Below are 251,339 nucleotides of genomic sequence, written 5' to 3'. Positions count from 1 at the left end.
GGAGTGTCCAGTTTCTCCTTTCCTGTGAATTGCACATCGTTTATACAAGTAAAGTGCAGATCAACAGCAATCCAGATGACAAAAGAATGTCTGTGGCACATTTTGAATTCAGCCTGAACAATCCCCAGCTACACCCAGCAGATGAATAAAAGCCTCAATCTTTAAACAGTTCTCACCTGAAACTTGTGTCAGAGAGAACAAATCCATTGTGGCCCAAATCACAGCAAATCACATGATTTTAACAATTAACTTTGGTGCCTTCTTAGGTTAGAAAAAAAAGGAAAAAAGCATTTTTTAAAATTATGCAGTGAAGAAAGAGTCCAAGATCAAGTTCCAAATCCAGGGGAACATTTCTTGTTCAGAGCCTCTGAGAATGGGGAGGTAGAAGGAGGTATCAGCCTCCATGAAATAGTGTTGAGGTGCAGCAGCTCTGCTATTCAAGATTAGCACTGCTATTACAGGGTTTCCTGAGGGCCCTGAAGTGAATGGTAGTGCATTTCTGAGGGTTGAGAGGTGGAAGGCAAAATTTCTGCTCTCACTGAAACCAGCAGAAGTTTTGCTAATTACTTTGGATGCCTCTGTAAGTTACTGAAGATACACCTGAGATCTCAGGTGCTTCTCTGTAGGGAGATACAGTGTGGGTAAATGAAGGTGGTACAGAATGTAATCTTATCCCCCAAAGAGTTGCAGCTGAACCAATTACTAAAGATCAGGAGCAGGCCTGATGTTAACAGGCCACACCTGCAGCCAATAAGAGCAGTGTTATAAAAGAGTGGATTGGTGGCATCTGCAGTCCGATGGCTGCTGCAAGGACCAGGAACAGTCAGTGCTTAGAGGAGATGCCTATGAGAAACATTGAGGAGGTACCAAACTCTGGAGTTATGGAAGCTGTGCATAGAACTCTTGATAAGACAACACTTCTCCAGGTCTTCCTTCTGGAGCTATGTTCTTTCACTGTGATTTATGCTTCTTAGAACTGTCTTCTTCTGTTGTTTTCAGTGTGAGGAATAGGATGTTAAGGAGTTGAAGTGTGCATGAAGAAGCAAGAGAAGGAAAGGAGGGTTTGGGACCTTCTTCCGTTTCCTCCTCTGCAAACTTCCTGGTGGACAAGCAACTGTCAGCAGTTCTTCCAGGGAGCTGGGGAGGATAATGCAAGAACTCAGCCTGAAGCTTTCTCTCTGTCTCCTACACTTTCAGTTCTATAAAAAGGAAAGGAAGAGCCTCAGAAGCTTTCAGAGTTCACTTAACCCCCTCCTGGAGTTCCTGGGAGTGCTTGGCTTCCCAAGGGCTTTTTCATGAGCATTAAGAGGTCTGATGTTCCCATTTGGATGGGAGAGTTCAAGCCTCTCAGCATGTGAATGATTGTCTGTGCCTATACAGTAAAACTTCAGAGATGTTTTTCTCCTTAAACAGAGGCTTAGTTATCCAGCATTATCTCCCATGCTGTGCTAGGATCATCAGAGCTGACTTGAACTGATTTCCTTCCATGTTCTCAACTAAAAAGTTAATGTATTTTTGAATGGAACCTTACTCAAAAAAGTGTTGGGTTTGAGCTATGGGTTTTAGATAGAAGAGACTAAAAAAATTCTGTCTTCTTTAGCTTCTCACACTGTGCTCACCACCTTGGGATGTTCATCTCCTCCTGTATGGCATAAGTGACACAATGACCTTTTGTCACATGTGTGTCTCTCCTACTTTCTGTCCAGTTAAAATATAGTGTGACAGATCATGTCAGGTTTGTGCTTTCTATTAAGCAAAGGCTTGAGGCCCCACCTGATTCCTTTTTGCACCACTTGGCTAGATTTTTTTCTGAAATATGCTGGAGCTGGACCAAAGCCTTTTGTGCTTAGACTCTATAGAATATTCCCATCAACATTCTATATTTTTTGCTTGTGGGGTAGCAATTCCAGATGATATTTCCATGTAAACTTCCCCACATCCAGTTTGATGAAACTGATTCAATACTTCAGGTTGAAAACTCTGGTATCAAGAAGTGGTCATGTTAAACTGACCTGCTGGTGCAAAACAGCTGCAAATTAGTTCCCAGCTCTCTAGAAATGCTTCTGATGCAGACTTGGGGATATGAAGTCAGCATGAATCAGATTTGTAGTGTGGTAATAATATATACCTTATCCTGAATTTCAGTGATAAAGGAAGGTTAAAGTGTGTTCAGCCACATTAAGCATGTAGAATAATGGGGATTATGTTACCATCACCATTTACTAACAGGAGAGCTTGATTTCTTTAGAAATAAAATGCAATTTAATGTCAATATTTGGCCATTCCTAGAGCATTTGTGGGCTGGTATTTTCTAATAGACCCAAATTTCTGGCTGTTGACTAAAAAGTCATTATTTTGTGAAGGGAACAAAGGAGAATGCAATTATTTTGTAATATAACAACAAAAATGGGTCAAATCAAAAGGGAAGGCTAGAAGGTTGTATCTATATGAAATAAACTGTTTTGCTAGCCATAGAACAATAGCATAAAGTTCTCTATTAAGTCAAAAGTTTGTTTTTTCATAGAATACATTTTAAAACTCTCTTGTCTTTTTAACTCTAATATAAATTCAATGGACACACTAGTGAAAATAAAGATTCTATCTATAAATAGAGATCTGTCAATCTGGTGTGACTGCCTGTGACCCAGTCCCTGGGGCCTGCAGTTTCTGAGGTAGTGTAACCTCAAACACACTGTTCAGATCTGATTCCCTGGTGTTCACACATGCCAAAAAACATTCCTCTATACTTTAGTCTTGTCTGCTTTTACAAGAAAAAATATATTCCTGTAAAAATTACATAAAACAATATTGAAGGTTAGGTACTAACTCTTGCAGATCTGCAATAACAGGTTGGGAGGAATGCTATCTTCTAGGAGAGGGGAATGATGCAGGGCAACTGACTCACTGCTCCACAGTCTGGTTCACACCTTTCAGGCAAAACTGCCATCTGTGCCACCAGTGTAGCTCCACCACTCCCAGGAATTGCAGGAGCTTTAGGGCAAAAAACAACACCCATCTTTTCTCACTCACCTGATCTTACCTGGAAAATTGAGAGGGCAGTAGCATAAAGTGCCTGTAGCCATCTAGACCACCTGGCATTAGAAATCTCACTCTTGCTGCTGCTGCTGGACCTGCCTGGATGTTGGAAACGGTGGAGAATGCTACGAAAGCTCTCAGCATAGGCAGGGTTTGTGACAGTGGAACGGCAAAGGTTCGCAAGCCCCTTGTGAGCAGCAGACAGATGATACAGAAGCCTGATCAGTCCTTGCAGGCTTTGTGGCCAGGAAGGTGTTGGCAACATTGCTGTAAAATGGGTTATAAATCCTTATGGCTTGGATCGTTAAAGAACTACAGCTCTCATTACTCTCTCTGCCCTGCTCCATGGCAGAGGATTTCATGCTGCAAAGAGGAAGGAAATCCTCTCTGCTTCCAGGAGAAAGTGAAAGGTGAAGAAGCACACTGCATTCACATGCTTTTCTTTGATTCTTGTTTCATTTTGCTTCCACCTCCACCGAGTGACATGTTCTTGGTTTCCTCCATGACTAGTGCAGTCCTCATCAGACTATGTCCCAACTGTGCCACCTCCTCAGCTACTACATTTTTCCTACTCATTCCCATTCCTCATCCAAATGGTTTCCTCTTTTTTTTCCCTTTTCTTTTTTTATATATGTATTTTATTATGTAATTATATATGTGTTTTTGTATTTATCTGGTGGTTGTTTTCCCCCATGGCTTTCACCTGCTTCTCTACTTAGGGCTGCCATTACCAATTGATTTCACATAATGCACACAGGACTGCCTAAATATATATTCCTGTCTCTGGATGTAGGGTTTGGATGTTAAAATCAATGCCTGGGAGGTGAAAGGCTTCATCACCCATAAATAACTCTTAAACTGCTCATTTTGGTTCCTCAGAGTATCAACAATGGAGGATATAATTTGGAAGATGAAATGTGAAAATACACGTGCTGTGCTCACATGCTGAAGTTTCATCAGCTGGAGGGATTTCGGGTGGAAATGGGGAATAACAATGAATTAGTGGTTTTGTGGATAAGGAGAGTTTTATTTTTTTTTTTTTAATAATAAAGAAATATCTGTGATAATTTATCCCTTTCTTGAACAATGAATAACAAATGAATAATCGTATGCTGTGTAAACACCTCAGGGTTACACCAACAAACACTGCAAGTTACCAGTTTGAAATTTGGAAATGAGCAAGTCAAGTGTGGGACAAGTTAGTCCAGAGAGGGAGACTCTGTTCTCACTTCTGCTGCTGAGCTACTCTCAAATGTTGAGGCAGCTCATCTCACCTCTCTGTGTCTCACCTTCTCCTCTGTAAAACAGCAAGAATGATATACCTAAAGTGCTTTCAGATCAATGGATGAAAACTTTATGTAGTAGGAAGGTATTATTAAGATCCTAAGGATGCCATGGGAGAAAATGATCAATAATTATTTATATTTTCCTTTGCCGTTTAGGAGGTATTTTTCTACTGACAGTATTTTCTACAGTCAAGAGCACAAGAGTTGAGTGTTGTCACTGTCTTGCAGAACATATGAGTCTTTTTGTATCTATATTATATAAAGATGGAAAACAGGTTAAATTCTAGTATGTCATTTCTCTCAAGGCTGGAGGGCCAAAGTCAAAGGAAAATCTACTGATTTACTGCATGAACAAGTGCTGTGCATTATCTATGCATTAATAAATTCTACAGGACTGTATGTGCATGCTTTACTCATACTATATTTTAAGCTTGAATTTTTTTAGGAATTCAGATAAAAAAGATTGCTTTCAAAAATTGCCCCACATCAAGTAATCTCTGTTTAAGGAATTGTGCATTTATTTTTAAAGTAACCTCATTACAACCACACTTCTTCCTTTTGACGGTAAAGCAGAGTGCTTATCTTCCATATTTTCATAATGAAAGCTCCCAAGCACAGGATCCCGTGGCAGATTTACAGCCTGTGAGCAGCAGAACTGACAGGCATTTTAATATGAAAGGAGATATGATGTCTTTAATGTACAGTGATGTCACTTCTAACAAGGTAGAAGCGTGCTTTTTGCACTGCAATCACCATAAGAAGTGAAACCTGTCTGCTTCAGGAGTCACCTTTTAACCCAGGAAAAGGTCACAAATAACAGAATAAAGACAGGACTCTGCTTACTCAGGTGGAAGGGCACTCTGACGTTGGAGGAGCAAGGCTATTGTGGATGTGCATTATCTCCAGGAAGCTGAAGCTACAAATAGTCTAGCTCGAGCTAACCTTGAGAACAGAAAAGGAAAGGATAATGAAAATCCTCAAGGGAGTGTTAAACTGAAAGCCAGATTGCCTGTTGACCACCCTTTTTCCTTTTATCCAGCATTGATTGGACCTAATAACTTGAAAGTGATATTGACAGCAATATAGTCCACCATTACCTGGACACATGATTATTTCATTGAGAGAAAGGACAGGAACCCAGTACCAAAAACCTATTTCATTCTACATTAGACCAGAGAATTTACTACTTTGTCTAGGAAATATTTGCCAATGATTTTAAGGGCTGATTTAAAATGTGCATTTCTTAAATGTGCTCCCAGCTCCTGACTGAAAGCTTTTATCATGTCATTCTGGAGATGCACCATTCTTAAACATCATATACCAGAGCATAAGATTAAAAGGCCATAAAGTGGCAAGAAATCTCAAGGTCCAATAAGTACATTGCGTTAGCATTGGGCTGGTGACTTTGATTAAAGACAGGAAATTAAAATACGTTGTCATATATATAGATACAGTATCTCCTCAAGACAATTGCTTCCTCCAAACTAAAATTTCAGAAAATCAACTTTGGATATTATGTCCTTTGGTATTTTGGCAGTTTGATCTTGAAGGGATTGCAATAAGGAAGAAAAGAACAGCATAAGAAGTAATTATGTTGTTTTCTATTATCTTTGCAGAAATCCCGATTTTAAATGAAAATGGTTTTCAGGGGCCTCTGAACCATCATGTTCTCCTAACCAGGGTGCTGGGGCACAGAAACAGTGACAGTCAGGTAAGGTAAAACAAGGAGGAAATCACAGCATTGAACAATTAGTACAGTGTTATCCCCAGCATGATGCACTCATGTCAATACAGCTGCTTGTATCTGTGTCCTGCAGAATCAGAAATGATGATTGACCTCATGAGGATGCTTGTAATATCCCACTGCTAGTCCTGTGTTCTTTGGAATTTAATTTTTATAGATTAGTATATTCTGAGGGGTGATGTGATTGGTTTTCATTTACTTTGAAACAGCAGACTCCCTTCCTCCTTCTTCAAAATGGAGGGAAGAGAAACTGCGAATTCAGGTTTACATTTAGAAACAATCAAGTCACATTTCAGTAGAAAATGTCAGAAATACTGTCAGTATCAGTGAATTCTTCACCCCATTTTAAGCCTGTTATTCCAACAGCAGAGGTACCTTTTGAAGACAAGCCCTGTGTATGCTTAGAGTTATGATAATACTTTAATTATATTTTCCAAAAAGTAAAAATATTGGGAAATTAGATACAATGTGATATGCTGTAGATCCATAGATCCCTATAAAAATAAATCTGATGTCATTAATGTAAGGTAATGGTTTGAAAGGCCCTGTAATAACTTTTAAAGGTCCTGTGTCTGGAGAGGAAAGCAGCTTGACAGACACAAGCCACGAACTGCTTCGCTTTCCACGCTGCCTTCTATCTGTCAATATATTGGTTATGGAGCTGTGCCGAGGCCAGTCTCCAAAGGCAGACTGTCACATTTCTCAAAAGATAAAACATCCCTAAGGGTACAAAGAATTCAGGGACACAAGCTGATAGACAGGAGCAGCACTGCCACTCTAACATTTTATGGCTGAGTTCAACGAGTGAGCCCTTTACTGGATAATTGAATTGATGAAAGGCTTACAGTTGCCCCGATTAAGCGTCTTCCTTCTCCATATGTAAGACTCAGGGTAGTTTAAGCAGAAATTGAAGAAGAAATTCAGGAGAGAGACATTCATAAGCTCTTTGAGAACTGGTCTCTCATGAAAAGCTTGGCATTTGTTATGTTACATGTGCTGTTAGTCCATACAAAGAATCCTGTTGTCCAAGAAATGCTATTTGCAGCAGCCCTTTTTTTTCCTTCCCTCTAACTAAGGGTTTGTAAATATTTTTAGAACATGTCTTGCTGCTTCATGACTCATTCCCCTTATGATCTTTGGTATTTTTCCCATTTGTGATCATGCAGGATCCCTGTGGCATATGGTCACCTGGGAAAGTATTATTAAGGAAGAAATTAAGGGATTTTATCTATTTTTAACATTTCTTGGAAGACTGAAATGTGGAAGAAGAGCCACATCAAAGCAACATTTTTCAATCTTCTGTTTTACATTAACCAGTCTCATTTGTTTGTGCTTTCCATGATGTATCCCTGTATTGTATCTTTATTCATAACTGACTTGAAAATTATTTGGGCAATTTTCTTTGCCTCTGCAATGTGCTTGTCCAGTGCCAAGTGCAAGGGACCATTAGGTGCTATGATAATACAATTTTTAAATAATTGTGTATTGTACCAGGAGCTCATAATTTCCTGCTGATGAAAGAGAACAGCCAGGAGATATTTAACCAAGTACTCAGGTAATGAGGACACACCTTCTAGTGTGATGAAAGGGAAAAGGAAGTATGATCTAATTCTTTAAGCCTAAACTTAGATTTAGCACTGTCAGTGTTAGCAGCGGGATGCCATGGCAGTGTGAGGGTACAGTCAGAAGCAGGACTTATTTTTTACAGTCCAGCAGTAGATCATGTCCTATGTGAAGCTATGACAGTTATCGTGAAATCTCTTAAATAATCTTAATAGAAATTAAATTCTACAAACACAACTTCTTATTGATGAACATTAGCCATGGTGGGCTGCTACAGATGTACTAATGTGGAAATATCAGATTTGTGACAGGACCTCCAGATCCTGTCTTTTTACTCTGTCAGGTTTAAGGGCAATGACTGTAAATAAGCAAGTTCCAATTGCTTTTTTCACTGTATTCTTGTTGGCCTTCTGAAGGCATTAAGGGAAAGGGGACTCAATTTATACCTGAGCCTATAATTAATCCATAGGATCAACAGGCTGGCAGCCACTTATTTTCAACAGAAACTCCATGGTTTGCCTGTACCAAAGCTTCAATTCTTTTAACATTTTATTTCCGAGTTTCACCTCTAGAGACAGCAAGCTACCAAGAGAATCCAGTGCTGGCATCTTGTCTTGGCAGTGTCTGTGGTTTCATTTGCTCTTGGCCTGGGCAGTCAGACAACATCCTTGCTAGACCAGGACAGTCAGATGTACCTAGATAAGCTGCACTAATCAGTGTGAGTCTCATATAAGTAACTTAATATGGCTTACAAGTTACAACACTTGGCTAGGGTGCTTACACTTTATCCCTAAATATATATATGTATATGCTAAGTATTCTGATAAATTTTTTAGGGAAAAATTATTTCATTCCCAGTTTATTTTTATTTATAATGTTTAGTGCAATATTTATATATGTTTAGTGCAATTATATATTCACACTATTCTCACAGGTTCATGAAATGTTATACCATATGCTTAAATATTTATTTTTTTCATTAAATTAAAGACTGGGTTAGAACTACAATTTTTTTTTTCTACCCAAAATAGTTTTGGATTCCTTCCCCACATGTGGTAACATTTGCCATTCTGTTTAATTAACCAGATTGGTGAGAATGTTTGATTTTTTTAAAGATCCTTCTCTTTATGGAGAACTAAAGGTCATAGCTGGAAAACTGGCCAGCCGAGCTCAGTCATTTCTAAGTATTTTGTTAATTTTTCCTGGTTAATGATCCTTTCAAAGTCAGAGTGTGCAGTTTCTTTAGACTTGCATCAAACACTCCTCAGAACTAGCAGCTCACAGTGGGAAAAGATAACCTATTTCCTTCAAGCACTGCAGTTCTATCTGTGAACTATTGGCATCACATGAAGATTGATTAAAGTTCTGCCGACACCTAATGCACACAAGAAAAAAAAAATAAAAACTGCCCTCTTTGCCTACCAAAGGATAGCCATCTCAAATTGTAGCTGCTTGTCTCTGAGGTGTGAAACAGACTGATTCTGTTTATCAATTAGGGTGCCCATGTTTAGAGCAGCAGTGTGATGGTAATGAGGGCCCACAGTGCTGGCTCCAGGGGAATACTTCAGCATTAACCTCAGTGCTGGGTCAAGCACTGTCCCCTTTAATGAGGGATGTTAGGCCTTCCCAGGCAGCTGCATCTTGAGCTGAAATGTGACATAACCTCTTCTACCTTATCATGTCAGGTGACAAATTTAAACCACAGTGGGCTGAAAAAGGCTTGCTCAGCACTACAGATAATTTAATTCCTCAGTCATCTTTCCTCTTTATCTGCTATTGACATGCTCCAGGATAGAAAACAATGATAGAAACCATGTTCAGATAAACATAAACCTTATGAAGGTGTCCAGTGGGCTTTGTGCCCTTCCCTTGTTCACCTCTGTGAATGGCAGATTGGGGTGCTGCTGGTGAAGAGGGAAGGGATGAAGCTGGAGTGATCTGTGCTTTGGGATCCACCTGTCTGTGTGACAGACTTCCTTCCAAACCTCAGCAGCCTTGCCCTGCCCCATGTGCATGGGGCTTTGTGGGGGGCTCTTGCTTGTGCATGGGGATGTATGAGTTTAACCTAGCCCTTTTCTGCATGGTGTGATTCTGCCAGTCTGTTTCCTTGGAGTTTCTATTTTTAATATCATATGTGTGTCTCCAGAAAATTGCCTGGTTAGGCTTATAATGAAAAGTTTCCTGGGAACCACCACCTTTTTTTCTGTTCCACAATGGGCTCAGTCCTAAAATAGGCTTGAAATATACCACATTTCTCTTTGGGTTTTGGAGGATAAAAGCAGTTTATTTCATTAGTCATCAGTCAGAGACCAAACAGCTCAAAAATTGAAAGTGCTGAATCCAGGTATAGTAATTTATGGTTGGGAGGCATCATCATTCAGTCAGATATGCTCCTTTCCCCAAGAGTTACATAAGAATTACCACTTTGATGTTGCTTTGTATCCTGGATAAGCCACCTAAACATTTTGTGACTCCCCTTTTATAGAAAGTGCATAATGGGACATATATTGTCATTGTAAGGGCTTGGAGGCAGTGCCAGGGCCTCTTTGCTGCACTAACAATAGCAGTGATCTTTAAGGCAGTACAGCAGTGAGATACAGAAATTGCCAGCAGTGCTTGCTGTTGTGTAACCCCAGCCAGAAACTCAGCCCCACTCCCTGGTGTGATGGGGGAGAGAATTGGAAGGATAAGAGTGAGAAAATTCATGGGTTGAGATAAAAGCAGTTTAATAGGTAAAGCAAAAGCCAGAGGTGCAAGCAAAGCCCAATATGGAATTTATTGACCACTTCCCAAGGACAGGCAGGTGTTTGGCCATGCCCAGGAAATCCAGGCTCCATCACATGTAACTGAGACTTGGGAAGACAAACTCCATCATTCTGACCATCCTCTGGTTCTTTTCTTCCTAATTTTAAATGCTGAGCATGGCTCCATATGTTATGGGCTATCTCTTGGGTCAGTTGGAATCACCTGTCCTGGCTGTGTCCCCTCCCAGCTCCTTGTGCATCCCAACCCCTTTATGCTGGGGTGAGAGGCAGAAAAGGCCTTGGCTCAGTCAGTAATAACAAAAACATCCCTGTGTTGTCAGCATTGTTTCCAGCACAAACCAAAATCATGGACCATATTAGCTAACTTTGGAAACAACTGAGCTCCCCAAGCCAACACCAGCACACCTGCTCTGCCAGGAGCATGGGGAGAAGCGAGTCTGTTGAACAGCTTCCAAGGCTGCAGTGGCTTGGGGATGCCAGAGAGTACCTGTAGCCACTTGGCCACCCAGAATCTGTCTTCTGCTGCCTCTGGAAGGCCAACCAGCTGTAGTGACATAACACTCAGGAACGGAAAGCAAAGCTCTCTCCTAAGAGCTAAGATCATTAGTGGGTGTCTAAAGGGGAATACTTGTTGTGACATTGATTTATGCAGTCTTTTAATTGCATTAAAATAGGTGTAGCCAGTTTGATGTTTGCACTAGAGTAGGTTTTTATGAGGCCAGACTAATGAATGAGCCCCTCTGCACCCTCTGAAATCATTGGAGTCCCTCCCTTGTGTATGGATTGAAATTACAGCAGCAGCCACAGCACAAGTGTGGCAGTGCCTGGAGAGCAGGCCAGTGCAGACCCATCAGTCAATGTCCTATTGATACACTAGCAGAAATGGACTAGTACTGCGTCAGTGTTAAATGTTGCCCTGGTTTCATATGTGTACATTTTTCTAGAGTTTCAATTATATCCTCTATAATTTAAGTATCATTAATAACCATGTGTTATATTGAATTAGAAATGTCTGGGAAGTGTCAGTCATCTTTTTGCATATAGTACAATGGAGAGGGCTGCAGTAGATTCATATGGAGCCCAAAAGCTAGCTGAGAAAACTGGAAAGAAGTTTCAGTTAGTGGAGGGAGGTTCACAGCAAGAAAAAGATGCTGATGCTGTAAACTCCTTCATTCTGACCCTCCCATTCCACTTAGGCATGTTAGAGACAGACCTCCAGTGAAGTCACTACTGAAACTGAGGAGGATAAGCAATAGGTTTTCAGACATGATCTATTCCTGGTGGCTGATGATTGATTTTAGACATTTAAATAAATGCACCTACCTTTTTTTCTAGTGATAGAATTGTTTCTGGTGCATAAACATGTTGCATCACATGGCCACATTTCGAGAGTGCAGCAGCAGCAATAGCTGTATTTCAGGTGCCTTTCCTAATCATTCAGACCCAAGGAAAGAGCATGCCTTTGAGCTGCCTGAGGGACAGCATGACTGGCCCCAAGGATGAGCACACCTCCTGTCCAGGCTGTGGGCCCGACGTCAGTGAGGAGCTGGTGCTGATCTGTGGCCACCTGGACACAGCTGCTAATAATGAAGGCAGCCCATGAATGGCAGGAGAGGGCTGTGCCTCACACCACAAAGTGCCACTGGTTAGCAGCAATGCTGTGCCCTGAGTGCACAAGGCAGGGGCTGAGGAAAAAGATGGCTTCCCTTTCTAGGATGATAGAATGCAATTGTTTGTCAAAACTGGTGGGCTGTGCATTCAGTTATTTTACAGCAGCAGTGTCAAGTGTTCTGGATGTTATGATTATGTTGTATAATGCTAGAAAAAGTACAGAGCTGGCAGTTAAATTTATTTTGCTAACTGTAACCTTTACTGTGATCCAAGAAGTGTTTGTCTTGCCCCATATCAGTACTTCATTCACCATAAAACTACTCCTTTGCTATGCAGAATTACACATAAGCACTTTTTCTTGCTCCTGCATCTATACGATACTTTGTGCATAGCAGTGTCAGCAGTGCTGAAGGAAGAGGATTCAGGAATGACAGATACCTCCTCTTACCTCTGCTGCTGTAATTCTGACAGGCCTGATCCAAATCCACTGGAAGCTTTTGCAAAAGGCTTCCATTTGTTTCACTGATCTTTGCAACAAATCCCAAGAGTCATTTGTCAGCCTTTTAGAGAAGAATTTTCAAATAATGGGAGTCTCACTTTGTTCAGTCAGGGGCTAATCCTTAAATGCTGGTTTCCAAATATTTTGGATCATATACACCTATCAGCAAAAAAATACACCCTCACTCTATGTACAATCAATTATTTATTTATGAGTTATATACATGTGCTACTGTACTTATATATATTATAAAACATGCACAAAATAGAAATTTTTTTTAAAGGATGAGTTGAAACTTAAATAGATTAAATTATTTTTTAAATTATTTATCAATGAAGCACACATAAAGTCTTCCTTCATCCCAATGGTCTGTCATGTGTGTGCCCCGCTTTGGAGTCCATCATCTTAAAAAGTCCATTCATTGGCAGTGGTAACTTTACATCATCTACCACCCAGAAGTTATCTATATACAGCTTCTTTTATGTCCACCTCTGTTTGGAAACCACTTATTTGTGTCACTCACAAGTTTGAACACTTCATAATATTATCTATGGCAAAACCCTTCTCAGGCTCTCCATTTGTAAAATGGAAAAAGCCCCAGGGAATTTAGGAAGGTTACATACACTGCAGGGTTTTTTTGAGAAGGACTACCACTACTATAAGTCTTACAGACTTCTAAACTCTGTAGCATTTGGGTTTCCTGGACAAAAAATATGCTTGGCAAACTATGGACATTAGTAAATGAGCCTGATATTACCCTTTTGCATCATAAGGGTGATCTCATTGTTATCGTAATTTAAGTTATGATGCCAGAACCACGCTTCTTCCACAAACTAAATGATTCAGCAGAGAATTGTAATAAAAAGAGGCTGTCTGTCAGATTATGGTTTAACTAGAGTTGAGCCACATTTTGGGTTCAGCCATTAAAGCAGCTGTAATCAGCCCTGGTTTAAATTCAGCTTTGTCTAAAAATCTGCTATTGTTTTGCTTTTTTTTTTTTTCCCTAATGACCATTCATTATGGATGTGAACTTTCCTTCTCTGTCTGAATATCTGTAAATATTTTGAAGCTTCTGTTTGCTGACTCCCATTATGTTTGAACTCTGCTTACTGGGGCCAAGTTCCATCAGGTTGTCTCTCCTGTGCTCCTGACTCTTGAGCTGGTTCCACTAGAATGCTGTTGTCACAAAGAATTTTCATGCTGCTTGACCCTATTTGCACATACTCTTGCCTCCTAATTTTCCTCTCCAGAGCATATTATTAATTATATCAGAACCAGATATGCTAATTCTTCAATAAGAAAACTCCAAATAAAATTAATTCACACCATTATTAAGATATCTGAAAAAAAAATCACAATTATTTTATGAAGGGCACAATTTCCAGAGGTACAAAAATATTCAACATGCACAAAAGCTGCTCACCTTAATGTCACTCTGAAATTTTGGAATCTTTTTCATAGTTATCTTTCCCTTCTCTGTTTTATGACCTTAGGACAGAGAACATGTCTATTTAATGTCTACATTAAAATGTAGCATGTCTGCGTTGAAATATTCAGTTGTTATTGGCCAATGTAAAATCAAATGATCACTAACTTCCTCAGATCTTGCCATTTTATTAAAATCATTAGCATCCCCTCTTTTTTCGAAGGAAACATTGTTTGAGGTGAACATCCTAAGGCAATATTTAAAATTGAATTTCTTCCTTATTTTTAATATATATACCATTTATTGCATGAAAATTAAGTAATGTGGGGAAAAGAGGGGCAGCTCTGGGGTGTCATCACCTCGTTAATATTGCCATAACCAGCTTGGTCAAAAGGGAAAAAAAGTTAAGATAGTGTAGGACACCACAGGATATAGAGTCCCAACACCACACAAGAAGTCACTGAGTTAACATGAAAGATTTCAGAATGAAACCTTGGTGTAAGAAGCCCCTTGCAATAAAGGGTTGGAACCATTGTCTCTTGCCATACTGGAGAAGAGCTGGAGTCTGTCCCACCATCAGCCCAAACAGGAGTTCACCACTCCCTAGAGGGGAGTGCAGTAGAAATTAACTCAGTGATGCCTTGTCTTCTGCTGTCATAGGAGCTCTGTCACCATGCTGGACTTCATGTACCAAATCCATGTGGTGAACAATCCATACCACAGCAGCTCATGGAAAGGGTGCCATTTAACAGTTACTGGTTTATTCATGGCTGGAACAGAGCTTACCCAGAAGCTCAGTTCAAAAATCATCCCAGCAGAAGTGGGGAAAAAAACTTTACTTGGGTAAAATTAATGAAACCAATTGACTCAGAGCTATGCATTTTGGAAGAAGGCAAGGAGAGGTTTTTGCAAGTTCTGGAAGGCCAAGGAATCCTCATTTAGAATATTTTTTTTTCATGTAAGCGTGTGTGTGTGTATTTTATATGTGACATATATATTGGTATAGATGTGTATGTGTTTATAATAAAAGCAGGGCATTTCCACACTAGGCAGTAACACCAGTTAGTGCTGACTTACAGGTAACAAGAGGAAAGTGAGCAGGTGACTTGCTCCTAGCAATGTCATATTTGTCCCTTTGTCAGCCTGGGCTATTTCAGCAGCAGTTTACTGCCACTGCCATCAGGGTCAGCAGATCTCAGATCTCATGGGCTACCTACCATTGCACACATAGTTAGAACCATTACCATGCAATATTAATTCTGATTTTAAAAGCATCCTATAACTTTAGTAATACATGTAATATTTACACATAAATAACCTTTGCATCTGAATCTAGGTCAGCTCATTGTCTCTGTCAGGGAAATAATCCCTAATACCTGTTTATGTCAGATTGAGGAAACTGATTTTAGCCACCTTGAACGGTTGCCTTTGAAGGCACAGGTTGTCAAGTCTCCCCGACTGCAACAATCTGACACAAAGGAAGTACCTCTGGCAAGCTGATTGTATTTATCATTTTGCAAGCAGTTGCCCAGCCTGTGGAATTCATCTCTTCCCCTGCAGGAGCATTTTGCAGCCAATAGATACCTGCAGGATGCACAGGCACAGAACTGTAGGAGACTCACCAGGTTCCTGAGCCTGAAACCACACATATTAAAGTATGGCAGAGAACTTACTGAAGTAATTGTGGCTATTTGCATAACTTAAGGCAAGTGTTGCAGATTTGGGACTGTACTGGCTAACATCAAATTTAATACTACAGAAGCAATAGATTAATTGATTCCATGTCTTTTAAATGTTCAGTTGTGTAGTGTGAAATGGTTTGGACAAAAATACTTGAATTGACTTGCAATAATGCATGGAAGGGTTCCTGCAACATCAGTCAGAATCAGGAAAAATAAACCACATTGACAATTTTTTTAGTAAAGAGAAAAATAAGCATGCAAATAGGAGTTTATTCCAGTTCCTCATAACCAGATGCGATCTATAGTGTACCATACTTTCCATTATTAAAAAAAATAAAATTATGGGCTAGATAAAATTCTATTACTGTACTTGTTTTCAGTACCAAAAATATGTCCTTGATTAGATAGCTTCAATCACAAACAGTAACATATATTTTCCTGCCACCTGCAAATACAAACAGTGCTGTGTTAGGATGGAAGTGGAGCAGGAATTAATATATTTTTACAGACAAATGCAAATACATTGTGAAATAATAGATTTTTGAATTATTATTTTCTAATTCTTTTTTTTACCAAATAATCACAGCATTAAGAACATATAAAAATTCTTCATTAATTTAAATTTAATACTTTTCCCTAATTTTTTTTGCAGTGGTTTAGTTTATTTATTCTTAGTCAAACTGGTTTGAAGTGATCCTGGCTCCCCCAGAAGCCTTCACAAACCCTGTTAAACAGGACACATATCTCTGTTGTTTAAAACTCATCTAGGAGGGGGACCTCATTTCCAGCTGTGCAGTTTGAATTTGTGTCATCTACATTTCTGCTCATGCCACAACAGAAGGGGGAAAAAAATTCCCAGATTTCTGACATTTTACAGGGAAATTCAAAACTCCATTGCTATTTAGAGGACATTTGGATTAAGACAAGAATTTTTCATCCTGGACTTTCAGAAGCATGTGGAGTGTACCCTGAAGTATGAAGTATATGATGGGAATACTTTCATAAGGAATTACTGCTTCTGAAATGAGAAAGCTTTGTGTAAGTTTGTTGACATTTGGTAGATTATTTCTGTGTCTGTCTGAGGTTATCTGCACTTCAGAATTTTCCACTACTGCTAGTCTGCATGTGGCTCTAGCAGAGCCTCAGCTGTAGACAAGTCCTTACCCACAGATAACAACTTTTTCAGAGCAGCTTTAGATGCCCCAGCAACATGAATGGCAGCATCTGCTGTACATGAGAAGCTTGAGCGAAGCAGGCAGGCAAACTCTGAGTACCTCCCCTCAGGCACTGCTTTCCTTTGTGACAGTAGCCACTGGGAGAAGCCTTGTCACAGGGGAACACAGGGTTAGTGTGCTCTGAAACTGTACATGAGCTTCATGTGAGTAGAAATACTTGTACAGAATTTAAGAATTTAAGGATTCCTGACCAGCTGGCTAAGGGAGAGTGGGAGAGTCAGTGGGGTGTGGCCAGGGCTGTTGCTGTCCATGCTGCCCACCTGCTGCCTTCTGTGCTCTCCTGCCCTACCTCTCTGGTGGAGCAGAGCTCACACCACCACAGCAATGCTGGGGACAGCAAAAGCTTGTGGGGTGGATGTTCATGGCTATCTGGGTTTCCTCTCTGGTTGTAAAGGACATACTTTGTGTTTGTATATCTGACCGTGCAGGGTGTTTGCCACACCACTGAGTTACATGGCAGTAGAATGACATATATGGGACAACAGAGAATCCACCCAGGCTTCCCATGCAAAGAGCTGATCTAAGCAGCCTGTTGTCACTTAGGAGCAGGATTTCACCTGTAGATCTGTCTGGTGTTCTCATGTGCCTACTGTTTGTCCCCAAGGTGCAGCTCCTTCTGGAAAGGAGCTTTGCAGATGTACAGACCCCTTAAACCTGCTCTTCCTACCTGGGTGAGTAGCAGCTTTGGCCATTGATACTTGAAGATACAGCTGAAGAAGTATTCAGCAGTATTTCTGGATAACACCTTCAGCATGTCTTATGGTATTGGATGTTTCCACAGTCTCCAGTTCTTGGAGCTACAGGAGAATGTACAAATATCCATTTCCTTGCAGAGGTTCAGGTTACACAAGCTCTTGGGTTTGTAAGCTGTCTGAGAGGTCAAATCCAGTCAAATGCTTGTGTGGCTTATCTTGTATTAAATATTGCAGTAGTCATCTTATCTATCTGAGAAAGGTGAAAGGTTCAGTGACCCCAAGACTTGAATCTATGGTGCCAGGGAGTCAGGGAATGTTTCAAACTTGCTGTATTATGCTTATCCTCTTACAGTCTGACTTTTTTTAAAGGTGGTGTTACAGACAGCAATACAGTTAAAAAGGTACAGTTAAAAAAACCTCAACAATCTCTGATTGCATTCATTTGTAAGCCTTGCTTATGCTCTGATCCTACAAAGCACTGGTAACACCTCAGGTAAAAGGGATTTTAACTTCTGTGGGATTCGGTGGGAATTCTTGTACTGTATGCTCAGAAATTGGAAGAGGGGGATCTTAAACAGAGTTCAGAAATGTCTTTGGAGCTCGTTCATGACAACACTCACAACCTTATCCACAAGGTCATTATTTTTAAGGGCTTCTACAGCTCTCAGCTCCCATAGCTGTGGTAACATGAGAATATTTGCTATCATTATACAGATAAACAAATGTCTAATCTTTGTGGCTGCAAAAAATGTAAAAACATTGAATCCATTTATCTCAACACCAGCACACCAGACAGATGACTGAAATATCACAGAGTTCTGAAGTACAGTAATTCTTAAAACAAGCTCATGGTATTTTTTTATGTGTTGGAGTTATCAGTCCTGGCATTTCCAGGCTTATTTCCTGCTACCCCATTGTGTTTCTTATTTTCAGTGTTGAACAACAAAATTCTTACATCTCTTTGCACATGGGAACAAGCTAATCCTCTAAAAAATTCTGAGACCAGGATTGCTTGTGTTGGTTTTTAGTGGGTGGCTTGATGGGCCATTACTGGCCCTCCTAAAGATTATTCTAATGCTGTGGTGAAAGGGCTTTCATTGACTGAAGAAACCCTGCTATGTGCTACAATATTTTGATGTTTTCTCTACGTCTTCTGATACATCCAAAGTAATTTCACAAGTTGTTCCCACAAAGAGTGGGATCAGCTTAACATAAGAAGCAGCACCTTCCCTGTGAGCCCTGAGCTACTGTCTCATCCAGGCTCTTAATATGCTTAAATGAGGAGCAGTATTTTTGTCCAAAGCTCTTGGCTGTTCTTTCTGGACAGAAACACTCTAATTCCTTAAAACTTTTCAGTGCAGCTCTTCTAAATAACACTGATAGGCACAAAAACCCTGCTTTTCTGTTTGCCTGGCTGGAGTGTGTAATCTCATATCTGAAGTATGTAATTTATTATCAATATCTGAAGTGGTTTCCTACAGCTTCCCCCATATATTAATAGCTGTAGCTTTTATTTTCTCAAGAAGGATCTCCTGGGCCCTTCTTGTGGTATAAGCATTGCTGCTAACCGGGTAGCTGGCTGGAAAGGATGATAGTGTCCCCTGCTATTATAAATCTAGTGAGCTCACCTTTAAATGTGTCTCTATTCTCCCCTTTGGGCATTGTTCCAGTCACTTTTTGGCCTTTTTATTTTAGGGAAAAATCCTGTCCATATGGTCAAAGGAGGAAGTATACTTGCCCTCAGATTCACTTAATGTGTGCTTGTTCTGTATATTTTGGAACTGGACTGCCATTGTGCAGGAGAGGAAAAAATAGCCATTTTCAATGAAAATCTAAATTAGTAGCCTGCATACATCAAACAAGAATAAAAGCCCATGCTGGAGGATACAGTAGATCTAAATATGCATGGCCTGATTCACGTAGACGGCCAAACTCTTTCAAACAGAAACATGGTTTGACCTATGAAGTAATTAATGCCATGATTATGGGGAGGGAAGACACCACAGTTCAGGCTGCAGCCCGGCTGCTTTCCATTAATAGCAAGCTCTATTATTCCCTCCCCCCACACTCGTACTTATCTCAGTTTTAAAAATTCTGTTGGCTGCAAAATTCCTGTCTGTGCTGAAGGCATAGCAGAATGTTTCGGCAAAGTTTCAAAAAAGTTGGTGTTTGAGTTTCCCAACTTATCTGATTGTCATTTTGTTCCTCTATTATCTGAAAAGAGTAGCTCACTTCTTTTTCAGTCTTGCCATCTAAATCCCTTCTACCAGATTTTGGAGGAAGACTAATTGGCTTAATTTAAACATATTTCTTTGTTTTATTCTATGTCATTCTGAGACCAGTCTCCCACGCACCAATATCAATGGGGCTTTTCCTGCTGCATTAAGCAGAAAGAGGAATACCAGCTGAAATCTAGAAAGACCATGAAAGGAGGGGTTTTTTCACACAACTTGTAATTAATTGTGGCACTCATTGCTACAGGATTTTAGGAATCTCACTTTTTTGTATATATTGAAAATGTAATCAGACAACTTAATGAGAGTAAAACCTATCAGGGACTTTCAAATATGCAGATAGTAACTCTTAAAAAATACTTATGAAAACTATCCCTAAATCTTAGATCACTAGAAACTATGGGACTGTACTGAGGATGTGTCACTGCATGTTTGCCACTTCTTATTCACTTCCTTAGGCATTTGCTGTTGGCTTCTGCTGGAGGAATGGTACCTGGTGGCCTGGATCTTTGATTTGATCACTCTGGTCTGCCTGAGGTATGTGAACAAAAAATTGACTTTGACTCAAAGGCTATATTCCATGATCACTTTTGATAATTATAAGCACAAGGAACATGGTCATGTTTTCAAATTCTGGGGTAAAATATATGGACACCTAGAATGTGATCTGAGACTTCTACATTATTTGAGGGAACACTTTGTCAGAATAAGAGCCTGAAGTGCCAGGAGCGGAGAAGAAGGTTGGTTAGGCCAACAACCTGCATGGAAGCTCATTTGTAAATGGTCCCTCTCTCTCCACTTAGGCAGCTATAAAATCAAGCTAATAATGTTTATACTTAGTTTTGGAAGGAGCTTTGAGAGCTAGAAATAAATGCTTACTCTGCAAATGCAAAGATTTATTTTTTTACCCAGAGTGATTGCAACTGAGTAAAAATGGGAAGAGGATCAAAAACATTTGGAAGACTCAACATCACAAATGACTGTCAGTGACACTAATTTTCCTAATGTTTTAGGTGCTTTTTTATGTCCTCTAGGGAGGCTAAGATGCATCCAAGAAAAAGCTCTGGCATTGTGTGCCCTAACTTTTTGACGCCTGGCGCCTGACGTGCAGTTCCAAACCTTACGTTAGACACAGCATTTCTGGCTGTGTGAATGTTGAACACATAGGAGAGCAATGGAGTTGCCTCAGAACACTGAGCTTGAAGGCAAGAACCCTTGTCTAGGTGGAAATTAATTTTTCAGAGGAGCAAAGACCTTGCTGTTAAGCAGATTTTGCTGGCGTTTAAAAATACATCTCATTGTAGGCAGCCACTTCTTCATTTTGGGGAGATTTATCCCCAAAACCTCAGATATGAAAGAGTTGAGATCTTTGCAAAACCCCATTTTATAATAAACCCTGTGTAATAAATACTGACTCTGGCCTTAAATTAAAATGGAATTATTTATTGCTAGATTTGACTGTTCCCCTTGAAGATGTCCAAAGTATAAACTGGGCATCTTCAAGGCCTGTTAGGACAAAGATGGATGAGGAGAAGGCTGGCTGTGAGCCAGCAAAGCTGACCACAGCAAGGGAGAAGTGTGAGGATTAAACCTGAGCCAGCCCCTGCTGCCCTGACTCCAAGCTGTTCTGTGGAAAGATGTTTAAGGACAGGGTGAGGATTTTGCAGAAGATGAGACACTGAAACTCAGCAGCCTGGGACCACCCCTATGGCAGCATCTGGGAGCCAGCAAGCTCATCTAGACACAAAATCAATCTTTAGTTAAAATCCGTGATCTTTCCACAGCTTTTTAAGGCCAGTACAGTAAGAGGGTCCAAGAACTGGCTCTGAGGGTGCAGTGCTTTAATACAGAGGTCCAGTTAAAGTACCCTGGAAGACTGGCACTGCCTCATGGAATGGTTAATCCATCTTCCCTCTCTGCCTCTGCTGTTCCTGCACATTTGAACTGTCATATCCTTTCTCCATTATGTAATAGCCTAGAGGTCACACATGTTCCTCTGCTTTGAATAATACATCTCTATGAAGCCTCAGTATCTCTGTTTGAAAATTTATTTCTTTCATTTTAATATTTTATCAATTTTGTCCTAAATGGATGACCTTAACTGGTTGCAGTTCATTTCATTTCTTCTCTGCTTAAATATTTTAAAGGTTCCAAAGTACAAACATCATTCATGCGGTGTGTAACAAAAATGCTCAGCTTGAGCTTTGGATTATTTAATTGTAATTGTCAAGCTATTATTAAAATTGATTTTTTTTTCTTCTTTTCAATTTCTTCCCCCCTCTCCTTCTCCCATTTCTAACGTCGTTTGTAACATCCTTTATGTTGATATTTAACTATAGTTCAGTGCTTATCGAAGAGCTATGCAATGCATTAGGACCATTATTTGTGGACAACACACAGGCAAGAGTCAAAATCACCCTGCAATGGGGACAGACACTGCATTCAGAAAATATCTCAGTAGCATAATGGATCCAGTACCAGATACAGTATTTGGTGTTAGGTACAAGTTCAGCTTTTTGCTCTCTGTTTGAAGAAAAAAGTACCAGAGTTATAATTTACAAGCTGGCCATCTTGATGCTGCAACCAATCTGGATTTCATTAAGCTGGAAAGAGGTTTTATTTGAATGGTATATTATCAGAACACACACAAATGCACCAGGAAATAAAAGAAGTTAACAAATACCTGGCAGTCCTAGCTCTGAAATGAGTTGTGCTGTTAGAGAGATGTCATTTTGGGCACATAAGGTTCTTTGTAGGAGTAGCAGTCCTAGCCTTTCTCAAACCTTTTTAGGTAATTAAATTCAATCTTCATAAATTTCAGTTTTGCTTGGCTTCCTGTCCTGAGCAGGTTGATGTCACTACAGGCAGCTTCACACTGACAGTTGCTGAGTGCCTGGTCTCACTGACCCTTCTGATGTGTAAAATGTTTTGGGTTATTTAGATGTGAAAGGCTGTAAAAGCTAGTAAGCGCAAATTGATTTAATGATTGTTATTCTGCACTTACACTATAAGAAAGCAAAACTAAGATTTCTGCACTTCACACTGTGGCATTTTGATTAAAAATAGGAATAACAACACTGAAGGAATCTGACTCATGTTCTTGAATGATTTCAAAATAACTGTAGCTGTTCTGAGTTTCCAAAATACAAAAATCAGTATACAATCCATTTTTTATATTTAAAACATTTGATTATGTGGAACAGGTCTATATTTATGCTGAGTATTACCTTTCTCATTTTCTTCTCTCCTGCTTTTGTTCAGTACTAGTCTTGCCCAGCTGTAGCTGTTGGTAAGATATGGATTCATGTTTCATTTCTGACATCTCTGTGTCACATTACAGTGACAGCACCTGTCTGCTGGTTTGGCTATGCAGTACTCCACCAGGAAGACACATTAAATCCTTTGCCTTCCCATTAAGTCCCTAACTGCCACGCTGAGCACAGTGTGAAAGAGTTGGCACCACCTCTCTGGCACTGGCTGTCGGGTTTTGGTGTACCTGGAGTCGTGTCACCAACATAGATCCCACTCAGGTCACTGAAAGCAGGAGGCTCTGTGCCTCCCTGTGAGCAAATGGGGACATCTTGTTTCCAAGTGTCATTCCTGGGCTGTGCACAGAGGTGGAAACAAGTGGAAATGAGTGAATGTATGTAGAGGGATAGAACATAAGTAAATAAAAGTAGTATAAAATGTAATCTTACCCCCTAAAGAGTTGCAGCTGAGCCAATTGCTAGAGATGAGGAGCAGGAGTGATGTTAACAGGCTGCAGCTGTAGCCAACAAGAACAGTGTTATAAAAGAGTGGATTGGTTGGCTGAGGGGAGCTGGAGTCAGTTAGTCACTGTGAGGATAAGGAAGAGTCAGTGCCTGGAGGAGCTGCCTACAAGAACCATCAAGGAGGTACAAAACTCTGGCAATATGGAACCCTTGCAATATAATGGACAACAAATGTATAAGCAGGTTGCCTCTTTTTTTTCCCTGGGATGGAGATCTGGATCCTTGGGCATAAGCCAAAAAGTCTTATGAGGTGTTTCTGTGGTAATCCTGTTTTCCTCCAAACAATAGAGTAGATGAGCTATAACCAGAGCAAATGCTTTGAATAGTTATTTAAAGAACACTTGAAACATTTCTTGCATATTTTTTCTGCCCTTACAAATAGCTCACCTGGTTTCTGAGGAAGCTCCTGAAGGTAACCAGCATTGCTTCTCTAACTACAGGAGTTTCCAAGTTCAGGTGGTGGGGCAGGTGAAGTTATCTTGCCTCAGCAGGGAGTGTGTTAGTATAATCCTTCAGAAAGTTTTTGCAAACACATCCTTCTCATCCCTAATTATATAATTAAAAAGTATAAGCACTGAAAATCCTTCTAAATACATATTTAAATCCTGAAGGATCTCCTTAGAGTGGAGTATTACATGAGATAGAGAGCTTAGCAACGAGTTGTTCTAAGACCTGATACATTACAACAATTATGGACATGTTCCCTTTATTAACTCAATATCAGTAATTGTGCTGTGAGCAGTGCACCTCATACTTAAATTTAAGCAGCTTTAATGTACTTGTAAACTGTATTTCTGTATAAGTCAGACAAAACATGAGGGAAAGGAGGAATGAGGTGTACAAGGAGAAGACCAGGAACTGAGGCACAGAGACAAAAGATACAGAGACAGTTCAGTCTCACTTCAGTATCTGCTGTTCAGTAGTAGCCAGGCACATATTCCCAAAATACCTTAAGGAAACCATGGCATGTCTCCAGAAGCAGATTTCCCTGGGAAACCTGTCACTCTGGCCAAAGTGAGCACACACTGCTGCTCCTTACCTCAACAGGGTAAACATCCTCATGAATAGCAGTATTTTTGTGTGACTACAGCTGCTCTTTTAACTCTCTGCATAAAGAGCTGCATTTGGGGAGCTAAAGGTTATGAATTCAAATCCCAGTTTGCGCTCCCAGATGCGTGTGTACATTTGGAGCAATGCTGGCTGTGTGGATGTGTACAGCCACGGATCATTGCAGCAGCACAAGTCAATTAGCCTTGCTGACACTCCAGTGTCCTGTGAAATCATTTTGTGGATCCTTCAGGGGGTGTTGTCAGAAGGATGGTGCTGAGAGCTACAGGACACAAGGGGCAAGGCCAGCAAAATAACCACCTTTGGCGCAGGTTTCCAAACTCCTCTGTGTTTACAGACACCTGGACCTTTCTGCATTTCCTGGGTCTCTCTTGGGAAATACAAAGGATCACAATTAACCTTTCCTTATTACCAAGCACGGGAAGCAATAGGGGAGCCCCTCAAGTGACACATCTCGTTTGAGCATTCCACTGGTGTCTGCAGTCATGGACGTGTTGTGGAGAGCTGAGCCTGCTAATTGCAATGTATTTACAGGCCCCATTTTTATTTTAAAGGCAATAGTACACAGTAGTCTTCATTTGACCTGCAATATAGGAGTCAGGCTGGAATGAGATAAATCTCCAGTCATTCTTCAGTACTTCCATTTCTCTGGAGGCTACTCTGTGAAATAACAAAAGGTGGAAAATGGTGACTTTATATTAGCAACTAAACATTTTAGGGTGTTTGGTTTGATTTTTTTGTTGATGTTTTTTCTTTTACATTTTTCTATTTTCATCACCCCAAGAACTCTAATGAATCTCTCTTAAAAAATGCTGGAATTGCATAACTTTATTTTTTTTTCCCTAGGTTTAAATTAAAGAGACCTCCTGTCAGGTTTTTGGGGTTTTTTGGGTATGTTTTGTTTTGTGGGGTTTTTTGTTGTTGTTGTTTTGGTTTTTTGGGTTTTTGGTTTGGTTTGGTTTTGGGGTTTTTGTTTGTTTTTGTTTGGGGTTGTTGTTTTGGTTTGGTTTTTATTTTCCTTGCCTCTTTTGGAAGAGAAAAGGTGTACATGATGAACACCTTTTATTTTCTTTTTAATATGGTTTGAAATTCTTAAAAAATAACAGGTTATTAATGTCTGGCTTTACATTGTAATACATTGCATACATTGTAATTTCCTTTCCTTCTCAATGTCTTTCACTGAGGACTCAATCTATGACATTGCACTTTGTTAGGAGCTAAAATTAATGTAGAAATTAAGTGTTAGACATGTGGGAGACCTAATGGGAGACAACAACAGCTGAAAGTAAAATTAGAAGAAAATAAAATCCTTGATGGAGAGAGCTAAAGATATAATAATTTTGTTACTATTACACACATCTTGGAAAAAATTGAGAAAAAATATATGGTAGGATAAAATTAAATGAAAATAAACACTAAACCATACCACATTCCAACCATGAATTGAAAACAAGACATTGTCCTTAAAAACTTAATATTGTACAAGTTTTGATAATAAATTATATGCAGAGACAACCAAGGTAATTTTTTTTTCTATTTGACAGTCCCATGCAAACCTCATTTGCAAGGATGTGCTCAGCTGTGGGGCCCAGATTTGAAAATTACCCCAGTATGTTGGGAAGAGTTTAGTTGACAGCAACAAAAATTCCAAAAAGTTGAAAAATTGGTCCTTTTAAGAGAGACTGAAAAATTTTGTCATGGTTCAGCTAGAAAAAGCAAAGCTGAAATGACACATGGTAATTTTAAAGATAACTAAAAAAGTATGTTGTAAAGAAAAGAGGGCTCAGACTGGCCAATGAAAAAGAAAAGGACAGTCCAAACTGTAGACTGAAATGTAGCTGGCTCCATCTGAGGGTTGTGCCAGGGAAAACCAAGTGGAATGCTGGATGCTGGGGTGAGGGTTTCAGGTGGCAGTCACCTTCTGTCTTTTCAACTCCAGCAAGGAGGGCACCAGGAGTTCAGCCTGGGGGCAGGAGGAGATGAGCACTCCTGCCATGGAATTTTTGTGCTGGTACCCCAAAGCTGTCCCTAGCCAGCAAAATCTAATTCCCTTGTTTTCCTTCTTATAAATCCATGGGAGAGCAAGGCAGTTTTCAGCAGACCTGGTAGGTACAGCTTGACTCTGGCCCCACTTTATTTCTGCAGGAGAGGTTGTCAGGGACTGCAGAAATGGCTGTCCTTGTATGGTTGAGCTGAGATTTGGAATGTCTCTAGGAAGAAGAATTTAGACATAATGAAATCAACTGTGTTCCTTGCAGAAGAATGAAAGCAACCTACCAGGAATCCTGAGTCTCAGTATTGATTCTGTTCTTATATTTGCAGTGCTTTGAAGCTGCTATGGTCTGTTGGTTCATTAAGTTACATTTACAAGTTCTCCCTAAACACTGGCTTTTACATAGTCTGCATTTTAACACTCTTTAAGTGCATATTGATATGTTCTGTCCTCTGTACAAACCACAGTCAAAGAAATCCCTTTTCTGCAATGGCTAATGAGGTACCAGCGTGGTAAAACAAACAGAAGGAGGAATTACACAATGTCAGGAAGCTCAACCAAAGAAATGTCACCTTCAGAAAAGCAGCAATGAGAAATGACCTTTCACTTTATTACAGTCTGCCAAATTTGGTTGGGTTTAGACAAGAACCTACAATTACTGAATATTTAAAAGTGCACATTCTTACTCACAGGGATGTCAAATAGAGTTGGGGGGACTTGTGTCACAGAAGTACCTATGATGAAAGATGGGTTTGACACACTGACAAGTACCATGACTGAGATTACAGTTGAATTATGCAATTAGGCTTTATTAGCTATACATATTATTAAGGACTTTTCATAACAGGGGAAAGGATGTCAGGTCCTGGTGATTGTACTGACCTCTTATGCCACTGGGAAAGATGCAGAAAGGCTTTCAAAAGAGCAATATAGTCCCTATTTAATCTTTAAATAAGAAAGAAAGGTCAAGGAGCCATTGCTGCTACTTTATTTCTCTCAAGTCTTCACCAAGGAGACATCCCATTTTAATGTGCATTGCCTTAGATTTATACATATTAGTAAAATATGCATCACATTACATACTTTTGAATGCACTGAATTTATAGCAGAACTTACAAAGTCTAGTATGTGCATGTGTATGAATCCTCAAAATTATGTAACTAACCTCTGAAGGTTTCTCACTTTAATTCATTTCTGACACAAAAATTAAAAGAAAAAAGAAAACTCTAACAGATTATTTAACATCTCTGTAAAAACGTCATATCCACACAGATACTCACTTACCATGCCAAAGAAAGAGAAAAAAAATAGTGGCAATTTGTGTTCATCATGTAGTTTAATTTTAAAATTATATTACTAATTAAATATAAGTAAATGAAGGTGACAACCAACTCAAGATAGGTATGGAAAAAAGCCCCAAACAAAATTGCGAGCACCAGTGTAATTGCAGGGACTTCTTGAAGTCCACTGGTGATGCTCCTATGAATTAGGAAGCCTAATTGTTCCTTGAATTTTGACTTCCTTTCCAAACTGGGAATGAGACTTCCAGAGCAGGTGCAGCCCAGTTCTTCCAACGGCAGATGCCCAACAAGAGCAGTTCCTCCCCAGCTGCCTGGCCTGGCTCCTTTCAGTGGGTACAGCAGGACAATCTCCCATCTCCTCCACACAGAGCTGTATGGACAGCATGTTCCATCAGGGAGTGGAGTGCAGCCTTCAGGACTGGGAAGTGCCAGTGTCAGTGCTGCAGCACACCTTACCTCAGTCCTTGGAGGATATCTGCCTTATGATAATCTTCCATTATGTGATTGTTGGCTTTTGCAGTGGCATGCAGCACTTTGTCTTCTGGGCCTCCTTTCAGAGTCTGCCCCTGTGACTTCACTCATGTTGCAAAATAGGCATATTTCTCCCAATCCATTCCCCATCTTTCTTGGGATGCAGTTTTTGCTTTGTGTTTTGACTAGATGGATTTCTCTCCTCTGCTGCATGGATCCCTACAAGTCACTGATTCATCCAGGACTCTTTTTCACTCCTGGTGTCCAGCAAGCTGAAAGTGACCATTGTAAAGAAAGTCTTCTTGAGCTGCCAGAGGTGTTGGGGCTGTCCTGTGGTCATGTACTCCACAGTATTAGCTGTCCAGTCCTAGGTTAGAATTTTCTGAGGTTTTAGGTGTTTCAGTTCTTACAGTTTTCCCTTGAAAATAATGGAAAACAAGAAATCTCAAAGAAACCTAAAAGCTGTTAGAAGTTGTTTTAGAAGCATAGGTAAAAATTGTGCCACAGTTCAAAGAGAAAACTGTGCAGTCCAAAAATCTCCTTCATGACTGAATGTGAAATCCATCAGAATCCATGCAATCCATCAGAAAAAAAGAGAAAGCTTTTAAGAAATGGAAATATGGAAATTTTGCTCAAATGAGAGCAGGAAAACCCATAAAAATGGCAGGCCATTTTCAAATGAGAAATTAAGAAAGCTAAAAAGAATGTGAAAAGAGCCTTGCAAAGAATGCTGTAGCTGAGAGTAGAGAAATTTGTAAATATACCAGAAGCAGGAAGCCAGATGAGGATTAGTGGAACCACACTATGACCAAGGTATAGAAAGGGCTGCAGCAAATGAAGAAACTTCAGTGTGAGCCCTTTCATTTGTTTATTACAGCAGAAACTGTCTCATTCCCAATTCTGATGCAAACTGTGTAGCAGGCAAGTCAGAAAAATAGATCAATTTGAAGTAAATCCATGGGATGTGTTTATCCAAATAAACAAGTCAGAGAATAAACAAGTCAGAGGTCAGTAAGTCATCATGATGAGACAACATCCACTCAACAGTCCTGGAGGAACACAGATATGAGATTCCTGAACTCCTGGCCATGATGTGGAACCCAGAAATAAAGAGCCACTGTATTGGAGGGTGGGTGTACAGCCATCTGCAGAATTGCCAACTTCCATCCACCAAAAGCCTCTGAATGGATCCCAAGGCTACAGACAGGTCAACCTTAGCCTCATTCCAAGTATAATGGTGAAATACCATCTCTAGTAGTGGTAATAATAGTGATAATAAATAACATCAGTGAGCATGTGGATAAATTTGACTTGTTGAGAAGGGATCAGGTTGGCATCTGTAAGGGGAAATACAGCTCCACTAAGCTGAAGTTCTTTGGTGGTGACAAAGTAAGAATATGGACAGAGAGGACTGATTGGACATAATTTATTTGGGTTTTCAAAATGCCTTTGCCAAGGTTCCAAAGAATAGAATAGAATAGAATAGAATAGAATAGAATAGAATAGAATAGGAACCTACATCATCTAAGTCCAGCTGTCTAAGGTTATTCCAGACAGTAAAGTTAGACTTGAAGAAAAGTCCTTGTATGGACTGAAAACTGGGCAAAGGTAAGAGTAGGGATTAATGGGTGTTTTTCAGAATGGGAAATTATTGGCAGTAAGATCCCCCAGGAATTGGTCCTGGGACGAATTTCATTCAGTATTTAATCAAAGAGTTAGAGATGAGAATGAACAGTGGAATTTTTGGGTTTGAAGGCGATATTAATGGATTTTGCATCACCAGCTTTAGTGTAGATAGGTGTGATCTTATGAAAAATAATCTAATCACTACCTACATGATGTAGAACTCAGAGCAGAGGAGCTGAACTCTTGAATTCAGGAAGAGATCTTGGAGAGATTGCTCTCTGTTCTCTGAAATTACAAGCCCATGGCAGCAAAGAAAACCTCAAAACCCCAACCCAAACAAAAAACAAACACAAGGAAAGTACTGAGCACAAATGACAGGTGACATTCTGTCACCATACAAAGCTGTGGTACACCCTCTATTCAGTGCTGTCTGTTCTGTTTTCCACCTCCCAAGAAGGAGGCAGTAAAAGCAAAGGAGATACAGAGAGGGCCAGTCAAAAAGCTTGCGAGGATGTAGCAGCAGCCTTGTGAGGAGGGAAGAAAGCTGATATTCTTCATTTTGGGGAGAAGGATGAGGGAAAATGTGATGAAGATTTACAAACTCACAGATGTAATTGATTAGCTAGATTTTCCTAGTGTCAGAATTCTGAGAAAGGAATTAGACAACTTCATGGATGTGCATAAAGGGATGCTGGCATGATTATGCAGGAATATAACCTCTAAAACCTCTGCAGCAACAGTGGATACTGGAGCAGTAGAAGAGGAATACATTGCCAATTGTTGCCAAAGTCACACATCCTCCTGAAACTACTTTACTTTTTGTTATTATGCCTCTGGCTTCTCTATGATGGGCCAGGCATTAGTCACCACCACCACCATCCCACCCCCCCTGACTTCCCAGGGAGAAAGATCCAAGTTCAAAAAGAAAAGAGGAAAATCCCTACTGTTTGAGGTGCAATAACAGCTCCAAGTGTGATATCTTAAATAAAGGGGGAAGGGTTATGAGGGTCAGAATATAAATAATATATAGATAGAGAGGTGGAGGGAAACACAGGGAAAAAAAAGTGCCCAGGTGTACCTATTACTCCCTATGGACCTCCAGGGATGGAAAAATGAAAAGAGTTGCCAGAACACCCCCTCCTCCCCATTTTTTCCCTGCTGTCAGAGACAAAATACCAGACTGAATGGATCCATTGGTCTTACCCCAGAGAATGTTTCTTATGTTTGAATGGTCTTTTATTGGAGGCAGTCTTGGCCATCCTGGAATTCATGGAAAGAATTGTGACAGGTTGTACAGAGACTTACTGCATAATTTGTTTCTCTGTTTAAAAAAAAATGTAAGGTATGGTCTCAGTTACCAACTGAAATAGAAAACTATAGGGTATTGGATAGAAGGCAAGTAGGACACAGAAGAAACTGCTAAGGGAGATATTTAGGATGGATATAAGATGTAAAACTGTATCGCACATAAATCAGTGGGTTTTAATCCTTTTTGATTTCCAGTGTAGGTGTGTGGCAAATTTAACCTACTTAGAATAAATTTGCTTCTTTGAATTTCCCTTTGCATTCCCCTTAGTTCTCTCTGAGTTTTGCAGGCTACAGGTTGATAACTATTGTAGAAAATACCCCATTTTGGAAATGAACTATTTCTAGATGGCTTCTGCAAAGTGACAGCACATCTGCATGGACACTGACCAGATTATAATACCAATGGTCACCCTGTAGGAACATTTCTTTTGTAGAGCTGAGTAGTTGTGCAATGCATAGCTGACTTTGGGGCTTAGGATTTTTGGCAGATGCTCATCTGTTTAGAAAAGCAAAGAGAAGGCTCCAAACCTTACATATCATCTCCCTCCGTAGTGCATCTGTTCAACTCAGACTTGCAAGGCACTGGGTTTCATAATTTGTGAAAGTGGGTGACAAACCCAAACAAAAAATACGAAATAATGACTCCATCTATTTTCCTGTGTGTGATACCATTCAAATTGTGAAACAGATCTTCAGCTACAATAAATCAATATAAGTCCTCTAGGACAATTTCATTTACAGTGAGTGAGAATTTGGTGCTGTACTTTGTATGTGAGAAAAAAATGCACTTGAAAAAAAGAAATTAAAGGAAAAAACAATCCTGTATCTTTTGCTATTCAACAATTATGCAAATATGTTTTAATAGAATAATAGAAGACTGCTGGAGAGCATTTGGTAAAGAGAGGAATTAGATAATAATTGGCCTGTAAAACTAAATTATATAAAGACATGCCACACATTAATTATTTTACATCACCCACTTTCCCCAGACTGGAGCACATAGGTCTGACTGTGAAGGTACTAACAGAGTCCCAACAGTCCTATTAAGAGACAAAGAAAGAGAGATCTGGTTAGGCTGTTTTTTCATGTTAATACCACTGTCTTAAGGCTTTATAATTTTGAAAATAAAACCCTCTAAGTGAAACAACACCACGCTGCTAGAATAAAGATTTCCAAAGCTTCACAGTCCTGATTCCCATCTGCTTCATCCCCTCTGTGGTCGTTTTGGCCTGCAAAACTTTATTATATTAATCTGGTAGATTGTTATCCCTTCTTTGTATAAATATTAGTTTATGATGAGAGAAGATGGTAAAAGGGGGTCCAGGAGGCCTATTTGTTTCTATTGTACATTGGAAAGTGTGTGTGTGTGCCTGTAACTTTTGAATACTGAAATGGACATTGTAAACTGGGGGAGGGAGAAGAATTCTGCCTTGTTTTCTTCTGTCCTCGCCACTCCAATTCTTCTCTGAGCTCTTCTGTTTACTTTCTTTCCATGGCTTTTATTTTTATTCTCTGTTCTTATTCTTCTCTCCCTATTTCTTTCTACATAGCCATTCTGCTCTTACCACTTAATACTGCAGTTGTTCAGAGTTATTTTGAAATTTGACAATATACTCAGTCTTACATCTCAGTTTCATTTAGAGCCTGAGTGTGATCACCACTGAACCTGAACACTCCCTTACCCTACAAAGACTGAGGAATACAGCCCTACTCTGCATGACCAAAGGTATTGTAATATGGACCTTTGTGTTTAAGCATTTATTTTAATTTTTTTTTCATATGAATTCATCATTTGAATTGTAGTTTGTGTGAGAAATTTTATGGGCTGAAAATGGATAGAGCACAAAGGATGACTGCTTTTAGAGGACTGATTGTTGACAGCCCTCACCTCTGTTTCATACATCAGCACACACCTTTTGTAATTAAATAGATGAGATTCCTTTGAAGCATATCCCTGAACTGGTAAGTGAGATAACCTGGTACTTCTAGAATCCAGAGTGGTGGGAAGGCTTGAGGCAGGCTGGGACAGAGCTGGCCAGTCTGTGCCTCAGGCTGCATGTGGCTCTCTAAGTATTTAAATACAAGCCCTGTGCTGGCTGGCAGGGGGGCTGGGGATAATCCCTGCCCCCAGAAGCAGTGACTCAGCAAGAGCTTCCAAGGCCAATTTTAGGGATTTCCTCGGCCTCTGCCTGTTTACCTAGCAGAGCCCCATTCCTCAGGCAAAATCTGCAAGGCCAGTTCATCACCAGCTGTCCTGAACCATTCCCACATCCTCATTGCTGCAGAACAGGATAGATGTCTTGAGGCTTTTAACACAGGGAGGATTCTGATGAGGTGTTTGGAGAGCTGAGGAGATCATACATTATGGGAAAAGACTGTGAAATAGTCTGATAGGTTATGTTTTTAAATTACATCTTTTCCTCATCCACAGTAAATTTTTTCCAAGCCATATGATCCTCAAATTACCAATACAAATGGGAATACAATTAATAGCAGCGCCATATCTTTATAGGGAGCATCACATTTTTTTGTGCCAGGAAGGCATGCCTTTTATTCTATTAAACTGAGCAAAAGTCTTCTCCTGGGCCTCATCTCCTCTGCATGGTGCCATCCTTTCAGGAATACATCATCATCAGAGTGCTTTGTCCCAGTGATGTATTACACTAATACATCTGTTGCTTTAATGATATATTAGTGTAATACCTTATCTGAGTGATGCATACCAATGATCTATTGCTCAAAAGGTGGTGCCATTCAGGAATGAAAGAATTCATGAACACAGTCAGTGTAATTATACAGATAAAGCTGACATGGATTACACTGGAAGCTGCTTCCATGGAACCAAGAGCACCAGTGCTATGCCAGCCTGTGTGGTGCCATTTCCTAGTGCCTTTCCACTGGATTTGTAATGCTGAGGTTGTTACATCTCTTTTAAACCTTTTAAACATACTAAGAGCAACTACCATTAACCTTGGGTCACAGTGAAGCAGAATGTATCCAGTTACATTATTTTTACTGTATGGTAGTACAGTACTTACTTACCCGTAACCACATGAAACCAAGTAACATTAACCTCCAAATAGCCTGAAGAACACACCATATCTCATTATAATAATCTGGGCTTCATCCTTTGCCTGACTTTAATTATTGTCCATTCTCAAATATTTTCGATTACATGACAGTTGAACTACTTCAGCCTGCCATTAACTGTAGGCCTCTTTAATCTCAACCTTCATTTTCTTTACCATTTCATTTATTTTCATTACTTTAGCCACTGAAAAACAGGTGAAGTCAGACTCAATTACATTGTTTTATGTAGTATCTTAATTAAACATTTCAAAGCATCATCCAGAGATTGTGGCAAAAAAACCCCAACAAGTTCTATTTTCTATTTTTTAAACATTTACTGTAAAGAAGAGGAGAAAACCGTGAGCCAATAATATAAAAAACCCTCAAAACTCAGATCTTTTTTGCCTCTGCCTTAACTCACTCACTAATTGGGTCCAAGCTTCCTCACTAATTGGGTTTCCAAAGAGAAAGACAATCAGAACCACATTTTGCTTGTGGTAATTTAACTGAGGTATAAAGAATTGATTAGCTTATTTACATTTCCTCTAAACGTGCTTTACACCAAGGTGTGAAGAATGTTGCAGAGGAGAAAGTAAAGGTTCCAACTTGTTTCAGTTATCAGAGCAGGGAAAGGTGTGTAGGTAACTTGAGAATTTTTTGCCAAATAGTCCAGCACAAAACAATCAGTAACACAAATGAGGGAGAAAAGGACAAGCCAAATATTTATAGAATGTAAATACTGGGATTTTTCTTTCCTCCTCACTTTCTCTTCTGTTATCTTCAGCTTCACTTCTATTGACAAGAATCATTTTAATTTGCAGGGAGGGTTGCTAAAGCAACTTTCAGGAATGTATTTAATCCTGAATTCACAGGAGCCATAATGGGGATGCAGGGGGATGGATGCAAGACATCCTTCCTGTTCCATTCCTAATCCTCCAAGGTCACTCAGCTGACGTGTGACCTTGCAGTTCAGAAACGGCTGACCCAGATCTTTCTCCTGCCCCATGGGAGGATGATACAATCTAGGAGCTGATGGGTGGGGCTGTGCTACCTGATCTCTGCCAGAGGTGGAGGCAGCCTGCTGGGATGGCAGTGCAGAAGTAAGGCTGCAGTGAAGTTCCTTCAACAGGAATCTGTGATAGATTTATCCAGATCAGAAAACCTGCAAGTTGCTCACTTGTGTCTTGGCAGGGTGGAGAGGGAAAGGCGTCCTCTTTATCTGGCCTGAGAAACCATAAACCCCAGTAGGACTGACCCCCAGGACCAGGCTATTCAATATTTTACCTGAAAGTATAAATGCTCAAGTCACTGTAGGAGGATATCTGAAAACTTCCCTGCACTTCTCAGAGGAAACTAGTTGCTTCAATGAGTCTTTAGTAGGATTTATCAAAAAAAAAAAAGTATATTTTACAAATGAAAATTTGTAGTTCCTGCAGTGCTGGATCGTGGTGAGCCTAAGTGTGCTTTTTGTGGCAATCTGATCTGTGACAAAAGCCTTCCAGAGGGTGATTAGCAAACACAGTAGCAGCTAATTCTGATAAACTGCGGGTGAGCAAATCGACCTTTGTGTAACTTGCCTTGTGTGCTGAGCATTGGAAGGGGCAGGTTTGGGATGGAGAGAGAGAGACTTAGCAGGTGGGCTTCTGACACTGTTGCTCTGCCCCTGTACATCCTAAATGAGCTTCTGTGATACCATACACATTAACAGCTCGTGGCAGGTCATATTCTCAGGGTCAAAAACAGTCAGTAAGGTAGGGGGTGTGTGAGTCTTTTCTTAAGAGATGGGCATCTGCATGGAGAAGGAGAATAGAGTGAAATGCTAAACAGTGTACAACAGCCTAGGGGACTGCAGGCAAAGTGTGTGGTCTCAGCCAGCATGGCCCTAATGGCCATTCAGCCATAGGCAGCCCTTGTTTTCTGCTTTGGAGGAGCAGTTTGTAGGGTCTTTTGGAACCTATCTGAATGGTGACTCCAAGTTTTTGTTTTCCTGAGTTAATTTTAGCAGCATCTGTTTTCCAGTCTTGTTCAATGTGTGCTACACAAATGCTTTTGCTAGTGTGGTGCAGAAAAGGAGGAATGATGGACAAAGTGGGTGGCAATTGCTTAGATTTGCCTCTCTCTGTACTGCCACTGAATGTCAAACCACACCATGTTACTGGGCTGTGTCAGATTATGTGTGGACACAGCGTTCCTGTTAGTTAATACCATCCATTTTAGCCAAATGGCATTCCTTTTAGTTTAATAAATAATAATTGATTTTTAAAAGTTGGACTTTGCCCTTAAACTAGGTTTAGGAACCTACAAATTTGTTGTTTTGAGCTGAACCAGTCTTTCAGTTCCCTCTGCAGTCCATGGAGACAGCAAGGCTTCCCCAGAGAAATTCATCCTAACTTCCATAGGATGGGGAACAATTGCTTAACTCTCTTTTTTGACAGCAGGTAACCTAGAAATCTAGGTTAAAATAAATTACTCTCTCTCTCTCTATCTTCCTGGAGATCAGCAGAATTTGCATTAGTTGTCTATGGCTTAAAACTCCCCAAGCCTGGTACCTTCCACCAATTTCAAAGAGTTTTGGAACAAAACCTGACACTGCTGCATGTCTGAAACTCTGTCAACAGCAAAGTGGCTCAATTAAGTGGAATTGGTTTGGGAGGGGAGAATTGTGAAGTGGCACTCAAGCTCTGGCAGGTTACCTGTGTTTCTCTGGCACAGTCCTCACCAGAAGCTCAGTGTATCACCCTAAGTTTTATGTTCTTAAGGCAGGAAAAAACCCCAGTCTTAAAACAACAAGATTTCAAATCTGAAGTGGAAAGTGGTAATGCAGAATGTGAAAGCAAGAGAGCAGGAGGAAGAGGGTGGTGCCAGGGCATCAGAAATGGGCCAGCAGCCATTTCATCTGGATCAGGAGCAATTCAGCTTGCCTGGCAGTGTCTTGACACCTGGACTGCAAAACACAGTGGCTAAGGTAAAGGTATATGATTAATTCTGCTGACTTCGTTATGGGAAAATTGATTTCTGGCAAAGGGGAGGAAAGAGCAGTTGGGGGCAGTAAAGTGGCTCAAACCTTGGAACAATTTTTATGCTTTTATACATGAGAGCTGGAATCATCAGCCTCTATGAGCAAGACTCTAACTATGAGCAGATCAGTGAGAACTTTGTCATTGATTGAATTGGGACCAGGATTTCACTAACTCATGGCTAATTGGTAATCACAGTAAATAATTACTAATTATGGCAAACGTGCAACAGTTGTGCTGCTGCCTGGAGCTGAACTGTTTACTTCAGGGTTGGGGGTTTTTAGTGTTTCAGCATGGGAAGTAGGGCTCATAAATCCCTGTGTTACTCACAAAACGTAGGATTTGGCTGGTGAAAATGGATTCATGGAAGGATCATTCAAGTCAATGAAAGGTGAGGTCTTTCCTCTTCAGGCTCTCAGACACTGCTTGCTGACCTAAGCGTACTACATAAAATATTTGTAGGTGTGTACTCAGTATGGCAGAAAAAGCTGATTAAAAAAAGAACATGTAGTAAAAAAGGATTTTTCTGGAAAATGCTGGCATCATGTCAGTGGTAAATACAAGCATTCTCATCTCATATTGATGTGATAGCCACTTCTGTTTATAGATACTTCTTGAGGAGATTCAGTGTTTCAGAATAGATCTCTTCTGTCTCCAGTCTAGCTGATTTTTAGAGAGCTGTGATAGTGAAAGAGGTATGAGCCTAGAAAACAGGCTGACAGAACTGGCTTTATAGGACTGTTGAAAAGAAACTCAAATTTTAAATTTATGCCTATTAAGAAGTCTGAGAAAAAGCTGGTTTTCATTTGAAAAAAAAAAAACCTGTAGAACAGAAAGGTACTTGGTAGGATTTCAACATCAGGGTTTGATCCTCAGTTTTTCCCAGCACCCAGTACTGAAGGGGGACTGGGAGAGGGAGGAATAAAAAAATAAAACCAGTTGGGGTGTTCCACCAAAGGGAGGTAAAAACAATCCTTTGATCAGCTGCACCTGCAATTCTGGAAATCAGCAGCCTGGCTGCCACCTGAGTCTGTGTTGAAATGAATCCTGGCTTCCCTCAGAAGCAAACTCTTATGCATGGTGAGGCAGAGAGTCTGGTGACCAGGAGAACTTCCCTGAATGTGGATACAGACTAAAACAGACTGCCAGGAAGGTAGCTGAAGGCTAACAGCAAAATTTGATTATTTTGGCTCCTTAACACTTGTGCTATACCTTTACAGCCTGTTTCCTTCAAACACCCAGGAAGGGTTGTTACTGTTTCTCTTCCACACAAATAAACTGGGCTGTTGAGTGTGGTGATGGGGAAGATGCCTCAAGCTTCTGCTTACCTAAACTGTGTTCAGGGGTTAGTGTTCAACAGGACTTGAAAAAAAAAAAAAAAGAAAAAAACCCACAAAACTCAAAGCTACCCAACCTCCTTCCCCAGCCTAAACTTTACCTACATCTATGACTGCAATTAAGGGTAAAAACCTCAGCTGCAGTTTAGCTCTGGAAGCACTTGCACTTAACTTACATTGTTAAAAGTTCTCTGAATTCCACCTGTGACTGAACCACATAGCACACAGTTTGACCAGTGAATGTTTCTGCTCCTTTCTTCCAGATCAAAGGAGCAGAGGAGAAGGGAAGAAGCTAAAAGAGAGGTTGATGACACACAGAACTTCACACTGCAGACCACTGCTGTCTGGTGAGCCCCAGGATACAGGTAAGCTAAGCCAAATTTCTTTCTTGAAGGAAAATGTGCAGGTATTGCCTGATATTTGGCTATGTCAGAGGGGGGAAAATTGTTGAGGAAAATGCATAAACAACTAGTAAAAGTAATATCCCTTTTCTGCTAGCCCTAGGCAGCTTCTCAGTGAGTGATTGGGTCACAGATCCACAGATATGGTTCTGAGGCACCTGCAGACATAAGCAATGTGGGGGCCTCAGTAGCCTAACACAATTCTGGATTCTGCCCTAAAGGTGAGACTAAAAAAGATCCATTTTTAAACCAATTTATTCTGTATTTGTGCCTTGTGTGATGCTTTCTGTCACATCCAAATGTGACTGCATCAGCAATGCTACTGCTATGACCAACTTAAAATCAAATTAAAAAGGAGAAAGTGCAGACCTGAGGTCAGTGGTAAAAGTACCAATTTTCTAGGTGCTCAGTATATGGCCATCAAAATCATAAAAGTGGTAGAACTAAAACAGGTGAGTAGTAACAATTGAAAACACAGCTTCTAAATACAGAATGAATTGGCAGAGTGACTCCTTTATTTCCAGTCTATGTTCTCCAATTCAGAACTTTGAAAACTCTCTGGTTTAGGGTTGTACAGACTATCACAGGCTATTGAGTTACAGTGGCATAATGAGGTAGCTAACTGTGTGTTTTTCTCCTCTCTGGCACATTTGAAGTGAAAGAAAAGTATTTTAGTCTAACACATTGTATTTGCCATTACAACAGTTGAAGAGGGTGTGCAAGAGCAGTTAGGGAAGCTCAGCCACAATTAAGCCACAATTGCATACCATGTGGGGTCATCTTTATCCTGATTTTTATGTCCAACTCTTTCTCTGACACCGCTATGGAATGTGTGCATTTTTGCAGCAGTTGTTCTCTGTGCTTTCCTGGTGGGGAGGAACATTCACAAATACTTTGTGAAGAAGGTCTGGGATAGAAGTTGCACTATCAGAAAACTTGTTTTGGCAGTTTGAATGGTTAACAGCACCAGCATTTACACATTTGACTGGTTTGAGATTAATAGGTTAAATTCGTAAGTCCTCCAGAGTCTCATTCACATCTTCTGCATTAATAGCAGGCAGTTCCACAGCTAAAGCCCCAGGAAAATTGCCCAAGTGAAAGCCACTGCTCAAGTAGCAGATCTTGTGGGATATTGAACTGGGGAAGCTTCTGAAGTGGGGAGGTGTCAAGGGGCAGACAGCAGCTTTGGCTTACCAATGATCTAGCAGAGAATGTGGAGAGACTTTAGAAGTGCAGGTGGATGTGCTGTTCCACTGTGTAATTTTCTTTAAAACATTGCTGTACACGTTGTAGTTTTAATTAAGCAAAAGGGAAAAGTTGGCTGCTAAACATAATATCTTTGGGCCAATGCTCAAGCTCAAATTGAGCCATGCAAATACAAAGCCAACCAACTTGGTTAGTTCTGAAGTGGCATTGATGAAATCTTCTGGCTTGTTGGTTTTTTTGTGTTTTTCCCCCAACTAATTCTCTTGTTAGTTTACTCAAAAGCTGGCATTACTATGCGGTAACTGAAGGCCTGCCTGAAATTCTGCTTTAATCATCTAACTTTTAGTGATTTGGCATATTTAACTTTGAGGAGCAGAGACAGTAATGCCACAGACCGCTGTGCATGTTTCCAGGGGACTTGGCAGGTTTGGGGGCAGTTTTTTTATGGTACTTCTAAACACAAAGGAAACAAAGCATTTCCTTTGAGCTGAGGGGGGTTCCATCCAAATCATGCTAGGAGCCACGGTGTGGCTCCATCCAAATCATGCTAGGAGCCACGGTGTGGCTCCATCCAAATCATGCTAGGAGCCACGGTGTGGCTCCATCCAAATCATGCTAGGAGCCACGGTGTGGCTCCATCCAAAGCATGCTAGGAGCCACGGTGTGGCTCCATCCAAAGCATGCTAGGAGCCACGGTGTGGCTCCATCCAAAGCATGCTAGGAGCCACGGTGTGGCTCCATCCAAAGCATGCTAGGAGCCACGGTGTGGCTCCATCCAAAGCATGCTAGGAGCCACGGTGTGGCTCCATCCAAAGCATGCTGAGAGCCAGGGTGTGCTTCCATCCAAAGCATGCTGAGAGCCATGTAAGCCTGTAAGAATCGGCAATTAGGACAGAAGCAAGGAAAGCTTCAGTTAGAACCGGAATCATCTCAGTAGGCTCCAATATGGCAACAGAGCGGGGCAAACATATCCTTAGAATCGCTGCATGATGTGTGTGGCAGCGAGGTGGTCTCGGCCCCTTCCTCCATCCCCGTCCCGATGCAGAGGGGCCCGGTGCCCGCCCCGGGCAGCTCGTAGGGCCGGGCCGGGGATGCGCTCCAGGAGCCGCTGGAGCGAGGGACGGGCACCTGCCTGCTCTGCACGGCAAAGCTGGGAGCTCCTCCCAAACCTCGGGAAAAGGATCTGCGGAGCCGGGGGAGCGCCTTGGGAGAGCGGCACTGCTCTGGGTGCCCCGTCTCCTTCTGCTCAGGCTCATCACAGAGGTCTTAGCAGGCCACCGTGTCTTGGCCCGATGGAATGGCAAGCATGTCCTTGCTTAGGGAGATGCAAAAGTCTCTTAATTTGTGCAGGATTTTTTATTCCTGCACCCATAAATAAGTCACTTTTATCTTCAGTATTGTTAACCCTGTCTCTAGGAAACAAGTACTGGCCTGTAACCTAACCTTTCTGCCCAGGTGACTTTGCCATCCTCTGTGTATTGGCACAGGCTTTTTGCCTCAGCAGACTTTCTCCCTTTTGGGAACAGGATTTTGGGTAGAGGTCCTGTCTTAAACTGCTGGGGACCAAGGCCTGAAAAATTGCCTGACTTTGAGCTGTGAGCCGTGAAAGAAGTACCTTCCTTCCAAGTGCCTGCTGGCATTGGTGCCTCAGCCTGGAGTCTGCGCAGGTGCAGTCCCTTAATACAGACTTCTGAAGACTCTAGAAGTTTCATTAATTTTTTTTTTCTTTCCTAATGCTATGGCAAAATCATGTATTACTACTTTGTCTCTGAGAAGGCTCTACATTAAAAATCCGAGGCTTGCTTGTACAGGGAGCAGTTACAAAGAATATGACACTCAGCAGTATGGGAAGCCTTGCTGGAGACAGTGTCACCGAGGTAATAAAGAGGCTTTAACAGGGCCTGGAGAGGAGCAATTTGCCAGAGAAGGTCAGTTTGGAAAGAACAGTCAACCTGTTTTGAAAGAGACTGGTCAGAAAAATCTTCATACTGCAGGAAGTTGCTGAAGGCATGGCAACTTGAAGGTGGGAAAGATTTTGGTAAGGATGATTGAATTTTAGTAACAAGTTAAGCTAGAAGCTTTGAATTAGATAATATGGTCAATCAGGGGAAGAATATAAAGCTTAGATATTCAGGTAGGTTAGAAGAATATTCTTGGGTGGGATGAAAGGGATGGATGTACCTCAGTTGTAAAGATAAAACAGAAGAATCAGGGAGATATAAAGAACTGCATGAGGCAACAGTTCAGAGCTAACTTGGGGAAGAGAGAGGGACCCTAAACTTAAAATGTGTATAAATTAGATATTATCTCTCATTGCATGATGGTGTGACAATTTCAGCCAGCTAAAACATTTGAACTGTCAAGCTGGAAGTCTTCAGACTTTCCTTAAAACCTAAAATATCTTCATCTTTTTTAGCTTCATTTAGTGGGGCTTGGGTGATGTTTTAGTTTTGTGGGGGTTTTTTTGTTTCCTATTTTGGAACCTGGAGTATCTAGCTCCCAGTAACTTGTTGGACTTAATTACTTTATGCTAACTCAGAGGCACTGAGTGCATACAAAGCAGGGCCTTTGGTAAAAGCCCATGTGTTGTGAAGGTCTCCAACAATGTCAGCAATGAAGAATGACAGTCTTCACATTTTTATACTCTCCAATGAAGAGTGTTATGAGTTCTCAACATTTTTAATAACTTGGTGAAGGGCTATGGAAGAGAGAGAAGTAGGTGTGGTGTCAGACTTGACCCAGCTTCCTTGATTAGCATACCCAGCTGGACAGCAGAAGTAATTATGTCTGACATGGTACCACAGCTGTGGGGACTGGAGGCTGGTATGAATCATAGAAGCCTGACAAACCCTGAATAGGAGAGTTTCTCTACTCCACTGTGCAGACTTTTTCTTTTTTTTACACTAGAAGTCCAGAAGGATGTTCCACACTGTTTCTTCCTAATCTTGGCTCTATGGTGGTATCCTCTCCAATGCTGTTTTCTCTTGGAAAGCTGCTCTTGAGTATCTTCTTGGCCCACTTCCCAATTGCTTTGCAACTCAGATGATTTTAAGGCCCCTGATTTTACTTTTTTCCCCATGTAAATAAAAGCACCACAGTGTCTTCCTTCTGAGTTGAAATGATACAATTCCTGTAGGGTTCATAAGGCAACAAAAATGTTTTGTTTCTGATTGACACTGTTCTTGGCACACTAGGGGAGAGGCCACCTAACTTAATGGTTATTGAGATCAAGAAGGCTTACTCATGTTCTTATAGCTGCCATTCAATATATTAGAATGAATAAAACCTCCAAACTTCAATAAGGATTTGCAAGAAAACCCAACAATAACATCTTGAATCTTACACAAGTCTATGGCCTTGCTGGATCTCTTCTCTAAAAGTCACCTCGATTTTTCCCTTTTATCCTCTATTTGATGACCTTTGGAAGACTAAGTGGGAGATCCACACCCTCTCTGGCTAGGTAGGGAATACTTCAGGCTCCAACCTGCTTCCAATGATTCTGGCTCATGCAAAATCCTCCATGTAGGAAATATGGAAAAAGTATTCCTCCCTTTAAGAACACTTTGTCTTCTTTCTTCCTCTCTTTCTTCTTTTATACAAAAAATGTGGAATATTTTTTTCAGGAGGGGGACGTGTACAAAGAGAGAGACTAGAACGTATTTGAGTGAATCTGTCTATTCTTCCATTTTCAGACCCTCAATTCTTCATTCACACAGCTGCTTTTTGAGGAAGGAAGCACTCAAAGGGGCAACCCCCTGCCCCACAACTCCTTCAATTGTTTGTTGCTGGAGTTGGGGGAAAAGAAGTGCGTGAGAGCGTGTTCCCTGGGACCGCGACTCCATCTGCAGGCAGGAGCACGCCACTCTCTACCCAGAGCCACCACGACCTCCGTGCAGCATCGAGCCCCTTAGGTCTTGGGTGACACTGCTGAAATCCCCCGGCGATTCTCAGTGCACAGCAGTGTCTCTGTCCCTCCCAAAACCTAAATGAGAACAAGAGTAATAAGAAGTCAAATTATATGGGTACCTCATGAATTTTACTTCTGTGACCTGGGCACCTTTAGTGCAAGCAGCCAAGGTATATGAGGAAATTTGTGTGCTTTCTCCTTTCCCCTTTGTGAAAGGAGAAAATAGCACTAAGGAAGTATGGCTGCAGGTTAGTGAGAAAAGCAATTAAATCCTGTGGCCACAGCATCTACATGTCAGGGATGTGTTGATGATAATGGTTTGCTGGCAACAGCAGCCTTAAAATTCTTTATCTAGCTTTGTTGGTGAACTACCACAGGCAGAAGAGCATGTCCCCAGCTGAAAGGTGGAGGTAATGATGCTTTGCAAATGTCTAAGAAAAAAGGCAGCCAACTTCCAGTGCTTGCATTTTAGAAGGATTAAAAATACAGTCAGCCTTCTACCTGCTCTGCAGTTTCAAGTTCATTTAGTTTGTATAATCACGATACTGAGGGAAGAAGAGTGAGGAAGTAAAACACCAACCATGAGTTTGGAATGATTAATTAATGTTTTCTATTAAGTAGCTCACAAAGCAGTAGCAATTCTAAGAATATGTATTTGGACATTAAAGAGTTGTGAATGTCATAAGGGTATTTTTGGTGAAGAGTCCTAGCAGCTAATAAAGCCTGGTGGAATATTTGTGTTTGGTAAACTACTCCCATAAAACCAGACGTGAATAGTATGTTTAGGAAACAGTCAATGCTTATATTACAACACTTTCACTTAGATTGGGAGAGTCCTTTTGAGATCATCTAGTCCAGCCTCAGTGCTCAAACAGGTAAGCTAAGTTGTTCAGGCAACCTCCCTGGTCAACCTGTGCCACTGTTTGACTCTCCTAATGGTAAAAAAAAAAAAGAAAAAAAATTGTGTTCTTGTGTTCAGATGGTACACACTAGTATTGTGTTGTTTGGTTTGGTTTTGGGATGTTGCTCTGGTTTTGGTTGGTCTTTCTCCATGTTGTGCCCCTTACCTTTTTTCCATCCATGGACACTGCTGAGAAGTGTCTGACTTCCTCAAGCTCCTTCCCACCCATAAGGCATTTGTACAGATGGATGAGGTGCCTCTGAGCCTTCCCTTCTCCAGGCCAGACAGCGTCTGTTTTTCAGCCTCTCCTCATGCAGTGTGTGTTCCAGTCCCTTAACCATCTTTGTGGCCTTGTCCTGGACTCTCTCCAGTAAGTCCAGATCATTCTTGCGCCAGGAAGCCCTGCATGAGATGCAGCATTCCAGAGGCAGCCTCACCAGCCCTGAGCATAGATTCAGGATCACTTCCCTTCACCTGCTGACAGCTGTCTTCCTCCTGGTGGCCTTCTTGGCTACAAGGGTGTATTTTTGGCTTGTGGTTGCCTTCTTGTTACCAGGATCCCAAGGTCCTTCTTGGAAAAGCTGCTTTCCAGCTGGTAGATGCCTAGGATATGCTGGTGCCCAGGACTGTTCCTTGTTACTTTGCATTTCCCCTTTTGAACTTCAGGACATTTCTCTGCCCACTTCTGTTGAGGCAGTGCTTCTGAAAGGTGACACAACCATCTGGTGTTATCAGCCACTCATTCCAATTTTAAATCATTTGCAAACTTGTTGAGGATGCAATCCTCAGCTTTTTTGGTATGGAAATGAAAGCTGGTTCTCTCCAGGTATTACTACTATCTCCTTTTTTCCTACTCATGAAGTTTAGTGCTTCTCTATGGGGTTTTTCACTATTATTAGTCTATTTCTTTTGGACAAATAATTTGCATCTTACTGTAAACTAAAGACTTGAAAGAGGATGAGTGGCCTTAGACCTGCTGAAAATTAGGGACTAGAAACAGTATTTCCATTAGTGTTAGCAGGGGTTGAGGAAGCCAGTCTGTATTTCTAGTATCTCAAAAGACAAATAACCTTTTCCTGTGTGTTGTACAGCCTGATGGGGAAGTGCCAGTGCAAGGAGAGATTTCCTCCAGGCTGCATGCCTTCATGCTCAGCAGGCTGACTTGCAGCCCAAACGCTTCTGCCTGCCAGTAGGTGATGGCTGATCACTGAGAACATGAAGCATGGTGAAGCATAGCTGAATTCCCTGTGAATTCATCACACCAGGCAGAGGAACTCTGCTAGAAGCTTGATCTTTGCATGGTCCTTCCCTCCCTTATCCCAGTGGGTTTCTTTCCCTTGGGAACATAAAGTCTCAGCACTACTGTATTTTATTGTCTCCCAAGTGCCCTTCTATCTCACCCTTCTTTAGGTATTCCAAAGAGAGCATGGCTGGCATCAGTGCCACAGCCATGCCCCTCTGTGTCTGCCTTCCTGCCCCTGTGTCAGAGGGGATGTGAATGCACAGTCCTGGATGGCAGCTGAGCTCCTTGGGGCCTTGTCAGCTCTCATGGTCCAGCGCAGTCTCACCGTTACTCTGGTGTTTTAACAATAGAAAACTAGCTAGTTAATTGAGAAACCAGGATTGATTTCCCTGAGGAATTTGCCACCTTGCTGGTGCAGCAGAGGCTCTGCCTTTCAACGTAAATGTAACAAGGTGTTTAAAAACTTGGACACACTTCCATTTAGCAAACAGCTGTGCCTTAAAGTGCTGCTGCCTTGCTACTTAACAAAGCTGCAAGACTTCTCACTGAAGCAGACAGGAGGATAAATGCATTCTGTTTGGCCAGTTTGGGGGGTGTTTTTTCCAGGAGGAGGTAATGCCTTAAACCATGCTAGTGTTTGCTAATAAGGCTGTGCCTAAATCTTCAGTTAACCAGTGACTAGCAAAATATTAAGCAGAAGCAAAATGAGAGAGGGAGTTCTCTGGGTCTTACTCTGATTTACCTTAGACAATTCTTAGGATGGGATAAAGTTATTGATTTCAATGCACTTAAATGTAGAATATAAAATTATGCTAAAAGATCAAGATTGCAGCAGATAATTATCTTTTTTTATTTCCACATTTGTAACTGCAGTAGCCCTGAGATAAGTGTTCCAGTCCTCAGTTGACTAAACAAATTCTTTTCATCAGTTCAGAAATTGCTTAGTATTTCATGTTGTAAAATATTAATTTATTTTTTCTATATTTAATCTGTACTGGGTAAGAGGTTGCTCACTCAGACTTGGGGGAGAAATTCTGCTTTTCAAGTATCTGCAGGCCTAACTCCAGTAGTCCTAGGGTCAGGTGAGTGGTTGGTATGGGGTTTTTTGTTTTTTGCAAAATAGGCTTACAGTAAAGGGATGTGAAGGGGTGATATATAATATATATAATTATATGGAATAGGATGATATTATACATAAGTTATGGAATTATGAAATTGGAAAGCCAACTGCAGTTATGGTAAAATAAGAATAATGAAACTCTTTGGTAATGCTGAAGGAGCATCCTATAGTATTTAAGTAGCAACAAAATTATGTGGACACTTATATGTGATTCTTCTTCAGACCCATAGACAATGTATTTCTCGCCTGTGAAATCTAGAATTTTATGTCAGCATGGGTTTAAAGCCATCAGCCTTATAGTGTTGATTTTTTTAAAATTGAAATTAGAAGCTATATCATCTTTCCTAGGTAGTGTGCTATTCTAACAGCTGAAAACTATGAACACCATGGTTTTTCTGAAGAAGTATTAATGTGTTAAATTTGCAGCTCAACTAGAAGCATCTTGTGCTAAAGTTTGTTATAAAGTGATGATGGCTAGTTAGTTTGCCAGGATTCACACAAGATTCTGAGAAAGCTGGTTGTGTTTTAGCAAAGAGGCACAGGTCATATTGCACTCTTCCTCCTTGATGCCTCTCCATTTGGAGACTTTGAGACTAGTGGAGTTCTCTAGTGGAATTCTTGGTCTTCAAGAACATTTGTGATTCAATATACCCTCTGCAAGAGTTCTTGCCTAGAAGTGGCTGTGGGCCTTTCATTTTAAGAAAGAAGAGGTTAAAAACTTTGTGGAAGGAGAATTTGGTAATTTTTAAAAAAGCTGAAGCCTGTGTGTCATTTAGGATCTGCTGATTATGTGAGTGCATCTCCCACTTGGTAATTGTTTGTTATCTGTCCTAGGATGACACTCATCAGACAGCAATGGCTTCTGATCATTGCTCATTGGCCTTTGTGGGGTTGGTTGGTGGCCTTGCCTGTCACTAACTTGTCATTTTTAATTATTCTTACAAACCTGTTACTTAATGTTATTTATTTACAGAGCAATTGCAAGCATGGATGATGGTATCCATGAGCTGTTGTCCTATGGGCTTGTTCAGCCCTTTTGTTTGCCTTTCAAGTGCTTAAGAGCAAAGAGAAGTTTGTAATCAAATGGTGTTTGAAGGACTGATTTGTAGTTACTGCTGAGCAAGGAAATATTGGCATATATTAAAGCCAGAGGAGTTTATGCTGTTAAGGGCAATGGCCAACACATGTGAGAGAGATGGTAATTTCAATTAAAACTAGTGGGCCTTGTTGTACATGTTGAAGATACAGAGGCTGTAGAAGGTATTTGCCTATGCTCAACAGAAAATTAATCCAAAGATAGGAGTAACTTTAAAAAGAGCCTGAATAACTCTCCGCTGCATGCTCAGGGACACAGAACTGACCTGGCCTTACTTTTGGTAGGTGATACTTAAAGCAGAGGTGGCCATAGTTTGGTTTGAGAGGGCCCAGAAACTGGTTATAATGGTCTCATTTTTCCCCTCAGTGCACTTCTTTTAAAAAATCTGACCCTGGGAGCAGAATTCTTTAAAGTCTCAAAAAACAAAACGAGGATGCCCGCTAATTTTTAAGTTTCTGTTTAGCAATATTTTCAAGGATTTGGTATGTTGCATAAAGACAGTTTGGATGCTAGATATGCTGCAAAGGTTTTAGGAATGTTACATCATTTATTACTGTTTGAAACTTTATTTACTCAATTTATTTCATTTTTCTCTTGTGTAAGTGAAGAAAATATTTACTTTGTTTGAAAGTGGTTTCTGGAGCTGAACTTAATTCATATGTGTAACTAGGTTTGGTGTTTGGAAGGTGCCATACAATCATTACTTATTAATAGCAGGACCTGCAGAAGCAATGCATTATTTATATTATGTTATCTGTGGAAGACTTGCAACTATTTTCTTGTGTTTGGACTAAAAATGTTCAAAAGTGTGGTCAGCTGACTTAATTTTTTCTTTTTGTGCTATACCACCAAACACATTATTGGGGATTATTTTTAAAGTGGCATTTTGTCCTTAGTCACCTTCCTTAAATCAATGTGTAAAATAGTGGGAAGTGATGTGCCTATGGTTCCAGTGGGAAGGCTGGATACTATCTGTTGACCAGGACAAGACCTGGAGTAATGCACTTAGCCAGGATAGAGTTGAAAAACCAAGTTGTTCCCTGAATGAGTATTTCCAGGTGTGGGGCTAGAAACTCTTCAAAGCTAGAGTATATAAAGTTTCTCCCTGATAATTCATTCAAGCATTGGGATTTCTTCCACTGCAGAACACTCTTAAGGCTTGGCCCACTAAACTCCTAGGAAAACTGTTAGGATGTCTATGGAAGCCAAGGTCACCCTCAGAGAGATTTAATGCTGCTCTGCTGTGTGCCAGTCCCCACGGCCCCTTCAGAGAGCTCTGTTCCCGTGGTGCCTTTTTGCTGCAGCCACCTCAACTCCCCTAAAGGGGGTTTCAAATGATGGAGGGGAAAAAAACCCACACGGCACATTGTAAATTAATGCTGACAATGTCAACATTAATTTATGCCAGAAAGGCATGAGGAATAGAGGGTGGAAGGAGTGGTAGTGAAGAACACAGTATTTCCTGTGTCCTGTTCTCCTGGAGCACCTGGGGAAGGGCTGCCCCAGCTGTGGTGGATCACAGCAGCACAGAGGCAGCACTCTCTCCCTCTCTGAAATGGCCACTTTGTGGCCTCCTGCACTGACAGGATCGCTGCTCACAAAGCTGGCTTAGTTCAGCACAGTTGCCATTAGAATGGATTGAAAAAATAAGTAAGGAGGTCTGGCATTGTAAGTCCTGCAGTGGAGAAAGTTCTGGTGCTAGTCCCAGGCATGTCAAAATTGAGGTTTGTGAGCAACAGTGAAAATGCCTTGATATTTTCGGTTGTCACTACTAACACAGTGGAAATCACCAAAACCAGTATAAACTGGAGAACTGAGGGAAAAGACAGGACCTAAATCTTCTGAGGGAATTCTGTCTATGGTACTCTTGGTCATGAGTAAGTGTAAGGCAGCTGTTTGGACTCGTCTCTACCCCCAAAATCTCCAGTACTGACAGTTACACACTTTGGTTTTACTTCTGGATTAAAAATAAATTAATCTCTCCATGAAAATGGAGTATTTTAGCTGTGTTGTGAAATGATAAACCACCTGAAGCCAGGAGGAATTTGTTTTGTTTCAGTAGATGTGTACCCTGTACATGTGGTTTTGAAACTCAGAATTGCACAGGCATGGTAGTGAACCTGAGATTGTCACATGTGTGATCTTTTAAAGACTATTTAGATTTCTTTTTCCTTCTGAAAGGCTCAGTGTGGCTGTAAAATGAGTATAAGATTATGTGAAACCATTCTAAATTGAGGTGATTAAGAGTTTAAATTTATTGTTTAAAAATATTTAGGTTGCATATTTGGTGTTTTGTGTTTTCCTAGGCAGCTGTTTATTTTTAAGAAATTGAAGTTAGGAAGAAAAATAGTATGATAAAATGATGAGTCAGGTTGTCAAAAGCCAAAAAATTCTAACAGGTATACATGCTAGAATAATGCGTATTTTTATTTTTGCAACATCTGACTCACAATCTTGATTATGTATTCTGCTAAGTTCAAAGTTTTCTTATACAAAGAGAGAGCTGTATGAAACAACTATGCTTCAAATAATTTTACTTCAATTGTTGTAACAGGTTTTGGAGTTTAAATCATTAACAACCTCTGTGTGAACTTTTATCCAAATGACTGCAAGTCACAAAGAGAGCACTTCTCTTTCACGGAGTACCTTTTGTGCTTTAGTGAGACCCAATCCCTCTTCTATTTTTTTTCTCCACCTTCATGTCTGTCTTTGAAGAAAGATGTGTGATTTGTGAAGTAATGAGAGTATGTATCAGTTAATGAAAGCTGCTATCCTGGCTTCATAATGCACACTGGAATTGCTTCAGGATCAAGCTTCATATACCTGCATTACAGCAGGAAAAAAAAAAAGTAAATTTCAGAAGTCCAGATTGCTGTGTGCACTGTAGACGTATCATGTAGCAGTTAAATCAACCATTAGGGGTGACCTAATCTTGATTTCCTCCCCCCTCCACACACACACAAACACACACACACACACACACACACACACACACACACACACACACTCTCTCTCTCTCTCTCAAGGAGTTGTGATTTTCATGCTGCTTGTATTCTTTCCACTTTTTAAAACCTGCACTAGAAGTTATTAGGATACCAACCTGGCCACCTTTCTTTCTGGCTTATTTTGGGTGCTTGTTTTGGCCTGGAGGGAGTTGTGTATAAAGCAGCCTCTCCCTCCCGCACCGAAGTTCGGCTGCATAAACCCCTTCGGCCCCTGTGCTTTGTGAAGGGATAGCTGAGCCCATCCAAAAAATTCTATGGGGTTAGCTGTGCACCGCCACAATTTTACTTTCCTAACACAGGAAGACAAAACGCCGTAATTTAAAAAAAAAAAAAAAAAAAAAAAAAAGATTGATGCTATTATTTTCCTTCTTACCACAAACAAGGGGATTACAGTGTGAATGGTCAAGACCCACAAATTCACACACGCACCTTTTTTTTTAATTTTAATTTTTTTTAATTTTTTTTTTTTTTTTTAAAGAGCGGATTGGCAGCGGGTGCAGGACCGGGGCAGCGCATCCTCCGCCGCCGCGCAGCGCCGCGCCCGGAGCCCGCGGGGAGCGGGGGCACCGTCCCCTGTGCTCCAGCGGGGCGCGCGTGTGTCTGTGCGTGTGTCCGTGCGTGTGCCCGCCCGCCGGGGCTGTGCGGGGGTGTGTGCGGTGTCCCTGCCCGCCCGCGGGCGCGCCGGGAGCGCCGCCGCCGCCGCTGCCCTTTGATCCCGGCGTTAGTGTTAGTTAGGGGCCGGCAGGAGCGCGGGGCGCAGCCCTCGGCACCGCCGCGCCAGCCCTCGCCCCGGCACGGCGCCCGGCGCCCGCCCGCCCGCCGGGAACACATCCCCGGCCGCTGAGGGATACTGCGACCGGGGACAAGCCAGGTGCACGACCGGGTTGCGGGGGGGTGGGGGGGTGGGGGGTGGGGGGGAGAGGAAAAGAAAGAGAGAGGGGGAGACGGAGCCCTTTGCGGTGGCTCCGAGAAAACCGGCTTCAAGCCCCCTTTCCCCCGGCGAAGAGGGAAAACCCGCCCCGGTTAGCGGCTCCCCCGGGGGCCCCGGCTTTGTGCCTGTCCGTGCCCCCCCTCCCGGTCTTATTTGATCTCCCGTTAAACCAAGGAGGAGAATGTGAAAAAAGGGGGAAAATGCCCAGGAGGAAGCAGGAGCAGCCCAAGCGCCTCTCTTCACGTAAGTGCCCCCTCTTTTTGCCATTTTCTCCTTCCTCCTCTCCCCGTCTCCTTCCCCTCTGCAGCCGCCTCCGTCGTTTCGTGCATTAGTTTAGGGTTACAGAGGTGAAACTGACAAAGACACAGCCTGGGTTATTCCTCTTTTAGGTCTGAGCTAAGGCAGCCATGTTGGTGATGAACAGCCTTGTGCCCTTTTAATTTTTCCTCTCTCTCCTTTCCCCCCTTCTTTCTTCGCGTCTCTCGCCCTTTCCTCCCTCTCCCTCCCCTCGCCCGTGATTGTGCATTTGTGCTGGGGGGGGGGGGTGGAGGGGGGGGCGGTGTGGGTTTCTCTTTGGGGCCGAAGGGAGGGGGGTCTGTTTTATTGGGGTGGGGAGGGGGGCTAAGCACGGGAGGGGAGGGCGGCGAGAGGGGAAGCGGCTGCTGGCGTCTTGTGCGGAACCAGCCGAGAGGTCTGTCCCCGGCTAAAGGTTGCGGAGGGGCTGGGCGGCCCGGGAGCGGGGGGTAGGCGGGCAGCGGCAGCCGAGGGGGTCGGCGGGGCACCCCACACCGACCCCGGGGCCACCCCGGAGGGGGCCGCGGCCGCCGCCGGCGGCGTGGGAGGGGGCGGCGGGGAGGCAGACCGTGGCAGGCGAGGTCCCTGCAGAGCAGGGAGAGGAGGCGGCGGCGGGCTCCGGGCTCCTCCTGGCCGCAGTGAAATGAAGGGTCAGGCGAGCCAGGCGAGACTCAGGCTTCGGCGGCTCTGCCCCAGACGAGAGCAGCAGAGCACAGGGCTAAAGTGCATCCGATCCTCCGCCCGCGGGCACCCACTGCGCTCGCACACACACACGCACACACGCATCCACACACACATCCCCTGACACGGCTCACCCTGCCCTGCTCCCGATCGCTCCCTCCCCCCTCCCTGCCTGTTTCTCCCCTCTTTGCAAAACAGTTAACTTTTCTCCCGCTCCCTCTCTCCCCCTCTCCTTGTATTCAGCGCTCGGCAGCTATTGAGAGGGAGGCGGAGAGGAGGGGAAGGGACCTAAAAATACCCTGCCCCTGCATGGCCCCAGGGCTGCTTTAAGGAGAGCGTGGGGTGGATGGAGGGGTCATTTGTCTGTCCCCGACACATCTGCTCGGAGCGTGCCTGCAGCCCCTCCGCGCCGAGCTCGGGGCAGGGCGAGAGCTGAGCCGCCGGTGCCGGAGCCGGGCTCGGTCACCGGGAGTTCACCGGGGCGGCTCCTGCCCCTGCCCGCGGGGCGCCGCTGCGGGCGGAGCGCGGCCCGGTCCCCGCTCCGCTCTGCGGGCACAGGGGCTGGGGCAGCGCTCCCCGCGCTCTTCCCGCACCGGCATATGGGCCAGGATGGGAGATGGGGGCGCGGGGGGCGGTAGCCTGGGGGCGAGGGGGAAGCGCTCGCAGCCCCCAAAGATTTGTCTCCCCTTTTCCCTTCCTGCCGCCTCGAGGCAAGGGCATGAGTTGTGGTGGGCTTTGCTTCGGGGGGGTTGATGTTTGAGGTTGGTTTTGGGGGTTTCCTCTCCACTTCTCCCTTCCTCTTGCCGTTTGCCCCCGCACAGCCCTTTGGGGTCCGCTCGCCGGAGGAGCTGAGCCAGCAGCCGCGGTTCCTCCCGCAGAGCGTGGCCGGGCTCGGCTCGGCTCGGCCGGGCTCGGCTCGGCTCGTGGGGAGCGGCGGGAGAGCAGCGCCCGCCTCTGCAGCGCCCCGGCCCCGGCGCGGCGGGCAGGGGCCAAGCCCGGGCGCTCCGGGGCGTTCCGGGGGGCGGCAGCGGCGGGCCCGGCTCGGCAGGAGCCCCGCGGGGCTCCCGGGGCGGGCGGAGGCGGCGGGGCCGCGCCGGGCTGGCGGCTGACCTTGCCCTCGCCCCCGCCCCGGCGCTGCCCTCCGCCCGCCCCTGGGGCTGACATCAAACCTGGGCTCCATCTTAGCTCGGCCGGGCGCTGCCGAGCGCGGCGGCGGGGGCTCGGCTCGGCTCAGCTCCGCCGGGCCCGGCCCTGCGCTGCCCCCGCCTCCGGGTTGCGGCTGAGGCCGCCCGCGGCCCCGACCTCCTGACCGCCGCGCAGGGGGAAGTCACGGCTTTTTCTGGGCCGAGGAACAATTGCCTTCATTGTGCACATAGACTTCGGCGTGTGTTATTATTTTGATTTTTTTTTTTAATACTCGGCCTAATTTGTACTTCTTTCGGATTATTTTTGTAGTTCAGTTCATCGGAGGAGGGATTCTTTTTCCCTGGTGTGTGAAAGGCGCACCCACCTTCATCCCACACGAATGCTACCTTTCAGTGTATTTATTTATTTTAATTTCTTTTGCAACTAGATTGCCCTGGATCAAGAGCTATTATCTGACAATAGTAATAATACTTTGGTTAACTCAGAGTAATAGTGTTTTAGATTAGGAAAATACCTTGGAATTCAGTGTGCAGATGGTGTAAATAGTGATTTGGTTTGGATGGGTTTTTTTGTTTTATTTTTTTGTTGTCTTTTGGGGATTTTTTTAAGCAACACGTTGCTTTAATGGGTACTCAATGTAAAATACGTTTTTATTCTCTAATTCTCGCTGGTTTCAGCAATACATTTGTTAGCGGAAAACAGGGTGTATTTCATGTTGAAGTATCAATGGTGGCAGAAGAATATTAAGTGCCCCGTGCCATCCCAGAAGGAGCTGTCAGCTGCTGTGCTCGACCTTGGCTCTGCCCCACTGCGGGCACCGTGCTGTGTGGTTCACTCCCCAAGTCATGGTACAGGTTGCTGCTGGTGCATGAACGCTCTCCGGGACACCTAAGTGATGTAGCGTCTTACCAAACCTCCCTGGGATATTTCGGCTTCTGTTGCGAGTGTTTGTGAATAAATAGTCACATGTCGATACACAGAATGATTTGTGAATGTTACAGTGTAACGGAGCAAATGTAACTTAGCTTGGCAAGTCCTTGCTGGCTCTGGTGCAGCTTGGGTAGCAAGCCCTGTTCTCAGGATCTCTAGGCCTTCATTAATCCCTCATGCACTGTTACGTACCCTGCAGAGCCCCTGAGGATTGCTGTCACTGCTGGCTGGCACCCTGATTTTATACTTCTGCCCACTGACTCCACTGGACAGCCCTCGCCTACATCTGCAGGTAGTTTCACTTGAGGAGACTGCCCTGCCAAAAAACATGTGATGGTGAAGAAGTGCTCTGTACAAGGCTTTGCTGGAGATGTACCAGGCTGCTGCAAGAGTTTAATTCAGTTCCAAGGGAGCTGCTAGATACTGACATCTCAGTGTTTGAGGGAAGAGAGGGGTTGATATTATTAGATACAATAATAATGTGTTTGGGTGGCATCTGCTTAAAATGGCAGAGTTAAGGTTGAGCTTTCAGTCACTGGAGTTGTTTGCAACATAATTTAGTTTGGAAGGGTCCTTTGGAGGTTGTCTGGCCTAGCCCCCTGCTCAAAGCAGGATGAACCTCAGGGTTCAGTCAGATGGATGGGCCATGTGAGGCTCCAGCATTTACATGTATTGTAAAGTGGAGTTTTTGTGTCCAAAGAAGTCAAGTTTGGGGAACTGTTTAGCCACAGATGCCAGCAGAATGTCTTCAATCACACTCTATGAAACACAAAAGAAAGTGCATCCTTTTTAATTTAAGATACAAATGAATGAGGAAAGGATTTTAGGTGTTCCTTGACAGACAATGGCTTGCTCATACCCAAACAAAATACTGCAGCTGTCTGGACTTGATTTACAATGGCAGAATTAAGTCTATAACTTAAATTTTTTGCCCAGTACATGTGTGTCTTATGATTACATTTGGATGTGGCTACCTTGGCAAGTCAATTCACTTCCACTGGAATGTTTTAAGGAATTTTGCTCATTTCTGTGTGTTTGTGCATTAGGAGTTTTTTTCCCTTTCAGCTACTTAAGCAGTTAGATATTTGTTTCTCACTTACTCAGCATAAGAATCTTTAAAAAAATATATATATAAATACAACCCTGTCTTTCTTCTCCTTGTTGCCTCGCTTCCCATTCTACCTCAGGCTGTTGTTTTCTTTACGAGGATTCCTGAAAGTCTCTGAACTGCTCATGTGACTCAGAAGAGCTCAGCCTGAAAAGTAAAAGTTTTGGGAAGTCTTCAGGCACTCGAGTAAATGTTTAAGATCCAGAGCACTATGTTGCCTTAAGTGCAGCAATCGATACTCCTTGGGGTTGGTTCTGTCTCGGAGGCTTGTCAGCAGTGCAATTTGCGAATGAATGCCACAGTTCCATTTATTCAAAGCTTGCATTTATTACAGTCTCAGGCAGAATTAAATGCTACATTGAGAAGTTTGAACTGCTGCTAGTTTCTGAGGAATGTTTTCAATGCAGGACAAACTGCAGTGGCAGTTTCTTCTGGAGTTGTTTTGTTAAAGGAGGAGATGCAGGATTGATACAGTATTAGTTTCCATAGCAAAAGTTGGATATCTGACTATGAGGAGGTGTAACTCTTTTTCCTTTCATGGTCAGGTACAGTGTTGGATGTTCCAGATACTGTGCTGAAGTGTTCAGCTGTTTCTATACAGTAAAAAACACTTGAACTCTGTGAAACTTTTTATTGCATTGTGTCTTTATTGCTTGATTATATCGTCACAGGAAAAAAGGTGCTGTCAAACAAGTAAATTAACAGTGATTTAGAGCTTCTTTCATTTTTTATTTCTGCAGCTCACTTCATCTGATACTTTCTGATAGCAAGAGAGGATGCATTGGATGGGTTTTTCAAAAGACTTCCCAATGTCAGGAGTGCTTTTGCTGTTATTTGGTATTTAAGAGTTGCCTCCAAGACAAAACACTTTTGCCAGGAGCAGCAGTCCTTCTCTTTCAGATGAATTTTTTACTTTACTAGCACACATGGCATGTCTAAGTGGAACCTTTTATTTATTCTTCTAACATGTTTTATTTATTCTTCTAACATGCTTACTATTTTTGACCTCTTACCACTGCAGGGATCTTGATATGGCATATAGTTCACAAGAGAATCCACATAGGGAAAATTATTATTCTTGATGAGGTTAATAATTTCAATGCTCTCATTATGGTTGTCCTGGTGGTGCTGTAATGCACCTCTCAAATAAACATCAGCCTTTTGGTGGATTGAGTAACAACCCCATTACTCCATCTGAAAACACTTCTCTCATTTTGTCCATCTTGTGCTAATGAAGTCCTCACAGATTTTTCAAAAATACCTTCTCCCTTTATGGGGACCCTTTCTGACATGTAAAGTCTGTCTCTTTAAATTTGTATGCTGATTTGTTTGTTTGTTTGTTTCTTACATGAACTAAGTCACTTTTACAAGATCATTCAGTGATAAATATCTAAAGCACATCAATGGTAGTCTATGTCTTAGTGTTGTCTGAGGGTACAAAATATGGATAAATCACTCTGGAGCATAGATTGGGCTACCAAAGAGTCAGTGTTGTGCTCATTAAGTTAATTAAGTCTTTAGGATCTTATGAGTGAGATTTTAGAGGGGGTAGGGGTGCCAAAGATTTAGAACAAAACCACAAACCTTAGAGTTGGCCAAACAGCAAACCAGGAGGGAGAGCGGTGGAATGGGAAACGTAAGAGCATGCGGACAGAAAGCATTTTTACTTTTAAAATGGATGAAGAATGAGTATGACTTAATCTTTCTAGCAGAGTGATTGTTGTCTTTCTCATATGTAAGAAGGCAGGAGTAGGAGGAATTAAGTTTAGAAAAAAAAAAAAAAGAAGGAAGAAGAGGAGCCAGGAGGAGCTGGCTGTTCAAAGTGAAGTATTAGTAATTTCCTATAATTTAATCAGACCAGATCCCAGAGCAAGATAATGAGAGCATGACCTACAAAAGAGGACTTTTTGGAAGTTAAAAGGGTTTCTAACATGAAGCTTCACAAGGCATGTGATTTGTCATGAAGCACTGTATAGAGGACTTTTTTTCCCTTTCACATTGCAAAGAAATCATAATATAGACAAGAGTTCGGATGGTTAAGGAGAGCTGATATGTCTTCTGTCCAGAATCCTTTTACTATTACAGCTTTTCGAGCATGACTCTGGAGTTCAAGAGTGTATCTCCTAAATAACAATTTGGGTTTTTTCCCTAGTTTTTTGTTGCCTGGTTTGCTATTCATGGTACATGATTTGTATCATTTGGGTTTACGCATACAAATCCCTCCAGGATGTTTGGAGGCTAAAGTACCAACCATATGCCTTTCAAAAACAATAATAATATACAAAATACCTGGACTGCAAAGTAGCCAGCAGTATGTAATAGAATCCAGTTTTCATGGGGATGGATGGGGTTTTCTTCCTCTCTCTTTTTGCCCCCCAAAGTAAAACTTTTTTTTTGTTCTACCTTAAATGTTTTCCCTGAACAATACATGTGATGTATTGATATGGGCATGAAAAATAATAAATTATTTATATTGGGGTAAAGGAAAAAACCCCAAACCTTCAAAAAGGTGGATGATACACCTTTCTCCAGGGATTTTCCTTTTTAAATGTAGTTGAATGAAAAACCTCAGACCCATACTTCATTTGAGGGGGTACATGCTCTAGGGTACAGACAGCATCAATGCTGCACTTATACATTGCATTGTGGCTACTTCAGTAAAGGATTCAGCAACTTGTGCCCAAAAGCTCACTTTAAAGCTTGTCTTTCAGGTTTTCTTTTTTGCAGACTTAGTCACCTTTATGGTACTGTTATGCTCCCAAAGACAGTTTCTCTTTTCCTTGCTTGGTATCCTTCTTGGTCTAGACATCAAATATTTTGAACGTCCAGTTTGAATGTCCTGTCTAAACCTGACAGCTTAGGAGTTAGCTCTATTCCTTGAAATTTCTTCTGCCTTTCAAGGGATTTCTTTGTTTGGGGCATAATTATACTGAGTATTGGAGTTCTAAGTTAAGCCTAACACTAAGATAAGGCTGTTCCATTTTGCAGGTTAAGAATTCACACAGAGTCTGAGTTAGGGTAATTTGGAACAACACAAAAGTCATGTTTGGGGTTTTCTTCTGAGAAACATTTAGTGAAGAGAGAAGAACTGGGCTGCATAAACAGTCCTTTTCCTCATTCTTTTCAGTATTTAGACAACAGGATTGGGAGCAGAGGGGAAAGAGTGACTAGTGCTGATAGCACAGCAGATCAGGAGAGGGAAGGTTGCATGCGAGACTGATGATTTAGTTGCTTAGAATTTGTTTAGAATAAATCCCATTAAAAATTAAAGGGTTACCAAGTGGTAGCAGTCTTTTAATGAGTGGTATAATCAGCAGTTTCAGTAAATGAAATTAGGTTCCAAACATCTGCAGGTTTTTTTCTTTTATTTGGGGTGCTCTCACTAGGGTAGAAATAACGTTTTTGAAGCAACGCAAAGCTGAGTTAGTGTCCTTATCTCTTTGAATTCTGCATGGCCCTACTCTAAGAGCTCCCTTCCTCAAGAAGGGTTTGTAGCTCTGCTGGCCCTCATCTGGGGTTTGCAGCTTGGATGTGGTTTTCCTCTCTTGCAGGGCTTTCTATGCAGGTGCAAATAATTCTTTCCAGCATGGTCTCAAGTTTTATCTGAAAGTTTCTGAAAGGGAAAAGATTTGGCACAAACTTACTTTAAAGTTACAACTTCTCATTTTGGACATGTCTTGAATCTTGGTGCTTGTTACATTGTGTATCAGGGCAAGTAACTTTTAGAAATACGCATTAAAAGAGCTGCTGGTTTTACTAAGTGTGTTTTTAGCTTAATGAACGATCTCCATGTGTGACTTCAATGAACACAAATTCTTTGCAAGCTTCTAGACTTCACTTTGATTTGTGTAGTAGGACAAATAATTACTCATCTCAAAAATTAAAATACGAACAGATCTTCCTCAACTAGATGATCATTATCTGGAGTGCAAAGTAAGGAACAGAGAGGGTGGCAGACAAGTGTATTTAGACAGCAGCTGGTGGTGTAGCTGTGCTTGTGTGCTTTCTTGAAGCACAGCCAGAGTCTCTCCCTTTACAAACCTCTGTGCCAAATCTAGACCTGGCAACTAATGACTGAGGACCCATTTCTTTATGTGTTTGGAGCAGAACTTCCTCCTACCTACCTCTCTGTTTCTGGCACTTTGAGCGGATGAGGAGCCCTTCTCAGGCACCAGAGTAAGCATAACAGCCTAGAGCTGCTCCAATTTCTGCTGCCCCCAGGCTCTCACCCTGCTCCTCTTTCTGGAAAGGAAAGGCTGACATAATCCTTTTGTCAATTCCGCATTGCCAAAGGGAGTTCTTTGCACAGTGAATAACTCTGAAGGGAGCTCTTCTGCCCACCTTGAGGTACTTGAACATTGCCCATAAGACCTAAATATGCTTCATCATAATTGTTTATATTGTCTTCCTGCACAGTGCTGTGCCACACTGAGATAACAAAGCAAGTTCTAAATAAGCTGCCTTGTGTACAGGAGGCTGTTATCACAGCAGTGTGCCCAGGTTAATTCAGCTCTACTACTTATGGGTATATTCCAGTTGGCTCAGATATCACCACATAGCACTGTTATTTTGTATGGACACACACTCAAAAGAATCAAAGTTGTTGTCTTTGAAGGCTTTTACTGGCCTTCATAAAAGTTCTTGGTAAAGCCCACAGAGTTCTCAGCCAAGAAATGCACTTTGGAAAAGTAAAATCAAATTCCACTACCACTGTCACACATGTTTGTTTGTTCAGCAGAAAAAGCTGGGAATGGAAGAGACATGAACATGAAACTTCCTCTTCACTTCTACTATTCCCCTTTATTGAAATTTTAGGTGGATTTTTAGACAGAATGTCAAAACACGTTGCTGTCGTTTCTGCTGTGCCTGTGCCCTAAGTAGCCATAGTAGTAGTTTCTTGTCCTGGGAGCTTGGCACAGAGTCCTAACTTTCTTTAAAATAAGGTAAGGTTTGAGGAATGTCCACTTCTAATTGAGTGCTGGCACATTGATTATGTGACTTCTGAGTTAAGGTTGAAGGCTGAGGTGTAGTGCATGTGTCTGGGAGTGGGCAGTGCCTGTTCCACATGATCTGCTGCTGCTGTGTGCTCTCCTACCACTTTGAGTAGCTTCCTAATCCTCTCCTATTTGCCTTTGCTTGTTAACCCCAAGCAATCCTCCTGGGGACGGAGAAAGCAGCTGTGTTTGGTAGCAAACACAGCACCACAAAACACTTCTTGAAACTTCTCTTAGGTACCTTACCATAATGTCATCCTTGTGGGAGGAATTAGAAACTCAGGGAATATAATTTGCCATGTTTTAATCTGACTTTGGGAAAGAGAAAAAGATGAAATTATAGGCAACTAGATTCTTGTGACAGGCACAGGAGGGAATCATTTCAGTGTTTGAAATCTAAACTTTTTGTTTCTGAACCAGTTGGAAGGTTAATGAGAACACAACACCTTGGGTGAGTAATGGGGCAGAGTAAAATGGTAAATGAGGAGCCCATCATTTACCAGAAATTGAGCAGGAGAAGTTGCTCATAGCAAAAATGAACAGAAACTAGTTAAAACAAAAAGGGATTTTTGTTAAAGCAGGTGCTGTGATGGTTGTCACCTGCTGTGGTTGAATATTGCCATCCACACAGTTTGTGAGCTCCTCCCTTTGCTTTGTGACCCCTTGATAGGGGTTGTGAGCACAGTAGGGATAATTACAGGCACTGTAGCACCTTGATCTGAGGCTCCCCATGCTCTGCTTATTGCCACCTGCATATTAAGATGACAGGGATTTCTAGTTGGCTTTGTTGTTTCTTTTACTTTGTTGATCCCTGGAACATCTTTAATAAATGTGTTCTAAAGCAACAATTTCATGTATTTTAAAAGTCCTTTCCAAGAGTCAATATTTTGAGTGCTTAATGTGGCTTTTTCTCTTTCTGCATGTTAGTAAAAGGGAAAGAAAGTTCATAGTGTTTGTTGTTGCTATCTTTCTGACTTCCGTAAATAGAATAATTTAAGATGACTTCAGTGAATTCCCTTAACATTATTTTTTAAATTGTACTAAATGCCTATTATCGGGAATGGGCCATCTTTGCAGCCTTCTTCTGATCTCCCTTGTAGTGCTAGGGTGATGCAAATGCTATGGAAGTTGTATTGGTCCCCCAGATGGGAATTCTTATTGCATGGGGATGTTTCTAGGAGAGGAATAATCCTATTATTTCATACATCTTCATATCACTGCAGCTTGGAATAGGCTGTGCATCAGAGATGGGAAGGGTTAGAGATGAAACCACAGCTGGAATGCATTCTGATCTACTTACTGCTTGTTAAGAGCCATTTCCAGCTGCTGCTGCTAAGCTGATCTGCAGGCTGAGGCTGGGTTAGAAACCACAAGGGACAATCTGAGCTCCTGCTGCGTTCCTCCTTTGCCACATACCCACGTCTGTCACAGGAGAGAACCTGGAAATCAGGCAGAAGTGTTGGCATTATTGAATGTGTGGTGGTAACTGTTCTTCTGAATTTAGTGGAATGAGCTGCTTTTGCCAGGATGCCACAGGGATTGCTGGGAAATTGAGATGTCTTATTCATGCTCAGAGAAGGAAATTATGAGCTAGCCAAAAAAGTCAAGTAGGCATAGTCAGGATGTACAACAGCATATCATCTTATCACGATAGGCAAACACAACCAGTTCTTTGACAGTTTTTCAAACTCCAGTATGTCCTTTCTGTGAAGAGCAGCCAGCCAGACACCTGCAGCAATAGAGAGACAGATAGAGAGAGTGTGTTCTTCTGCCTTCCCCAGAAGCTACTTGGGTTAACCTTGTGCCTGGGAGATTAAAACCACCCTTCACAAGCAAGATTTTTTTCTCTTGCTATTTTTCTAGTGATGTAAGCTATAACTGTGCTCCTTAAACAGCTTTGGGTCCAGGAATTCTAGATTGCAATGACAGACCTGTTGGGGTATGTGATCATTGTGGGGATGTTTGGAGGCTCAGCAGGATAGTATGCAGACATCAGATCTCTCTTTCTGAGTGCTTGTTTGGTTAGGTTGGTTTTTTTTTTTTTTAACTTGTGGCTCAACAGGAAGTTTTCTTTAGAGAATCTTCACACCTATGGGCAGAGCTTCACACATGGCTTTTTTCAGCTTTAATCCTTGTATAGCAATAGTGCACTGATGAGATCTATCTATCTTCTTTTTCTCTTTCTTCAAAAACACTTGTGGTGTAATCACTGTTTTTATTGCTGATAATTCTTCTCTTTTTCACCCTTTGCCAGTCAGTATTTATGATAAGCTTTCTATGCCATCTGAAGAAGATTGGTCAGGAAAAGGTAGGAAAGTAGAGGAAGAAATAGCCATTTTTCATTTTGGCAATAGCAGTACTTTATCAGTGTCACACCCTGGGTGCTATTGGTGGTTTCAGAAGTTAATAGAAAGAGAAGTTATTTGGAACAGGTTCAAGAGAAGATACAACATGCCTTTAAGCATTGGAGAGGAGAAGTAAAGGTTGCCATTTGTATCATCCCTGACATTTTTGGCCTGCCTTAGGAAATTAGAGACAGTAGTTGTGGAGAAGGCAGATCAGAAGTACCATGTTCTTCTGTAGGGCTTCTGATTGCTCTTTCAGACAAATGTCTCCTGAATTTCTATTTTCTGTGGTAGCTGTAAGACTTCAGAAAGTGCTCTCACCTTGTGCATGAGAGAAAAGGAAATTCTGTTTCCTCCACCTTTGTTGGTTGTGTACAGTGCATAGGAGTACAAGCCAGGGAGTTAACCTGCTAACCTGCTGTCCTAGGCACATCTGACCAAACAAAAAATTAATTTCAGCCTAAATGACAGCCTGTTTTCTAGTTAGGTCCTGTAGGAAAGATACACTTAGTAGTTTCTTGGGCAAGGTGAGCTAGGCCATTGAGGTTCTGCATCTATAGAGTAGTAGTCCCTCAGAGGATCACAGGTCAGCGGGGAAAAAGTTGGAAAACATTCTTCTTTAAATGACTAGATGTGTTCTGGATGCTGCTGTGTGTTTTGCATCTCTGCTGAAAACTTCTAACAGAGCTTTCCTCGAGTGTCAGAGCTGTGCTACGCTTACATCAGTCTGTCCCTGTACAAACCCTGGTCACAGTTTGTCACCTCTCAATTTCCAAACTTGACTTTGCCTCTGAAGAGATACAGGAAACCAGTTCTATTGCACAGTCCATTGTGTTTAATAACTTCTGTGTGTAGAGGAAGAAGGATGATACATTTAATCTTTCTTTTGGTTTCAGCATCTGTGCATTAGCTACTTTCTGTTCTCCTGTTCTGGGAATCTCTTGCTATTTCCAATGAGAGAGGAGATATGGAAAGGGACATTTTACCTGAGATCATGTGCATCTACCTTGCCATAAGTTTAACATTCCATTTTTAGCCCAAATTAGCTCACTGGCAAGGACCATGGCCTGTAGATTTTCAACACTCTTCTGCCACCTGGGAGAATCGGACTGTTCTTGAGATTCCCACCAGGGGCACTGAAGCAGCTCTGCCTTGAAGAGGAAATCAATAATTGCAGTGTTTCAGTAGTGTTTGTTTGTCTTTACCTTCCTCTGCACGTTCAAGATTTCTCCCTATTTTATAGACATGAGGGGAGTGCATGGCCTGGGGAGGAAGGTGATTTAAACCTCATAGGAGGAGATGAGGGGTTGGGAACCTCCTGCCCTGTGTTTGTGCTCAGCCAGGCAAGAAGTGGTGATGGAGAAACAGCAGCTGCTCGTGCTGTGGTGTTCAGGTGTGCTGAGGCAGCTCTGAGGGTCCTACACAGAGCCAGAGTTAATGTGGAACCAGCAGCCTCAAATAATGACAGCAAGGGAGCTTCATTTTCTGGAGCTATCGCTTTGGTATTTAGAAACCTTTTTTAAGCAAGCCTGTTGTAATCTTGTTTATAGTAATTAAGGATTTGCTAGTAATTTAAATAGTTGGTTTTGGCAACGTGTGGGTCATCTTCTTATAGGTATTGCTAATGTCAGGTTGAAAACATTTACACAGGAATAAAAGCCAAGGAAGCAGGTAATTGACTGATTTATCAACCTTAGCAGACAATTTTTTCTGATACATGGTGGTGGCTATGGTAAATTTACTCTGGATTGCTTAAGGGCACGATCCTATATGGTGTGTACAACACATGAGGGCAACTCCTTGGAATGAATGGGTGAAGGAGCAGGTAATCAGCCAGCCTGGTTTTGGTGCCTCAATTAGCCTTTTGGTCAATGGCTTGTCTCCTAGGAAAGTTGGGAATTGCTATGCACAGCTCAGAACATGGGTGATTTACAGGTTTTTTTTGTGCAGATTTTAGATCAATTTTAGTCTTTCAGGTAACTTGAGAACTTTTTTAAACTTATGGCCATTCCCAGGCCATGATGGTAAGTTGCAGTTGTGATCAGGGAATTATTTATTTTCATTGCAAATTGTCTTTACGCAACAAAGTGATATGTTTGAACACTTTTTTGACTTCTTTTGCCAGCTGCATTGATGCTTGCAACTTCTCCTCTTCTTCCTTTCCACCTGTAAGGGTGACAAAAATCATGTTGCTGTGGTGACCCTGTCAGTTTTAGATGACAGGCCACACTAAAATGGGTCACAGCTATTGATGGTTAATCTACAGTGCAATAATCTGTAGCACAAATGGATCACTTTGTTCTTGGCTGCTGGAAATTGCGAGGAATATTTGAGAATTCCCATGCCTCCTCTTTTTACTGTTGGGGTTGTGAGTGCTGAAGTTTGCAGTGCATTTGAGGCAATGAAGATGCATTTTGTCACAGTAAAGGGTTGAGACAGCTGTCACTGCACCCAGGTCTGGGGAGGTGGCAGGTCAGGGGCAGGCCTTAATGAAGATGAATTGTTGGCTGATGAGTAAGAGCACTCAGTAAGAGCAGGCAGTTTACAGATGTAGCTCAAGAGCAGAGAACACAGGTATGCAAAATATAGCAGACCACCAATTTTATTTGTTACCAGGTTAAATGAAGATTAGAAAGCAAAGTTTTCCTGTGTTTTTTGGGGAGGTTTGGTTTTGTTTTGTTTTTTGGCACCTAAAGGGTACAAAATGTGACCTAAGAAACTGTAGAATTCATAATTACTTCAGTTTTGGTATGGAGGCTCCTGTGACCCAGGGCTGAACTACCAGAAAGCACGTAGCCATTTGGAAATGAGTAACTGAGCCTTTGCTTTGCAGCTAGACTATGTTTAAGATAAGGTAGTTTTGTGTTTCTGCTTAGAATTTCCTAATAGAGACACCAGTTCTGTGTTTCACAAGCAACTTCTTAAAGAAGGTTTCATTAATGACCTGCCAAAGGATATAAAATCTTATTCATGGAGTTAGATGCTATTGAAGAATGGCTTTAAAATATTATGGATTACTATACTGAATATTTGGCATTCATGTGATTCTCCCACAATAATTTGACCCAGAGTGGAAACTAAAATTCCTCCTTTAGGGACTTTTCTGGTTGTAGCCAGCTTTTGCAAATTGTTTGCTAGAATTTTTTGAGGTTTCATTTTCATAGAAGGCCCATGTTATGAAATTTTGGAATATTTCTCCTCCTTTGTGAGGTAGGCTGACATGACAGGTCTTGTCTCTGTATGCTAAAGATAAGAGAAGTCTTGAGAATAATCTTTAGCTCTTCTTATTTTGGAGGTGCCAGCATCCCTATTATCATATGGTAGTTGATATTTTCTCACTGCAGCAGCCTATTGAGTTAGACATCTTTCTAGAGCAAAACAAATGAGCAATCAAAGTAAATTTTGGCAAACTAGAAACCATTTTTAAGGAGTTTTAAAGCTTCTTTATAACTAACAAAAGATAGAATTTTTAATTGCTGTGCTGAACTTTATGTGTAGGTGGCAAGTGCTCACTGATGTCAAGGATACACTGCATTCCAGGTGCAGGAATCTCTCTGATAGACTTGCACATGAACCATTTGTACCACCACAGATGGTGGTGGTTCTGCTTCCCATTTCCAGCAGGGCTGTGGGAATAACAGTGGAACTCCTGTTCATACAGTTTTTCCTCTACTTTATAATAATATATCAGAGTCAAAAACTGATATCATAGCTGGTTTTAAAAGACACAGGGAAGCCTTAAATTCCTGATAAGGAACTTTAATCTGGCTCAGAAGTTGCTGCCTAAAAATTTTTTGGTTTTATAGAAATGGTTTATCATCTTCTCTGTTTACATCAGGAAGAAGAGGTGTATTCCTTTGATATGTTAATGTACCAACTCCAGGTTTTAGGCTGGCCATATTGCTGTAGTGTCTAAGTCAGTCTCATCAGTATCTTGTACTCTATGAAATGTGTGCCCAGCCTCAACTACAGATTATTATAGGATGCTTGTAAGGGCCTGTGGAAGAAACTTCCAGTAAGTGTGACTGTGGTATTTTGCTCAGCCTCCATAAAACTGTTGCAAGCACATTGGTAACATAAAATAGGTTTTGCAAGGAACATGATTTTCTATTGTTTTACTGACACTTCATGTGTTTTATGAACCTGTCTTGGGGCTACTAGGCAGCCTTTGCAGCATAAGCTGACCTCAGAAATATTTGTTTCTTCTGAAAACCTCCATCATAAAAACCAACTGTCTTTGTATACCTTCTCTCCAGTTATTCTGTGTGTTGATCACAGAACCACAGAATGGGTCAGGTTGGAGGGGACCATGTTAGGTCATCTGTTCCAACCTCCCTGCCCAAGCAGGGTCATCCCAGAGCACATGGCACTGGATTGTGTTCAGATGGTTCTAGAATATCTCCAGCAGGGGAGACTCCACAGCCTCTCTGGGCAATCTGTTCCTCTGTGTGGTCACTGCACAGTACAGAAGTTCTTCCTCATATTCAGGTGGAACTTCCTGGGCATCAGTTTCTGCTGTTGCCTCTTGTCCTATTGCCCAGCACCACTGATCAGAGTCTGGTCCATCCTCTTGACCCCCACCTCCTTTGGATACTTTTATACACTGATGGTCCCTTCTCAGTTGTCTCTACTCAAGGCTGAATGGGCCCAAGTTTCTAAGCCAGTTCCTGTAAGAAGGATGCTCCAGTCCCTTAAATGTCTTTGTAGCTGAGCCAGAGCCCCACATCTGTCTTGTGCTGAGGAGCCCAGAACTGGGCACAGCCTTCCAGATTTGCCTCACTAGGGCTGAGCAGAGAAATCAGGATCACTCCCCTGGTGATCAAGCTGGGCCAAGTCAGCTGATGGCAGCTTTTTCTGCAGGCTGTTCTTTAGTGGCACACCTCTTGAGAGATGATCTTCAGAAACATTCCCCTCTTCTACGGCTGTGTGTATTTTGTTCTGTTTCACATGCACACCTCAAGTTCTTCAGTTCACTGGGCCTGAAATACTGGCAAAATCCAGCTAGAATCAACTAATTCTAAATTATAGTAAGCAAATATCATACATCTATACATGTATATGCATTATTATACATGTGTACTATTTATATGTAAGGTTATTATTGATTACTTTATAAGACATACTGCTCTGCCCTCCTACTTTCATGGTTGCTGATTACTGTGCCTGACTGTTAAGATATTATTTCTGGGTCTTTAGAACTCCTCTTCTCTCAGAAAGATGCTGCCTACCAGGTTTAGAGAAGAGGGTTTTTTAATTAGGATCAGGGTGTATGGGGGCCAAGCCAGCTACAGATGTGGCAGATTAGGCTTCTGGAGAAGGGTACATGATACTGACTGCTGTGGCCACCCTGACTGCGCAGGCCAGCTCTTCCCTGAGAGGTGTGGGGTGTTGTGGAGGTTTGGGATGAGACAGAGAATCCTCAGGTGGTTTTTCACGGACAGGTTATGATGTACTTTGTACCCCACAAGACTAGAGGAGATAGGTGCCTCAGATTGTTGATTCTGCCTGTTTTCTCATTCCTGTCTCCTTTGCATCAATTTTTTTGTTGATTTCTTGACAGAATGAGTGGGTTTCTGCCAAACTGGTGAGTTGAAATTGGCTCATGAAGCAGTCAAAGAACAGAGCAAGTCTAAGGGAGGACACAGGATCACCACTTCTGTTGGCCTTGAGCTTTTATCACCTCACTGCACTGTAAGGTGATGCCTGTTTCTTTGTGGCTTTAAATATCTGTGTCCCAGTGGAAGTGACCCTCCTCACACACTAATCCCACAGCTACTCACTATAACCTCCTGCCTAGAGCAGGAGAATAGCTGATCTTTCTTGGAGGGAAGATGTCAAACATCCATCATTCTAGGAGTTCTCTTTTGAACTTGCTTTTGGGGGAGATCAGACTTGTCTTTGTAAGGTCCTGTCTTGTGGTCTGTCAACCATCCCATAGAACCTTCAACAAGTAGTGACAGCTCTTCTCAGGAGAAGATCCATGTGTTTCTGTCCCTTCCCTAGCTAGCTAGTAAAAGATGGATCTTTTTGGCAGTTGGTGAAACACACTTGGCACAGTTATTCTGGGGCTTGTGGCTGAAAATAGAAGGCTGCTGCCTCTGTTTCCCATCTACCACAATTTCTCTCTCCTCTGAGGGACGGGAAATAGAGGCAGTTTTATGTTGTCTATGACAAGTTTTTTCAGTAATTTGTCCTGATACCCTTTTTCCTTGGGAGAGTCCATCACACCTGGATTCTGTCTTTGAGAGGAAACTGAGATATTGTACATGTATTTTGGTAATCTATGTCTGTCTAGCAGTTTGCAAACTTGAATGTGCCCAATATTACAATATTTGGACACATTCAGTTGTTTGTGTGTACAGGCAAAGCATCTTGAAGAGTTCTAGTTACTGCAAAATAACTAACATTCTCTAATCTTTTTTGGCTCTGAGTCCTTTTTCAGAAAAGCGGTACTAGAGAAATTGTTAGGTGAATATTCTGGGGTTTCCTTGTATGTTGATTTTTTCAAAGTCACTTTAAGTTAGGGATAAAAGTGGGGAATGTATGCCCTGTCTTTAAAAGCTGTGCCTTCCTTTTCCCCTTTCCTCCTTCCCTCCAGTTAGGAAAATCATTATCTTGGAAGATGTGGAGATGAAATAGAGAGTCCTACCTAGGGCTTCTTTCCCTGTCTAATTGTGTGAGTATTTTCACATAACCTAAACACAGGGGAGAAGGACAGAACAGAAGAGCTGTGACTTTTTGGCAGATCCTTCTTGCAGCTGTGCTGCTCTCTTTAGGTCAGCTTGCAGTAGAGAAATTTGGTTCAAGCACCGGCAACACTACTAAACCATTTTGTGAGGAGGTCAAGAGTTGAATAATCATCCCGTTGATAAGGAGAGAGCCAGAAATTCCATTCAAAGAGGATGGTGGCTTCCTGTGCTGCTTACCTATTATAGGCCACAGAAATAATGAAGGGAAAATGGGGGACCAAGGCCGCTCCAGCACATGACTATTGATGCAACTGTGACTTTTCAGTCTTATTTGCTGCTGTAGATATATTAAAAGGAGTTAAGGCAGGCCTTTGTGGTTTTATTAAAATCATGATTTTCTAGCAGGCATCCCTATGGGAAAATCAACATAGCTGGTGCTCTGGACATACAACCTCATCAGATGTGGCTGTAAATGCTTTTTAGAGGTAGAAACTGTGAGGTGTGCCCCACTTCTTGGAGGTAGTTTTACAGCACACACATCTGCATGGTTTGGTGAGTGTGGGAACCCTTAAAAGTTGTTCAGCCCAAAGATATTCACCCTTTTTTTTTAAATTTACATTCACCCTTTTTTTTAAAATTTAATTTGAAATGCTTCAAAATCAGCCTTAATGCCAAAAGGGTATTTTGTAGGCAGGCAGCTAGACTGAGCAATTTATATAGGATACCACAGAATAGACTTTCCAGATATGACTGTATGACTGTCATTTTTAGGTCTGTGCCTTGTGATTTCTGTAGTACCTGACGGTGAAATAAGCAAGGGCTTATGTGAAGCTGACACTCAGAGAAAATGTGAATTAGAAAGTGATGTGATATTAGCAAGTGGTCTCTTGCAATTATTCTTTCTCCTTGCTAAAGTGATGCACCTACACAGTTTACCGAGTTCACCTAAAGGTATCCATTGTATTTGGTCTTTAGCTCCTTCAGTCTTTTCTCCTCCATATTATCTGTCTGCAGAGGTAAGATGGGGACAAGGGGAGCCTGTACTCATCTTGAATTAACAGCCACCATGTGATGGGCAAACATGTCTTGTTTGAATATGATGGTGATGACAAGCCATGATGGAACCTGGGTTACAGCAGGAAAGGGTATCCTGAACTGGACTGCCAGGACAGCAAATTCTGCCCTGTGGCCTGATTCCCTAATCCTCATTTAAGGGTTCTAAGAAACCAGTCAGTGAAGGACTAGAACAAAAGAACCCACCCTGGAGGCTGGATATGAGCATTCCAGTTCACTGCCTTGTCCATGACTGGTTAAATCCTTACAGTTATCCTTGCCTTCTTAGTTGTCAGCTGTTTCTTCTCTTCACTCATTCCACTTTTCTTGCTGTCACTGGTAAAAGTCACCCAAGGCTAAATCCTAGCTTGCTCAGGTATTGTCTCTGCCTTATTTTTGATGCATCTGCCTATTTACTTGGCCTTAAACTGATTGCTCAACCGAGCCAGTCAGTGTTACCGCAGCACTCCTCTTGGATGGCTTCCTGCTTCATTTAAGTTTAATGTGTTCTTTTAAATTCTTTAGGTGTCTTTGCAGAGCTCCTCAGTTCCCTGGTGTAAAGCTATCACTTAATCCCAGCTCTTTCAGTAGGCCTTGGTACAGGGTTCGGTGTAAAATTATCTGAAGGATGGTTTATGGTAGGTGCTAGAGATGAAAGGATAGAGTTGTTGGGGCAGCAAATTAGGAAGATGATCTGGGTGTCAAATGGACAACAAATGTAATTGTAACTTTATTAGATTGATGCAAACTTGAATGATCATATCTGAAATCCTTGTGCAAATCAGGGTAATTGATACCAAGATAATAAAGGTGAGGTTTGGCTCTCCTATATCTTTAAATCTTGATTCTGTAGGTTCCCAGTTTTTCCTTGAAATGTAAGAGCTGAAAAAAGGGCAATTTTGATTAATTTATCTCATGAGCAATTTTCCTGTATGCATTTATTTGAAATTATTTTACTTCCACCTACTTTTGCATTTGCTTTAATTTTCGTTCTGTAATCCCATCATTACAATTTCCGTATGTTTCCTATCACTGCAGCATATGGATTTCTATATTGAAGTTCTGTAATTTACTCATTTCAGTGAATGAATAAAGTAGAATTTTGTCCTGCTTAGCATGAAAAGTCATTCTCTGGGGTGAGTTCCTTAGCTGTAGCCTCTTCTCAGATAATTTCTAGTGTTCTAGTGGCGTTCTTCCCATCAAGTTTTCGCTGCCCATGTCTGTTGCTCAGTAACACAACTTTGAGACTCTTCCCTTTCCTGGAGATCCAACTCACTACATTGATATTTCTCCCCTCCAAGTCCTACAAAGCAAAGCTGTGGATCATCTCACACTTGCCACTTTCTGGAATGGCATGTGTACATTGCAGTGGGTAGAGTTGAAGTTTCCAGCATTTGAGCTGAGTGACTCAGCGTATAAATCAACAAACATGTTTGTCTTTTTCAGTTTTCAGATATAAGTAGTTTGAGCAAGTTAATATTTACATTTCTATTGGTACCAGGGTCAGATTCTAATCAGCACTCTAAATAAAAGGGCAGATGGTCACAAAGTGAAATAACACACTTTGGGATCAATAAGATTTGTCTGTCAAACTGATCTCTTGAAGAGGAAAATGAACTTCTCTGTATTTGAAAGCAAGCAGATGAGTTGGCGAGCGAGGGAAACTGGCACTTCTTCAAACAGTGCTTTCTGCACACATTTGTGGCTTTGCCAGAGATGGATACATGGGCTACAGCAGTGGCAGCAGTCACCCAGCAGTACTTTGGTGCCTTTTGTCATTGCTGACAAGAGTGGAAAATATTTTTTTGAGGCTCCTGGGTGGTGTGCAATGTGATAGTCCTGAAACATGCAGGCTGTCTGTAATTCCCAACTGGCCTCTGCCAGTGGCAAAGGGTTTGGGAAGCGGTTTCAGAATTGCTCTGGAAATCAGGAAGAAGCAGTAATGACAGGTCTTGACTCTTGAATCATGATGAGAACAGCTCCATAACTGTGTTGTGAGAGAAAGGAAAAACATGTCATGCAGATTTCTGCCACAGATGTGAAATGCAGCTGAAATTTCTTGACAGACATGTGGAGGTTGGGTCCTGCTTCAGACAAACCTGATCTGGGTGACCCATGAACCCCTTGGATTCTGAGGGAAGCTTTTACATAATTTGAAATCATAAAGAAGTCGTTGGGTTGATTTCTCCTGGAGTGCTCAAGCTTGTTCAAACTCACAGGCTCACAAGTTAATGTGAATTAAAATTCTGCCCTGAAGGCCTTGAAAGGCAACTTTGCTCAGCAATGAAATTGCCAGGCTTCACTGTTCTGCTCCTAAACCAATTCACTGGTGTTTAAAAAGAGGCTTGACTGAGCTCATGATAAGACACTGATGCTGGCTTTTTCAGCATTAACCTTACAGTCCTCAAATACAGTGGGCTTGATGCTGCAGCAACTGGGAATTACTGAGAAGAGGAAAATTAGAACAGTGTCAGCAGTTAGAGGTCTGATTTCTGGCTACAGAAAGAAACTGAACTGGTGGAAAAAAAAGTATCCTGCTGGCTTTTGGGATAGTGAGACTGGAGGGAAAATTTGCCCTTTATTATAGAAACGGCATGGAGCTTTGAGAGGCCTTGAGTGGTCACAGGTAGATTAGCAACAGGAGAGGGAGCTCTCAGTGTGTTACCTAAAGAGGAGGGAAATCCTGAGCTTGGGAGCAAGCCTTTAAATGAAGAATGCTGCTCTCCTGCTGCTCCCTGTCAATAACATGGTGGTGGCTGCCCTTTTGTGTAGGCAAGACCAATGGGGAATGTGCATGTCTGGAAAAAGAAAGAAGTTGAGGAACACAGTAAGGAACAGAGAAGTTTGGGGGGTTAGTAAGCTGTAGATTTCCCTAAAAGAAAAGTCCACTTCTTCTTAGATCCATTTACACTTAAATATGCCTCAGACTGTAATGTTTGAGTGGCTTTCTGGATGAAGGGAAATGCAATTCTCCCTTGATATGAATGGATGGGAAGTACAGAGCCAGAGAGAGTGGGGTTTGCAGGGATGAGAGAGATTGTTTCACCAGACAGATGAGCGTAGGGAGCAGGCTAGCTCTGGCTGCAGAGCTGTGTAGTGGGGTGAGCTCCAGGCTGTGTCCCAGAGGATGTGCCCTGCACTTGGTGAGTGAGTTCAGACAAAGCGCCAGTGAGATGCTTTTTTGGCTTCCAAACTTGTTTGCATCTGCGATGAGTGAATGGATCTCTCATGTGAGTGCACCCAGCTGTACAGACATGCTCAAGTTACTTTTTTAATGTTCATGGGGTGAAGAGGGAATACATTCAGTTCTCCTTTAACCTACATAAGTGCTGGTTCAACTGATTAGCATCTCTCTCCTTTATTTGAATGTGCATGGTACTTGGCCTTTATGCACATGTTATTGCTGAGCCTGTGTTGTTAACTTTGTCAATAGCAAAATAATTCTAGCTAAGAGCTAGGATATTTGTTTGGCTTTTGCTTGTTTTGAAAAGGGAATATGCTAACCCTCTTCTGCTTGAATTACAAACCTAAGGTAACTGAGTTTATTGCCAACTTCTAAAATATTGGTGACTTTTTTCCACAGGGTTTTGAATAAAAGAAACTTTTTGTGAGAGACTGTGCCTCATATTCTATATAACATAAAAAACTCTGAAGACTTTGCTTTCAGAGTGTGCATTTGTATCTCTATACTCATGATACATTTGTCTGAGGCTTTCCTCCTTAAATTCTTTGGATCAAAGCAACAATAGAAATCTAAATTTTATTCATTAACTTCTCTCCAAGTTTTGTAATTTGCTGGAATTAAATTTGGAATCTGGGAATAATACATGATCATAGACACAATGCACATGATGCAGGCTTATTTCCAGGATGTCAGTGGAGGGTTATATTAAATACTTTTGTCTTGCTGTAGTGTGATTACAAAGATGCTTGTGCAGCTTGGGACATTGTGTTTAAAAGCAAGAAATGTGAGATGTATCTGGCAAGAGAAGATAATATGAATTTATTTCTAGCATTGCTGCTGTTCTTTACTGTGTTCTGATTGGGCAGGAAGATCTGCCAAAAAAAAAAGTGTCTTGGTCACATCTGCATGACTTTGAATACCTGTCAGGAGGAGGAGCAATCCAGGGTCACAGTACTTTAAACACTGCCAGATCTCAGGAGAGACTCAGGTGTTTTGCAGTTACCAGAAAGGAGAAAATGTAACTTAACTGCAGTGGAACCAAGACTTTTCCTTTTTTTTCTTTTCAGCTAAACTAAGTTCAGTTTAGAATGATCTTTAGAACTTTATTAAACAGTGACAAATGAATAAGAGCGATTAGAGTCTGTATGTGACAACACTATGTGTATGATGCTCCTTTCCCAAGTAGTTGGAGAGATGGGAGCTTTAGTCTGCATTCATGTATTAGTCATTGCAGCTAATCAGGAATGAATTGTGAATTATTAGTACAAATTTATTTTATTTTATTTTAGATAGGGGTCACTGCAGGATTGGTCTGAGATTTGAGTAGCTGCACACCTGATCTGCCTTTAAAGGCACACCTGTGCTGGCTGTACAAACACCGAAATATCCAGTAATTTCTGATCTGTTGAATCCCTGCCTTATACCAGTGAGTTCATCATATTTGGCAGGATGTACAGACTATGCCAATAAAGAATTGTTTGCAATATATGGATATATATGATGTTTATATGTCTTGTTGCAGTTTTAGCCACTTTAGTTGTGCAGACTGAAAGATGACAGGTTTGTCATCATTAAGTCTTCTAAGAAAGATTTATTCATTTTGAAAAGGTTTTTTTTCTGGTCACTGAATCCAGGCTGATTCCAAGCCTGTGCATTTTAGGGGGGTGTGTTAGGGGACTGTTTAGGAGGGTCATGCAGAGGTCAGGCATGCTTCATGCTAAGAAGCTGCTTCACACAGATTTGGGAATAATGCTGTTGTTCATGGTTCCACACAGATGGTACCAGACAGGAAGAAGTGGAAGGTGAGCTCAGTGAGGAAGAACGCTGGTTTGGGAATTCTTCAGAAACTCCTTCGGAAGCATCATATGGAGAAGTCCAGGAGAACTTTAAGTTGTCTCTTGAGGACAGGATTCAAGAGCAGTCCACCTCCCCCGACACCTCTTTGGGAAGCGCAACGCCGAGCAGCAACGCAGCGGAGCTGGGGTCCATTGAAAATGAGGCGCTGAGAGACACGCTGCAGAGCAAGGAGCACCTTTCTCCAGATGTGTCCTCTCTGGGTGAGGAGGAACCTCCTGGTCCAAACAAGCCACTGAGCAGTAACCTGAGGCGGCTCCTGGAGGCTGGCTCCCTCAAGCTGGATGCTGCTGTTACAGTCAATGGCAGAGTTGAGTCCCCTGCCAATCTTGGCTCAAACATCTCCTTCTCTCCACCTGCCCACCATGCCCAGCAGCTGAGTGTGCTTGCCAGAAAGCTTGCTGAGAAACAGGAACAAAGTGACCAATACAATGCAGGCAGTCACTTTATATGGAATCAAGGTAAGTGGTTGCCAAACTCGAGCACCACCTGTGGTTTGTCCCCTGATTCAGCTATCCTGAAGCTGAAAGCCGCAGCCAATGCCGTTCTGCAGGACAAATCTTTTTCCAGGACTGAGGACACGATACGATTCGAGTCCTTTTCCTCACCCTTTAGCTCTCAGTCAGCCAGCTCCACGTTAGCAGCTTTATCTAAGAAAGTGAGCGAGAGAAGCATGACTCCTGGGCAGGAGCACCCGCCTCCAGCCAGCTCTTTCCTTTCCCTGGCTTCCATGACCTCTTCAGCTGCCCTTCTCAAGGAGGTTGCTGCAAGGGCTGCAGGCACCCTCTTGGCTGAGAAGAAGAAATCACTGGTTCCTGAGGATCCTCTGCAGCTTTCAGAGATGAAACAAGAGAAAGCAACTCCACCGCAGTCTTTGGAATTACTGTTACTACCAGTCCCGAAGGGAAGAGCATCCAAACCCAGCAGTACAGGTATGGATACAATTTGAACCACTAAATAGAATGTATTTGTTTTGCTATAGGCTTATATAACATCTCTTCGGTGGGTCTGGATTTGGTTTGATTCCATGTCTTATGAAAATAAGAAATAGATACTTTAGGTGAACAATAGAAAAGCTTTTTGAAGTACCGCTTTGAGACCAAGCTGTCACAAATGTTTCCCTATTTTAAAGGTGTGAGTGTACAGTTAGGTACATTTTCTTTCCCCTTTTATTCCATACAATAGTATTTTGCTCTCTTACCAAGTTTAGAATGTGTCCACAAAAATATTTAATGGAGAAGATCAAAGAATCCCTGTGAGGGAGCTCACAGTATCAGTGAGCATGTACAAAACTAGTGCTTTTGAAATATTGGACAAGGGAGAATTCTCCCTCCTGCTGTCTTTGTCACAAATGGACTTTTGTGTAATCGCTTACTATTCTGCCCTAATTTACCAGAGTATATTATTGTGTTGCCACTTTTCATTAAATTTTCTTTACAATCCTTTGTTGTTAACAAAAAAAAAAAAAAAAATCCAACTAAACTGCATTTCTCTAATTTGCTCAACAAGAAGCATTTTACACGTCTCACTTTCCTCCATCAGTTCCAGCTGTTGACAGTCAAGGAACCAGGGTTATAGGGAAGAAGAAGAAACTGTCTGGGTAACAAAAGCTTTAAAGAGCTGGCAAGCCATGCTGGGGAATTTAAATGATCCATCTTCAAAATAAGGAAAAATAATTTCTTTCATCTCTTTCTATAAAAAGTTCACATCACAGATTCAAATTTCTGGTGGAATATATGGCTTCAGGTGTCGTCAGTGTTCTGCTGCAGAGGAAAAGGAAGCATGCAGGTATCTTCATGAGATGCACAAAGGGGTTTAGCATATTCCAGCTTTATCAGGCTGAGTTTTATCAGGGATACTAGCCTGGCTGCACAGGTGTAGCAAGCCAGCGTACAGACATGAAGCCTGACATGCATGCTGTGTAATTGCCCTGCTGGTTTTCTGCCCTAACCTCTTTGTTTAGGGGTATCCTGAGGCCCAGTCTGTCCCGTGCAGCTCTTGGTCAACACTCCTAGCTTAGAAGCTATTGGATGGACAGCAATGCTCATCCCTCCCTTGGAGGAGGAGGAAGAGGGATGCAATGAGTAACAGCCAGTACCAGTTTTTGCTCTGTGTTATACATGTGTTCTATAAATGCTTAACTGCTGTGTTTTGCCAAGGTAATTAAAGTGGCAAACTATTCTTGGCATGGGCCTGGCCTAAGGTTTTCATTCATTTAGATTAAGCCTTCTTGTAGTAATGTAAGCTAACAGCTGAATGTGTACATTTGCCATGAAAATAAATGTTACATATTCCTGATTCCTTTTGCTCAGAAAACCTTATGGCACTAAATTTTTTTTTTTAAAGGTATATAATTATATAACACTTTATCTTGTCGTGTCTGTCTGGTTGTTCCTTGAGACTTTTTTTGTCTTGTTCCCAGACAGAAGTATCTTTTCCCAGTAGGTATAGCTTGAGAGGTCTTTTCCCCCACACTCACACATTGAACTTTTACACTGATGAGTTTGCTTTGCTGTTACAAATCTGATTCACTTCCCCACCAGCAACGTGTAGCTTTGGTTATGAGATCAATACTCAGTGAGATTAATTAGATGTAAGTAAGGAGCAGCAAGGATGGAGGCTATTTAAAGAGGAGTAAGTTAATAACAAGAGCATGCCTGCTGCTCTTTTGTCCACCACGTTGAGCTATTTGCTCAGAATTATTTCAGGCAAGAAGCTAAAGCCTTGGCTTATCAGAGTGTGGTTGCCTCTGAAATGGCACATCAGGTTTGGTCAACCTAATCATGACCTGCATGTTTATTACAGTAAATTGGTACAGAGGAGATGAACTTTTCTATCAATCTGTTACTATTGCCAGTTTTATAAACTGCTTACACATTTGGGATGAAGTTGAAAAGGAAGCCTGAAATATCTGTTAAGTTCTGATTGTTTTGAAAGAGTGTGGGTGACAGACCTTTCTTTTACTGACTGAATACTTATTTGGTGTAACTTAATGCCTGTGATGCTTGGAATTTGGTTCCCAAAACTTCTTTGGGAAGCATTGGCTGATTCTCTCCTCACTGGAGTATTATTGTGATGTAAGATAGACATCAATATAAATGAAGGAAAGCTGAAACCCCTGATTTTCTTTTTAGTCTGAGCTTCATACAGTATAGGGCTAACATGGTTCAGCTCTGGAGCACACTGGCACAATTCCTGAGTAACACTAATTGTCTCTGTTATTGGTGAGGTCACATGCATTCATCCCACTTGTTTGCATATTTTTTAATGTGCTAGATCACCCTTGATTCATCTTGATTGCTGATTTATTTTTGAGGGAGTCAAAACCAGGTAATATCTTGTTACACTTTTCTCTTCTGGGTGGTAACCAGGGGCTGAAGAAAAGATGTGATAGAAGGAAAAGACATCATAGGTAAAAAAGCCACCCATGTATTTTTTTTTTTCTGTGGTTTGTCTCTCTCCTGCCTGTTGTCAAGAAAAAAGTAAAAATATTTTAAAACAAACATAAGCAGTTATGACATTGGTTTTGGCCTACTCTTTAGAGAGGCAGAGAAGGAAACAATTTGATATTTTAAGTGTGATAGAATATTTTACAAGGAGAATTTCTGAACTTGCAATAGTACATGCTTTGACATTGTGTCCCTTTCTGTACTTACATAATGATTGCCTAATCAGTTGAATTATAGTGGGTTTGTTTCCTACTTAATTGCAAGAATTGTACTTTGGGATGAGACAGATCTTTCTGGAGGTTTTTATCACTTAGTTCCTCATCAAGGGAATTTGATGTTTGCTAGATTCTTATCAGTGATAGTAATGAGATTAAATAGTCTGAGAGAATATTTGAATAGCAAGATGCACATTGCTGAGCTCTGGATATTTGAAAACAGTTTTGTCTTTTACAGTAAGGAAAAGGACATCCAGTTCCACTGTAATAGTAGGCCTTCCTTTATAATAATGAGAGGAAATTGTTGTGAGAGGATGGATGGAGGATTAGTTGTGCAAGGTCAGCAGCAAGGAATTTCTCTCTCCTTCAACCTTGTGATGGTTCTGCACTTGGAAGTCTAACCATATTTTCTTGATCAAAGCCACCAAATCCTTTTTTTAGGTGAATTGGGCAGTAAAGCAAAGTGCAGACATTTAGGAAGGCAGTAGATTTAAAGCCCTGGCAATTAGAGGAGCAGAAGGAAACCTATGACCTGAAGACCTTTGATGGCTGGTGCTGCAGCAGTATCTGCTTGAGCCATAACTAAACAATTTCAGCAGCAGGACTTCCAAAGTCTTTCAGTTCTGGTGTTAAATATATCAGCCATGCAATACCAGCATGCTTTTCAGTTAAATTGTGGGTTCTTCCATGCTTTATATCCTGCTTTCCTGCTGGCTAACCATCACATGTGGAAATGGATCATTTTTTTAACAGTTATGCATATTTCCCATACTCTGCTACAACCAGCCTTTGATAGGAAATGAAGCTGAAAAGTGATGATTATGAGAGGCATTCATCTTGGTGCAGTTCAATTATAAGGAACATTAGGACCCAGGTGAGAGAGAGGAGCATCCTCTACTGATTAGTGAAAGGAAGTTTGGAGCATTAACCTTTATAAATTATGGTGACCTTTCTCAGAGGGATAATAACTAGAACCAGGGGAAGTGGTATATGCAGGGGGAAATGGAAACTTCTGGTACCTGCTGTTGTTTAACCAATGTCTCTTTACAGATGAAACTTGAGAAATCATTGAGAAATGATATCTTGAGTATGTTTACAAGGGGAAAGTATTTGGCAAGTGGCTGTAAAGGATCCTCTCTTTTTCTTCCTGCTAAGCCTCAGAAGAAGAAGGGGGAAAACCTTTCCAGTGTCCCATCTGTGGTTTGGTTATCAAGAGGAAGAGTTACTGGAAACGGCACATGGTGATTCACACAGGTTTGAAGAGCCACCAGTGCCCTCTCTGTCCTTTCCGCTGTGCACGCAAGGACAATCTCAAATCACACATGAAGGTAAGGGAAACCTTTACTGACAATCAAAATACCCAAATCATCAGTCAAAAACTGAGAGTATAACAAAGCTATTTCATTTGCATTTGCAAGAACAAAATTTCCCTTGTTGTGCTACAAACGATGCCTGTACTTAACTAAAGAGGCCGTAAAAAGAAAGAAATAACTTTCATTCCATTGCTTGCCTTTCCATTTTATGCAGTGTGGAAACTGCCTTGGGTTATGTCAGTTGGGTACAGCACAAGCTGTGTGTGGCTGATTCAGTTCCAGAGCTGGAAGCACCAGGAGCAGGGATGCTGGTTGGGATGTGACACCACACAATCCTATCAGTGCTACTCCCAGGATGCCAGTGCATGATAATAACCCTGCATGCCAGTGGCTCGCTGTAAGTGGGCAAACCAACTTGGCCAGCTCTAGCAGGGATCTCTCCATCACTTTCTACAGGCAGGCCTGCAGTTTTAACTTTTTTCTTGCTGTAGCTTTTAACTGTGGGCATTTCAGAAGTGAATCATCCAAGCCAAATGAATGACAGATCACACTGTAATATTTTGTTTTCAAGTTTAAAATGTGTTTTTAACTCAGCCTGAGTTTTGGGCTTAAGCTGAAAATGACCTTCTAAAGGAAGCAACATCTGTGTTGATACAGAAAAATATGAAAAAAAGAAGAAACTGATTGTCTGCTTAGCTGAAGTACTACATGGGTGCAACACAAAGTGCTGAGTGTTGCAAGCTGTAGAATATTCTTGAGGAAGTTGAAATGGAACCTGTCCTCTTAGCCCTTTGATTGATAAGCTGAAGTGAAAACATTTCCCTTGTTAATGCAGTTGAGTTTTATAATAATAGTGAAATGTTTTATTATAGTTACCATTTTGTCTGTTTTAGATGAATGTGTGTAACAGGGGATCAGACTGGTGTGAGGGGGGACAGAAATGCCTGTTCAGGTTTCAAATATGCTATTGCAGAATCTGAGCTTACTGGACAAGTGTATGGCCTTGCTTACACTCAAGAAGCTGTTCCCTTCTGTGTAAATTATTCTGATTCCTCTTGTCACAACATTAGATCTTCCTATGGTTTAAGTTGTTGCTAGGTCTTAAATCATCCCCCTATAGTCTGAAGGCTCATTCCTTAACATTTCTACTGTAGATCAGTGCAGTATTCCCCTTGCATCCTCAGTGTATCATGCTAATCCTTATCAAGTCAGCTCAGTGCTTATGGCTCTCTCTTTTAGGACTTGCTGTTCCATGTTGACTAGAGGGCACAGATGGCCAACCTAAGCAGAGGATGAATAGATAGGATGGGAACACAGCATGGAAAGAAAGTGTGGGGGTTTTTGTTTGTTTGTTGACAGCCTGCACAGAAGTGTGCATCACCTGGAAGCTCACTACTCCCTGGCAAGGACCTGTTGTTGTCCCCTGCTTTGTAAAGGACATCCCTATTGTTCCCTGCAGAAATAATTGTTCTCTGCATTTTTCTGCCTTACTGGCACAAAATGTTGTTTAAAGGTTGAGGCTCTATCCCTTCCTTTTTGGCATGGTGATTTCTGCAGGAGGTCACAGGTAGGATGTTGGACAAAATCAGGGACTTTTTCACTGCCTCTGTCTGTTCTCAAAGTGATGCCTTCCTGAGGCCCTTGTGCCTGTTTCTGCTCCCCTCCTAGCATTAATGCTTTCAGTAACTGAGCCTGCATCTGCTTAAAACAGACTTCATTGTACAATCATGTAGCATGTAGTGTTAATTATTTGGTGATATTGTGACTATGACTGGATAATGCTCAGTCAGAAACCCCTGAGGTCAGAGTCAGGCCTGTTTGACTCAATGCAAGAGGTTACAGCCACCTTCAGCCTCACTGTGGAGGCCTGATCTGAAGTCTCCTCCATCACTGCAGTCCACTCATAAATGCCATGATGGACTTGGGCATCTTTGCTGGCAGAGCTGTCCTTATTTGAGGTGAAAGCAATTGTCTTATAAAACCAGGTTTTTGCATTTGTTTTTTGGTCTTCAGACAGATGCAAAGAATCACAACAATCTGAGAGATAATATTTTACCTTAGTTTCAAACAGTTTCATACACTTTTCTTAACTGACTAAGCCATTAAAACTAATTTCTATCACATCAAAACTGAAGCAGGTGAATGAGGAGGGGGCATGTTAGTCTTGTGCTCAAAAGTGTCAGGCATAACTTATATTCCTTTTGGTGGAAGTATAAATTGATAACAAGATTAAAAGTTTTAAAAAATGAGATTTCTTTTCTCATTATAAACAGTGCTGCCTTTAAATCTATATGTACATGATATTATAAAAACTGCAACATATATAAGCCAGCAGCATTCAAAATGGACTGGAGACACACCAGAAATGGTACAGTACAGCTGGGAGCTACTTAGGATGCAGTGTTCTGGTTATGCCAGCTGGATGTGTTGGTTTTCTCATTGCCTTAGTATCCTTTGGGAGCTACCTGGCTTCATCTCCTTTTTGGCAGGCAGCCCATGAAGGTAGAGCTGCTTCTGCTTCTCCACCCATTTCTCCCCATGTGTCAGCTGTGCCTACAGGTGAAGGCAGATTTTTCAAAACCAAAAAGGCCACTCAGAACAAAGGTACTGGGCTGGTGTTTGTCGTTCATTACAAGGCAACTTTTATTCCAGGATGCTGTAACAAACCAAGCTTTTTTCCAGGGGCAGGTACATCACCTTAAAATCTTTGTTTATGCTGTTCTTTGGTTTTCATAGGTTTTTTCTCTATTGATAAGGATAAGAGGCAAAATGTGTTTTGTTCAGCTGCAGTCCTCAAAATCTGATTATTTTGCTTTTGTGTCCTCCTAGGCAACATAGCCATGAGCTTGAACCACCTTTTTTTTTTTCTAGGTTCTTGTAGGCATTCTCCACTGAAACTGGTTATTTGGAGATTTCATTTCCATGAGTGGTCTGTGTGTATCCATATGGGCCTTCCTTACTGTGTCTTTAGGCTAATGACTCACAACTATTATATATATATATACACATATATATTTTACATATGTATATTACATATATATATATATTTATATTTATATGTAATTTTATTATGATAATTGTAACATGTCTAAGTGACTGACCCAGAACTCAACATTGCCAACATTTTTGGTGTCCTGCCCCCTGCTATGGAGGAAATCTTAATAGAGAGCTGGAATGGTTGCAGCCCTGACCCATATTCAGATCTGCATGTGCTACCCACCACGTGGATGAAGCTTTCTCCCACTAAGGGCACTTTGCCAGGGCCATCTCACAACTGGAGGCGAGGAAGTGAAAGGAGCAAGAAGGGAAACAGAAGGAAAGTTTCCACACAGACACACAACAAACAAGGGGGGCTGAGTAGCCTGCCTTTTAAGGCACAGAGTGTTAACTATAATTGGTATATTGTGTTTAGACTCCACAGTGACAGGCACCTTATAAAAATCCAAAAATAGATGCAGTGCAGAATTTTATTAGGTTTTTTTTGGAGGCAAATTGTAGTGCATGCATAGCCACAAGTTTGGACTCTTGTTCCCAGTAAGCTGGGAGCTGATTCTGGTATCACAGCATGGTTTCCAGGGATGCTGAGAGCACTGAACTGAAGATTAAGCTGGACAAAATGAATGGGTAACTGAGAGAGGTGTCTTGTCCAAGCAGGCAGCAAATATTATTCTTGAGTCCTTCTCTCTGTTTTTCAAAATATATGTTCATTTGGAATATGTTTTCTTCTTGAGACAGTATCCTATGTACTTCTGCAGAAAGCAATGGAAAGTTGTGGTGCAATTCAGCAAGATGTAGTCAGGCTTTTCTGCTTTTCCTGGTGGGAATTACATTTTCCTCGGAGCAATACCATAAGCATCAGTCAGACTTTGGCCAATTGGTGCCTTTGGATCATGCACATATCTTCCTCAGCAATTGGTGGACAGATAGGCTGTGAGATCATGCAGATATGTTCCAAGAAAGCAACAGGATATTAGCTGAGCACTTGGAAGGGGAGTGAGGAAGAGGAGCATATGGCCAAAAACAATATCTAGAAATGTTCCTTGTGCTGCTATATAGGCATAAGGCAGGAATGGGTGAGCTATCTGTTGTAGCAGTGGAAAAGAAGTTTGGCATTGTGAACATGTGGTGAAACATGAGGGTTTGATAGAAAATGAGGGAAGGGAAGGTGAGGCTTAGCAGGAAGGTTCAGTGCAGTGGTAGGCAGGTCATGTGATGCTCAACCACAGGATTTTCCTGCTTGTGAAGAGCAACCATCCCAGTGAGATCCAGATTGATGTTCTTGTCTGATACAAAGAGGGTTATAGTCAGCCTTGCAGTTAGGGAGCCTATTTATGATATCACAGCAGGAATCAGGAAAGGTCCTGAGGAATGGGGCCAGGTGTTCAGGTCCCCTTGCTGATTTGCTTTTTCTTCTTTCTTCCTCAGCTAGTGCCAGATAACTGTAAAAGCTTTCCTGATCCATTTTGGTGAAGTATAGGACTGGTTCTTTTCAAAGCATCTTCACCTCTTGGGAGAGGGAGGTTGAATGTGCCTTATGGGAGAGGGTTTTGTTTATTTTTAAGTTAAACTTGAAGAGCCATGGGAGGCACCTGTGATTCCGTGACCTCCCCAGCAGCTGAGTGGAGCTAATGCAAACTTGCACAACTTTTCAACACACAAAATCTGTGCCCAGAGTCTCAGACAGGCACCACAAATGACTTCAAGTATCTCCCTTTTAATCTCTCTTTTCGCATATGAAACAAGGATAAGACAGGACCTTAAATCTTTTCAAAAATATTTTTTTTAATACCTAATCCAGTCCAGCACTGCAGAGAGGCCTTCCCCCCACCCCCCCTTGTTTTCAAGCAAAGCAAGGGAAATACTTTAAAAAAGAAAATACTATATAAATAACATATGTCTTGAGGGGAAGGATCAGATCAAAACTAGCAACACAGCACTAAACTTTTGAAAATGCAATATTTTTAAAATGAGGGAATTGTTGGAAAAGAGCATGAAATGAAAATGCAGAGGGCACATGCTAGATGTTAAAATGGAAAGTGCGCTTAATTTTAAAAATAATCCCACAGAAGAAACGTGAAATGCCTGTGTCTCATAACCAGAAAGTGGAGTCTGTGCAAAGCATTACCTGGCTTTAGGGAAGGGGAAGGGAAAAGATCAACCTCAGCAGTACCACAAAATTGCAGGATGTGCCTGTGTCACCCTTTTCCTCACCCCTACTCCTGTTTTACGCTGTTGGGAGGGATCAGATGTATTGGTAACTGTGGTACATCTGTATGGCTGGTAAATCAGCAGGGATATTGCTTGTAAGTATGAAAAGATGACTTAAGAAGTGGCTTATGATACCAGGAAAGTCACAATGTCCACAAAAAAAAACCAAAACAAAACAAGAAAAGTAACAAAAAAAGCAACACATTGATACAAATTATGTGATACGATGGGGACGTGGTTTCTGTAAAAGAAAATAATGTGTTCCTCTTCTAAGATGGTTTGAGCATGTCAGGAAAATCATGGACTTTAAAATCAGTTGAAATTTATTTGGTCTATAAAAAAGCCTTTGGCAAAGCTTCTCACAGAGAAGCTGCCAAATAAATTAAGCAATGTGATGTACTATGGCAAATTAGAAATTCACCAAGAGACAGTAAAACAAAGGGTAGGAAGGAATTAGCAATTTTAAGCATGACAAAAGGCTAACAGAGGGGTGTTCCATTACTAAAAGTGAAATTGTGCATATTTTAGCAAATATGATCTACACAGAGTGATGACTGTCGGTAAGAGAATTATAGATGGTGCAACCTTATGTGCATGAATTGAGATTAAAAAAGGCAAAGCTTGAAAGGGAACAAAAGGAGGCTGGCTGCCTGATAAACAAGGGGGCAAGTGAAGTTATTGTTGACAAATAGAAGGTACTGTACCTTGGAAACCAGAGTCTAATAATGCACCTGCCTGTTGGATATAATGAACTGTAACTGCTCAGGAAAAATATCTGGATATTGTTATAGACAGTTCAGTGAAAACCTTTTCTTGGCATGCACAGCAGTGGTTAAAAAGCACATTAGATATTTGAGTGTCTGGAGAATAAAACAGAAATAACACTGAAAATGTAGCAATGTTACTATTAGCATATGGTATGCTGCCACTTCTGGTCGCTGCATTAGAAAAGACATGAGAAATATAAGGGATTTTAAAAGCTGGTAGTGAAAATTATTAGTGGGATGGCAAGAAAGGACTGCCTTTGAAGAAAGGAGCTGAAAAGAATGGGACTGCCAGGAGGGTGAGAGAGGTGTGATCAGAACAATGCTTGATGGAGAAGATGAACTGAATGGCCTCTTTTTTTCTTTCTTGTAATCTGAGAATGAGGAGGCAGCAAAAGAAACGGAGAGAAACGAAAATTTAAAATTTTGACCAAGAGATAACTTGTGCCCAAGTCCTCAAACAAAGCCTAAAGTTTGTAAGGACACTGTAATTCTGTTGAAAATCACTGCGTCATAGCAAGCACACACTGAAAAACTGCAGAATCACAAAATATCATTTGAGACTGGGCAGGCTGCACGGTCAGAATCAAGAGGATACAAGTCCTTTGCCCAGTCAAGGAGAACATCCCTGGTTAAAGGAAATAAAATCTGAAGCCAGAAGCCCTTAAGTGGTTCTGGCATAAGTCAAACAGCAGTTTTATGGGATTTTGAAAGAAGCATTGTGTATGAGCAGGTTGTGCGCTGTGGTTTGTTGCAGTGTAATTCAGAGAGATCCAAATCTGGCAGCAGCTGGGCTCAGGCTGGCACTTTGGGGAAAACCTGCCAGCTGCACTCTTGTCTCCTCCTGCCTGTGGTTCTTGCAGGGAGAGCCTGTTGGAGTCTAAAGAAGACATCTGATGGTTTGGGTAGCATTAGCACAGTGTAAGAGCCATTCTCTGCCTCATGGAGGGAGCAGGCAGCTTTTTGGACTCTAATATTGCATGGCCTGAATCTCCCCTGTGGCTTTCTGTGTAGCTCTACAGGGTTTCTTGTTTTTCTTTCTGCAGCAAGTAGTTGCTGCCTTGACTCTTTCCCCCAAATGGCAAAGAATGGCAATTCTTGGCTCTTTTAGCTGCTGCTGAATGAGAAAATAAGGGATAGATTTTCCTTTAGTGGGATTTTACCTTAGCTTTAGTGTTCAAAATTTTAAATTAATTTTATTTAATTTTGAAAATAAAAGTTAAAATCTTCTGGTGGGAATGGACTCTGGATATTGGGAGGCTATATCTTTGGCTTATTTTTTTTCTTGGTCTAAAATTTTTCCTTTCAATACTCAAAATACTTGGGTTTGAACTCTGTCATTCCTTGGCTGTGAGTTAGAAATGCTCTTTATTTTATGAGAAATCCATTGGTGATGAAGTCACTGTTTTCGAGCAGGAGAAAAAAAAATTCAAATGAATCAATGGCTCTTATTTTCATCCGTTCTCAAAAGATATTGCAGAGGTGGCATGCCCTAGTCCTGGGGAGAGGAGGTGGGCTCCCACCCAGGCTCTGTCACCTGCCTGCTGCAGGGACAGCCTTCTGAAGGCATGGGATCGATGCTTGTGATAAGGAACTCTGGAAGATGTGGTTAAACACACAGGCAGGGAAATGCTGATTGAAGGGGACCCTGGAGAGAAGCCCTGGCACACAGAATCTGTGGGTGTAAGAGATAAAGTTGCCATGGTGAGGGTGCTTACTGCCCTGAGCACATCTCGGTGTTCTCTGTGGAGAGTGCTCACACACTGCTGTGCTCACAGACCATCCTGCTTCCACCAGTGTACACAGGCAATCTGGCTGGCATTTTCATTGTAACCTGCTAATATTTAGCATTTATTGTGCTGCTATTCTTCTGCAAGGTTGCTTTAAATATGTGTTAGGTTAGAACCAGCTTCTTTCTTTTTTCTTTTCTTCTTGTCTTTATCAGGTGCAATTATAGGATTGCAGAATTGCTTTGTCTGTAAATGTCATGCTTAGTGCTGAGAATGTCATTCTGGCCAAGAGAAATTCTCTCTTGCTATCTGTCTAGGACCTCCAGAGCCACCAAAGAACCACTGAATGAAAAGTTATGCAGCACTGGTGAAATGTGTCTTCACTGAATGCAAAAAGTACTTGTTTTTTAAAAAAAAAGAGATACATTCCCCAGCTTCACATTTCAGCAGACCTGAGTTGAGGGCTTGTGTAGAACTGGAAATCCTGAATCTGAGCTTGTGACTGAGTTCCTCTTACAATATTGGAAATTAATCAGGCCAAGTCTAGCACTATGTGCAGCTCCAGCCTGAATTCTGACAGAGCCTTGTTTGGGAAATGCTGCTGTTACCCTGGAGCACCAGGTGTCTGCACCAGGACCCTCAGGATCTGGATCTCAGCTCTGCAGGAGACTGGAAAGTGATGAAAGCCTTAGCTAAAGCTAGGTTTTCCAAGCTCCCTTGTGTAGATCTGCAGCCCTCAGGGCTTTTGGACTCCCAGACTGTAGCAGCAAACCTTAGATCCCTGGCACAGCTGGTCTCCTCTGAGCCAAGCCCAGGGAGCAGGGAAAGGAAGAGTGCCTACTCAGTAGAAAGGGAATCACACCTTGTTTGCCAAGAGTTCATCAAACCTCTCCATGTTTCAGGTGAAATATTTTGCATTCAACAAATTGCCATTTTCCAACAAAAATCTGTCTCACTGAAATGTTTCCAACCAACTTGAGTCACAAGTGAAAGCGAATGTGTGGAGCTCAGCTGGTGCCAGTGTGTCCTGATCACATGTTCATCCATTAGTAAGGAACAAATATATGTATTTGCCAGCCTTTTTGCAGGGAATAGCCTGCAGGAGTGCTGCTGTCAGGATTTAAAATTTATTTGTGAAGCCATAGCAAAAAGATTTTTCAACAGCCTTGCTGCTGTTATGCTGGGCTCAGTTGCTCCTTCTGTTTAATGAGTACTGTATGAAGCAAGAAATTGTATAATTATATGTCTGTAGCTTATATAGTTTAATGAGTGTATCTGTTCCTATAATATGTGAGCCATTGTGCATGGATGGATGGAGTTCTCTCTAAAGGTAATCGGGATGGAGCCTGGGGATGGCAGGCATTGCACACACACTGGAGCATGCAGGCTCCATGACAAAGAGCCTGCAGTCCAAATATGAGGCCAGTAAGATTAACTGTGATCCTTAATTGACTGATAAACTACAATAAATGGCAGACACCATCTCTTATGTTTCTATTGTATCATAAAAGAGCTGTTTATTTTCTGGTAGAATTAATTTGCAGCAAACTGTTTCAATAGCTCCTTGGTATTGCCAGGTGCTGTGTTTTTACTCTAATGGTACATAAATCAATGATGGACATTGCTGTGTTGGTTGGGTTTTTTTTTAGCTGAGTTGTTCTGAACAATTTTTATTAGTTAGGTTGCACAGAGTGATGTTTGTTTTTTAATCAAGAAAGCTATTAGTTATAGCTTGGAAGTCTTTATGCACTGACAGGTCATCAGGATCTGATTGTAAGGACTGTTTGATCCAAAGCAGACATCATCATTTCCAAGCTACAGAAACAGATGTTCCTGATTTTTTTTTGTTGTCTTCACTTGAGTCGGATGCTTAAGTTCTTTGACTTGTGTGAAAGAATCCTACTGTTCTTGGGGTCTGACCACTTTCCCAGTGCTCAGAATGAAGAGTTCACTCATTAGTTAATATTTTCTCCTTTTTTTTTTTCAAACAGTGTGAGAAACAGAATCGAGATTTCTGCAATTCTATTAATCTGCCTGGCTTAATACAAGCTGTTGTCTTTCCCCCCTTGACCCAGGTTCATCAGCACCAAGACAGGGGTGAGACCTTCCAATGCCAGCTGTGCCCTTTTACCTCCTCCCGCCACTTCAGCCTGAAGCTCCACATGCGCTGCCACCAGCATTTCCTCAGGACAGAGTCTAAAGTGAAGGAGGAAATGCCAGACACTGAGGTGAAGGGGTCCCCACAGCTGAACAGTGACTCCTGCCCGGCAGCACAGAGGGAAGGAGCAGGGCCTGAGCTCCCCGGATCAGCATCTGTGTCCAAAACCCCCGATGTGGCTGGGCAGCCTGCTGGGGGCGTTCCACCTTTGCTGGTGAAAGAAGAGCCCAAGGATGACACTGGCACCCCAGCTGCACCTTTTGCTCTTAGCACTGTTGACAGAGCCCCAAACAACACAAAGCTGAAAGACTCCTCTGACTTCGTGGCCAATACAGCATCAGCACTATTCAGCCAAGACATCTCTGTCAAGATGGCATCAGATTTTCTAATGAAGCTGTCAGGTAATTGAGCAGCAGCACTGGCTGCTCTTTCATGGGCTAGGAGACACTTTGTCTTGGTTTTATTAAGTCAAGGAATTGCTAGGAGCAAAACATTGTAGCTTCTTGACTTAAAATTTCTTGTTTCTTTTGGTAGCAGAGGTGTATGGTGAAGGGCAGAGGGGAAACAGTGAGAAGAGAGAGGAGTTTTGCTGTTTAATTGCTGGGATTAGGAGTGAGAACTGTTTAGCCAGGCTTTCATGTTCATTAGCATTTACCTTGGCAAATCTCTTGTGATGCATTTTCCAGGCATGCTGACATTCCAGTTTGAAATCACTGAGGGTTACCCAAGTGCCCAGCATGTTCAAAATTTCAGTTTTTAAGTTTTCTGCCTTTACCCTCCTGTTAAAAAGGACCAGTAAAGTATTGGTCACCTTCCTTTCCAAGTTGTATTTGAGGCCTATGTAGTAAATGTATGGGCAGTGTGAATGTTACTGCTTTTGTGTTTTGTTGCTAACACTTTTAAAAGAACAGTAGTCCTAGAGATTAATTTAAAAATTATTATTATTGTTGTTTTATACATGTGTTTCATGCTTTTTCACTGTCAGAATATTGCTGTAAGAATGATATTCATGTGTTAGACTAAAGTGTAGGATGTGTTTAGGGTGGATCTGTTATATTTCATGTGCTCTTTTATTGATTTGACTGAATAATTCAGAACAGTTGATATGCTGGGGAGGTGTTCTAAGCCAAATGTTTTTGAAATTGGCCTTGAATTTTTTGAAGAGAAAGAAGTCAGGAAAAATGTCAGTCAAGGAACTTCTGTTTCACAAGGAGGTCTTGGTCCCCGTGGGACATTTTAGGCTTTGGAGAGAGAAGAAAACCTTTACAACAGAAAATAATTAGTCAACTTTCTCCTTCAAATGGAAAGTAAGTTGTATTTGAGTAAATTTTATTGTCAGATAAACGAAGGAATTAGTTCTGTCTTAGTTTCACCAGTCTTGGTGAAACTACAGCCATTTGTTAGGAAAATCTTTCTTTCCTCATCTTCCCAAATCTTTATACTTCTGGGATCACAGTTCTGTGAGGAATAGAGTAGAATGGGTTCATACAAGATATCAAGACTGAGGCTTCATGGAGCCAGCCAGGAAAGGAGAAAACAGCTGAGGGCAAGCAGGAGGTGAATTGGGGTGGCACAAATGACTTGCTGTGTTGGTTGGAAGAAGACACAGGACCTCCCTCTGAAAAAAATATTAAATAATCTGTTGATATAAATGATTGTTCTGACTAACAAAGAGTGGGCAGGGTGAGTCTGTTTGGATTTTCTTGTACATTTCTTGAGTTGAGTTTCAGATTTGGGCTTGATATGCAATCCATCTGACACTGTCCAACAGCTGTCCCACACATGTTGTTGTGCCGATGTGGATCCTGAATCCGGGTTGCTGTGCACGAAGAGGGGGATGTGAGGGGAGGGTGCTGCTCCTGATGGCTGCATGGAGCAGGAATGAGAGCAGAGTGCAGGAGAGTGGGGGAAAGCCTGAAAGCTGAGAGAACATGCAACAATTTAGTGTGTGGCTTTTCATGTAGCAGTTGATGGGAAGCTGCTCACAGTCTGGCAGACGGTCATGTTTTCAGTGTCTGCTCTATTGGCATCAGAGAAAGGATACAAATGTACATTATTCATGCAAAAGGCCTATGCAGTTATTTTATGGTGACTTACTAAAGGTCTTGAAACCTGACTTGTATGCACTGTTACCTAGCAACATGTTATAAAGTCGCTGGGGGAACAAGATGTATCTGTAATTTTGTATGTGTGCATATTTGAATTAAAATGTACTGCCAGTCACCAAGTTTGCTACGCAGGAAGAGCAGTGTCAGAAGGAAGGGAATTTCTTTTCTTCTGAGATTTATGTTGTGTTACATACATTTGGTTCATGCTTTCCTCTATACAGAGTGCATAAATTTAGAGTAGAAGTAATTCTCTTTTAGCAAGTTGGCTGAGTATTAGTTGCAGTTCTGATGGTTCAGCTCTGCTGAATGAAGTTCCTTTGAGTGATTTCTTTATTACAACAGTCTTGTTAGGCCCATCAGAGCTTCAATTATTTGCCCTACCTTTCCAATGATCTAAATCTTTTGACATCTCAAATTGTATATGCCAATTTTAACAGCCAACACAGATTTTTCGAGACCAAATTATGTCAAAACAATCTAATTTTCTTCTCTGACAGGCCTTGTGGCTAGGAAAGAAGCAGTAGATAGATATATAGACTTTTAGAATTTGGCATTTATTCTTATTGAATATTGATCTTCTAAATGAACATTAATTTTTGCTTGCCAATGTTTATTGTTCCTCTTCTTGCTTGGTGTCAATCTGCATACCTCCAGTTTCATGGGAAACCTGCTGAAGTCCATCCATCATATCCACATCCCTCCAGTCTCGGGACAAGGGTGTCGCATGTGACAGTGTCAAATGCTTGGCACAAGTCTGCTTGCCCCTGTGCTTTACTTCCATCATGAAAAGCCACCAAATTTGTCAGGCAAGACTTGCCCCTGGTGAAGCCACATTGGCTGTCACCAACCACTTCTTTGTTTCCCATGTGCCTTAGCACAGTTTCCTGGAGAATGGAGATTAGAGTAAATAATCATAAACTCATTGTCATTAGGACAAAAAGCAAAAAGATTGTAAGGTTTATCACTGTAAGGTTTAAGTTAGTATTAGGAAAATCTTTCCCCAGCTGAGGTGTTTATACCTCTAGGATAGGTTGGCTGGAGAGATTGTGGCATCTCTGCCACTGGGGAAATGTACAAACAGCTGCCTGTCAGGTATGGCTGGTCTCATATGAAGCAGTAAGATGGACTAAATTTGTGTATCTCTATCAGTGGACCATAGGATGTCATAAGCAGTGGCAAGAAATGTAATCTGAATAAAAACAAGCAGCAAGATGCAAACTGGGGGCAAATTTACAGATGTTTGAAGTTTAGACCTGGTTTGGAGTGGGCCAGAGATGAATTATGGTGACACTGCCCAAAACAGCCATTCAGGTTTTTTTTTTTAGAAAGGCTCAGGGGAGCTTTAGATTTAAAGAGATTGAGAAATACTGGTGTGGGTGACCTTTTCAAGACCACTTCATGCCCAATTCTGTGCCATTGCTTGCCAGAAAGATCTTTTGTTATGTATTTTATGAAATAAAGCATAACACAAATCTCCAAATGTAAATCTAAAACTTAGAACAAATCTTGATTTTTTTTTCCTAGATTCAATTCTCTAAGTCCTAGTTTAAGGTGGGAGAGGATTTTAAATTGACAAGAAATTTGAAAGGGTTCTCTGAAACTTTATTCAGAGTTTTTTATAAAGATGATTAGCAGATACTCAACACATAAAAAGAAGAATATTTAAGCATGGGCATGTTTTTACCTTCAAATCTTGCCCCTCTGACTTCAGCAGGTCTGCTTGTACACTTTAAAGTTTTCCAGTATTTTGCTGTAGCAGTGCTTTGTCAGAATGCTTTCCTCCCCCAGTCCATTAAATTCCATGTTGAAACTTTATAACAGCATTCATATCTTAATTTAAAGAGTATTTGATTTTCCTGTTTCAAAGGTTTCAGTGGCAGACATTATACAACACATCTCTTTAAATACTGGTGTCCTTCCACCCACTTTTCAGGCTTTAGCTTTTTTTTTTTCCCAATAAAAAATTCTTTCACAATGATCCAAACTACAATGGCCAGTGTACCCTAGTGATGTTATTACTGTGCCTACGTTATGTGCTGCAGTAACTTTTAACATTTGGAAATAAATGAATCCCAACAAAATGAATGGGATCCTTGCACTATTGCTCTCCATGGGGTTCTGTGTGGAAGCAGTAATTGGTACACATCCTTCATTGCTGGCCTCTCTCCCCACCTCCCTGGGTTTAAACAAGTGCACTGCTCCAGCAGCAGATCTCTTCATCTTCTGGAGTGGTATCAAGTATGCCCTGCCTCTGCTGTTCTTTTTATGTTCCCCAAGTTACTTGCATGGAAAACCTTAAAAGCAGACAGGAGGAAGGAGCTAAAATGCTGAGGGTTTGGGGCTGGCCACATTAAACCAATTAGAAACTGCTTTCTCTCAGTTTGTCGTGTCTGCTGTCACTGTCATGCGAGGAGTCAAGTCTTTATTTTGGGAAATAAAGCCACCGTGGGACTTTGGTGACTGTCCAAAATATTTGGGCTTTTCATTTGTGTTTTATTAGCTGATTCCATTAATGGCATAATGAGAGAGCAAATCATCAGACAGCTACATACTGCATATTAGTAGAAAAGCTAACTAATCATTTGTTCTGTTTGGCTCTTGAAAATTACTGTGTTCCTTAAAGGTAATACAAGTAATTTGAAATGTTTTATCATTTGCCATTGACTGTGCTGAACTGGCTGGCTTGAACTCTTCAAACAGTTATTTTTAATAAAATAAAATCATATCAAATTTAATTGCCATAATTTATGTATTTGAGTAGCAAGTTCCAAAGAAAAGACCAGGCTGTCTATATTTGGGATTCATAGTTTATGTCAGAATGTAAAATTTAAATTAGAATATGTAAGCTCACAGGACTGGCAATTAGTGAGCCATGTCCTTAATTTAAAAATACTGTGAATTCCATAATGCTGCTGTCAGTGTAAATACCCCTGATGTCATCAAGTTCTCTCTTTGAAGTCTCTCCAGATTCACATTTTCCTAGTTTCCATACAGACCTTTAGTTTGAAGTAAAATTCTGATATGCAATAGCACATCTACTTAACACTTGGGCAAATAAAATCTTGTTGTAATCTTTGCTACTGATATATCATCACCCTTATAATCTCTTTTCAGCAAGTTCTAGTCTTGCATCCACGATTTCCCAACATCCTTAAAATCACACCATTGTGTTTTACATCTTGAAGGAACATGTAGAATTTAGCAAGATAAAGCAGTGTAGTCTCTGTTCTAATCCAGCAATTTAAAATGCAGAATAGCAAACACCTTTTCTTTGTGTGTACTCAGTCCAATACAACTTAAAAGAAGCCAGCAATATAATTCTGGACCAGGTCTGTGCTTACAATTTCATTTTAATGTCTACACAAACTCTTACATTAGGAGTATAGGACTGGACTAGGCTAATGGCTCTTTTGTTTCCCTGAATACACCATTACTCTGGGCAGAAGTCCGAGCTCATGAGCCTTTCTCTCTCATCTATCCAAAATGGGATTTGAAAACACTGTTAGTTCAATCATCTCTGATTGTTTGTTTTGTTTTTTGTTTTGTTAAACAAATATAAAGGCCAGTCTGGTGATATTTCTCTCCCCTGTTTTTCCTCCTTTGTAGAGAGATGTTCCAATATTGCAAGTAATTCTTTCCTATCAGCAATAAATTCCTTCTTGCTCTTTCCACTGCTTGTTCTCTTTTCTCCAGTGTCCCCACAATCTTACCTGTTCTGCTGCTGTTTTGGTTTTCACCTGGAAAGGAGGAAATGTTCTTAGCAGATGCTACAGCCTTGTTTACCCTGTGGGATTTTGGCTGAGCAGCAGACATCTTGGGGTGTCAGGAGGGTTGTGTGGCTCTGCTCCTGCCTCAGCAATTTGCCTGATTCCTTCATTCCACTTGGACTAGAACATGGGGAGATTTTGAGGGAGCAGTAGCAGGACTGGCCATTCTCCTTTGCTATGTCTCATTGTGCTTGACTCCAGCTTTGTAAACACAGAAGCTTTAAAGATCAGTTTACTTAGCTGGCCTTTCTTAACCTAGGCTTGCAGTTTTTAATGTACTTAAGCAATATGTTGTGGAAGACCTCATATTTTAAGGGATCTCCATAAGCCCAGGGGTGCTAGGTTGTGGCATCACCATATTTGTGGTTATATATTCTGCCATTGCACTGCTTTGATAAAAAGAAATGTTGCCATGCTGAGCACCCTTGAGCCACAAGTAGCTTTTTCACTGGTAATGCCCATTCTGTTCCTTAAAGCCCTATGGGTTAGTTAGGGCAGAGTAGAGAGCTTTAAAATTCAGGTGTAATTGACTGAGAATTCCTAGAAGGGTTAGGTAGCATGAAGTGATCTGGGACATATTCATACTCCAGGGCCAGAGGCACTAAAAGGAAATGCTAGACCAGCTAGAATGTCCTGCCAGAAGAGCAGAATTTCTCCTTTTGGGCCACTTACTGAGTATGCAGCCTCTGTGTTTAATCAGATGAACATAATCTATCAGCCCAATTGGATTTTAGTCTGGAGGTTCTCCAACAGGTTCTCATACCATAGATTTTTCTTGCAAAGCAATTAGCTCACCAGGGGCTGCTTCTGCAGTGTTTGTGCCTATTTCTCTCAAATATAAGCCATGGTCTCCATGCAGAATGCCAATTCCTACCTGGACATTTCAACTGCTTGAGAATAAAATAGTGGATGCCTCAAGTCACACCCTTTATTGACCACAGCTGCCTTCAGGGTGATGTGATGCCCACTGTCATGGGACTGTGTCCTCCAAATACAGCAGACCTGATCTGTCATAGGCCCTTGGTTCATTTTAACCACTACAGCTCAGAGCTTACTGTCTGGGATGGAAGTTTCATCATAGTTCCTTTCAACCCAGACCCTATGGATGCTGTTTCTCATGGCCTTTTCTGGTGGCAGAATTTTTGTTGTGGATTCTGGTTTTTTCTTCATGTTTTTCTCTTGGACAGATGGAGCAGTGACCAGCTTCTTGCTGATTGTGACTTGTAACATTGAGCTTGGCTTGGAAGTAATCAGCCCATTTTCCCTCTTTCAGTTATAAATATTTTGAGCATTTAGAAATCCTCTTAAGTGGACTGATGGAGTTAGCAGCTTCTACCAGAGTGTTTCAGATTAGTGGCAGATGCCCAAAGCTTTTCTTGTGGCATTTGGCAGTTTCAGGAAAGTGTTATAACTTTCATCATCTACTTTTGCCAAATGGCTCAAATGGTTCCAGTTGCCAGGAAGATAAAAATCAGCAGTCTGGAATATTCTTTGATCTGTGTTTTTTCTGGATATGGAATAGAACAAATGGAGCATTATCCACTGTGCTTGAGAGATTCCTGCCTGTTGGTTTCATTTGCTCTGTGGGTTTGTTTTGTTTCCTCGCTGTGTATTTCAAAATTAAATTGCTGGGGTTTTTTTATTCAGTGTGCAGACAACACATCCTTTATTCTGCTGTTCAGAATGAATGTAAATTAAATACAAGTTGGGATATGTGTGTGTATCTATTTTTGTATGTAGATAGAAGATACTCTTCCTTCTGGGGAGTAATAATTTTGTCATTCAAATATACTTTAATAACATTCAACTTATGCTTTGTCCAGTTCTAATTTTTTTAAGGATTCCTCAGTCATGGGATTTTTAAAAACTGGTCATAGTAAAATTTTATTTCCCTTACTTGCAATATTTTTTTTCTTACATCTGTTTATTGTTTTCCCTAAAATGACTGGTGGATGCATCACGCCTGCTATTCCCCATGTGTTAGCAATTTTGTCCAGAGTTGTGGATCCAAGATGGGACAGAGACAAGAGTGGTGGGGACTTTTGTTGTTTAGGGGGTCTTTTTTGTGTTTTGGGTTTATTCCCCCTCTAGCTTTTATGTATGGATCTGATAAATTAGACAACCTGCCCTTTTTTATGTCCTTTTGTGTTAGGCTTCATTTACTTTAGAATCTGCTTTAGTATATTTCAAGAAAGAGTAAAAACCCTATTAATTATAACAAATGACTTGAAACTGACCCAGTAGTTGTTGTCTGATTTTGTTTTTATTTTCTGGGGTGAGAAAAATGAGGCAAATAACTCTTCTATTTTTGTGATTTATCTACAATTTAAATATTTGGTTTTTAGAAAACATCATCAGTTCAAGGAATATGCTGCCAGTTAATTAAAGAAATAAGACTCTACTTCTTTCCTAATTTATTAATTCCCTCTTCTGTCCAAAACAAAGCAGGTAGAGTAGGCAGAATCAGTGACATGGGTAAGAACAACAGTCTGGGATTCCTTTCCTTCATGTAATAGTGCCAAAGGCACACCTTCAGGGCTTCCTCTGGGTTGGGGCACCCTGACTATGTTTTATTTTTCTCATTGGTGAAGTACTGTAAACACACAGAGTAATATCTCCTGAAGAGCTCATTTAGATTATGTCTGATGCTGTGCTGGTAGATGTGTTATCAATGTGGTTTTGTTTATCATTGTTACCCTGGATGAAGGCTCAGAAGTGTGAGGAGGCAGTGGCTCCTAGCAGCACAGGCTGACCCTGCAGGAGGGATCACGTGTGGGGTAGGGACAGAAAGGGAAAGGTGTGCCAGGGAAGGGAGGGAGACTTGATTCATTCTGGATCTTATCACTTCATGGGATCAGTCAGGTTGGCAAAGACCTCTGAGATCATCGAGTCCAATGCATGACCAAACACCCCCTTGTCAGCCCGGCCACAGCACTGAGTGCCACATCCAGTCTTCCCTGAAACACCTCCACCACCTCCCTGGGCAGCCCATTCCAATGTCTCATCAACCTTTCTGGAAGAAATTCTTCCTGACATCCAACTTAAACTTCTCTTGGTGCAGCTTGGAGCTGTTTCCTCTTATCCTGTCTGTCTGAGACAAGAGTCTGACCTCCACATGGCTACAGCCTCCTTTCAGGGAATTGTGGAGTGATAGTTGCCCCTGAGCTTTCTTTCTCCAGGGTACACACCCCCAGTTTCCTCAGCCACTTCTCATAAAACTTGTGCTGCAGACCCTTCACCAGCTCTGTTGCCCCTTTCTAGACTCACTCCAGCACCTCAATGTTCTTCCTGAACTGAAGGGCCAAGAACTGGACTATCACTAAACTCTTTAAACTCTGGCATGATCTATCTTGAAATTTTGGTCCTATGAACTAGTAGAACTTGTCTTCATCTTAGCAGGGTTTGAGATACCCTGGGATGAAGAGCACTGAGGCACCACCTTAGACTGGGTCACATTGGCTGCTGACTTTTGACTTGGTGATAAGAAGGTTTAAAAAAATGCTAATTTGTTCCAAAAGCATTCCTTTTGATCCTTTTTCTTGTGGTAAGGTAATGCAATAAGCATCTACCTCTGCATACTATAGCACTTAACTCTTGTAATAAGTACCTTGCTTAAGTCTGTGATCTTATCTGAATTCTGCTCCATTCTGTTTGTTTATAGATGTTTTTGCCATGGCATATGCTTGCAAACTTACACTGAGCTATGCCAGTTTAATATCACCTCTATTTTAAGTGGTGGAAGAGTAGGCTCACCCAGCCTGTAGTGCTTGCTCTACCTGGCTCATTTTCTGCCCTGGTTCATGGCAGAGACAAGGCTGGGTCCACAGGTTAATGGTTGTTATCAGTGGGTCATCTTTACCTCTTCACTCAGACTCATGCTTCCTTTATTTTCTGGGACAAATTTGAATTAGAACCTTTTTGAAATGAATAAATTCAAAAGACCTTTTCTTTCCCCAGTGTTCTCTGAAAGTTCAGGCAGACTGCTCTCTCTCAGTTGCACTCAGATCCTGGTGGAGGTATTTTTCATATCAGCATAGCAGCTAGACTGGCATGTTTTAAAAGCAAAGGACAGCAGAAGGTAATCCAGCAGAGAAGGTTTGGGTCTCTTTGTTTTTGTGACCATTCATCACCCCAGGTCAAACCCCAGAATAGACTGAAGCCAGGATAAAGAAGATAGATGGAATTTTTTTGTTAGTACCTTAGTAAAGTTAAGATGGGCTTTGAGAGATCTAACTTGTATTTTTGTCGTTTAAAGCATGTTTTAATGTTTCATATTTCTGCTTTCGCTCTTCTTTATAAAATAAAAAATGCAGAAGCAATTCCTAATGCTGGTAAAAGCTCCTATAGGTTATATTAAAAATTCCAGATATAAGGTAATGTAATTCCTGAAGTGACTAGAACTAATGTGTATGAGCACATTGCTTATGTGTGCACTCTTAATACCAATTGCCTGAATCCTGTTCTTTGGTAATGGCTTGCCCAGCAACAAGGAGGAAAATCAAACAACTCTAAAATATAGATTGGGAAGATGTGTTGTGTTACAGGGTAATGCAGAAGCTTTAAAAATCATTAGCACACCCCCAAAAACAAACATGAAATATTTGACCTGTGTGGAAATGAACAAAGGCTCAAAGTAGCAAATGTGAGTGTCTAATTCTGATAACGATGGTAATTGTACCTCATATTTTAGAGTTCAGGTGTCTGGGAGATGGTGAGCACTTCATGGTAGGATGCAGGAATTTGGGTTCTCTAGGAGTTTTGGGGGAGTTGCTGAGAAGAAGAGTGTCTGAGGAAATAAGCCAAAAAAGTGAGGAGACTGTGAGTAGGTAAGAAGCTGAAAGGGAGGAAAAAGTAGACCAAGGGTTTAAGCAGGTAAATGTTGCCAGATTTTGTCTTTTGTGTTTGTGGAGTCAGAAGTTTAGAGAGGTGGGAAAAATGTAAACTTGCTAAAGTTAAAGGCACTCAACGAGTCATCTACTGTTTGTTACTGGGAATTTAAAGTGACATTTTGGCCAAGAAAAGGTCATGAAGAGACAGGGAAAGAAGTATCTCTTCATGGTTAAATTAAAAAAAATTATTAGAAGATTTACTTGAAGACAAGTGCAACTTCTGCAGAGACTTGTCATGCCTCTGCCCATGAATTTATGTTGGCTGGGCTTGGAAGTATTGTTTAAGAGCTATTCTGGTTTTATCCTTCTAATGCCGTGCAGAGGTTCTGCTGCTGTCAAGAGGTATCAGAAAGGCCCTCCAAGCATTGCTCAGTGTGCAGATCTTAAGGAGCTCCCCAAAGTCTCCTTGCCCTCCTCTGAGGCTGTACAGCTGCTTAGGAGGAGTATTCAAAAGGAATATTTTAAACTTACTTTCTTTTCATGGACATAGAGCTTGGAACAGTGCAGAGCTCTCTTCTGAAAATCTCTTAGTTCTCTTCTTAATACAGCAACTTTTAGGACCTAAGAACTTGATATCTTTTCCCTTTTACTCCCCTCTTAGGTTTTCTGTCTTCCTACTCTTCATATCTTGCCTCTCTTCCATGTATTAAAACCTTAGTATATCATACCCATGGGCTTTGCCAAATTTGCCCTTAAGTGAAAAGTTTTAAACTTGCACCAAGCCTGTAGAAAACCTAGAAACCAATGACAAGGCAGGAGCTATTAGGAGGAGCAGGGGGAAACAAGTGAGAGAATGTTCTTCTGAGCTTTGGTACATGCAGTTGTTGTGTTTCAAAACTGCCCCTTTGCAGAAAAGGTGCAGAAGTTTGTCCCTTGAAGCATCTTTGAGCACAGTTGGATGTGTCTGCTGCCTGTACCTGCCCTAGCATTTCTCAGGTTATGGTTTCTTCCTGTTACTACCGGTTCCAGGATTATGTATTTCACTCTCTTCTTTCCATCTCTTGACAGCTGCAAATCAAAAGGAGCCCTTGACTCCTAATTTTAAAGTGAAAGAGGAGCCTAAGGATGAAGAAGCTGGAAGTTCGGCCGTGTCTCAGCCCAGCTATGTATTCAGCCAAGAGTCTGAAGCCTCAGCTCCAAATGTCCCTGAAGAGAAACTCAAGCCACAAGAAGCACAGGCAAATGTGATGAGGCAGGACATGTCAGTCAAGGCAGCATCCGAGCTCCTCATGAAGCTCTCAGGTAGGTATTTCATTTCATAATACTGAATTTTTAATTTTTTTTTCTTTTTTGTGTATGCTAGCAGGGTTACCTTGCAAGAAGGTAGGTTGAGCTTAATAGCAAGCCAAGGAACAATTGAAAAGGCCTGTCTACAAAGTGTCATGTATGTGAAATATCTCAGTCTGGTCTGTAGCCACACTATCTAATTATCTCTGCTCTGATTTTCAAATTAATGACTATGGAATAAGTCATAAGAAATGATGCCTTAAAGCTTTTATGTGCTATAATTTTTTAAATGTACCATGTAAATTTAACCATGTTAATACCAATTTATTCACAGGTGTCTCTTCATTAACATCTTAAGAACATTTCTGTACTTTACTGTACCTGACATGGCTTTATAGAATATGACTTTTAAAGCTTTTATTTTTTTCTGGCAATACATTGTACTCAAAATTATAAGATACACTGTTAAAAAAATTGTGTAAACTGAGCCAGATTTCTGTATTTAGCAAGACCATTTGAACTTGCTTACATTGCCTCAGTGATAGATTCTTCTGCCAGACAAGTAGGCAGTTTACACACATAGGCTGTGTTAATGCTGGAGGGAGTCAAATAAAAAGTATGTTCTGCTAATTATGATTTGTCTACCTTTCAAAATCAAGATTTAAGAGAAAATAAAAGGGTTGAATTCTTCCCACTCCATCAGGTTAAGTGAAGGATGAAAAGGCTTTGAACTTCTAACAGACCAATTTCTAGGACCAAGACATGAAAGTCAGTCTGGCAGGCTGGGTTTTGGGCTTCTGCACCTGAACTGGATCTGATACATTTTAAGTCTTCTCCAAAACTGGACAAGACTTATTTTTTTATTTGTGCCAAAGTCATGCAAAAGTGCTGGTGGGAATGCTTACAAGTTTAGTCTTCTGAAATCCCTGTCAAACCTACCTGAAATGGGTTGTCTTGATTGGACACTGTCAGCTGTGAATTTGAGCTCAAACTTGAAAGACTTGAGCTGACTAGGATCTCCCCCATAAAACATGTAATTAATTCACTCCTGTTCATGCCTCCACATTTTAGTTTGCAGAAGAATTTGAATCAAGCCTTCCATGTTAATGGTGCAAAAAGTGTATCTCAAGTACCAAAGCTGACCAGAGCACTAGTTTCCAGATTTTTTTTCCTCAGACTCCCAAATACAAACCACTTGGTTATTGGTGTAATTCACAGTTGCTGCTGGTAACTGGTTTGAGTGAGGTGTTTTGGTAACAAAATTTTGCAGCCTAATGAATGTCAAACTGTGACTATTTTTCTTGGTGCATATAAATTCATGTAACTGTTTTTATAAAGAAAGAGCTCCGTAATTTAATAGTTTGTGAAGTACTTCAGAGACACAAGGGTTCTGGATTGTCAGTCTGGAGTTCAGCACTGGCAGGAGGTGTTTAAATAGTTCTATTGTTGCCTGTTGTGTTAGAATATTTGTGCCTTAAATACCTGCTTCTATGAGAGAAATCCAGTGTGTACTAAATCTTGGTCAAGTCTTCAGCTCCTGTTGGGATCTCCCAGGCTTTAAAGGGAGATCCCAACACAAGAAAGTAAGAAATACACCAGTGTAACATTTCTCTTACAAGCTCTTAGGGACTGAGCAGTTTGTGCTGACAGTGGTGTTTTTGGCTAATGCATAGATTAGGATGTGAAGAGTGACTGGGATTTATGGAGCCAGTGTTGCTGCTGTTGGTGTTCTCGCATCAGCCAGGGGGTGGTGGGTTTACACCCAGTTTGTCACAGACAGTTTGCAACCCACATTTCCCTCAATTACCATCTAAGGCAGAAACTGGAGAGGAAAACACTGAGATACAGTTTAATGTAGGACAACTACAAGAGGAAAATCTTAAAATGATTAGCCTCTTTAGTGGTTTATTTTGAGTATTTTTGAATCTTTACCTTACCTGGCAGAATACTCCCATATCACTGTTGACTTCAGAGCCTACTGCTAGCAATTTGGTAGCCTGGTTTTGGTGACTTAGAACTTACTTAATTAAGCCACTTCTTAGAATCACAGAAGGTGATGCCTTAAGTTTTAGCTTTCATACTATCCAGATTCTGTACTGCATTAGTATCTAACTCTGAACTTCATATAAGGTGTTAGCAAGTTCTCCTCATAGTTTAGTTCAACTAAAGAATCCTTTCCCAGCCTGAGAACCAAGGGCACCATTGCAGCTCCAGTGCAGCCAAAGTGCTGCTATCTTGCAGCCCAAAAAGTACAAACAACAGCAAACTGGAGAGCAGTCTGGGAGGATGGAACTTCATAACCTGAAGCTGTATTTGAACAATTAACCCCAGTAAGTAAATGGACCAAAACTTATAAAAGCATGAAAAGTTGTGACCTGTCATCCATCTTGGGTGTAGCCTCAGCCAGGCTCTTGTGCTGGCCAAGGTGTATCCTTTGAAGGCCTTTTCATGAATACTTACTTTATTCCTTTAACACTGTCTAAACTCTGCTCTCAAGGCATCAAGGGACCTTAAAGATGGCAAAATCATTTAGGCTGGAAAAGACCACCCAGGTCATTCACTCCAACCATTGACTGATCACCACCTTGTCCTGGGCCACTGCACTGAATGCCACATCCAGTCATTTCTTGAACACCTCCAGGGATGGTGGCTTCACCATCTCCCTGGGCAGCTTGTTCCAATGCTTGGCAGCCCCTTCTGTGAAACAATTATCCCTGATGTCCAGCCTGAACCTCCCCTGGTGCAGCTTGAGGCCATTTCCTCTCATCCTGTTGCTGGTTGCCTGGGAGAAGAGACTTCCCCAGCTATAACCTTCTTTCAGGGAGCTGTAGAGAACAATCATCTGGTTCCAACCCCTCTGCCATGGGCAGGGGCATCTTCCACTAGAAGGTATTGCTCAGAGCCTCATCCAATGTGGCCTTGAACACTTCTAGGGATGAGGGATCCACATTTCCTCCTGAGCCACCTCTTGAGATTGAAAGGAAAACAAGAACAAACTTCCTCCTTTTTCATGGTACTGGAAAGAACAAAAAAATGGAACAAGTCTGTCTTGATATTTTACTGTCTGTGGGAAATCCTCAGTCAAGTGCCCTTGTTAGATTTGATATATTTTATAATTGGGTTTAAGTCAAGTCCCTTCAGATTCTCTCTATGCGTGGTAAGGACTGAATGGATTGTGTTCTTGCTTTGTTCTTTTCCCTTTCTTCTGTGTAATACTAATCACCAAAACCTGCATCACATACAAATTCAGGAAGGAATTTCCAACATAACAGTGTTGTGCTTCCTGCATTCCTGACATACATGCTGCTGTCATCCTCTGAGCAAGAATACTGCTGATTGTTTCAGCCTCATGGGTGGGAGCCAACTGGGATTTGGGCATAGACCTTGTTACTTCTTTCCATGCAAGGGATAAACTGGTTTATATTTTTCACTGGGATATCTCTTTTCCCAAACAGGAGTGCTGTGTTGGCAGCTCTTAGCTGTACGGGGTAGTGGAAGGCCTTTCCATCTCTGGAGCCTGGTTTGGTCTGGTGCATACTGTAGGGTAGGTTTACTCCAAATCATCAGCCCTTTGTCAGCCCCCATTTCTCAGCTACTCAGAAATTACTCCAGAGCTAGGAAAAGTTACAAGAATAAACATCTTTTCCTGTACTAGAACATTAACAGAACATTTGTTAGCTGCCATTGTAGAAGCAGGTGGAAAGAAACAAGAGAAAATCACACACAGCTATTTTAGTTCTACAAGACAAGATTCTCTCTTTCAAGCTGAAGAAGAGAATTTGGACACTTGCTTCTAGAAGCATGACCAGAGTTTAGGATCAAGCCCTTGTCCCACACATTACTGTGGTGGAGTTTGACCTTTTACACTAGTTCTTTCTCTCCCATGTTCCCCTGGGATTCAGGTCTCCTACCCACAGTTCACAGACTTGATTCCTACTCACACCTCTTCCAAAGGATTATCCAGGCTCAGGGGGCTCCTGTCTCTTGGGCATGTCTGGGCAGAACCCACTTCCACCCAAACAGCCAGGACAAAACTTCCTAACAACGAAGCTGCCATTTGAGAATAAATCAAACACCCATTTGAAAGAAATGGTGTTTCGAAGTTAGTGGGCAAGGTTTGAGCAGATTTTCAACCTCCATTTCACAGAAGAAAATAAAATTACCACTGTGATATGTATGAGTGCACAAAAGTGAGCTGGGTATTCTGTCCATTGCTGATTCTTGACTGAGACTAGGTCCAGTGGTAAGCAAACAGATTTGAGCAGATAGTGGAGTGGGGCAAATTGCTCTCATCTCTGTTTGGAAAGGTGCCATCCCTGCAAGATTTTTAATTCCCGTCAAATATTGTACAAAATCATTGGAAGAAATGGGAGTAACGTGTTTCAAATACACCTGGTTTTTACATTTTTACCAGTTCTCTTTAATGGAAAATCTAATTTAATTAAGTGGCACCCTCAATGATTCCTGGTCAGTTTTATACACTCAGTCTTGTGAATTGAAAAGTACATTTCAGAGGAGACTGAAATTAAAAATAAATATTTGCATTTACATGCCGTTGTTAGAGCTGAAAAACTCATTTTCTGCTGAAATAGTCATGCTGCTGATATGTTTAGGGCATGTATTAGCTTTTAGAAGCATACAATGTTTTGTCTTCTTGTCCAGAAATGAGTGTATAGGTGGAAGAGTATAAAATCTATCCCAGGTAGTAGCACTTTTTATGCAATGTTTTGCCCAGGGACATTAGTATGTCCTTGTCTTTCCCAGAAATGTTGTCTGAATCACATTTACCTTTATTTCAGATGTATCCTACTTTTGAAATGTGTTCATTTTGCATGTAACTCAGGTTGTTTTCCTCCTCTCTTTTTTTCTGTGGGTCAGTTCCCCATGTATTGCACATCTCCTTGTTAGCCCAAGCAAGTGCATAACATTTGTACCCTTTGGTTCCTTTGGATTTTTTGTTCTTCAACCCTCAGGTCACACAGTGTTTTCTTGTAATACACCAGTAGCAACAAAGTGTCTTAATTTTGGGTTATCAGCACATGCAATTAGTGCAGACTTACTTCATGACCTCAGCACCCAAAGTGAGGTGCTGCCTACAACTGAGTACAGAAGCATTCCTGATCAACTCCATTTATTACAGCTAATTATATGATATTTCCTCTTTTGGAGCAACTGGTTATTACAGGGGAGGGGTGTGATGAGGTTTTGTTTTTTTTTTTTTTGATTAAGCCTATATCCACTTAAAAATGCGTATGGTAATTTTGTATTTCATGCCTTGTCATTATTTTTTTGACACTGTATCATACATTTAATTGAAATCACATATATTAGAGCAACTATTTAAAAAGAGTGGAACAAGGAGAAGAGAATGATAGTACAATTCTAGCATAAGGTGAAGGTCAGAATTAATCTTGCTGCATATTTCTTTTCCACAACATTGTGGACTGCTCTGGGAAATGCCTGTGTGGAGTTAGGCTGCTGTCTCTGGAGATCCCTGTTGCTGGTACCTCATGAGAGTCCCTGCTCCTGGATTGATTCAGGAGAGCTGTCAAGGCTTTCATCCCTGCTTGGAAAGCCTCAATAACAGGCAGAGAAAGGAAAATACAGGGAAGTCTTTTGTTCCTTGGGGCTTCTGTAGGAGCCCAGAACGTAAGTGGGGAGGTGTATGGTCCAAAATAAGACTTTTTCTTTGTGGGAAGTAGAGAAATGGCAAACCATGGCAAGTCACATTGCCACATTAAACCCTGCTACTAGCCAAGTGGGTTTTGTTGGGGCTTTTTCTGGTTTTGGTTTTTTATTTTAACCAGGTAGTTCAAGTAGGGTCTTGCAGGTGCCACCATCATCCTACCATTTAAATGGAAGGGGCAGCAGATGTCTATCACAACTCTAATTAGTTTATGGCTTTAATTTGCTCCATTTTTTTTCCTTGGATCGTATTTCTGTGAAGCAGCTTGTAGTTGCAAAATTGTGTAACATGGGAGTTCAGAGGTTCCACTTTAATAAATATGAGCTATTTCATGATTTTATTTTTTTTTTTAATGCAGGATCCTGTTACATTGATTCATTGACATTGTCTTATATAAAACAGCAGTTTGAAAAAAATACTAACAAAATAAAGCATCAAGCACAGCGCCCTAGGGAACGTCAGATGTTCCTTGTTGTGTCTCCGTAGCAGAACCTTCAGGGCTTGCCAACTGTTCCCTACCTCTGAGGTTTTATTTAAGCTGTTTTAGGGCATGTTTATTTCTAGCAAATCAGAACAATTAGCATAACAAAACGCCTGATTCTCCGTGCTGAAAGCTTTTGAAGTCGGTACAAGTTGACCCACTATTTACCCCTGTCTGCTTCATTGTGGAGACTGGTACATGAGTCCAATTTATGAGACATATGGGAAAGGCTTTCTTCTCTAAGTTGATTCATAAAGTTGATTTGTAAAGCTGATGGGCATTTCAGCAAATACAAACAACTCTGAATTTTAGTCACAGGGTGAAGTTTTAAGTAAAATGGTGGGAAGAAACACTAGTGATTTAACAAGTATTCATTTGATTTTGGCAATGCAAGGTTATTGGACAGCTGTTGTGTCAGCCAAAGCAATATTTACTGCATGACTTGTGTTCTTTATGAAATCTATCCCTTATTTTTGACTTCTGTCTCAAATAATGGGAAAAGCTGAGTGTGCTGTATTAGGAAGGGTCAGTGTCCCTTCCAGAGCATGTGTGTGCTGCATGGAATCACAGAATGGTCTGGGATAGAAGGAACTTTTAAAGGTCATCCAGTCCGACCCCTTAGCAACGAGGAGGGGCATCTTCATCAAGATCAGGTTGCTCAGAGCCCATCCTACCTGACCTTGAACGTTTCCAGGAATGGGCCATTGACCACCTCTCTGGGCAACCTGTTCCCATGTTTCAACACTCAGATTGTAAAAAGTTCTTCCCTTATATGTAGTCTGAATTTACCTTCTTTTGGGTAAAACCACTGTCTCTCATGTCACAACAGGCTAAACAGTCTGAACTCGGCTCTCTCACAAGCCTGCTTTAAGTACTGAAAGGCTGCTGTAAGGTCTCCCTGAAGCCTTCCCTTCTCCAGGCTGACCAAGCCCAGCTCTCTCAGCCTGTCTCCACAGGGAAAGTGTTCCAACCTTCTGATCAGGTCCATCAGGTCATGGCTTCCCTGTGCTGGGAGGCACTGGGGGAGCTGAGCCCGTTCAGTCTGGCACAGGGGAACTAAAGGCCAATCTCATTGCAGCCTGCACCTACTTGAAGGAAACTTGGAAAAGAGGTGGAATTAAACTTTTGTCCCTCCTGGCAGATGGTAAAAGAAGGGGTAACAGCTGCCAGCTGCAGTTTGGGAAGTTCAGAGTGGACATTAAGAAAAGTTTCTAGTGTGTGTTAGAACAAGTCTTATCTTCCTTTTGAAAGTTCTCCAGGATGAACCTGCAGCCAGCCCAGTGCTGAAGGCTCATTAAATAATTTTGTTTGGAGGGGACCTCCAGGGTCATCTATTCCAGACCTTTGCTCAGAGCTGGTCAAGCCAGGCAGGCTGCTGAGGGTCTCACCAAGTTTAGGTTTGTTCAGGGATGGAGAACCCGACTTCTCCCAGCAATGGGTGTCAGCATTTCCCCATCCTGATGGGAATTCTTTTTTCTGTGTATATATAAACAGAATTCCCCATGTTCTATCTTGTCTGTTGACTCATGCAATCTCTGTGCATTTATGAGAGAAATCTGACTTGAGCTTCTCTGCACCTTCCCTTTATTCCTTAGAGAGCTGTTGACAGCAATAAAGTGTCTCCTTCGTGTTGTTTTCTTGAGGCTGAACAAACCCAGCTCTCACAGCTGATCTCCTTTTCTGTCTTGCAGCAGCCCTCTGACAATCTTGGTTGCCTTCCACTGAACATGCTCTGGGGATGACAGAGTCTGTCCTGTACTGGGGATCCCCAGATGGGGCACAAAACCCTAAATGCAGCCTCAAAGGTGCAGAACAGAGGGTAAGAACCCCCTCCCTCTGCCTGATGGCTGCAGATCTGATAATGGGGCCTGAAATAGGGCTGGCCTTGGGTGCCACAAGGGCACTTTGCTGACTTGTGCTCAACTGGAGCTGGATTGTGATAGTCCCAACTTTCAGAGACATTGAATAAGGTCTTTCTAGAACCTGCCAACCTCTGTTCTAGGCTGTAGAGTGGTGTTGTCTGAGACTAAATTCCAGAAGTGCTCTTACTACTGCACCTTATAGAGGTGACAATGTCAGGCTTTCAGGGATAAAGGTTGTATCCTGAGCTTTTAGGGCTTTTAGGCCTTACTCAGCACAAGTATTGTTCTATGTTTCTGCTGTTCTAGGTTTGGAGGAGTTTTTTAGCAAGTATCACTACTTTGTGATTCCTTACTTCTGTGGAACCTGAAAACTATGGAAGAAATTGCTTCCTCCTGGAACAAGCCTGTCCAGTGCTCTCTTTTTCATATCTGATGTGGAAAATTGTCTCACTCAATGTGAATAGGATGACATTCGTTAAGGCTTTTGTAGATAAGATGATTTAAAGTTACACTGCTCTATAAAGAAACAGCATCTCTGTGGCTTGATAAAGTACATCCATGTATTAAATAGTTTCCTCTTATTTTGTTAAGGTGTTTCTGTATCACACAGTTAATAGCAGATAAAGACATACTGGGTGATTTAGTTCATCTTTTGCCCTGTGAAGTGTCTCAGCACTGCTGTGCTGTTATTCTGAGCCTCACCCAGGTTAGTTTTGATTGAATAGCAGACTGTGTTTTGGAGATCATGGTCTGGATACTTCTGAGCTGTTTGAGTCTCTTTAGCCCACAGATTTTGCTGTACTATTATAGAAATCTGACCTGAAGAATAAAACCTGACTGTCATATACTAACTTCCTATTCTGATACATTGCAGATTATTTAACCAGCTCACCTACTAGGTCTCCTATAAAAGTCAAAGATAAAATGATTTTGTTATTTAAAGCAGGAGACCTTTTTGTGTGCCTGTACTTGACTTGAAAAACTTTAGCTGTGCTATAACCATGTGAGATACCTATGTAAAGAGATAAGGGCTATCACCTTACTCCACAATGAACAGCACAGAAGGGAAAATAATCCTCAAGAAGCTGGAGCTGGACTGCCTATATGGTGAGACAGGTATGGTCATAACCTTAATTACAGTATTTTGCCAGCACAAGATCTAGCACAGCAGGGTTTTATGCCTATGATTGCTTCTTGTGGAACAGACTGACTGTTTCCCTTTCATTAGCTCTTGTAAAATTATCAGAAGCCCTCCTTCAATCTTCTCTTTGTGTGTTTGCTTTGGGGATTTAGAGTATGACAGAATTCACATTTGGCAGGGACATTCTGTCAGATCAAAAGGGTGCAGCTGGAAGGATAAAGGTCAAAGGAAATGATCAAATATGTAGATGTAGTTAAGGCAATTGCAGTGCTCGCTGATGGTGAGGGAGAGAAGGTCACTGGTATTGCTTGACTTTTGCCTTAGTTGGGGTCCTGTCAGTTTGTCTGATACAAAAGCACTTGCAGGACAGGGAATTAAACTGCGTGGAGCAGGAACAGAAATAGAAAGAATATTTTAAAAGCAGAGAGAGCAGCAAAGGTCAGCTTGACTCTGCACCTAAATTTGGCAGCTGGGTGCAGAGCTCAGTCTGTCAGACATCTGAAGAACTCATTTGTTTGTGGAGTTACCTGAGCTCTTGATTGACACTGTTACCTGATGCGTTCCTTTGCTGCTCTGTGCTCACTTTCAATGCACAGCATGCTATTTTTACACTTTTTAACACAGATGCAGGATTCTGTGGTTTTATAATAAGAGAGTAATAGAGGCTTTAAACAAAATTTTAAAAAGAGAAAAGTCTTCTTAACAGGGCAGAAAAAAAGGCATTGTTATTTCTAACTGGTCTTCAGCTGAGAATTCACTATAAAAATTTCTGAAGTCTGAGATGTATCTGTGGATAGTAGAGGGTAAAGATTTTTATCAATGTTTAGATGTGTCTTTTAAAGGTCAAGAAATGTCATAAGAAAAGATTGAAAGCACTTCATGTAAATTGTTCCTGGAACATATCCAAGTGGCGTTTATCTCCTGGCTTCAATTTATTTTTTTTTTAAGAGCTGTAGGAAGTAAAGCCACTTTTTCTCTACTTCATGAATGTGGAGAGAGGGAAAACCTAGGGTAGTGTAAAAGGACTTGGTGATACATGTTAGTTTAATTTTAGGTAGAATGCTGATGCATTCATGATAAAGGGATTCTGTCCATCTTTTGCTGGAGGTGACAACATGACACCAACAGCTGAGGAAGCTGAAAACATTTTTGGGGATAACCAAACCATGTTTTGGTGCCTCTGAGATCCATTGGAATATTGGGTAATTGAAAATGAAAGGCCTGAATCTTTCACACTTGGAATAAAATCTGTGAAGCTGACACACTCACATGTGAGTTAGAGAGGATAGGAAAACCAGAACAAACAAATTTAGTTGGAATGATTCCTTACCTGGATGTTCCTTCTGGTATTTAACTCTGTTCGTGCATTTATTTATGTTCTTGGTTCTCCAGAGATATGCTGTCTGTAGGGTTTCTAGAAATTGGCTTCTAGACTATGGTTTTGTTTGCTAGCCCTGGGACACTGGAGAGGAAGACAAGGAGGGGATGATATGGACTTAAGAAAACTGTTCACTAAAGTTAATGGACCTTGTAATGCATGAGGGAATATCTGTCAGCCTTGAGAAAAACATGAGCCCCAGAATATTCCTCTCATCTAGAAAGCTTGTGCAGGTGTAATGAACAGGTTCTTCACATGTTTTTCTGGAATTTTCCATAAAAGAGAAAGAGGAGAAGATGAGGTTCCCTCCTCTGCCCCTATTCCCATACTGGTACTTCTGACTGTTGGTGCTGGTACTTCTGTTAAAAAAGAGAAATTTGGAGTTTGTAAGAGGCCCTCGGTGCCCACCTCAGGAGAGCTGGGGTGGAGTTGCAACTTCATTTAATAAATAGAAACAAAGCTTCACTAACTCGTGTGTCATCACACACACAGTATTCATAGAAAGTGATGTAACTCTCATATTTGCAAATATGCAACTGTTTTCTGCTTTCTAGTTTGAAAAATTATTTTCAAGAGCTTGCTTCTATTTATAACAGCCAGAAGAATACTGAGGCTGTCAGCTGCTTGCTTCCCTTCCCATTTGCAGGGATGCGGTACACAAATTATAACTCGGTAATTGTGATTTCTGCTTGGAGCACTCTGAAAAATTACAGCCTAATTAAATAATTATGGCGGTTGCTTATTCTTTTTTCTTTCCCTTTTTTTTTTTTTTTTGAATGCATATTTGCAGCTGAGAGTTTCAAGGAAGCCCAGATGGTGAAGATAAAGGAGGAGCCGATGGAAGTTGACATCCAGGACTCGCAGGCTTCAGTGTCGCCCAGGCAGAGCGGTGGCTACAGCACTTTGCTGGGGCGCGACCAGAAGGCACCTGAGGGCCGTGTGCTGCCAGACAGAAACCTCTTCAGCCAGGACATATCAGTGAAGATGGCATCTGAGCTGCTCTTCCAGCTATCAGGTAAACCTAGTGCAAACTGCTCCGTAGTCGGAGTTAAAAGAGCAAAATCAGATTTTTTTTGTGTGACCCCAAAGTTCTATGAAACTGTGAGATCACCGGGGCTGAAAGCTAATAGGAACCTTCCAACCCTCACACTTGAAACACAGAGGCCTTGCCAAATATCCCCCATAGTCTGCATTATGCTTTAAAGCACTGTGGCAGCCAGGTCAGGCTCACAGTATTTCAGCTGAGTTGGAAAAGCCAGAGTTCAGCTCCTGTATTTTTGAAAGCTAATTAAATAATTTGTGACGACTGCTTTGATCCCTGTAGAGGGGAATCTGCAGATGGCAGTTCTAGCCTAAGTGGCCATGGCTGCAGGATTCAGCACTCCTGGGGCTGCACTGCCCACTTCCCTTGGCAAAGAAGGTGAAGCTCATCTGTCACACAAAGGCAGTGGGACCAATGAACACTTGCATTGCACGCTCTGCATGGAGCTCTAACACTGACATGCGGAGCTGAAAAAATTTGTTGGGTGTAAATTTAAATAAAGTCATGCCCATTCTCTAATAATGCTGGAACCATTTACCCTAAATTACCCTGGGTTATGCTGTTACCTGAAAGCATTAAAATAGTTCTGCTGAATAAAATTTGATAGAGAACATATGGCATATGCTAACCACAAAACTCATGTGTGTTTCTCTGCAGAAAAGGTGAGCAAAGAGCATAACCACAATAAAGATAACACCATCAGAACTACAGCCAGGTGAGTACAGCCCATGGTTACAGCTGCACTGTAAATAGCATTGCCTCCTTTTGCCTTGTGAACTCAAACCTGTCTCCAGCAAACATGACCTGATAGTACAAATATAAGATACTTCCATGAGTAATGGAGGCTATATCTGAAAAACTACAACTATAGATCTGATTGTTTAGGGTTGATATGTCAAAAAGCCCAGTGGCTTTTGTCTGTTCTCCTCTGATCAACACATCATTTTAAGAATTATTTATTCTATTTTTTTCAACAAAAACTGAAGCTTACAAGAAACTGCATGGTACATGCAGTGCTTGAGGGAAGACCAGGGTGACAACTGGATTTTAAGACGTGGACCAATGTAAGAAGAGATGACTTTGATTGTTTTATGTCTAGCTAGATTTCTTTAGAAAAATTTCAATTTATTATTTCTGTATTCTCAATACATTCTAGAGATGAATTTTTTAAAGTTAGACTGTAAGACAGTGCTAACAAGATGTGTTAAAGATTACAGTTACAGTATTACAATAATTTAAATTAAGCAGGAGTTAAATACATGATCCTGTGCTGTTAAAGAAATGTGCATTTTACAGCACTGTGGCTGGGAACAAGCCCACAAGGTGTTTATGTGTCCATGAGCAGCAAGGTGAAGTGTCCCTGTGGGAAGATTTAAAGTTCTTATGCAGTAAGTGGTATCTGCAATTGGTAAAGACTTAGGAGCCCTTGGTAGGGTAGGAGGAGTAGGCAGGAATTGACAAGGATATATTTCCTACCTGAAAGTTCCCTAATTGTTGTGGATGGGTTGGAGACTGAGCACACTGAAGTGATGAAGAGTTCATTCAAAGATGGAGTAAGAGCTTCTTGCCTCTGCAGCCCCTTTACAGAAGTTCTCGGTGCTAACTTATAACAACTTTGCCCAGACAGAATGGAAAAGCATTTCAGTTGCAAAGAAAAGGTCTCTGAAATACACTGTACTTAAATTTCTAGGCCTATCCAATTCATTCATGGTAGCTGCAATAAATAACTTGTTTTTAATAAACTGACCAGCTCAGTAAATGTACATTAGGGACTTTTTGATGCTACAAGTTGAAAGATAATTCAATTGAGCTTTTGGCTTCTGGTTACAGTGAATGCTTCCCATATTTGCTAGTGTGGGAATTTGTCAGATATGCAGCCTGCTCAGCCTTTCTGTGCTGCTTAAAAAGCAGAAGCCTGAGACACCAACAGAGACAAATGCACATATTGTCCAACTACTCATTAACCATCCAGGGTGCACTGCAGGGACGGGCTGACAAATAGTTGAAAATAGATTTCAGTGTCTCATGATGTTACCAGCAGGACTGGTGTGAGAATCCAGAGCTACTTTTGGATCTATCAAAGATAATCCCAATTGGAAAGGTTGAGGACAGTTCAAAGATAACTTGCCCTTCTTTTGGCTGCCAACTTTTAAGAGGATAGCACAGTTGGCTGTTGTCAAACTTGTGTTGAGCTTTACTGAGACGTCCTTACAGTGGCTGCTACCCATCAGGGCATGAAATGCTGAGTGCCTGGTTCAGTTTCTCTGGGTGCTTTTCTTATCTTGCCTATTTATCAGCAGAAGAAGACATGAATGAGGAGATCTTCTTAAAGAGGGGAAGTGAGTCAGTCTACTAAATCCTGCGAGTTCAAAGAGATTGACTTGAAAGACCTTGCCAAAAAAAACCAAACCAACCCACCCCAAACCAAATAAACAGCTGCAAGTCTTTACTGTTGAGGGTATGACGCCTTCTCAAAAATAGAATGTGATGGAGCAGCCAGTGGAGGATAGAGGCACTTGGACTGCATTAAGAAAACATGTGGCATTGCAGTTTGGCTCACCAACCCACATCTGGAGTAATGACAGAAAGGCATTTGGATCACAATTGCTGTGTGAAATGTGCTGACAGCTGCAGAGAGCCAAGGTGAGGTCAGTGTTGTCCACCTGTGAGTAGCTGGGAAGCACAAAGATTTAGCTGTGTCACTGCTGAGGCTTAAATCAGCAAACCCCAGCAAGATGGGTACAAAAGCACTTCTTGCTACCTTATTCCTTATTAGCATTTCTAACTGTCCCCTATCTGTTGCTGTTCCTCCTGTGAGTATTCTGGACTTTGCCAGCATATACTTCCATATGACTTTGCTTAAGCAGCTGGAACTGGCAAGGATTCCTCACAGTTCAGTGGCTGAGTGAGATGGTAGAGCCTGCCATCTGTGATGAGAAGACAGAAAGTGGAGAAGCAAGTGATCTGGAAGTGAGTATGCCAGCATAAGATGCCAAGATAAGTTTCTTTCATGTAGAGAACTGTGTAGCCATGAAACTGGAAAAGTGCAGCCAGAGGAAAAATAAAAAATATCCTAAAGTTTAACCTTCATCAGAAAGGACTTTGCACAGTGATTGAGGACAATGTGTAATTTCTTGCTAAGAAGCAGGAGCTCCTCCCTCCACACTTTGCACTGGGAATCTGAGGACAGATCTGCTGGAATAGAAATAACAATAGGGCCTCCTCTGAAGAGACTGCTGCCATTCTAGAGGAAGGCAGAGAAGACGTATCCAAGAATGGTTCTGTAATTTACCAGAGGCCAGTGAAGGAGAGGGAAATCCTTGGGATATGACATGATGTGGCCTTCAACAGCACCTGCTCATGATCTATGGCCTGACCTGAAATAGATAAACCCTGCACCATCCATTTTGCTTAGAAGCAGCAGTGAGCAGTGTCCCAGTGACTGAATCTAAGACACAAGCAGGAACATGGAAACCCAAGTGGATTACAAGATTTTGAAGAGTTACAATAGTAATAAAACATTTTTTTATTGCTGTTTTTCTTTGAGATCATTATTAAACCAGTGAGAGGAATGTTGTAATAAATCGTGGTGTATTTTTATACAGTGTCAGTCTGTTTTGTATTATGTCACCCCTGAGTGGAGTGTGAGTCTTGGAAGAAGTTAAGTTTTGCACATGTGTGTTGGAGCTGTTTTGGTTTATCCTGGTCACTTGTTTTCTGGAGTATCCTGCGTTGTTCAGATATTGGCGTTCACCAAACTCTTCAGGTTTGGGGCAACTTCACTCCTTCCCCTTCAGCACAGTCTAATGCTGACTGCTTATGGATGTGTTCAGACTTTTGTAGAAATACCAAAATACCCCATTAACTGTCAAATATGGAACAGCACAAAATGAATAGTGTCCAAAAAACTTAATAGGAAAGTAAAACAACGTGGTTGCCAACAGTGTTTCACAATCAAGTCAACGAATTACCAAGTTTCCCTGAGGCAGAAGAGATCTGACTAAGAATACAAGTGACTTGGTGGAGACACCTTGTTCACTCTCTGAAAAACTGCATGAGGGAAAGCACAGCAGGCAGGTGATGCCTTTTGGACAGAAACTTTGGGTACCTGGACTGGTGAGGTCAGCTTGGTGCAGCTGGCACGTACTTTAAGTCTGGACTCCCTGCTGTGCAGCACCTTGTAAGGCCTCATAGTAGGTCCTTTATCCTGAAAAGATTCTTGGATTTTATTCCTGAGTAAGAAAAGGCTGCAGAAATAGCCTGGCCTCCTGTTCTGCACCTTTAAAATACCCACTGTACTCCAGCCTGTTAAGGATTCTCAGTCTGGGAGAGATCAGATTTAAAGTGATTCTCTCTTTGCTTGGAAGAAATTGATAGTTTGCATGCAGGTGGAATACACTCCCGTAGAAAGCATTTTTCCAAGAAAGACTGCAGTTTTCAATTTTGAATGTTTTTATGTACCTCTTGCTGATGTCTATCTGTACTGCAGACAAGGAATTCTTATTTCTGTTATGAGCTTTAATTGAGCAGAAATCAAATACTTTGACAGAGGTGTCATCTCATTGTTGAAATTAACTTTTTAACTTTGCCTGTTAATTAAAACTAAAGCAAAATATTCTTTTTGGAATCATGTAGCTGGTAATTTTTGTGCTTTGTGCTCTTTGGGCTACACCTGTTCAATGTATGAATTGTTTCCTGCTTTAAAAATCAAATTCATGGAGGCAGTTTCATTCATGGAAGGCCATGTCAGAATAGAACTATTCGGCATCTTAACCGAATATTTGAAAAGTTTTGTTTTAAAGATGACTACTGCATGCTTCAGATTATTAAATAATAACATTTTTACCTTTTCTGATTGCCTTCTCCAGATATGACAATGGAATGCAAATTTTTGAAGTGTTAGTTTTAATGATTTATATTGTATTGCCCTATAGCAAATGTGAGATGTTGAAATGTAGCAAAAAGCCTTTTGTTAGGTCTTCACTTTTCACTCTGAAATGCAATTTTACTAAAGCATGTTGCCTCATGGTCTGCCTATTTTTCAGCATGAATTCTCTAAGTAAAACTGTTTCTTTAACAAGATGGTATTTCTTACAATATTAAGATGTTGAGGTCAAAATTCATATTTACTTCTTCTTCTGTTCACTGCTGTTTTGTTTTAAAAAGGCATCTTGTTTTTTCCTATAGCCCTTTCTTTTCTGAAGACACATTTAGACAATCACCATTCACTTCCAACTCAAAAGATCTCCTGCCCAACGAGACTGCTCTTCATGGAAGGACATCTGCACCAGGTCAGATACCTTTTTCTTTCATTGCTTCCAGTTAACAGATATTTTTTACATTTTCTTACTGTAAACTCCACCACCTGACCAATGCTCTTAAAATATGGTTTGCTTTGTCAAAAGGTAGCTATTTCTCCATCATAATAAGTGCTGATTATTTAGAAGAAAAAGAGAAAAGTTAAATATTGCTGGAGCATTTGTGTTAATAGTCTTTAGGCTGCTGTTTCTATGAATTGTGCAATAGTCTATAGCAGTTTAAATTTAGCAATATCAACAGAGTTGAGGGGTTTTTTTCTGTGTCTGCTGCTGTACTGATGCTGAATTACTGTGTGCTATTCTCCTGTTCCTGTGGGTATTCTCTGTGCTATTCTCCTGTTCCTGGCCATTTCCATCTCTATCTCTGGAGTACAGATGAAACATTTGCAGGACATGTACTGGGGTGGCTGAGCTTGGCAATACAATTTTCCTGCCTTTAGCAGTAATTTAGAACCTTTCTGGAAGGATGTGGGGTTCTTCAAATGTACCGAAAGGCCACAGCGTCTGTGGGTGCCTTCCCACTGATTTTCTGAACTGGTTGACAGGCATTTTATGTCCAGATACAGCTTGGGTTATATTCTGCATTAAAATGGAAAATACAGGCATGTAATAATACTATTCAAGGTCGCACTGAACACATGCAAAAACTTGATATGTGCCTTCACTATCCTGCTGCAAAATAACTCGTTTGCTAGTTCACTGCTATCTGTTCTTAAATTAATAGCTCTGGGGTTCTAAAGGTCAGTAATTACACAGTCAGCTGTAGGGGGGGTTATTCACCTTTTCTTAGCAATCAATAAACTTTTGGGCACGTTACTGCTAATTTTCAGCTATAGACTGTCATTTAATTTACAATTTAACAGACCCTTCATTTTTTTTAATGCTTGAATAGTCATTTGACAGCTTGCAAAGTGGCAGATGAGGGTAAGAGCTAGATGCTGTCTAAGGGTAAATATGCATAGCAAAAAGAAAAAAAAATGTAGGATAAGGACAAGGGTCTCCAGGCTGTGCACAGACACACTTCTGCAAGGAAACAGTGGATTCTGTACCTCCAGATGAGGAGAACCAGATCAGGTGTGGTGCTTTTAAGTATTAAAATGTAAACCAGGTTAGCCCTTTCAATCCTGGCTTTTGACCTTGGCATAACATGGAATATTCATATGCCCAGAAGAAAGATGAGAATTCACAGACTCCTCAGGCAGGGCTCAATACCTCAGAGGACACAGCCTCCAGCAGCAAGAGTCTGACATCATACCCAGATAAATGCAGAAGAATTTCAATTCTCTCTAAGACTTCACTTTCAGCGAGGCCACAGAAGTATGAGTGGGTTTTGGTGACATGTTTGATCTTCTGCTTAAATGATGTAAAGTATCTTGTTGGTTAGATCATCCTGGATGTTAGAAAGGCTTCTGAGGAACTGGGTTTTCATATGTTTATGCTGCTCCATAATCTGTTTTGTGGAACCTTGATAGGTCTGTGTATTATAATACATTTTGCTCTGTGGTTATAAGAGTGATATATAATAGTAGCAAGTATACTGAAAATTTTTAAACGCCAGTTTCTGCTACTTTTTTTTTAAACAACTCTTATAATTCCAATTTTGAGGTTTTTTCAGCTTCACAACAAATTCTTGGGCCTGAAGTGCAACTTCACAGTAGCACCAAGAATGTGATTTAAATTTGTGATCAATTACAAATATTATATTCATGTAAAAGAGCAACAGAATCCCCACAGGTAGACTTCCTATTAGTTTCAGCCTTGCAAGAAGAAATAGCCTTTGTACTGCTATGGATAGCTCTGAAAACATTTTATCCCTTCAGAGAGCAGCATTAAGGAACAGAAACAAACCATTGTGCAAGGCCTACCGAAAGCATTACAGAAAATGCTGTGGAAGTGTGTATGTGGTCTCCCAAATAAAAATGCTTTTGCTTGAGATTCGTTTTGTGTTACTCCATCCCTGAAACAGGACAGTAAGAAGTAGAAAAGAGCAGCACAATGAAGTGATAGGCAATTCCCAGGCCAGTGGGACCCCACATGCGCGGTTGCCGCTGCTCAGGTTAGCACCCAAATGATCCCCGTGTCCCCAGACTCCTGCCAACTTTCTGTCTGCAGCCTTTGTGGCACCCTAGCTGCAGAGGAATTGGGAAAAGTGACAGGAACATAGGACAGTAAGATATTTCATGTGTCAAATTCAATTCTTTTCTGTACTAAGTAACATTATGCAGTCTTATTCATTACCAAGCTCCATCTTAAACCCCATCATCCTTATTATTTTTATGAGGATGCTGTTTGAGAAGCTCACCCCTTTGAAGAACTGGGACCACTCTCTTTCCAGCCTGAATTTATTCACAGCAAGTGCTACTTGTGTTATCTCACCAGTGCCATCCTTCAGCTTTGATAATTCTTCTTCCTTGAGATGTTCACCATCTGATGTGCCATTCCTTGCATTCCTCTAATCCTGCCTTCATTTTGGGAAAGTGAGCCAGCCAGTCTTTTGGGTTTTAGAAACAACAGGGTTTCCATTTCCTAGCCTTTTTCTGCTTCTGTTTAGGGGCATTAATTTCTGCAAATATGAGTAGTCAGAGCTATATGTGCTCTTTCATAGGAGGTTTTATCCCTGACTTTTTCAGCAGCCTGCAATCTTCTGAGTGCATATTGGAAATGCCTCTCCTGATTAATCACAGCTTTGTAACTAGAACATGCTGGTGTCTCTCTTGCTGGTCAAATAGTAACATGCTTTTCTTTTCCTTTATAATTTCAGCTGATGATTTCAGCATGCAACAGAAATTCTTGTTTCTACACTCTTAGGCATATGACCTTGTAATTTAAATTGTTTCACTTGTTATTCTAGCTCTCGAGATGATTTCTTTAGTACTCTGAAATTTCTGCATATTGATATTGCTTCCATTAATGCAGTTCTGGTTTGTTTGGGGGTTTTGTGTGTGTGTGTTGAAGCTATTAAAGAGGATTTTTAAGTACAATGGGTCCAAAGTTCAGTCCTTGAGACTTAAGCTTAGTGGCCCCCTCATCACAAACCACTTCACTTTATTGCCAGTTTATAAGAAAATTGCAAATTCAGGTCTCTAAGTGGCAGAGCACTCTTTGTAGGGCATTGAGTAGATAAGATCCCCCAAGGAGTAGGAAATAATTAGGAAAGAATATTAAAAGATGTGTGAATGCAATGCACTGATCAGGGTATTTAGTGGAGGGGAAAAATCCTAAATAAATAATGATATTGTGATGGATTTGGCCTGAAAAAGGGTGGAGGATTCCTAATCAGCAGCAGTATCACAGGCAGGAGAGTTGATTTTTATTCAGATATCCAAGGAACCAACAATGAAATCTCCACCAGTAGTCAGGAAGGGACTCATCAGACCCACAGAAGTCATGGTATCTCCCTGATAATCTGTGGTGAATTCCTAATACTCTGAGAAGGGAAGCCAGAGTTTTCTAGGGTATGTAGTTCAAATTTACTGGTTAGATTTGGGAAATTGATTCTCTCACCTTTTAAGGTATTTTCTACATCAATAACCATGTTATTACATTGCACTTTTCTGTATTAATTTTACTGTCCAAATAACTTCATTTTTACTCAAAAATGGAAATAAAATAGTTTTGATATCTACATCAGCCAAACACACTTTGCTCAAAAGTTACCATGTATCAAAGTAATATCTATTACAAAGTCATATCCAAACCAATGCAATCATTTCAGCTGCTCCCTGTAAGAATGTGGCCTCTTTTAATCTAGCAAAAGGTAGGGATAAGAAATTAAAATTTTTATGTCAAACAGTCACTTTAAAAAAGGACATTTTCATCTTCTGTTTTATAAGATTCTTCTTTTGACAGAATAGCTTTATGTCAGACTATAGAGTTCAGTTCAGATCACTGGATAAATTAAAAACTTGATCTTATGCTGCTTTTCCTGACCCTTAGTCAGTCTTTAATGTACTTTAATAGTTTTCCACCATCTCATTGACTCATTCTGTAAATCAAACCTGCCTTCATGGAAGCCTGATGAGTGATATTCACTATTCCTTTTCTGGATGGTTCATTAATATTGGTGAAAACCTCAACCATGGCTTTTTGGGATTTTTTTCTCCATGTATATCTATCTGTGTGTAGTATAATAATATTTCATTATTTTCTCTTCTGTTTATCAAGGACCTGGTATTCTCCTTCGTTTCCATTAACAGTGCCAAATATTGAAATAATCCCATCTGTAGTGGATTAATTTTTTTTAAATCCATTTTTTTGTGAGAATTTAGTACCACTTGCAACATTGGAATTTTGATGGTGGTAAATTAATTTCACATGGCTAAAATAAACTTTTGGAACTGGAGGACGTAGGTCTTAGGGAGTTGTAGACCAGGAATAGTTCTCTCTTTTTAAATTTTGCCACAGCCTTATTTACTGGGTGTTGGGTTGTTTCAGTGAGATAAAGCCAGTAAAGCTCCAGTCCCCTTTTGAAATGCATCAGAGCCTCCTCTGCCATGTGTGTCCACGCTCTGCACTGACCTGTAGGATCACAGACAGGATGTGCTTCCTCTTCAGGATTGTCCAGAATCAGTAGCATGGTATAAATTTGGAATCATAGTGCAAAAATTTTGAGTTTTGGCAGTGTCAGTTTTTGTTTTATTGATAATGAAATTAGTGGGATCAGCCCATTTTTATGTTTATGGATCTAAGGTAATATGTGGAACAGAGATTCCAGTATGTTTGGAACTGCAGGGCTATTCTGCAAATGTGCAGGTTTCTCCTGTTCCTGTTCATACTCACTCTGGCCTGTTCTCTAGATCAGTAATTCCACTGTAACTTCAGTAACACTGCAAGGTGAAAACCTGCCTGCTCCCACACCTGAGTGTGCCTCACCTCTGCACACTCTGCTCACAGCAGCACTAACCAACCCCTGTGTGGCCACAGCAGGGCAAGTAGGGAGCTAATCTCCTTTTCTCACTGGTAGTTTGTGGGAATGGTGGGATGTGAGCAGGGTGAAGGGAACTGTATCCTGCAACCATGTGAAATTTCAGCTTTTGGGTGAGACATGAGCACACTTTATCTTGTTTATTTTCTTCTGTTACTGTAGCTGGAAAATACCTCCTGAGGGTTTAGAATTTTAGCTTGAATATGATAAATAATCATGGTGGTGGTGTTGTGCAGATACCACATTCTTTAGTATGAGTTTGCATCTATCTTCCTGCCTAATTCCTTTTAAAAGATGCTTGAAGGCCAATATGGCTCTTGATGTTGTAATTTTCTGTGACTCCAAGCATCTAGAAGGTAGACAGCAAGAGCTCTTTTGGTCCAACCAGTAGAGGTGCTCATATCCACTATTTTCTGGCAGTATTTGTGCTCTGTTCTGATCTCCTGTGCTCTGCAGGAAACCAAACTTCTGCAACCATCTACAGCAACCAGCTCTGAATTTTGGGTCATCACCATGAGACCATTGTAAGCACACTGAGAAATGAAGGGACACCTTGAGGCTTTGATTTCTGTGTGGGATCACTGGTGCTTCTGTCACCCTGGAAAATGGCCGTAGGGGACTATGAAACACACAAACCCTGTGAATTTCCACTGAAGTGACCAGCAGTGAAATGTTGGCATTTAAATTGCCCCTGTGTAGCTTCCCTGCTATGTACCCATGGAGTTAATTAGAATGATTCACACCTTCTTACTGTTGTTTGCTTACATCTGCCAAAAAGCCTCCAACTCCACATTGTGGGTAATCCTATTTACTGAAGGAAGGCTTTCTCGAAATGTTCAAATGTTAGAATTTGTAAATGAAAGCCAGGGCTTAAGAGCATGATTACAAGCAATTGATTTGAATTTATTCAGGACAGCAGAACCCACGGATTATTATTTTTGAGAGAATCACAGAATGACTGATGTATGAAGTCTAGTTGCAGTCCCTTTCTCAGAGCAGAGTCATCTCGCTCTCAAGGCTATGTCCAATCAAGTTCTGAATATCTCCAGGAATGGAGACTCAGGACAATCTCTGAGAAACAATACGAAAAACTGTTTTCTTATTTTTAAATGAATTTTCCTGTGTTTCAATTTGTGCCTTTGCCTCCTCTCCACTGGCATCACTAAGAAGAGCCTGACTTCATCTTATTTCACCCCATCAGGTATTTATCCAGGTTGGAAAGATCCCACCAAGTCACCTTTTTTCCACACTGAGCAGCCCTAGTTCTCTCAGGTTCTCCTTGTATGACAGCTGCTCCATTCCCCTAATCATGTTTGCTGGACTTCAGACTCTTTTGAAAGCATAAAGGAATATTTCCAGCCCCTGGCAGCTGTGTCTGTCCCCGTGACGGAACAGCAATTTTTATGGCCAGTGTAATTGCAGGGGGGGAGTGCATGTGCATATGAATTAACTTCCACAGTGCCTTTTCCCCACCTTGCTTTATCCCATTATCAGTGCTTATCATCATTTTATCTGCTTTCAGTTTTGGTCTGAGTTATGAGTTCTGCCCATCCAAGACATTGGATACCTCCTTCAGTTTCCTGATGATGGGAGTCCCTGACCCCTGTTGGCTTCCTGTCAGGGTAGAAAAGTGAGAGTGGCACTTAATTCACTACTAAGGCATGTTCCATCAAGCACTTGGTCCTGCTGTTCATTTCTGTCTTAGAATTTCTGTGGAATGTGCTTGGGGAAAGTGGTGCTGGAAGCAGATGCCACACAGTCATTGCTGCCTGCAGGGCACAATTGTAGGTACTCCCTAAGCCGTGCAAAGTCTGCCTCTCTCAGTCCTCAAAAGCACCCTTTTAATTTTATTTTTCTTCTGGTACTTGTCTGGGAGTAAGATTCAACCAAATACTCTTCTTCAGTTTGTGTGTATGTGTGTGTGTGTGTGTGTGTGTGTGTGTGTACACACAGGGCTGTGCATGTGTATGGCTGTGTAAAAATCCATGCAGGTGCATGAAAAAAGATCCAGGAGAGATGCCCCTCTGACAAATCCAACCTGTGTGACAGCTTCATAGATGGTAGGAAAGTTTTTTTTAGGGACAGAGTGACAGATTGATTTTGGTAACTGATTTGAGTTCCTTATCACCAACATGCTAATTCTTCCCCAAAGAGTGTCTTGTGGGTCTAATGCCTGGTGTGAGCTCTCTGGAAGGCCAGGGAATGTCAGCCACTGGGGTGGCTCCCTGCACTCTGATAGCTGGAGACAGACAGCTGGCAACTTGTGGAAGTCATTCTAGGAAGGTGAGGTAGTTGGACTGCTATAGCAGTGGGCTGTACTTGGCATAGTTCTCCAAAGCAAGACAGATTTTGCAGAATTTGTTCTCCACCATTCAGTGCTAAAGTGCCTGATAGCGGCTCTGGCACGTTTTCCATCCATCACATCCTGCCTTAGATCCCCCTGCCTGCCTGCAGCCTTCTCCCTGTGCTCTCAGCTGCCTTGACAACCACTTTGCACCCAGCCATTGAGCAGAGCCTTCCACATTTCTGGTTCCTTCCATGGGATCATAGCCAAGGTGGCTTCAACTGATTGCAGTTTTCTGGATCTGCTCCCAGGCAGGTTTGCATCTCCTGCACGTGTGGTGCAGATCTGTGGTGCAGCAGTAGAGGCTGTCTCCTGAGCAGCCACATGGTTTTCATTAGTAGCAGAGTCCCTTTCAGAGCTGAAAATATCATTTATTATGCAGAACAAACAAGTTCAAATCAGCAAATTTGAAAAAAAAAACATGCTCAAGCATGTGTATGGTGTGTTTTCTGGCTAAAGCAGGACAAGTGAAATGTGCAGCACATGCATTGTTGTACATGTCTTAGTTTTTCTTAACCATCAGTATTTACTGGGCAGGCAATGTGATCATATCCTTCTGAGCATCCCATGAAACTCCTGGTGGATTGGCCAGCCTCTCAGGCTAAACAGCAGGGCTTTGCACAAATTGATGTGGCCACATAGATTCCACTTCTTTTCCCTGTGAAGTCATTGCACTGATTACTTTGCCAGTTGTTTACAGGACCTACAAGATGAAAGGTGTAAATTAAAACAAACAGAAGAGTTCATGTCTAATGGCTGTCTTGAAAGGCACTTGACATCTATCTGAAAACTTGTGTTTCTTGTTTTACTATGGGCTGCCTTTATACAGGGTACATTTATTTTCCAATACTGTACCATGTTCTCATACAGGCAAAAATACTCGTTGACATCTCTTATTATTTTGGCAACTCCTGTTATTTAACTTACCATAATAAGTTTGCTGAGTAATAGTTACTCAATAGCAAGTGATTTTTGAAAAAGTAAAACCATTGTTGCCATAAATATTCTTAACCAGGTAACACAAGTGGAGGTCAAATCTGAGAAGACTTTTTTGAGCAGCTAAAATCATTGGAAGTATTTAGTGAGGAATGTGGGACTTTGTCTACCATGTATTATTCTAGGAAGTGAATTTGGGACAGCAAGTTCTTGGGAGCTGTTTTCTGATGCAGGTGATAGAAGACAGCTTGGGAAAGAATGACACAAAGTTGTAGAATTGGTTTTGAGAAAGGAAGAAGGGAAAACAGCAAAATAAAGCCTGTTGGCTTCAGGAAGGGCAACTGGAACCAACTTGGAGATGCATATGGAAAAAAGCCTAACAATAGTTCATGACCTCAGGGCTTGAGTGAAGCTTCTGATGTGCCCTCCCACAACATGCCCATGGTGAGCAGGGAAAGCCAGGGTAGGTGCAGCTCTGATTAAGGCTGAGGTGTGGCTGTCACAGCCCAGGGAGCACATGGGGTCTGCAGGAGGCTCTGCTTGCTCTGGCATTCATTCATTTCATTAATGCTGTGGATGATGGAGGAGAAAGCGTGTTTATGGAATGTCTGCAGCACACCTTGCAAGGAGATGTTATAGGCACTTCAGAGGACACAACTAGAGTTCAGACTTGAGGAACTGAAGAAACTATGGAAAATAGCAGCCAGTGCAGTGAGATCAGAGTTCTGTGCCTGGGGGAATGGTGAGTGCCATGAAGGAAGGGGTGGATGAATGCCAGGCAGTGCAGCTCTAGGCAGGGATGAGTGTTGGTCAGACACATTGTTTTGAGGTGGCATTGCAGAAAGGACAAACATCTGGCTGAGGTGTTGGGAATGTGGTCTGTAAGGCACATGTGGTAATTCTGCTCTGCAGCTGGAGCCCAGAGTTCCATTTTGGGCTCTAATCCAAGAACAATGTGGAGGAGACAGCAGTGGTCAGAGGTTTAGAACACATGAGCTGTGCATGAAGGTTGAAGAATTTTGCCAATTTATTTAGTCTGGAGAAGAAAGAGGGGAGATACGATAATGGCATTCAGATATGTAAAATGACAGCTTTGAGAGGAAAATAATAAACCTTGCCTGTGTTCATGTGAGGAAAATAAGGAATAACCAGCTTAAATGACAGCAGAGGAGATTGCAACTAAACACCAAGTGAAACTTCCTAGCAGCAGGGTGTTTTTGCACTGGCACAACTGTCAGAGGAGCCTCTGGAGCCCCTGTCACAGGAGGGTTTTTTTAAAAATTAGTAAGAAAAGCATCTGTTGGGACTGATGGGTAAGTTTGGTGAGTGACTGATGTGCCTCTGGGTGTGGGAGAGACAAGCTGGCCTCTGGGAGTCCCTTCCTGCTCTAATTCTGGGATATAAATTCAGTAACAAAGCTGCAGTGGTGATTGAACAACAGCCTGAAAAAGATTTGATAGATGAGGCATTTGCCTTACTGATACTCAGCATGCTGTGGTTTAGAATTTGCATCTCATTCAAACCTATCTCTGGTTTCATATCCTCTTTTGTCTTTCCTAATATCAGAATCTTTTGTAAATGTGAGCATCAGCACTGAGTCAAATTGTTTCCCAAAGATGAAACTTTTCCAAATACGAGCTCAACTTGAAATAGAAAGACAGATTTTAAAATTACTTTTTAGCTCTGCAAAAGGAATTGGAACACATCATTCCTGACATTTCTTTTTAGAGTTACCTTGAGACTCTTCAGTCCTCACCTATCTCACCTTGTACAAGTTTGTCTTCTATGACATTTGTCTGCCTAAGAGTAAATTAAATGCAAAATTCATCAGCTGTTTGGACAGATGGATAGATAGACATTAAGAGTATTGTTTAAAAGTCATCTAAGCAAAACTGAAGGCAGGTTTGGAGGTTTTTTTTCTTCTACAGCATGATTTCAATCTGAGTACAAATTTACCCTAATTTTAATTGAGTTTGGGGCAGTTGTGGTGCTCACTAGTGCCCTGCAGAAGCAGAGGGCAGATGGGAGAATTATGCAGAAGGAGGGGATGGTTTACAGATGGATGCATGGGCTGATGATAGGAGAGAGAGCAAGGAGAGATGTTAGTATCTTAAAAAGAGTGACTTAAAGGCCTCAAGGAAATGGCAGTGTGATGGCAAAATGATTCAGTGTTTATCACTTGGGAAATCTGCAATAAAAGCAGCAGAAACGTTTTCTTTCACAGCAGCAATCACAAGCACCTTGGGAAAGATGGCTGTGGCCAAATGTTTGTAGTTACTTGTTCATCCAGTGTTGATTATTTCGTGTTAATTCACTCAGCTCAGGAACTCAACCTGCATTTGGCACTTTATTTTATTTTTATCCCCCACTGAGGTTTCTGCTTATCAGCTCCTTCCAAGTACAGAATATTTTGCTTCACCCCAAAAGAGGCAGAAAGCTGAAAAGAAAAATACAATCTAAAGACCAATTTGTCTTTATTTGTATCTGAATGCTGGATGGGGAACTACTAGTGTTAGGTTCTGCAAAGTGCCCTAGGTGTGTCCATTATCTTCTCTATGGAAAAGAAACACCCATATTTCCTGTAGGCTTGCAAGTAGAAATTGTCACATTGACAAAAACAAAAGCAAAAAAGGAAAATTTGCTCATTAATGGTCCTAATGTGCACAAATGTTTGAGTGATTTTTAAAAGTGCTTCTTGGAAGTGTGTCTTAAGCAGAATTGCAAGGAAAAAATTAAAAAGGTAGAAACCTGTTGGCATTATGGAAATGAATTAATTTTGATTTAAAAATAGCAATAGGAGCAAATTATACTTTCATAAGTCCATAGGAACTCAGTGTTGGAGCATCCAAAAGAAGTGTTGCAAGCAGTGTAAATGCTTGAGATGGATGTGAGGGCCACCTGCTTGGGAGTGAGTTAGAGGAATGTAAGTTTATTATGATGTAAGTTTATTATGTACATCTAACTGTTGTCATGAATACATTTTTGGGAGGATATGAAATTAAATGTATTATGCAAAAATAAGAGAGCACACTACCACATTTTCTCTGACAATAGATGCAGCATTTAACTTCAGCTGTTATTTCTAAACAAGAAAAAAAGAATAGTAATGGTGATAGAGCCTTTTGCTACTTGAAGACTCGGTTGTTCTTGGCCAACAATGATCAGGTAAAGCTTTGAAAAACACTTTTTGTGGAGCAGATTTTTTGGTGCTTCCTTTGCCTTTCTTGGAATGTCTCAGCACCCTCAGTGAAAAAAAACATGCCATTTTTCATTTTTCCTCTGGGCCATATTACATTACTTCATGTGCAGCCACAAAACCCAGCTGATGTTCCCTGTGACAGAACGATAGAGGGGCCCTTGGAGCCATGCAGTGAGATAAAGGGGTTCTCCCAGGACTGCTGCTTCTCACCAGCAAATTCACAGCTTGGGGAGGGCCTGACTTTGCACCTGTTGTGGATTTTACTTTGTTCTGTTTTGTCTTGTTGTGTGAGGGATGCAGTCACCACAAGCCAGTCCTGTTTGTGCTTCATGCTATAGCAAGGCAGTGGTGATACAAGCTGGGGGAAATAGAGATTGTTGCCCAGCATTATCCTCAAATTGATGCCATGAGGTACATGTTGTAAAAGTAGTTTTCAAGTAATGACTGCAACATTTTTTAGGATTCCTTAAAAATCTGCAACTTCAGCCACCTTGCACAGAATTTACTGGATTTTTCTTCCTCTCTTGGTTGTTTTTAGAGTTTTGAGTTTAATGGAGAGAATAAAAGCAAATCCCAGAGCTTTGTAATGCAGATGAAGGTTATCACAAGGTATCTCATGGTTTGCTCAGAAGTAAAAGAGAAGTGAAAATAGGTGTGAGATTTGATGCAAAGGTAGAATGTGGGAGTGGCTTTGTGTTTTAAAGTCAGATGTTGTCATCCCAATCTTTTCTTTGCCATGACTTTCTCTTCCGCTTCTGATTGTCCATTTTTGAGCAATGGGCTCAGTCTTAGCAGTGAAGGGGCTTCACTTTTTTTTCCAAGTTTCTCTATGGAGTCGACTTTAAAGTTCATCTTTTACCTGTTTTTATTCTTTTCCCAAACCCTGGCATTTTTATTGTTTCTCAGCAGCCTTTCCAAGTGCTGCTCTCTGTTGTGCACTTGGACTACTTCTGTGCACAATATTAATGTTTCTTTTGGTGGGCTGTGCAAGCACTTCACTGAAGTATTTCCAAATTTGATGGTTGCTGTTTTCAGAAAGAGCAGCTTAAGCACTGTGCTACTGATAGATAAAATCACTTGGGTTCTACTTTCTTCTATATCAAGGATTTTAAATTATCATAACATTCCTGCTTTTTATCAAGCTCCATAGTAACATTACACATTTGCAAAGCTTTTGAGGGGAAAATAATAAGAGCATTAATTGGTAAAGTTTTTGTATTAGGAAGTAGACTCTTTCTGCTTCCTCTGTGCATTTGTTCTGTCACTCAGATTGATTATGTGCAGATTTTTGGGGCTTATGAAACAAAAAGGACATGACTCCCTCACCTGTGGAACTAGAGTTTTCTGTCTTCTTTGTATTTTTGTGGGGAATATAGGAAAATGTTCTGCCTAGAAAGCAACTGCTTATCTCAGGTAATAGTGAATGAGTCTGCTCACAGTAAAAGATAACCCTGAGCCAAGAGCAGACAGGATGCAATGATGCAGGGAGGGACAAATTAAAACTGCAGGGCCAATCAGGATCTCTGATACCTTAGATAAATTGAGAGATATCTTACTCAGAAACTACAGTACCTGGAAGGATTCCACTGTTTATTTTAACTGACTTACTAGAAATAAGGATTCTGGCCCTACAAATAAAACCTTTGTGGAAGCAAGTTGGAAAGGGAGTAAGATATATAATATTTGGAGCACTGCAATTCTGGATAGTCAATATATTTTTGAGCTTGGGAACCTTTCACAGGCTTTTGGCAAACAAGCTTGCAACAGAGCCATAATTACATATTTCATAAAAGGAGTTCTCAATTTTTAAATACAGTGTGCTTGCCAGAGGTGATGGATGAACATGTAAGGGGAAGACTCCAAAGCAATAAAATGCATCTTTGATGATGGGAACACTGCAGAAATAGGAAGACTCTATAATAAGATAGATAAATGCAGACAGAAGAAGGAAAGAAAATTTCTTTGAGCAAATAAATGTTTTTAAAGCAATGTTTGCACGATTATCTGACCTTAATACCTTGTTTCTGAATAAATAATTTCTTGAAGTTTGTGTCTTTTAGACATAACCAAACAGAAATAACCTTACTAATGGAGCAAGCTTGTCTGACATTCCTGTAGAGCTGCATGCAGTGGATTTACCTCTTGGGTAAATGTGGGCTACTTGACAGATCCCAAAGGAAAAAGCAGCAGTTCACCTCGGGCTGGGAGCAGCCAAAAGTCACCAGATGATTGTTTAGTGTCCCAAACCCTTCTGAGCAAAGGGAGATGCCTTGCTGTTGGACATTGCACAGGAGTGTTCATCTTCTTGCCATGAGCTCACAGAACCCTGGTTACCTTGTCCACTGTTTCTTAGTCAGTTTATTAATTTTGCTTTGGTGGCCTGCAAACAGCATTTATTGAACACACTCTAACCACTCTATTTTCACAGGATTTCTGCTCATTTAATTTTCAAAATTACTGGCCTGATTTCTCCTTGACCATTTGTGTGGTGTCAAACTGTCTGAATAACCCAACATATAACCCTTACATACATTTCCAGGAGAATGGACAGAAAAGGAATTTTGACCTTCCATGTTAAGGTTTATCAGCACCTCTCAATCCCATCTCTACATGGAATATTTATTGCAGAGAACAGTCTATTTGTATCCATGGGATTCCATCTGACCATAAGGATCTACCCTTGTGGATTTGGTTGCTCCCAAGGTCTGTGGAGGTGTGAGGGTAAAACAGAGAAGCAGCTGTTTTAAGTGAGTTACAGGATGTGAGAGCAGACAGTAACCAGCAAAGGTTATAAACATGAATTTATCTTTGAATGAGACCTCAGCACACTTTTTGTTTGTCTTCTTAGGCTTGTCTTTCTCTCCCAAATAGTGGTTTCATTTTTTCCATTGTTTGTATAAAGAGATGAAGTTGGGCAGGGCACTGGGCTGCATATTAAAACATAATGTAGCATAAACCACTGTGAAGCAGTAATTGACAAGTATGTCAAAGTAAATAAATAATCAAAACATGAGAGTCCAAAGGCAGTCCCTGGGGAGTTCTTGAGCCTCATAGCCACCAGCAGTCACAAGGCTGTTTGGGTGACTCCAGACAGTCACTTTTGTATTCAGGTCATGCCTTGTCCTCTTCTTCAGTTACAGCTTCCACCAGCTGTGGTGTCCTCTCTGCAAGCATATCCTGACAGAAAGCAGGATAAAGAACTTCTCAGCAGGGGTGGTTAACACACTCTGTGTATTCATATCACCAGTTGGAGAGGAAGAGGGAAAGGTTACTTACTAAATGTGAGAACTGAAAATACACATATGTTCAGAAGTATGCCCAACACCTCAGGAAAGGGGAAAATGGTGACTCTTTTAAGCTGCAGTGCTTTGTTTGCCAGAAATTAAATCTGTTTGGAAAGGGAAGAGGAGGCACAGATCAATGTTTCTGCAGTTGATGTCCTCATCTCAGAGCAGATACAAATGGTGGCAGTTCCTAAGCTCCTTGGATGATCAGCTCTACACAGCTACTCATCATGAAGCTGACTTGTTGCTAGAAGGGGAGTAATACCAGATGATGCAGGGGGGCAGGAAAGGTGTCCATAAAGATGTATTTCACTATATTTATTAAGTCTTAACTTTACATAAGATTCTTAGCTCTTAAGTGTTCTATGCAAAGTTATTTCAAAATAATTTTATCACTAGCCGTGTTATATCTTGAGCTTTAATCCTTCTGTTTCTTTTTAATGTTGTACTGGAGAAGTTGGAGGCCTTTCATTTTACTGAGCATATTTTGTTTTAAACTCCAAAACTCACAGAGAAATGCAATCTATTGCTTAATAATTTCAGTATAACTTTGTCTTGTATAACTTTCTGACATAGGAGTTTTGGAATTTGCTTTGGACATTTAAAGCAGAAATCTTGTATCAAGTCCTTTTTTTTTCCTCTCTTTTTTTTTTTTTCCTTTTCATTTTAGTATAGGGGGTGTCATGGTGAACAATGGATTTCTGTGAGACATCTTTCACAATGGTGATTTATTATTTAACATTAGCTGGTCTCAGTCCATCTTCTTCCTGGCCCCTGTGTTCTTTAGGGCTGACAATACTGACTGCCTGGGAGCAGGGCTTGGGCATGCACAGAGAGCACTGCACAGCCCAGTGTTGTGGTCCTGGAGTCACTGGGCCTGTGCTCACTTCCCAGAAAACGCCATTCCCTGGCATTAATTAATTAATTAACTAGAGCCAGAGCCCAAGGAATGAATGTAGAAGTTGATTCACCTGACCTCCCTGGTGAGGTCAGGTACCAGGCATGTTCTGGGAAGATTTTTGGACCAGTGCTTGGACACAGAGCTCCAGTTTCCAGCATGCTTTTTCCCCAAAGCTTGCCCAGAGGGTAGGATGGGTGGAAATAGGTGGTTTTCCTTGGAGCTGGGAAATCTTTCACAAAGTGCTGAGGCTCCTGTTGCAAGAGACCAGCTCTGGTTTGCCATGAACAAACTAAGAGGCTGCTGAATAGAAAAAGCACTTTGCTGCAGAGCTAAGATTCAGTCAGAAGGAGGAAGCACTGGAGTTATGACTCCACAGATGCATCTTTCAAGTAAACAGAAGGACTTTCAAAACACCTCAGTGTCCTCTTTTGCATCAATGAAAAATATGCAGCTGCTTTGCAAGGGACTGGCTGTCACCAGTTTGACATAATCAGAAAGCTGCTGTTTTCCCAGCTTCCCATGAGCTTCCCAGGACAATCCCTCATAGGGAAGAAGATATATTTCTTTTCCTTAAGAGATAAAAGAGGGCTGATGACTAATACTGAAATGAATTGTTAAGAGACTTATTTACTTAATTGAGCCTGCTTGTTTGCTACATGTCCCAATTAATTTTTTGTTGTGACCATATTGAAGCAACCTACACCCTTGTGACCTTCTCTTATAATTATTACTATTTTCCTCATTTGAAGCACTGTTTTGATTATGTACTCCAAAAGCTCTGCTGAAACATCTGTAGTGCTACCGCAGAGTCAGATTTTTTCATTGTTTGGAACTCAAGGGTAGCAAGAAAAAGAATCCTTCTTTATTGAAGTTCTTAGAGGTTATGGGTCACTTACAGCCCTTAGGGGAGGGGGGATGTCTTCCTTTTTAATTTCACCAAATGAGTATTTTGAATAGGCAGAACTTGTTTTCTAACTAGAATTTTTTTTAAGAAAAATGTTTTGTTGGATGCAGCACTCAGAGATGGCTCAGAATTCCTCTGCTGTGAATATTGTACATATTACAGGGTCACATGAGAATGAAACAGCAGTGGAGAAATGGCTGGCAAGTATGGCCAGCCCTAAATTTGCTGAGATTGCTGTGTGGACTCTCTGCCCCAAATGAGGCATTGTTTTTATTATTGCTTAAATTAAATACAGTATTTGACAGCTCTTTGCCTAAACCACAGTGGAGTTGTGTGAAAATCTCTCTCTGAAGGAGAGACTCTCTCAGCCATGGTATTCACATCTGCATGGTAGCTGACTGTCAGGGGCTGCCAGTGCAGGGGGGTGTTTATTCCTCAGTGTTTCATGGGATGAAGATTTTGCTGTTTGTACCAAACTCCACCATGTTGACTTATGCTCACTATAATGTTTTTGAACCCTGTCCCCAGCTCCTCTCCCCCCATTTAGCTGGAAATGCCAGCCCAAGTGGTTTTCCTCCATCAGGGCATGTTCACGTTCACATGTGCTGGGGGAGCTTGTTCTGGGCAGTGATCCCAGAGGTGGTGCTGGTTTGGGGAAAGGTGCTCTGCCAGTGCCATCCTTCCTTGCAGTGGAACTAGAACAATTACAGCAAGCTCCTCACTGTGTTTAAAAAGTGCCCTTGTAGGTCTGTGCACCTCTTACTGAGTCCCTTCTCCTCAGGGAACAGGACTCTTGCACAGGATATTTTTTCACTCAAGACTTGCTGATGCTCTTTCTCTTATTGTTTTAAGTAGTACACTGCTGTCCCCAGCCTCTACCTGCTTTTTGCTCCATTCTGTCCAAATCAAAACTGGCCATGCTTTCAACTTCTTGAAGCATTGTTTAACCTTTTTCCCTCTTCTTCATTCCCAGTCCCTTTCTCTCAACTTCCTTACAAAGTGCTTTCATATCTGTGCTCTATGCTCTGTGGGGTTTCTTTTTTTCTGTATTGCAGACTCTGTCTGTTCCTGAAACAATTAAAACCACTTATTAAAAGATAATAGCTCACTCTGGGTCACAGTTTTTCAATGGCCCTCTAAGCTGCTGGGGATTTTGGTGCCAGAGGAGAGTGGTGCTGGGTAGAGCCTACCTTGGATGTCAGCCATATACTGGGGTGCTGTGTCCTTTTGTTTTAATGTTTGTCTGGGCAATCCTCTGCTCTTCAGAGTCACACTGCTCGTGTGTGTGTGATGTGGCACTTTAGAGCATGGCTTTAGTGATGAACCTGGCAGTGCTAGGTTAATGGGTGGACTTGATCTTAGAGGTCTTTTCCTACCTAAATGATTCTGTCATTCTGTGTAGCAAGAATTCCTGCCTCAGGAGAAAAGAAATTATCTGAAAATCTTTATTCAGCTTTGAATAATAATCCAGTGTTAGATAGACCATCTCAGACCAGGCTTCTTCATGCACCAGGCAAAGGTGGGTGACTGAAAAAGCCAAAGGAGTGGCTGTTCCACAAAACCATAATTAGGTTGCCCTGATTATGCTTGCCCTGCTCACTCTTGACTTTCTCTTTGTACAAAACCTGGTTCAACTCCTTGCTTGTGCCTATGTCCAGAACACTTTGGCTCAGCATTCTGCTTTGGAGTGTGTATGAAAGCTGCTGTATGAAAGATTCATTTCCTTTCCAGCAATGGGAGTTTCCTTTCTAAATGAACTCATGTGCCAGATCACACAGCACACCGCCAAAGGGCTGCATTTTATATGATGCCTACAGGGCTCTACTGAATGAAATCTGCAAGTCTTCAGAGTTCTGAAGATGCCTTTGTGTTTTTTGGCACAGAAACAGAAAAGCCGGGGCTGGAGGTGGGAAATGGATTGCCATCTTGGAAATTTAACGACCAGCTGTTTCCCTGTGACGTGTGTGGAAAAGTGTTTGGGCGCCAGCAGACTCTGTCCCGGCACCTCTCGCTGCACACAGGTAAGGCAGGGCTTGCCTGTGCTGGTCACAGCACTTGGGAATTCCCTGGGGTTTGTTTCAGGGAGGAGAAGATGGTAAGGAGAGGAGTGTGTGAGCCATCCTTGGCTCACATGGGGCAGAGCCAAGCACAGGAGCAGGACACAATGGACACAATGTCAGAGTGGGCTGAGGGAGTGAACATTTGATTTCTTTGCAGCCTATATGACATTTCTCCTGTTGATTCAAGTTTGTCCAGGTTCCAGCAGATCAGACTCTAGACACCAACTGATACCAAGCTTGGTAGTGGAGTTCTGAAGAGAAGGCACAGCCTTTTTTTTTTGATGATTTGCAGGTTTTTTGGACAGAAATATCACCTGATGAACTTTTCAAGTGTCACTGAACAACAAAAAATTTGGCTTTGGTGTTTTAGATCTGTGAAACTGAAATAATTGAATAACTCATTCATCTTTGCTGTCATCATACAGTTCTAAGAGGAACAGGAGCTGTTCTACCCCATATCAACTTTCTTGAAGTGCATCTGCTTCAAATCAGCTGAGACAAACTGAGTTTTTATAAGGAAGGTGCACTCTGCCAGCCTGCTGAGGTGCACTGCATAAAATGACACTTGGAAGCAAGAATTTCCCATGTAGTGCTGAGAAATCCTGATTGGTATAATGCCAGTGTATGTTGAGCCATCCAGCAGATCCATCCTGAAAAGTCTCAGATGCTCCTTGGTCCAGTGGGGTTTCCTTAGTCCTAAGCTGCTTTATGGAATGCCTTTCCCCTCACACTTATAGCATTATATTTCAGTTTTAGAGGAGCAAACCCTCAAAGGAAAAGGTTTTAAAAGCAGACATAATCATAATGTTTGGTAATTTTAATCAGCCCTTCACACAATGCAGCCTGGCGCATGCACGAAACCTGTGCTGCCAGGATCTAGAAATTATTAATTTAAAATAAAAAAGAGGAATATTTAAAATTGTGAAGCATCAGAAACTCATGATGAATTATTTTTTTCCACTGTTCTTTGAGTGTTCTTTGAGCTTTTTCATTAGCTCATTTTTAGAGCTGGACTGATGATATACAGTGTTCCCCTTCCTCCTACCATCGGATTTTAATAAAAAATCATCAACTATCAGCTTTCTGCAGCAATTGCATGGACAACCTCCACAATAAGTCCAAAAATCAAATAAAAGATGCTGGGTAAAGGAAGTGGTTGTAGACTATTGACCTGTTTCTCCACTGGCTTTGCTGCAGCTCCCAGAACAGCAGTTGCCCCAGTTTTCCAGTTTATAAAGTTTTATATTATCCAACTACAAATGGTAGAGCAAATTAAAAAAGCTTGCCCTAAACTACTTTCAAATTAGTTGAGGTTTTTTTCTGAGTAATTGCTGTGGACTCCTATAAACTTCTAAAAGTTGAGCTTCCAAAGTGCCTCATCCTGAAAGCCGCTTGGAGAAACCCAAAGGAATGCACGCTTGGTTACTGGCAGCTTTCAAAGCAGCTGCCTTCAGGCTGAGGTATACACTGACATCTCTCTGCTCCTTTTTTCAGAGGAGAGAAAATACAAATGCCACTTGTGCCCCTATGCTGCAAAGTGCCGTGCTAACCTGAACCAGCACCTGACGGTGCACTCGGTGAAGCTGGTGAGCACTGACACCGAGGACATCGTCAGCGCCGTCACGGCCGAGGGCAGCGATGGAAAGAAGCACCCCTACTACTACAGGTGAGCCCCCAGCCAGGGGCTGGGCACCAGGCACTGCCCTGTGTGCCTGCTGAGGGCGTGGGACAGGGCCACCCTTCTGGGGCTGCGGGCTTGGAGCCGTGGCTGTAGGATTTGTCCTGCCCGGATCTGGCTTAGGATGAGCAGGGAACCCTGGCTGGCTGCTTCATGCTGTTGGACTTGGCTGGCTGTTGGGAAGGGCTCGGGGGTTTGCTGTGGGGTTGGTTTTTTAAAGTGGCTTTGTGAGGGAGCTGGGCTCTTAGAAGCCCCTTTAACTTTTTAAGCAGTGTTCCTTTAATTTTTGTGTTTGGAAACATCCCATTGTGTACATGGATTCACAGAGAATCTAAAGCCCGGTGCTTCCAGTCACCTCTGATTGTTCCCTTGTCTTCAGCCAAATTCATGAAATCAAATAGCTTTAAAGTGTTATCAAGAATTGTTATATCAATCTACACATTTCCTCTGTTTGCTAGAGGTATATACATTCTGTGACCAACATGGTGAAAGAAAGAAAACCTTCAGGAGAATTTGCCTGAAAAATTGAAAGGAATTGCCCAGATAAAATGGATATTTAGACATTCTTCTTATTATATGCACTGTTGTGCACTCTGCAAACTGTGATGTGCACTCTAGTGGCCAAGCAGATTACCAAATCACTCTTACTTTTAGTCAAAGTGCCAAGAGCAGATTTAATTACAAAATCATAGAAGTAAGAAATAAATGAGACCTGCTGGATTAGATTATCTAGTGCTTCCCCTTGGGAAAGCAAAATAGTGCCCTGGAGTATATGCCTTTTCCAATCTTTCTGGCTTGTTTTAAATGTTAATGGTCTAATCAAAGCAAGAGGAGAACTCTGCAAAGAAAGTTAAATTAAAGGGTCCTTTCCACAGCCTCTCAGTATCACCCTGTTTATGTGCTGGCTGCAAAATCTATATCCCTGCTAATTATTTGCATAGCTGAAGACTGCTGTTTTCCAGTCAAGCATAAGAAATGTTTGAACCCATTTTTACTTGCTTGCACTGAAACTGCCAGGCAGTTTTGCACAAGATCCCAGTTTGGCATGGGAACCATTCCAGGGCTTGAAAATCACTCCTGGAGTGTGCAGCAAGCTCTCTGTTTGTCAGTGTATCAGCTGTACTAAACATCTTGGCAAAGCTGCAGTGCCTCTTATTGCCCAAAGGAATCGGTTAGGTGATGCACAGCATCTGGAATCTGTAGTTTTTAATTAACTTTATGATTATTTAGCATCATTATAGCATGTACAGGATTGTTGCATTGTGCCTGCCCTTAATCACATTGGCATGGCCATCAGTTCAAAGGCAGCTCAGCAGACAAAAGAGTTTCGCAGTGAACACTGAGCAGTGAGGAAGAGCAGAAAACTGTGGTGTGAGTTTCCTCTTACAAATTTGGGGAAGGGCAATAGGTTTCTGTTTGTGATTTGGTTTTTAATGTTTCTTTTACTCTTGAACTCTCTTCTGCCTGCAGCTGCCATGTGTGTGGGTTTGAGACAGAGATGAATGTCCAGTTTGTCAGTCATATGTCCCTCCACGTGGACAAGGAGCAGTGGATGTTCTCCATTTGCTGCACGGCGTGCGATTTTGTCACTATGGAAGAGGCAGATATGAAGGCTCATGTCAACAGCAAGCACACAGGTGATGATCCCTCTCTCCCAGCTGCAGTGATCTCTCTCTTCCTTGCTTTTTAGGTGCAACCTTCACACTTCCCATTAGCACTCTGCTTTCACTGAAATGCTTGCTAATTAAGGCCTGATCTCTCAAAGTTGAAGTGAATTGGACTCCAGCCAGGCAAATAATCTGGTAGTGCAGATCAATTTTCAAGCTTAGTGAAATAAATGAAGGACTACTTAGCCCTTCTTCTTCCTATTCCCCTTATCCCCCAAATCCCCTCTCCTGCTGGAGTCAGTCAAATATTTCATTTGTTTTTCTGGTTTACTATTTCATCAAAATCCTGCTTTGACTTGAGCGATGATAAGGTGACTTTGAGGGCTAATTGTGCATACCTGGCTCTAAGTCTGAAATAAACATTTTGTTGAGTTTTGCTCCTCTCTGTGTTTGCCCCCCCAGTCCATCAGTTTGGAATTTGATGCTGATGTTTAGTTGACACTGTGATTCAGCAATCCCATAAATGTACTTTATATTAAATAGCAGAACAAGTCGTGCTTGCTCCCTGGTCCTGCTCACATAATAGCCAAGGATAAGAGCAATAGCAGTTTTCAAACAAGCTCCATATGCTTAGTCCAGCTAATGAAGTCTGGCATAATTTAAGGAGAAGAAAATTGGAATCTTCTTAATTAATTTCTTTTATAAGACCAGGCAGAAGCATTTTTGCTGCCACAAAGTACTCACAGTTGTATTTACAATATGGAACCTGATTGCATCCAGCACAACTTTTCCATCACTAAATTGCTTTTCTTGTCCTACCAGGAATAAAATTGGGAAAACAGGAGGGATGAAGAAGAGGGGAGAGAGGAATACAATTAGTTGTGTTCACAGATACATAAGTTAAATGGAACCACAGAAACATGAACTACTGGAAGGCTCTCAAGGGATTTTATGCCAGCATAGCTCTCAGCACTACTTCACTTCATAAAGAGGAGTTCAAGGCAAATGAGAAGCACCACCCATAGCTATGTGAAAAGCTTCAGAGCTCAAAAGTGAGCTGTGCTCTGCTGTATTTTCCTATTGTGGCTAAAAGATTGAAACTGCCACTTGTCTTTTGATGATAGGCAAAACCCCCTTGTTCTTCCTTCACCCTGCCCAAGTGAGCCCCTCAGCTGGTGATTCAACCAAATGTTCACACATATGGCAAATACAGAGTAAAAAATAGAATGGATTTTCTGGGTCACTTGACTCCAGTTCCTTATCCTGTGATGTTGCCAGGTCATAAAGGGGCTGTTTGTGAGGATATGGCATATGCCTTCAAAGAAGGAGCATTGTTTTAAATGAACTATTTTGGGAGACAGGCAGCTTCTTGCATTAAAGATTAGGGACCTTTTCAAAATTTTCAGTGTGTGTCATAATCAGTGATAATCAGAGTACACATACATTGTTCTTGTCCAGAGCTGCCCTCTATCTGAAACAGGAGTCCTCCTTTTCCTCCCTCCACCTTTCATCCCTCCTTCCACAGTATTTATTCCCTTAGTACATTTCTGGAGAACAACACTCTGCCCTCCAAATGTACACTGAGCCTTTTCCTACATGGAACACAGTTTTCCTGCTGTACCAATCCCTCACTGCACGTGTTCTTGTTAGAACCCCTGTTCTGGACATATGCAATCACAGCTGTACATGCTGAAATGAAATAAGCAGTGGTGGCAATACAAACCAGCAACAGCTACTGGGAATAGGTGACACAATAACATTCTGTGATCATATTTACCTTCCTTGAAGGCTCCCCAACACTGATTGCTCATATTCATCCCTTGTTCTGCTCCAATTCTCCTTTTGTTTTCCTTGACTGTTTCCAACCTAAGCACTTCTCATTTGTAGCAAAAATTCTTGTTACTGGCCCTTCAGGTCGTAACCTTGTTCTCTGTGCTATTAAATTTCATTCCATTTGTATTACTCTTGTCCCCAAGGTCAGTGAATCTTTCTGTATGATATCCAGTCATCCTCCCTTTTGGCAGCTCAGGTCATCAGATTTCATTAGTGCATTCCTATGTTTTTATCTTAAAGGTGCCACTCAATTTAAAGTTAAGTACACAGGTGCTGCTGTTTGCAGAGGCCTTGATCAGGGGATTGTATCACATGGAGAATTTGAAGTTTTAGTGAAGTCTCCTCTTAACACAGCTCTCATGGATGGGCAAATAATTCCCTCCCACCAGGACATGGGTGGGAGGGAATAATTTGCCCATCCTTGCCTCATTGGCTCATGGCAGTTCTCATATGGGAACTCTCTCTCTTATTCAGTTCTAGTGTGTGATAGGACTTGGGATTTGGACTTCATACATTTATTGCACACATAAGGAAGTTCTGATGCTTTCTTTCTTTCTTCCATAAAGAAGCTCTATCTCTAGGTCCAGTTAAATAACATGCTTTTCAATTAGCTTTGAAGGAGATTCTAATAAAAACATGTAAATCTTGAGACCACACTGTTACCTCTGCAATGATTATGGGGGATGCTCTTCAGTACAGTGAGGGAGATTATTCTTGTTTGCCCTTCATCCCAAATTTACTCACTGGACCCACATAAATGGAAAGGTGGGGGAAGTTTAGCTTGGACCAGTAAGTACTTTTGGTTTCTGCCTCTCAAACCCACAGAAATTCTGTTCCCTTTCTGAGTGACAAGCTTTTGAACTCGGAGTAATCAAAGTGTTTTCTTGGGATTCTTTTCAGTCCAGTAATAAGGTAGAATTGTATGATCCCTTCCCTCTACCATCACAGAAGCACTCTGTTGCAGGATAAACTGAGAGATGTACTGTGGTTAAACACTAATAAAAAGGAAAGAGGCCCCAAAATGTTTTTTTTTTAATCAGCTCAATTAATTTCAGACTTGTTTTGAATTAACTCTGAATATAAGTACTTCCTGAAGTTTAAAACAGAATCGTGGAGACTCCATCTAATCTGCTGAACTAGTTATTGTTTTTTGTTTTTCAGCTGAAGAGAGGAAGACACCCAGTGAGTCTAACAGTCCATCTTCATCTTCGCTGTCAGCGCTGAGTGACTCTGCCAACAGCAAAGAAGATGCAGATATAGCCCCAAAATCCAAGGGGTCAAACAACCTACTGGTCATTTCTGTCGTGCCTGGTAGTCAGACCTCAGTGAACACTGAAGAGAAGTCAGAGAAAGGTAAAAAATTTGTTTAACAAATACAAACTCCCACTCTCCATGCAGTCAGTCTGGCCACAGTGTAAGGACTAAGTTCTGCTGTTCTATTTTTCAGGCTTTGAATGTGTTTTCTGTAACTTTGTCTGCAAAACAAAAAACATGTTTGAGCGTCACCTGCAAATCCACCTGATCACACGGATGTTCGAGTGTGATGTGTGCCACAAGTTCATGAAGACACCTGAGCAATTACTGGAGCACAAGAAATGCCACACTGTCCCCACCGGTGGGCTCAAGTAAGGAAAGCAAGTACACAAACTTTTACTGTGTTAAGCACCTTAATACTGTGGGGATAGGACCAAAGAAGTCAGTCAGAAAGGGGTTGGTTAACTAATAATCCAGATTTGGGGCTTCCTTGTGTTTAGATGACCCAAGGCCCGTCCTTCAGGCTTGCATCATTACAGCAGATTGGTAACTTAGCAGCAGAGGAGCTCTAACAAACTGTGCTCCTTTCCCCATTCAAGTCAAAGAGGTGACAGTATGTGATGGGTCCTGCAGAGAATGAGGCAGTTCTGCAAAGAGCTTTTGGCAAAATAAGGGTTTTTTCCAAGGCATCAGAGCAAAAGGAAGCTCCCAGCACAGGCTCTATTCTGCACCTGGCTCAAAGAAACCAAATCCTGTACAGCCTCTAGGTATGAAGTTACAACCTTAAAGGTTATAGCCTTTGTATACTCAAATCCAAATTCATTTCTCTCCAAGAATGAATAACTTGGATGCTTCCTGCTTTGTTTGCATGCCCCACAACAATCACTATTGTATAAATTAACACGTAACAAGTAATACAGTCTTTTAAGAGAAAAGCCCTTTGGTTTTGGCTGTGGTGGTATCTTTAGGGTCTTTTGGTGCAGAGCAGCGTTTCTAGAGAATGAGTGTGCCCTTATGTCAAACTCTGAGCCCTGAGGGAAGGAGGGGCTGCTGGGGCCAAACGCTTGTCTCTGGGCAGGCAGTGTGATGTTATGGAAGAGGCACATCCCTGGCCTCTGTCTGGTCCAGCTGCTGCAGGAGTAAAGGCTGGAAGCACTGGGAGCCCAGCTGGGGTTCAGCACAGGGCTCCCAGCTCCTGCTGCTCAGGCTGGTGTCCATGTGCTGTGGCTGGGACACGAGGAGCGCACTGTGTCCAACGGTACCGCGTGCAGCTTTGGAAAACTGGTCCTGTTTGCCAGGCAGCCTCTGGTCTGCAGCTCAGTAGTTCCACAGACTGGGATCTGTGGTCACTTGAGCTGAGATGACTGAATGTGGAAAGAAGACCAGATTGAGAAACAAGCAGTGTGTCAGAACGACGGGATGTCTGCCTTGGAATACAGACCAGTTGTCTAATGCACATTTGGTTTAAGCTGTGTAAAATCTGTTCTATTTACCAAGGAAAAACCATGACCATGATATGACTCAAGTCTTCCCAACAGAATGGGTTTCTCAGTCTATATTCCTGCCCAGTTCAAGTAATAATTAGGTACCTTGAAAGCTGCATCTAAGAAAAAGCTCTGATTTATTTTTTTTTAAGGCATCCAGAAGAGCCTGAAGAGATCTAAGTAAATTGTATTTTTCTGTCTCCTGTTTGCTGTGGGGGAAGAGAAAAAAAACATGATTCTTCCAGCTCCAGGTCAAAATCTGAGATTCTGATCCAGAGAGCACCCAGCCCAGGAGAGGTATGTGTGCATTGACAGCCAAGTCCTCTGGTGAAAGAGATAATCACATTAGAAGCCTCAGTGACAGGTCCCTCTCTGGATCAGAGTACTTGATGTGCATCAGGAAATGTGTCCAGGTGTTTGTGTATCTCTTTGTCCTCCTGTTATTGCTCACTTTCCTCAAAAATCTCTTGATTAACTTGTAGATCATTATTATACCTGTATGTGCAACCAGATGTAGCAAGGAAAACACACATAGGGAGAGAGAGAGAATCTCAGCTTAGAAATTACCCAAAATGGCAGAACACAATTAGCAGACCTGCTAGACAGTGAGTGCAGATGTGTGGCAGCTAAGGGTACTGGAAGACAGCAGCCAGCTGCCTTAGCTGTAAGTTTTTACCCAGCCTGGCCCTCTGAGCTCACCAGCTCCATGTGGAAGGTGCGTGCTTGGTTCAATACAGCAGAGACCCCTGGCAGGGAGCTGTGTCCCCACCAACTTCCTCCCAGCTGCACCAAGCAACTGTTTAGGGTTTGTTTGGGGTTTGGTGGGTGGCCAGGCTTGTTCAGCATGCAGCTCAGGCTTCTTTCCAAACTTCCACGATTCCCTCCTCTACCCTTCTTGGCCTCTCCTGGCTCAGGAACTGGGGTGAGGCCCTCTGCCATGTCCACCCCAGGCCGGACGCTTGCTGCTGTGAGTAAGAAGCCACATCCTGTTCCCACACAGGAGCAATTTCCACCATGGCAGAGGCAGCTGTAGGCAAACACTGCCAAGCACACACCCCTTTCAGCATGGCTAGCTCATCTCCCAGAAATGGGAGTCCCTACAAATCATTCCAACAGCCTGGCTTTCAGCTGCTCCTAGCAGGATACCCAGCAAGCTTATTGTTCATGGTCACATAAAAGGGAATTCCTAAGCTTTTGCTGTACATGTGGAATTACAAGTTTATTCCATCTTTACTTAAACAGCTGTTTTCATACTCATCTGTAAACACTCACTTTAAACCACTTCTTAATGGAAAAAAATGGCCCAAGTGACTCCGTGCAAACACTAGGAATGGTTACACAAAGTACCCGTGCATCAGTCACCCACCCTGCACTCCCCGGCCTGCTTTGGGGGAAGACCCCATCAAGGTAAGCCAGAAGGTTAAAGGGATGCTCCTCCAGAGTGAATCAATGCTTTCCTAGGAATGCCATTAAATGGGCAAACCTCCTTTAAGTAGAGACGTGTCAAGGTGAACCAGGTATCGGAAAAAGGCTTCACAGGGAGAACTGAGTGCCTTTTTCTCCTCCTTAGTAGGTCAGAAAGGGGCTGAGTGCCAGGGCTGAAGCAGGAAGGAAGGCAGGTCTGCCAGCTGAGTGACTCCTCTTTTCTTTGTCCCCGCCCTTCCTTGCTGTGTTGCCAGGTGCCCGTTCTGCATCTACTCCACGAACCGCCCCGCAGCCATGGAGTGCCACCTGAAGACTCACTACAAGATGGAGTACAAGTGCCGGATCTGCCAGACAGTGAAAGCCAACCAGCTGGAGCTGGAGATGCACATCCGAGAGCACCGCCTTGGCAACCATTACAAGTGTGACCAGTGTGGCTACCTGTCCAAGACGGCCAACAAGCTGATCGAGCACGTGCGCGTCCACACCGGCGAGCGCCCTTTTCACTGTGACCAGTGCAGCTACAGCTGCAAACGCAAAGACAATCTCAACTTGCACAAGAAACTGAAGCACGCTCCACGCCAGACCTTCAGCTGTGACGAGTGCCTGTTCAAGACTACCCACCCTTTTGTCTTCAGCCGCCACGTGAAGAAGCACCAGAACGGGGACTGCTCTGAAGAGGAGAAGAAGGGCCAGTATTCAACCTCCAAGGAAGCCAGTCCGCTCCTACCAGCGATCGGCTCCAGGAACCTTCTGTCACCCCTCTCAGTCATGTCTGCCTCCCAGGCTCTGCAAACAGTAGCGATGTCGGCTGCACACGGCAGCGGGGCAGAGCCAAACCTGGCAGTGAAAGCCTTGGCCATCAACGGCACTTCCCTGTGCTTCGATAAATACTGGAACTCAGAGTTTGCCCACCTTATCCCTTTAACAATGTTTTTCCCCAAAAACCACTACGATCTCACATTCCATCCACCCAGACCTCAGACTGCGCCGGGAGGTGCCTCTTCACCTAAACACTCCTTCCTTGCCTACCTTGGACTAACAGAAAGGGCAGAAACTGTCTGAGGGCAGTTGCATTCTGTACCAAAAATCCCCCGAAGAACCCAGCAGGTTATACATTGCTGCAAAGGTAACGAACACTTGTACTATATCATTAGTAAGGTTTAGCAAATGGCTCTGTGTGTATACTTATTGCATTGACATGAAAGCTGCTTTATTAAATCTCCAAGAGGTGACCTACTGCATACTTCTACCTTCAGAGGCATGTTCCCAGTACTCTTTATCTAAGAAACTATTTTGTCTTGTAAAGTTGAAAAAAAAAAAAAAAGAGTGTCCTTATTGGCAATCAGCACTTGTAAGATGACATGTTGATGCATTTTATTTTTGGGCTTTGTGTGTGTGCGGGTGCGTGGAAGAGAGGCTGCCTGTAGTGTGCCATGACATTGCTTTTGCACATCCCTTGGATTGGCTTCTTTAATCATCCTTCTTTTCCCCTTTCCACACTCTCGCTCCCTGCCTCCCCCTGAACCGTGAAGCTGCTCAGGAGCAATGTTTGGGGCGGGGCAGGGGAGAACCGGTGTATTATTTCTGTGCTGTTTGCAGCTTCCTTCAGTTGTTTGATGCCTTGTATTCAGTTGTCATAGTTTGAGGATTTGGGGTAGAACTGGTGAGGAAAAAAGTTGCTTTCAGCACTGCAGGATGAGAGCATGACAATGAAAAGAGTGTGTATGTCCACACACATGCAGTGTGTGCAGCCTACACACCCACACAGCAGGCCCAACTCTCAGCTCTTACACAGGTGTGACAAACATCTGCCTCTGGGCCACAGCATACATCTTTTGTTTTAAAAGGGCATATAAATATTATATATATACTGTATTATGCAGTGGTTACCTTTTACTTTGCAGGAACAACTTGTATAACTAGAATTCTATGGTGGAAAAAAAATCCAACAAGGGGATTTAAAAAAGGGTATGGATAAATTCTGGGTATAAATACTCAGACTAAAAAAAAAAGGCAGTTTTGCACAGTGCTTTAGTCTTGCACTAGTTTGTTTCTCACTTGCAAAAAAAAAAAAAAAAGAAAAAAAACAAATTGTGGGCTGAAGTTAATAAGACTGTTTATTTGAAAAGGTACCAGTAACTTCTTTGAAATATAAAGCTATAAAAAGATGCTTTTGGAACCATAAAGTTCTCTTTTATACCCTCAGTATTTCAATTGTACTTGCAAATTTGACAGTCCTCTCACTCCCCTCCACATCATCAGTAATACTTTATTCCTTTCTGTTGATGGCAGATAGAGTGTGTCCTGCTAGGAAGCTAACTTTGTACTTATTTAATGCTCCTACTTGTGGTCATTAAAATGACATGTTATATGTAGCACTTTATTGCAGGAAGAAGCAAATGCAGATTGGTTGTATAACCTTTGTTAATCTCAAAATGCCAAGAGCGATCTTAATGCAAGAGAAGCTAACTGATCGTTAATTGATTTCTGTTCCTTAGACAACTTAATATGTGGGAAGAAAGACTGGGATTAAAAGCACTCTGTTTTACAATTGGAAGTATAAAATGTGAAGCCTTTCAAAATGATCATGTGATGTACAGGAATGCCTTCATACTGAATTACTGTTTTCCGTGGTGTCTCTTGGATTTGGAGCTGGCTGTCTCTTACAGCTATTAGAAGTGTCTGACCTAGCTTTTGCCACAGTCCCCTCCCTGTCCCTTGGCCAAGCCACTGTAGGAGGTGCCCTGAGTCACATCTTTCATGCTATCTGCCCACCCTGAAGGAACTTCCTCTACAGGTTGTTGTGGGATGGGGGGATCCAACCACCCCAGCAGGAAAGCAACGACCCGGTGCAGGAAGGCATTTCGTGTCCACAAGGGCTCTTGGCCATATGGACAAGTAGAAATGTAACTCAGTCTTCATTAGTTCTTAAATGAAGCTTGTGTAGAAAGACTTTCTGGATGCAAAACTTGCATCACTTTAACCTATTTGCAAGATTCCTACATTTGTTTTGTACTGAGATGGCCAAACATTCTCCACTGTCATGACCAAATTCTTCCTGTATATGGAGGACATCCCATCCTAATCTGCGCGCTCCTGTTACCATACTGGAAGCTAGTTACAAGGGGGAAATATCCAAAACCATAGCAGGTTATCCTTTGGCATTATTGATTACAGGACAGAGAAGTCTCACCATTTGTTTACATTCCAGCAGACAGTTCTGGTTCTGATGAGCACTTGGCAGGTCTGTCTATGCAGTGCAGAGAACCCAGCTGCTCCAAACTGCGAGGAAACCTCTGTAAACAACTTACCTAACTCAGGGCCCTGCTCACCATGCTTTACTCCATCAGAGCTCCTGCCACACCTCCCTGGGAGCACAGACTAGATACAAAATACTGTGTTGGGAAGTACTCAGAGCATAAAATAGTTGCTATCTTGACAGCATGAAATCTACAATCTGTATCCAGCAGCTCTACCAGTTCTGTAAAACACACGCATCTCTGACCACACCACAGAAAACCAAACACTCCCAAATCAAAAAGCTTGTTTCTCACACCAACTCCAGGTAAGGTACAGCTGTCCAGGAAGGAGAAGAAAGAGGAATTTTATATTTGTAGGCCACTGTACCTAATCCAAATGGCAGTTTAAATGGGGCTGGAGCTTCCAAGAACGAGCTGCCCGCATGCGACCACCACGTGTTTTGACCATGTTCCACTGCACCAGTATCTGACCTGGCAATGTTTAGTGTACCTGGGAAATTTGTTTAGCACTTTGGAAAGGATAAATTCATCCTTTCTGGCAAGTTATAGAAGTTTTCTCTGTAAGGAAAAGTGTGTTAGGAGGTTTTTATTTTTTTAAGAAAAAAAAAATACCCTATTTATCAGAGCTCTTGCATATTAAAATAATTTGTTTGCAGTTCAAGACTAAAGACAGGAATGTTCTCCAGAGGTCCCCCCTACTGATTAATGACCAACAGTTCTGATAAATTCCCCCCACCATAAAGGTAATTTCATACTGGTTTTCACTATGCATTCTTTAATGAAAGCTGGCGTGTTTTTCCATTCAGTAATTCAGTTAAAGTTCTCAGCACTTTTTTCTTTCTTCTTTTTTTTTTTTTTTACTTGTTGTATTATGTTCAAATATCATTCTGTCAAGGTTTGTGTACATTAATAAAAATTTGTATTGTATAAAGCTTTTTGCATTACAAGGCTGTACAGGGTCATTTTGACAGTAACTGGTATATTTCTTTGCATCTTATGTTGCATTGCCAATTTCTAGTGTATCCAGTTTGGAAGTACAATATACTCTAATTAAAAAGGTTGGCTATATTCTGGTTTCTTTTAGTTTTCCTTTCTCTCTTTTTTTTTTCACCTTAAATATATTTAGAGTTGATTTGGAGGGAGGGGTAAAGGATTCTCCTACAAGACAAGAAGATAATGTCTTCACTTTTTTTCTTCTTATCAATGATATTAATCTTCAATTTTGAAATTGAAAAGGAAAGCTCTGTCTCTCACTTCTGATGAGAAAATACAGCAAATAATCTGAGGACAGCTCCAGGACTTCTTCACTCTCTGGGCTCTGTGCTTGTGGCAGCCTTCCAGGTCAGTTCTGCAAGGGGGATAATTCCTCTTCTGCACACTCTGCTCAGTCAAGCATTTCAAACAAATCAGATCCTTAAGCAGTAGGATCACTTGCTGCACTTTGGTGCACTTGCTCTTGCTTGGAAGTAAACCAAATTAAGTCAAGGAAATTTCCTTGAAGATGAACTAAGCAGTGAATGAAAGAACACAGTGCACTAAAACATTGTCACAAAAATAATTTCTTTTTAATTATAAAAATATTGCGTACTCATTTCATCAGCGTTTTAGAAAAAACTGGGTTTTTTTAGCAGAGATTATTGGAACAATTAAAATGCACAGAGCACACTAAAGAAGGAAACCCTAAGAGCAGACAAATTTCCAAGAAGCAAAGATACAATTGACTCCACTGAACAAGAAAAGATACCCAACATCCTAAAAGGAAGTTAGACTGCTTAAACACTAACCAAGGAAAGAAAATTATCTGGGTGTTCATTAGATAAGAATCACCCTATATATTAGGGTGTTCATTAGATAAGAACCACCCTAAATATTAATGTTAACATTAAATATATCTGGACTGCCTTTTTCCTGCAGTTAGGGCAGTGTTAATGTCTACTCAACTGAAAAAACTCCTTTCAGTTATTTCTACTCTCCTGAGGTGTGAATACTGATTTTCAGGGCCTTTTTCAGTACCTTGTACATGTTGCTGGGTGTTGGAATTCACTGCTCCTCTTCTGCTGCTGGCTCCTTAGCTGAAAGAAAAGCTTTGAGACAAAGTTGGTAAGTCATGGTGTGTCTCAAGAAGATGTGGTGTCTCCCTCTCTTCCTGCCCACACTGTAATAGAAAATATACAGTGAGACTCTCTGTGGAGTTTTTTGCACTAGACATAAATAGTTATCCTAGCAATGAAAAGGCAATCATGCAAATCATGCCCAGAGCAGCTGTGGATGCCCCATCCCTGTAAATGTTCCAGGCCAGCCTGGAGGGGACTCTGAGCAATCTGGCCCAGCAGAAGGTGTCCCTGTCCATGGCAGGAGGGTTGGGACTGGGTGGCTTTAAGGTCCCTTCCAGTGCAAACCATTCTGTGATCCTATGAAGAAGTGGCTTAATTGTTAAAATAAGTTCTAAACCACTAAAACCAGACTGAATTACTTAAAATAAGCTGGGAGGGGCCTGAATTATCTCACTGAATTATCCTGGCTGCCAGTCTCAACCAAAATAAGGTGCCTGCAATCAGCCCCTGTAGGTTTAGTCTGCCAGAAAACTCTGTGCTCACCCAAACAGGGGTGTCAGTGGGACTTGCTGAGATGGGATAAGGAGCCCCTGCCCTCTGCAGCAGGGACCTAGAACAGCCTTGTAGACCTGCACGATTTTAATCAATGAGCTCAAATTCCCCTAGTCTGTATTTTCTGATAATATTCCAATATCCATGTGTGATTACAGAAAACAGCTGCAATTGTGTACTCAATCTTTCAGGAAAAGAAGTGCCCTATTTTCATTCTGAATCTATGTACATTTTTAATCTATGTTTTTAAAAAATGGCTTAAAATTGCCATCTTTTCATAGTTATTTCTTACAATCCTACACATGCCATAGTCATCATGAGCCTAGCAGAACAAGGCTTTAAGAGAGAATTTGTGGGAAGGGAAAAAAAAAAAGCCAAACCAAACTAAATCAACAAACCTACAATTTTCTGTAACTCTCCACTGTTGAGAGGGCTTCTCTACAGTGGAGGGGATGGCATCATTTATGCAGAGCCACGTTTTAAGATCCTTGTTGTGTTAAAAATACATCAGTTATGCTCCTACCAGACAGACATCTGCATTATATCATCCACCATCTTATCTGCTGCTAATTGGCCTCCTTGTTGACAAGTCTTAGCAGCAAGGTTAAGTGCTGGCTGTAAAAGCAATGTAGCCTCTTGCCCGAGGGGTCAGAGCTCAGGCAGACTGTGCTGGAGCCTGCATGGCCTCTTTCCCTGCTATATATTTTCTGGGAGCTAATAAAACACCAGGGCAATCACTCCTGCCTGGAGTCTGCCAGCCACCACGGGCTCTGTGGAGCTGCAGCAAATGGAACATCATCTCCCCAGTGCAGAGCACTCCAGGAGGCTGCAAAGGGAAAAGGCATCTTCTCCTGCACCCAACTTTGAAAAACTCCCTGGGATGCAATTAAAAAAATCCCTGAACTAACAGCTAACCTTGAAAATGGGGCAGCCAATGCCTCTGTGCCCAGCACAGCCCTTGGAAAAGGGATGGGGGCACACCTTGATTTAATTCACAGGTTCCATTTGAACCAAATACTGGGATTTGACTTGGCTGCTGGGCTCCTTGCAGAGCTCTTGGGAACATATCCTAGAAAGCCATCCAGGTGGATGCCAGGCAGTACATCACGAATGGAGCTGTTGGGCTTCCACAACACCTGCCTTTGACCAACCTGGCTTGATTTACACATATGACAGGGAAAGGGAAAGGGAAAGGGAAAGGGAAAGGGAAAGGGAAAGGGAAAGAGAGGAAACTTAGGGCTGGAACTGAGCAGTAGCAGGGGTAGAGGAACACACTGACTGGAAATGTTTCATTAAGTCAAGAAGAAAAAGAAAAAGGGAAAAAAAGAAAAAGAAAAAGAAAAAGAAAAAGAAAAAGAAAAAGAAAAAGAAAAAGAAAAAGAAAAAGTAAGCATCACCCGAAAAAATCCCAACAACTGTACAGGAGAAGAGCAGAGCATCAAGGGATAGCATGGCACTATTTTTGCAGCCTGTGGCAGCCAATTTCCCTATTTAAAATGGGGAAGGGCTTTCCCTGCTTGGTTTTGCTTTGTTTTGGTTTTCTTTGTAATTGTTTCATTTCCTGCCACCTTAATCATTATTAAAATCAACATATGGTAGAACTCTAAAAAAAAGTTAAACCCACCCCATTTTTTTTCCAGTTTAGGCTGTAGTTAATTTTAAAAGAAAACTTTAAGTTTCTGTAGTAGAAGTTCCTCTTCTGTTTGCATTTAGCTCTGCCCTACCTTACTTTTCAGACCTCTACTTTCTATCACACACCTTTCTTTTTCCAGCACTTCTCAGACAGCATTTCACTGGAAGTGTAAACTTTGGATTGTTACTCTTCTGGGAATGTGTCTGTTTAAATAAAGAAGAGAAAAATGTTCTCTCCCTGAGCCCCTAGACCTTCATGCCAATGCTTGCAGCACAGCCTAAAGTGACCAAACCCAAAAATAGGCCTTGCTTCCTGGCTGGTCAACAAAGCATCAAATACTTTCTTGATCCTTTCCCTGCTATTAAAGCCTAGAATGTTCATTCACACACCAGGCTGAAGAATTTTCTTTTTAAGAGATTTACCAGGAAGCCAGGTGGGAGGGTCAAAGCCCTACCTAAGGTGCTCACACATGGGTGAGCAGGAGTTTGGAGCCACAGGTGCTGGACTGCATCCATGAGCAGGAGCAGGTTTCTCCCAGTTTGCTCTCACTGCCTCAAGTTGCCACAAATGAGCACATGAGCCTGGTCTAGGCCCTGCCTGGGGCAAGGACCAGCAAAACAAATGAAGACAAACTAAAGTATCCATGTCTGGTATTCCTTGACTGCAGGGATTAACACTTCCCTGGCATCCAGGCTTCCAGTACACACTGTGCAGCTGCATTCCTGCAGAGTTAGAAGCAGTGCTTGTTTTAACAATAAAAATCCCTGGATCTTTCTTTCCTGAAACAGAGAAAAACATTTAAAATGGGATGGGAATGTAAGTGAAGATAAATGGCTGCAGGAAAGCTCCTTCCATCAGCAAGGTTCTGAGGTACTATGAATACATGGGTGCTGTCACTCATGGCAGTGACACTTTTTAAATCTACCAGAATAGCTCTATTCACAGGTGTTACCAGAGCAATGCCCACTTGCACTTGAATATTTAGTAAGCAAGCATTAAGACTTCATGTTTTTATACTTAGCTCCCTATTTTTAATGGGACTGCATACCCAGAACTTAATGAAAATATCTAAAAATAATGCCAGTGTGATTTAAAAATATGCACTGCATCTTTTAAGTTGACATTTCGATTAAAAATAAATAAGATCCATTTATATGGTGATACTGTGATAAGATTGCATCAGTCAAGTTTCATTCCTACTCAAAGTGACAGATTTCTCAAAGTCAGAGCCAGGAAATTCAGTCCTCCAGCAACTCCAACCAGGAAAATATAACTGAGGGTGAATTTAAGTACTTCACAACAAGTAGGGTATCATGTTTCAAGGTAAATGCATTTCACAGAGTCCTATAATCATTAAGGTGGGAAAAGACCTCCAAGGGCCTCCTTTTGTTATTAATGAATTTATTAAGACACTTCTTTATTATTGCTCACAGGGAAGGCCAGATTGAGTTGCAGCTGAGCTTTCACCTTTCTAATTTTCTCTCTACATGACCTAATGACATCCTTGTACTTTTCCTGAGTTGTCTGCCTCTTCTTCTAAAGGTCAGAAATTATTTTCCTTCCCTGAGTTCACCAAAAGATCCCTATTCAGCAAGGCCAGTCTTCTTCCCCATCTTCACACTGTTACTCTCCTCTGGCTAGTCTATTAAAACTAATAACTGCACTCAACTTTTTTATTTGCCATTCAGCCCAAGTCACATCAGTGTTGTCATTAGTTTTTCCTGTCACCTAATCAATAGCTTGTCAAGATCCAGGCTCTTATTTGGTGGTAGAGACTTCTAGAATCCTCTACATTTAGAGAGCCACAAGAAAATGCATGGGGTATGGTTTTGCACTGTTCAGAAAACCTGTTTCCCATTGAACTATTTCAGTTTCTTGGGCTAATCTAAGAGAGGAACTGAGACAACTCAATAGTAGCAACCATTTATAAATAAAAAGATCACCCAAAACTGTCACTGGCAGCCAAGAGGCCAGGATTCTGAAATGTCTAGTGGGAATGTCTCCTAACCTGGTTCTCCTAACATGGTTCAAAGCTTGCTCTTGGCACTGCCAAATGACCAGGGACTTCCTCCTCCCATGTCATCTGCCAGTTCATGACAGGCCAAAAGCTCAGAAGAAATCCCTTAGCTCTGCAGCTCTTTCTAGAAAGCTCAAAAAGTCAGGCTATTTACCTCTGACTCCTCTGAGATCTGCTGTCTGTGTGCATGTTGACAGTGAATTCACTGTGCAAACACTGAAAGCCAGAGAACTTCACCCCAGCAGAAGTGCTCAGACCTGCTCTCCTCTTGCTCTGCTCTTGCAGAGGGCAGGCTGCTTGTTGTAACCAGCTGCAGTGGCAGAACAAACTCAAATCAACTATCTTGCTTCCAATGTAAGACTACCCCATCCCTCACATCATCTCATCACAAGCTTTCTGAGAGGGACTTTCTGAAGACTCTTTTCCTGTAAGCAAAAAAGGAAAAAGCACTTAATAAGAACACAACTAATATTGTCAGTCAAGCCAAGTGAAATCTGACATCTTACACCATCCCAAGGATGTACTCAGCTTGAATTCTCATGTATCCTTGTTTACCCTTTCCCTCCTGGCTCTAAAGAGGACAGCCAGCAAAGAAAGCCACCCTCAAGGAAAGATACCCTCCACCTCTCCCAAAGATCTTTGGGAGGTCTCCCAGCAAGGTGAGAGAACAGAGGGAACCTCCCAGGCACAGACAGAAGCTGCAGCTAAGGGCAGGGAAAGGTGTCACCCTCTTTGAGCCCAGCAGGCAATCTGGGACTCTGGGCAGAGGCAAGAGGAGACAGCAGCCTGTCCCACACCATCCATCTGCCCAGCCCTGTGGATCTTGGGGGGTTCTATGCAATTAGCACAGGTTCTGCTGCTAATGGACAATCAAAGCCCACCCAGTTTCAGCTCATTACAGGGAGGATCTGTGTCTGGCAATAAAACTCTCCAGGAATGGAGAGGCAGGAGTTCCAGCCTCTAATTAAAGACCTGTTGGAGGGGCCTGAAATCAACCCTTTCTCACCAGCCACCTCACTATGGCTGTGCCCTGACAGGGCCTGCAGCTTGTTTTGGGTGTGAGAGGAGTCAGGACACATTAATGCAGCTTAACTAGGAAATGGGTAATGCATCCTCCATGTCTCATAGGCTGGCCATGAAGACAAGCAATTGGTTTTTTTCTTAATTTATATGGCATGGGAGTTAACCTTGAGGTACTTCAATGTGGCTCTTTATTCCTGATAATGATGAAGCAGAACACTGTAATTCAAACCCACATCCCAAAAAGGTGAACAGCAGCAGCCAGCCATACCAAGTGCTCAGGGCACCTGCTGCCAATGCTCTGCCCTCTCCTTGAACAAATAATGTCAGAAGATGAACACCTTCTTTAAGTAATCCCCCTTCCTCACCCCCTGCCTGCACATCTTGGTTTGTCTGTGCTCATATCACCACACACATCTTCAACTATTCAGGATATCTTTAATTCATAACACGAATTAACATAATTACACTAAATACCATCATGCAGTAACTTTTTTAACACATCAAAAGTAATATTTTCATTTTTTGCAGGAAAAAACTGTAGACAACTCATGCCAGCAGCCAGATTAAAACAAACCAGTCTTTCTGAACAGAAGGTGCTCTTTCTAGAGAGTTGGGGTCATTCATTATCTCCAGATTTAATGAACTGCAGATTCCTCAGCTTTTGGGCAATACAATTTGACAGTTTGTAGAGGAAGATTGATTTTATTTATACACATCTATAAATAAAGGCTCCATACTGTGGCAGCAGCCAGTCAGATGCATGATATAACTTCAGCATCTCTTGAAGAGAAACAGCCTGGGTTTTGAGCAGGGGACTATAGTGTCATTTTCTATCTCCAGATGAAAAATGCATTTTCCCTCATCTAACAGTGGTGAAGAGGGCTGCACCTGTGAGGTACCCTGCCAGCACTGCCCTGTCAGGCTAGAAATGCCAAACAACTCACAAGACAGAGATGCAAAGATACAGATTGGAAAGAAATGAAAGAGAAGTGCTTTGCAAAAGTGGGACTTGGCCCTTAGTAATTAAAGGTAGCATGGATTTCACCCCAGCTCCAGCAGCTTTCCATCTACAGGGAGAAACAAGGGAAAGGAGAACAATACACAATACAATACACACACAATGTATTGTGTGAATTATACAATACACCTTCATAAGAATCTGAAATTATGAGCGAAAGGATGCTTTGAGATATGGATAGTTTTAGCAAGGCCATACCACATAAACAAAGATATCCAGAAAAAAAAAAAGGTGTTTGTGAGATGATCCAAGTGGATTTTATTCTGTTTGGGCTACAGAAAACAGGTTTCCTGACTAAGAGAATGCCTTGAACTACTTAACCACAAACAGGCCTCTCCAAAGAAGTTATGTCCTTAAAGCTATTTACACAACAGTTGTGACTCCTAACTTTCCCAGCCCTGCTTCTCCAGCAACAAAACATTTTGTATCCTCAGTAGCTCCTGCCCATTGCAAAGCAGTGAAAAAACCCTTGCCAAAAAGAGTCAGAAATGCAGAACCCCGAAGGAAATGAGACCTGAGACAACTGATTTAGGACTCTGCTCACTATTTTTTCCCCTGGTTCTGGGTAGCCCAATAGGCTTCCAAAGGACCATGGAGCAGTTTGACACATTGAGGAGGGGGAAAAGAAAAGATGGTAACAAGTGGTTGTTCTTTTTACCTCAGCTGTAAATCTGTGCACAACACCCAGGGCACAGCATCAATTCCAAACAAGTGCAGGCAGATATACAACGTGCTGCTTGCCCTGATCACGCCACACAGCACCACAAAAAAATTAAGGCTCTCTAGCAAGACATAAAAATACTCAAATCCATTGTAAGAAGGAGTTCAGTTTTAAGGAGGTCTGAACTCTCCTAACTCCAGAAAAACCACACCACTACTTAGACAGAGTAAGCCCACCCACAGTCCCAAACAGAATTCCTATAGCAGATGCAAATTTCAGCCGGGTATGTGAGCATTTTTAAGGAGCAGTGTGGTGCAAGAAGGCTAAAGACTGGGAAGAAACATATTTAAATCAGCTAAAACACAATCTTTGATGGGACCAACATGATAATTATATCCTGGTGAGTTTTTAGGGAGAATTAAAGAGGCTCTGAGGAAGCACAACTGCCCCGTGTGAACCATCAAGGAATTTATGGTGGGCAATCTAATCACCAGCACCATGATTGCTTTGCTCCAAGTCCAGCCAATCCAGATGGGCCACAAAATCCATGGGTTGTTCCATGCCATGCTTGGTGCTTTAATCCTAGATATTGTGACAGGTTTGTACAGGAAAATCTGAGGACTGACAGCAACTCCCTGAGCTCCTGGAAAGGATTCACACTGTGAAGAACCACAAAACCATTTGATGCCAGAAAATGCAAACCACACAGACCTTTAAACCTCCCTTTCTGCCACAAGAGCTCAGGCATGCTCCAGACCAGGAGCATGAACTGAGACACTCCAGAGAGAACATTTGTCTCTTTTTGTACAGGAGGTTTTACTGGGTCTCTCTGAGTTCCCTAGTAGGGAAGGCAGATGTAGTCAAGGCTGAAATTATGAATCCTTTAGCATTTGCCATGAATCATTTGGCTCAATCACAAGAGTTTTTTGTCTCTCCCAGAAAGTGCACTGGTTTTCCTGTGTGGCACTGCTTGGCTACATCTGGCTGACTTCATCATCTGCAAGAATGAAAGCAGGATGCCCAATCAAGTACCAAACAAAATCACTAACATATACAATTCAATCTCTGATCAACCAGTTTCAGTTGTGAAAATTCAACTGTAGTTCCAAAAAAACAAACCAAAACACACAGGGGAAAAATAAAAAGTCACCCAAACTTCAAAAACTCTGAATGCACCAGAAGATAGTTTAAGAGATGAATTAGTAAAACAAGAGCAAAACAAAACACACCACAATTCAGCACAAACAGCAACCTAGATGAGGGCAGGGAACACTGACACTGCTTTATGAAAGCAGTGACTATCATGGCTGGTACCTCTGAGAATGAAACAGAGCAACCTCTCCAGGGCTTTGGCCTCCAGCAGGTCATGTTCACAAGTCAGTGACCTTAGAGCCAGGCTGGCATTCCCAATGCCCACAACAATGGATCCAATTACTCCAACCAACAAGCATTAAAAGGCACATGCAGCACATGCAGCTCACATTGCTCTGGTAATTCCAATACATGGATCCACAGACACAAAGAGGAGAGAACAGCACCCTTGCCATCTCTGGATGCTGCTGTGCTCTGCTTAACTTTCCTTACACATTTTGGCTTCCACATTTCTTTCCCTGGTGTTTCCCTGTTTGAAGACTCTTCACCCAAACTCAAACCATAATGAGACTGAATAAATTGATTCAATACCTATTTGCTTTGTCATTCCTCCCACCATTATTCACTGCAATTCCTCAGACTTGGCTAAGGCAAAATACCATTTTCTTATTCTTTCAATTGTAGATGCACAGATCGAGGTGCTTGGTGAAAAAATAAACTTGTTTCCTACATAGTACTTTTGAATTTGCTGAATAACCTAGCAGGTCAAATAATTCATTTTGAGAAGAAACAAAATCCTTCAGTAAGTACACTGCTGAAGTAAAAGAGTTCAAAGGGGATCAACAGCATTTTAGAAAAGGCAAATTGAAATAAAAATCTACAAGAACCAACATCAGCTACCAAATATCCCATCCCCAAGGTCTTTTGAGGAACAGCTGGGACCAAATCTCAATGAAAACCTCTCCACAAGGATCAGCATCCTCTACCCTGTCCCACTGGGTGGGGCCTGCCTCCCTAAGGCCATCCCCAAACCTGGCAGCCCTGTGGGCTCCCATCCTTGTAGCCCAGCTCCTGCACGGCCAGGAATGGCTGCCACTAAATCCTCTGTCACCTCTGCCCTCCTCAGGCAGACAGAGCTGTGCTCGTGGCTCCCAAGGGGCAGAGGAGCTGAGCTGACCTGAAAGGTGAGCTGGGTATTGCATTTAATGTGGCTGCTAATCAGGAGGGTTTTCATGCCTACTTAGTAAATGTCCTTATTTACTTTAAATAAAACTGTGTTAGAAGAGCCAAAACAAAAATACCTGTCCAGAGTAAAGCAGAAAAAACTAACTGTGAAAGTGATACTGCTGCAGAAAAATATAATGTAGCCCATTTTGCAAGGTTGCTAAATTATGTATTACCAAGAGGGGCACACAGTCACCTATTAATACATCTAGAGCCCTTTGTTGCCCTATTATCAATAACAAACCTCCTGCACTATTTTGGGAAATGACCTTTCTGCACAGCCCGGTGTAGCACGAGCCAGGAACCTCCTGAGCTGTAATTCCAGCTCTACCATTGACTTGCTGCATGGTGAGGGAAAGCTGCTTTAACCTCCCAGGTGCTGTTTCTTTTTCTCTAAAGCTGCAGTGACACTGGCCTCCCTCTCAGCTCAGTGGAGTGCCTTACTAAGTTCAAATATTTGAGCAGAGCTTTGGGGATGCAAAATGCCAGATCAGTGTGACACATTGCTGCAGCTGCTTAAGGATATTAACAGTGCAGAAATTCAGCTGCAGCTGGAAGAACATATTGTGCAGAGCTACAAGGTTCTCTTTTCACAGGTGAGAATTTATAGCCACCAGCTTTAGGCAACAAATCACCACCCAGTAACCTGTCAGTGTTCTCAAGCCAGAGTTTCTTTCTCAACTCACAGGAAAGAAAATCTCAGTGCTTGGTCCCACCTACATGGCAGCAGGGTTCAGGGTAATGTTAACAACCCACATGATGGTGAAGGATACACCTAAAATAACAGCACACAGGGACCACAGGATGAGAATTACTGGGATTACTGGGATGAGAGGAACACACAGCAGATACTCAGTTTATGCGGCCTGGGACATTTCAAATGTCAAAAAAAAAAAAAGCTGGGTTATGGGAAGTTCCAGAGATTGAAAAAATAGAGCAGAGTGGAGATTGTAACAACACCATCTCTTTCTCTCTCACTCTAAATAAATAAAAGTCATGACTAAATGAAGTCATTCTGAAAACATGAATTATTTCATATTTCATTTGCTTTGGCAGAATATTCCCAGGGTTCCTCAAGCTGCAGGAACAGGTGGAGAGCACTACCAAAATAATGGAACACGCCTAAGCATGCAGTGACACTATAGGAAGGCTACATTCCCAACTTAGAAAAAAAAAAAACAGTCACATTACTCTTTTCCAAGGGGCAGAGATCAATTCGTTTTCCACACCTCACTTCTCTCCTGTGTTGTTACAAAAGATACCATCAGTATTTTAGAGTTGTCTAATAACTCCCTTTAATAATTTAACCAAGAGTTTCCAAATAAAATTTACTTTGTGGCTTGAAACCCATCCTGCTCGAGGAAATTCCATTTCAATTCCATTGTAATTGACATCACAACTCAAATTCCTAAATCTGCATCCCTAGTTCTTCAGAAATGAAGAGACTTTCACAGCCTGGAAGATTTAACCTGAAAGCCACACCACCACACCCATATTTACATTAGGAAGTTCCCAGGGTGAGCACTACTCTTCCATCAGGATGATCCTCAAATGCCCTTTAAAAACTCCTTAACTATTATTTTAAAGCCCTTTGTTTTACAGACAGAGAGCAATACATTTGGCATGGAAGCTTAAGCACGACATGATTCAAGTTTATAAGGATTAAATTACAGCAGCTATTGAAATCCATGTTTGAATTTAATATTTAATACGTCTCTACTGACAGATTTCATTTACTCATCCCAATTAACAGTGCCCAGAGACTGCTGTTTCACCTTCCTCAGCCTGAGCCGCGGCCAAATGTCAGCCCTGAGGTGGGGCACAGGCATCCCTAAGGCAGCAGCGGTGCCGAGCGCTGCCGTACAGCACCATCTAAGGGCTCTCCATAAGTACTGCTGAGGGGATGTATGGAATGCCACCTATGGATCGGCTCCTGGGTGCTCCCAGCCAGCTGCCAGGCTCCCAGCACGCACCAGTGGCACCACAGCACAACCCTCTGAGCAACTGTTTCCTCTCTGATTCATCAGGAATCATCGGGAAAAGGAAGTTACCGAGAAGCTGCCCAAGAAATAATTTTCAGAATAACAAGATTTACCTCTGTCATCAGCAGCAGTTTGCTTCTCTCTGTGGCAATCTCTTGGCATGCAGACAAGGTGGTTTGTTACAAACACTCTAGATTAAGCACAGGAGGAGAAAATAATATGGCTTCAAGATTTAGAAACTGAAAAACAAGAGTAGCTTTAATTCTATCCAGTTTGTGCAGTATTTAAATCTCTATTTCAGCTAATTTCTATTTCCAGGCAATCTTTTTTCTTCATAACTTGTATACAAGTCTTGCTCATAAAAATATCTTCTGGAGTGGTTTTGTGATGCAATCTACACAAGGAAATACCGCACTAACCTGAAGATCCACTTAGTCCAGCCTTAATCTCAAGGAACACCCAATTAAGAAAAAAACCCTATGAAAGTAAAAGTACTCAAACTGTCCCACAGAAATGCCTTTGCATGTTAGGTGTTCACTAAGGTTCAGTGTTCAAAAACGTTCAGTGAGAGCTATTCAGACTGGACTAGTTTACAAGATCTGTGCCTGTCTCCACAGCTATGTTTTCTGAGATGAAAGAATTGGCAATGGGCCAAACAAGATTATTTTAATTATCCCAATTTCCCTCTGAAATTTCCTGTCTCGTTGCACATGAAGTTTACCACCCCAAAAAAGGAAAAGTGACCTGCCTAGCAGGACAGACCTCAGGCAGCCTTTATTCTAGGACCTTATTCCATCACGTGTAGGCACATGCTCCACTGCTGACCTCTCCTGACCTCAGGGTGTGGAGGAGCAGCAGCATTTCTAACATGGAAGGAATTGTGAGTGGTGAAAATGAGTGTCTGGAGCTGCGTCTCCAGCTAAACTGAAAGCCACATGCAATGTGCAAGACACAAAACTGGGACTTTCAACACATCATAATTCAAAATAACTCTTTAATGTCAGCGCAGAAATAAAGCATTCAGTGGCTTTTAGTCATACTAGTGCTGTACAGTAGCCATGCTCTGCTCCATTGCTGCAGGTGTGGAAATGACAATACTAAAGAGGCCCACATTAAAGACTCCTTCATTTCTGAGAATGTCACATTCTAATGGATAATGAAAAGGAAAAGTGAAGGACAACAATATTTGAAGGCTGAAACATTAATTTTCAAATCTAATCAGTTTCTATTGCCACTGCACACAGAAAGAACCAGTCAGGTTGTAAGTGCTGCATCGGGCCACTCATAAACAACAAAAAAGGGATTTTTCACTTTTCCTGAAACTGTTTCTAAAAGCTTATTGATCTTAACCAGAGTTCCCCACTTCTCCTGTAATCAGAAGTTAAGAACATTACTTCACCCTCTTGTTTTGAGTCCTGCAGATATCAGATATTAGCAGCTGTTGTTCAGTGAAGACAGACAAATCATATTCACAGCTCAAAATAAAGAAATCCTGTTTGTGTGAACACAATTTGCTCTGTTCATCAAGCAAGGGCATGAAAAGTCACTCCTCTCAGCCTCAGATAGCAGTCAGGATCTCCAAGTGGACAACTTTGTTAAGATTCATGCAATATTAAAAAAAAAGAACAATATTTGGAACATAATTCCCATTTGCTGATTATTTTCCTAGATTGAGCTCTGCCAGATACCATGCACTTGCCATGCTTTTGACATGGCATGTAGGGCAGATGCCAGTTTCTTATGTAGCTGCCTGTTCTGGAATGAACACCTGATCTATCTGATCTCAGTTTTGCAGTTACAGCAATATTAGTCCTCTCCATAATTTTTACAAGATTGGGATAACTGAACAGCAGAGCTTCTCTTTAAACTTCAGAAGAGGAGGGACACCAGAGCATAACAGGCTTGTGCAACACATGCTGACCTTTTAACACATTGACCTGTAGTGCTCTGAAAAGCACCAATGGATAGAGGGGAGAAGCCAGTGCTGGAGGTGACAGGGTGGAAAGCAGAAAGCCACCACACTGACAAGGTACAGTGACCTAGTGTCCATGAGCATAAGGGTGGCTCAGGATAACAACATTTCTGGCAGAAAAAGTATACAAATACTCAGCTGTCTCTTACTCAGATCTAGGTGTAAAAGACAGACATCTGAGCAACAGTATAATCTGATGTGGTAAGGCACATTAAATGTTGCAGCTTCTGGTGTCACTAAAGAGCCTTTGTCCAGTCAGACTAACAATTTACAGTTTAGACTTAAGATAAAATAAGCAAATTACTCCTTGCTCTTATTTTACAGGCTTTGCCAGATGTGAACAGATAAAGGCACACATCCAGTGCAGACCTTCAATCATTTTCAACCATGTTCAATACCACTTCTGGTTCGGTTTGTGAAATCCCTTCTAAAAGACATAAACCAAGAAATTCTTAGCACCCTAATTTCCCTTTCCTCTATGGATTATTTTGCCTACTTTGAAATACTAGGAAAGCTTCTCTAAATAAGAATAGACCTTACTGTGATGGCTGAAGTCCTTCTCCTTCCATGAGAGGAGGGTCTCACATCACAGTCTGGGAACCAGCTTAGCTCCTTTTCCTGAAAAGAGGCAGGATACATCTTAGTACAGTTAACTTGTCCCTGTATTTCCCATCCTCCAAATCTTCCTAGGACGGTGCCTGCTTTCTTCTAAGATGTGATGAGAGAGAGAAAGAGGAGTAAAGGGCAAAGGTAACCAGGAGGTCAAGAAGAGATGCTTTCCCTCAGCCACTGCTAACAAGGCACAGCACAGGAGTTTCACACAGCCTCAGAAACCCTTGTTCCCCACTGGTGAGCTCCGGCCAAGCCCGGGTTCACCGAGGTCACAGCAAAAGAAAAGGTTGGACTTCTGTTGATCAATGCTGCTAAGCAACAAGTCATAAAAACCAACACCACCCTTGTCTTCTGCTGGTTGCAATTAGAGAACTACAAACAGGATCACAGATTCAGGGCCAGGAGAAAACCTTTAGCAGTGTGAGTGTGCACTGCTCCCAGCCACACAGTCCGTGCAGCAACTTCTCATTAGACACACACCAGCATCCCCAGCCATTGCAGCCTGCACAGGGCAGGTCAGCCCAGGCCTCTGAAGCTGTAACAGCCTTTGGCTCCTCACAGTTGTAATCTTTAGGTTGTAGTGGGCACTTCCAGTTGAAGAAACAAAGCAGAAGTGTTGTCAGCCCCTGATTAACTTCATGAATATTTGAGTCATGTTAAAAGGTGCATAACTAAAGCTTTTACAGGCTACTCTAGCAGTGGAAGAGATGTAAGAGGAAATGAAGACATAGTGACAGAGCAGGAACTCACTTTGCCACAGTATTTTAAGGAAGAATACAGCAATCTTATCATGCATTCTGAAAGGTGACATTTTTCAGTTGTGACAAGTAAACAATCTTTTACTCAAACTACAAGAACTTTTAACTATTCCCCACTTGGAGCACAATTACAAATAAACCCACCTAGTGCCAAAGGACAAGCATCACATGGTCCCATGTAACACACAAATCCAAAAGATAGAAACAGGCATTGAATTTATAATTTTTTGTAAGCCTCACACAGCAAACACTGTCACATCCGTTTCTGTGGCTTCACAGTGAATTATCCAAGATAATTCTTATGCTCCCATGGGAGGAAAAATAGAGAAAAAGATACATTCCTTTTGCTGCTCCCTAATGTACCTTCTCCATACAACGTCATGGATGTCAGCCCCTCTTCTCCTTCCTTCTTCATCAGCTGAACCATACCTTAGTATGACAGGAGGGAACAGAGTATGTCTGTCATCCTTCCATTCTAAGTATGGACTCTAATTGCTTCTGAGTTTTTAATCTTGAAATTTTTATTCTCAATTTACAAATGTTCCATTATGAGGGAGGTGGCTCATAATTAAATAAACTGTAAGAATATGACTGTGGAGTAGCTGAACTGGTTTTTGGAAGAGGAATCCTGTTGCTAGTCACTCAGTGCACTGATGACTGTCCAACTCTTCAGGAGAACACACTAATGTTTCCTTAAATACATTCTTTACCAACTTTTGTTCAATCTTTCATCAAATTATAAAAGTTTCAGAACACTCCAGCAGGAATAGTTACAGAAGCACTAAACTGTGTAAAAATGTTTTACTCATTTTAACTCATGGACTATGTTACTTATTGACTGTGCATCCAAGAGGGAGAAACAGAGCCCTCTGAGAAAGGAAAATAAAAGGGAAATAAGAATGTTTGTACCAGTACAGAGCAAATCAGTAATTGAATCTTGCCACGTTATCAAAGAAAACTTTAGGAAGGGAACTGTTTAAAAAAAAAAAAAGTTTCTTTGTATTCTTTAGCTTTATTCAACTCCCATGTCCCAAAATCTCACACAGCCAACACACTGCAGATTTCACAAATAAGCAATATATATGAGGAGAACATAAAGGCTGAAGCAGCATGCACAACAGGAAGTAATGCATTTGCAGAAGGCGAGGGCAGATTAGATATCAAAGGAAAGTTTTTTATTACTTAAAGCAGGACATTACAACAGAAGAGTAGTCAAGAAGGGGTCACTGGGTCCTGTCACTGAAAACAGAGAGATTAGATATGAAAGGAATAAGTCACACTAAGAGCATGAACTTGCTAAGAGCATTTTTTCAACCTTAAGTAACGTGGCTGTAAATATTATGTGGGGCTCAGAGTAAAGACTATTGAACTGTAACCCTTACACTCTCTGACCTGTTTCAGAGTCCTGGGTAAATCACTTGATCTCACCACACTTGTTTTTGCCAGCTGTGAAATACCAGCAACATCTATTACACAGGGACCTGGGGAAAAGTTTCACACTTGCAGACAAATGCAAGACTTTGTAGAAAATTACTTTGTGTATGTAAGCAGTTTATTCCTTACCTCTCTAACTCATTTGTCTACTCATTTGTCTCTCAGTTGTCTCAGTTTATCACATCTCCAGCTACAAGCTCTCTCTTGCTATTGGCTTCTCATGAAGTTATATTATTTTCCCATACTATTCTGCAATAGCTGTGGGTTTAAGTGTTAACATGAGAGCAGCTTGACAACTCCAGAAACTAAGAATATGTCAACATCCTACTCAACAGATTTGTTTACTATCTTTTTTCAGAAGCCTGTTTACTTGAATAACAATATTTTAATGCATTTTGGCCAAGTTAATCCCACAGAGCTAAAAATTATGAGCTGGAAACATTCTTCCCTATCTTGGGACACAGTGGATTGTTTATGGAGTTGTAGCTGGCCAGCTGAAGCTCTGCAGTCCTTCTGAAGACAATTCATCTGCCCAGCCCACGAGAACATGAACAAAACTGCACAATAAACTGAGCAGCAGCTGACTGCTCACAACAAAACACATCACAGCAAAATTTTACAGGCTGTAAAACAAACTATTTCATTCCCACATGGAAGGCTCAGTTCATAATTTGCACAGTACAGCTTTTCAGTTTGGTAGGGGAATCACTGAAAAACAAAACAGGGACCCTCATTTACTCTTTAATTTCCAAAGACTCCTTTCAATATATGGATATTTCTCCATCTACTGAAGTATGAGGCATAATTGAACACATAAAGAAGGCAAATCAGATTTTCATTTAATGCTCTGCTTTAAAAGGAAAATGCAGTTTGAAGAACCTGCTTAAGCCATTGTACTTCTCCAAAAGTTCATTTGTAAATTAACAATATTATAAAAGAAGCAACAAAATGAGAAAATAATGATGGCCCACGGCTTGAGTGGATCAGTAGATCTGCATCCAGAAAATAAATACTGAAGAGGCTGTAAAACATATTCTGCTTGAGCAGATGTCATTTAAACAAAGCTGCAGGTTCTGTTTTACTTGCTTGGCAGCTCATGTATGACAGACACGGAAAACAGCAGTCCTGACAGAAGAAGCAATGACCATAATAAAGGTTTGATCTAACAGATAAACACAAATGAGGTCACCTCAAAAACTGCCACCTGAAACAAAGGGACTATCAAACAATTGAGAATTCCCTGGTTAAAATGCTGCTGCTCTCATTAATTCATTCCCCACCTGTCATTTCTTCTCCAAGGTATCATAAAATACAGTCAGTATTTAAAGCTGAGAAGACTCAAAGGACACAAGAAGTTGCTTTTGGTTCGGGGCACTCTCTGTCATATTCAACAGAGGTTGTTTAAATAAAAAAAGAAACTGTAAGCACTGCATTTCTCTCACAATTCAGCATGGTCAGAACAAAGTCACTGTGCTTCTGCCACTCCATACATTCCTTCAGCTGCCTCTTTGTAACTGATTGCAACAATCCCAAAGTAGTGATTAAGAAACAGGAGTAAGTGGTCATGAGTTCTGACAATTTAGGTGATGGAAGCCACTACCACCAGCTACCCTGTGCAAACTTCCTTACCAAAGAAATGCCTCAGCTGCATGGCCCCCAAAACACCACAATGCCCTTCCTTAGTGTTGCACTGCAAACAGTGCCTAGCAGGTAAAAGTTGGGATCACCATGTAACAACTGGGACAAGGGGAATGAAGAGAAAAATATATTTTGAGGGGGGAAAAGCCCTGAACAAAAACAAACACCATGAAGGTAAAAAGAGGATTTAAGTAACCCAATTCACTGCTCTACTGGAATTGGGTTGCCAGAAGCCAAACAGGTGATATTGAGCTGAAATTACCATACCTTTTATGTACATGTCCAGAAAACCAAAACTGTGAAAATTATCACTTCCAATATATTTCTTTAAAAATTAATTTACCCAAGTACCAACAGGCTCACAAATTCTCCTATTTTAATGGTTTTACTGTCAGATCAGCACTTTTCCACTTTATTCTTCACATTTAGGGGGTACCAGATGAGCTCTGCCTTCTAGATCATAGATCAGGAAAATGTTTCCTCCAGATTTTTCTCAAGGGAAAATAGAAAATAAAAGTGCTTTTGGTTGGAAGCAGTCCTGTCTTCTGCAAGAGATAAAGAAAAAAATACTAAACATGACTGGCCATTTTGTTTGAATCCAGAAAATGTAAGTCAGATCAGAAAACCATAAACCATTATTTTTAGAGACAAATTATTCTAGTATAAAGACATTTGCTATTAAAACATCATGGGTAACATTTGTTTAATGTGATGTCTGCATGTCAAAAAAAGTCTAACTACATTTTGCTTTTTAATAAAACATCTATTTTGAAACTGGGATGGTTAAAATTCCCTTCTCCTAGTGTACAGTGGGTAATAACTAACCACAGCTTCCAAAGAGGGACCAAACACCACTATGTTCTATTTATATGCATACAATTTATTTAAAACTAAGGCTGTGGTCTGGTGCTGTCAGGCAGTGCAATGTTCTTGCTGTCACTCAAGGTGAGGAAAGAAAATGCAATCCATTCTGGCAACAGCTGCTGCTATATTAGAATGGAAAGCTGCAGTGTCAACTGCTCTGAGATGACCCCACAACCAGAATCCAACCCTGCACCACCACAAACCTCGCCCTCCTGCCCTCCCCAAAGCCAATCGTTCTACACAGCCATCCAGTTTTTATCAACAGATCTAAGGCATGTAGAAACAGAACATTTGGAAGTTTATTTTTTTTCCAATAGTGTGTAGTAGTCTCTTAGTGAGCGTTTAGATTTGTCATGATCGCTGCACATACAGAATCCAACAGAATTCTTCTGCAGAGTACTGGATAGGTTTTCTATGCATTTCCACTGGAGCAAAACATCAGAACCAACACATGGAAAAAGTGCATTTAATGTTCACATGTTTCACATAAAGCACCCATCAAGAGCAGAGTACAAACAACGCTTAGAGACCATCTTTGAACGCCTTCAGCAGCAGGTCAGCTGCCAGCCCAGGAGACAGGACCCCAGTCAGAACCTTTTCCTCCAGAAGCGGGATCTTATCCTTGACAGCCAGGTGGGAGCGGAAGTGCTGCAGCACGTTCTCCTGGATGAGGCTCCACATCCACACCTTCTGCTGCCGGCGCCGCCTGGCCAGCAGCTCGCCGCTGCCGAGCGCGAGCTCGCGGAACTCGGCCATCTTGTCCCACAGCTCCGAGACGCCCTCGCCGGTCTTGGCGGAGACGCGCATCACCTGGGGGTTCAGGGAACGGCCAAGCCAGGTTACCTGCTGGCCTCCGGGCTGCCAGCACTGGGTCAGGCAGATGGCATGGAAATCAGGAAATGTGGGAGGGAAGCTTCCTTCAGTACCTGCTTCATGAAGCTCTAAGCATATCTGTGCCTTACGCTCCAACCCCCCAAAAATATGGGATTCTATAGACCCTGAGATCCATGCTGTTTGGGATATTTGTCCAGCTGCCTGTTATGAGAATCATTTTTAGTAAGTCCTTCAGCTAAGAGGACTTATTGCTCCTTTACTTAAATGTAGATTAAAGTGTATATTCTGGTAGCTATTCTTTCACACTTAAAATATGCCAGAAACAAGGTATTTTAATTTTTTTTTTTGCCTTTGCTTTCCACACCAGGAATTAATTTTCAGAAATCCAGCACAATCTTTCAAATAGAACAGCCTGAGTTTTTGTTTTTCTTTTTTTAAAAAAAGCTTCTCTCCTTTTCCACACTTAGAAAAGAAAGGTTAATCCTCAGCTGATTTAAATTCAGCTTAACGGGTCAATTTCAACACCAGGGTCGAACAAACCTCCTTTACAGATAGTTTATTTATAAAGGAAATGAGAGTGTGTGTGTGCTTATTCTATATACACATATTAAAAACTAGTAATGAATCTTCTCCTTAGAAATCTACCAAAACCTTTTAATAGATAAAATACAGCATTAAAACTGAAGACCTACAGGATAAGAATTCCCATTATCTAGCCATTTTTATTATGTGAGAAATGAAAAAAAAAATTAAAGCAGTAAGGCAAACACATGAACTAGTGAAAGAGCAAAGATAATCACAGGCTTCAGAGTTATAAGAGAGGGAGAAGTAGATTAAGGGGCATTTTTGGATATGCACAGTTTACAAAAAGCAAGTGAAGTTTGCACCATTCCTGATGTCAGTAATAGCTCTGCTAGCGCAGAGATTGTAGCTCAGAGCAGAAATCCTGGGGAGGAGGACTGGCTTTGCAGTGTTTTATGTGGCACACCCTGAGATCAGAGGTGAGGCACAGACAGCAACAATCACTTCTCCAGCACACTGAGACTGAACAACCAACTGCAATTTTTAAAAGGAGCCGAGGGAGACTAGGACAGCTAGGTGAGGAGGTACCAATCTTAACTCATTCAGCACGTTTTCTGGGGGGAAAAATACAAAAAAACCTCCCAAACACATCTCCAAAACCCAAACAAAACCAAACCAGACCCACAGAGCCCCACAAAACACAGGGAAGTCCACAAACCTTTGGCCTCCAAACCTTGGAACGCTTGCGGAGCAGCTTCATGGCGCTGACGTACTCAGCCTGGATCCGCCGGGCAGGCACAACCAAATCCCCATCAGCCTTGTTGATAACAACCAGGTCTGCCACCTCAATGATGCCCCGCTTGATGCCCTAAATGCAGCAGGGACAGCAATCAGGAGTACCCAGAGGGGCTGTGACATGCTGATTCAGCACAAAAAGCAGGTCAAAATGATTTGGTAGTTTCTAGTTTTCTCCCCAAATATATATATAAGTAGTAAACATGTCAAAGTTAAGCCACAGAGTATCATGCGTTTACATCCTCATACTTTTAAAATCAAAAAGGGAGCTTAACTGTGCAGTAAGTTGATGACACTGAAAATACTTAATAATAACAGTATAATGGACAAAACATATTGATATGGACTTTCTGCACAGCTATTGCATGCTGAATTTAAGTTTCTCTTCCTAGTCCCAGGTAGTAACCAATAAGAGAAACTGAAAAATACCTGTAATTCATCTCCACCCGCAGGTGGTAGCAGTAATATAAACATATCAACCATATCAGCCACAGCAAATTCTGACTGGCCCACACCTAAAAAATTAAATTCAGAATTTACCATTTACTACAAACTTTCAGTCCCATTAATGTCAGCAATTGTGACAGATCCCAGCACTGTCCCACAAACAAATCCCACGAAGAAAACAAAGACAACAGGAAACATGGCAGTTTAGTAAAAGACACACAGGACTAGAAAACAAGACAGAATGAGCACTTGTGTTAAAGCAGTGACCACATGCAAAAAACATGGGCAAAATCAAGGCAGGGATATACAATTATTAGCACAGCCTATTTTCATGTCACAACAAGACAAACAAAGCAAACCCTAAGCACATACCCACTGTTTCCACGAGAACAACATCGTAGCCTCCTCCTTCACAGAGCAGAATGGCTTCATTTGTGGTCCTTGTGACACCTCCCAGTGTCCCACTGGTTGGAGATGGTCTGATGTATGCATTCATGTCTCTTGACAACTCAGTCATCCTTGTTTTATCACCCAGCAGGGAACCTAAATGTTAAATTATTTCAGAAATGCAACACAGCCAAACTGCCCCTTCTCCCCCATCCCCACCAATAAATGAGTGAGGACAGACAGATCTCTCATACAAAGTCAGTCAAATAAGAATATCCTAGTTAGAGTTGCTCAACACTTAGCTGAGGACTAGGAAGCTACAGTCTGGCTCTTCTACTTCCCAGAAGCTAGAAAGGCCTGACAGGCAGACCATACTGCTACCAAACTTGAAGAATCTGTGCTAGGTCAGAATGAATTCTGTAACTCCTGACTGTTTTTTTGAAGCCCATACACATCAGGCCACACAGCTGATTCCTGTCTGCTCCTGTCCAAAGGGACAAATCTCTGCATCATGATTCTGACACACCTTGGTGCTGGATGTTTTGCTTTAGGAGAGCTGACACGTGTCCCTGCCTTCCTTCTACTCAAACAAACTGCAAATCACATTCAGTGAGATCTACACACTCAATGCACACTCCAAAAGATGAGAGATGCTCAATTCTTCCAGCTGCTGCAGTCTTGCTGTCACATTTTGCTACTCTACTCATGCATCCTGAAGGCATGCATCAAAGAACACAGTCCATCTTAGCTCCATGTCACTGCAATGCTCTAGTTAATTCTTTATAAATAGTTACACACCTCTAACAGCACAGAAGCTGGAAAAATTAATGATGCTGAGTGGCAGCTGCCCCTTATGGAAAGATCAAAATCAAGGTTGTATTATTTGTATCAGAGATACCAAGAATCAGGCATGCTCAGCTTGTAATTCCCCTACAATTTTTTATTGGAGAGTTTCAGATCACAGCCTGTCATCAGTAATCCTGCACAACTTCCAAAAAATTCAGATTTAGAAAAATAAATTGTAAGGTGGCATTTGAATACTGGAAAAGAGGAAATCTGAAAGAACTACAACACTGATACGTATTTTCCAATTTTGTATCACATAGGAAAAAAATATGAAAACTTGATTTCTTTTACATTTTACTGTTACAGGCACCAAATTTTTTTCCACTTGACTCAAAGAGATACTTCAGTAGTTGACAAGGTACTAGAAACTTGACTCAAAACTCACCACCACTTGTACTAGAGGAAGGGTCCACAGCCAACACAGCCACTTTGTGGCTTCTTTCCGTAAGCATCTTCCCAAAGCATTCTATGAAGGTCGACTTTCCAGCACCAGGAGGACCAGACAACCCTAAATAATCACAATAGGAAGAAAAAACATTTTGTTAGTCAAATAAATAATACATTTCATGAATACCATCAACATCTAGTTGATAGCCATTCATACTCTAACACAGCCTCACAACAAAAGCAAATAAAAGCTATGCCAAAATAAAATAGGAGCTTGGCAACACAGCAGCACCTCACCATCCCTCCTCCTATTGACACCAATATAATATTGGGTTTATCCACATCTATTTCTTCCCCTCCAAATAAAATTACTTGTACTGTATGACTTACCCTTCAGAACTTTCAAAATGTTACATATTAGAACTGGATTTTTCAGATTTACTACAAAAGAAACATTCCAAAAGGAAAAGCAAGGCTGTACCTTGAAGAGCTGTTCTTTCCAAAAAATGAGGCCGTTTATTTGCATGTCAAAGCTCACAAACTAAGATTAGCACCAAACTTTTCTCACTCCCATGCCCCAGTTCTTGTTCTTACTACCTTTGTACAGACAGGAGAGATGACAGCTGGGCATGACACATGTTAGCAGTCCTTCTCTGTGTAAGGGAAAAACATTTTACAGCTTCCAGGAGAAGCAGGTTCAAGTCTCCTTCAGCTGAAAATCAGGCTGCTTCCTAACAGAGGGCCATAAAACAGGAAGGTGCATGTTTTTCCTTTTGTAGACTAAAAAAGGGATTCAGGAAGTGTCAAAAAAACACCTTTAGGAAAAGACCAGGTGTGCTTGAACACATCTTTCCCTAAGTGTAGACAGCATCTGCATCAATCTGCAAACTAACTAATGTTTCACCTTATAATGGTTACACAGTCGACCCTGAATAACACACTCCCAAGAAGCCATGATAATTTCTAAAGCATTTTCAAAAGCATTTTTTCATCTCAAACCATAATTCCACTGGACAGAAGTAATCTAGATTGGTTATAAACCACAAAAAAATAACAATGCAAGACTACAAACCACAAACAGTGATAATAAAAGGTGAGGACAGTAATTACTATTAGACAAGACATAAAAGGACTAACCCACTCTAAAGGCAAGTGGCTTTCCTTGATTTAACTTTTCTTGTTCCCTGTGGTAGGATAATACCTTCTGAAGGAGCACCTGGGCTACTTTCTTCTTCCTACTCTGAGTTGATTCTATGAGTGTAATGGATTCGGCTAGGCAGGCTCTGTGGCCCTGGATTAGCCCCTGGTAAAGTCTGTCTATGAGTCTCTGCTCCTGGTCAGAAAGCTCCTCTGCTTGCAGCTCAGGGGCTGCCTGCTGGCACAGCTCTCTCCTCAAAGTGTTTGATGAACAAATCCATTTTGTGTGACAGCGATGTGCTGGCCCGGGAGACTCAAGACTCGGGAAATCTGCTGGGGAAGTGAAGCGAAAGTTCACGAAGTAAGTTCTTCTGGAGAAATAACAACGGGGGAATCTCAGCAGCAAACAGGGGATCTTCATCTTCTTTGGAACCAAAAAGTACCAGAGTTGTCAGTTCACTTCTATTTGCAGACAGCCTAAAGAGAAGGAGAAACATTTTTACTTTCCTCAAAGCACTTTTGTGAGGACTCAAATTAAGTTTATGTACACCCCTGATCATCAGCTTTGATTTTATCAGTACCCACTTGAATAAAAAAAGTAACTGTCCCCTTTTCCCGCTAAACAGACACAATAAAAACACACTACAGAATCAAAAGCATAGTATCTCTTTATTATCATACTTCACAAATGAAAATATATTTTAAATAGTGCTTTTAAATAAGCCTCTGAGAGCACATGCAGCACACTACAAATCCAGGAGCAATCACTCCTTACGCTTATGGAAATGGCGGTACCTTCTAGTTTGACGGGCTATTTTAGGGTTGTTTTTAACAATTACTCGGGACGAGGGCATATTGGCACTTATTTCCATCAGAAAGAGGAAAAAAGGGAGTGGGAGAGAGTTCAGACACAAGAACATTCAGAAATAAACAGGAGGAGCTGAGGCCTCCCCGAGGCGCCCGGGCGGCCCCAGCCCCGCTCCCGCTGCGCCGCATCAGCCCGGGGCGGCCGCTGAGGGGAGGAGGGCAGGGGAAAGCCGCCATTCCCGGCCGATCCCCGCCATTCCCAGCCGCTGCCCGCCATTCCCGGCACCTACCGGAGCCGCCTCGCTCCGCCCCGGGAAGTGACGCCCTCAGGCTGAGCCGGAACCCGCTGCCCCGCAGGGAAAGGGCCGGGAAAGGGGCGAACACGGCCAGGAGAGGAATGGCCAGGGAGCTTCCCCGCCATTGCGCGGGCCTCCAGAGCGAGGGGTCAAGGCCTCAAGGCTCGGGTCCGGCCATTCCATGTGTACACAAACTTCCATGGCCGTGGAGTCACAGTCTCCCTGCCCTGGCCTTACAGTGGTGGATGTTTCAAATCATCTTTTCCCTCCTGATTTAGCGGTATCCACTCTGAATCCGTGCATGGCCATTTACTGGTCCTCCCGCCATACACCCGAGAGGGAGAAGAAATGCTTAAATCCCCCCATGTGCTTATTAAATCACGTTTATTTTCAGCCTTATTAAACCTCCTCTTCAAATTTAGTTTCCTGTCGTGGAATGTTGGGTTATCGTGAGATGGGGTTTGTTTTGCTTCCTTAATTTTTTTTTAAACTATTATTATTTCTCCAGTCATCTCCCAACCTTTTTTCTTCCCGTCTTCTTGTTAAAGTACACAGATCTATTTCCAGTGAATGTGAACACACAGAACCCACTGACTGAGCTGTTCCCAGTGCCCTGCACTATCCAGCAAAGACTTTTTCCCAGTGTCATCACCTGGGCAGTGAAAGTGACAGACTATTAAATAGCAGAAGTTTTGTTCTGAACTGCTGAACGCACAATTCAATCTCACTGCTGTTATTTCGGTCCAGAAGGTGATGCTACATAGAGACCTGAACACTTCAGGGCTAAGAAAATATACAGTTTTGTGTGCCTACCATCATGGGATGAAACCACAACAGAAAGAGACAAGAAGTTCCATTTTGAAATAGCCTCATGAGGTCTTTCTGTTTAACCAGGTCTTTATTCACCAGAGTTAGCCTGGATCACTATAATCTCTTCATTAACAAGTTTTCTAAGGCTCTCTGTTTCAAGTGCTGTACTTACACCTAGGTAGCACATCCCCACTACTATTTTAATAGCAGCAGAAACAACAACAAAAAAACCATTCTACTTCTGCTTAATTCACCCTTCAGTTTATGCCCCTTTGTGTTCTCTGAAATGGAATACTTTTGTCAGTGACCTTGGTGAACAGGCATGGAAAAGTGCACATTTCATCAATGCTGAAGAGGAGAGGGGATTGTTCAGTTCTCTATGATAACCTTGTGGACCGGAATAATAGGAGTGAGATTAAAGTGTGCACTCAGCAGTCCAGAACAAAACTGCTGCTCTTTTATACAGCCCACCAGCTGTACTGCCAATCTGATATGGCCACAAACAGGCATGAATGTGCTCTAGAGTCATCTCCCTGCAAGAACTGTTTTCAAGACTTTGCACACTGGTGAGGTCTGGAACTCCAAATTGCTCAAGTCATCCTCTTTTTTTGTTCCTCTTTGCCCCCAGCTCTGTTATTCAATAAGTTTACTTTTCACCAGTCAGAGGCTACAGTCTCCAAATGCCAGATATGAGAGGAAGACTTCCTATTGCCTGGTCAATTATATATGCTCTTTTTTTCCATAGTCTTTCAAACATCAGAGATTATATAGGTCTGCTAGAACTATGTGCTCTTCTACCACCTCTGATTTCTTTTTACTATAACCTCATCCAAAATAGGCAAAATACTCCCTTGGAGGCTGGGTCATATGTAGAGTCTTCTTAATCTACATCCTGCCATGCTACACAGTGTTCTTGTGTTTCTCCTATGGTTTTGTAATGTATGCAACGAAAGGGGGGGGGGGGGGGTTTGGTTGTTATTACACACAGCCCAATAAATTTTGGGCAGACTCACTGTATTTGTGCTTTCTAATCTCCAACACAGAGATTTCTCTTGGCTTCTGTATTCTTTATCCATTCATCATTAATTTACTTAACATTGTTGCTGAGCTATTCAGGAGGGTAATTCAGTAGCTTTCTGCATCAGGCTCTGTTTCTCCTTTTTCTTAAAAATTATCTTTCAAATTTGGGGTGGGGGGAGTGTGTTTGTGGATTTCGGTTTTTTAAATTTCAAATTTAACTCATATTCTGTGTTCTCTTTTCTTCTTTTCCCCAAGGGTGTCAGAATACTAAAAATGCACCCCCATAGTTATTCCATCACAGTCTGCAAACTTCTCCAAGATTTAAGAAAATTGTCTGGTTTAACCTCCTTGCTGCAAATTTACCCCAGTGTTAAAGAAAAGGGTACTGCTGGTAGTTCATGAAATAGAAGTCTTCCTTCTGAGCCAGTACTAAATCAAACAACCTGTAAAGTGCTATAAATATTGTGCCATGAGCTAAAGGTGCAGGGAGGCACAGACGTTCAGGCAAAATGTGCAACTGAATCCAGATCATTACAAAAGAATAGAAAAAGATCCTTCTGTAACTTCTCACAGCAGGAATAGTACTAACACTAGAATCTGCCAAATTCAACCATGCAAATTTACATTCCGTCTAACTGGCTTCCCCTTGCAGTTTTAGTTGGATTAGCTCATTCTTTCTTCCTCTGGCAATGCTGATTTCCTAGCTCTGTTCACCTCCTCTTCAAGAAAACCCAAAGTAATCTTTGTGCACATAATTAACACAATGATACTTAATATCATCACAGACATTTCTCTACATCAATGTGCTGTAAAGGCCAATACAAAACCACAGTCCTTGCCATGGTACAAACTGAAAATACAGTGGGACCAAATGAGACCATTTGCCCTTTATTTCAGAAGGCAGCCCTCAATTCCTTTCAGTTTTCACAGAAGCAGAAAAGTTTGATCCAACCACCTCTTTACAGCAAAACAGGAAGCAAGGTAACAACTGATTACAGCCTTCCTTTCAAGAAGAAAGGCTAAGCTTTTCAAGGACACTCTTAGCACTCTAGACAAAATGTACCTTCTACCTTATCTTAGAAGATAATTGGACACCTGAAATGAAATCACTAGAAACCATATTCACAGCTGAAAGTTTGCCTGTTGAAATGCACCTTGAGCCCAGGCCTCAGATCTGCAGTTACAAGACTTCCTCAGGCAAGGAAACACCAGGAAAAAAGGCCAAAAGCTCTGCAACTGTTACACCAGCAGGTGTTTGCTGACTGTGAGCATCCCAAGGTTTTTCTAAAAAGACCAGGACAGAGCAGCAGGACAGCTGCCTGGCTAGATGTGGAGAAAACAGCCTTTCCACAGCTTCCCAGGGCCAGCCACCTACACAGGAGGATAACCCCATGGCTGAGCAGATTCTCTGTACCTGTGCTGGTGAGGAGCCATCAGGTTGTCAGGAAAATTTCCTTTTCCAGAAAGCCTGGAAAAGGAAATTTGCTCTTTGAGCTTTGCCTGAGACCTACAAGAGAGCATCTGAAGAAAGCAGAAGGAAAAATTATCTTAAATAATTATGGTATTTGTGTAACATTTTTATAAACAAGGGAGCTGAAGTGTCTTCACAAAACATTAGAGCAGTGACTTCAGTGTTTCCTTCTTGGTATGAACTGAGCAGTGATTGCACATTAGTGAGAAATTACATCAGCCATTACAGGAAAGTTTTCTACTGCTTATGCACAAGTTTTTTAATTGTTAATGATGCACTGCCTGATGTGAAGTGATTTTTAAAGGGGACAGATAAAACCATCTTTTCTGTAAAAAAAGGAAAGACATTTACTATATAGGCAAAACCCCCAGACATTATTCCTATACTACTACTGGTTGTAAAAGCCATTTAAATAATGTTCTCCAAGACCAGTTCATTGTTAAAATTATAAACCTGGAAGAGCAAGTCACTTGCCAGTAAAATAATATTTCTTTTTCTTTCAATTAGAAACTATTTAAAAGCTTGGCTTAAAAAGTATGTTTTTCTCCATGGCCACCAATGACTCATGATATCAAAATATTTCTCAAGAAGCTCATTATTACACAGCTGAAAAGGAAATAATGAATTGCCTCTTCCTGTTTTTTTTTTTAAATACAGCAATGAAACCATACTAATCATATTTGTAAACATAAAAAATATAATACAATCTGACATCTGACTTGGCTGAGACACCCTCATTCCCAGATACTTTTTGCTTAAGGAAGGGCCTAATTGGTTGCAGTTTTTAAGTTCTGTAGTTGCCAGAAACTCATGCTGGAAGTCTCAGTTGTGCAGGCATTTGCTTGCTTACTCTCCAACGTGCCCACAAAAGCAAGACTTACAATCCAAAATTGTGTGCAAGCTAAAAGTCCCATTTTTCCAGGCAGCTGTAGCAGATGGGTGTGAAAAGGATAAAAAGGGAAGATTCTGCTAAGATTCAATGCTGTATGATCATCCCATCCAGAAACAGAGCACAGCAGCATTCTGAAAGGCTCAGGAAGGGCTTGCTAAAAAGCCTGTTGGATCATACCCTGTGTCATTGCTTTACACCACAAAATACACAAACACCTTCATGTAAGTACACCCTACATTTACAAAGCTTAGCCTAATGGTACAAAATATTGTACCACAGAATTAACATGAAAGAAGAATCCTTCATTAAGACTAAAAGGGAAGCAAAAAACTCCAATGCCCAAACAACAAACACCACTGCAGTCATAACTGATGCAGTTGCATGGGGAAAATTAGCATAGAGCATATGGAAAAAAGTCAAATATTTGTTTTGAGGATCAGCTAATAGAGGTCTAGAAGGGAAATTTGGAATCATTTTGTTCAGAAGTTGGTATTTTCATCTAATTGCTTTCCCAACTAGGTCCATGTTTAGAAAAGCATTCTACATTCAAGCAGCAACCCCATCTCAGTATATATTATATTATGTTGCAAGAATCAAAGATGAACACCCGCACTTCCCCCTCACTGGAAGTTAGCTATTCATTTGTTGTCTGAAAATTTGTGTTTATCTTTAGTGCAGAGGAATAAAACTGAGAAATCATTCCCGAGACTCTCGCCAGGAGGCTTCCCTTACCTCTTCTGGCCAGAAGGGGAAGCTAGCGCTATGCGGCTGAGTCACACAGCCCGGATGGACTCGGAACACACGGGAATTCAGTTCACCATCACCGTGGATAATCTGTTTGGCCACGGCAGAGTTTAACCACCTGAGGAACTTAAACATACTGAAAATTTACTGAGAGTGCATCCAGGAGGCTTCAGAGTGTAAAATCCAAAAGCCTCTCTGCAAGCATGTGTCCCATCTCGGTTTGGAAAATGACTCACAGAACACCAGCAAGTGGCTGTAACCCTGTTTAGGAGCCCCTTACAGCGAGTTTCTGACTTCCCAGCAGGATTTTGCTGCTGCCCTATCTCTGGTCACTGCAGCAAGTCAGGGATCTCTGGGTAACATAAGACTTACATAGAAATGTAATCTTATTTCCCCACCTAAACCAGAAACAAAATACAAGGCATACATTTTAACCAAAATTCTGCTACTCTGTTAAGACACCTGCTCAGAGTATCAGTGTGGGAAACAAACAGAAAACTTTATCGGACACATATGAATAGTTGCCTTGTTGCATTAATATTAAAGGTTTTTTATTGTTTAGAATGAAGACAAGAAATCTGCAGTACTCACAGCTCAGATGGTTTGTGATTATCAGCATCCTTCATCCTTTTCAGAGAAGATTCAATTGAATTTTAGTATGGAAGGGGATAGACTGAGAGTTTTGGTTTTTTTCTGATCAGCTATTCCATTTCAGTTTCTCAGCATTGAAAACTCAGCTTCTTTATTTGACTTAAGCTAATCTATCAGACATGTTAGATGGCTCTTTCCACAGGACTGTAGAAAGAAACAGCAGCAGTCAGATGCCAAAAACTGTAAGTAGGTCTGTCCAAAATTTCTAGCTTTGTATCTATCTGCATGTCTCTAGTCTGGCCTAGACTCAGGCTTTCTGCCATTTCTGGAAAGAAACTTCCAAGAATACTTCACTTCTAGGAACTTCCAGGAATGCTCTCTCTTGCTCAGCCAGAGGCAGACTATTCAAATTGTCAGCGGATGAAACATTTAAAAAATGGATGTAGGAAGTCTTGAATACAAGTCTGGGTTACACACACACACCCACACACACACACACCCACACACCATCCCTTGTCCCTGTTTGCCATTTATTCCAAGAGAACATATCCCTGGTGCTACCTTCTTTTCATGAAGCAAGACAGATACTAAAACAAATGCTGAATATGTCAATGAGTGTGCAGTCACCAATAGTGGAGGTCTGACAGAAGGCCTTACAAGCCCATTAGTTTTTAAAAATAATCTAAAAGGATGGAATAAGCAAAAAATTGATAGTGTTGCATTAAAAGTATTCTAGGAGGCCTCCTGTGTTGCAGTCTCTCCTCATCACCATCCCTTTCTGCTGCTAACTTCTTGTATGGACTTATTCTAAAAAAGACAGAATGAGTGGAGACTGAAAGGATTAAAACAGCAGTTACTTGCAAAATGAGATGTTTCTTGAAGGGAAGGGATATGGATTTTGTCTTTGTGTATTTTATACCGAACTCTGAAGAAGCTATAAAGAATTTTCTGCTAGCATCAAAAAAATGCAAGAAAATTACAGCTCAAGTCAGAGCTCTCAGCTCTTACTTCATGTTTCAGAATCACATGTCAATGACATTTCACCTTCCCAGTGCTCCTGTTCCAGTGAAGGAAAAGTATGCAGTCATTCAAATCCATACTTCCTTTAGCTGGTGTTCTGGAAAAACAACATTTCATATTTTAAAGCCTCATGATCTACCCATCTAGTTGTGGGAAGCATAAAAATTCTGATATCATCTCCTTAGAGTGCATCCATTCTTGTAACTAAGTCTATGAAAAGAATAAAGGTGGCATCAACAATCTGTTTTAATGACAGTGTTTGTATCATTTCCAATTACACAAGTAACATTTCTCCAAAGTCATTAGTGCCCTGCCATTATAGCTGTCACTGTTTCTTCAGTCTTGCTGCTCTGAGAGCAAAGACTCTGTGGGTTCCTGTTAGGAATATTGATAAGCTTCAGGAAAAGCTCTTTTCCAGATGGTCTTGTATGAGGCATTCATACTCCAGCACTCTCAATGATGGCTAAATGCTCGTACAGAACACACTCCTGAGCAGAAAGAGAGGTTTGCTACTAGGATAGCTGTGCAAATCAATGCATTTTTTAGCTGCAACTCATCCTTAACTACACAGGCATGTGGAACAAGGAGAAGAGAGGAAAATAGTTTTGCCAGCTTTATATTAAATCACTATGTCTCAGTAGGTATGAAAATATATTCGGGTGACAAAGGCATCCTCAACATCTCTGACAGAATACAGCTCTCAAAGTTCAGACCAAGCCCGAAACACAGCACACAGCAGGAAAGCATCAAGACAACCTTTGCTATTCCTAATATGCATTTTTCTAACCTGCCATTGACCATCTCCAATGACCAACTCTCCAAAACCTATCGAGATAACTTCTTAGTGTTTAATATCTTAACTGACACAAATCTCTTCTCCCTGCCCCTAGTATTACACTCAATTTTATTCTGTGCAGTTTAAGACTACTATTTCTTGTCCTATTCTCTGCAAAGCAGAGAAAAGGAATTGAACTCTTCTTCCCCAGAGTAGCTACCTAACACATGTGGCTTCAACACCTCCAGGTTTGACCCTTTCAGTTAATTTTAAAGCACATTTTATTTACCACTATGTTTTAGAACAAAACTTAGTGAGCAGGCAGTTTCCTTGCTTGATTCTGCCACCATGCCCACAAACACTCCTGCATTAGTTACTGATGACTGCAGTGCCTCAGAGGCTCAGACAGCAGGGCAGCAAGTAATTCAGCAAAGGTTACTTCTGCAAACCCTTTGGTCAGCTTTTCTGGAAGAAGAATACAAATACCTAATGCCAGTTATCTAACCACATACTTTCTTAATGAATGCATTCTAAATAACAAAGACTACATATTAAAGTCTGACCTGTAAAAGAAAACTCTTTTTGTTCCTTGTGATCTAAGAAAAAGATGACAGCACATCCATTTTTTTCCATTGAAATAAAACAAAAAAAACCCACCCAACTTTTGCCTCCTCACTTTCAGGCAATTTTTAAAACAGTAACTCTTGGATAAATGTTTTAACTCTTATTTAAAAAAGAACAGTGAATACTTAGCAAACAAGCAAATAACAGTTTTAAGAGTTTTAGTGTTAAAAGATATCAGAGTAACAGTCAAATAAAGAAGAGGCAAGAACAAAAATAATAGCTTAATCTAAGGGGGTAATTTTTGTTAATTAGTTTAACTAATCTTTTCTGAGCACTAATCTGGACATTCCACATGATCAATTTCCAGAAGAGATAAAATTTAAAGTTTTTTGCTCAATTATGTAAGAGTCCTGAGATTAGGCCAACTTTTTCATAGAATCATTGCTCATTCTCACAAGAGCCTTATGAAAGCATCATGAAATGAAGAATGCCTCGGGATTCCCAGGAAAACATGATGGAAATCCACTGTATTCCTGGTGGAGTGACAATCACTAAAGGCAAGTGCAAAAGACAATAAAAACACACAGACATAATACATAACTACAAAGCAAACCCATTTTGTAGAAAGGCTAACTTTAACCAAATAGTAGAAGAAACATTCTAACTACAAAAGTGATTAATATGTGGAACAGGGTATGTAGGGAAACTGCAAAATGCCTTCTAAATTAAACTTTAGTCCTAGACAAAGCCCATACACCACTGAAAGGATGCACTATGCAGCCAGCCCCTCATCTGACCAGCATTTACTGCACTTCTGCATGTGCAGAACATGTACAAAGCTCAAATACACTTCCAATGCAGCATTCCTGAAAGAATTTCTCACATATCTTTATGCACCCAAAGTGATGTTTTAGTTTTTCAAAGTTATTTTCCCTCCCCTCACAGTCCTCCGGCTTTTAGATTGATCCTTTCAGAGGCTGAAATTCATAATTCATCTGAAGAACACAGCATCTGTTCCATTGTGAGATCTCTCCCTGTGGCTGGGTCAGCTTTAGTCAGAGGGAAACCACATGGAGCAAGTCCCTCCAGATTTTTCCCTTTCCTCCCATAAAACTACAGAAGAATAATTCATTTCAGGGAGGTGGAAGGGAAGAAAGTGAAGCAGATCCCTGTACTCCCCCTCTGCAGGTATGAGGACTTAAATTTCTCACCTGTTTTCATCCAGCTTTCCAGAAAAACAAAACACAAAAACCCAACCAAAACTATTCCTTAAAAGTAGGAATATTATCTTACAGGATGTGCCTTCTCTAAAAAAGGGATATTCAAATTATTTAAAATTCTATAATTTGTACTTGAGTAACAAACCTGCAATACCAGGTTAACCATCTCAAACTTGTAGTGTGGAAGTTACATTTCTAAAAAATCCACAAAAAATAAACAGGATACTTGAAAAATGCCCAAAACAGAAATTAAAATACCCCCACACAACTGCTTGTTTTTCCAGGTGTACACTAAGTATCTTCTCATGGTATCACACGAACTCATACTGTACTTTTTTCAGTAACCAGCCCTTTTACTGTGCTCTCCAGACTTCTGTAAGTATGAAGGAAGAAAGGTTGAGGAAGGAGGGAGCAGGCACAAGTACTGAGAGGTAGAAACTTCACAAGGAGCTTCTGCATTTGGGAAACTAAAACCAGACACAGGATATAATCCATAGCGCATAAATTTGAAAAGATGGAAATTAAGAGTGCCTAATTATTACATATGCCCTAGGAGGATATCATCAGTCTATTGTTACATTCCATGGTGTTCTTTTGGAGGAAATGAGACCAGCTTTCACAGAATACTAGCCAGCCCTTAGAAGTACACTGCATTCCACCTCTGACAACTGCATATTTAATTTGCTACCCCTCAGGTTTTTACTGCTTACTGTCATCAGAAACTTCTGATGACCAGAGAAACCTCGACCTGCTTCCAGTGGTGCAGGTCCAGCCTTGTTCCTGTGCAAACACCAAAACCTTCACATGTGCAGGCTTTCACCCACAAGTGCTGCAGATAGAACATTTGTGTCTCAGATGGAATTTAGAGAAAAAGAGTTGGATGTGTAAGGCAACATCTGGTACCAGCCATTCATCCCACATGTGGAAGCCATGTTTTCCAAACTTGTGTGGCACTGAAAGGTTCCCAGATGGAGATGTTACTTGGCTTAGGCTTTCAGCTACACTCAGTCCCTTACAAGGGCTGTTTCCTGTCTATGTGATGGGCAATGTCACATTTTTCAGGCATTTCAGATACAGTTGTAGAGAATGAATTTTGACTGGGCTTCTTGTATACCCCACCTGTGTCAGGCCATGGTAATTCTCAACACAAGGAGACACAGTAATGTTTTACAAAACACAAGGGGTGACCAGAATATGGACAAAAAAGAGGAAAGCCCACATATTCTTCATATTATTTTATCCACCTTACTATCAAAGGAACAACAGTGCAAGAGCACCCAGACAATTCTGAAACAACAGTGAAATAAACACCAAATACAACAAGAACACTCATAGTGTGGTCAGGATCCTTTCCCCCATTTTATCCAACAAAATGCTCACATTCAAGACCAACCTCCATATTCACTCAGCTGCAAAGTTCCAGGTGTGACCATGTTTGGGATTGTTCCCTGTAATGGCACTGCCACACCTCTGTCACCCACTCACTGCTGCTGGCACAGAATTGGGCATTTCCTGTACTTCCTCAGGTGATGGTTAGAAAACCTGGCTGTGAACCTTCCCTTACCACTGTACACACATGGATCTTTTTCCAATGCTTCTGGGGATTATGCACAGTATGGATTCATCTGGGGCTCGATGGTGCCAACAGATCCTGTGAGGGAATGGATGGCCCCTCACTCAAAGTACACACTGCCAAATCAGGGTCTCCAAACTCGAGGCTCCCACCTTGAGGTGACAGATCAGACTGCTGTACGTGCCCTTGCCAACATTAAGACATCCCAGTGCTTTCGTTTTTGAAAATGGTCAATTTCTAGAGAGTTCAGTGGTTTAATATTTTGATTGTAAGCTGCTTTCTATCAGTGTAAGATCAAATTCAACCAAAGATCTACCACTTTATCTGTTCAAACTTGCTTCTGTACCTGGGGAAATCACAGAGAGACACCTGAGGCAATGATGTGATTCCTGAAAGACCAAGAGCAACACAGTGGGTCAGAAAATGGAATGGCCCCAGTGCCCAGAGTCTATTCTGAATTAGAGCCATATCAGTCATTAGCAGTAGGGGTACAAAGAAACCCCACACTGCAATTAAAAGCTACCCCATGAAAGACTATTTACAGAACTGCTCTCTTAGCACAAGATAAAAACCCAATTCTTGAAGTTTGGAGTCTCCAGTGCATGCAGATCAAGGTAGCTTCTTTCTGTGCTGCTTGAGAAAACAGCATGGCCCAAATCCAGCATACAGAGGGATCAAGCTGTGTTTGAGAGGTTTGAAAAGCGTTTGTAGTCAAACCATTGGCTGAATCATGTTCAAAATGAAGCCATGCTTGGATCCAGTTTCTAAATAGTGCTGTTGCCAACACTAAGGCCTATGGTGATTTTGACTTGAGGAGACTGGTCCACAAACTTGGAGAAGTATCTGATGGGACAGCAGCCATCTTTCAGTCTCCACATGTATATCTGAAAACACTCAGGATTACCAATCCCTAAAGTATCAACAGAAGGCAGCAGTGAAGGGCTCAGAGATGAGACAGACCCTGCTCTCCTGCCAAGAATCAAGTGCTCCAAAAAAATAGTAAAGTGTTACTACAGCACTGCACACATCCAGTCTCATTCTCCTGCTTTTTCTAATCTCTGCTCAATAATCTAAAGGAACAGCAGACCGAGAAGTTCAAAGTTATATTAGGAGAAAGGGGAAGGCAAAGTTATGCACACCATTTTCCTTTATAGAAAAGAATGTTTTTACATGTTACAGGGACATTGGGGAAAGCTGCAACAGGAAAATCAGAATCTGTTTTACAAAAGCAAACTGTGCTCTCCCAGCACATCTCAGCAAGTGACCACTCCACATAAAGCAAACTCTGAGCAAAGCAAGCCTGTAATATAAGTATTGTTCATTTTCTATTTACTGTAGTACACAACTGTAAGTCGCGGGTCTTTATCACTGCTATGAGATATCTTAACTCCTGTCTACAATCTGGAGCAAGTGACAGTGTTTACTTCTTCAAAATTAAACTACAGCAGCCTTCTCTGGGCTTTAGAGATTTAGAGTCTCAGATGAGCTGGCAGGATCATGAAGAGAACATACAGAACATTCAATTTATGCCTTAGCGGCAGGATAAAAAGGGGAAATCACAAGCCAAGTCTTAAAAAAAAAGATCAATCTGCACACATTAGAATAAAAAAATCTTAACATTCCTTAAAGATGATTGAATCAAATTCCAGACTTTTGGACTGTTTGTCAAATTTGGGGGTTTGTTTGACATTACTTTTGATTACTTCAGTTGCACAAGATCAATTAACAGCATACACTGAGGATCATTTGTAACTGCAAGGCATTCATCAGACCTGCACAAAAGCTGTACCCATCTTGTCCATTCCCTGCAGCAGACCCACTCAGCTCTGTAACCACATCAAGCCCAGTGGATGTAAGCATTGTCAATTTTACTGGAGCCACTTCTGTGTTTGCAGCAGGCTTTGATCAGGAGGCTGCCTCTCCATCACACCTGCCTCATGAAAACAGCTCACCACACAGCCCAGGGGACACAGCCCTCCCAGCTGAAGGGACTGCAGGTGGGGTGGATGAAACAGGAGCCACCTGTCAGACACCTCAATTAAACTCAACAAAAGTGGGGAACCAGAGCCCTCTGCCTCAGCAGCTCCCAGCACATGAAGACATACAGACTCATGACCCACAGTGGCACAGGGACAGCACCCCCTGGGGATGACAAAAAGCAATTTGCAGAGTTCAAAAAAAACAAGGAAAGTTATCAAGAATATAGAAGTCAGTGAGGGGTGCTTAAGGAGCAGAGAGGAGAGAACATCCCCTGAAGGACAACATGGCAAGGGTGTCTCTCTTCACTGAGTTAAGTCAAGGACAGAGAGGGCCAGAGGAAAATACAAGCCATTTTCCCTTCCCTCCTGCACAGAATCACAAATGTATTGAAGAAAATGAACTGTGAGATGATGCATGTAAAAATGTACTGCCCCACCACTGCTGGTGATGGTGGAGTTATGTTGTATATCTAGGCAAACATCCAGAAAAAGGTGACTGCCAGTTCATGGCCATGAATCACAAATCTCAGGAGCACGCTAAGAGGCTACAGTGTGCTTCACAGAACAAACCAGCAGCAATTACTAAAGAGAGCACCAAAACACAGCTAACTTCCAAAGTGTCCATCAAAGATACCTTGTCCCACCTTAGAGTGGGACAAGGCAAAGGAAAAGTCAGGGAGATAGGCACAGCAAGAAAGGTCCATATCAATTTCAGACACTTCTACACTGATTTGTTGTCTTCAAATAATGATACTCACACCTGTATTGCTTAGAGGCTAAAAAAGACAGCTGTAGTTGTCTTAAGACAATAAAGGACAATAGCTACAGTAGCAAGAGCAGTGATTTAGCAGCAAATGGCTTTAGCAAAGTAGACAGCAATACCAGGTTAGCAAGCATTAAAAGATCAGGCCCATAAATGTGATACAGGATATGATAAAACATGAATTATTTTTTCCATACCTTCCTAAACCCATACAAGTAAGCATGACTACCTCTCTTAGCCTTCAACAAATCTTTTAAGAGTTCACCAGATCCTCCTAAATGATAAAAAAGTCATCTCCATTCAGGGAGAATTATTTGATCTCCAGCACTTAAAAGCCAAAGCAGAGATTTCAAAACACATTCAGCTCCATGGAATTATTTGCGTCCATGTATACTGCTTTTCCTCAATACATATATCCCTGTCTTTTCAGTTTCTCCTAACAGAGACTGGTCTTGGCTTTTAAGTAGTGTCTTCTGTGTTTAACTCTTGTTCAGGAGATTAAATGGAGGAAACTATGAGGAAATAAAACCAAATAAGCAACAGGAACTTACCTGGTTACAGAGCTGACACTGTAGGCTCTGTCCGTGCTTTTAGTTCTCAATGTTCTCTGTTTTGTGAGAGGTCAGCAAGAAACTCTTTTTCCTTTCATTCTTGTCATTTGCCTTTAAAAGCTTTCTGACTCCAACTATCCAAGGCAGGGCAAATCAGAAGGAAGACTTCTTCAAAATGATCCAAAAGTTTTCACAGCAGCCTGAAGCCAGCAGTTGCTTCTTCCCAGGTGAGTTCTGTCCTACCTCCTGTGTTTCTGGCTGTTAGTCTGTTGTGGTTTAGCCCCAGCTGGTAACTAATCACCACTCACTGGCTGCTCCTTCACTCACCCCATGTGGGATGGAGGAGAAAATTGAAAGGGTGAAAGTAAGAAACACTTGTGGGTTGAGATAAAGACAATTTAATAAGCAAAGCAAAAGTTGCACACACAAGCAAAGCAAAACAAGGAATTCATTCACCACTTCCCATGAGCAGGCAGGTGTTCAGCCATCTCCAGGAAATCCAGGCACCATCACACATAACTGTAATGTGGGAAGACAACTCCATCACTCCAAACACCCTCCTTTCTTCCTTCCTTCTTCCCATTTTACATGCTGAGCATGACTCCATATGTGACAGGATATATATTGGGTCAGCTGGGGTTGGCTGCCCCTGCTGTGTTGTGTCCCCTCCCAACTCCTTGTGCACCCCCAGTCTCTTCACAGGTGGGGTGGGAGGCAGAAAAAGCCTTGGATCTGTGCAAACCCTGCTCAACAGTAAGGCAAACATCCCTGTGTTATCAACACGGTCTCCAGCACAAATCCAAACCAGCCCCATACCAGTACTGTGAAAAGAAATTAACGCAGACAAAAGCACCTGAGAGTCTCAGGTGCTACTCCAATCCACTCATCTCATTTAATGAAGTGCAGCTGAGACATTCTGTGCCCTCATATGAAGGTACACTTTTTCCTTGCACCTAATATCTCCACACCACAAGCAAAAAGCTGGAGAACAAATAATGAAAATATTATGTACCCAGCTCTTCAACAGTGTTACAGAAAAACTGACAACAGAAAGAACTCAGAAAAACTGGGATCCTGCATGTCCCACTTAATTCAGATTACTGCTGAAAGTTTCTGAAGCACTGCAGAGCTACTATTTTCTAATTTCAATCCCTATTTAGGGAAAACAGAGAGGCATTACAGCCCAAAACATAAAAGACAGCAACATTCAAAGCAGTCACAACATAAAACTGTCTTTTCTTACTCCAACGCTTTTTTCAAAGTTTATCAAAACTTGCACAGGATCATCCAAATAGGAAAACATCCAAGTAGAAACACTCCTTAAGACCTGCATGATGGATGGTTACAGCACTAATTAAAAAAGAAGTCACTACCTCACAGCTGCATTCCATAAAAAGCAATGAAACTGTTGGGAACAGCTGGGAGTTTATGTAGCAGGGGCTGAAGATATCAAAAACAAAGGCAGTGCCTGAGCAGCAAACAGCATTCTTCCACTTTTTGGTCATCTCTACATTTCATTTATTTTTAAGACTTACATTTGTGCTATGACCACTTCTTTATGAAAAAGATATGTCAAACTGAATCTGAAAAGAAACCAAAACACCTGTTATTTTCTTGGAATGTAAAAGCAGCAGGTTCCTCTCAATAGGGAACTTGTACATTATGGATTTTTTCCCCTGAGCAATGAGAGAACTTTTAATTTTTTAATTTAAAAACATGTATATACTGAGCCAAGCTGTGGAATTAACCTTAACAAAACCACCAAAAAAAGAAAAAAGGAAAAAAGAAGAGAAAAAGGTGGCATTGACTCATACTCCAAAAAGGGCTATCACTCATTACAGAGACAGACAGATGCATTCTGTGTCTGGCTGAACACACACTGAGCTCTGCTGCTCAGCCTCCCCTTGCTCCTGAGTTTAGCAGGGCTACTAACCTGTACTAATCATTACATCTAAGCTCAGCACATCTTCATTCCTAGTTGTTCCTCCTCCAAGACCACACCTTTATCTGGCTTGTTAAGAGTCTGCTAAGAAGTGGACAAGACAAGGTTTTAATCAAATGTAAGCAGTAACAACAGGTTTTATTCAAAATTTCCAGTAAAGAGGACCCACTAGTTTTGGAATAAAAGTACTTGAAAGTACTACAGCTTACATGAATATAAAAGAGCAAAGAGAAGAAAATAAACCAAGCAGAAAAAAAAATTAAAAATATATATATATTTTTTAAAGTTTGAAATAGACCCCCCACAGGGATACTGAACTCCTCCAGACAATTAAGAGTTACTAGGTTTGGCAAAACAAGATTCTCTCACAAAATTAAAAGCCTACTTTTGTTACATAAACTGTATAAAACTGCTCAATAGTTAAAGAGCACTCTGTACAAATTTGTCTTGAAATACATAGAGCTACAGCCTTCAAACTGCAGTAATTAATAATTTTGTCCTCTTCATGGGTAAAAGAAGCTGCACAATTGCTTTGGGGGAAAAAGAAGAGGCAAAAATAGTCAGAACTAACAAGATGAAGCCACTATGAAAACAAAATGCACAACAAAATTCAGACCTCAGTTTAAACTAACACGCTATGTTTACAATATATTCTACATTTCAGCTGTCATTTTCCCCTCCCACTCCCACCTCCCCCCATTCAAATATTCCTAATTCCTTTATGGTCTAAATCTAATTAATTTCTAAACTTTCAAATACACCGTACATACATTTAGCAAAAGAACATACCTAACATTCTTACAGCAGTATGGTCAGGACACAATTTCAGAGACAGCACACAGTTATTGAGATTAAACCTTATGCTTTCTTTTACTTTGAAAGAGAACAGCAGCCATCAGTGTAGTGTTTCCAAGAAGTACTGAAGGGAGGCTGCAAGAAGCAGACTTGGCCAACATCCACTCTCAGCTCCAGAGGACGTGGGGGGAACCAGTGAGTGCTGAATGTAAGGAAGGAGAACCTTAAAAGTGACGGCTGCAGGAAAATCCTTCGGGAACTCTGTCCAGCACACTGAGTTTGGCTTTGGCTCTGTTGTCTCTCTTGTACTAAGCCCTGTAAATCAACTCCACAACAGTACATTACAATGTAAACTAAAATTCTTTATACCAACAGTATGTCAAAGGGGTTTATTTATCTTTGTTTTCTGAACCCAGCAGTTGGTCACAGAAGTCAAGTGTTTTCATGGCTCTTTTTCAGCTGTTGCCAGCTGAGGGGGGAAAAAAAATAAAAACGTGTGTCTGACTCATACATCTTTCAAGTACATGCAAGGCTCAACTGTTTCCAAAATGCAGGAGCTTGGGACCTTTTAAGACACTGAAGAAATAGGATTATGAGGAGAGCCCATCTGAGTAAGTACTTTATCCAGCCACTGAAGGGGACCATGGAGATGTATCTCTATCCAGCATGGAGTGCTTGTTACATCCTGGCGATGATATTCAGCTCCCCAGCCCTGGAAATAGAATCATAAGTGGGGAAAGAGAAAACAAATCACTTTATATTATAATACTAAATACATGAAAAGTGTACTTCCTACCAAAACAGCTTTCAACAGTAATTATCAGCAGGGTGGCAGAGCACCCATAGCACCCACCAACTATTATCACTCTTCAACAAACAAATCAGAAGCTAAAAAAATTATAAATGTGGAAAAGTATCATTTCAGATCTCTTGGAATGGAAGTTTTTAAAGACATAATTGTAGCAGTGCAAAATTTCCCCATACATCAGTGCCAGCTGCCTGAGGTCCCTAAAAAGCCTCTGAAGAGAGGGATACTCAAATCTTCTCTGCCAAGACTGAAAATGGAACAAATTGGGTGGAAATACTGCCAGACAGACCAAAAAATTAAAAGATGAAGTGATAAGACTGATGTGGAAATGGGGGTGAGGCATCTGTCTGACAAGAACCAAAGTATCATTCTTAGGATGGGGATGATGAACGGAGCAGTAAGTCAGAAGCATTCCTCCTTGGAGAAAGAGGGCATGGCCATCCCTCATCAGGCTGTTTCTCTACTTAAGACAGGTTTTGTTTCAGCTCATACCTGATTCTGTTACAGTAATTACCAAAGATATGAAGAGATATTTAAAAGCATTCAAAATTTGTATTTTGTAAGTGAACCATTTTTGGGGCAGGTCTGAAGAGAAGACAAAGACATCTGCAGGTACAGTTTGCTCTGCTCTGTATTAGTTTAATCCCTAATGAAGGAATTTCCCAGCTCCCAGCACAGCTGGCAGCAGCTCTGAACACTGTGCAGTGCAACTTCCAATACACAAGAGGTCCTGTTTGACTGTTTAGGCTGTCGGATGCAGAGCTGTAAACAGACTATTTCATTTTAGGAACCCCTGTCTTAACACATCTGAAAGCTCTCATCCTCCCATCATGGAGAAGACTGCAGCATATCACTATCTTCATTTGATTACTTTCATTTAAGGACCAGCCCTTTCATATCAGTACCTATGCTGACACACACAACAGCCACATCACAAATCCTGACCTTGCATGCCTTTCTAGAATAGAAGGGTATACATATTATTCTAAATAATGACTGCAGCTCCTAATTTGGGAGTTGCTGGTCAAGATATAGAGGACTTACGTGAAGAAACATCTTCTGTAAGTCACCTCAAGCTTTCTAAGTATGTGGGTCAGATGGTTTTCTGTCCACAAATACTTAATTTCACTAAGATCTGTCAGACTTAATGAGCAATTCCATCCTTAAAATTAACAGCCATTAGTAGGCTGATGAAGGGACTTAGTGGACCATTCAAAATTACTGCATTAAAAAAAAAAAAATTACTTTGCTTACAAAATAATCTCAAGCAAATTGCTCACATACCTTTACAAAACTCATCCGGAGAGTGCACATCTTAGTAAGCTCGTACACTGTCTCAAAGCCATGGTTCACAGACTGAGCCAGGAGCTGAGCAAACTCTTGATTATTGAAAATCTTCAGACTGCAGCCACTGGGGATTTTGCAGACCGTGGTGGGATGGAAGCCGTGGTGGTAGTTGCAGTTCCGACTCTGCACGAAGATGCTGCTGTCGCTCAAACACTCAGCGTACACCTCCCCTCCAACGTAGTACAGATGGACACCTGCGAGGAGAAGGTGGCAAATTCACACTGTGTCTGTTTTCATGCTCTGTCTCCACAGAGATAGGCTTCTGTTCAAAGAGATAAACCTTAATTACATATCAGAGTATCATCTGTCTTCATTTCTACTTTTCTCTTTCATCAGCGGGCAATCTGAAAGAAGAGTATGTATGCATGTATGTATATATGTATGTATGTATGGGGAATCAACATGTTGTATATTCAACAACACCAAACTAGCAAGCACAGGAGTTTTGATGCCTTCCACTGGACAACCTGACCACTTGAACTTTTTCTCATTATATTTAAGTGAAGCAGTAATTGGGAATGCAAGCAGAGAGAGCAGAAACCTGCTGCATCATTTGTAGATACTGAAGAAGCCCCAAGCTTGATTCTCTGGAAAAGTCTTGGGTAATTTGGGTAGCCTCAGTTTTGTCAGCTAGCTTTAATTCCAGAAAGCTAGGTCGGGAAAAAAAGGCCTTTGCATTCCTCAGACCTATCTGCCAAATGAGGCTACACACCAATTTTACAGTCCTCTCCCCATCTCATGCCTGCTCCTTCACCTGTCATCCACAGCAGCAAAGCCCCAAAAAAGTAACATACAGAGATCCTTTGTGTCAGTAGGAGTCAATTCTAAAGGTTTTGAGAAAGCAAGAAAATTTACCTTCTGTGTTTAAAAATAGTTTATTTGCTACTTAAACCTCCCACAATGTCACAAATCACAGAAGTGAACGTGGAGAATAGAAAACTCGACTGCAGTCCAGTAAGAAAGCCTTGACTGTGCTCTGTCATGTAAGATTTTGCCACTGACTGTGTGGGTAGACACATACTCTCACCTGATTTGCAAAAACATTTATGGCTATGTCTTCAAGTTTGGGATTTACTCCTCCTTTCTCAAAGACTAACAGTTCTACATCACCATTACTTGTACACCTTTACTTATTGAACTGCATCCTTGTCTCTCCCACGCTCTGCTTTGGTACACATGCAGTTAAGTGCTTCAGCAGAACTCTGCCTGCAGCTGGGTTGCTCCTAACAGGAAAAATGAATGAGGTGTTAAATAAATATCCTGATACTTGGGAAGATGGATGGGGAGGAAAAGAAGGAAGAAGTATTAACACTTGAGTGGCACAACACAGGTGTGGTGCACTACTGAGAGCTGCACAAGTTCCCATGAAGAGAAAAGCTCTCCAGACTGGGGGCTCGGACTTTAGGATCTGACAGTTCTCTTCAGCTTCAGTTTTTTTCTCCCCTTCAAGAACTGGCACATCTACCACACTGCTTAGGCATGCTGAACCCTCAACTGTCTCAGAAAATTTACAGTTTACCAAAAATGTAAATACCTAAAAAATGTGCCTTTTAGGAATGGCCCACTGCAGGGGGCAACCTCAGCTTTGCCTGCCATTTGCATTACAGGCGAGTTCTCAGAAAAGAGGACTGTATTAAATAGTCAGGCATAAAGGTGAAGATTTTCTCTTTTGCTGAGACACAGACACAGAGTGGAAGCAAAAAATTCCCACTGAAAGAATCACCAGCCTGTGAAAAATGCATTTGTAATAAACTGTTTTAGCAGGTTATCTCCCAAAATACATGTTAGGATAGCTCATTTATGTTAGAACTAAGGCTAGCTAAAACATTTGGTGCCAAGAACCACAATTTGGATTTCCATATACAGCAATAATCAAGATAAATCAAGACATTTCATTAGACAAACTGCCTTAACCTCTAATTTAGATTTCAATAGCCTTCAGGCAAATAAAAATTGATTAAGGGTAAAAGCTTCCTGTAATTACAAACCAGGTAGGAACAATACTTTGTTTATAAGACTAGGCCAGAAAATTATATGTTTACCAACACAAGCACCTCTCCCACATGATAGGGAAGAGCAGTTTACACTCTTGGAAGTGGCCCAAGTTGTCATGTCTCGGGAAACACCACCCCCACCCAGAATGGATGGCCAGATCCCAAACTCACCTTTGCCAGTGCATGGCCAGATCCCAAACTCACCTTTGCCAATGGATGGCCAACCCCAAACTCACATTTGCCAATGCATGGCCAATCCCAAACTCACCTTTGCCAATGCATGGCCAATCCCAAATTCACATTTGCCAATGCATGGCCAATCCCAAACTCACCTTTGCCAATGCATGGCCAATCTCAAACTCACCTTTGCCGATGTGCCGCCTGGTGTTCTCAATGGTGGAGTTGCGGTTGACGTTGGAGAGCAGCCCCAGGCAGAACCTGTTCTTGTTGTTGGAGGGGTCAGTGAAGCCATCCACCAGGATGCTGGTGGAGGACGCGTGGAACGCCTCCCCGACGCGGTTGTTCAGCTCGTAGTAGACGATGGAGCACCAGTGCTTGGGCTCTTCGTAAGCGACGGCCTGGACATCTGCAAAGCCCAATGGAAACCTTACAGCCCAACAGTGCTGGAACACAAGCTTGAGGAGAAAAGAGTCCTAAACCTGCAGATTTGGCCCACACAGAGTAAAATAATTTCAACTTAAGACTCAGAAGAGACAAAGGCTGGCACTAGGTATGAACAGAAAAGAAGTATAGGAAGCTCCTGGGCACATCCCAAGCAGTGCCTCAATATCCTTGTCCCATTTGCTGCAACTCTACAACTCAGCTTTCTTTCCTACTCAGTAGATGTATTTCTACTTCAGTTCATTTTACTGACTTCAAGTCAGCTATTTGCTTACTGCAAAGTTGTATAGCAACAGGAAGAAACAGCATCACACGACTTCATCAAAGACCATTTTTCACTTTACAAAGAAGTACAGCAAGGCAGCTTAAATACACAGTCAGCAGATGAATCTTTCAGCATTCAGAGTGTGACCAAGTCTTTCTCCTGGGTTTTTTTGGGAGAATGGTAGGAGACTTTAAGAAACTCAAGAGAGATTGATATTTGTCTGCAGAACATGCATGAAGCACAGCCCCAAATAAAAAGAGGCTACTGAGGGGTTGTAGTTGCTTTATGTGTGCCTTCTTTTAAATGAAGGACGCTATTTCACTACTAAGACTAGAAAAGTTGGACTTGCTGCTGAAACACCAATTGTGCAGATCCCACTACAGGGCAAAGTGCTAAAATGAAAATCAGACTGGTAATATGGGAAAACTTGTTTTTTCTGGCCAGAGGTTCCCTTCTTCCAGCTCCAAGATTTTACTGATATCAATCAGCTAAGATTAGTGTTCATATTTTCCTCTGTTCACAGATCACACCACTATGAGTTTCTGTTACAGAAACAAAAAACCAAAAGTCCTCCTCAAACCAGCAGTACACAGTAGATACAAAAGGTGGCAAATAATCGAGAGCAGGATAACACATCCTATATCACTGTGGCAAAACTTCTGAACATAGCGTTGATTGCTAATAACTTGCTTAAAAACACTGGTAAAAAGCTGATCTTTCCTGATAATCTGGCACTTTCTATCCCTTCACATCACTGTTGAAAAGGGGAAAAAAATGAAGAAAAAACAGTCTATAATTATTAGTAAGAGGTCGCTACATTTTTAATTCCCATAAAGATGCCAGCAATTATCAAAGCTGCAGCTTTGCCCCAGTTCTCAAAGTCAGGAAGAAATCTTGCCAGCTGGCCATTCTTATAGAATTAATCATATCTCTCTCACACAGATTTCATACTGACTTCCTCACATTTGCTTTAAGTCATGCAGAGCAGGTGCGTTTAGTCTCTCTATTCCCAGCATGGGCCAACAATGGAAATTACCCAACTCCATTGACAGGATGCAGCTTGTTCAATCAAATCTCTTAAGACTAACAAATCACCACGAAAAACGCTTCTACAAAGTTTGCAACAAAAAATGATGCAGTAAGTTCACAGTAAAAACTTTTCTTCTACAACCTGCAGCAGATTTTTTTAGAAGTCCTGCTATCACAGCATACATATGTGAATAATAAACATGTGAAGGCATCTGAAAGTTTTTCTTTTTAATGAAGGGACAGAGAGGAAAATCCATTGTACTAAACTACTAAAAAGGAAAAATATCAATAGACAATTTTTATTTTGAAATGGCTGAATGATAAAGAGCAAGAAGAAAAATGTAAACTCTTTTTTCTTTATCATGTCTCATGTATTAGAAGAATCCTGTAATACGCATTTTGGAAGAGGGACGCACAACTGCAGAGGTCTGCAGTTAGGCATGAAGTTTGATAAATATATTTTGGGGCAGTAAATTTCTGGCCCAAAATTCCTGCAAACTACTCATACCCTCAAAGTGTAGTCTGTGTGAGCAGCAAAAAATGGAAGTGCTACAGACTGAGTTTATCACATGTAAAACTCATTCCAAGCAGAGAGTAAATAGGCTAACACAAAAGCCATCCAAATTGTGCTAGAAGGGCAGATATACTTCCTGAAACCAGACATTGAGCTTAGCAACAAAACAAGTACCAAAAAAAAAAAAACAAAAAAAACCAACCTCAAAACCCAAAAAACCCCACCAACACCAAAAAATCCAAAACACACAACAGTTCAATTGTTTATAGCTTGTGATCTTGATAATCATTCTGGCACAGCATCCAGCCTGCTGCTTTTTCTTGGCATGGGCCACAAGTGTGCAAGCTGAAGTGTTCTCTGAAGGGCTCATTTCTCACAAGGTGATGATGAATGCACAGAACCCTTTGCTCAGCAGCCACAGCCGCTGCTGTGGCTTTAACAAGCAATGTGTAAAAAGATGTCTGTGTCACAGCACATAAAGCAATAGGCCTTTATTTCATACAGAATTTTAAAGTCTCTAGCAATGCCACACCTCAGGCAGATTACTCAGTATTTTGCAGCCTCAGAGGAGTTCTTTCCATTCAGAGATTAGTGGAAGTTCCCAATAGAAAACATAAAATTACTTTGCTCTTTGAGTTGGCTGGGAGAAAGAAAGTAATAAACCCCATATATTTTACATTTTTAAAGAGTCATGGGATAGATTCCTCTCTTAAATAAATATTTACATTTATAAATAATCTCCAGCTTTACTATTTCAGCCCTTACAACAACAGAAGAAAAATTACACGGCCGGTTTTTTTCTTTTCCGCAGACAAAAACTTTCATTAACAACATCCATCCAAAATTAAAACTCAGTTATTACTCCTAAGTTCTGGAAGTTCTTTACTCTTAAGAAGCGAAGCAGAAAACATGAAGGAGGTGTTCTTACCTCCTCTGTGCACGTCAGGGGGAATTGCAGGTGCCATCATGTTGGTATCCATGGGCTGCGAGGTATCGTGTGTCATCGGATCTTCCGGAGGCAGGTAAGTGGGCGGGGGAGTGTCAGCTAAATATAGAAAAGGCAGATACATGAGTGCTTTCCTCTCTTTAAAGCACATCTACACATCCACATAAACACTCTAAGCCTGGAAATGCTTCCAGCCTGACTCAGCTATAAACTTCCACCCACCAGAAATCTGAAAAAGCAATCATGGACCTCGAATAAGGAAAGCAAAGAGTTGCTGTGTATATTAAGCACAACTGCAATAAAAACAAGGCACTTCACCCCCACATAAAGCCACAAAAGAAAGCTCAGCTGTGTTTCCAACCCACGGTTCTGCAGGCTGAAAGTGCCATACAAACATCAGGGCACAAAGAGGTCTCAGGGCCGAGCCAGCAGTAGATACTGAATATGTTAAAAGTGAACAGAAGCTTTTCTGTCTCCAACACAATTCTGCCAGGAAATTATTTAAACATCCCAGCTATATCCAGGGCCTTATCATTGTGAGTGCAAAGTATTAGCTCTGTTTCCCTAGACTGGGAATAGCAGAAAGCATTCAGGAACCCAAATCCTACAGAAGTGGCCTTATGGGTCTGGAATTTCTCTGTCAGTGTTTCTGTCCCGTCCCATTCAGAGCTGCATCACCAGCACGGGAGCCCATGCACAATGCCCACACTCATTAACATATGTTAATATATGTTAATGAGTGTCAGCTCTGTTTGAAGTGTCCCAGCCAGCACTGCCCTTCAGCTGCCTATTCCACTCCTGGGAAAGCTTCCCAAAAGATTTCCTACAAGCTGCAGGAGGCTGCCAATGTCACCATTTCCCAATAGACCAGAGGACACTCTCCTCCAGATGAATTGCACAGAGGTACATCCAAGAGCTAGAAACCCTTGCCTGATCCCTGCAAGCTTTTGCTGCAAGAACTGGGATTAGATTACCACTGTGATGTCTGTGCTGCTGCTCATCCCACATTTATTTCCCTTACTGCGAGTATGGATTGCAAACTACCACAGCAAATAATCACAGGGGATTCCAAAACTCTGAAAACCAAATTAGCATCAACAAAAGGCAGGAGAATGCTCTGTAACTTTGGGGGTTTTTCTGTGGAGTGGTGACTTTGTTCAGATTTTTTTTTAATGTATTTTCTAAGAAAACATGTGTTCATTAAATTTATCAACTAATTTATTGTTTAGCAGGTATTTTGTATTTTAGATCTAATGCTGGCAGGTGCCTGGCTAATTCTGTTTCTTGAACACAGCCAGGTGGATGAGAAAGCAGCAGAGAAAGACAGGGATGGCAACAGGGTTGCACTAAAAGCTTAACAAACTGCACTGGATTTTGAGTCTCATGTTTTACTAAGCCTTAAATGCTTGTGTGTGTGCAAACATGATGTTGGTCATGCACAAGATTCCAAGGCCAAGGGCAACGAATTAGGCAGTATCTAGAAAGTTTTCAAGGCTAACTGCTTTGCCCCTTTGTTTCTGTATTTTCCCAGCCTCTTTCCCCATTAGTGCAAGATGGACAACTGTCCAGAGCTAAGCATCAAGGACATCAGTATCCTGACCCCCCCTCTAACTCAATTTCTTCACTGCAGCTGCAGACATTAAGGGCATGTGGACAGAACAGACCTTCAAAGATCAAGTGAACTTCCACAAGCCAGCATTCAGGAAGACCTTGTTAGGTCTTTATCTCTGTTGGAAGAGCCCCAACCACAGCAATCGCATTTAAATAAAAAGAAAAAAAAGACAGCTGGTTTCACAGCAAATTCTCACATTTTTTAGAAAAGCCAATACAAACTCATTCCTTCCTTCCAGCAAATTCAGTAGTTTTCACTCACAAGAGAAAAATTTGCAACAATTAGCAAGAGAAGAAATCTATGGATATTAATTTCATGTAATAGGAAACAGATTTTCACAAATCTGCTGCTTTGTTTACACATACCCTCCCCTCAGCCCCTGAAGGAAACAGGCAAACAACATTAGTAAGGATTTGTACTGCATCTTTCTCTCAGCATTTAGATCAAGAAATCCACCACAGTATTTTTATCCAGCTGCATGAAAAGAGCAAAAAAAAGCAGCTTCATGGAATTTTCTACAGACACCAGTCAACAAAGGAAGGCTCTTCTCTGTAGGTAGTAAAATAGCCTGAAAATTATTTTTAGAGCCTGTTTTTCAGTTGAAGCTTCTTGGAATTACACCATTATGAGAAGAAATTGTTTATCAAGTAGCAATAATGTGATCACCTTGAGAAATATCCCTTTTCTCTAGAACTAAAGCCTTGTGCTGAACTTATGATCATAAGCAATGATGATCTCTAGGAACCACACTTCTGGTGCATTGAACACTAAACTTTGTGGGCTAAACTGCTGACCTGGTCCCCAAAACATTTTGGATCCTTCCTCACACCTCACAAGAGTTCTGCTGTAATGTTAAAGTGTGTTTGAAAGAGCACAATACTAAAGCCTTCAATATTACCAGACAAAGAGATTCTGTACTCTGTTACCTGCTATTAAACACAAGTGTTGGATGATCATTTGGTGTCATTGAGCAAAAAAGTCCATGACAGCAGTGATGTCCAAGCACCTTGTCCCTTCTCAAGGGCAACAAAACTGTACCTGGCATCTGGAACACCCTGTACACATGACAGTGCCTGGCATCTGGAACATCTGTACACATACATGACTGTGCCTGGCATCTGGAACATCTGTACACCCTTCTCAAGGGAAGCTGACCGTCCCTGGCATCTGGAACATCTGTACACCCTTCTCAAGGGAAGCTGACCATACCTGGCATCTGGAACATCTGTACACCCTTCTCAAGGGAAGCTGACCGTCCCTGGCATCTGGAACATCTGCACACCCTTCTCAAGGGAAGCTGACCATACCTGGCATCTGGAACACCCTGTACACATGACTGTGCTTGGCATCTGGAACATCTGTACACCCTTCTCAAGGGAAGCTGACTGTACCTGGCATCTGGAACATCTGTACATCCTTCTCAAGGGAAGCTGACCGTACCTGGCATCTGGAAAGGGCTTCCTGGGTCTGAGCTGGCTGGAGAATGGGGGTAGGTGCTGCTGCTGCTCCCAGGTGAGTTGGGGTAGCTGCTGCTGGGCGAGTGGGGGAAGGGGTGGCTGCTGGGCTGCTGGAAGGAGTCCGGGAAGGTGGCGTTGTGCGGCATGTGGGGCTCGTTCTGCCCCAGGTTGCGGAACTGCGCCAGGAGGCTGTGCTGGGGGTTGTACTCGCTGTGCCTCGGCACCAGCACCGGAGGGAGAACTGCAAAGGGACAAAGGGAGAAAAGCCACAGCGTTAGAGACTCAGGTGTACAAGGGAGAAAACCCCACATTGTTCCCCCGCCCCAGCAAATCCACAGGTGCCTCAGAAACAAGGCGGCCAAAGCCAGGAGCACATGTCCAAGCAAGAGATCCTTCCTTCCCTCGCATCCGGATACTGCACAGCTCCAGCCCACAGCTCCCCGGATTGCCAGATGGGAGCCTGCTTTCACAGAGGGCCAGGGAAGAGGAGCCAAGAACAAACCACAGTTCTGTGTTTCAGTCTCACTCGCACGAAGAGGTGCTGGGAAGAGCCTGACAATGCTGACGTGCAGTTCCTCCTGCTGCACTTGTCATCTGACTAATCACCTAATGGCCTGTAACCCAAACCCTTGCTAATAAGAACACTTTTTTTTTTCTGAAGACAATACTAATAAGCCTTGAACTCAGTCTGGTCCCAACAGCTGTAATTTTATTTTTATCCTAGACTATGTTCTTACAAGTTTCTATTAAAACAGTTATTAACTCTTCAAGTCAGTTTACAAACTGTGCAATTTAAACAGAATTATGTAGTTCAAAAAAACCAACCGAGCAGCAATTGAGCTGCAACTATGTGCCACTATGGGATCAGAGAAACATCAGAAACTACGAGTCTCACCACACTTCTGAAGCCTTCTCAGCTGTGAAACAAAGGTCTCTTTCAAACTGGGAATATGAACATGATACCAGATACACTAAGATAAAAGAATCAATTCTTTTTCCAGTTCCTCAGCTTCTATCTTTGAATGCCTCACAGCAAAGTCCAAGTTAACCGAAGGATTAAAAGCTCTTCTTTCCACAGAAATGTCTGGGTGATGGATAGGAGAGGAGAGACAAGGTCAGGGAGAGGGAGGTCCATGCACAATGTAGTGGAAGAGAAAGAAAGAAGCAAGTCCTCTTCACATCATCCCCCTTTAGAACCTGCATTTTCCAACTCCATGTCTGAGCGGGACTGGGAAAAAACCCCCCTCAGATAGTCTGCCTTCAAGAGAGGGTGCCAAAAAACCAACAAAACTCAGGAAAAACAAGCCAAGGCTACCACCCCCTTTCCTTGACACTCCTGCTCTGGCCTCAACACCTGGGCACACAGAAGAGGAACAGGAGCATGTGTAGTCAACAAGCCTACACAGACATAGCTATCATTCAGATTAAGAAAGGTGTTTTGGAGACAGCTGCTTTATTAAAAGCCTGAATGACAAACTAATTGCCAAAAAAAAAATAAAACCAACATTTTCTTCACATGACAAACAGGTTCTTCCAGGACACTGAGGCATCTTTACTCTTCCAGCACTTTGCTATTACAGAAGCAGCACTAAGGTATTTACTTTACTGTCCTGGAGTCCAAGAGAACCAGGATAAGCACTCAACACATAGCCCAGGTCTGAGGTCTAGGTTCATGCTTAAAAGGGATATAAATGAATGTCAAAAAAACCCCTTACTCTCACTAAAAATTCCTAAAGTCACAGATTAACTAAAAAGAAAAGAAGTAGGTTTCCCTTGCTCAGATTTTTTTTTTTTTTGCACATGCCTAAGAGAGTAATTAAGCTCCCATTTTGGCCTGCTAGTGGCATTAATGCAGGAGCATTCTGATCCCAGAAATCTTCACTAAGCATACACTGAAAAAACCCCAAGCCCTCACTACTGAAATTTAGGCTGCCCAAGCAGAAGCAGGTTTCAAGTATTTAATCTGATCTCTCAACTTCCTAGAGCAACTTTGCTGAGATTCCAAGAGATCTCAAATATTTGAGGCAGGCATCACCCTTAACTAGATTTGTTTGAATGTCAAAAAACCCTACTCCACTTTACAAGGCCTAGGCAAAGTTCCTAATTATGGTGTTTTCTGAAACAAAACGCATCCATCTGTCATTCTGTGGAAGTTCTCAATTGCAAAACAGCCCAGGAGAAGCTGCATCTCCTCCAGCTGTGCAGACTGTTTCTTGCTCCAACACAACCATTCTGACATGCCACTGGAAAAGGCTGTCAAAAAACGTTACTCAGCATTCAGGTGGACATCACAAATCCCTCATCTTCAACATGTAAGAGCCAAGCTCTCTGAGTATTAGGGTTTCTCAGAATTAAGCTTGTTCTGTTAAATCAAACAGTCCTTTTGCAGCTAGGTCAAGTACTACTTAATTGTCATAGTCAACATTTGCTGGGATAATAAATCACCAGTGAAAAAATTAACAATGAGATCATGTGTTAAAATGTATTTTCCCTTTCCTGTCTTTATGATTCTTCCTTACTTTTCTAAGCATTAAAACAACACAGCTTTCCTATCTCTTCCTTTCCTGTGGATGAAGGTCAAACCATTAACTTTTATGGAGTTAATTTGTGCAGAAAGTACATCACCTACCTTTCCCATCCCCTACCTCACATTAAACAATGACACACATGACATCAGAGGAAGCCAAATGATTTACAGCATTTTAAAATAGCAGGAGAACAGGATATTTTCTGTATGTTTTCTGTAATTAAATTAATGCGGTGCCAGATTTTCCCAAGGTATATATACATGTTTTCTCCTGTTGGGCAGAACCACTGGCAAAATTTAGAAGGACTTGAGATAAAAACAAGTCTCCTTTTCCCAGGTGTCCTTCATGCAAACCAATGCGTTTTGTCCAACTCCGCCAACCTCAAGTGATTAAATGCCAACTTCTTCAAAGGGGGAAAAAGAATACAGCTGGTATTGATACAACACAAATAGTCTCAAGAATATCGCTGCAGAATTTATATTAAGTGCTGCCCCTAATTTACATCCTCCCTGCATACACAAAACCTTCAATGAGGAGGAAAAGCCCTGAAAGGCCACATCAGGTAGGACAGAGTGCTCCAATCAGTCCAACTCCAAGTCACTGCCAGAACCTGGTCTGTCTGCAGCTCCCAGCTTTTTTGCAGGGAAGCTGCTCCCAGTGGAGCACAGAGGAGTTAATTTGAGTGCTGCTCACTCAGGAGTAAAGACATGAGCAGGGACTGGGCCCTTTGGAGCATGGAAGGCTGCCAGGAGCTCAAACCATACAGGGGGACACACACCCTTCTCGCTCCCCTCGGCCCTGTGTGAGGTGCTGAGCTTCTGGCCAGGCTGCAGCCCTCAGCCACATGGAATAACAAATGACTGAGGCTCAGTGCAGCAGGGGAGGAGGCTGATCTCTGCTGCAGCTGCCAGCTCCAGGAAGAGGAATAATTGAAGGGGAGAGAGCATGAGAGAGTTATTCGGTGCTAAGCCAGCACACCTGTTGCTATGAACTAATGAAGCAGTGCACATCTTTGCTGCGCAGATCTCCGCAGGATGTACCTCTGACCATTTGCAAACACAATTCCTCCCTTCCTCTCCAGCGGAAGGGAACGCTGATACAATAAAAAATTCATTTTCTTTCTTTTTTTTAAAATTTAACATCACTATCATCAGCATATATTTAAAGGAAACATAATATTGAATACACTGTTGTCTTAAAAAGCTGCTGCAACAGATTTGCCAAGTCAAGCTCATTAAAGTTAATGGAGTAGAACCACAAGTCATCCGACAGCTTGATTTCTGTAATTCTTCAAGCACCAGATGAAAAGGTTTTATGTGCTATATTGGGCTAAATTTTGCTCCCAAGTTTTTCTATGGATGTGGACCTGCAGCTGAGAGTTAATCCAGGACTACTACCAGGAAGGTTACTAGTAAGGAAGAGGGGGACAAACCCCCAGGAAGCGGGCTGGGTATGTTTGTGGAACTGTAGCTCAGATCCCGTGTCTGTCGAGCCAGCCTGGGAATTGGGGAGCTTGTTTTTACCATGCAAATCAGACCAAGTATGCCTGCACCAAACAAGAGGAGCTATATTAAAGAAATTAGAGCTACAGGGCAATTTAACCCACAGGGCTATTTCATCTAGGAGCCAAGAATGCCAAAAATACAGAAGATAGACCAAAGGCAACCTGGCTTTCAGATAAATGTTCTGACTAACCACACCAAGGAAGAAATGCTTTTATGAAAATGTAATAGTGGCCTTTGAAGAAACTAACTGATCTCTACTCTTTTTATCTCCAGCGTGTCACCCTGTTCTTCTTCAGAAAACTAACAGCTGTGCTATCCTAAATAAAGATCTTCTTACTTTTCTTTTTTGTTCTATTTTCACATTCCAGAGATAATGATTTTAGCAAACACAGAAAGTATCCAATTTATGAACATAACTTCTTTTTTTTAAGTTTCTCTATGAAAAACCTCAAGCTAATCCAATCCAAAGGACCTGCTGTACTTTCAAAGAAGCATATTTTCTATCCAGATGGGTTTTGATTACTTTACACAAGGCCCAGATGACAGCTAGTTTCCCTCAAGGGCTCATTTTTTCCACACCCTTTGCATGTTATGTGAAAATTTGGGTAGGTATCTCTGTTTCCACGTATGGAAATTGAAAGACCATGTAAGGAAATACAAGGGGCCACATATAAGAAAGAAGACTTTAATCTACTTGCCTTGCCAAAGTAGATTCTACTTCTTCTGAAAAAAAAAAAATTATAAAATAAATAAATAAAAGAAAAATATAAGCAATTAAAAACCGCAACTTGGTTGACATATGTTCTGTAAAAGTGTTTGTACCACAACAGGGCCCTCAGTGCTAATGAAGACCTGACAACACTATCATTAGGCAGAGTGCTTTAATTTCCAAGCATTACATAGCTGCATTTTCATCTGAATTTATGCAAAGCCACGTATGTTTTGCCAGAAAAACAGAACTGCAGGTTGGGAAGAAGGAAAATCCTAAAACAAAAGTTCACGCTATCTAGAAATAAGAAAAATCCTGCAAAGACTAAATTGTAACAAAAAGGAAGAGTTAGGAGAAGGAAAAAAAAACAAAACAAAACAAAAGCAACAAAAGACAGCAGCAGTGTTAAACTAATAAATTTGAACCCTCCTGAAGACTCCCAGCTTCATTTCCTGCCTTTGAGGTCACAGCAGCTGAAGCTGGCTGTGGCATCCTGATGAGCGCTCCAGTCCCACGGTGGGAGGTGGGAACAGAGCAGGTACCAACACATGCTCAGCTGGACCTGCTGCTCTCTGCAGCACCAGGGAGTCATTCTGACTGCCAGGCCTTGCCAAGATCTTGCTTGTAAACATTAAAACACTGGGCAGAGAGAAAACTTTTCATGTCACTAGGTTCTCATGTTGCGTGAGTTATTCTTGGTTAAAAATATAAAATTAATAAGCTTTGCGTCAAAAGGAATCTCTGAGGATTGAACTCCTTAAAGCTCTTCCAATAACTCTTGGCTGTGGTATCACAGCTTTGCTTTGCTGGTTTCTCAAAAGGAGAAATTCCAGTATTTGAGACTTTCCCTCCAAACCTCTGTTCTAGTAATTATATCTATTCAGCAATCTGTTTTGGGTGACAAAAAGACCAACTTTCTACTCCAGGAGAAAGCTGACAGCTGTCTTGTTTTCTCAACTCTTAATTTTATTTTGCAGTTTTGGGAGACCCCAAAGCTTGATTTGTCATTTTGCACAGTTACAAATGAAGACTGTATGTCTTGGAAAAAAAAAAAAAAAAAAGCAAAACAGTTGTTACTTTACTGACTTTGCTTTTACATCAGACATCTGGTCCAAATGCATTTGACAAGTAATATTAGGACATTTCCTGCATTACAATATTCAGCTAACATTAGATTTTATTTGCGGATGCTCTGATAAGCTGACATTCTGATTAAACTGACATTTGCCAAGGTCAGTCTCAGAATTCAGCACTAATTGTATGCACATTAGTGAGGCAGCCCTTGTAAGCAGATTTGGTGGAGGAGCAGTCACAGTGATAGTGTGTATTAACTCAGACATTTACACAGACCAGAGTTCAAATTACCTGTACCAAAGCCACAGTCACCATCCTACTGAGCAGGTTAAAACTTGGAAGTCTGTTCTTTCAAATCAGAAGAAACATCTGTGTCTGGGTAATTTTGAAGAAAGAAAACACACACAGAATATGACAGAAACATATCTTTCTTGACAACTTTTATCCCTCTGTTGCAGTTTCTTTTTCTGACATGTGGTGAGGCTGGACAAGGAAAGCCCTGCTGTTACTGCATTCCCTCCTTCCACCTCCTCATTTCAATTCCTCTGCCCCAGCTCAACTCTGGTGGGGAATTTTAGAACTAAATTCTGCAAAGCCAAAATGAAGGAAGTTTTATTCTGCTTGCCAAGCAAACTGACAGTTGCTTTTGCTATTTTGGGGAACCATCCTATAATTGTGCCCACCTGTTGTAGCAATGCTATTTTTAAAGTCACACCCAAGTGCACACACGGCTGCACAGCAAAATTTCTCAGGGATGACACTGCTCCCTCACTCCCAGCCTGCAGAGGTGCAGAAATCCTGCTCTGGGAATCATACAGGAACAAGGATTTTTGTAACTTGGTTCTACATATTAACTCTGAAGGGATGCAGCAATTTTGCCCTCCCTTACACCCCAGAAGCAGCTTTACATTTACCTTTCCCACTCCCCCACTCCTGTCCCCTTCTTCCAGATGCCAGGCACTGCTGGCATTCTCCTCCACCAGGCCTGCATCTGTGGGAGCCTGCAGTAGGTGTGTTGCCTTTCAGAGCCTCACTGAGAGCAAAAGCAGAGGAGATCAAAGACAAGTATGAAAATAATCATGTTAAAGTCATGGGCAGAGAGTCCACACCAAGAGCAAACCATCGTGACACACCTAGCACTCTACTCAGAGCCTGGGGACCTGGCCTGCTCTTGGGGCAAAAAGCAGCTGCACATACAGGTAAAATGTTTCTGGCCAGAAACAAGCTTGCTGAAGCAGAAACACACTTTGAATTCATGGTTATAATTGAAAGGAACATCACAGTTTTCAGCTGTGCAAATCCAACTGTTATGAGACTCCATTTGTCTGCATCACCAAAAAGCCATCACTGCTTGCCCCCAGTTTGGCTGGAACATTGGCACCATCAGCTTTGTAAAGCCAGCTCTCTGAAGAAGAGAAACTTAACAAAGAAAAACCATTCAGCCCTTTTTATTTATGTTTTATTGGTAATTGCAAAAAAAAATGGGGGATAGCCATCTACAGAAACACTGCACCTTCCATCACTTCCACACATTAAACCTGAAAACAAAGTTAGTTTCTCTTTTGCCTCCTTTGCAACATATTATAAAGTCAGAACCTAGCAGGATGATGTGGCAAACACAATAGAGGCAAACACAAATCTGCATCAGAATGGAGGAGAGCTAGTGTTCACTAGCACTTTAAGAAAATTAAATATTCAGTTTCTTCATCTTCCTTCCTTCCCCTTTAGCTAAGGCAAAAGAACTGAACCTCCTCCCCTAAAGCCACATTAGAGATGTGACTTATTATTATTTTTAATAGCAGTGGCAATTTAGGCACCTCTTCATCCTCCCTGTTCTGTATTCCACTCCTTTTGTTTTGCTGTTAGAGCAAACAGGATGCAGGCCCTTTTTTTCCCCTAAAATCCTGGATAAGAGCTTTCATCTGGTCCCATTGCCATAACTGAGGACAGAGGCAGCAGAGGCTGTATCTCCACAGAAACCTGAAGAATAAGAGACTGGAAGGAAGGGTCTCAGGAGGGACACAGTCTCCAGCAAACCCTGAGAGGTCATTTGTGGCATTTTCAGAGGGATGAGAAACATTGTGTCAGGTTTTCCCTCCCAGCCTCTGTGTATGCAGTACACCTAATTATTCAGCAAGTCTTGATCATAGTTAAGGATAATCCCAACAGGTATCTCGAAACCAAAAAACAAAACTGAGGAGAAGCAGCAGATTCAGCCAAGCAAGTACACAAGTTCAGCGTGCCAATTTTTAAGAGGCATCAAATTCAGACCTTGCTCTCCTTAATTAAAAGCTTTGCCTTGCCAAAGGAGAAATCTGACAGCCATTAACTACCCTGCTCCAGAAATAATTCTGCACACAACAGAGTAGGGAACAGCAGCACTGAGCCACTTTAACCCATCCTGAGGAGATATTTCCCACTGGCACTCAAAGTGTGAGGCTGCATTCCCACCCCCAGCAACAAGTCTCTACTTTCTCCCCTCACATCCCTCCACCTGCACTCCTTCCCAGATGTCCTCCACAGGGCTGTGTTGGTACAGGTGTTCCTGCAGCCAGAACAAAGCCCCTGTGCTGCTGATCAGCCTGGAAGATAACACAGCAGGGAGAGGACAAGCGCCTGCGATCTGTTCAGCACAAGGGAACTGTGGGCTGGCACAACACAAGGAGCAGGAGCAGCCCATGCACCCTACCACCATCAGCTCCCTGCTTCCAGGCTGGAAGAGTCACAGTGTCACAGGAGGGCCACCCTTCCTCACCTCCACCCTGGGTCCCCACGCTGCCGTGGCTCCATGTGAGCGAGCTGAGAGCACTGAGCTTGCCAAGTTAACTGTGCCAAAAATCAATTTTCTGTGAGTTTAGTTTTCTTGTTTGACACACCACAGGAACAGACAGGCCCCTGTGCCTGTGCAGAGCCTCCTGGTCAGGTCAGGCATGAGCAGGGTGCTATCATGTCCCACCCATGTGCCTGCCAGGTGCCACACTCCCCTCCTGTGCAGGGACACTGGGAGATTCCCTCTTTGAGGCTGCTGACAGATTTCTGCCTCCTCCCACTGTTTACAACCTGCTCCTATCTAGGCTGGCTAACAGAAAAATCTCACTTGGGTTCAGGTGTAGCTTTGTAGCTGGCAGACACACCACAGAGTGCCAGTTCTCATGCTTTCCAAGCTTATCTTCTATTCAGGATGGAATAAGGTGTCAAGGTAGAAAATCCATTCATGCCTCTAGCACTGTGGAAGCTGAGATGTATCCACAGCACTGACTTCCCAACAAAGAGCACTACCTTACTTTACATATTTGAGGATTTACCACTAATCCACTCCTCAAACCTTGCACAACAGAGAAACAAATCACACAACAATGAAGGGATAGATGCCATCCCAAGTATGGATAATACCCTTCAGATCTCCAGTAACTGGTTCTGCACAAAACAGTTAAACACAGAGACCACGCTGTCAAGCAGAGCTTCAAGATGTACCTTGCACACAAAATATGTATCATACACAATGTGAGTTTCCAATTCTGCTTTGTCAAGGCAAAACACATGTCTAAGCCTTCTGGAAAACACAAACCTCGATATCTGCTTGAGCCCACAGATTGTTGTAAGTGGTGACTCATGCATGAATTCACACTACCCATTAATCTCAAAGTGACAATAATGGTGTTTTAATGTCCTGGCAAAAATGGGAAAAAATGGTTAGCAGAATTTGGGAATGACAGTCACGAAATGAAGATAAAGATCATGTTAGGAGGACAGCAAGAACAAGAAAGGGACAGGAAAAAAGAAGTCAGAAGTTATGGAGCACAGCTCTTCAAGCCAAATGGGAGTTCAGCTACTCCCTGTTTTCCCACTCAGCTCCATGCAGCATCCCTCAAAACAATCTGTGTCTGACCAAACACAAGCCCCTCCTACATTACATATCCAGCCAGAAATGTACATTTTAGTTAGACATCTTTTGAAAGTTTTATTCTCTCTTGCATAACTCATTGAAGAGAACACAGAATACGGACAGAGTCCCCAGCTGCACCAGAGGAGGTTTAGGTCGGATGTTAGGAAGAATTCCTTCATAGAAAGGATGACCAGATGTAGGAATGGGCTGCTCAGGGAGCTGAAGGTGTTTAAGAAAAGACTGGATGTGCACTCAGTGCCATGGTCTGGTTGACATGGTCGTGTCTGGTCAAAGATTGGACTCAATGATCTCAGATATCTTTTCCAACCTAAGTGATTCTGTGATTCTGTGAAGTGACAGGATATTTACAAACACCTGGTTTTAAATGTGACATGAATGGTCCATATGAGAATGTTCTCAAACTCAGTAGTTGCTTTCAGTACTAAAGCAAGATGAGTTAGAACATGAAATCTGGCATTACAGTAAGAGCCCCACTGTTGCTCAGTCTGATAGAAAGAGAGGTGTTTCAGGAATCTTCATTTTCAGTATTTTGGAATACTGAATGCAAGCAACCAACCCAGACGTGCACACAACTAGCAGTAGAAGTACATGACTATTTTATTGTCCCTCTTGTACTTAACATGAAATTGCTGAGATTTTTTTTAATTTTAAATTTTTTCAGAACTGTTTTTCCAGAGCTGAGTTTCTTTGTTCAAGCTGCTGCTGTGTAAATACATACATTATGGGTATTGCATCTGCCATTCACATGACTTCCAAGTTAATACTAACACGGCAAAGGGAAATATTTAACATCAAGATATGCACTGTGCATTGCAGATCTAAGACAAATGCAATTTCCATCCACAGCAAAACAATCTTGCAACAACCTCATTTCCATCATGGTTCTGTGTATCCTTGCCACTCTACAGACAGCTGCAGAGTTTGTGAAATGGCCAACACTGATGGACTTCCCACGCTGAAACCAGGGAAGTCCACCCATGCCTGCAGTGCATTTCTGCAGCTGTACACCCTCACAAACAGCTGGACAGTAGTGATGACACATCCAAGCACAGCTCATCTTGGTCCCTGCAAGTATTCCCTGATAATAAACTTGCACAGAGTTATCAAAAAGAGCTTGGCCCTTGAAGAGGAGACTGGACTGAGAATGGATGGCACCTTAAGAAAAGAAGTGAGGCAGTGGGTAACAGGTAAGAAACCTGTGCTTGCAGAACAGCTGGCAGTAGAATTTCACATATAATCAAACAGTGCTATCAAAGTTCAAAATGAGGGGATTATAACCTGCTGTCTAAACTCAGAATCTTTTTAAAAGGCAACAGCTGTTAGAGACACTATAAACAATATTATTTTCTGAAGAAACTGAAGTGATAAAGTGAAATAATAATTTGAAAATACTACTACTACTAGCAGTATTACTACTGCTGTGTGTCAGAATGGTTTTCAAGCACAGATAATGCAAATAAATCCTTTATGTTAGCCTGCAATGCCTCATACAAAATCACAGATCTGCACAGTTGAGTAAACAACAAATTAACTGAGGGATAGTGGGTACCAACATTCCCAGATGATACCAGGCCCAGCAGCCTGAGACACACACTAAGACTACCTCTGTGTAGTGCTAAAACATTTGCACAAGTGCAGCATTCGCCCCTGTGAAAGGAAGAACTGCTAATTAATGCTTACATCCAGATAAACTGCAGAGGAAGAATCTGACATGTGCAAACAGCCACTTTTGCTTATTTAAGCCGATGAGTCACGTAATTAATTGCCACACTTTGCATTGCTCAGATAAGGTGTAAAGGTACAAACAAGGAAGAACCTACCAGGACTTTCCACCCGCTTGTAGTGGTAGGGATTGATGCAAACCTCCTTCTGCTTTGACCCAAAGGGGAACTCGCAGCATTCCAGAGGTTTCAGTTCGTGGTGGCTCTGCAGGTCGGGCCAGCGCCACACTCGGCAGTAGATGACGTGCGGGAGCCCCTTCCTGTGCGACACCTGGAGCCGGCCATCCAGGGAACGAGGGATTGTCACACAGTTGCTGGGCTGGCCAGGACAGCTCAGGGCTTTCTCCAGCTCCTCCATAGCACCTTTCTTCTTCTTCAGTTTTTTCACTAATGCGTCAACAGCTTTCTCTGCCCACTTCTCTTCTTCGTCCCCTTGCTTCCACCCCAACAGCCTCTTCACTGCTGGGCTAGTGAAGGAGAATAAGCTTGTTACATTCATGGTGACCCTGCTGTGGTGACACCACAGAACCAAGCAGGAACCACTGCCCTGTTCTTCCACCACCACCAGGGTACAGCAGATTGAGGCAGCAGTCAAAAGCAGCCTGGATCAAACAGTTCTGGTCCTTTCTCCTTTTCGATCCTCCAGTCCCAGGAAGGCAGCGCTGACATCCCCCTTGATGGTCACAGCCTTCCCATTATTCTAAATCCTTCTGGTTGACAACCTAAGGGAGAGTATCAGAAAGAGAAAAAAAAAAGGATTCTACCTTTAGCAGTTAAAAATACCCCCCACTTCAACCCAGAAGAGTGGTGTGATCAAAAAAAACAACCAACAACAAAACAACAACAAATGCTGACAACCTCCAGGACTGGACTAAAGGAACATCTGATGAAAATTCAAGCAGCAGGACCTCCTGCTGAACCCAGCACATCCCTATATTAGAAATGTAAAATCTAGCCTAAAACAGTCCCTTAGTTTAAATTTTTCACTATTAAGTGTGAGGGGCGCTACAATCTGCCTGTCAGCTGTTGCAACCTTAACCAGCAAAACATCCCAAGGAAACAGTGCAGGATCACTAGTGCTTTTTTTATTATTTATTTTAGAGGGCAGCTGGAAGCAATATGCCTCAACAGCAATGTGCTGCCCAGCTCTCTCCAAAACTGCCAGGCATGAAGTTCAAAAATCATGCACTAGACCTGAGCATAACTCAATCTGAAAAAAAAAAAGACAAACCAGTTTAGTTTTACCTACTTTGAGGAACAAATAAAAAACAAAACAAAAAAAAAAAAGGAAGATCTTATCCCTCATTCACTCACATGAGAAAGAATACTGCATCTGCCCACCCCACCCAAGAGCCCTCAGAGCTCCTGAGCAGCCCATAAGGGAAAGCTATCATGAACTTCACTGATTATCCACTGACCCTTCATGCTGCAATGTCTGCCTGATATACTCAAGGACTCATGAAGGAGTGGGAAGGACAAGGAAGTCCAGATAAGAGGATTTTAGACAGCACAGTAGTTCTCAAGCTGGGAGACAAGGAATGGGACTGAAGAGATGGGTCAAGAGGGGGAGGAATGCCACATCTGCAGGAGTCCCAACAGTGTTTTGTCCTTGTCCAGGATGGGAGCAGGCAAAAGGCTCTGGCAAGGGAAACAGAAGAGACCCAGGACTGGCAGGGGGTGGAAAATGAGACAAAGAGCACCACACCACTGATTTTCAAATAGACAGACAAGACAGGAAACGTATCCTGGACTGGATACCAACAGGTTGCAGAGGAAGGGGGAAGGGGAAAAGGATATGAATGTTTTTGTTGCCATCAGAACAACACAAAAAACACCCAACCAACCAGCAATCTATACACACAGAGAATAGAAGGTGTCAGCATACCCATGTCAGAGAGGATTTCACAGCTATACCAAGAAAAGATTGTAGACCTGAAAACTGCAAATGCTATGGCACACTTACCCTCTTGACTGTCATGCACTGCAATGGTTTCACAGTATGCCATTATATTTGAAGAATTTTAAGCTGAAAACCATCTACTTTATTCAAATTAACTTGTCACTGGAACAGTTACCTAATTGCAGAGGTTCAGTTTTACTAGGCTGACTGCAGAAACTACATTTATGGGAATAATGATTATGGACGAAGATACAGGCCACATCTACCTACACTTCAAACTGGTACATTTCTTTTATGCTAAGAAGTTAATTTGAAATAATAATGTCCATGCAAGGGAAGATTTGCATGAGCCTGAGGCAAATTTAAGAATTTGTTTTGTTACATGGGCATGTGCTATACTGTTAAATGAACTGAAACTCCATTACTGTCACTGACTGTACTCCAGGTATACTTTATCCTTACATGCACTGTAAAGTGCTCTATTAAAATGCTGTGCTAATTTAAGAACTGAATTACCAGAACCCCAGTGCATGTGCTTTAAATGTTTGTAACTGAGTTATTCCCAATTCATATATAGTCTGTATCTCAATCAATATTCTATGTATCTTTTTTCCTGCGCTTTTCAAACAAAATATACAAAAAGTTACAAGTTCCAGTAGTTTATCAAGTAAAGCTTTCTCCTTCACTTCCATCTGAATTAAACAGAAGAGATTTAAAAGGCTTGAGTTGAAGCTCTAATAAAGAAGGAAGTACAAAGTCTACATTTCGACCCGAGCTTCATTCAACATTGATAATGTTTGCAGATGTGGTTCTACCCAGGCCTGACCCATTTTTCACCCAGCTACTTGCTGTGAAAAAGGAAAAGTCCTGTCTGTTAAGCCTGTGTGTTCATACCAGAGCATGAAAATCCAGCCCTAACACGGGCTACTACACGGGCTCTGCACAGACTAAGACGACCCTGGGATGCAGCCCCAAGCAGTCAGACCAAAGGAACAGATTCTCTGAAATCTTTGGATGGATCAAATCCTGCAGCACACACATATTCCACTCCCACAATCATGCACTCCAAAACAAGTTTCACCCTCACCATCAAAGCTATGGTGGCACCTCTGTGGCAACAGCTGCTGGGAGCAGGAGGAACAGCATTAGGCACAGTGCTCGGAGGTGAGCTTGGGAATAACGCAGCTCAGCAGGACCCAGCTGGGCACCAGCCTCCAGTCAGGGATTCCTGCCCAAGTCCTGCCTCCAGAACAGAGCCTAAGCACACCCCAAACCCTGAACAAGCAGCAAGATAAGGGAAGGGGGACAAAACCCACAGCTGCTGTACACTAGTTTTCCAAGCTCCAAAACCAATATTAAGCTAAAAAAAAACCCCAAAAAACAAACAAACAGACAAAGAAAAAAAAAACAACAACAAAACCAAACAAATAAAACCCAAACCACAATGTATGTGGAGATTTTTGTTTCCAAGAAGCAGAGAGCTTGTCTGCAGGGCTGAGCCCTTGCCAGTACATTCCATTTCCCTTTCTGCCACTCTTGGTTTCTGCACTGCATCATTTCCTGTATTACTTCTGCACAAAGTGGTCTTATCAGCTGGAAGTGCAAAATAAAGATTAAACCACGAGTCAGCAGATGACACAGTCTGTGTGTTTGTTCCCCAAATCCACGTGCCCTTCTGGGAAAGTGGGAGTTAGTATTTCCAGCAGCTAAGTGACCACCAGCCCTGGAAGGGTCTGTTTATTCACAAGGTAGGGATGAAACAGAAACCTGGGCCAAACAACAGAGCACTCTCCAAAAGGCATCTGGCATCGGTTTAAAGGAAATTGAGTTGTTACCCACTTATCAGACACTCTCTACACTTCCAAACCCATGCACTTTTTACTATGTGTTCTGTCTGCTGATGGATGTGTTGGAATCAACAAACTCCTTTCAAATCCTGATGTTGTTTTATTTGTCTTCCTTCACTGCTGTTGTCTTTTTTTGTAATTTTTGGAGTAACGCACAAATCTGTATGCAGCCTATAAAAAATAAGTGAGCATTATATTTCTATATATATCTGTCCAGCCAGCCTTGTATTTAAACAAACATATTTAGGCAAAATGCCTAAGAGTGAAGTCCTATCTTTCTAGCCCTCAAAGAAAAGATAGTTACTCCATCAGCAATATGAAGCAGACATTAAAATATTCAATGAGAGTGCTTTCAAATTCCCACAGGAGATCCCATAGGAAACTGTCCCACTTTGCATAAATGACTGTTTTTGCTGGGTGGAGAAAGGGTTTGGACAATTAGATGATCCTCTCCCAGAGGGGTGGATGGGGGAGGAAAACAACTTCTAGCCCAAGTTTCAGGCAAACAAGAAATGACTCTAACTCTTCTACTAATTTCATTATTTGTATTACAGGCTCAGTGATGCAGGCAAAAAGGATCCTATTAAATATTTTAAATATATGCTTAGCACAGTTAGACATAAAAATGGGCAGGAACCACAGTGAGGATAATTGTTAATAGTGAAAACTGTCTAGTCTATGACTACATTTTAAAAATCCAATTTATCTTAGTCAACATACCTCTTCCCAGCATCCATTACTTAGTAACACTATACAGAAATAACAAGCAGAGAGATTTTAATTTGCTTCTTTAAAAATATTTAGTCATTCACCCTCTCTGAGAGACACACATTTCCAGCAACTTATGTAATCAGTACAATATTTAGACCTTTTTTAAAAAAGAAACAAACCCAAACAGATTTTGGCATAGAAGGCAGGGAGCTGCCTCTTTATGCCAGCAGGAATAAATACAGTTTCCATGTATTACTAAAAGGCATGAAGGCTAAGCAGCTGCAATGCTAGAATGTGTAACAACATATTGTGCACTAACTTAATCTAGCTCCCTATTCTTGGAGCAAGTAGCAAAAAGTTTAGATTTATTTTTTCAAGTAATGTGATTTGTGAAACAGGAAAGTCCAGTGTCTTCTGCTGAATTACCCTTCTTTTAGTCAACAAATTCTTTCTTTGCACCTTCTTAAGGCAGAAGATCAGATCTTGCTCAGCTTGGAAAAATGCACTAAACCTGGTAGAGACCCCAGTAACATTACAACACACATGCAAAAAGAAAGCACGTTTCACATCAGAGCGCTGTAGAACTCATTAGAGAGCTGACAACCTGACTTGGCTTCCTTTGTAGCTTTGGAAAATGACAAGAGGGAAAAGGAAAAAAATTAACTCTTTTATGTTCTCTTGGCATGGCACAAAGAATTCAAAAAAACACTGAAATATGTGATCCTGTGTTCTGATATACCACATATCATTCAAGGAAAGAGGAACACACTGGTGTTGAAAACACCTCATCGTACCTAACAGAGTAGGCAGGGTTTTTCCTGACCTGGACCCAGCAAGGGCCAGGATGGGAGGTTTTTCCTGACCTGGACCCAGCAAGGGCCAGGAGGATGGGTATCTGCAGCCTGTTCTGCGAAGTAACCTCTGCTCCAGCCCAAAATACCCACTCTGTCAGAACTCCTCTTGAGCCATCCCTCGAGCTATTTGGCTGAGGCACTGCCCTTCCAAGAAAATCTCCCATGTATCACTGTACAGCCCTCAGGGAAAACCCTGTCAGATACCCACAAACATCCTTTAGTTCAGCAGGCAGCGGGAGAGCAAAATGAAACCACAGGGGCAATGCAGGATTTACCAGTGGAGGAGAGTAGGGCAACAAAAATCCAAAAAGCCCATTGCCCTGTTAGTCCAGAGCATGAAGGGATAACCTTTCACTACCAGGATCTGCCAGCTCCTCCCCAGTGCTCCCCAAAGTTCAAACCAAGAGCACAGTGTTGGGCCAGTTTCTACAGTGAACTGCAGCTTTTCTTCCACCCACCTCCCCACTCGGCTTCTGACAGACAAGGCACTGCTCCTTGCCCTTGAAGCCTCAACTATCATGATTGCAGGAGTAAAACAACAGCAAATTCTTACAGGTTTTCTGGATTTGAAGGTACCAGATTTGTCAGATTTGCCAGATTTATGGTAACTTTGCTATTGCTTCCCCAGAAAAAATACCTGCTTCTGTACACATGAGATACTGAATCCTGTGTTACAATGTAACTAAAATGGCACAGCAGTCTTTCTAAGCAAGTATATCATTGTGAGAAAAGAACATGGCAAAGGTTCTTTCCCAGTTCTAACAGACATCCATCAACAATTTGATCTGCCCTTGTCCTGGATTAGAACAGTTTTTCCCAACACCTTTGCAACTGTTTTGACCTACTGAAAACCACACTCCTGAAAACAAATTTAAACACCATACCCTTCATATGTTTTATCTCCACCATGTTTACAAAAACCACTAACACTATACAGCCCCTTAAGTGATCACCAGGTCCTCAAATCCTGCCTTTTTCACCAGAGATGAGAAACACACTGCTGAATTTTACTCATTCTTGCATGTGAGATTCCACAAAGTCACAAAACACCAGCTCTTCCTTTACCGCCTGCTGGTCTCCTTGCCGTGCTTATTTTCTATATATTTTATATCGCCAAGATTACAGGAAAGAACTAAAACCAAGTTTGCCAAGATAGCTGTTCAGGAAGCTGGGTAAGCCTGGTGCACAGCAGGGCTAGCACAAGTAGGATAGATCAAAACATCCACCCAGGTGTGCACAAATCCCCTCTGGTGTCGGCGAGCAGCCGGACTGAATCGGATGTGCTTTCAAAGATTATCTCTAAAACCGCAGCCTAGTACTTCAACCAAGGTCAGGAAGGAACTGCAACTTGATGATTCAGTCAAAACTCTGGCACAGATGGGATTGCAAAATATGAATATTCACTAAAATAACCTATATGATGAATACAAGGCTGTGAATCACAAAGCTTGCCAGAAGAGTGTTCATAAGGTGTGGGATTTTTTTTCCCTAAATGCTATGCAGGAAGAGAACTAAAGGTCTCTTAAAGAAATCCTCAAACTATGACAAGACCTTCAAAAGAAAAACATATCCAAAGAAGCAGTTGTCAAGAGACATTATGAATTACCAGCCATCACAGTGGGTATTTCATTGTGCATCTTTGGGGGAGGTTTATCCATTTCATTTGTGCTGTGTTTTACTTAAACTCCACACACGGTCCCACCAGGACACTAAGAGCACTCAGGAGTACAGGAACAGCCAAGGATCTCAGTCAGCATTGTTAGATGGCACAGACCAAGTCCTGAAAAATGCAGGAGAACCTCTAAGACCAGTCTGCAGCACTAGCCAGGGCTTTGTGAACACCCACCTATCAAAGTAAGTTAGAAGACCTTTTCTAAAAGGTGAAGAATCTGGGAAAAACAGGTTTTTTCCCCCCTTTCATCATAAAACTCCTGTGTAACTCCCTTTTTCCACAAAGACCATTCCCTTTCCTGACTTTTTGAACTGTCTTTAGAAAACAGGTGTTGTTTACAACAATAACAAACACACATCTGTGTGGGTGTGTTAATACACACAAAGGCAGGATAACTGAAACCTCTTCCTATATTTAGATCTGTCTGGTCAGCTCTAATTGCATAATTTAATCAAAACCCTCTCCAAGGGAAACACATCCATATTCATCACAGGCATCAAAGGAAACATCTTTACAAACTATATCCTTTTACAAACCAACACATGGTCCCACATCACTTGTCCAATTGTTGAATTCCTCCTTTGGGAAGGGCACGGAATTTTATTTCTTTTTATCAGCTGAAAAAAGCATTTCCCTCCAATTCATCAGCACAGGGCGGGAGGAACTTCCTTCACAGGTGAGATGCGGAAAATTTACTGACATGTCACTTTCAGGGTTTTTTTTAGGCAGTTAAAACATACATCTGCAGCATAAAGGAAAACCTTTAAAACAGAAAAGAAAGAAAAATGCCCATCACCACTCAGGCATCAAAATTTTTGAGTGAAGCTCATAAAATGCAAGATGTGTTTTGTCTTCAGAGAACAGGACAGTCTAGCACAGACTGCATGAATTTAAAAAGGGGTTTGTGAGCCCCAGCCAGAGCAGTGCTCCAGCATTTTATATTTTAAGGTATATTTTAAGGAGGGGAACCCCACCAAATGCACTCCAGTTATGCTCAGCTGAGGCAAGCCACTGCTCCTACAAATGATTCATTTCACCAAGAGCCTGCACCAATACAGTTACATCAGCTGCATTAAACCACTTCTAAAGACTGTGACCCAGACCTCATTTATCAGAGATTAAGTAAAGATGTTAAATTACAGCTCAAGATCCCCAGCTTTAATGCAGAATCCTTTGCTAAATCAAAAGATGACAAAAACTGAGAAGAAAAATCTTTCCACAAATTAGTCCTCCACCCACCATTTATGCACCTTAAATAAGAATAGTCAGTTTGCCAACCCTGAAGACATTTCTGGGCATTTAATGAGATGCATGCTTTCTTTACTTTTTTAAAGGATTCCTCCAGCTTTCCTCATTTTAAAGATTATTCCAGCTTTCCTGGTTTTTGCCTTATCTGTAAAAATTAAAGAGCAGGTTTTTTGCCTTTAAACAACTTTTAGAACACTGTACCTTCTTCATGTTTTTAAAATGTCCATGCTGAATGTCACCAAGTGCCCTGCAATTCACAACTACCATTCTGGACAGAGAAAGTGTTTAAAGATGACAAAGCTTTCCAAGCCAAGTTTATACAACTCAGACACAAACACCAATATTTGCCAGACTTCCACTGTCCAATGAAACATTATTTAATTACTGCATGCCACGAGTGGCCCACTGAAAACCAGGACTGGACTTCAGATGACACAAAGCCCAGTGTGCTCCAGGTCCTCAGGACACTGAGGAGCACAACCCCATCACAGCAAACACTCCCTGGCAGTTCCAAGGTATTTATCAAGCCATCCTAAGTCACAGACCCTTTATAAATGGAAGATCACAGTGTTTATAGATGCCCCTCCAGCTTCCATACAAGACAATTAAACTCCTTAAAGTTTATGACTTACAGGCAAGTACAAATCAGGGATCCTCTTGAGACCAAGTCAAGGACACTCTGGGTTAACAAAGCTCAAAATTCACCCACAAACACACATAAAGGGTTGATTGCAGCCTTCACCAGCAGCTGAGATACAACTCTGAGTGTGTCTACACCAAAAACAGACCCAGAAGTCACAGACACACCTTTCCCCTCCCAAAAGGGCAAAACAAGGGTGCAGACATTCATGAGGAGTCAGAAAGATCCAAAAAACTGTGGGATGAGGCAAAAGCAGCTGTCACAGCCCCGTGCCAGAACATCTGCAGAATCTCACGTCAAACTGTTTTCTCATATTCCTGAGATCAAGGCTTTGGAGTGTTCTGTACAAAGGCTTCAGCCCACAGATAGGAGCTGATAGCTAATGCAGCAGTTTGGAACAGCATAGCCCGAAAGGAAGCGGGAGATATCCTCCTACACTGCTTACTGGGAATACTGAGGTTTTATAACAGGAGAAAAGGGTTGTAATCTGTCTGACTCCCTGGTTATCTGTAAGCTTTTCATGACTTTTGGAAGAGGAACCAAGCCACATAAAGAATTACTCAGTACCCTTCCCTTATCTGCAAGCTTTTCTTCTTAACAGAGCCTTATGATTCTGCATATGGCAATAAGAAAACCTATTAATCACTCCAGGATAATTTTTTGAGACCAGTTTGAAGTTTCAAAAGTCAGGTTTTGCAAAGCTGCAAGTCTCTTACAGCTGAGACACCAAAACACAGCATTTTCCAAACACCCTGTCTCTGCAAGGTCAGCAGCAGGCTAGCTTAAAACAGCCATAACACTTCCAAATTTTCCACTGCTGCCTGCTACTGAACAAACAGTCACAGCTGGCCTGGTACTGAGGATGGACAGAGGAACTCCAAGTTCCAAAGTTGCTTGCCAAGACTACTTACTTCTAGGCTACAAGCAAAGAACAAACAAAGATTTCAGACTCCTTGTATTTTAGCTATTCCATAGATGTCTTTAATTCTGGGGCTGAAACCAGCACTCCCTAGCTCCCACGGTAAGAAGCCTTTAGGCTCAAACAACCCTGACTTCTGGCTGGCCTGGCAGATTGAGAGTCCTCATGTCCCAGATCAGTGAAAGCAAGAAAGTAGGCAAAGGTGTGACAGAAAAAATCAGGAGTATCAGACTTGAGCCAAAGCAGCCTGTCACCAGCACTGCCACATCTCAACTGCTCCCTGCTCACAAACCACAGGAGATGTGTTGGGTCTGACCATGAGCAAGAGTCATTCCTGATAAACTGGTGGGGAGAATGGCAAAGGGAGCAGCTATCCAGTCAACTGCAGTAAATAGCCCTAGAGCATCTATGCCAGTTATGCTGATGCTTTCTGCAAAGAAGCCTCTAGTCAAGCCAGAGATATAAATGAGAAAGATGTTACACTCATGTTCTGGAGAGTTCCCCAGCACAGCAGAAGGCTACAAGGGAATTCAGTGAGTACCTCGTTCCAGCACTAGGAAAAGTAGTAGCTCCTGCTACTAGGGAAATACCTACAGTTTGTATTTTAAATCTGTACACAGTCTAATGCTTTAAAGTTAAGAAATACACTACAAAGATGCAAGTAACAAAAATGAGTAAGGGCTTTTAAATACATTTATCATATAGCACCAAAACAAATGCTTTCAAAAATTTCTTTTGAGAAAAGTGGATCACAAGCCAAAAATTTGAAAGTGATTGATGCAGTGGTGCAGAACCCAGGAAAGCTACAAACACTGCACTGGCTCACAGCACAGATCAGCTTCAGGTGTCCCAGCTGTTGTCACTGGCAGTGATTTCTGGTAACACCAATCTGCCTTTACACAAGGGTTTTTAGTGGATTTAGTATTTGCCTTTTCTCTGATTTCTTGATAATGCTGCTACCTGTACCCAGTTCACCAATTGTTTCAAGTTATTTCATCCTCTAAAGAGGAAAATAAAGTTTCTACTACCAAGAAGTTAAACTTGGACATTCTTTTCCTCCTGAGGGAAAACACTTGTCCTGTCTCACACAGGACATGCACTGGATGTGTTCTGCTCATGCAGTTGCATTAAACTAGAAAAACATCTCTAAGACAGTTGAGACAGCTTGCAGTTGAGACAGCTTGACAGTTGAGTAAACAGCTTGCAGTTTACTCTAGCAAAACAACACTTGACCAGGAAAGCTTGCTGAAGTGTTGCTCTCCATCAGTCCTCCCTCACCCCCCATAAAAGATACTGCACCATTAATCACTGTCCTTTTTCTGCCAATACAGCTGCACTGGGGCTTTGTGGCTGACGTCACTGCTGGCAGACAAGTCTCTCTAACCACCAACATAAGTATCTGGGAAAAAAAACTGTAAATTAGACCTTTCCTTGGCAAGCACCTTAAGGAAGTCTTCATCTGGGAGTGCTACAGCACTGCCTGGCTACCTCCAGCAGCTGCCTTGGGCCAGCAAGGTGACAGGTCCACAGGCCAACGAGCAGCCCCAAGGGCTCGCTCCCACCCAAAGAGAAAAGGTTTCCCTTGACTCCCTTGTGGCATAACTTCCCCTCTACCTGACAGTCAGTTCACCCTCCTAACCTGGCAGAACCAACATAAACCAAAAAACACCTTCTGCAGCATCAGCTCAGACTAGCTTACACAAAGAAATTCATGCCTGGGACTGAGAGAAACCCGGCTCTTAAGAGTTCTTTCCATCTCAGGGAGCTGCCACCCTCAAATTTTAAGTGACATCCAAGTCAAAGATGAGCTCACACTCAGAAACGAGTACTTCAGCTGATTTGCAAAACCTGCTCTCATCCCCAGAGCAAGGAGCCCTGCCTTGGCTGGTTCTGAATAACCAAACACTCCAGCAAGCAATTCAATCCTCCTCTACTGCCACTCCCTTCTGCTCTGTAACTACAGCAAAGTTGGGGAAAAAAGAGCAATTTCATATCCATCTATCCAAGAACACCACATACACTAGAGCCTTCTGCTCTGTAACCACAGCAAAGTTGGGGGGAAAAGAGCAATTTCATATCCATCTATCCAAGAACACCAAACACACTAGAGCCCTCTGCTCTAGTAACTACACAGCAAACTCGGGAAAAAAAAGAGCAATTTCATATCCATCTATCCAAAAATACCACACACTGCAGAGCTTTAACCCAAGAGCATTTATAAAATATTTTCCACATGAAATATAATACAACACATTACAGAAACTATAATTGCATTAGCCTAAGTTTTAAGCTAATAAAGACAAAGACTTTTCCTTTGGCTACTACATCCAAGAGAAAGCACTTAACACTGACACTAGCTAGCATGGATAATAAAGGCCCTGTTATTAAATATGCCAGACTGTAAAACCAGCAGCAGGCAAAAATGCAGAACAGGAAACTGCAACAGTCAAGATGGCAACCTATATGTAAGTCAGCTTTTCCAAGACATTCAGCAAGGTCAAAATTCACATTTTTTAGATTAGTATACTTCATCACTGCATTCACCAGGTAATTAGCAGAACTAAGATGATGACATAGCCAAGGTCTGTTCTTTCTATCTATCTATCTATCTATCTATCTATCTATCTATCATCTTCTTGGTGATAAAAAGAAAAAAGTGTCTGACAAGAGCAAAGAGCAAGAGACTGTGTGAAGGGAGATGAAATTCTGGTCTTGAACATTGGAGACTCACAGTAAGACCTCAGTAAAGCCACTCAAGCTGGGTTTCTGTCCTCCCCATCTCCCTCTTCCCTCCCTGCACAGGGAAGCAAGCACATGCTTTAGATGTGTTTGGGATTCCTGGAATACTACCACACATTTGAAATTAAGCAGTGTAATGGCATTATGCATGTAGCAATCCCTGAAGCCATCATGTACATGTTGGCCAGTCTTTTGAGGTTGAAAAAAAATTCAAATCTACTTTATTCTCTGTTGGGACAAAACAATAGAGCAGTTGTCACACAACTGGAAAAACAGAAGTCATCCAGATTTGGTCCTGGGCAACCTATATGGCCACGATTGAGCAGGGGGCTGGACCAGATCAGCTCCAGAGGTCCTTTCCAATCTCAACCATACTGCGATTCTGTGAAACTCCCAAAACAACCACTTGATAATTAATTTGGTCACACTTCAGAAAAGCAACTGGTCCAAGAAAATTGATAGAACTCCACTTGCCTTGGCACAACTACAACATTGCATCAAGGGCTACTACACTGAGGTAGGGACTGAGCTCTGATGGCTGTGCACAGGCAGACACACATGAAAGCTGCTTTCTCCCTGATTTTGACCACTTCAGAGAATCCAGAAGCCTTCTGAATTGCCTCACTCTTCCTCCCTTCATGCTTGTACCCTTGAAGTTTGGCTTCATGTACGGCTCTGTTCAATTACAACACAAATCCTCATCACTGTCACCTTGCTTCACAAACAGCCCTGGTAAGAAGTCACTTTTCCACCCCATTTTTCACTGCTTGTGAGCTACTGGAAGATTCTGATCTACAGAGGTTCCCATCCCATGCTCATCACTGAGGCACCAGATACCTTGAGCAACCATGACTAAGCCCTGCCATGTTCACATCCTGTTTGTCTCCCTGCCCATCTGCAAAGGCAGGATGGATTATTTTATTACACCTGGAATTAAGTCAACAGAAAAAAAAATTATCTTGTAGTTTGTAGTTTTACTAACCTAAGTAAAGCCCTTCCTAGATTAAAATAAATCCAAACCCCCCTTCCCCAAAGTATATTTCAGCCCAGAAACCATAACAGTGGTAAAAATATGTCAAATTTCACACTACAGCATTTAGGTACCAAAAGAAAGATCCTTCATCAAACAGGATCGTGTTTTATTGATGAGCCAGTTTTAGTAACTTCTCAGGAGCTGGGAGCAGAATGTACACTCCTAAGCAGGTGCTGGTGTGTGGCCTAACTTGTAAGTAAACTTCTTGCTTCATGTAAGACAGCTTGGAAACGCTTGGAAAAAAGACAACTGGCCAACAGTGAGCAAGGGTGTTCTGCCAACTATTTTGTCCTATCAAACCACTAGCAGAGTTTGCTTTACAACATCTTGGGAGGGCTAGAAAGAAAAGGACAAGGAGTTAAAAAACAACAGAGAACAAAAAACCCAACCCATGCATTTTTTGCTATTCTTCAGGATACAATTCTGGATAAATCACAGGGACACCCCAGAGATTTAAACCATCACCTGAAAGAGCAGGAGATGTCAGTTCCACACCACCTTCCATGCTCACTCTTACACACATTACCATGGTTATCTTGGCAAAATTTTGGGAGCCCTCTCTCCCCTGCCACAGAAAATATGTCCAGTTACAAGCTCCATATTTTTCCCTCAACAGATCAGTTGAATCAAAGTCTTTACTAGTAAGATGCATGTAAGACAACAAGGGCACTTGATTAATTCCTCCCACATCAATATTCAAACGAAACCCAACAGATACAAAGGTGAAATACACTGGCAGAATGAAGTCAAATATGCAGCTCATTAACAGCATCTGACCAAACAGCAGATATTTCCTCCTCCTATCACCCTTAGGAACACAATTAAGGGGAAGCCACAATTTGTTGCAACATGATTCTCCAGTTACTTACTTCATCTTTAATCAAAACTGATTTCAAGCATTTAAACTGCATTTAAGTATTTATATATAAATAGTTATTACATACACAGACCTCAATAAATTTACAGTCTCTTCTCAACCATATATAGGTGTAGCCTACCTTTATCTGATCCAAACAATTTAACTTTCAGCAGCAGTGATATTGTTTTAGGTATTCATTCATGCACACACACATACAGCATATCTATCCACTCGAAGGATCCTATATACACACCATTGTAAGACTAAAACATCTTTAGGAGTCTCATGCCCTGGTTTCAACATGCTGCACCAGACAGAATGCTGATATTACTTATTACTTTCAATGCCTTAAAATGCTTGAAATCACAAGTCTGAAATTATTTACAAGAAAAACATCTCCGTAATTTAATCTTTCATGTCAACACAGAAGAATGAGATACCAGTTTGGAGTGTTGAACAAAGTGAGAAAGAAAATCAAGTAGAGGTATCATCAACTGTGGTCACTGCATGCACCAATCAGTCTGAACATACAAGATTCTCTGAATTCAGGGGAAACTTCCCAACCTGCTACAGAAGTGTCAAGTCTGTGCACATATGCTTTTTTTGCTTTCATCTACTTAGATATGCCCTTAAACATGTACATCAGTCTTGCCACCTCTGTAGAAGAAACTCTGTAATGCTGCAAACTCTGAAATCCAAGTTCTACTCAGGGATGAAATCTGTACTGAGCTGAAATCTATATCTTCAGCTTCCCCTCAAACAAGATCCAAGTACTGAAGGAAGCAAGTCCATCAGTCAAAACTGGAGGGCGGATGAGATTCTTACACCCCTGCTGGGGAAAGACACAAGGAGACAGTGAAAACTCTCATGGTTCTGTCTATAATCACTTCAGCACTACAAAAATTTTTAATGGGTATCTTATTTTCAAGTTACCCAATATTGGATAGATAGTCCATAGATCACTTTGATGTGGATTGGCATTTTAGTAGTTTTAATGACAAAAACATGCAACAAGTGATATACTTCTGAATACCATTAAGTGCTATAATTCAGACTGTCTACACTGGCTTAGACAGTCTCATCTGCTGTCACGTTGGGAAGAGTGTTCCCTTTATAAGTACAGAAATATGAAATAACACTTCAGAAATCACTGGTGAACCACATTAATCATTTGCTTACATGCCAACTCAACATAATAGTTGGGTTTGGATGATACTGCTTTGAACAGTGCCTAAATATAATGACTTATAAAAAGACATCTTTAAAAATAATTTGTTTTTCTCCTTCTACTCTAGACTTTGCCTGTGCATGCTGGAGAAAGGATGAGGGAAGAACCAAATGGGAGAGACTGGTGACATCTGTTCTAATATCACTCTCCCAAGCGGATAACACACATTAGAACAAAAGTGACATAGTCCAGAACAATTACAGAATTATGTTAGAACAACCAAACTGTGCAAGTGTCCAGAACAGCTCTACTGGTCAGCCTCCCTACACTGGAAAGTCTAGAGACAGGAAGAAAAAAGCTTCAACTCTTGATCTAAACTCAGCTTCCACACAGTCTCCCAAGAGAGCAGTCACCAGAAGAGTACAACTGAGCCAAGTAATCCCTGCTTGCAGAAAACCCTTTGGGATCTACTGATGGCTCAACCCAGCTGCTGTGTGGCACTACAGCCCCACAACCCTTCCACCAGAGCAATCCCACTGCCACAGTTCCCCACACATCCTTCCACCTTTCCAAAAATGAAAAACAACCCAAATGGAGCCATCCCCACAGCTCAGCGGAGTTTGGAGTTTCATTCATGGAACACTTGACTTCACACAGTTAATCAGGAGGACTGTGCTCAACTTTTGTTCCCATTAAACTGGGAGGAACTTCCAGGGCCAGCACATGCAGGTGACAAATGGATGCAGGGAGAGAATCCTGTATGATCTGGGGTCATTCTAGAAAATGGTTTCATTCCTTGAAATCAGCATACTTTATGAAACATCTGCCTTCTCCATCTCATGGGGCATCCCCCACTCAAATACACAGCAACCTGAAAAGCTTCCGTAGTGCAAATTACCATTTGTCTGAGGAGAAGGATAGGGATCTTTGTGGCAGCCATTAGCCAAGGGTGTCCTCACCCCTGAATCCATCTCTGTAAAGCCCTCCACAGAAGGCCCAATTGAACATTTTCTCTGGTTATTTCAAATCTTGAAGAGTAGTGACATTCTAATGGAAATAGTTATACCTCACACTGCAGGGATGCAACACTAAAACTTTAAAAATATCAATTTACAATAACTTCCTTCCCACCCCAAGCAAAACCTTCCATTCTAATATAAAATTTCTCTGTGCTGGTCCCAGCTTGAGAATTGCAAGATGCCTGTGTAGATGAGCCTGTAAGTCACCAGCATTTCAAACCTTACCTGCCAAGCTGGGGTTTGTATTTTAAACTCGAATTTTCCACTCAGTACATTTCAAAGGAGAACTTCTAGGAACTGCATATCATCTTTTAATTATTAAGACTGGTATGCATTCAGTTTTTCACTATGCACAGAAGAAAGGCTAGTGGAAGAACATTAGTCTGCTCTTACTACAGGGAAAAACAGTGAAGTTTTCATGGGCAGAACAGATCTTTCCCCACTCTGAAAGCAAAACTGAGTGAGTTTGTCATGAAAACCTAAACCAGAAATCAAAAAAATAACCAGAAACAAAACCAACAAAAAACAAAAGCCCCACACATCGGTAAGATCACTTCATCAACCATAAAGCAATTTGTGCAACCTGACTTTCATTCTCACAGATTTTATGGCTCACTCTCCAATACTGCAGTTTCTTCATCTGCACTGACACAGCAGAAGACAGCTCCACATGCACGTTTTGAAAGCCACTACACTCCAAAGTGAGCTTTAATTCTTTTATCTGCCACTCAAAAAGCACCTTAGCTAGAGCACATACTCTTGAGGTGCAACTGAACCTGGAGAGTAATAAATCTCTTACCACTAGTGACCATTTATTTTGTCTGCTCCACTTGCATGCCTCAAAAATATTTTTTTACTTATATTTATGACTAAAAATAAGGTATGTTTCTTTCTGGGCTGGGAGAATCTCAGGAGAATAAAAACTCACACCACTTCAGGTATGAGGAGCTGGTTTAAACACTAACAAATGCAAAACTCTCAAATCCCCAAGCAGCACAGACTAACAGGAAGACGGGAAAAAGAAGTTGTTTTTGCAGGACATTTCCCCAAACTCATCATAGTGATTTCAGCAGCAGAAACAGCAAGATGTAAGATGCTGAGTACTTAGCAAACATTTTACTACCTGCGGCATGCTGTTTTCTAGGGCTGTTAGTGGAAAACACAAATCTGAAGCCTCAGTTGTCTTCACTAAGAAAAGTGACCTATGCCATCTCATACTCAAAATTATAGTCTCTGTTCTAGAACTTTGGCCATATAGTTCAAGAAATGACTAAAATGCTCTGTCTTATACAAGAACTCAGATCTGCAGGAATGTTTCAACAGGCAGGTACAAACTTCAGTAGGATAGAAATACTAGGAGGAGAAAATCCAAACAATTGGCCTGTTTGCCTGTTTGTTCCTTTGCTATCTGATAGCACAGTCTGCAGGTAAAGTCTAACTGATCCTTTAAAAAAGGATGTATAAATTTCAGAGATTCACTCACAACCATTTCCCCATTCATCCATCCCATAGCTGCACGTGCCTTCATCTATTTCAGCTCCTAAACACTGCAAGGAAGAGGTTGAGATTCAACCTAGATTGGTTCAGTTTTTACTCTTCACAGGGCCACAAACTTTAATTCCAACTTCTCTTTGCATAACTTAAATAATACACAGGGTGCTCTCTTTATCAGATTCTTAAAGCAGCCGTATCTGAGCACAATGGGACATGTCACAGACACTTGCTTCCCTGCCCTCATAATATGCTTTAATTATGATGACTGAACTAACAGGCTCACATCATAGACTTTTACAGGTTGACCCTGTGTCATTCTGATGTATCATTTTGCACCAGTTCAGTGCTGTAAATCAATTTAAGATCTCCAGCAGGTTGAAAAGGCTGGTAATGATGCTTTCTCTGCAGTCTCTGGGGACTCCACATTATACACAACTTACATTATTTATAAAGCTGAGATGATGCCTCCATTAGGCCTGTAAGACTACTCAAATGATATTTTACGCACACAGCTTGGGCTGCACAGAGCAGAATACTAGCAATATATAATAACCAGTGCATTCATGCTTTAATATAAAAAAAACCAAACCAAAACTGTCATAACCCCTTCATTTTTAAAATTTAAATCTTTATAGCAAGCAAACAAAATCATAGTATCATCTGAATAATTTCCCAGTACTCAGAAAAACATGTAGCACTTTTATTAACCTTTGTATTGTTTTTCCTCATGTTCAACTCTTTACTTCTGTTTTCAAACTACAGAGGAAAAGCAAACACCAAACTCACCAGTTTTCAAATATTTGATTTGATAGTTACTATTTATATGAAAACAGAAAGATCACCATCTGTTTACTCAGTCACTTCTCTCAAATGTATCAGATGGTCACATCTTCAAGGGTACACAAAAAAGCAAGTTGAACAGAACAGAGGAGGAAAAAAATGTATTTGATTACATACCAAATGGTAATGGTGTCAAAACAGATGCAAGGACAAATCCCTACCCTTAGGGTAACCTGATCATGCCTTGAACTGATCATTTCTCATAGCTGTGGAAGCCTTCTGGATCACCCAAATCAAGGGAAATTTCTCTCAAGTGCCTACTTACAGTCTGAAGTAAATTGCAAGACTTCAGCCCTAAGAGCACAGCAAGGACTCCAAAAAGGGCCAGAGCGCTCTCATTTTCACACTGATGTTCTTCCAGTCACAACAGAGAAGTGAGCACTCAAAACCTGCACTACAATCCAACGAGAACCTTGAAAAAGCTTCACAGCACTGCTCTCTGGTTAAAGGGGGAAATTAGGTATTAATCAGCTGCAACTAAAAAACTCAGATCTCATAATTCAGCCAAGTCATTACTCACAAGTAAAAGAAAAAAATAAGCCAAACTGAGGTTCCCTCAGATGATTTGTTCCTATTGTTTGACATGACAAGGTGCATGCAGTCAGCTACATGAAGAATTACAGACACACACCTGCAAAGAAAAGTGTTCTCCATGGGCTGGGTAAGCTACAGTTTTAATTCTTAATCCTCAATGCTGCTTAAAAATACATATAACTATCAGAAGAAAAAACTTTAAACAATTTTTCTTTTTCTGACTTCCCCTCTGTGTGCAAAACAGATTCAAACTATCAGCTATGACAGCTCTTTCCTAAGAAGCCTGTTAGTTTTAAGGTGCAGTATCTCTGAACACTGACATCCATTAAACACTGACATGTTTCAGGCAATGAGCTTTTCCATTTGCCTGTATCTGAAATACACATCTACTTTTACTCCTCCCCATCTGGCTCTAACAATACTGTTTTTATTAACCTTTTTATTATTAAGGTTAATAAAATATTGAAATATTGTTGAAAATATTTCCCCAAATAAAACTGCAGACATGCAGTGAGCATCATGTTATCCTAAAAGACACCAAAATAACGATTAATTTTCAGAATAAGCTGTTGTTATCCAGATACTGTAAAAGCAAACTGTAAGATCGGACCACGTACCTTCTTCAGAATGATCTACTAACAAAAGAGCAATCACAGCAACCCTGCCTCGGTCAGAACTCGCTCTGACTTCAGTTTATATTAAAAAAAAAAAAAAAAAGTCAGCATTTGGCCCAGATCGTTTCGAACGCATGACTGAACATTTCCACGCCAGTAAATTTTAATAAGCTTTAAAGATCTATATTCAGGATAAGATTATTTGGCTGCACGAGTATATGAAGCAACTATACCGAAGAGGGGGAAAATCTCAAGCATCCAAACCCTCTAACAGGGAAAAGAAAAAAAAAAGTGAACTTTCATTGACCTCTAAGCACAGATTTGTCATTAAAGAAGAAAGAAGGGGAGGGGAGGAAAAAAAAAAACCAGGAGGGGAAGGGGCTGCGGAAAGAAAGGAAGGGGGAAAAAAGAAGCAAGCAGATAAATTAGAGGGAGAGGGACGCGGCCGGGCCGAGGCGGGAGGCGCAGGGCTGTTCCCGCACACACAAAGGCGGCCCCTGCCCGGCCGCCGGGGCTCCGCCGCGTCCCCGCGGGCCACGCTGGGGCCGGGGCCGGGGAGGAGCCGCAGGACGGCGGATCCCGGCAGGGAAGGGCTCCCCGCCCGCCGGGCCCGCACGGCACCTACCCACCAAGTTGGAGCGGGAGCGGTGCCCGCCGGGCCGCCGCAGGGACGCCATCATGCCGGGAGGAGAGCGGGAGCGCAGCGCTGCCCGGAGCCGCTCCCGCCGCCGGGACCGCCGGGCAGCGCCGGGCGAGGAGCGGGAGGAGGAGGAGGAGGAGGAACAGCAGGAGGAGGAGGAGGATGCGCGGGCACAGCCGCCCGGCCCCGGGGGCAGCGAGCGGGGAGAGGCGCGGGGGACGCGAAGTTGTTACCGGCTGGCGGGCGGTGACGGGCGGCCACTGGCAGCTCCTCCGCGCCGGGATCGGGATCGGGATCGGGATGGATGTGGCCCGGCTGGCGTCAGGCGGCCGGAGCCGCCCCGCGCCGCTCACCGGCACACTCACACACACACTCACACACACACACTCACACACACACGCACCGGCCCGGCCAGGGATCCTCCCCAAATTCCCGCCCCCGCCGCCGCTCCGCCGGGTCCCGCTGGGAGCGCTGCGCCCGCCGCCGGAGAGCGGCCCCGGCACGGCACAGCCCAGCCCGGCACGGCTCGGCTGCTGTGTGCCCTGAGCCACAGCCCGACCCCCGGCCCGGGGGTGAGCCCCCTCCGACACCCTCAGTGCGGCTCAAAAGGCGTTCCTGCCCCGCCGGAGCGGCTGGGGAGCTCCGGCAGCGGAGCTTCGGGGACAGCGGCAGATGCTGTCGGACTTGGAGTTAAAGTAAATTCCTGATGGAACAGGATTATGTCCTGCCGCTTGCCACAGGTGATTCAGCCTTAACTTGGTCTAGTGTTAATACTGAAGTAATTGCCGTAATAGCTGCCAATGACAGAGCACTCTCTAGCCCCGGGTGTTCTACACGCGGACATCCTCCTGCCCATAGGTGTTGCTGCACTTAGTCCTCACTCACGCGAGTAAAGCCATTCCAGTGCGTGAGGCTGCTTGTGCAGCCAGAGCCGCAGTGGTGAAGCCTCACGCCGCTGTCCCTCTGACCAGAACTCCATTTGGAGCTGCAAGTGTCAGCTCCAGAGTGGAACTGGCTGAAAGTTTGGAGCCCGCGTGTGGAACGGCGAGCCTGTCCTGCCTGCTCGCAGGATCTGTGCAGTAGGCAGGTAAGTGTTGCGCAAGCAAGACTGAACTGAAACTGATTCTTTAACAAACACTTTGGCTTTTACCCAGTCATCGTTCCTGGAAGGAGATTTGAAGCAACAAGTGCAAGATGTTTCTACGTGGCAAAATATTCTGATACACCTATATGCATAATTATATCCCTATACTTAGGCCAATAAATTTTCACATGTATAGGCAGTTCTAGTGTGACTTTAAACTCATTTTAAAATCCAGCAACACTGGAGGACTTAAGGCTCTGAGAGTTTTACCAGATGAACAGTTGTCCTGCCCACCCAGGTGCATTATGAGTCTGAAGATACAGAACTGGAATGGCTTGACCAAGGTCACAGAAGGAGCAGCAGTAAAAAATACCCAGGTCTATGCCTGTGAGGGTATCAGCACTTCTTTCTAAATTCATAACTTAAAATTCATCAATTTCTTTGCCACATAAATACCACATAAATTGCAAACAGCTGAACTGTACTATATTGTTAGGTAGAATGCTACAATAACAGTAGAGGAACTCCCACACAGGATGATGCCATAATATTGTTGGGGAAAGCCTAGAATAAAATTGCTCTTTTACTGCCTAAATTTTGAACCTTGAATGATTCAAGATGAGTGAACTTCGGTAATCAGCTTTAATGTGTATTTTGTACTTGCACTGTACACAACTACACTTAGCAAGTAAACTTTTCTTTTTATGTGTAATCACAGATACAGTGCAGCACTGGACTGCAGATACAACTGGTAAAGTTTATCTCAAGACAAACTGAAAGGTCTTTAAATTTTGGCAGTGTAGTGAAGACATTTGCAAGCAAGGTACAGAAGAAACATGAAACTGAGACTGGCTTTTGTACTGTGGTAGTGCTTAATCTGGATCCAGGTGTTCTGGATCAAGAGTAGTGGATGCAGCAGTAGTATCTGCCCCAAGAGCTTGGCAGTCTAGGTTTCAAACAGAGAAATAGATGGAAAAGGCCTTTTGTGTGCCTGAGCTCTGCTCTGCACCCTGACTTGGCAGGCACAAGCTCCATCCACTGGATCCTGGTTGCTGAAGTATCAATTCATGATTCACACTAAACAGATATGACAAGGAGATAATTAGGGAAGCACTGCAGTTTGTCAGGTGTCTTGTTAGAACTGCATTTTTACTGTTTTTGTTGTTGTTGTTAGGGTTGACTGGTTGGTTGGCTTTGGCATGAGAGAATTAAATTATTTTCTACTTATGTTGAGGCTTGGGGAAGATCACATTAATATGCTGCTTTCCCTAAAAAAGGCTATAAAACAGCCTAGGAGAGTCTTTCTCTGATGTTTAATAACCAGAGTGGTTGTCCTGGAGAGGGCTGGGTAGCCTGGCTTCAGACAGAGCAGTGGTGTGAGAAGGCCAGGGGACAAGGCAGAACAGTGTGCCCTGGTCAGATCTGCCTCCAGGCTTCCCTGGCTGGGCTCTTCTGGCACACTGGCCAGAACAACACTTCAAGTGTGCCCCTGCCTTAGGATGTGCAGGCAGAGCTGACTGCCCAAACCCATTGCTCTGTGGGTGAGCAGTATCAGCAGCGTCCTACTGCACACTCACCACTTCCAACTCCATTGGCTACTTCAGTACCCTGAATCATTAACTTCTTCCTGCCCTTTCTGAGTAACAAGAAAACTGAAAAAAGGAGATCAGAGAGGTGTGTACATCTGGGTATCAAACTTGATGCTCCTCTGCACTGGGCTGTGCTATTTCAATAGACAACAGAGAATGGGTTTTTTCTCTTTTTGCTCTGCAACTACGTGATCATTCAGACTAGTGCAAGGAAAACAGGCTGTGAGGCTGGGGCAATGAAGAAGGAGAAGAACCTTCTGTAAACTGCCTGGCTGTTCATCAGATTAGGTGCACAATCTGATGGCACCATCAGTCATAAGGCCTGTGAACCTGAATTTTAATGGAGTTGGGGCACTTAGGCAGATAAATGTCTAATATGATTCTCAATGGAAACTTTAATCTCACAGACACTTTCTAACACCTCACCAAGCACCTGCCCAATCGTCTTTAAAATCTGTGTCTCAGAAAATGATTATCAGAAGGCTGAGTGCTAAAAGACATTCATTATGTTGCATATTTTATACTCTTCTATTATGTAACAAGTGTTTAAGAAATACTACTACTGCTAATGCTGTGGCTACAACCACGATTGGCTTTCGATCTTCTCCAAAATCCAAGTTTGTATGTAGATTATGATTTGGTATTTCTTGTTAACTTCAGCCAGGCTTCATCTGCTTTACTTGAGATTCCAGGGATGGAGAGTGTCTTCTGGAGACAGTTTAGCTCCAAAGTCAGTAACTTTGCTTTACCTTCATGTACACCAGGTTTCTGCCAGAAATTAAGAGTTTCATGGATAATTAAATAATTAATTATATCAAACGGACAACTTATTATTTACATTAAAATCACTGGAGTAATTTTCTTTTCAGCCATGTGTGTTGCCCTAGCATGGGAAAATACCAACAATATTTTCAGAGAGAAGAGGCAGTTCTTTAAAGAAGAATAATAGCTTCCTAAGGATACTGGATTTCATTATTTCCTTCTTTCTTGGGCTGGCTGATAAAATTTATCACTCTCTATCCTCCATGGCTTGTCTGCTTCGTCTTTGAGTAGGTGAGGTATTAAACAAGCCTCCCACCTCAGCATTATTAACACAGGATATGCAGACTGCTTAGCAACTACATAGATCTGTTTGGGAAAGGTGCCTCAGGCAGAAGACAGCATGTGGGAGAAGGTAAGGAGCATTTTAAGGAGGTCATCATAACTGTGAAACACTGCATATGGGTTTTCCAAGCCCATCTGGATACAAGTACAAGGTCCTGTATAGGCACAGTACAAGCCCAGGAAAAAAGGAACTAAGCTGTGAAAGGCCTTGAAGGCAGCACTTGTGACATGAGGGCTCTCTGTAGTCCTGTTCTGGGGAGTCTGGCCATTTTCTAGAATGGGACCTGTGTGAGTTTGACTCTATATAGAGTCAAATATCTGCTTGGGACGTGCCTTAGTGTTCTGACTTACTGTCATAGGCAAAAGAACACAGAATCCATTTCACTCTCAGAAGTTCTTCCTAAACTGGCCCACCATGATTAAGTGGAATTCATACAGAATAAATGTGGAACTTGATAATTTTACAAGGTTATTATCTGTATACCTCTGTTATATTAAATAAGGCTTCTGCCATAAATCTATCTGCAGATACCAGAAAGGTCTTTGATCAGATTGAGTAGTCATTCATCTTTTCCACCATTGGGATGATGTGAATCAGACCTAAATTCATGACTTTCCTAAGATTAATGTGCCCAGCTAAAGCTGCCAAGATCCTTATTAAAAGTTACAATTCCAAAAGGTTTGGGCTGAAACAAAGTATTAAGCAGGGCACTCCTCTATCTCCTTTATTGGTTGTTTCCTCATCAGACTGGGATGCAAGGACTTTGCTCCAGGAATGTTACATTTCTGGTAAAGAAGGGAGGTGGCCCTCTGTTCTGACAGCTCATCACATGTTTCCATGAAGCACACTATTCCTGCCCACTGCACTGCACCAGTATTGTACTTTACAGGGAATGGAATTCTGCCTTTGGATCTTGCCTGAATGCACGTAGAAGCTTTTGAAGGTAGTTTCACTTTCTCCTGGCTATCACCTCAGCAAGGGATAATGGACTCAGTGCAATCAAACATTATTGGTTCTTTGAAAATTAAATTTCTCTTCAGTCATTCAGCCTAAAAAGATTTACATAACTGGAATAACCTAGCTCTATTGCTGGTTTCTTGGAAGACACCGCTAAGATTAATCTTATCTCCCACTTTAATTACTGTTTTCAAGTTCTTACAGTCCTTGTCCCAGTTACATCTTGTTGCGAAAACCACCAGAGAATGATATATTAAAATTTATTCAGACAGGTGGCAGAGACAAAATTAAAGCTAATAACTCTATGAGAAAAGAAATCAAAAGTGGTTTGGCAATCCTGAGGTGTTATTTCTTGGTCCCTCAGTTGCTGTGGCTGCTCAAGCAGGGTCCAAATGCCTGGGCTGTGGGAGTGGCTGTGTGCCACAGCTTGCTGTGCAGGACTCAGGACTGCCACGTTCACCCAGCTGCACTAGCATCCATGGGATAAGGAGCCTGGGAGCAGGACTGCTTGTGGCAATGTGTGAAGGCTGGAAAAGCCACGGTAATTGTCTCAACAGAGGGTTCTGTCTCATTTCTACCCAAAGAGGAGACCACTCTATCACACCACTGGGAGACTAAAGAAATGGCACATACTGCATCTAAATGCATCCCTTCATGTTTTGTGACAAAGCACTCAGCCCACTTTATACAATGATTAAAAACATGAAAGGAAAAGGCTCTGGATTCCAAGTCAGGTTGCCTGGGCTCGGTGTCACTCTTGGCTGAGTCAGTAGTGAGGCAGTCCCACCCTCCCTCCTCCACGAGGCCGCTCAGCCCTAACCCCGTGTCACCCACCCGCGCCGTGCTGGCACAGTTGTTGTGCAGCTGTGAGCTGAGCAGGCCTGGGGAACTCACATGGCTGGGGAGAGCAAATGTTTCAGGGGCCAAGCTCATTTTTAATTTGGATCAGTTTCCTGATCTGGCTCGTTGTGTGGTTGTCCAAATCCTTGTGCTGATCTTGTGCAGAGGCAGGACTGAGGTAGGAGGAGGGGTGAAACTTATCTTTTTGATTGTGCTGTTGACTTCAGCCAGTTTAAGGTGGTTATGAAACTTAGTGATAGACTAAGCAAGCTTTTTATTTTTTTTCAAACCGAGGAAAAATACTTTAATTTTGAGCATAACTGCAAAGATGTTTTTAGAACTGCACTAATCATATGCACAGGGCTCACTGGTGAATAACAAAAGACAAGGAGAATGTGTGACTGGACTGAGAAATTCAGTGAGCTGATGTGATCACTGCACATTAGAAAAGGCAGCTGTTGGACATTGCACTACATGGTAAAAAGAAAAAAAACCTGTTGCTCTTCTGCTGTTCATGAACCAACCAGAGGCCAAAGAATTGCAAGGATCCTACCAAAAATTATTAATTGACTCTTCAAAAGGCAGTTATTCTCAGCTGGCTTAAAAGAAGCTGATAGCTCAGCACTGGGTATGCCTGCATTCCCATGGGTTTTTTCCTTTCCCATGTTCTCCAGAGTCTTCCTTTGCTCTTTGCTTAAGGTGTGTGAAACTGAACTTTGGAGAGTAAGTAAATCAGATTTAATTAGTCATCACAAGGCAATGGGCTCTTAGTGAGTTCTCAATAGCAGACAGCCCTGACAATGAATGTATGTGTGTTACAGTAGTTTCCTCTTGCACTTTGAGGAGGAAATTACCTTGCCGGTTTCAGACAACCTGGCAGTCCCACAAAGTGTTGGAAAAGGTTGCTCACATGACAAAAGCTTTTAGACCAATTTTAAATGCCACTGTTTGCTTGCTTCGCCCAAAATTGTCAAATTTTTGACAAACAGGTTTGAGCAGCTTTTAAATAAAAACCCTCCACATTTCATAAAATGTTACACAAATCACATTGATAAATCCTCTGTATAAGTAAATTTTTTTTAAAAATTAAGTTAAACACTTGAAAGTTGCAACCAATACAAATTAACATTGCTAGTATAATCTTAGTTAAGAACTCAGTTTGAGTGCATCCTGGTACCTGTCTTTAATTGAGTGCTCATTTATGTTCCTTCCTAAAGACTCTGTCTTATTCAGTGAAATGAACAAAGAGTGGTCAGATAATGGGAAATTATTTTGTTTTCTCCCCAGGTTCATGCTGGAGCTAGTCATTATGAATGCTGGTTTTGCAATATTTAGTTGCAAAACTAAGACTGCCTTGCAACTCACAGCTCATCCTCAACACAGCTCATCCCTCATCTTCCCTTCCCTGCCAAATTTAAGCTCTCTTCTTGAGTGAACAGGAGCTTTAGAGCTTCTCAAAAGAAATTCTCTAGTATTTTCAGTCCTGATAAATAAACGCATTATTTTTATCCTCTTTTCAGATACACTTAAGCTGTTTCACTGACATTTTCTACATACTGTCTGCCCAAAGCACACACCAAGTACAATTAATGTTTGATGATGTTCTAAACACATAAAATCAATATAGTCTCAATGGAGGATGTACTAGGCAACTTGAATTACAAGTGATGATCTCAGTCCACTAATAATACAGTTTAAAGGACCAAAGCATCCAGTCCACATCCAGAGATCCTGCTGTTGTTGAAGGTGTCAGAGAGAAGGGAAAGGTCTTCATGGTTTTAATTACCACAGTCAGTGGCTCTTCCGAAAGGGGTGAAAATGAAAAAAAAAAAAAAAATAAGGCACATTTTAAAAAAATAAAAAATAAAGCCCACTCTTCAGACAAAGAGTAGCTTTTAGTATGAAGCATTTCATCTGGATGTCTAAAAGTACCATATTTACAGACAAGAATCAAACATTCAGTATGGACATTACCATAGAAGGCCCCAGAAGAAAACTCCAGGTAGCAAGGGACAGCAGTGGTGCCTTACTCTGTCTGACAACCTGGAGTCAAAGAGGCCTCACAGTCCAGCTGCTACCATGTCCATTTGCACAGAGCTTGACAGGATCTTGGGGTCCCTACAGCTACTGCACCCTGCTCGTGTGCCCAAGGCTGCAGCACCTGGCAGGCAGCGCTGATGGACCACGCTCACTCGTCAGAGAGCAACCAGATGGAGGATTGCAATTTATGGCCTGCAGCCTTGCACTGTGATCTAATCAAATCTTGCACAAAATAGGTCAAGGTTGGTCAGTGTTCACATGAGATACACTCTAGGGAAAACATGGATACTGTAAGAAACAGTTTAGGATTCAGATTTAGGATTCATCTGACAGAGCTCCCAAGGCACAGTCCCAATTTCAGGCTGGATTCCCAGACATCTGAGGCACCCAAACAGGTCCCTGGTCTGTTATGCAGAAGGGGCACTGTACTGCTGGAACCACATTTCTCATTTTTCAGACCAGAAATAAAATTACAGTCATGCCTTGTGATTAATTAAATAAATCATGCTTGTCTTTGCTTGTGGACATGACATTTTCAGAGGCAACATAAATGGAGAAAAGGAGCTTGTTTGGTTTCTATGATCCCAGTACAGCCTGCTAGCCTTCTCTCTGCAAAATCCCATTTTAAAGCTTTTCAATACTGGGGCACCAGACTCAAGAAATTTAAATTACTCTAAGACTGCAAACACCATGAGAACTTTTGAGCAAGACATGCAAAATAAAGCAAATTATATAATCTGTTGCTTTACAGATACATTCCTTTTCCTTTACATTCACATTTCCCATCCATTCACACTCCCACCTAACAGTCTTTACCTCTACTCATTTCCCCAGACGCTGGTCTAATGTGGTTTCATTTTTATAATGATTTTCAGCTCCTTGGTTTCAATTCTCTATCTTTTTCTTTGCCTGAAAAATATAATATTATAGCAGAATTTTATGGATAACTATTATTCTCAAAAAAACCATGCAAGTTCTTATCCCCAAATAATCAGAAATGATGACAAGTATTTTACTTGGGAAATTAAGTAGTCAGAATGTAACAAATCAAACTGAAATTTAGCCAGGACACTGAAATTACATGATGGGCTAAACAGAAATATGATCCTCAAGGATTTAGGTAATTTCAAGTGGTCAGGACTCACTCTGCTCTCCAGCTGCCCTCTCAGCAGAACACCTCCTGCATGCTGTTTGGTGCAGGATGCTGCAAAGTGAATGCTAAGGCCAAAATTAATTTATAAAGCTTGCATTCTCTCTATGATTTTATCAGTCTACAAAAGAATTAATTTCTGGATTTTTTTTTTTTAGTCTGCAAAGCATCCCCATATTGTGTGCTTTGTTTTGACTTTTGTTTTTCTTTGCCTTATGGTCATTCATCTTTGCTGAAAGTGAATCAGAGGAGCACTGCCTGCCTTATCGTTGGTTTGTGGTGTATAATCATGTTAAGGACAGATCACTGGTCTCCTCCTTACTCTGGTGCCATTTACAACAGACAATTACCCCTGCATGGTGCAGTTGTCAGGATCTCAGCATTGTAAATGCTCATTATCAGCACGGAGACAGCTGAATGCAGTGTTTCTCTTTAAAGCCGACTGGATTTCCCAGAGCTTCCCTGGAAGTTTTTCCTAGTGCAGCTCAGTTTTCCATCTACAGCCCAGTAAGGTCCTTTTGGTGTGAAGCATGAGAGGCAGAATCTGGGTACTGCTCCTGCCTATTCCAGGGCATGACTGCAGTCCAGAGGAAAGAACAGCAGTGTGTCTGCACTGGGAGATCTCCAGCCTGTGTGTTGTGTGTTTAAAGTGTGTTTAAAGAAGCCTTGCTAATGGCAATGACCATGTGCAAATGTCCAAATGCCAAAATCAGGGAGGACAGTTTGAATGCAGTGGCATTGCCCACAAAAAGAAAACATACCAAAGCACTCTGGTTGGTTTTAAAATTAGGTGGGGAAGATGCAAGGAGTTCTAAGTCTTAATGACCTCAGTTCTGCAATTTGCCACTAATTAGTTCTACAATGAGTAACTGGGAACAAAACAAGGAGTGACAGACTAGGTCAGCCAGTGGTTTGCCAACCCCTTGTCTTGTGTTTCCTACTGGGGCTTTTATGTGATAATTCTTGATTGTGTATACACTGTCTTTACTAGCAATCAGGAGTGAAATTGCATGTGTTATACGCTGTACAAACACACACTGAAACACTGCACTTGCTCTTTGCTCCTGGAGAGCACAGCTAATATTTGTGCAGCTCTTTCTGGTGGGCATGCACATGGCTTGGGTTTTTTCCCTGCCAACCATCTCCCTGACTCCTGTTGTCCTAACCCAGTAAGCCCCACATTTGTTTCTTCTGTGTCTCTTTCTGCAGCTTACATTTTGTTTATGCTCTAGAACTACTTTTCCATGTGTATTTACCTCCCTGATCTCACCCCTAACATTTTGTTCTTTCTCTCCCTTCTTCCCCTTCCCACACAATGAAGATTTCATTAATTCTGTCAAAAGAGTATCTTATTTACTCCATTTACATTTTTCTGCAAGTTAGCTATTTCTTCTCAGAGCGATGCACATCCATACAGCATGCTGAAGAAAGATTTCTGGAAGCCTCAAATATTCTATCACTCCCAAATGCCTCATTCCTCCTTAAAATCCATCAGGCTTCCTCAGACCACATAGGATCTGTACTTTGAGGATTCCTGGACATGTTATGCATTTCTGTATCCAGAGCAATTGCACATACCCCAGTTCAGCTTAGCATATGTCACAAGCAGTCAGTCAGCACCGAGAAACTGGAACACTATTGGTTTGATGAGAAAACTGTGGTGCACAGCTCCCACATCATCTGGAATTGTTTTGTATTCTGCTAGCTAAGATTTGCCATTTGAGTTTATCTTGGAGGGAGGTGCCTTCGTGTGCCTTTTTTTTCCTTTTAAAACTCATCAGCTCAGTGGCTACCACAAACACAAATGCTGTAAAAAGGATATTAGGAGCACTGTGTGTTATTACATCACCGGGGACCTGGCAGATGCTCCCTCAGCGTCCTCACATTAATAGGCTGGATAGAGAAACATCCCAAACCTAGACCACTCCACCACCAGGTATTATTAAGGTGTACAAGCTATCAAGAAGACAGTACCCTGCAGGTATGCAGGTGTTGCTTATGCAGGGGTGGGGCACAGCTCAGCAACAGCGTTTGGAAAAGGAGGCCAAGGCTCTTAAAGGGACCATGCTCCTCTCCCCAGTGAAACAGTAAAACCCATTAGTCACAGCCAGTCTTTTTTTTGTCCATTAAAGGGATTTCCTTAGGTAGGAATGCTGTAGTTCTCTTCACACCATTAGTCTTTATTTCGTGTTTGATAAGTGCTTTAATCAGCAGGTACCTGTTTACCAAGCTGTGGGGAGCTGGGAGGACTTCAGCCCTTTCATCCAGCTGGGCGTTGCACAGCTCTCCTTCCATCCCTGTGGGGATTAGTCCCGTGTTACCCCCCACCACACACACATTTTAGCAAGGTTAGAAAAATGCCAGCTTCATTCTCACCTCCTGGCCATGCCTACCGAGGCACACAGGCAGTGCACACCCTGCTGACAGAACTTTTCCCCCTTTTTGTGAGGAAAGCAGTGGCAACCTTCGAGCATCAACCTGCAGGAAAGTAGACTCGGTTACGCACTCTAGCCAGCAATCTTGTGAACCCAGAGCCTTGCTTTCAGCAAGACAGGCACGATAAAATCTTCCCTCTTTCTTCAATAACATGACTAATAAGTGTAGAAATTCCTTTCTCCTCTCTCCCTTTGCCAATATCTGTCTTATCTCCGGCTCTTCCTTAGACATAATTTCAGACATGAAAGACATGTCTATGCTACGAGCAGGCAGCCTTGATTCTGGCATGAGATCCGTGGCACGCTGCAGCTCAGTGCTGGAGAGCTGCAGCTCAGGATCTGGCATCTGCAAAACCTGGGCACTGGAATTTCTGCTGCCAGTGTGATCCTGCGCCTGGGGTCAGCCTGCTCTGTCTTGTGAGGGCAGCACCGGGCTCCGCTGCAAATTTCTTTCCAAAGCAGGTGCACAGCTGAACAAACATGGCAAGCATTTATGAAATGAGCTCGCTATTAAACACTCTATCCAGCAAGTAAAGGGAGCCATCTTGAAGCCTTCCTGGAATTTTGGCAGCATTTCCAAGTGATCATCTGCAAATTGCTCGAGATGGGTATTGCATGTGTGCTGTAGGCAATAAATAAGAGTGATTTTAAGGGGCAGTGTATATTGACAAAGTAACACCTCTCAGAATAGAACACAACCACTGGCATAAGCAGTAGAGACACACTAACAAAACCAGGATCTAGGGAGTGTCTTAAATGTGTATCTGATAGCACAAATACCAGATAAACACCAAAGTCCAAAGAATGCAAAAGGTTACAACCACACTAAACCCACTCAGTTAACATGCTGGTTTATTGTTACTAAAGATCACAGTAACAATAACTTAAGCACCCAGAATGGTCTCAAACTCCTGGGTGGGCAAGCCAGCCACGTTACAGCCTTGTCTGAGTGAGACAGATGCATTCATTCATCAGGCTACCACTTTCTCCCACAGGGGCGGAAACACAGGCACACTAGCTGAGGGGGAACCATGGCATGCTTTGGCCAGATCCCTGCTCACTGAATTACAAACAATAACAGCCTACTCATATTATTTCCCCAGATATGAATTTTACAAAAACAACTTTTTATTTTTGTTGTTGTTGTTGCTGTTGTTGCTTTCCCTTGAGACCATACATTTTTCCTCTGACTTTGTCTCAGTTTCTAGTGCAAGTGGCTACAAGGAAGGAAAAAAAATCCTCTGGCACTGCCTTAAATGCAAACACTGAACCTTTGTTGCATGTGGAGGAAAACCCACAGGCAAAATTGGTAAGGAGCAGAAACAAAATAGCTGTTTCCATCACTAGGCATGAACACCACAATACTGTGTGTTGTGACACAAGTCATAGAGTCACAGAATGGACTGGGTTGGAAGGAGCCTTTAAAGATCATCTGTTTCAACCCCCAGCAATGACATCTTCAACCAGATCAGACTGTACAGAGCCCCATCCAACCTGACCTTGGATGTTTCCAGGAATGGGGCATCCACCACCTCTTTGAGCAACCCTGTCCTACTGCCTTCATTTACCTGGTCTGAACCTACCCTCTTTTAGTTCAAGACCTTTGTCCCTTGTCCTGCTGCTACAGGTCCAATTAGAAGTCTGTTCCCAGTTGTGATCATGAACCAAGACTGAGATTGTCCTGTGAGGAACCTGGTGTTTATGTGCCAGGTGAGGAAAGTTTTAGGACATATATTTCACAGACAGGTATTCATCTCAAAGCACAATTAATTTCTGTGTAATAATACCAAGGAAACTATAGCACTGGTACCATTCTTAGCCTGCTCCAGCAGGCTATGACATTTCTTTTGGTACTCTTTTCCAAACCTGAATCAATTCCTTCCCAAATGAATTCCTCTTGCCCTATTCCCAGAGGCAGTAGATTATTTGCTGGCACACTGACCTAATCTGATAGATCCATTCAGCACTGGACAATGTGTGTGTGGATTGATATTTTGCAGGTGCAGCTACACA

General features: G+C 41.8%; 3 protein-coding genes and 1 long non-coding RNA gene across 7 annotated transcripts; 1 reads left to right on the top strand and 3 right to left on the bottom strand.

Moving 5' to 3' along the window:
- Positions 1-52,571: 52,571 nt before the first annotated feature.
- ZNF827 (zinc finger protein 827) lies at positions 52,572-151,168 on the top strand. 2 transcript variants are annotated; one of them, XR_008484390.1, is made up of 15 exons: positions 52,572-52,792; positions 76,749-77,759; positions 81,647-81,819; positions 91,582-92,065; positions 103,437-103,670; positions 114,994-115,218; positions 115,903-115,960; positions 120,433-120,536; positions 138,939-139,076; positions 140,610-140,781; positions 142,264-142,430; positions 145,395-145,586; positions 145,681-145,858; positions 147,124-147,268; positions 148,214-148,688. XR_008484390.1 is itself a non-coding variant. In XM_054295650.1 (14 exons), exons 1-14 carry the CDS (start codon positions 52,750-52,752, stop codon positions 149,456-149,458), a joined length of 3,987 nt encoding a protein of 1,328 aa, XP_054151625.1. In that variant the 5' UTR covers positions 52,572-52,749; the 3' UTR covers positions 149,459-151,168. The 2 variants fall into 2 exon arrangements, 1 of the variants encoding a protein (XP_054151625.1); XM_054295650.1 differs by lacking the exon at positions 147,124-147,268 and having other exon boundaries at positions 148,651-151,168.
- A 15,066-nt stretch (positions 151,169-166,234) lies between these two features.
- Positions 166,235-168,350, bottom strand: LOC128950817 (uncharacterized). The gene is made up of 3 exons (XR_008484396.1): positions 167,425-168,350; positions 167,189-167,311; positions 166,235-166,280 (listed from the first exon to the last, which is right to left on the bottom strand). It is a non-coding gene; the product is annotated as an uncharacterized LOC128950817 (long non-coding RNA).
- A 4,283-nt stretch (positions 168,351-172,633) lies between these two features.
- On the bottom strand, positions 172,634-178,017 carry MMAA (metabolism of cobalamin associated A). Its single transcript, XM_054295492.1, has 6 exons — positions 177,546-178,017; positions 176,407-176,529; positions 175,161-175,331; positions 174,771-174,856; positions 174,265-174,414; positions 172,634-173,000 (listed from the first exon to the last, which is right to left on the bottom strand). The coding sequence occupies exons 1-6, from the start codon at positions 177,964-177,966 to the stop codon at positions 172,713-172,715; spliced, it is 1,239 nt and encodes a 412-aa protein (XP_054151467.1). The 5' UTR covers positions 177,967-178,017; the 3' UTR covers positions 172,634-172,712.
- Positions 178,018-194,669: 16,652 nt separating this feature from the next.
- Positions 194,670-238,501, bottom strand: SMAD1 (SMAD family member 1). Of its 3 annotated transcripts, none has more exons than XM_054292621.1 (7): positions 238,360-238,501; positions 217,495-218,117; positions 205,935-206,192; positions 202,865-202,981; positions 199,872-200,093; positions 197,451-197,707; positions 194,670-196,070 (listed from the first exon to the last, which is right to left on the bottom strand). In XM_054292621.1, exons 2-7 carry the CDS (start codon positions 217,892-217,894, stop codon positions 195,927-195,929), a joined length of 1,398 nt encoding a protein of 465 aa, XP_054148596.1. In that variant the 5' UTR covers positions 217,895-218,117; positions 238,360-238,501; the 3' UTR covers positions 194,670-195,926. The 3 variants fall into 3 exon arrangements, with proteins under 3 accessions (XP_054148596.1, XP_054148604.1, XP_054148615.1); XM_054292629.1 differs by lacking the exon at positions 238,360-238,501 and adding an exon at positions 238,112-238,222; XM_054292640.1 differs by lacking the exon at positions 238,360-238,501 and adding an exon at positions 238,116-238,222.
- Between the last annotated feature and the right edge of the window lie 12,838 nt (positions 238,502-251,339).

This window comes from Melozone crissalis, unplaced genomic scaffold (assembly GCF_028551555.1).
Source record: "Melozone crissalis strain CALT ecotype California unplaced genomic scaffold, PUWL_Pcris_2 ptg000006l_1, whole genome shotgun sequence".
Classification (NCBI taxonomy): domain Eukaryota; kingdom Metazoa; phylum Chordata; class Aves; order Passeriformes; family Passerellidae; genus Melozone; species Melozone crissalis.
The sequence above is the reverse complement of the archived record's forward strand: the minus strand, read 5'-3'. Positions and strand labels throughout refer to the sequence as shown.

Bases quoted from the DNA above. Each gene is read 5' to 3' on its own strand.
- SMAD1 (XM_054292621.1), bottom strand. From the start codon at position 217,894: ATGAATGTAACAAGCTTATTCTCCTTCACTAGCCCAGCAGTGAAGAGG. The intron at 202,982-205,934 runs GTACGGTCAGCT...TTCTATATTTAG, and splicing joins AAGCCCTTTCCAGATGCCAG to CTGACACTCCCCCGCCCACT. The intron at 200,094-202,864 runs GTAAGAACACCT...TGGGCTTTGCAG, and splicing joins CCCTGACGTGCACAGAGGAG to ATGTCCAGGCCGTCGCTTAC.
- ZNF827 (XM_054295650.1), top strand. From the start codon at position 52,750: ATGCCCAGGAGGAAGCAGGAGCAGCCCAAGCGCCTCTCTTCAC. The intron at 52,793-76,748 runs GTAAGTGCCCCC...GGTTCCACACAG, and splicing joins GCCCAAGCGCCTCTCTTCAC to ATGGTACCAGACAGGAAGAA. The intron at 145,587-145,680 runs GTAAAAAATTTG...TCTATTTTTCAG, and splicing joins TGAAGAGAAGTCAGAGAAAG to GCTTTGAATGTGTTTTCTGT.
- MMAA (XM_054295492.1), bottom strand. From the start codon at position 177,966: ATGAAGATCCCCTGTTTGCTGCTGAGATTCCCCCGTTGTTATTTCTCC. The intron at 176,530-177,545 runs GTTAGTCCTTTT...GTGATTATTTAG, and splicing joins GCCACTTGCCTTTAGAGTGG to GGTTGTCTGGTCCTCCTGGT. The intron at 174,415-174,770 runs GTATTTTTCAGT...TGCTGCATTTAG, and splicing joins CGGGTGGAGATGAATTACAG to GGCATCAAGCGGGGCATCAT.